Here is a 288,358-nt window from a genome sequence, read left to right on the forward strand (position 1 = left end):
CCCCCACCAAACTGCTTGATAAAAGTGCTACCTGGAAAAACTCAGCAGGTCTGGCAGCATCGGCGGAGAAGAAAAGAGTTGACGTTTCGAGTCCTCATGACCTCAAGACCTGCTGAGTTTTTCCAGGTAATTCTGTTTTTGTTTTGGATTTCCAGCATCCGCAGTTTTTTGTTTTTATATTTGATAAAAGTGCTGTTTCCTCACTCAGTTGGCTCTTGCACTCTATGGATTCAGCACAAACATGTAATTCTTGCTGAGCAATGTTTAACCTCTCACCTACATTCCCATCTTGTTTGCTTTCATTGCCTTGCGCAAGACAGCAACAACAGCAGAATATTTACATTGGTACACACAGGCCAGAAAGTTTAAAAAAAAGTTACAGCTCAAAAATTGGGGACAGTCAATTCACTTTCAGAGTCTCTTTTTTTTTTAAAAAAACCCTTCCACCTTTTAAAAACAAAGATTCCTTGAGCCTCAGCTTCTTAAAAAAAAAACAAATAATCCTTGCCATCAAATGTTTCCAATTTGAAAACTTTTAAAATTTTAGCCCATGTAAATCCAGCTCCTGTTTTCCTTCCTGAATCTGACTGGGTTTGGGGTTTTGTAGCTGAGAGGGTACAGGAACAGCCTTTTCCCAGATTTCTATCTCTGCTGGTCATTGACTAGGAGGCACAAGGTACCAACTAGAGGACATTCCCAGCTTGAGGTCTCCCACCTCTTTAAAGCTCAAATCAGGAGCCAAGCTAAAACATAAAAATCAGATCTGCATTCGCCAAATGTTGTCTATTTAGTGCTCCCATCCTTAATCCAAAAACCTTCGAGGGGCAGCACTTGGAGACCTGGCATTGAACACACCATAGAAGCCATGCTAAGAAATAGTATTGATCAGCAATCATCTTATTGGGTTACAGGAATATTGTACACTATGTTATTATTCTTTTATTATTGCTTTTGGGCTGTGAGCAACGTTAATAAGTCTGCCTTCACTGCTCATCCCTATTTTCCCAAGGAAATCAAGAGTCAACCAGATAATGGACTAGCAAAGGTCCCAGGTTCAAACATCACCATGGTAAATTGTGCAAAGCAAATGGTTCACTCAAGTCCCTCAAGGAAGGAAGCCCATCATCCCTCTGAAGTGACGCATTGCCGTTTGTGGAAGATTGTTGTGCACAAACTGGCTACCACATTAGAACAGTGACTACACTTCATTAAGTTTCAAGTTTTTCCAGTTTTGATGAACGGACATCAACTTGATACCTTAACTCTGTTTCTCTCAACTGATGCTACGTGACTTAAGTACTTCCAGAATTGTCTGTACAAGTAGTACATGTATGTTACCTCTCCAACTAGTGTCTTGTAGAAGCAGTCAAAGGTCCCTTTGAACTTGGGAACTTGGCCAGGGAGAGGCCTTGGTTGTGTCTGCAATCGCACCTAAACATGAAGCGCAAGAAGAAATTGATTACCTTTCACTTCAGGGGTATTTCAGGTAATCTTACAAAGCAGGTCATCAGCAGATCAGAAAAAGGGGCAGAAACACAAGAAGAATTCAAACTTGTTGCAGTAACTGGCTATGATCATTCCTTTTTGACTTTAGCCATATCTATCCAACTTGAAGCTGAGAAAAATAATTTTCTGTAGTTTCTAGTATCCCACCCCCCCTACACCCCTTCTCCACCACCCCTATCCTATATGTGCTCTGACCAGCTCACAATTAGGGAGGGGAACACAGCAAAGTAATTTCAAAACTGCCCTTAATTTGAGACTAAAGCAGCAATTCTCAACAGGTTAATATGACAAATGGAAAAGCATGATTAAGGGAGCAAGGGTGTTCTTCTGAAGAGGGAGGCTGGCATTCCATTTAACCTATGCAGTAATCAATAGTGATTGTCTTGCATTTTCCATCAGTAATGTTCTTCATCTTGAAGGACCCAAACAAATGTCTGAGCCAAAACTTACTCTATTTTTAATGGACTGGCCAGGGAAGAGAAGAGGGATTTTCCTAAAATCTTATTTATTGCAAATGCCATGATGTAAATGCACAGCTGAGTAACAAAGGATCTGTGCAGTGATTAAAATATAGGTTTCAGAACCTTAGGTTGAAGTCTCAGCATTAGAATCCTCCAGTCTTAAATCAAGAGTCAATTCTCCCTACTAGGAAACTTTACCCTTAATATTAACTCCCAGTGACCAACGTCTCAAATTTAAAATTCTCATCCTTGTTTTCAAATCCCTCAATGGTCTCGTCTCACCCTACCACTGTAACCCTTTCCAGCTCTACAACCCTCCAAGAACTCAAGCTCCACCAATTCAAGCTTCTTCTGCATCCCTGACTTCCTCACTGGAGTGTTGATAACCAAGCATGCGCAAAAGGCCAAAATTGGAGGAACAGAAACCTTTCAAAGGGTTTTCGGCCTGCAGGAGGTTGCAGATATGGAGAGATGAGGCCATAGAAGGATCTGAAAACAAGGTTAAGAGCTTTAAATTGAGACGTTGCCAGACAAGGACTTGTTATGAGCTCGGATACAGGCAGCAGGATCTTAAGAACAGGAACGTGGAGTCAAGGAGGTCAGCACAGGTGCATATAAACCCAAGTGAGAAAGGAGTGGAAGGATACCTTGATTGAGTTAGATAAAGGAGGCTTATGTAGAGCATAAACCCCAGCATGTAGCAGGTGGGCCAATTGGCCTTTTCTGCACAATAAATTCCATGTAATATGAAATAAACAAGCTCAGAAGTCTGTGATTTTTTTTAGAAGAGGGCAGGATCTGAGAATGTGATTCCCCAAAACACCAAAGATCCTACATTCCCCTGCAAAAAAAACAAATGGTGAAATTATGCACAAAAAAAGAAAAAATAAATGAATAGAAATGTTGAATATATAGACCAATTTTTAAAATGAATAGAAGTGCAGAATACATAGCACATTCAAATTTAAAGAAATGCTGAATACATAGACCATGTATTTTTTTAAATAAGTAGAAATGCAAAATATATAGCACATACAAATTAAGAAATGCAAAACATACATTATACGTTAAAAACTTTAAAATGAAAAACTAAACAGAAATGAGAACATATAGAAAAGTAACTAAAAAAAACTATATAAAAGTAACTATATAAAAAGTAACTAAACAGAAATGAGAACATATAGAAACTAGGAGCAGAAGTAGGCCACTCAGCCCATCAAACCTGCTCCGCAAGGCAGATTCTCTATCTCAAAGCCATATTCCTGCTTTCTCTCCAGACGACCTCTTGATGCCCCCAACATACAAAAATTTATCAATTTCTTTCTTGAATATACTCAGTGACCCGGCCTCCACAGCCTTCTGCGGTGGAGAATTCCACAGGTTTGACCACCCTCTGAGTGGTCATCTTCATTACGCATAACATAATATAAATGTTAAGCGTTTACAATCAAATTGTTTTTATGTATTGCGCGAGTTCTTTCAGTTCACAGAGTTCTCTCCCTCAGGTTGGCATTGCCTTGGAGCACATCCAGCTATTGCCTGGCCTGGGGCGGGGGGGTTGCAGCCCGAGCCCAGAGCCCAGACCCAAGACCCAAGACCCATAAGACACAGGAGCAGAAATTAGGCCATTCGGCCCATCGAGTCTGCTCCGCCATTCAATCATGGCTGATAAGTTTCTCAATCCCATTCTCCCGCCTTCTCCCCGTAACCTTTGATCCCCCTTACCAATCAAGAACCTATCTATCTCGGTCTTAAATACACTCAATGACCTGGCCTCCACAGCCTTCTGTGGCAATGAATTCCATAGATTCCCCACTCTCTGGCTAAAGAAGTTTCTCCTCATCTCTGTTCTAAAAGGTCTTTTTAAAAGCACATCCAGCTATTGCCTGGGGGTGGGGGAGGGGGTGCAGCCCAGACCCAGAGCCCAGACCCAGACCCAAGACCCCAGGCCCAAGACCCCAGGCCCCAGACCCAAGACCCAAGACCCCAGGCCCAAGCTCAGGCCCAGGACCCCAGGCCCCAGGCCCAGGACCTCCTGCCAAGCCCGCACTCAGGTCCATCCCGTTCCTCACCTTGATGGTGTCCAGCGGGTGCCCGGCGAACACCAGGCACATCCCGCCGAAGCCGCCAGCGAAGAAATTCTTGACGGGGTTGACAGCCCGCTGCCGCGGCGCGGGCTCCTTCTCCGCCGACATCTTCCCGACCTGACGCCACGGCGGTCAAAAGGCACAAGGAAAGCGCGCGGACGGGCGGGAGCAGCCGGTCACCGAGCTCCGGCCTCTAGCCTTCCATCCAGCGCCCCGGACACCTTTACCGAGCGCACCAGCCGCTCAGCCACAGCAGCGGTGCAGCCACCAAATACCGCCCCCGAGTGACGTATCCCAGGGCTGAGCAAATTGTTCTACAATGCTTGGTTTCTCTTTCCCTCTTGTAATTGATCCATAAAGATTTCTCCAGATAACCGAAATTGCACCTGCCTCTTAATTTTAAGGAGGCATAACCACTTAAAGGGTTTTTAAAAAAATAAAGTACCCTGGTTATGTGGCCTTGATATCTCAGCAATTGCACAAATGCATTGGTCAGCTTTGGAACAATTCATAATGAATGGCTTCATTGGATCTTTTTGTGCATTTCACATTATTTTAATGGCTTGGCGATCCAAAATAAACTTTGATTTGAAGATTTGAACTGTAGATATAACTATACTTCCGCCACAAACAGAAAATGCATTTGTCGAGCTGTTTTTGCTAAATTGACAAGCATAACTTCTCATGGAACCACAATATGGTTGAGAGGAAAAGGGTTGTTGGTAACAGTTAACAATTTTACCTAGCGTGCCAATATTGAGCTATGCGATGAAACAAAGGTCAGGCTTATCAACTACATGGCAGTGTAAACAGACGAAGGCTACAGAGAAGACCTTTGAGATTTTCAACATCAAATATCATAATGGGCAGATAGGGTACTGTAACAACAATTTAAAGAACAAAGTAGCTACAGTTAATCCGATTTGCGAGCGAGGCAAAAGTCTCTTGGTTGGGTCATCTTGTGTTATGAACACAAGACCCCAGATACCAAGCACTGAAACAGCTGAATAGAAAGATATAGAGCAGTGGTTCTTAAACTTTTTTAGTTTAAGAACCTCTTCAAATGGACTACGAAATTTGGCCCCCAATCTAAATTATGCTATTTTAATACTCATTATACCTGGATGAACTTGTTTTTCAACGCTGTTCAAGTTATTGAAAAAACGTTTTTTATCTTGAACAAATCTGAACTCACCTGGCGCCCACCACTATCCTTGTTTGCTGCAAACCTACCTGGCGACCTTCCTGCCATTCTCAGCATTACTCCATACCCACTCTCCTCTAAGATAGCCAGCCCACTCTCTGCTGCACATATAGTGATCACACTGTGTTCCCACATAGCTTGCCTTTGCCCATATAGGTAGAAGGGAAATGTTGGTGTAACGATAATGTTGCTGGACTAGTAATCCAAGGACAGGGATTCAAATCCCACCATGGCAGCTGGTGGAATTTGAGTTCAGCTAAATCTGGAATCATAAAGCTGGTCTAACTATCACCAATGTCATTAAAAACCCATTTGATTCACTAATGTCACTTAGGAAAGAAATCTGCCATCTAGCCTACATGTGATTCCAGACCCACGGCAATGTTAATCTTAACTGCTCTCTAAAGTGGCCTGGATGAGAAACACTGGCGTTGAAACAAAATAAACCACTACAAAGTAGGATGTCACAGAAGCTAGCATCACAGCAAGTGGAGTGGAAGAGGTCAGTTCTGGCCTTAAGTGTACAGTTACAAAGGCTCCCCTGATGACACTAAGCTATCTCAAGTGGGAAAGTCCCAAGTTCTGTTAGCTCAGCTCTGGACAACAAAGTGCTGGCTAGGTAACTAGTAGAAATTGGCAGCTCACAATAAAGTGTCCCTGAATGAAAGCCTGAGTAAAAGACACATGACAGCTTATAGTTAGACTGAAAAAGCAGTTGGACATGAGCTTAAGAGTTCAGATGTGGTATGGCCAACATTGCATCATTTGTATGCATATGAAGGCCCAAAGGGGAAATTCAAGTCCTAAAGGCAGAAGGTTTTACCTTCCAGGATGGTCTGAAGAGTTGCCCAGAAAGTTTTGATTTTCATCATTTTATTTTGTACATTTTCCAGTGTTTTGAAATCCATAATAGTTTAATGTGGAGGTCTTGTGGTTCAGTGGTAGTGTCCCTGCCTCTGAGCCAGAAGCTCTGGGTTCAAGTCCCACTTCAGGACTTGATGGCCAAGGAAGCTTGATTCACAATGTGGCCAAACAGGTTGAATATCAACATGTAAATCCTTCCAATAATGGCAAGCAGTTAAGAGAGGGAGAGGTTCCATGTGATAGAAAGGAAATTGGAGCCTCTACCTCTGGGCTACAACATGATATGTAAAAGTGCACGTTGCCACAGCAACTTGGATTCATTTTGGTGAAAAGTGGTGAGCAGAAAGAAATGACAGAATTTGCATTTGAGGATGGAGAGATGGGGGAAGCTAGGAACTGCACAGTAGGGGAGAAAAGAGGAGTGGATGAGGGGAGAAGAGAGGATAGAGAAGTTGTGAGAAATTTGGAGCTGCATTTTGTGGGAAGGGTAGGAATGTTGACAGCATCATTTTGTGAAAGTGTCTGATTGGTTTGTTGAAAACCAAAATATCTTTTTTAAGATTAACCATTTATGAATTGTGAAGTATAAGAGACTTTAAAATTAATCAGACTGCACCAATTGTAATGCAAAACTGAAAACCTTTTCATGAGGGCATACTCTTTTTTTGAAGAAATATACTTTATTCATAAAATATCTGAAAGAACATTACAAAACATTTCAAAATGGGCATCACAAAAAGTGCAATAATATTCAAGTTTTCTACATAGTTCATGTCGCACCCTGAGGTGCTTCAATGCAATCAAGGAACATTACAGACATTTCAAAATGGTCATAACAGACAGTGCAACGGTATTTAAGTTGTCTACATAGATCATGTTGCACTCTGAGGTGCTTCAATATAATTGTGATACATGTAATAGTCACTGCATACATTCAATGTGAGTGATACAGCCTGAGGGGTCTATACAATTCCCAGCCCCTCGGTGCACTATGGCTGAAAGGTCTTAGACAGCGACCTTTCCCCATTGCGCCTTTGCGGTGGCTGCCCCAAACTTTAGTGCGTCCCTCAGCACATAGTCCTGGACCTTGGAATGTGCCAGTCTATAACACTCGGTCGGGGACAACTCTTTGCGCTGGAAGGCCAACAAATTTCGGGCAGACCAAAGAGCGTCTTTCACTGAGTTGACGATCCTCCAGCTGAAGTTGATGTTTGTCTCGGTGTGTGTCCCTGGGAACAGCCCGTAGAGCACAGAGTCCTGTGTCACAGGACTGCTCGGAATGAACCTCGACAAAAACCACTGTATCTCTCTCCAGACCTTCTTTGCAAAAGCACATTCCACGAGGAGGTGAACAACGGTCTCTTCCCTGCCACAGCCACCTCGAGGGCAACATGCGGAGGGGGTGAGACTCCTGGTGTGTAGGAAGGATCTGACGGTGAGGGCCTTTCTCACCACCAGCCAAGCTACATCTTGGTGCTTGTTGGAAAGTTCTGGTGATGAGGCATTCTGCCAAATGACTTTGACCGTCTGCTAGGGGAACCATCCGACAGAATCCACCATCTCTTTTTCCTGCAGGGCATTACATACTGACCACTGCCTGATTGACTTGTGGTCAAAGGTGTTTCTCTGCATAAATTTTTCCACGAGGGACAGGTGGTACGACATGGTCCAACTACTTGGAGCGTTCCGCGGCAGCGTGGCCAGACCCATCCTTTGCAACACCGTGGCCAGGTAGAACCTCAGCACGTAGTGACACATGGTGTTTGCATACCGAGGGTCTACGCACAGCTTGTTGCAACCACACACAAAGGTGGCCATCAGGGTGAGGGCGATGTTGGGCACGTTTTTTCCCCCTTTATCTAGAGGCTTGTACATCGCGTCGCTGCGAACACGATCCATTTTCGACCTCCAGATAAAGCAGAAGATGGCTTGGGTGATTGCCATTGCGCAGGATTGAGGAATGGACCAGACCTGTGCCACGTACAGCAGCACCGAGAGTGCCTCACCCCTGATGACCAGGTTCTTACCCGCAATGGAGAGGGAGCATCATAGCCACTCACTCCTTCCAGTTTCTAACGCATGCCCTGGTCTCTCCAAACCATATCCCCAGCACCTTCAGGCCGTCTGACCTAACGGTGAAGGGGACAAAGGATCGGTCAGCCCAGTTCCCATGGGAACATACTTTTTTGCGGGGATCAAAACAGATTTAATAATGTTTACAAATGAACAAAGGAAAGGCAAATAGGCCCCACAAAACGGAGGTGCAAATGTACAGCTTATACACGTCAGGGTGCAGAGAGTCTGGTGCAGCCATCCCTGTGGTCTGGACAAGTCCAGACTACCCCCACCACCCCTCCACCCCGGGTTTGGAGAGAGATGGATACTCCCCACACCACCAGTGCTGGGCCAATGGTCATCATCAGTCTGGATCTCACTAATTGATGGTGGGCACATCACTCTGGGTTTCATGACTCAGCATTGTCTGCAGGTCACTCAGTTTCTTCTTCAGCCCAGAGAGAGCTGACAGCACGATGGTCTCAGGGCGTAGTTCTCCCGAAGATTCCACATTGAAATAAAACCTTTCTGGGTTTGCCATTCGGGTCATACGGAGCCTGAATCTCCTCAACGTCAAGTTCAGAGTAGTCACTTTTGGGGCTTTCACCGACATGCCGTAGGCGAACTAGCCGACAGACGAGAATGTGAAGTTCATCGTGGAGAATACAGAGTTATCAGTGGCAAATGCTCTACGCAGAGTTCGCATGACCGAAGTGGCAACTTTGGCCATTGGTTGGGTTCAGATTATTGCAAATTCCTCAGAACTCCATGATGAATTCATTGCACATGGAAATGGATCCATTCCTCTATTGAGTGATGACGTTGTGGATGAGATGCAGTATTCAGGGGACTGTACGTGTGATGAGTTCTGCCCGGAATGCTCCCGGAGTGGAGTTGACGCTCGATGTGAAGTTACATGAAGATCAGACTCGACTCGTCACCTCACGGGAACTACTGTCTAAAAATTCCGGGTTATCCCTGTCATACCTCGTGGCCGAGACAATGATCCCGATGATTATGTGGAACAGGATGATATCCTAATTGTGAAGTTATGGAAGGGGCAGGAGCTGAGGCTCTGAGCTTACGCCAAGCAGGGTTTCGGGAAGGAACATGCCAAATGGAACACAACAGCAGAGGTGTCCTTCAAATAGGACCCCGACAATGCACTGAGGCACATGGTGTATCCTTTGGGAATGTTTCATTTTTGCAAAAGTATACTTTATTCATAAAATATCTGAGAGAACATTACAAAACAGGTCAAAATGGCCATCATAAAATGATTAGACACTTCCCCATCTTCAAAATGCAAAGCTAGTTGTAGAGTAGCAGCATTCAGAAGAACTCCTTCAGCTCCTCATTTTAAGTTACAATATGGCCTGAAATGATTGGCTTATCATTAAGGCTTATTTACTATTCAGCAATTTTTTTTAAATAAAGAAAATTAATTAAAGCGCTTTTTTCCCCAGTTGGATGACAGAATTAGGGTTGGCATGATGCATCGTATAATTCAGCAGGCCATCAACATTGACTGCCTAGATCCCCATAGAAAGAATTACTATTTGACTGGAGTACTGAGAGCCACTGGTGTCTGTGGGACTGTATCCTATGAGGAGACAGTGTGTTCATAAAAGATGGCGGAGAAATGGAAGGGGGAAAAAGGTGCAGATTTATTGTCACTTTTATTTTGCTGTGGCTACACTGTGCCTTGCATTGTCATTATAAATAAACTAAGGCCATTATAAATGCAAACTATGCAAAATTAACATGTGCGACTTCATAGTTGGGTTCGGACTCAATTCTGTGGGAAAGTGGTGCAAGACTTCATGAAGGAGGTCATATCATGAAATTAACGGCAGGTAGAGTTTAACTGCTGCGTGGTGTCAAACTGGGTTTAAAAATGCTGGGATTCTTCAAGTAAACATATTGAGAGTTCTAAGTATGTCAAGAAAGGTGGGATTCATATATCGGCATGCAATTACAGATTCCTCTTCACTTGGATCCAGGTAGTACCTGCTGAAACCAAATATGTACACTTTTGGCCACCTTACTTTAGAAGGGATATAGGTGCATTAGAAGCAGTTCGGAGAAGGCTGATTCCTGGGATGAAGGGGTTATCTTATGAGGAAAGGGTGAGCAGGTTGGGCCCATACCTGTTGAAATTTAGAAGAATGAGAGGTGATCTCATTGAAAGATATAAGATTCTGAGGGAACTTGACAGGGTGGATGCTGAAAGGATGTTTCCCCTCAGGGGGGAGTTTAGAACTAGGGGACACAGTTACAAAATAAGGGTCTCCAATTTAAGATGGAGATGAGGTGGAATTTCTTCTCACAGATGGTTGTTAGAGTTCGAAATTCTCTTCCCCACTGAGTAGTGGAGGCTGGGTCATTGAAAATATTCAAGGCTGAATTAGACAGATTTTTGATTGACAAGGGAGTCAAGGGTGATGCGAGGCTGGCAGGAAAGTGGAGTAAAAGTCAGCCATGATCTTATTGAATGGTGGAGCAAACTCAATGGGCCAAATGGCCCACACCTGCTCCCATTTCCTATGTTCTTATGTAGCATGAAGAGAAATGACAATGTCCCATGTACGCTTTTCATAGTTGTTCCAAAAACTGACCTTCCTTAAATCCAACCTCTTACGAAACAGTTATACAATCCTTTAATTTTCATTTGTGATAATGATAAAGCACGACATGTTAATTTATTATTACTATTATATATGAATCTGTGATTTTTCATTTATTTTTTGGGATCACATTCTTCAATACTGACTGTTTACGATTAGGACCACCACCACACTGAAGACCTGAATAAATCAAATTCCATTTTTAATTATATGAGTTACAGAATTTTGACCTGTTGTTAGTAGTTGCATTCCATAATTGTGGGTAGAATAGTCCATGCCCACTGGCGGTCAGGCGTGTTTGGTGGTGTGAGAGGACAATATGGCGAGAAGGCCAAAAATTGGTTTCACGGCATCGTGAAATCAGTTTGCGGTTGCTCGCTCAGCACATTGACGGCAGGCCACGTTTCCCGTCATCGGATACTGGGAACCTCATTGTAATCAGCAAATCATTCTAAGGCTAGCCCGCCAGACTCATTCTACCCCACTGGATCGTCCACCCATGTCAGCATGAATGCACGCCGATGTGTTTCACAACAGCATATGTAAGGCGTGCTCTTGGCGGGCTGCACTTTGAGGGGAACTCGGAGGTGAGTGCACAGTCATGTTGTGGAGCATTCACGAGGATTGCCTGTTGGACTTCAAGGTTGAGGCGACTTTGGTCTGGGTGTGGAGAAGGCTGCCCTGCAGTTGAAGGTAGCGTACAGGCATGTGCGGGGTGGGCGCAGGGTGATGGATGGGCAAGGGAAGCAGCCACACAATAAGGACACTTTATATAAAGTGACCATTCCTCCGCAGCTGAGACAGTTCAGGTGCAGCCACATTGATATGATTGGAGTAGGGCCCCTAGATATCTGCCCGCCCACGCAATGCAGAGGCATCAAAGTGCCACCAAGTGCTCAAGAGCTTTTTACTCCTCAGGCGCAAACTGCAAACTAATGAGCGTTTTAGTGGACTGCTGACTAGTTGGACAACAGGGCACATTGTGCAAACTAGGATAAAAGCAAAATACTGCAGATGCTGGAAATCTGAAGCAAAAACAGAAAATGTTGAAAAAACTCAGCAGGTCTTAACAGCATCTGTGGAGAGAAAGACAGAGTTAACGTTTTGAGTCCATATGATTCTTCTTCAGAGCTAAAGAGAAGTACAATCTGTACCAATCTGTGCGCTGTACAAGTCTACACTGTACAATCTCCTTGCTAAAGCTGGGCCATGGAGCAGTCACTGGTGGAGATGCTCCCAGCCCCTTGCAATGTCATCATCCCGGTTTGGACCAGTCTCCCCCATGGTTCAAGCTAACAGTGCAGCCTTGCAGCACAGGTTAGGAGAATGCCTGCACCTGAGCATGCAGTCCAGTGGCCAAAGCTGCTATCAATCGGTCAGGTGGAAAGGGGCGGGGGTAGGTGCGATTTCGGGCAGCCATGAAGCGCACTAATATCTGGCCATCCAAATGGTGGCCAGCACTTTCCAACATAGGGGCCTTCAGACTTAACCAAGGGAGGTTCTTGGCTTATGCCTTTGACGTGCTTCTCAAGTTCACCCACCCGGCTGACCTGCGGAGGTTGTGTGAGTGCCAGCGGGTTTACTCTGCCGCGTCCTCTGCCAGTAACAACTGGGGCAAGTGTTCTGGACTCCTCGGTCAGTGGCAGATGGATCCCCTACCTGAGGAGCTTAGGCCTTTCACCTGGACCAGGACCAGCCTCCTCTACCTGGGGGTCCCCCACTGACCTGCTAAGGAATTCTGGCTGGCAAACTGGCAGGAGCTGGAGGCTAAAGTCACCACGCGCCTGCGGTGCTGGACAGGACTGCTCCAAGTGCTGTCTTACCGGGGTTGACTGCTGGTCATAAACCAGCTGATTGCCGCCATGTTGTGGTACCGGCTGGTCACTTTGACCCCTCCCCCGAATTTTGTCACAAAAATCCAGGGAATGCTCATCGATTTCTTCTGGGACAAAAGGTCTGCACTGGGTCGCTGCTGAGGTTCTGAGTCTCCCGCTTAGGGAGGGCGATCAGGTGCTGGTGTGCCTATGCACCCAGGTGGCGACATTCCGCCTTCAGACCCTGCAGCGATACTTTTACATCGAGCCCCCTCCGAGATGGTGTGCCCTGGCGATACATTTCTTCCACCAGGTGCACGGCCTGAATTATGACATGTAGCTCCTGTTTGTAGACCTGAGGAGCCTTCGTGGCTCCTTGTAGGCATTGCCTGTCTTTTACCAGGACCTGATCAAAGTCTGGAACATGGTCGCCTCGTGATGCAGCTCTCTGCTGTTAGGAGTAGCAGCTATTGTCAGAGAGCCGCTGCTCAGGAATCCGCACCTCCGGCCTTTTCAGTGGCTGGCGGAGAGGAGGGCAGTGGCTGCCAGGGTGACCAGGATCGGGGACGTGCTGGGTGGCGGAGGAGTAGGCTGGATGCTATCACAGGAGTTGGTTCATCGTGCGTCCATGGACGTCTAGCTCGCAGCCAATGCCAGTGAAGACCTTACAACGGTCGTGCTCCACCCCAACGTCATTCTGGGTCTCGAGGTGGCGCAGGTGCGCGGTGGTCTTCCGTCCGAGCGCACTCCTGTTCGGACAGAATTCTGCATTGGACCCTAAGCCCCGAGCCCTCCCTCGGGATCCGGTGCCCTGCAACCTGAGTCACCTCGCGGAAATGCCCTCCGTGTCCTTTAGCACGGCGCGGAGGGGTTTCCTGTATGGGCTGCTGTTGCTGCACACCCTTCACTTCCTTGCCCTCACCCGCCACCCAGACACGTCCTGGCGTGCCTTGTTGGCATCCAGCAGCGGAGATCCCCAGTGGGGGGGGCCCTCTACGGAGGTGCCCTCCCCTTTTCCATCAGGGACCTGGGGTGGAAGGTGTTGCATGCAGCAGTCCCGTACAACCGCAGGATGTGTCGGTTCATTGACTCCCGAGATGCCTGCATCTTCTGCGGCCTTGTGGAGCCCATATGTTGGCTGTTGCAGTTGCACCCACTTTTTAGTTTCTTGGAAAAACCTTTTCCTGTTGTTTTGTTTGCATTTCAGCCCCCGCTCCTGATCTATGGGCACCCAGTGCGGAGGGGGGGGGGGGGGGGGGGTGTGGGCGGCAGGAGGACCTCCTTGTGAACCTGCTCCTGGGCCTGGCCACATTGACCATTAACAGTTCCAGGCAGCAGGTGATCCAGGGGGTCGCCCAACCCGACTGTCTGCCCCTCTTCACAGCCGGGTGTCCCTGGAGAGGGAGCACGCGGTGTCTGCTGGCACCGTCGAGGTCTTCCATGCTTGGTGGGCACCACGGGGACTGGGGTGTTTTATTGACCCTTTTAATCACATTTTGATTTAATGTTGGTAAATTTCCTTTGCATTTTATCTTTTGTTTTTGCAGTTTCCCTTTAAGGGGCTGCCTTTTACTTTGTCCCTTGATTTGTTAATTTAGTTTTATTTGTTTTGTAACAAAAGAGTTACACCTCCTTAACCTTCCTAACCCTGCGCCACCTCTTTGTGCTCCCCGGACATCCACACCTCCCTATGGGTGCCTAAGCGGGTACTCGTTGAGGTGAAGGGGTAGCTGGAGTGAGATTGAGCTGCTCTGCACCCCTCTCGTGGAGGCCAACTATGGCGTTAGCGATGGAGTTCAGCCCACGCAGCAGTGCAGGACCAATGTCCTGGACCAAGGTCTCCATGGTGGCCACCATCTTACCAGTGTTGACAGTGCATTGCAATGCTGGCGCTATCACTTTGGCCTGAAGGCGGATGGACTCCTCCATCATGCCTTTCCATCTGAGGAGTGCAGTGGACATCCCTTCCTGATGTTCCCGGGCTTGCCTTTGCAGCTCCAGCAACTGTGACCTGGCTGAGTCCAGAGGCTTGTCATCTGACTCAAACTCAGTAAATTTCTGGCCTCCAGCAGTCCTCTGAGTGCCGGAAACCTGGGAAGTCCCTGCCACTGCCTGCTGTGGATCAGACAGTGCGATGTGCTCACCAGATTGTGAATCCGAGGCTACTCTAAAGCTAGGTCACACTGGGGTGTGTGTCTCTGCACAGGGGGAGGGTGTGGGTGAGCGTTGTGACGGGACTTCAAGGAGGGTGCCTCCAGATTCCTCTTCAGAGGTTTCTTCGGGGCTTGATTGGAGGCCCTGGGTCATGGACTCCGTCGGCTGTTTCCCAGATGTGCCTGTGGAAGCAAGGGGAGATAATTAGTGCCTGGCAGTGGCCTGTGAAACAGGACACATCACTCACAGCATGGTTGTCTGATGGATGTTGCACTGCTGGATCCTCACTTGGCAGAGCAGCACCGACCTCACCGTCAGCACAGGACTGGTCCAGATCCTCGCCGGCCAGCTGGATGGCTCTGTTTTCAATGTCTGTGAGGACCTTGATTTCAGGCATTCCTCCACCGGTCTGCAACCTCTCCCTCTTGTTGTGTGCCAGCTTGTCCTGCAAGAGTAGAGATGGAGAGAGAGTAAGCAGGACATTTGCCAGGCCAGATGATAAGTATTCCTGGCCTGTGTGGGTGGTGAGTGATCCCATGGATGGGATGAGGACAATGAAGGTGTGTGTGAGAGAGTTAATGGTGATGTCTCTTGAACCACAGTGAGTGAGAGCCCTGTGGATGTGTGATGAGCTTGTGAGTGTGTGAGTTGAGAGTGATGAGAAGAGTGACTTACCCTGGTGGAATGGAGGAGATCATTCATCCTCTTGCGGCACTGGGTGGCTGTCCTCTTTTGCAAGGCGTTGGTGCTGACCATTGCTGCCATCGCCTCCCAATCCGGATTAGTGAGGTTGCTGCCCATCCTGCGGCCAGAGCGGGGGTAGAGGACATCACGAAGAGCCTCCACTGCGTCCAGAAGGATGTTTGAGGGACGTGCCATTGAACCTGGGCGCTGCAGTCTTCTTGCCTGTCTTCCATGCAGCAGTCGAAGGCTGGATGCACTGAGAGGTGTGCGCTTTAAGTATGGTGCCCGGTGTGATGAAGCAGCGAGGTGATGGCATGACGGGTGATTGAGAGCACGCCCACCACGGAAACGTGTTTCCCGGGAATGCAGCGGCTTTGGGACGATACGAAGCCACCGTTGCGGCCAGCGGGTGAAACGTCGCTACCGCACTTAGCGCAAACCTGGGACGATTCCGCCCCGTGTCTAGTTTTCAGGAATTAAATACACAGGTTAATACAAGAACAACAACTTGTATTTATAAAGCACCTTTAACATAATCAAAAGTCCCAAGGCATATCACAGGCACGTTATACAGCAAAATTTAACACTGAGGCACATAATGCAATATTGAGGCAGATCACCAAAAGCTTGGTCAGAGAGGTTGGGGTTTTGGTAAGGGGGTTACACTCCGCTACCAGTGACTTGAGGTAGTCCTGCTGCAGCAAAAGCATTTGGCTCCCCTCTGCTGGGCAAGTTCTGCATCGGCGCTGTCTGGCACATCTTGAAATAGGTGGGAGGATCCCTCCTGCCCCTTTTGGCAGTTTTGGCAGGCCTTTTCGCGGGCTTTTCAGTAGGTGATGCTCCCAACTGTCGGCCTACCTGCAAGATCGAGCCTCGAAATCTCCCCATGTTACACCCTGAGTCAGGCGGTGTAATTCCACCTGGAGGTCTAAGTTGAATTGTTTATGGACTGTGAAAGACCCAACCTCGTGTCGTCTAGCCCGCTGACCACAATGCGGCCACTGAGAAAGCTAAGTTTGGCAGCTGCATAACTGCAGGTACAAGGGAATTGATTTGAATCGTTGACCAAGGAATCAGTGGATAAGCCCTGGCTCTTCTGGTCGGAGCTCGTGGCCTCCAGTGCCACCTTCTTCATAGGGCTAAAGTGCTTATCGAAGGCCCCTGTAACCTCATTGTAGGATGCTAAGGAATTTTTGATGCTTCGCCAACCCAGGACATCATAACCTATGGCCCCCGCAATGTGCACAAAAGTGCAACTACCCAGTGTTTCTGAGGTGATCCATATAGCCCTGAAGCCATTCGGTAACATTCTTTCTCTTCCAGAGCTCCCATTGCTTGCCTTGATGTGGAATCTTTCATGTGCTGGAAAGGTTGCTGGAGGGGTAGTAGTTGCTCAATAGCTAGCGACATTGTGTGTCTCCCATAGTGCTCTCACCACAGTCTATTTAGGGTCTAGTCATCATTGTTGCAAAGTCAATTTTCTGGTTTTATCAGTCATCACTCGTGAGTCGCTGATCTGTGGCCGCAGTTTGCTAAACTGTGGCCTCCAGTGTTGCCACCATGTTTTGGTAAGGGTTTACCTAGGCTACGAGTGACTTGAGAAAGTCGGTATAGTTTTGTTAAAACTATTTATTTACACTATTTATAAAGAATCATAATAAGCACATGGCATTCAGGAGACAGCGTGTTCTGCTTCTAGCTCTCTAGGACCCTCTCAGTCATCTGACTGCAGATGTCACAGTTACATCACCAATATCATCATGATCTCGTTAACATATTCATTAACCTATTACTCTACAGTAGATTTAAGCAACGTCTTAAAGGAGAGAGAAGTAGGGAGGTGGAGATGTTTAGAGAAGGAATTCCAGAATTTAGGGACCTAATCTCAAAACATAGCCAGGAGTGGAGGAACCATTAAAACCTGTGATGCCCAAGAGGTCAGAATTGGAAGGGCATAGATATCTCAGGGGGTTGCGTGCCTGGAGGGGATTACTGAGATTGAGAGAGGCGAGGCCATTGATGGATGTGAAAATAGGATTTAATACAAGCAAAAACTGCAGATGCTGGCGATCTGAAATAAAAACAGAAAATGCTGGAAAAACTCAGCAGGTCTGGCAGCATCTGTGGACAGAGAAACAGAGATAGCGCTTTGAGTCCAATATGAAGAAGAGTAAAATTGGACTTGAAATGTTAACTGTTTCTCTCTCCACAGCTGCTTCCAGAACTCTGGAGATTTTCCAGCACTTTCTGTTTTCACTACAATAACTTCTATCTCCAGGAGTCATGGTCATATTATTTTTTCCTTCCTTTTCCTTCCCACAACTAGTGAGGGTGCAGAGGAGATTCACCAGGATGTTGCCTGGGCTGGAATGTTTCAGCTATGAAGAGAGACTAGATAGGCTGGGGTTGTTTTCCTTAGAGCAGAGAAGGCTGAGGGGGGCGGGGGCCTGATTGAAGTGTACAAAATTATGAGGGGCATAGATAGGGTAGATAGGAAGAAACTTTTCCCCTTAGTGGAGGGGACAATAACCAGAAGCATTGATTTGAGGTAAGGGGCAGGAGGTTTAGAGGGGATTTGAGGAAAAAAAATTTTCACCCAGAGGGTGGAGGGGTACCTGGAACTCACTGCCTAAGGGGGTGGTAGAGGCCGGAACCCTCACAACATTTAGTAAGTATTTCAATGAACACATGAAACGCCATAGCATACAAAGCTACGGGCCAAGAGCTGGAAAATGGGATTAGAGTAGAAAGATGCTTAATGACCGGCATGGACACGATGGGCCGAAGGGCCTCTTTCTGTGCTGTAAAACTCTCTGACTCTATAATAAGAGTTATCAGGCTTCCTATAAGCATCCTGTATTTACACTGGGCCTGGCCTTATTATTGTAATACTATTAATGAGAGCTTTCAAACAGGGGATTGGGAATTACATCACCCTTGGAACTACATCTCCCATGCCGCATTGCGGGGGCAACGACCCAGTGCCTCAGACTCCGACTCCGACTCCCTGGCTGGCTGGACTACAATTCCCAGAGGGCCGGCGGGCCTGCGCACGCGCAGTGCGGGGTGCCAGCCGCCTTTCGGCCGTTGATGAGAGGACCGCTTGGCACTACTTTAACCACTGCACTACTGATGGAGGAGGGAGAGGAGGGTATCCCGGGGCGACCCGATGTCGTGTCCGATCTTCGCCCTTGCATCGCCTTCACCTAACTCTCAAGGCCGTATGGCGAAGCAATGCTCTTTCCTTGGAGCTGTCAGGAGGTTGCAGCTTCATTTTATGGTTTTGAAAAAGGGCGCACTATTGCCTGAAAGGCGGACTGGCACAGCGTTTGAGAGAGAGAGAGAGAGGGGGTGTGTCACGGTCTGTGGTGATCAGCTCCAACCTGTCATTCAGAGAGAGGCTTAGCTCACCTTCTCCACAATAAATAGCATTTTTATTTTAAACAATAAATAAGTATTGGCACAGCACAGTAAATAACAACAGCTATGGATGATGAATATGATGTGATTGTCCTGGGGACTGGATTGAAGGTGAGTCCTTTGTCAATAACTAAAATTGCCACCCCCTTTTGTATTAATATTCAATGGGAGTAGGTGCAGGAGATGGAATTTGAATGGGGCTTGTTGACTAGGTGGCTGCTTTCATGCACTAGTGGTCTGGTCTGGAGGAAGCAACCAAGGATATTGCAAAAAAAAAAGAGCTCCTTGCCAAATATACGTGACTTGTGAATATTCTTAAACCTTGCTCATCTGGAGCCGGCCAATTATTAGCTGTTGATTTGCTGCATAAACCTTGCAATGGTTTAGCCTTTCAGAATTAAATTTGTAAAGTTTAAAATTGTTATTGGGGGGGGGACAGGGAACCAAAAAAAAAAAGTCACACGCTGTCTGATCTGATCTGATGAGTGTTTCTGGCATTATCCTTTCATTTTTTATGAAGGTGTTTCTAAATTGGCTTAGAATGATTATATTGAAATTAGCAGCATTTATAGAAATACAGCTGAAGTTAACCAAATATTTGAGAGACTCGGTACACCCCTATTTGATATTTTTCTTCAGTAAACCGAAATTACATCTTTTCTGTTCCTGTTATTATCAGCGATGTAGAGTGATTTTTTTTTAATCTGTATAAATATTTCCTAAGTTTTAAGCTCCTATTAAAAGATATAGGAGTAGCAGGAATCATCGTTAATACTTGGAGAATCTGGGATTAAAATTAAAAAGCAGATGAGAAATAATTTTGAATCATTGATTAGTAAATAAAATATTGTGAATCGGCTTATATATCCACTAATTAAATATATTCTTTCAGCACAATGGCTGGTTTGTCCATCACTCCCCTATCCTTGCTGGCTAACGTTGATTCTTGCTCCCCCCTGCCTTTTGCTTAATTTAAAAATTCTTACCCTTGTTTAAAATCCCTCCAAGGCCTCGCCCATCCCTTTCTTTGTAAGCTTCCCTGTGTTGCAATTCACCTCCTCCTCCTCACCCCAAAAATTCCCTCTGGTTGTGTATCATCTACTCCCTTCACTCTACCATTAACAGGCGTTCCTTCAGCTGCTTAGGTACTGTGCTCTGGAATTCTCTCTCCATAACTCCCTTGCCTCCTCCATAAAACCCTTTAAAACCTATTTCTTTGAGCACGCTTTTGAGTAACCCGTTTTAATATATCCTCTTTTGGCACATCATCGTTTCTCCCCACTACCCCCCGGCCCCAGTGTCTCTGTGACGTGATTTGACGTACCTTTTTGCCAGCATGAAGCTAATCCGTGCAAGTTCTTTTCATTGTTTTTTTCCAGTAACAGAGAGGAAAGAAAACAGATAAAATCATGTACCTGTTTTATATATGTATATTAATGTGATTATATATTACACTCAGTACAGGTGTTGGTTTTTAAAATTAATGTCTGGACTCTTTTTAAGTGAATTTGTTCTGCAAACTGTAATACTTCAATGAAAAAGTGGGCCAAAGGGCTGATCTTTAAGGTCCCTTTGTTTATCTAACTAACGCCATAGCCAAATGCTGGATGGGATATTTGGCCTGCTGATTAAAATGGAGTTGCACATACTGTTTTTGGAGCCTGTTCCCTTGCGGAAGGAACGCGTGACTGCTTTCAACTGATTCTTTCCCACCTTTATGTTAAATGCATGATATTCAGATCCATAACTGGATCTGATTATCCCATTAATCACATAGATTAAGTGGCTGTCTGCTTGAGTGGGAAAGCAAGACATTTGTGATTTGGTGCTGGCCTTGGCTGGCTGAATGATGGGATAGCCTGTCATAATTCTGGGACCTAAACAAATGTAGTTGGAGGAATAGCCTACTTCAGAATCATGATGTCTGCTTCTGTTTGCCCTTTCTCCAGTTTCCCCTCCCATGCAGGCAATGATTTATACTGGAGTATGGTTCCATGCTCATGCCCAGAACGACCTTTTCCATCCAAGTACTTGACCGACCCATACGGTATTGGTGGACTCCTTAACTATAGAAGGCCTTGCTCTGATGCGAAAATTGGGAAGCTCGGCAGCCAGTTCCCCTCCCTAGTTCTACCATCCTGACTACAATTGGCTAATGCATCACAGAGCAGGGATTAAATCCAGAACTTTCCTGACCATCACACCATCTGGTATATTTGCCCACTGCGCCATAAGATGGCTTTGTTCATTGATTTTTTTTTAAAAGCTCAATAGAATGGTTTTTGTGTTAGATATAATGGGTAGCATGATTATGTAATTGTCTTTTGATTTCCTCCTGTATACAAACTGACAAAGGACTTCCTGATGGTTTAATGAGTGCGCTCCATTTTAGTATGAATCCACTTGTAGCAAAAGGGTCGCAGATTTGAATCCTGGTCAATGCTAAGCTAGCTGATCTCAGGTTTTGTGGGTGCGCTACAATTGTTGGCAGCATCGCTGTGCCAGGCAGTGGAGCTGGGATGGGGGAAAAATCAGCCCTGGTTCCCACTTGTGAAGGTCACCCAATAAACCCTTTATCCTGTGTGGATTTCAGGTGAAGGCAAGATCTCTGGTCTGGTGCTTCCCACCATGGGATTGTCCACTCAGTCTTGCTGTTCTGTTGCATAATCATGGGCCTTGTTAGTGTGTGGGGTCAGTGAGAGGAGGGAAGAAAATGCAAAAAAAAAGCTGGTGACTCAGGATGCAGTCAACACAACAACAGTGCACCCTTAAATATATTAGAACAAATCAATGTTTTATTTTCAGCAAAATAATTTAATCACTTTTTTTTGATAAAATGCAGATGTATTAATAAAGGATGCTAAAGCAAATTATAAATAATTCAGCAGTGCAGTTTTTTGTTTTGACCAATTCCATTCAAATAATTTTGCATCAATGAGGACCATGATACTGCAATTATTATGATAAGTTTTAATCTTGTGGCATATTTTATGCCACAATGTTTAGAAATTAAATCTGGTGCAATATTGTCATGACATATCAATGTAGAATGTATGGGAAGGTATAATGCAGAGTGCCACAGGTAGTACTCGGGAGAGAATGGATAAATCTTCGCAGATAACTTGCAAAGCTTCTTTATATTTAAAAAAAATGTATATGTGCAAAGTTGTATTGCATATAGCACTGGGCCACCAATTCTTAAGGACTGAGTAAATCCTGTCCAGAACTTATTACATAGGATTCTGGATTTACACTAGTGTTTCAGGGATTTTGACCCAATCCTTAGAGCTATGGCCACTGCTTTATGATGATTGAATGTCAAATTCTGGGATGTTACCTGGTAGTCTACAGTCGCATCCATTTTTTTTCCATGAGAGGTACCTTGATTGATGGCATGTCTCTAGTAAACTTGGCTTTGTTCAAGTTGAAAGGAAAACCTTGGTATTGCTATTTGAATTCCGATCAGCTAATGCCATGTATCACCTGTTGCTGCGTCATGATGATCTCTGTGACCCTAATCAATTGTCCAAGGCCACTTCCAGCTACAATCAGTGCACCTGCTGTGCAATTTTTCGAAGAGAAAAATCGACAGAAACTCTGCAGTATGATAATAAGTAGCCAGCTTGGTGGTGAGATTAAGGTAGAAATTCAATCTGAGAGGTTTGACTGTCAGCCACAGCTCCTGACGTAATCAGATCTGCTCAATTGGATAAGTGTCGCAACTCATTTCCAGTCACCTAATTCTCCATCATCAAGTTCCCCTGCTGCTTTGTGTTTATGTTTTTTGGTTGAAGTCTTGTTTTAAATAAAATTTTATCATAAAATTAAAACAGAAAATGCTGAAAATACACTTTTAAAAAAAAAACTTAATCTCGACTTATGGGCATCGCTTGCAAGGCCAGCATTTATTGTCCATCCCTCATTCCCCTTAAGAAGGTCGTGGTGAGCCACCTTCCTAAACCACTGCAGTCTGTGTGGTAAAGGTACTCCACAGTGCTATTAGGGTGGGAGTTCTAATGTTTTGGCCCAGCGGTGATGAAGGAACGGCAATATATTCCTAAGTCAGGATAGTGGATAGACTGGGAAGGAAACTTGGAGGTGGTAGTGTTCTCATACATCTGCTTCCCTTGCCCTTCTAGTTGATGAAGGTTGAGAGTTTCAGCGATGCTGAAAGAAGAAGTCTTGGTGATTTTCTGTAGTGCATCATGTGCAATCTGGCAGTGGAGGGAGTGGATGTCTAGTAGCGATCAAAAGAGTTTGTCGAGCTCCTTGGTGCAAATTAATTGGCCGTGGTTTGTGAACTGTGCAAACAACTGCCAATGCCACACTTTAAAGACTGCTCATTAGCCAATACATTCACCAGTCAGTGATGGCTGCCCTGAAAAATTAACACTATTTTTAGCCAACTTTTGCTCAGAATATATACCCCCAAATGGCTTTATGTCCAGGTCTTTACTGTGTAAAATGGCAAAAGAGCCTCAAATATGTCACTCCCCCGAGTAATCTACCTGTGCAGGTTATTTTCCTGTATTTTAGCAGCTCTGAAGTCACTGTTACCGGTTACTTGTGATATTTCACAAACAATGCTTCTCATTATCAAGTACCTCCTTTCACTTGTCAGTTCGGCTTAGCCATTTGGAAAATCAGGCATTAATGAAAAGAATTTGCAGAGAGTCTGCCTTGACAGTATAGGATTATGTTTATGTTGAGTGCCTCATTAGTCATGGTTTAATAATATACAGTAATGACTCATGGGTGAATGTAACACTTTTATATCCAGGGCCATATATCATTCATTATGCCATGAATTTGACAGTTGTTTTACAATGAATCAGTGTACGTGGGGAATAATGGATAGTGATGAGTTATTTAGAAGGCAGGTTGTAATGGGGAGCTTCAGCGTCCTCTCCGAGAACTGACTCTTTTGTTACCATGGTCTAAAGGAGTGCTAGGCATGGTTGGGTGAAACCAAAAACAGCTTGAGATGGAAAAAGCGGATGACAGGTTGGAACAACAGTAATGCAGTTAGTTGACATTCCAACAGTTGCCCTGATACTTGCTGTTGGCAGCCATTATTAATGATCGTTTTGTCTTCATGAAGTGGAAACAAGGGGAGAACTATATCTCAATAAAACTCTGCTCCAAATATCCCTTACCACATTGTGATGCTCACATAATGCTGATGTACATTGGTTCCCTGTGCGGCAGTGCTTGAAAATTAAAATTCTCCCCAGCTACATTCCTTCATCTACACTACCTCTATGCAGCCTCCTCTAGTCTCATATTTCCCCCCCCAAATGTTCTGTCCCTCTGATTTATCTCCCTATTGTGGTGATCTTTCAGCCTTCCCGATCACATGCTCTAGGATTCCCTGCCTAACCGCTCCAACTTTTCCTCCAAAACTGGCCATTTGCTCAAGCTTTTTAATCTCTCTTTTCCTGCCTCAATGTCTTGATTTCCATACACTTGTACTGCGAAGTGCCTAATTTGCATGTCCTTCATGTTCTTTTTAAAAAGAAGCAACTGTAAATTTTTAAAATTCCTTTCGCACTCCTCAGAGTGCAGTATGTCTGTGCTGGAGAAATGAAACCCTTACCCATTTTTTTGCACTTAATCGTTTTTCTACTGCCCCCATGTCAATTATTGAATGAATTAGAATCGTACAGCACAAAAGCAAGCCATTTGGCCCATTGAGCCTGTCCTGGCTCTTTTTAAATAGCAATCCAATTGGTCCCATTTCCCCCTGTTTCTTTCCCAATAGCCCTGCTAAATTTTCCTTTCCAAATATATATTCAATACCCTTTTGAAAGTTACTATTGAATCTGCTTCCATCATCCTTTCAGGGAATGTATTCCAGATCATATCAACTCGCTGATTTTTAAAAAAAAATGTTTCTCATCATCTCCCTTTTGGTTCTTTTGTCAGTTATCTTAAATCTGTGCAATGAATACTCAAATAACTCCACTCACTTTTCAGTTTGATTTCCTGTGCACGCCACATGGCGGAAATTTACAAAAGTTGAGACGTGCATAACTAGGTGCTTTAGCCCCACCATAGGCGGGAGGTTGTTCATACAACATGACAGAATCAAAAACATGTGAATTTAATTGTGGACATGGGAATTGATAATGATGGGATGGAGGGGGTGTTGCCAAATTGGGAAGAGGTTGACTTGCAAGTACCAGAAACAGGAAGTTTGTGCAGGTTCAAGATTTTCAGCTTTATGACAGATGTACTGTCATTTCCAACATATCAATAGTTTCCACAAATCCAATTGCACATCAAAGGAAGATTTGGTCTGACGTGTGCTAACTTGTTTTTTTCCTCCTGCATTTTTTAATGGTGATTAGGGATTTGCATCTTGTATGTGGTTCATGGCATATAATGTTAATTTCACTGGCTGAGAAGTGCGTTTTTTAAAAAAAGCTGTTGTCACACTTCCTTCATCCTCCAATTCTTGTAATTCTAAAAAGTGAACTTTGGAATATAAATTTAAAATGCTGCTTAAATGTCTTTATAGCAAGGACAAGATCAAATCTTACCTCATAAACTTATATAGTCGTGCTTCAGTGGTGATAATGATGTGCCGGTACTTTTGAGCTGGTGCCTGGGAAGTGAATGATCTGCAAACTTGATTGCAGGAAGAGGCTTGCATCTGATAAGCATCTTCACCTGGTGATAGTGGTGAGATTTAGAACTCTGTGAAGCAAAGAACTGAATCTGTGCCTTCCTAATTCTGTGACACCGTGTATTGGTGCTTGGTTGGACTGTCCTGCTACGTCAATTTGCACCACCCATTTTAATTGTGACTTAAGGAAACCATGTTGAAACTGGTATGAAATAGATATATTGCATCTGTTGAAAACAGTTTTGGAAATTAAATCTTAGGACAGCCAGTTGGTTGTTGAGCAATGACAAGTTATCAGTACAATCTGGCAGATTTTTGCCTGAAAGTTTGTGGGCTCTGTGTGAATTAGCGAACAGAAGGTAGTTAGGATCGTATTTTCTGGGACAAGATTATCTGTCAGCTTTACCGGTAAGACACTGAGTATTGTTGGAAATGCTCAAATTCTTGAATAAATCTGAATTTGCTGAGGGAAAGAATGTTGTAGGTAATGAGACCATGAGAAGGGAGATACATTTGCTGGAGACCAATAATTCCATAATATGTTATATGTCTTGTGTATCATGTGCATTTCCTATTGTTGCATTTACTTCCTGTAATGCCTTCCCTGTCATACTCTTAAGGGCGGAATTGTCCCAGGTTTGCACTAATTGCAGTAGCGAGCGGGAAAAAGGATGTTTTACCCGCCAATCGCAATGGCGGCTTTTTGTGCCATATCGTCCCCTTCCTGGCGCATCCCACTTCATTAATAATGCATTCCCGGGAAACACGCTGGGTCATTAGCGGGGCGGCCTTTGATTTGCCCAACCTGCCATCATTTCAGGTCTTCGGTAAAGCCCTTCAGCGTGCCAAATTTAGAGGCTGCCCCTGCACAGGTCTAGCACTTTTAAAGGGATAGGAAGCTGCTGGGAACTGATGGCTGCCAAAAGGAGGAAACATGCTGCTTCCAAACTTAGCGACACTTCCCTTTGAGCATCTACTGGACGCAGTTGAAGCCCACCACGAAGTCCTGTACCCCCACTTTGGGCGAAGACCAGCAAGCAAGGTCATCAATCCAGCATGGGAGATGGCGGCAGCGGTGGTCAGTGCCAATGCCCTGCAAAAGAGGATGAATGATTTCCTCCGTTCCACCAGGCCAAGTCACTCGTCTCTTCACTCTCAACTGACACACTTGCAAGCCCATCACACATCCACAGGGACCTCATTCACTGCCAGTTCAAGGGACATTCACTCTCTCACACACCTTTATCTGCCCTGCAGATCGTGTCCTCATCCCGTCCATGGCACCACTCACTGCCCACACCTGCCAGGTATTCTTATTATCTGGCTTGGCAGGTGTCCTGCATAAACTCCCTCCATCTGTATTCATGCAGGACAAGCTAGCACACAACAAAAGGCAGAGGTTGCAGACTGGTGGAGGAATGCCTGACTTTAAGGTCCTCACAGACTTTGAAAATAGAGTTATCCAGCTGGCGATGATCTGGACCATTCCTGCACTGATGCTGAGGTCGGCGGTGCTCAATCAAGTGAGATCCAGTAGTGCAACATCCATCAGACAACCATGTTGTGAGTCAGCTCCCCTGTTCTGCAGTCCCCTGCCATGCACTAATATATCTCCTTGCTTTCGCAGGCACACCTGGGAAGCAGCTAAGGGGGTCCACAAGTCAGGTCCTCAGCTAAAGCGCCGAAGACACCTTGGAAGAAGAATCTGGTACCCACATCTCCCACCAGCACAGAGAGACAGATACACCTCGGTGGGACCTAGCCTCGGGGTCACAATCTGGTGAGCACATCGTACTGTCTGATCCACAGCAGGTTGCACCAGGGACTTCCCAGTTTTCCAGCATTCGGAGGACTGCTGGAGGCTAGATATCTGCTGCCAGATGACTGGTCATCTCTGGACTTGGTCATACTTCAGTGAAGCTGAAAAGGCAAGCTCAGGGATATCAGGAAGGAATGTCTGCTGCACTCCTCAGATTGCAAAGCATGATTGAGGCGTCTGTCCGCCTTCAGTCTGAGGTGATGGTTCGTTGGCATACCAGCGCACCAAGGTCAACACTGATAGGATGGCAGCCGGCCATGGAGACTTTGGTGCAGGATGTTGACCCTGCACTGCTGTATGGGCTGAGCCCCATCACTGATACTACTGGAAGCCAACCACAGCGTCAATGAGAGAGGGGTGTGGGGCAGCTTGATCTCACTCCAGCTTCCCTTTCTCCTGAAGGAGTCAGTCAGGGGTCCCCGGGCACCCATAGGAGGATCAGCAGGTCCTCACCCCAGGGCCATCTACCCAGGTAACTCCGGGAGTATTCAGCCCACCCGAATCCCCTTTTCCTGTGACCCTAGCGGCTCCAGCTCCACAGGCCAAGGAGGGTACCACTGCCACACAGCAGGACCCCGAAAGCAGACCGGGGCCCTGCAGGTCTTGGGCCTCCAGTGGATGCCCGTCAAGGTCATCACAGGGCGTAGCCGTCAAACAGGCTGTCTTCACCTCTGCTGTGGATGTTGGGGGAGCACCAAGACATGGCGGCAGGGTTAGGAAGGTTAAGAAGATGTAGTTTCACCATGTGGGCAAGGACGTTAATCACTTGTACATAATGTTGACTATTGTAAGTAAACTCCCAAAAATGTCACCCTGTCTGTGGCTCCTTGTTATGATGAGCAGTGCTCATGTCAGTCTGAAGTGAAACCTTGGTTCCTGCTCAAGATAAAGGCAGGTGTCTCGGTCCAGGGCCTCATCCTGTTCTTTGTGCAACCTTCCCAGCACACTGATGGTGTGCCTTTGCAGTCACTGGACACATCAGTCATACCTGCACCTCGGTGGGTCTTATTATTGCTGTCAGAATGTCCTGGGCCAGTGGCACAGGGTTTTGTCATTCTCTCTGTGTGCTCTCAGCACCTTTTAAGGTGCAGCTGCCCCCCCCCCCCCCCCCCCCCCCGCCCAATCTCATCAGCATCTGTGTCCGGTGACAGTCTGGCCATGAAGGGTTCAAGGATGCTATAGGATCAGGAGAAATTAAAGTTTTCCTGCTGCACCTGCATGATATGACCCTGCTATGTTTTAGGATTATATCTTTTGGTTTGTAAGAATGTTATAGTTTAAGACTGTATCTTTAAATTTTGGGTAAATGAAAGGGGTCATGCGTCTTAACCTGGGGTCTGCCTGACAATAAGCCTGTGAGTTTTAATTGTTTAAAAAAAGATCGAAGGGAGAGTCAAATTACTTTATTGAGATGGAGGTGGTGGACGTTAAAACCTGGGGACAGTGACAGCTGTTTCTAAGTCAACAATAAGAAGACCCTAAGTCTCCTAAGGCCGAGAAAGGTGCTGTCAATATCAGGCTGTAAAATGTTGTGCTGGAACCTGTCCCTTTGGTTCTAATGATGAAAGGCAGTGGTGATCAGAGATAGCTGGTTGACCCTTCTACTTGGATGCAAAACTGATGTGTTTCCTTTAGCCATGGAGAATGGGATAGAAGGGGCCATTTTGAGATCAGGTTACAGTCTTCCCTCTGAACAGAGGAACAGGAATAGGCTATTCAGCCTGTCGAGCCTGCTTCATCATTCAGTTCGATCATGGCTGAACATCTACCTCAACACCACTTTTCCTGCGCTATCACCCTTGATGTCACTCGTCTCCAGAAATCTATCGATTTCTGTCTTGAACATACTCAATGATTGAGATACCGCAGCCCTCTGGGGTAGAGAATTCCAAAGATTCACCACCCTCTGAGTGAAGAAATTCCTTCTCATCTCACTCAAATGGCCTACCCCTTATCCTGAGATTTAGGCTCACCAGTCAGGGGAAATATCTTGACTACATCCACCCTGTCATGCCCTGTGAGAATTTTGTAAGTTTCAGTACGGCCACCTCTAATTCTTCAAAACTCTAGGGAATACAGACCCAGTAGACCCAGTCTCCTCATACTCTCCTTGCGAGACAATCCTGCCATCCCAAGGATTAATGTGGTAAACCTCCATTGCACTCCCTCTATGGCAAGTATATCCCTCCTTGGGTAAGGGGACCATAACTGTACACAATACTCCAGGTGGGGCCTCAGCAAGACTGTATAGAACTGCAGGAAGATATCTTTACTCCTGCACTCAAATCCCTTTGTGATGAAGGCCAACATACCATTTGCCTTCCTAATTGCTTGTTGCACCTGCATGCTAACTTTTTAATGATTCATGAACAAGGACACCTAGGTCCCTTTGGACACTGCACTTCTAATCCTCTCACTATTCAAGAAATATTCTGCCTTTCTATTTTTTTCTACAAAGTGAATAATTTCACACTTGTTGACATATTCCATCTGACATGTTCTTGCCCATTCACTTAGCCTATCCAAGTCCTCTTGAAGTCTCCTTGCTTCTTCCTCCTGACTCACCTTCCCACCCAGTTTGGTGTCATCAGCAAATTTGGAAATATTACAATTGGTCCCCACATCCAAATCATTTATAGAGATTGTGAACAACTGTGGACCTAGCACAGATCCTTATGATACCCCATTGCCACCCTGAGAATGATCCGCTTATTCATACACTCTGTTTTCTGTCAGTTAACCAATTCTCATTCCGTGCTAGTATATTTCCCCCAACCCCATGCACTCTAATTTTATTTACTAACCTCCTGTGTGGGACCTTATCAAAAGTCTTCTGAAAATCCAAAAGGCACCACATCCACAAGTAATATCCTCAAAAAAACCTGTCAAACATGATTTCCATTTCATAAGAGTCCAGTTATCATATCCTTTATAACAGATTCTAACACTTTCCCTATTACTGACGTCAAACTAACAAGTCTATAGTTCTCCATTCTCCCTCTCCCTCCCTTCTTAAATAGTGGGGTTACATTTGCTACTTTCCAGTCTGCAGGAACCTTTACAAAATCTATAGAATTTTGAACATAACCATCAATGCATCCACTGTCTCTCCAGCCACCTCCTTCAACACTCTGGGATGAAGCTCATCTGGTCCAGGGGATTTATCAAGCTTCAATCCAGTTAACTTTTTAAGCACTTCCTCTTTACTAATACTAATTTCTTTTAATTCCTCAGTTTCACAAGATCCATAGTCGCCTAGTATTTCTGGGAGATTTTATGTATCTTCTTCCGTGAAGACAGATGCAAAGTAACTGTTCAGTTTCTCTGCCATTTCCCTGATCTCCAATATAAATTCTCCTGTCCCCACCTGTAATGGGCCCACATTTGTCCAAGCTAATCTTTTCCTTTTCACATACCTAAAGAAGCTATTACAGCCTGCCTTTATGTTCCTCACTAGTTTGCATTGATGCTCTCTTTTCCCTTTTTTAATCAGCTTCTTGGTCCTCCTTTGCTGGGTTCTAAATTGCTCCCAATCCTCAGACTTACCACTTTTTCTGGCATCCTTATTAGCCTCTTCCTTTGATCTAATGCAATTATATTGTTAACACGGTTGATTTACCTTTCCCTTTGGGTGTTTCTGCCTTAGAGGAATGCATATCTATTGTAGAATGTATAGTATTTCTTTAAATATTAGCCATTGCCTGTGTACAGTAAAATCTCTTGGTGTATTTTTCCAATCCACCATAGCCAACTTGCCCTCATACTTTCATAATTTCCTTTCTTCAGATTTAAGACCCTAGTTTCAGAATGAACTATCCTTTATCGCATTCAAACTTAATCAAAATTCTATCATATTATGATTATTATTTCCCAAAGTCTCCTTTACAGCATGATTATTAATTAGCCCTTTCTCATTACACAACACTAAATCCAAAATAGCCCAATCCCTAGTTGGCTGTACTGCTCCTGAAATCCATCTTGTACGCACTCCAGGAATTATTCCTCCAGAGCATTAGTGCTGATTTGGTTAACCCAGTCTGTGTAAATTGAAGTTGCCCATTAATACTGTATTATCCATGTTACATGCATCTCTAATTTCCAGATTTATACCATGCCCACTACATTAGCACTACAGTTTGATGGACTATTAACGACTCTTACCAATGTTTGCTGCCCCTTGCTGTTTCTGAGCTCCACCCAAACTGATTCAGCATCTTGATCCTTCGATCTAAGATCCTCTCTTACTAATGTACTGATCTCATCCCTTACTAAGAATGCTACCCAACCTCCTTTTCTTTTCTGCCTACCCTTCTTAAATGCTGAATATCCTAGGATACTCAGTTCCCAATCTTGGTCACCCTGTAGCCACCATGTAATTAAATTTTAATGGCAATTTAAATCATAACCATTTACCTCAATTTGTGCATTCAAATCATCAACCTTTTTGCGAATGCTACATTTATTCTGATAGAGTGACTTTAATTCTAAGCCCAGAAATATCACAGACAGAAGAGAGTTGCAGTTTTTGGTCTTGTGTGGTCTGCAGTCAACTGGGAGGTGGGGAACAAAAAGAGATAGATGTTAGCCAGGCCTGCACCTTAAGCAGAAAATATTGACTCTGTCATTTATTATGCTGAATGCGGGTGTGAACTTGTGCTCAGTTTGAAAACCAAATTCGAGGCGTTAAAACCATGCCGAGCTTTCGCTTAGCTGAAGCTGGAGGGAGAATCCCAAGGAAGATACTGGTTGTCAAAGGTAGTATTGGGAAAGGGAAAAGAACAGAAGTAAACCTTTGGGAGCTGCAAAACACTTTGGGTTGGTTCCAGGAGAATTGAATGTAAAAACATAGAAAATAGGAGCAGGAGTAGGTCATTAGGCCCTTGGAGCCTGCTCCGCCATTGAATATGATCATGGCTGACCCTCCATCTCAAAGTTGTACTCCCACTCTCTCCTCATACCCCTTGATGCCTTTAGAGTCCAGAAATCTATTTCATTCTTAAATATATTCAGTGACTTGGCCTCCACAGCCTTCTGTGGTCGAGAATTCCATAGGTTCACCACCCTCTGAGTGAAGAAGTTTCTCCTCATTTCAGTCCTACATGCCCCATATCCTGAGACTGTGACCCATTGTTCTAGACCCCCAGCCAGAGGAAATATCATTCCTGCATCCAGTCTGTCCATCCCTGTCAGAATTTTATGTTTCGATGAGATCCCCTCTCATTCTTCTAAACTCCAGCGAATACAGGCCTAGTCGGCCCAATCTCTCCTCGTACGACAATCCTGCCATCCCAGGAATCAGTCTGATGAGCTTTGCTGCACTCCCTCTATGGCAAGAATATCCTTTTTTAGGTAAGGAGATGAAAACTACACACAATACTCCAGGTGTGGTCACATCAAGGCCCTGTACAGCTACAGTAAGACATCCTTGCTCCTGTACTCAAGTCCTCTTGCAATGAAGGCCAACATACTGTTTGCCTTCTTAATTGCTTGCTGCACCTGCATGCTTGCTTTCAGTGATTGGTGGACATGGACGCCCAGGTCCCTTTGTACATCAACATTTCCCAATCTATCACCATTTAAATAATACTCTGCCATTCTGTTTTTCCTACCAAAGTGGATAACTTCACACTTTATCCACATTATACTGCATCTGTTGACTGAAGAGACCGAGTAATGTAACAAAATTGGGGTTTTCGGTTGTCGATAAAAGTAGAAAAGGGAAAATTCTGTTTGGTTGGTAAAAGTATAGCGTTTAATTACTGTTTTGCATTTGGTCATTGACGCATTAAAAGTTCTTTTAAAATGTGAAATCTTGACTTGTCATCCTTTCAGCTAATAATTGGAAGTTCTCCTTAAACTGTTATCGGTGTTACAATCTCCTTATTGAATGAGTAATTCCGCTCAAGATCTACTGATAGCTAGAATTTACTTAATGCGCCTTGTTTTTCTTTCTCCGTTCCACTGCCCAGGTTTCTCCCTCCCCTTCTGAAAAGTGGTGGCTTGTGTTGCAGTTCAGTTCCAGAGGTGGTAACAATCACTTCATACATAGTCAAGGCTACCATTCTACTTGTGTGAGATGAGAATTGAATGTCAGTAGGCTATTTGACTGTGGGAGGTGATCCTGTTTCACAGTAGTTCTTGCATTAGTACAGATAGGGTCTGTTAGTGAAGAGTAGGAACCTGGACTGACTTTTCCTCATACACTACCCCGGAGGCACTAAGGACAATTGTAGCACCTCTGCTATCACTAGAAATGAGGTCAGCTAACTGAGCACTGAGGAAGATTTGCATTTTATTTTGGCTTTATGTAGCTCAATACCACACCACAATCATTCCCTTCTCAAGCCGTCCAAGGATAGGATCCAAGGGCCATAAAAATCAGTTAATCAAAAAATTCTATTTACCAGATTTGAAGTTCCTTTGCCAGTTAAATAGTATATTATATTTATACCTGAATGCAAAGATTGGGCTAAGGTCTATTTTCAGAATGCTACAGCTAAATCATATTACAGTACAGTACTTCCTGGCAGTGAACTAACCAGGTGATCCAATGTATAATCTCTGCATTCTTTCTTCTTGACATCTAATGCTCCCTTTGCCCCACTGTTGACAGCCATGTTTTATCTGTCAATGAATTGCCTCCCTTAATCTTTACATTTCATCACCTCTCTGATTTCCTAAGACACTCCTTAAAACTATCTCCTTTGACCAAGCTTTTGGTCACCTGTCCTAAGATGTCCTTCGTTGACTTGGTAATTTTTTTGTCTTATGATCTCTTGAAGTGTGCAGGGTAATTTTCCTCTTTTAAAAGTGCTATATAAATCCAGGCTGTTATTGCAATATGCTGTCACTTACTGTGTGCTGATCAGGCAGCTCAGCTGGGTGCGCTCGAACAGTCAAAACTGACAGGCAGAAAAAGACCCGTAGGTCCGTCAAGCCTGTCCCACACTGATGCTTGCAACATCATGACTAGACCCTTTCTACCCTTCCCCCTCTTTGCAGGTACATAATCTCCTGAAAAGACAAATAAACAGACCCAGGGCCAATAAGCAGCAGGGGCCAGTGTATGGTGGTGGAATCTGGAATTTTCCTCTCCGACCCGCTAAGGTGATCAAGATCAGTACTGGAGATCATATTGATCATGTCATGTTAACTGTTTATCTACTTATATGATGCAATCTTTGCTCTAGTCAAAAACCAATTGAGGTTCCTCTTGAAAGCATGCAGAGTAAACGCACATCACACCTGCTGGAAACAGATTTTTGAGGCTCATTACTTTCTGAGAAAAGAAGAACCACCTAACATTTAGCCTACTCCTACATATGTGTAGTTTAAACACGTAGCCAATCTTTTGAACTAAAATAATCTACCATGAGACATGCAAGCCAGACCTTTTAATTATTTTATAAATCCCTAATTGATAGAGCTTTTCAAGCCTGTTCAAGTAACTAAGGTTCTTTAAATTGGGGATGTTGTAGCTCTCTTCTGAACCTTTTCCAAAGCCACTGTACCACCCACTCTATGAAGGGACCAAAAGTCTGTGCAAAATAATCCAATTGCAGTCTAGCCAACGAGATGTACAATGACAGAATGGTGTTCTTTGATTTCTACTGAACGATTCTATACAGCCTAATGCCTTGCTTTGTCAACAACACCTCTGCATTAGTAGTGAACTTTGAATGATCTGTTCACAACACATACATCCTTGTCTCTTCCACTTTTCAGCATCATTCCTGTAAGTATGTTCTGTGTTTATCCTGCATGCACAATGACCCTTGCACCGATCCTACGGGACACCGCAAGTAACCTGTTTACAGTTTTGGTACAACAATTTTTCTTTCTTGCTGCAATGCTCTGGCATCTCAAATCTAGTTCACATTTAAATCACATAATATTACTTGAGCTCCCTGATTTTCTCTCTTTTAGGCATTTGTATGCCCCACAATGAGCCTCGACCCTTCACAATATTTTAAAGAGAGGCTAGGATCCGGACAGATGCTGGACTGTAGGATTCTGAGTCCCTTAGGCCTTGATACTGATATCAGCATAGCAATTGCAAGGTGATTGTAAAGGTCTTAAAAGGTAAACTCACCAGATGGAAGAACTAAGACTATTAAAATATAAGTACCTGCTGGAAGTGCTTGTGTTTTTAAAACACTACCTCATTTTAGTGTTTGTATATTGAAATTACTTCCTACACTTTTTAATTGATACATCTAATAAGAGTTTAAGCATTTTGTCTTAATGGGCTATTTGGCATGTGATAAGACACTGATGGACCTGTTAATTTGCAGATGCTAACAGATTTTGGCACTTAAGTATTAATTATTTCCAAAGCATGGGTGACTGTAGTACTGCCCATCCTGAGATGCTTTGAGAAGATGGTGGTAGTAAGTGAACCATTATATTGAATTGCTCTGTTACTGATGCTTCCACAATCATGTTCAGTATGGAATTCCAGAATTCTGAGTGAGTGATGATGAAGGAATGATTAATATCTAAGTTAGAATGATGTCTTACTTGGTGAGGTTGGTGGTTCTTTGGGAAAGGCTGTCTTTGGTGTGATTGCCTCATTAATGGCTATATCCTAAATTCTTGATCGTGCCACCAATGATGCAACAGCATCAAGAACATCCCCTTCCAATCCTCTGAACCCATAAAATGTAATCAGGACAAGAAATAGAACTCGATTGGCTGGGCTTTGTGGGGCTGGAATCTAAGTTCTTGAGGGTCTCATGACAACTGGGCAATAATTTGGTACCCAAGATCCATTTACTATTGGATTGGATTTGTCAACATTGAGGAAATATTAGCAGTGACATCTGTGATTTAAAGGAGTGATATCCAAACCATTTGAATGTATGGTACAGAGTTAATTTTCAGGAATGAGATGAGGTGGCACTGCTTTTTCTTTCAAAACCAAAATTAGTGAGGCTCAATCCAAATGACTGAAACTTGCCAGAGAGTGTTGAATTTTGTTTGACTTTGTTAAAAAATTAATGACTGGGTGAAAGCTGTGGGGCTCTGATGCACTATTCTCTGTACTGTCATGTTCTCCCTCTAAACAGCTAGTAAGAGTCTTAACTGTTCTTAGACTAGGTATTAGTGTTGCGTACGTCACTGGCCGTGCAAGAGAGAACGTATTGCCAAGATAATTCTCTCCTAAACCCACCTCTGTGCCATTGATGGGTGATGTGCTCATTGTACCTCACAGGGATCAGATTTACATAAGAATCTTGATTGCCAGACTGCCTGTCGGTGTTGCTCCTGTAAACAGTGAGGCAGCAGGTGGACATCTGTGTGTTGAGCTGTATCATTGGGCCACACTATACATTGGATGGCTGCCATGGAAACAAGTCATACAGCAGAAGGATACTTCTTTTAAAAGGGCATTAACAGCTGGTGATCTGTCTTGCAGGGCAATTCATTAGGTCAGTGAAAAGAAGGTGTGCTTTTTCTTTAAATGTAAGTTGGAATTATATATGTCTCAACATATTGTTGTACCAGGTAGGGCTGCATCTGCACTGTTGCTTTATTTCATTGAGACTTTTAAATCCTCAATGCCCAATTTTATAAAAAGATTTCAGAAGATCCATCATGCCTCATATTCCATTATGATTTGGTGTTTTATATAGTCTCTTTATTTAAAAAAAATAGAAAAAATCTGTACTTCCTGCATTTTCTGACCTTGAGGTTACCTGAAGAAGTTGCTGAGAAAATAAAGAGAAGACAAGTCGCTGCCAATCTGCAAAACCTTGAATAACAGTTAGCCTCTAATTGATCTCTGAGACCATTTCCTCACCAAGATGGTGAGCAATGGCCTTAAAGGGGCTGTCTCTGGCAGCTAAACATTGCAATCATACCCCATGTGCATTACCTAAGGAAATCAGCCAGTGACAGTAAAACCTTGTATAGGATTGTAGATTTTCAAACTGGATATCTCAACAAAATCTGTAAACGTGTCCGAATTCTGTGTCTGGTGCTGACTTTAACCCACATTGAGAATACCCTCCATAGGGTTGTGTGGCACTACCACTGTGCAAAATGGGATAGATTTCGAACAGATCTAGCAATGCAAGATTGGGCAACCATGAGGCAACCAACAGCAGCAGAATTGTATTTAAACACAATCTTTAACTTCATGGCCTGGGCATGTCCCCCACTCTACCATTACCACCAAGCCAGGGGATCATCCCTGGTTCAATGAAGAATGCAGGAGAGCATGCCAAGAGCAGCACCAGGCATACCTAAAAACGAGTTAACAACCTCGTGAAGCAGCAACATAGGACAACTTGCGTGTCAAACAGCATAAGCAGTAAGCTGTAGACAGAGCTAAGCGATCCCACAACCAATCGATCAGATCTGAGCCCTGCAGTCCTGTCGCCACCAGTCGTGAATGGTGATAGACAATTAAATAACTCACTGGGGAGGAGGCTCCACAAATATCCCCATCCTCAATAATGGGGAAGCCCAGCACATCAATGCAAAAGATAAGGCTGAAGCATTTGTAACAATCTTCAGCCAGAAGTGCTGAGTGGATGATTCACTTCTGCCTCTTCTGGGGGTTCCCAGCATCACAGATACCAGTCTTCAGCCAATTCAATTCACTTCACGTGATATCAAGAAACAGCTGAAGGCACTGGATACTGCAAAGGCTATGGGGCCTGACAATATTCCGGCAATAGTACTGAAGACTTGTGCTCCAGAACGTGCCAGGCCCCTAGCCACGCTGTTCCAGTACAGCTACAACACTGGTACCTATCCGACAATGTGGAAAATTACCCAGGCACGTCCTGTCCACCAAAAGTTGGACAAATCCAACCCGACCAATTACCGCCCCGTCAGTCTGCTCTCGATCATCAGTAAAGTAATGGAAGGGATCATCAATAGTGCTATCAAGCAGCACTTGATTAGCAATAACCTGCTCACTGATGCTCAGTTTGAGTTCCACCGGGGCCACTCAGCTCCTGACCTCATTACAACCACGATTCAAACATAGATAAAAGAGCAGAACTCCAGAGGTGAAGTGAGAGTGACTGCCCTTGACATCGAGGCAGCATTTGACCGAGTGTGGCATCAAGGAGCCGTAGCAAAACTGGAATCAGTGGGAATCAGGGGAAACTCTCTGCTAGTTGGAGTCATACCTAGCACAAAAGAAGATGGTTGTGGTTGTTGGAGGTCCTTCATCTCAGTTCCAGGTCATCGTTGCAGGAGTTCCTCAGGGTAGTGTCCTAGGCCCAACCATCTTCAGCAAGGTCAGAAGTGTGCAATCATCAGCGAACATCTCCAGTGTTCAGCACCATTCGTGGCTCCTTAGATATTGAAGCAGCCCATGTCCAAATGCAGCAAGACCTGGATAATATCCAGGATTGGGCTGACAAGTGACAAGTAACATTGACGCCACACAAGTGTCAGGCAATGACCATCTCCAACAAGAGAGAATCCAACCATCGCCCCTTGATATTCAATGGCATTATTATTGCTGAATACTCCACTATCCTGGAAGATTAATATTGACCAGAAACTGAACTGGACTAGCCATATAAATACTGTGGCTACAAGAGCAGGTCAGAGGCTAGGAATCCTGCAGCGAGTAACTCACCTCCTGACTCCCCAAAGCCTGCCCACCACCTACAAGGCATATGTCAGGAGTGCGATGGAATACTCCACATGCCTGGATGAGTGCAGCTCCAACAACACTCAAGAAGTTCAACGCCATCTAGGACAAAGAAGCCCGCTTGATTGGCGCCACATGCACAAACATTCACTCCCTCTACCACCGATGCACAGTGGCAGCAGTGGGTGCCATCTACAGGATGCACTGCAGGAACTCACCAATGCTCCTTCGACAGCATCTTCCAAGCCCATGACTGCTACCATCTTGAAGGTAAAGGGCAGCAGATGCATGGGAACACCACGACCTTGAAATTCCGCTCCAAGCCACTCACCATTCTGACTTGAAAATAATATCGCTGTCCCTTCACTGTCGCTGGATCAAAATCCTGGAACTCCCTCTCTAACCGTGCTGAGTGTACATACATCATATGGACTGCAGCTGTTCAAGAAGGGAGCTCACCACTTCAAAGGCAATCGGGGATGAGCAATAAATACTGCAAAGCCAGCAATACCCACATCCCATGAATGAATTTTTTAAAAGTGTCTTGAGAACTGTTTTTGTTTGTTTATTGACTGACCATGATCTATCTGTAGCTATATATTGATTTTTTTCATAATTGCTATGATAATGAAGCTGACCGGGTTTCAGAGGTTAGGACAGGTTTTCTTGGCATGTGTCAGTATGTATCGGAGACACTGACACAAGTAAATTTTGACAACGCCTGGAATCATTAAAACTGGCAACACAAGGACATTGTTTAGCTACTTGTGTCATTCTGCTCTTGATTCTTGATTGAACAGACAGTATGAACATCTTATGGACAAGAAAAATGACTTGTGAATTCTTGTTTAAACAAACTGGCAATTTCACTTGGATGTAAGATTGTAGGGTGCAGGGGAGACTTTGTATTGGTTGCTTTACTGAGGTTGGAGCTGAAGCAGGTTTTTGGGAAAGGTACAGGAAGCTATTGCTGATGTGGGAGTTCTTGATGTCTTAGGTGGAAAATATTCCATTCTTGAGAACAGACCTTCACCATTTTGGTAAGCAGATTTTTCTTTTTTAAAAAAAAAATCACTTTCCATTACATTATTTCTAATTAGTACTATTGTGTTGTGGAAATGCCTGAAAGATTTGTAAAATAGAAGTAATGGATCAGGTGATGAGAAGGGCATTAACCTCTTAAAGTCTGGGTCTCTACTTTGTGCAAGAAAGAGAGGAGTAAAATTTTGTTTTTATCTTGTCCTGAGGATGTCCTAAAACAGTTACAACCAATTAAGTACAGTTGAGGTGCATTGACTGCTGTTATATTGGCAGAAGTGCCAGCCAACTTGCACATGTCCAAGTTCTACAGATAGGAATAGAATGGAACTGGTGTACACCTTGGCTCAATGGTAGCACTCTTGCCTTTTGTCAAAAGGTTGTGGGTGCAAACCCTATTCCAAAGACTCAGCATTTAATCTAGCCTAACTCTGTCTCGTTGCTGCACTGTCTGAGGTACTGTCTTTCGGTTAAGAAGCTAAACCAAGTTCCTGCCCACCACTCCTCAGATGGACGTAAAATTTCCAGGCTTCGCAGTTTTTCATCATACATCAAAACTGTGCTCAGAATCAGCCTTGTGGCTATTTTCTGAACTTCCTTCAGGGCTTGTTGATTAGGAATAGACTTGGTACTGAAGATGTGGTATAACCAGAATACTGAAGTTTGAGTAAGGCTCCCTCTGACTTGTATGTCATTGTCCTGTGTTGTATTCTATTTGCTTTGATTGCTGCTGTAAGTGGTGACTGCTTATTGATCCTACTAACAGATCTAGTTCTTCTAATTTCATTTTTCAATATTTCAACACAGAGCATTTAGCTTGTGCTCGTTTCTCTTATGTGTACAATACTTGATTATCTTTAACTTCCATTTGTTGCTGCTCTGCCCACTTACATACTTTGTCCAATTCATTTTGTGGCTCCTGAGCTGCTTCCTCAGATTTGATGTCTCCTCTGATTTGAAATCAAATTGAATTAATTTGCATCGAGTTTCATGAATGCTTGTCATCTATGTAAATTAATTAAGTTGGGTATGGATACTGATTCTTATTACTGAAACACCTGGATTGGCACTGCTTCCAAACCCCTCCTGGATGCAACTCCTGCAACTACTGAGTTCTACTATCTAATCTTATAATGTTGCCTCCAAGTCTGTGGGTTTATTTATATACTTCCATTTTAATGAGGTTTTATGACCCTTGAAATGGTTTAAGGAAGTTAAAACAAGGGAGAGAAAACTGTGTTGTTGCCTAGCAACAGGGGGGCCACAGTGACAGAGAAACTGAAAACAGTTTGAGTTCAGTTGATGATTATGCTCTAAGGTGGAGGAAGCAGGTTAAGTATATTAATAAGTAAATAATCTCTGTCGACAGCAAATCTATTAATAAGCATCTGGGTGGTCCCAGAGAGTAAGCTAGTCTTGCTCTCTCTACTTTTGAAAATGTTGGTGAGGCATTTAAGAAAAGGTTTTGAGCTTTCCCCAATGGTTTAATAGAAGCCTTCATTTTTATGGTGTTGTACAAAGCCATCCAGGTCTGAATATCCTTCTCTGCTATGTTAGCAGCTCTCAACTGAGGAAGCAGGAGGGGAGCTATGGTTGACATCTCTGTCCTTAGGGTTAGAAAAGAAAAACTAGTGGGGGAACAAATCAGCTTGGATATTGTGTATGGATTGAACATTATTGTCAGACCCCACGTACTTTCCAACAAGTGTAATTTATCAGCTGTTTAATAACCTTTGATAGAAATTGTTTATGTAGACAATGCTCACTTAGGAAGGATACCAGAGGGCACCTGCTGCCTTTGGAACTGTACCCCAGCAAAAGTCAGAAACCTAGGACAGGTGGAAAAACTTCCTATTTCATACAGTCGTACAGTATTATACAGTTTTACATAAGCTTTCCTAAGAAAGGATGTAATAGGAGCAGATTTTCTTTCTGCATTCAACATATTGCGAAGGTCAATACTAGAAACAGCTGCTGTTATTAAGTGCATCATTGCAACATAATCACATCAGCTCTGTGTTTGTACTGGTTCCCAGGACCTCTGTTCTCCTTTTTCTAAATACATGGCTACAATTAAGCCACTTTAATCTGCTCCTGTAGCCTCCAGGTTACCATCTCTATATCTAAAATGGCCTTGCATGTCAACAGTATTTATAGACATGTCAAATGCAATATCTTTTTAAATGTTACAAATTGAGGAGATGTGAGGATTTTGCAATGAAGAATTTTGTATTTATTTGAAATCTACTATTAAGTCAGTTCTGATTTAATTTCGGCATCATTGGGCTGGCTTTAACCAAATCTTCAGAAGCCTGCTGTTTATTATTTTATTTTATTTTTTCCCCTCCTTGAATCTTTATGTATCATTCATCCTTTTTTGCCAAGAGACCAGGCTGGTGGTTTCTTCCAAACATAGCTGAAAACCTCATCCATTGAACACTGGCAAAAAAGATGAAATCATGAGAAGTGTGCAGAGTGGGTCAGGTTGGCATAGCTGACATTTGCATCTTTCGTGCAGCAGAAAGCAGGAACTCTCCCTGTAGAGCACTGTGAATGTGAGCTTGTGTCATACTATTCCAAGAAATGCTACCTTGAAGGTGTTAGGAACTAGAAATAGTTTTAAGTGAATTATATCTGCATTGGTGGGTGTTAGGAATAAGCTATAGCTTTAAGTTTAATTTATATTTTGCATGTGTATTAAGTGAGATGGGTTTTCGTTTCACTTTAGAATGTTACTTCCAAGTCTGTGGGTTTGTTTGTATACCTGCATTTTAATGAGGTTTTATGACTCTTGAAATGGTTTAAGGAAGTTAAAACAAGGGAGGGAAAACTGTGTTGCTGCCTAGCAACAGGGGGCCCAGAGAGACAGAGAAACAGAAAAACAGTTTGAGTTCAGTTGGTGTATTGCTCTAAGGTGGAGGAAGCAGTTTACATCTCTCTCTAAGAATCTTAGATGAGTTGCTCTAAAGTTAAAGTAACAGTGAGTGTTAAGTGAGTTCTGGATCTCAAGGGAGATGCCAGGCTGTCAGCAGTCTACTGGGAGAGGGAACTGCAGGGAGCAGGCCCTAAAGGAAAATTAGAAAAGTCCCAAGAAGACCTTTAAGTTAAGCCAAAGGACAAGGGCAGAAATCTAAAACAAGATCCTATTCAATCAAGTTAAAGTAAGGAACAGAGGAAAAGGCTCCGAATTAAAGAGAGAAAGCTGCAAGGGAGCAGAATCGAGGCAAAGTGGGCTTGTGAGAGGCCAGAAGATCTGAGGAGATAGCCAAAGGTGGGTGACTCCTTACTACGGGCCTGTGAAGCAGTGGTGTTCTGAGTATCAGAGCTCATGGAAGGCGAAGCTTGAAAGCATGTGGCGATCTAGGGGAGAGGAACATCAAAAGGAGATAGAAACCCTGGAACTGGATTCCTGTTGAAGACGTCCAAGTGAAAGCGTAGCTTTGGAGAAAATTCCAAGGCGAGTTCTTCGAGAGTGGAGATTGGAAACCCTCATGCGAAAGATGGTGTTCGCTGAGATGGGTGGGCTCACAGTGTGACGAGCGTCTAGGGAGAGTTCATGAGAAATCCTTGGCATCTGTCACTTCGTTCCAGAGTGTAGTGTGTCTGACAGGTCACCCATTGGTTTACATGGACTGTATACTTACTGTGAACATTAGAGTATAAGAGATTTTTTGTAACTTGTCCTATTCTTACAAATCTGTGTATATCTGTAAAGGTATGATTGTGGGTGAAGGAGTAGTGTAATATAGTTAATCTTTTTCTTGTTTAATAAATGTTTTATTCTTTTGTTGAAAGTATATCAGCAGACTCTGTGACTGTTCATTAGCCGTCCTCCATGTTTTTAAACAAAAAATAAAAGTTAAGATCTATCAAGCCAAGTTCTACCCGGGGATCTGACTTATCCAGTAGTAACATCAGCTGAGATCACAACAAAGGACTATTGCATTGTACCTTTTTGTGGGGATCATTTTTCATTCTTCTACTTGTCATAGTGCAAGTTGTTTTTCAAGCAGGTTGTATTTGTATGTGGGAGTACACAGCAGGTCAGACAGTATCGGAAAGAGAGAACACATTTCATAACATTTCATTGAAGGCCCCATGTGAACAGCGACTGTTCCACATGCTGGCTAACCTGTAGTTTTCCTGCATTTTCTGGCTTTATTTGATGTTTTAAGTCAGATCCTAATTATCTCAGTTCAGCCCTAAAGGCTTTTTTTTTCAGACAAATGAACAGACCAAAACTGCAAATTTGTTGTGTCACTGAGGGACCTAACCAAACAATTGCATTGTTTTTGGGCCAGTAGGGGAACCTAAATGACCTGAATACACGAGACAAGTAATCAGGACCAACTGAAACCGGTTGGGATAGATTTTGCAACTTACTGTCCAGCTCTAAAACTGGCATTGCTGATCAACTGCCTGCTTTTCATTGAATTGATTTCAACCTTTCACCTGGGAAACCAGTTGAGAATGGTCCCCAATACATCAGTAGTAACTCCGGTTGGCCCTTTAACTGCTGACTCTACATTTAGATAGAGTTGATTCAGCTGGCATAAAGATTACAGATAGGGACACCAGCCATTGTTCGTCTGCATCCTGGTTTGAGTCTTGTTAGCAGTTCTTAATCTTTTATTTGCATTGTATGCTTTATGGCAGTTGCAGCATTGCCCAGTAATGTTAAATAAAATATTTGACATGAAAGAGTGATTTGGCATACCACACCAACGCTCATTTATCAATTAAGCTTCATGATCTCTGTTATGCTGAGTTACAGACATTTTTAAACGGTGTGCTCACATCTTCTAATAACAAGGAGGTAAAATAAGTCTTGTCCTGACTTATCATTTTTGGGCTAGTTTGAAGCTAGTGTCTAGAAGAGGGACTGTCCCAAAATACTCAGTTGGTGGCACTCTCCATTTTGAATCAGAGCATTGTGGGTTTAAGCCTCACCCTAGGAATTGAACACATAATCTAGGATGATGTTCCATTTCATCATTGTCTGAACTTCCATCTTTCATCTGAGACATTAAAGCCTGCCTGTTCAGTTGAAGTTTTTTTTGTTAAGAGAAGGGAATCCTCTTTGTCCTGGTCTTCAATGTGTAAGCTGCACATCCTCTTGATTGCTAGCTTTCGTTCTGGCTTACTTTGTTGGCTCAGCATTGCCTTTCCAGAGTCTGAGATGCTTACAGCTCAACTGTGTCACTGCAATAAGTGGGCCATCTTTGAATTGGTTTCACCTGTTGGTATAGTACTGTGTCCTTAATGGCACCTACTTTGTTACCAGAAGGCTCCTAAGAACCATGTGCCATCTTCATTGCAGTGAAGTTTTGCTGATGTTGTGGAATTTGTCGTCACAAAGTGTATTTATAAACAAGAAGAACGGTTAGTTGGGCTTCATATTCAAACTAGTTAGTGGACTGTCATTACCTGGTGCATGTTGGTATTTCCCTTGTAGGCCTTTTGAACCTTCTGAAGCCCTGTGTAAGCAGCTATAAAGAAGGAATGGACCACCATCTCAGCCCTCACCACAAACTCTCTCATTCAGACCTAGTGGGGAATTGCCTAACCACCATTTGGCAACTCCACTAGAGGCTAAATCCATGGTTGAAAATTCAGCATGTAATGGGAATGGGCAGTGATATTATGGGCTTATGACCAATCTGGGGCACAACACTCCTGTAGTGTCAGCCAATGGTATTACTGACAATTGAACTTGTTGGAAGCAGATGTAGCAATGGAGGGTGGGCTTCCACCTCAGAATAGATGAAGAATGTTAATGGAATCAAGCCCCATGCCTGGTTGAGCGCATAATATAGGCTGACATTGTGCAGTGCTTTAGCATAGCAGCAGTTGTCTTTTGGATAAGATGTTAAACCAAGACCATGGGCAGAAAATATTCCTCACATTATTGAAGGAAGAATACAATGTCTGTCTCAATTCTCTTCCCCCCACACCACCACAGATGTATTCATTGTTTAACCATTCCAATCACATCACAGGCTAAATGTCCTCCAACATTTCCTGTTTGCGACCTCTCATCCTTTCCACCTCTCCACAGGGCTTCTCCTGGTGTCCTGGCTAAAATTCATCCCTCATCCAGCACTAAAGTAAAAACAGATTAACTGGTTGTTAATCTAACTTGCTGTTTGAATGGGATCTTGTTGTGCATAAACTGCCAGCCAAGAATGATGATCATCATCAACCTGCACTTGAGCGAGTAATTGTTTGGATGCATTGTGCTTTGCAGTGTCCTGAGGATCTGATAAATCATTATATAAATACACATTTTTGTGTTCTTGTGTGCTTTCCCTAACCCCTCACCTTTTCCAACCTAAAAGCAGTCTCAATTTTTTTTTCTTCAGGTGTTTCATTCTATCTCTGCTTTGTTTTAAAGGAATGTATCTTGTCTGGTATCATGTCTGTGAATGGGAAGAAGGTACTCCACATGGACCGGAATTCTTACTATGGAGGAGAAAGTGCATCGATAACTCCTCTGGAGGACGTAAGGAAATACTGTTTTTCTTTCCTTTTGTCTTTTTAAAAAAAAATGCATACAGTCTTTAATGCTATTATCACCCACCTTGGAACTGTCTGTTTGGACAACTATCTACACAGTCCCAGTAGTGACTGCTGGGATTGTTTAAGTTTTAGCAGATGCAATATCAGATAATGCTTCCACAATATGCAGCATTTTACAACATTTCAATAACCTGTCACTAACAATTATATCTTTTTGCTACCTTCTTGTAAAAATATTTAGCATATCTGCATATATGACCTCTGCCTTTTGAATCCTCTCCCCTCTTTCTGTCTTGTGAACTTATTAAAGGTGTCTATACCTGTCAGTTACACAAAGGGATTTCTCCATCCTGACATTGCTTCTCCTAATGAGAAGCCCTACCTAAAATGCCAACTTTGTTCATCTCTTTTCAGGTGACTGTGCCTTCTCAAAACTTTCTCTCTTGGTTCACATTGTTGTTCCATTTCCCCTTTTCAAGTCATGAAAATTACAATCCAGTCAGTTTTTTGACATGATAGTGTCCCCTAATTCTCCCACAGGTTAAATAAGTCTGCAGTCAGCATGCTGTCTGATTGGATCACAGTAAAACCGACAATATCCAATTCAGGATCTTACAAAGTCTTCAGCTGTGTATCACAACTAAATGTCCCATAAAGGAAAGAAGGTGAATAGAAGGCCAACAGGAAGTGTGGCAGGCAAATGCATTACAATTGTCATGCATGAGCACTAAATGGAGCAGGACTGAGCCTGAATGACCTTCTCTGACTTAGGTTTTCTTAGGTTCTGCTGTTCAGTTTTATGCATTCTCAACTTGCTATTGTTTGGATTTTCTGACTGAGGCAGACACACTTAAGATTTGGTTTGTATATCAAGCTAGGTGCTTGATATGCTAATGATAAATATGGATGCTGGCTTAGCATGCAAGGTATAAAGGGAATTTGCATTTTTAGATAGATGAAGGGAGATTTGGATTTCAAAGGGATCTCAGTCTGTTTACAAAGAGCCAGATAAGCAAGGCTAAGGAATGTGTTTATTTTTCCTTAGGTTACTAACAATAAATAGCAGCAACGTGAAAGCTTTTATATTGTGAGGAAGATACAGTTTCAAAGACATATTAACCAATAGAATTTACATATTAAGAAGAGAGAAACATATAAAGGAAAATGAAGCTATGTGTCAGGGGAAGGCATTGTGAGATCTAACAGAAGTGTGTGAAGTAGCCTTAATGAAGCCTCCAGTATTTGTGCATAAGCCTTCTGTCTACTGAAACTGAAGCTAGAGAAAGCCATTTGGAATTCCACTGTCCAGGGTATTGTGTTAATTTGCTGGATTTGTTTAAAATCTAGAATCTGTTTGAGATCGTTGCCATAGAGGGGGTGTAACTGGGAGTCAGCTTAATTAGGAATTTTAGGAGTTACTACAGTAGTAATTTGTAGTCCTATGTATGCACTTGAAATCTTTTGTTAATAAATATTGTTATGACGTGGCAGATGATGTGTGCCAGACGGATCAAACCCATGAGGGAAACCTGATCACGCAGTCACAACTGTTTTGCACTTTGTATTCTGAATTCAGAGTTAATAAGTCTACCAACACTTGAGGTTTTGTAGAAAACTAAATTTAACATTTATTAACAGAAGAAAAGAGTTCAAACACATAGGTTTACAAATTACTACTATAATAACTCCTAAAACTCCTAATTAATCTGGCTTCCAGTTACTCCTCCGTTAAGGCAACAGTAAAGAACAATAAGATTTAAACAGATCCAGGCAAAGTTAAACAATGCCCTGGACAGTGGAATTCAAAGTTAGATTTCTCAGCTTCGGTTCCTGTAGACAGCAACTTGATGCACAGATGCTGGAGGTTTTTCACACTTGTGTTAGATCTTAGAATCCCTTCTCTTCTTACACATAGCCTTCTCTCCTTCACACGTGTTTCTCCCTTTTCAATGTAAAGTCCATTGTTCCGACATGTCTTTGGAACTTTAACCCTCTCATAATACAAATCTTTTCATAGTACTAATTTTATCAGTAACCTTTGGGAAAAATAAACGCACTGTTTGGCTTGGCTTCTTCTGGCTAGGTGTAACATCCTACCGTCTCTTTGAAATTTAAACTAAACTAATTTATCTAAAAACGCAAATTTTCCTTACACCTCACATTCTAAAACTTCAGCCATGTTTGCATATTTAGCATTTCAAACCTAGCTTCTTGTTGATGACTGGAAGCCTCCAGACCAGTTGCTTCCAATTCAATTAAATCCCACACACACACAGAGAAACTATCCAAACCCCGCTATTAACCTACCTTTACGATACATAATATTATTATAAGAATTATTATATTTTCATGACAATATTTTAATTTAGCTTTTAAAAAATCTCAAAGTCTTGGTGGACTTATTACTTCTGAATTCAGTGCACATGCTTTGAAATAAATACAAATTGCAAAACCGTTGTGATAGCACGATCAAGTTTCCCTCATGGATATGGTCCACCTGGCACACATCATCTGCCGCATCATAACAGTTCTTCTAATTTTGCCCTCTTGTGCGTTCCTAATTATAACAACTCCACCATTGGTGATTGTACCTTCAGCTGCCTCTGCCCCAAGCTCTGGAATTCCCCCTCTGCACTTTCCTACCTTGATTTCCTCCTTTAAGTCACTCCTTAAAACCTACCTTTTTGACCAAACATTTGGTCATCTATTTACAACCTAATGACTTGGATGAAGGGACCAACTGTATTGTAGCCATATTTGCTGGTGACACAAAAATAGTGGGAAAACAAGTTTACAAACATATGAGCATACTAAATAGGAGCAGATGTAGGCCATTCGGCCACTGAGCCTGTTCTGCCATTCATTAAGATCATGGCTGCTTTGTTTGTGTTTAAAATCCCACACTCCCATCTACCCCTGATAACCTTAGATTCTTGTTTGGCAAGGGAATCAATCCACCTCTGCCTTAAAAATATTCAATGACCCCGGCTCCACCACCTTCTGAGGCAGAGAGTTCCAAAGTCGCACAACCGTCAGAGAAAGAAATTCTCCTCATCTCTGCCCTAAAAGGGTGACCCCTAATTTTAAAACAGTGGCCCCTAATTCTGGACACACCCGCAATAGGAAGCATCCCTTCTACGTCCACCTTGTCAAAACCGTTCAGGATCTTATATGCTTCAATCAAGTCACCCCTCACTCTTCTAAACTCCAGTGGAAACAGTCTGTTTAGCCATTCCTCATAACCGCCTCTGAACCGTCTCAAGCACATTTACATTCTTCCTTAAATAAGGAGACCAAAACTACACGCACTATTCAAGATGCGGCTTCACAAATGCCCTGCAAAACTGAAGCATAACATTGTTACTTTTATGTTCAATTTCTCTCGTAATAAAGGATAGCATTCCATTAGCTGCCTTAATTACTTGCTATGCCTGCATACTAACTTTTTGTGACTCATGCACTAGAACACCTAGATCCCTCAGCAGCTCAAAATTCTGCAGCTTTTTTATTCTTCCTGCCAAAGTGAACAACTTCACATTTTCCCACTTTATACTCTATCTGCCATATTTCTGCGCACTGACTGAAGCTATCTATATCCATCTGCAACCTCCTTATGTCCTCTTCACAACATACTTGCCCATCTATCTTTGTGTCATCTGCAAATTTAGCTACCATGTCTTCAGTCCCTTCACCTAAGTCATTGATCTAAATTGTAAAAAGTTGAGGCCCCAGCACAGACCCTTGAGGAGGACACAAGAGTCTGCAAAAGGGGTATTAATAGGTTAAGTGAATGGGCAAAAATTTGACAGTTGGAGTATAATGTGGGAAAATGTGAGGTTGTCAACTTTGGCAGGAAGAATAGAATAGCAGAATATTATTTAAACGGAGAGAGACAGCAGAATGCTGCAGTACAGAGAGATCTGATTATCCTTGTACACAAATCTCAAAAGGTTAGCATGCAGGCACAGCAAGTAATTAGGAAGGCAAATGGAATGTTGACCTTTATTGCAAGGGGGCTGGAGTATAAAAGGGGGGAAGTCTTGGTATAACTGTACAGGGCATTGGTGTGAGACTGCATCCAGAGTACTGTGTGTAGTTTTGGTCTCCTTACTTAAGGGAGAGACATAGTTGCATTGGAAACTGTTCAGAGAAGATTCGCTAAGCAGATTCCTGGGTTAAAGCGTTTGTCTTATGAGGAAAAGTTGAGCAGGTTGAGCCTATACCCATTGGAGTTTAGAAGAACGAGAATTGGTCTTATTGAAACGTTTAAGATTCGGAGAGGTTTGACAGGGTAGATGCTGAGAGGATCTTTGTTCTCCTGGGGGAATCTCGAACTAGGAGGGCACAGTTTCAAAGTAAGAGGTCTCGCATTCACAGCTGAGATGAGAAGAATTTCTTCTCTGGGGTCATTAGTGTTTGGAATTCTCTTCCCCAGAGAGCAGGCTGGGTTATTGTCCAACTCAGCCTTGAATATATTCAGATTTTTGATCTACGAGGGAGTTGAGGGTTATGGGATCATACAGGAAAGTGGAGTTATCGGTTCAGCCATGATCTTATTCAATGATGGAGCAGGCTCAATGGACTGAATGGCCTAATCCTGCTTCCATTTCTTATGATCTGACCTAATATGTTCTTGTGTGGCTCAGTGTCATACTTTGTTTTATAATGCTTCTGTGAAGTGCCTTGGGACATTTGGGTGCCATATAATTATAAATTGTTGTTGAAGTGAGAGAGAGGTGTCCTAAACCAAGACTATTCACTGCTTTTGTTGAATTTTAGAACTTGGCTATTACAGGTTGAATGAAAGAGGATGGAAGATGTTCTTTTCGCATTAGGCAGTCAGCAGTCATAACTAATGTAATGGTTTCTAGTGTCAAAGAAGCATTTGCTCATGAGGTTCATTGATCTCAACCTGTTGCACTTATTTCTCCTTTTTTAGCATGGTATAATTGTAGGATTTATTTTTATGTTTCTATTGGTGCATGTGCTACTACTAGTTCACAGGAGTAAAGCAGGCCAAGTCCAAGTGGTGCTGGAACATGATCTGGTTGACTGAATTAAGCTGACAACTAACACAGCATAGAATAGGGGTGGAAACCTTCTGGGCCTATGCTTCAATTGCACAACATACAATACTTATCCACAGAGCCTTCAGGGTGAACTCGTAATATAGGATTAATTCCAAATACCCATTTCATCATCAACTCCACACTGGAGATAACATTACAACAGACTGGATACTTGCACCTGTAGATTTTTATAATATGCTACAGGGTGCTGACATGTTTAGTCCTTCCAACCTCAGGAATTTTACAAGGGTCATGATTCAGACAACTGAAACAGGCTCTGCTAAAGTAGAACTGTTTTTTTTATAGAGCTGTTATTTCTCTTTACACTTCCCATTGGGAAGTGCCTAGTCTTCATTCAGCATGTGCACACGGTGGTATAATTGAAATTTGGATATTACTGTGAGGAATTGCAGTCCAGCTGTGGCTTATTAGGTAGCACTTTTGCTTGAGTCTAAAGTTGTGCGTTCAGGAACGACTCCAGAGCACATTATCTGGTCTGACACTCCGGTACAGTACTGAAGGAGCCCTGCACTGTCAGAGGTGCTGACATTTGGATGAGATATTAAACTAAGGCCTTCTCTGCCCTCTCAGGTTGACGTAAATGAATGGTATGCCACTAGGATCAGTGCTGGGGCCTCAACATTTTACAATTTATATAAATGACTTGGATGAAGGTATAGATGGTATGGTTGCTAAATTTGCTGAGAACACAAAGATAGGTAGGAAAGTAAGTTGAGAAGAAGATGTAAGTAGGCTACAAAGTGACATAGGTTAAGTGAGTGGGCAAAGATCTGGCAAATGGAGTGTAATGTGGGCAAATGTGAAATTGTCCATTTTAGCAGGAAGAATAAAAAAATAAGCATATTATCTAAATGATGAGAGGTTGCAGAGGGATTTGGGTGTCCTAGTGTATGAATCGCAAAAGGGTAGCATGCAGGTACAGCAAGTAATTTGGAAAGCTAATAGAATATTATCATTTATTGTGAGGGGAATTGATTACAGAAGTAGGGATGTTATGCTTCAGTTGCACAGGGCACTGGTGAGATCACATCTGGAGTACTGTGCACAGTATTGGTCTCCTTATTTAAGGAAAGATGTAAATGCATTAGAAGCAGTTCAGAGAAGGTTTACTAGACTAATACTTGGAATGGGCGGGTTGACGTATGAGGAAAGGTTGGACAGGTTAGGCTTGTATCTACTGGAGTTTAGAAGAGGTGACTTGATTGCAACCTTTCAGATTCTGAGCGGTCTTGACAGAGTGGATGTGGAGAGGGTGTTTCCTCTTGTGGGAGAATCTAGAATTAGGGGTCACGGTTTAAAAATAAGAGGTCGCCCATTTAAGACAGAGAATTTTTTTCTCTAAGGCTCGTGATTCTTTGGAATTTTCTTCCTTAAAAGGCTGTGGAAGCAGAGTCTGAATATTTTTAAGGCAGAGCTAGATGGATTCGTGATTAACAAGGGGATGAAAGGTTATCAGGGGTAGGCAGGAATGTGGAGTGGAGGTTACAATCAGATCAGCCATGATCTTATTGAATGGCGGAGCAGGCTCGAGGGACTAAGTGGCCTACTCCTGTTCCTAATTCGTACGTTCGTCCTTTGAAGAAGAGCAGTGCAGTTCTCCCAGTGTCCTGCCCAACAATTATCCTTCAACCAGTGTCACTAAAAATACTGATTATCTGATCATTATCGTAATTGCTGTTTGTGGGATCGTGCTGTGTACAAAGTTGGTTGCTGCATTTCCAACATTATAATAGTGGGTATATTTAGTTGGCTGCAAAGCACTTTGGAAAGTTCTGAGGTTATGAAAGATGCTACACATATGCAAGTTCTTCAATGTGTAACATCAGTGAAGTGGATCTCAAGTTGGGTTTGTAGCCGTCAGTACAAAAAATAGCAAGCAACACTGCAACGGGTAATTTTAAAAGTACACCCAAGAAAATGAAACTAAATATGTTTTCCTTTTCCTTTAGCTGTTTAAAAGGTTCAAGGTTGCCGGGTGCCCTCCAGAATCTATGGGAAGAGGCAGGGACTGGAATGTAGATCTGACACCCAAATTCCTTATGGCAAATGGTAATGAATGACATATTTAATTTTAAATGTATGAAAATGGAAATTCACAGTTGGAATTAGAAAATGTTCCAATTATAAGGGTAGACAATGGGCTCGTTAACTTTGAACGCTGCTGCCATATACAATTGGCTGAGTTGCTTGTGAATCATTAGGACCAAGTGCCACACTAGCACTTGAGCCCATATCTAAGCTGACATTCCAGTACAGTACTGGGGAATAAAAACAGAAAATGCTGGAAAAGCTCATTAGGTCTGGCAGCATCTGTGGAGAGAGAAGCAGATTTAACATTTTGAGTTGGTATGACTCTTCTTCAGAGCCAAGGAGTTTTGGTTGAAATGTTAAATCAAAACCCCATCTGCCAGTTCAGATGGATGTTGAAGACCCTATGACACTATTTGAAGAGCAGGGTGTTCTCCTGGTGTGGTTCTTCCTCAACTAAAACTGCTGAGTAATTTACTGGTCATTTGTCAGTTTTTCGTTTGTTTATAGGAGCGTGCTGTGTGAAAAATGATGCATTATGTTATCAAAGCAACAAGAACTTCATTTCAAAGTAATTAATTTTATATGTAGTAATTGGGATGTCCTAAAGGATGTAATCTCCTGGAAATGAATGTAGGATAATTTATTTTTGTATCTGGGATTTGAATTTTCTCTTGAATAATGTGTTGGAATATTCAACTTTCTTCTTAACCTCAAATGCGCAATATCAGTTTAATCTTCTAGTATTGAGCATACGGCACAAATCTGCCTATAATCTCACCCCAAACCCCAAGGCCACAACATGGATGGTTTAGGAGATGACAGTGGTGCAGTCGAGGACATTCTGATTTGGAGTCCATTATTGGGCAGAGAGCAGTCAGATCTTTACTCCGTATGCTTTGAGATTGGTCGAAAGTGCTGCTAGTTGCAAGGTGTTCGAAGAATATATATTCTTCCCCAGCATTGACATCCCTTACATTTGCACAGTTTTTTGCTTTAGAACGTTGCAAGAGAATGCTCAGAGTGAATTTCAACCCCTTTCGGTTGATGATGATCCCTGACCTTAGCGTAGTAAGTACTGGCTTGCCCGTACTAGCAGTCCTTCTTTTGATCCAACTTTCCAATTTGCAGGGCTGTGGGAAAAAGACTGGGGAGTGGGACTAACTGAGTTCTTGCAGATGACTAGCATGGGTGATGGGATGAATGGCTTCCTTCTGTGCTGTAACCATTCTCTGATTCTATGCTGCCTTTAGCACTGCTCCTTGAGGACAGCAGTGTTCCCAATGAATTCCATGTTTGTTTCACCAAAGTGAGCAACACCTAAGGACATAAACCATTGAAGAAAAACTCAGTAATATCAAAGTGGTGAACTTGTTATCTTACAGCCCCTTCCTTGCCTATGCACTGGTGTAGCAGGGAAGAAAGTCACAGCAACCCATGATTAAACTGCCTTTTCTCCTTCTTAAAATTCACCAGGATTGAGTTGCCTTTAATGACACCAGTATATTTTAAACATGTCTTTTCCATCAGGTGCAATTGACACCTATGTACTTGTAGGCAATAAGACTGCTTGGGAAACCTGCACTAGGACATGAATAAGGCCGTTTCTGAACATAGATTTATTTTTTATGTTCTTTATATCTCCCTCCAAATGTCACTTTTGAACACTTCTTGGCTGCGTGAACGTTACCACGGAATTCAGCTGTTGTATTTTCAGTGTGTTGCTGGGATATTCTGTGTATTTTACATGCCTGTTGATTGTCTTCTCAGGCCAGCTCGTTAAAATGCTGCTTTACACAGAAGTTACTCGTTACCTAGACTTCAAGGTGGTAGAAGGAAGTTTTGTGTACAAAGCAGGGAAAATCCACAAAGTCCCATCTACAGAGACCGAAGCTTTAGCTTCTGGTAAGCAAAAGCGCCGGATTGATAATTTTGAAGACTGGAGTTTTATTTCTTTTTTTTGAACATTTAGTTTTTATTTTCCTATAAAAAGTTTTCATCTGAAGAATATTTAAAAAAAATCTTTAATTCCCATCTCCGATGATATTTTAACTTTAACGCATTTGAACTGAAGTATCCATTATCAATACTACTGACAGTCTTGATTTTGGGGCTAGTATGCCTTTCTCTCAGACAAACCCATGGGTTCAAACCCAATCCAGAGACTTGAATGTGTAATCTAGTTGGCTCATCAGTGAAGTGCGGAGCGGTGAATTTTTTTGAGTTGTATATGTCCAGATAAGTGATTTGAACTGCTGAAACATACCCTTTTTTTGCCTCTCCTCAATTGAGTCATCTACTTGATCATTGGCTTCCTGTAGTCTGGATATGCATGTTCATGCTAAGTGGTCCTCCAGCTCATCCCCTAGCTCTGGATTTTTTTCCGATGCTGCAAACCACTTGGAGATCAGAGACTGGGAACCCCGGGCTTCTACTTGTTCTTGGGCTTGTAGAGTGATTTTTCACCACCTCGTTCACCTTTCTCTCCAAAACCTCCTGGCTATTCTATTTGCGGTCAGGCCTGTAATATGTATGGTCCACTAGACTCAAATGCCTACATAAGTAATTTCCACATTACATGCTTATTGTTTATGTATTGGTAACAGTCTAATAGTACTATGCTGTATCCCGTCAGATTTCTTTTGTATAAGATCCGCCAACTTGGCCATAGAAATCATCTGTGTAATTTACTGTTTGACACACATTCTGTGTTGCTTTGCAGTTTTTGAGAGCTTTCTTTCTATCTTTCACCTGTGGTGGAATTCTAATACATAAATGGTGACATATTGAAGTGCCATGTCCATCCAATATTTAGTTATTGAAAAAGGCATTGATGCCCATTCAAATGGTGTCTGTGTACAGTGTCAATAAAAGTGTATTGTTATTTAGCTTACATGTTTCTTGTTTTGCAGATGTTTCAAAGATTAGACAATTACATTAAAAAAATGTTGAGAGTATTGCGGAAAAGACATTCAGTTGAAGCTTTTCGTCTTGCACTCATCAGGACAATCACAAGAATATCGATGTCAGGGGAAGTAACAACTTTATATTGTATGAGAAGAGAGTGTTGATTGATGGGCAGAGGCATTGCCATGGCGAGTTAATGGTGACTGACAGTTAACTGCCAAGCATTGTTTGAAATTTAAACCAGGCAGCTTGACTGTGGTCAAGGCATTGCCCTGAAGAATGAACCAGTGAATGGTTATCACTTATTTTGTTTAGCTAAAACAGGGATAATGTATATGCATGTTCTTTCTGTCTGCAAAGAACAGGGCCCTGTGTATTAATATATGTAGCTTCCAGTACACACAAATAACTCATTTGACATTATGGCAGCATCCTGTTAGTAACGAATACCACTTGTGTTGCTACTGCATAGTAGCAGTGTGAAACAGCTAGCTTCACCTGGTGCTCAAATTTTTGAGATACCTTGTGCTTCCAGGATAATCTGAGGTAGAGTGGGCACTTTTCAGGGCCGAAAGTGGTGACCTTAGGCCCGTTCATGAGTTTGCACAATATACTGTATAATTAACTGTATAAAACGCTAGCTAGGCCACAGCTAGAGTATTGCGTGCAGTTCTGGAATCCGTATTATAGGAAGGATGTGATTGCACTAGAGAGAGTGCAGAGGAGATTTACCAGGATGTCTGGGCTGAAGAGTTTTTGTTATGAGGAGAGATTGGGTAGACGGGTTATTTTCCCAGGAGATTGAGGGGGACATGATTGAGGTGTATAAAATTATGAGGGGCATAGATAGGGTAGACAGGAAGGAACTTTTTTCACTTGGTGGAGGGATCAGTAACCAGGGGGCATAGATTTAAGGTAAGGGGCAGGAGGTTTAGAGGGGATGTGAGGAAGAATTTTTTCACGCAGAGGGTGTTGGGAATCTGGAACTCACTGCCTGAAAGGGTGATAAAGGCAGAAAATCTCATAACATTTAAGAAGCATTTTAATGTGCACTTGCGATGCCATGGCATACAAGGCTATGGGCCTAGTGCTGGAAAAAGGGATTAGAATAGTTAGATACTTGTTTGACCGGCGCAGACCTGATGGGCCGAAGGGCCTTTTTCTGCACTGTACACCTCTATGACTCTACAGTGTAAAATGATCAAATAGGTAATGAGGTATATGAATTTCAGTGCCAGTGTGTGATGCTAGGTATGTAAGCTGTACGTCCCAAAGACTGGTGGATCATATCAAACAGCATGTCACTTCCGCTGTTCGCAACAGGCAAGGTACTGACCGTACCCAACTAGCCAGTGCTTGCAAAACTCAAAACCCAGTGTCCAGCATTAGATGTGATTTCGCGATTGGACAACATTTGCTAAATAATCCTCAGTGTGCTAAAAGTTACACTGACAACCAATTTAAGATTGTCAGTCGGGCTCATAGTGTGGCGCATTTGTGTGTACTGGAAGCTACTGTTCTTTGCAGATAGGAAGAACATGCACACACATTGCACCTGTTTCAGTTAAACAAAATAGGTGATAGTCATTCTCTGGTTCATTCCATAGGGCAATTCCCTGACCAATCAGGATCTAGTTGCCTGGTTTAAATTTCAAACAATGCTTGGCAGTTAACTGTCAGCCGCCATTAACTGGTGCATTCTCTGCGGCAACACCTATGCCAATCAGAGTCCACTTGCCAACCAATCAGCACTCTCTTCACATACAATATAAAGTTGTTTCTTTCCCTGACATTGGTATTCTTGTGATTGTCCTGATGAGTACAAGATGAAAATAGTCAACAAAAGAAATACTCAAACTCTGTACTACCAAACAACTATTTGTGTCCAAATCTCTTCCTTCCCCATCCGTTGTTCTTTTCTGCCAACCTTTTTAAACATGAAACAGAACCCCAGTGGCAGCTGACAATAAACAAATACTTAGATCGGCATTTGGGTACAGCAGCAAGAAGGATTGCTTCCAATGAGAGGGCTGAGATTTGTACAGCACTCTCAGCAACGAAAAATGACTCAATCATTATATATGAGGCCAAATATTTACATTTTTCCAGGCCTCTGGTTACTTAAGGGTTGCTCTGCCTGATGTTACTTGGCTCCAAGTGCTACTGTCTGAATTAAACATTCCCACACATTAAAATAGCACCCATGGTAAATGAGCAAAAGTGGTTTCTCAAGGTTTTGTTTTCACATTAACAAAGTTGTTTGAAAAGCCAGTGCCTGTAATTTAGGTCAGCCATGAGGGAAGGGAGAGAAGTTGTAGGTGGATAACATCAAGCTTGGGTTTTAACAGCATAACAGAATATAACTGAAGGGAAGACTGAAGGAACCATGGATTTGTGTGAAAGTAAGAGGAGATGGTGCAATTAATCTGGATTTCAACACTGAAAATGTCTTGGGAAAGACAGGATATTTATTTTCCCTGGAACCTAGTCCAAGTCTGAATTCCATATGACTATCTAGAGGAATCTGCACAACACAGCTTCAGTTCAATAGGGAAAGGGAAGCAGAGTTAACGTCTTAGATCTGTGACCTTTCATCAGAAAGTTTTAGTTTATTTTGGGAATAATTGATGGCCTGATACTGGGAAATATGGCTATAAACTTTGCTTCTGGGCAGTTTTATTTTGTGTGAACTGAGGAAAATAATTTGGAAAGGCCAACAGCTGAGAACTGACCAAAACACAGATGACTTTTTTTTTTCTTTGCTGTTTTCAGTTGGTTTCATCTCAGCTCTTGATTAAACTTCTGAAGCCTATGAATTGTTGTGATTTGGTACCCCTTCATTTTTCCACAATGCATGCATGTTCTGATGTGTCTGTGAAGTGGTTTTAGAGACCTGTTGTTTGATTACTTTCTGACACCATTTTTCTGCTTTCAATGTCTGTACCTAAAAGGCTATTAGCATCTTGAATGGATGCCAGGTGGTCAAGTCCTGGATATGGCAACAGCTAGATATTGCCCAGGCGAAATGGTGTAGTCGGTAGCTTCAGATGAGAACAAATGTGCTGGGCACCCTCAGCCAAACATGTCAAGTGCATTAAGTAATGCATGATGCTGACAAACAATGTGGTTGTGAAGAGGGAGAGGAAAGTTAAGAGCTAAATTGTAGCAATAAATATTCATTATTTTTCCCTTTTCCCTTCAGATCTAATGGGCATGTTTGAAAAACGTCGTTTCCGAAAATTTTTAATGTTTGTTGTTGGCTTTGATGAGCATGACCCTAAAACAAACCAAGGCATCGAGCCCAAAAAGACCACGATGCGAGACGTCTACAAGAAATTTGATCTTGGACAAGATGTCATTGATTTCACAGGACATGCTTTGGCTCTGTACAGAACAGATGAGTATGTTACTTTTTGACTTTTATGCGCTTAATCTATATTGTACAACAATAACAACAACTTTTATTTATATAGCACCTTTAATGTAATGAAACGTTCCAAAGCATTGCACTTCACTTCCATTATAAAATAAAGTTTGGCACCAAGCCACATAAGGCAAAATTAGGTTAGATGGCCAAAAGCTTGGTCAAAGAGGTAGGTTTTAAGGAGTGTCTTAAAGGAGGAAAGCGAGGTAGAAAGGTGGAATGGTGTAGGGAGGGGATTCCAGCGCTTACAGTCTTGGCAACTGAAGACATAGCCACCAATGGTGGAGCAATTATAATTGGGAATGCACAAGAGATCAGAATTAGAGGAGTGTGGATACCTCGAAAGGCTGTGGGGATGAAGAAGATTAGAGACGGGGAGGGCCAAGACCATGGAGGATTTTGAAAACTAAGATGAGAATTTTAAAATCAAGACGTTGCTTTACTGGGAGCCAGCTGGGACAGTGAGCACAGGGGTGATAGGGGAATAGGATGGGAACAGTGCAAATAATGTGTTCAACAAAAAAAGTATTTAAATGATAATTCAGATATAGATAAGATGAAACTTCCGGTAGGCCTGGTTGACATTTTCAAGGTTGGCCCTGGCAGAACATTCATTTTAGGTGGTGAGATGCTCAAAAGCCTATGAAGTCAAGTGAAAGTGAAGTTGGGAGTCAAAGGAAGTAGGTAGGAACTGTTTCATCCAAAAGAGAGCTGGCGACTAAGTGAACAGGAAAGCCATTGAAGTGAAGCTGACTGAAAATAATACTTGCTATCACTCATTCTACTTGTACCGGTTGGCAATGCTTTCTCTTCTAGATCAAAACATTGTTCTGATGTTTGAGTACCACACCAGTGATGAAATGTCATTGAAACAAAGAAAATTAAGGGATAATTTTATCATGACTTTCAAAATTATAAAAGGTTTTGGGTGGGTAAACAATGAAGGATTGTCCCCATAGATTATCAAATATGTAAATGAGTATTAAACATAAGAGAAGAAGTTTGGCTTTGTTTTCTTACATAAGCTTATTTAGACATTGAGTTCTTTATCAAAGGGACTGTTGTGGCAGAGACTAAATATTTAAAATTGAATTGGATAAGTTGTAAAAGGATGTAGGGAAAGGGAATGGAATTGGAGGGGATAACTCCATTGAAGAATTATCACTATGATTGGCCAAATGGTTTCCTTTGGTGCTTGATTTCTATGATTCTACAATTTGGACAGGTGCTTCAATGCAGTGCAGAGTGAGCACTAGGATGCAATATAGAGCAAGTTTCCACTGTTGGAGTTGCTGTCTTATGGGCAAGATATTACACCAGGGTTTCGATAGGATTAAATCAGATGAACTGAATGACCACCACCATCCCAAATTATCTTTTAATGGTTGCTCTTTCCTTAGTTTTCCTAACATCTTTGGCCAAGAACTTGCTTCAAAGCTCTAGCAGATGCTAACTGCAAAGTTAAATTTGAGGAACTGACTTTTTTCCCTGAGACTTAGTATAATGGAGGATGCCAATAGTCCAAATGTTTCACATTTTAAAAATTTGTTCATGGGATGTGGGCATCATTGATGGGCAATAAGCATTTATTGCCCATCCCTAATTGCCCTTGTCCAGAGGGCATTTAACAGTCAACCACATTGTTGTGGGTCTGGAGTCACAAGGACGACAGATTTCCTTCCCTAAAGGACATGAGTGAACCAGATGACAATTTTAAGACTTTTAATTCCAGATTTTTATTGAATTCAAATTTCACCATCTGAATTATTGAATTCAAATTTCACCATCTGCTGTGGTGGGATTTGTGCCCGGGACCCCAGAGCATTACCCTGTGTCTCTCAAATACTATTCCGCTAGCAATACCACTATGCCACTGTCTCCCTGCTAGTTGAAGTGTGAGAATAGCTACACAGCGGTATTAATTATTGTGATAAAGTGCTGATGTACGTTACGCTGAGAGAGAGAGAGAGAGAGAGAGAGAGAGCCTGAGAGTTTGAACCTGAAACCAGGAGTTTGAACGCAATTATCCTCCTTGTGACATACTGGAAGCAGTGATGCATTGTTTAATGTACTGTCCACTGGAAAGATGTTAAACTGAGGCCTTGTCTGCCTATTCAGATGGCTGTGAAAGGTCATACAACACACATATTATAGAGCAGGAATTCTCCTAATGCCCTAGTCAACATTATCTCTTAACCAACAACCAAAGACTTGGGGGCACTGGCATTAATTAAAATGTATTGACTAAATCAGCACTGATCAGAGGCCATGCCTGGGATCCTTCTGGCCTGTTGGTGTCTCATCAACTATTACATTTAACCACTAACTTATTAAGGGTACAAACACTTTATTTTTGAAAGGAGACTGGTGGAATTTTGTGATTTGGAAAGGTATCTGACCTGTTCCTTTCTGTTCCTAGTTACTTGGACCAACCATGTCTGGATGCCATCAATCGCATTAAATTGTACAGTGAGTCATTGGCACGGTACAGCAAGAGTCCCTACCTCTATCCTCTCTATGGACTGGGAGAGCTGCCACAAGGCTTTGCTAGGTAATGGATGTATCTGTGTGATGTGTTAAATTTGCTGGCCAGGTTGTTCATTCCTTTATATGGGCATCACTGAACTGTGATAGCCTCTCCTGTAACTGCATGCTTCTACCACCAGATGGTACTACCAACCCCCTCCATACCCATGACCACAAGATTGTCACTGGTGGCAAACCAGGTCTGCCCTGATTTTCCATCAACAAAGCCAGTGCAAAATTCACTTGTTTTATTTTAAATAATACCCTCATTCATATTTTTTTCAACTTTGTTTTTGGTGGTGTTTTTCTGCTGCAGGAACAACTCTTCTACTTCTAGCACCTAGAAGTATCGGCGCTGAGCGGACTGGGTCTAGAAAAACCAAAACTTTCATGAATTCAGCAAGTTCTCCATGTACTGCTCTAATAATATTTGAGCCCAACTTCAAGAGTATTCTCATGAGGAGTATGACATTTATATTTTTAAAGTCAGTGATATTTGATAATTTAGTACCTTGATATGGCCAAATATGTACAGCTCAGTGTTGTGGATCCCTAACCCAGTCGTACCTGGTCAACATTGTCTAAGATGCTTTCACATGCAATTCTTAAAAGGCAACCAGAATGCGGAGATTCTCATGCCATTATCCTGTGCTAGATATTCACTGACGTCAAATGGTAGGGCAAAGTGGAGCTTATACCATCTAATGCCAATGTTGGTATAACATCCTGAGACTGTAGTGATAGATGTTAGGATGTTGGTGGGTAATCCTGTACTTGGTCTATTAGACCACACGAATGAGCTATTTCTCAGAAGCTGGAGTCTGATATTTCTTTGTTTCTCATCCTTTCTTTACCAGACTGAGTGCTATCTATGGAGGCACTTACATGCTGAACAAACCAGTGGATGAAATTGTGTTTGAGAAGGGACGTGTGGTGGGTGTCAAGTCAGACGGAGAGGTAAGTCTGGCTTGTATGGCGTGAAGCTGTACCAGAACCCTTTAAAGACTAGATTAACAAGATTTTGGGGCCATAAATACAAGACAGTCAATATTTATTCCAATAAGGAATTCAGGAGAAGCTGCTTTACTCCGATTGGTTAGAATGTGGAACCACATGGAGTAGTTGAGGCAAATACATAGAATATATCACAGACACAGGCCATTCAACCCAACTTGTCCATTTATGCTCCTCATGAGCCTCCTATTTTAAAAAAAATTTATTCATGCGATGTGGCCGTCGCTGGCTAGGACAGCACTTATTGCACACCCCTAATTGCCCGTTACAGTAACGACACTTCTGGGTGCTTCCTTGGCTATGGGTCATTTTGGGATATCCTGAGGTGGTGAAAAGCGCAATATAAATGCAAGTCATTGTTTTCCCCCCCTATCCCTCTTCATCTAAGCTTATCAGCCTAATCTTCCAGAATAACTTGGATGCCTTGAAGGGGAAGTTAAATAAGAACACTGGGGAAGAAAATAGGTGGATAGGATTAAATGAAGTAGGGTGGGAGGAAGCTCATGTGCAGCAGAAACACACGGATATAAAACAGTTGGGTCAAATGGCCTATTTCTCTGCTATAAATTTTATGTAAGCTGAGTAAAGGAAAAAATGAAGGCAGCAAAACATGCTACTGAGATGTGAAGCTTGAAACAAATGTCTCCACAAGAACAAAAGAAGAATGTCATTGGCTTTGATCACCCTAGAAAGCTGATACAAAATGGAGGATACTGTGGTTCTCTTACCAGCTGGTTTGGCTCAGTAGTACCACTCTTCTGAATACGAAGGTTTTCAGTTCAGTTTAAGTCCCACTCCAGAATGTGAGCAATCTAGAGCTTTTTCTTTTATTCTTAAAACACACCCTTCACTATTTTAACCACGTAGGTTATCAGTTTTTCGAAAAAAAATTTCTCCTTGTTAACTTTTTGCATTGCATCTCCATCCTGCTCCCTGCATTCTTTGTTCACTCCATGTAAAGATCATTATTTTCCTGTTGCTCGATCCTGTTTTCAAGTTTATGTTTGTTTCTGCTTCCAACTATCTTCTGTTTTTAATTCCAATCGTTTTAAAACCTGCAACTTGTCCCAAAGCTTTTTAAATGATCTCTGCTGTAAATTGATCCCTTAACCTTCAGAGGATCTTTTCCAGGATTCTGCTACTAGAAAATGTGAGAGAGCAGTATGGATTGATTTTTCTCTTCCAATTGCCAGTTATTAGGTTGAAGGGCCTTGATTGACCTCAACAGCACAGTTGAGATGAAATTGGGTAATTACTGATGTGCATCCTCACCGTACACTCCTCCTGTTAACTTTCTAAATGGATACAATTGCAAAATGGTCACGGTAAAGGTAGAAATTGCCGATGGTAAAAGGTCTAGGTCCATCTGGTCCCCTTCTATCATTTTGTAAGTTGCACAATATGATTAATGGAGCTCTTCACTAATCAAAGCAATCAATACCTAACAATTAGACTACAACAGACTTAGACATGTGGTGAAGAAAATCCTCAGTGGTGGAGTGCTTTGAGAACCATGGGTCCAAGTTAGCTGTCCCTCCTTAGCATGTCGCATGTGCCATATGAAAGAGCTTGTAGCGCCTTTCACGACCATGGGACATCCCAAAGTGTTTTACAGTCATTTAAATGCTTATGAGCTGTGGACACTGTTGTAAATGTAGAAAATTGCAAAGATGTCTCAAGTTAGTCATGGACTGTATCAAAATATTCTAAAGAAAAATCTACCTAATTTTCATTTGAGCGAATCAATACTCTGCTTCTGTTGTTTCCAAAGGAGGCCACTTCCACCACTCCAAAAGCAACTGGGAAGAATTTGAAATGTAATGGTCTTTAAACAAGTGAAAATGAGGAGGATGGAAAAAGAACAAAGTGCCAGGCAATGGAAGCTCAGGGTCATGCTTGCAGATTGAATGGAGGTGTTCCACAAGGCAGTCAGCCAATCTGTGTTTGGTCTCTCCAATGCAGAGCAAACCGCAATTTGAGCAGCAAATACAGAATACTAAATTGAAAGCATGTTCCTGAGCTCCTGGTCACCTGTCATTTTAATTCTCCATCTTGCTCTCTTGCTGACCTCACACACGGATGGCAGAGAGCAATGAAGTTCAACTTTAGCTCAGGGAATGAAACCGGATGGACCACTTGGCATCGAGCTAGGCACTGGAAATGACAACGGCAAACTCAGTCCTTTTGACCCTGCAGAGTCCTCCTTACTAACACCTGGGGGCTAGTGACAAAATTGGGAGAGCGATCTCACAGACTAGTCTGACATTCACGGAATCATATTTTACAAATAGTGTCCCAGACATCACCATCGCTGTCCCTGGGTATGTCCTGACTTATCGCCAGGACAAACCCAGCAGTGGTGGCGGCACAGTGGTATGCAGTGGGGGGGGAGTTGCCCTGGGAGTCCTCAACATCTACTCTGGACCCCAGGAAGTCTCATGGCATCAGGTCAAACATGGGCAAGGAAACCTCCTGCTGATTACCACGTACTGCCCTCCCTCAGCTGATGAATCCGTGCTCCTCCATGTTGAGCACCACTTGGAGGAAGCACTGAGGGTGGCAAGGGTGCAGAATGTATTCTGAGTGGGGGACTTCAATATCCACCACCAAGAGCGGCTCAGTAGCACCACTGCTGACCGAGCTGGCCGAGTCCTAAAGGACATAACTCCTAGACTGGGTCTGCAGCAGGTGGAGAGGGAACGAACAAAAGGGAAAAACGTACTTGACCTCATCCTCATCAACCTGCCTGCCGCAGATGCATCTGTCCATGACGGTATTGGTAGGAGTGACCACCGCACATTCCTAGTGGAGATGAAGTCCTGCACTCCATCATGATGTGTGGCGCTACCACTGTGCTAAATGGGATAGATTTTGAACAGATCTAGCAACTTGGGCATCCATGAGGTGCTGTGGGCCATCAGCAACAGCAGAATTGTACTCGAACACAATTTGTAACCTCATGGCCTGGCATATCCCCCACTCTACCCTTACCATCAAGCAAGGGGATCAACCCTGGTTCAATGAAGAGTGCAGCAGGGCATGCCAGGAGCAGCACAAGGCATACTAAAAAATGAGGTGTTAACCTGGTGAAGCTACAACACGAGGCTACTTGCATGCCAAACAGCATAAGCAACAAGAGATAGACAGACCTAAGTCATCCCACAACTAACACATCAGATCTAAGCTCTGCAGTCCTGCCACATTCTGCCGTGAATGGTGGTGGACAATTAACCAGCTCACTGGAGGAGGAAGCTCCACAAATATCCCCATCCTCAATGATGGGGGAGCCCAGCACATTAGTGCAAAAGATAAGGCTGAAGCATTTGCTACAATATTGAGCCAGAGGTGCTGACTAGATGATCCATCATGGCCTCCTATGGGGGACCCAGCTTCTAGTTGCCAGTCTTCAGCCAATTCAGTTCACTCCACGTGATATCAGGAAACGGCTGAAGGCACTGGATACTGCAAAGGCTATGGGGCCTGACAATATTCCGGAAATAGCACTGAAGACTTGTGCTCCAGGACTTGCCGTGCCCCTAGCCTTGCTGTTTCAGTACAGCTACAACAACTGGCATCTACCCGGCTATGTGGAAAATTGCTCAGGTATGCCCTGTACACAAAAGCAGGACAAACCCAACTGGCCAATTACTGCCCCATCAGTTTAATCTCAGTAGTCAGTAAAGTAATGGAAGGGGTCATCAACAGTGCTATCAAGCGGCACTTGCTCAGCAGTAACCTGCTCACTGACGCCCGGTTTGGGTTCCGCCAGGGCCGCTCAGCTCCTGACCTCGAAACAGCCTTGGTTTAAAGACGGACAAAAGAGCTGAACTCCAGAGGTGAGGTGAGAGTGACTGCCCTTGACATCAAGGCTGCATTTGACTGAGTGTGGCATCAAGGAACCCTAGAGAAACTGGAGTCAATGGGAATCAGGGGAAAACTCTGAAAACTGGTTGGAGTCATACCTGGCACAAAGGAAGGTGGTTGTGGTTGTTGGAGGTCAGTCATCTCAGCTCCAGGACATCACTGCAGGAGTTCCTCAGGGTAGTGTCCTCAACCCAACCATCTTCGGCTGCTTCATCAATGGCCTTCCTTCCGACATAAGGTTTTTAAAAATTTATTCACGAGATGTGGGCTTCGCTGGCTAGGTCAGAAGTGGGGATGTTCGCTGATGATTGTACAATATTCAGCACCATTCACGACTCCTCAGATATTGAAGCAGTCAATGTCCAAATTCAGCAAGACCTGGACAATATCTAAGCTTGGGCTGACGTGTGGCACAAATGTTACTTGCCACTTAAGTGCCAGGCAAAGACCATCACCCTTGAGGTTCAATGGCATTACCATCGCTGAATCCCCCACTACCAACATCCTGGGGTTTACCATTGACCAGAAACTGAACTAGACTAGCCATATAAATCACAGAATCAGACAGTGCAGGAGAGGCCCTTCGGCCCATCGAGTCTGCACTGACACGTGAGAAACACCTGACCTACCTACCTAATCCCATTTACCAGCACTCGGCCCATAGCCTTGAATGTTATGACGTGCCAAGTGCTCATCCAGATACTTTTTAAAGGATGTGAGGCAACCCGCCTCCACCCTCCCAGGCAGTGCATTCCAGACCATCACCGCCCTCTGGGTAAAAAAGTTTTTCCTCACATCCCCCTTAAACCTCCTGCCCCTCACCTTGATGTCCCCTTGTGACTGACCCTTCAACTAAGGGGAACAGCTGTTCCCTATCCACCCTGTCCATGCCCCTCATAATCTTGTACACCTTGATCAGGTCGCCCCTCAGTCTTCTCTGCTCCAGCGAAAACAACCCAAGTCTATCCAACCTCTCTTCATAACTTAAATGTTTCATCCCAGGCAACATCCTAGTGAATCTTCTCTGCACTCCCTTCAGTGCAATCACATCCTTCCTATAATGTGGCGACCAGAATTGCACACAGTACTCCAGCTATGGCCTCACCAAGATTCCATACAACTCCAACATGACCTCCCTACTTTTGTAATCTATGCCACAATTGATAAAGGCAAGTGTCCCATATGCCTTTTTCACCACCCCACTAACATGCCCCTCCACCTTCAGAGATCTATGGACACACACGCCAAGGTCCCTTTGTTCATCAGAACTTCCTAGTGTCATGCCGTTCATTGAATACTTCCTTGTCAAATTACTCCTTCCAAAGTGTATCACCTCACACTTTTCAGGCTTAAATTCCATCTGCCACTTTTCTGCCCATTTGACCATCCCGTCTATATCTTCCTGTAGCCTAAGACATTCAACTTCACTGTTAACCACCCAGCTAATTTTTGTGTCATCCGCAAACTTACTAATCCTACCCCCCACATAATCATTTATGTCGTTTATATAAATGACAAATAATAGGGGACCGAGCACAGATTCCTGTGGTATGCCACTGGACACTGGCTTCCAGTCACTAAAGCATCCTTCTGTCATCACCCTCTGTCTCCTACAACTAAGCCAATTTTGAATCCACCTTATCAAATTATCATGTATCCCATGTGCATTTGCCGCCTTTATAAGTTTCCCATGTGGGACCTTGTCAAAGGCTTTGCTGAAATCCATATAAACTACATCAACTGCACTACCCTCATCTACACACCTGGTCACCTCCTCAAAAAATTCAATCAAATTTGTTAGGCCTGACCTCTCTCTGACAAAGCCATGCTGACTATCCCTGATCAAACCTTGCCTCTCCAAGTGGAGATGGATTCTCTCCTTCAGAATTTTCTCCAATAGTTTTCCTACCACTGACGTGAGACTCACTGGGCTGTAGTTCCCTGGCTTATCTCTACATCCCTTCTTAAATAGCGGAACCACATTAGCTGTTCTCCAGTCCTCTGGCACCTCCCCCGTGGCCAGAGAGGAATTAAAAATTTGGGTCAGAGCCCCTGCGATCTCCTCCCTCAGCAGTCTGGGACACAAAGCATCTGGACCTAGAGATTTGTCCACTTTTAAGCCTGCCAACACCTCCAACACCTTGTCACTCCCTATATCAATTTGCTTAAGAACCTTGCAGTCTCTCTCCCTGAGTTCGATACCTTCATCCTCATTCTCTTGGGTGAAGATAGATGTGAAGTATTCATTCAACACTCTAGCGATGTCCTCTGGCTCCACCCATAGATTGCCCCCTTGGTCCCTTATTGGCCCAACTCTTTCCCTGGTTATCCTCTTCCCATTGATATACTTATAGAATACCTTGGGATTTTCCCTACTTTTACCGGCCAGAGCTTTCTCATATCCCCTGTTTGCTCTCCTAATTGCTTTCTTAAGCTGCACCCTGCACTTTCTGTACTCCACTAATGCCTCCGCTGATTTGCTTCCCTTGTACCTGCTAAAAGCCTCTCTTTTCCTTCTCATCGTAACCTGAATATCGCTGGTCATCCATGGTTCTCTGGGCTTGTTACTCCTTCCTATCACCCTAGAGGGAACATGTTGAGCCTGTACCCTCCCCATTTCCTTTCTGTACGCCCCCCACTGCTCCTCTGTAGATTTACCCACAAGTAGCTGTTCCCAGTCTACCTTGGCCAGATCCTGCCTTATTTTACTAAAATCCACTCTTCCCCCAATCCAAAACATTTTTTTGCAACTTGTCTATTTCATTGTCCATAACAAACTTTTATACTGTACCATGTTGTGGTCACTATCACTAAAATGCTCGCCCGCCACCACCTCAGCCACCTGTCTGGCTTCATTCCCCAGAATTAGGTCCAGCACTGCGCTGTCCCTTGTTGGACCCTCTACATATTGACCTAAAAAGTTCTCCTGTACACATTTCAAGAAATCCACTCCATCCAAGCCCTTAACACTATGTTGTCCCAATTAATGTTGGGAATGTTGAAATCACCTAATATAATTAGCCTATTGTTATTGTTTTTACACACCTCCGCAAATTGTGCACATATTTGCTCCTCAATTTCCCGCTGACTATCTAAGGGGTCTATAATAAACACCTAACAATGCGGCTGCCCCTTTTTTATTCCTAAACTCTACCCACAAAGCTTCATTCGATGCCCCCTCCAAGATATCATCTCTCCTTACTGCAGTAACTGACTCCTTAACTAATAATGCAATGCCTACTCCTCTTTTACCCCCTCCCCTGTCTCGCCTGAATATTCTGTATCCTGGAATGTTGAGCTGCCTATCCTGCTCCTCCCTCAACCATGTCTCAGTGATGGCTACTATATCACAATTCCACGTGTCAATCCTCATCCTTAACTCATCCGTTTTACCTGTAATACTCCTGGCATTACAGTAGAGGCCATCCAACCTTGCCTTACTCCCTTGAAGCTTAATGCAGCTGTACGCCCTCTGACTTGATTGTTTTACTGTATTATGATGTGTCCCTATTCTGCTAACATTCTGTGTCCTCTCCCCCTGCCGAATTAGTTTAAACTCCTCCCATCAGCACTAGCAAACCCACCCACAAGGATGTTAGTCCCGCTCTGGTTCAGATGTGGACCGTCCCGCTTGTACCACCTTCCCCAGAAACAGTCCCAGTGATCCAGGAATCTAAAACCCTCCCTCCTGCACCAACTCTCAAGCCCACGTATTCATCTGCGCTATTCTCCGATTTCTGAGCTTGCTAGCACGTGGCACTAGGAGTAAATACTGTGGCTTTAAGAAGAAGTCAGAGGCTAGGAATCCTGCAGCGAATAACTCACCTCTTGACTCCCCAAAGCCTGTCCACCATCTACAAGGCACAAATCAGGAGTGTGATGGAATATTGTTCACTTGCCTGGATGAGTGCAGCTCCCACAACACTCAAGAAGTTTGACACTGTCCAGGGCCAAGCACTCTGCTTGATTGGCACCACATCCACAGCACCTTTGAAACCCATGACCACTACCGTCTATAAGGACAAGGGCAGTAGATAGATGGGAACACCACCACCTGGAAGTTCCTCTCTAAGTCACTCATCATCTTGACTTGGAAATATATTGTTGTTCCTTCACTGTCACTGGGTCAAATTCCTGGAACTCCCTTCCTAAAAGCACTATGAATGTATCTACACCAATGGACTGCAGCGGTTCAAGAAGGCAGCTCACCACCTTCTCCAAGGCAATTAGGATTGGGCAATAAAAGCTGGCCCAGCCAGCCAAGCCCACATCCTGTGAATGAATTAAAAATCGCTTTCGATTAGGCACTCTACAACCTTCCGATCTCAACGTTGAGTTCAGCAATTTCAGGCAACTTTAGAAAATGCCGATTTTAAAAAGAAAAAAACGCCTCAATGGTATTTTTTTTAAAAAAAAGGAAGGTGTCCATGATGTATTTCCTGCAGTGGAAAGTGCACATTGCACGTGCGTCGCCTGCATGTAGGTTTGTTGCTGTGATTTAATTCCTGATCTCCGTCGACCTCCACTTTCAAGTAAAGTAATGTAAGTGTGACAAATTTTACATTGTTCTTGTTTTATTGCTTCTAAAGTTTCTCTTTAAATTTATTAAAAACATTTTTTTTGCCTCTGATCCTTTTATACATGTCAAATTTTAGGATGGCTGGAGCCTATCTAATGCACCCCTGTTGTAAAGTATATTTGTTGATTGTGATTTTTGCCATTTGCGAGGTTTTGCGGGAACGTAACCCCATGCAAGTGGCGGAACTTTATTCCCATTCCCCGCCCCCCCCCCAACCCCACCTTTAACTTGAAACCTATTACATTTCTAACTTGTCCTAGTTCTGATTTAAGGTCACATTAACCCTGTTTCACTCTCCACAGATGCCTGATATGGCTGCGTATTTCCAACATTTTCTGTTTTTATTTCAGATTACAGAATCTGCAGTATTTTACTTTTTTATTTGTAGTGTGTTCTGTTCTGCAGTGAACAAGGCAGTGTTGGGTTCAATTCTCTCCTTTCAGGAAGGTGGAATTTACATTCATTTAATTTTCGATTGTAGGGGAAAGGGCACTGTTGGGGAAGTACGATCATCCTCAAATAAGATTGTTTAGTTTTTTTCTTGTTTTATATATCTTGTAACTTTTAAATGAAAACTTAATGTTCATTTACAGGGGCATCTGGCTTAGGGGCCTAATTCTGGATCACCAACTGGCAAATCATTATTTCAGGTCTTTAATTTTTTTTCCTCTTTTTACATTTACAGACAGCTCGTTGCAAGCAGCTGATCTGTGACCCCAGCTACGTACCCAGCCGGGTAAAGAAGGTTGGAAAGGTCATAAGGGTCATCTGCATCCTCAGCCATCCAATCAAAAGCACTAGTGATTGTAATTCCTGCCAGATCATCATTCCGCAGATGCAAGTCAACAGGAAGTCAGGTAATGCATGATATTTTAAGTAACATACATTAAATTTTGTATGAGGGAAAGGGAATTGAGTAGATCAGGTAGAGTCCTTGGCATCACCAATAGATCTTAAACAAATATTGAAAGTGCAGCAAAAAGCTCCTTTGACGCAATACATTCATTGTGTGATACTGAGGATGTCAACCAGCTTCAGTGGAATCCTTGTGTGCAACAGTCTTCTATTGCTCCCTGTCTATGCTCACGCATGAGGATTGGATATCTGAGCAAGTCTCAGGACTGTCAACGCCTGGAGAATTGCACTCCAGCAGAATTGAAAGTCATCCAAAAAGGAAGGCAAAAAGGGGGTCACTACAGGCTTTGGGAATGGTAATGATGCAATTTTGCTGTGTTAATTTTCTTCAGACATGTAAACAGATAAATTCTTCTTTCAGACATCTACGTTTGCATCATGTCATATGCACACAATGTGGCAGCTGAAGGAAAGTACATCGCCATTGTCAGCACCACTGTGGAGACCAACAGCCCTGAGAAGGAGGTTCAGCCAGCGCTCGAGCTTCTAGCGCCGATTGACAAATCGTATGGCACTTTCAGTATCATTTCATATCAATTATCATTTTATATCTATAAGGATGAATGCATCCTTAAGGATAATGCAGTCACTCTTGCATAGCATCGCACAGTATTTATAGTGCATAAACAGGCCATTCACCTTAAGAGGGTCATGATAGTGTTTCTGCTCTACACGAGCCTCCTCCCATCCTTCTTCATTAAGCCCTATTAACATTTCCTTCTGTTATTTTATTCCTCGTGTTTATCTTGCATATGCTTGCATTGGAGGCAGTCCAGAGAAGGTTCACGAGGTTGATTCCTGGGGTGAAGGGAGGGTTATGAGAAAAAGTTGGACCCATGCTCATTGGAGTTTGGTCAAATGAGAGGTGATCTCATTGAAACATGTAAGATTCTGAGGGGGCTTGACAGGGTAGATGCTAAGAGGATGTTTACCCTCACGAGGGAATCTAGAACTAGGGGGTGCAGTTTCATAAGGGGCTGCCCATTTAAGATGAAGATGAGGAGGAATCTCTTCTCTTAGAGGATTATAAATCTTTGAAAATCTCTACCCCGGAGAGCTGTGGAGACTGAGTCATTGCCTTTTTCAGCCTTGAATACGTTCAGATTTTTGAACCATAAAGCAGTCAATGATTATGAGGGAAGAAAAATCAAAAATGTCTTTAGGCACTACATACTGATGACTGGAGAAATGCCTCTGGAGGCCTAGGGATAGGCACTACTCAATTGCCCAAATAGGCCAAGTAAGGGAAAACACAGGCCATTTTGGTTTGTTAAATGTTTTTAATTATAGGCATTGATGCTAGGGGCATTTGGTCTATCAATGCAGGAAGAGCCTACAGTTCCTGAGTTCACTGACACACACCCACTCCTAGTCATGGTATGAAGGAGCTGGATTTTATGGACCCCCCCGCCCCACATCAGTGTATTTGAAGGCAAGGGGATAAAATTAAAGTGAGTGGCCTTCTCCACCGCCTTCCTGCCCACCTCTGACGTGTGTCTTATGCTACGGGTCAGGCAGCCTGCTCTCCCTTAGGCCTATTGAGGCCCTTAGGCCCTTAAGTGACCAATTAATGGCTACTTATTGTGTGTGACAGAGGAAGGTGGAGGTAAGGCAGGCAGCCCAGCAGTGTGGGCTGCAATCTGGCATGAAGGGGCATGGCACCTCCCTCTGGGGGTCCCCTGTGCCCATCAGAGGCACCCTCCTTTCAAGATCATACCCTCCATTTAACCCTCCCCCCATCCCCCCTTCCCCCCCTGGCCTCTGAAACCCAGCCTCCCAACCATTGGCTGCTGCTCAATCCTGGCACTGCTGGGACTACAGAGCTGCTGGCCAATCATATTGGCTGGCAGCTGTCTCGGGTTGAATTTCCTCCCACAGCCCTGAAATAATTTGAGGCTGCTCCCAACGTAATATCGCTGCAGGCCAGCCAGGTTTCAGGTGGGCGGGCTGGTGAGCCTGCCAGCTGACTCTTTGGTTGGGGGACGGGTGCATGGGAAGTGTGGTGCCCTGTAAAATCCAGCCCCAGTTGTCTCTTGACTCTACTGGCGCTTTGACTCTACTGGCCGATTTTAACGGCACGGAAGGAGGCCATTCGGCCCATCATGACTGCACCCGCTCTCCAAATGAGGAGTATGACCTGGTGCTAATGCTACGCCTTTTCCCCATACCCCTGCACATTGTTGCATCTTCCTGTGTTATCTCTCTCTCTCTCTCTCCCTCCCCCCCTCCTTCTCTCGTTGCTTAGCTTAAAACTTGGACTAATAAATCACCACAAAATTTGTCTTGTTTTGCAATTAGGGTTGCTAACCATCCACTTTGCCAGCCCTCCCTATATGCTGAAATCCATCTCTAGTTCAGATGGATAGAAATTATGCTATTCTGATAGGCCACAGACATTACACAATAGCTCTGTTTCTCTCTCCACAGATCCTGTCTGATCTGAGTATTTCCAGCAATTTTTGTTTTTATTTCCTGTATGTTTTGGTTTCTTAATTAACTTAGATTGTGAAAGCCAATAATTTGAGTTTTATCTGCTGTTCCAGATTTGTCTCAATCAGTGATTTGTACCAACCAACGGATGATGGAAAAACAAGTCAGGTAGGGGACTGATAACGACATGAATGACATTGGGTTTATTTATAGTGTTTTACATGCGTTGCAGTTACAAATTGAGAAGACGCAGAATATCTTGGAACTCCATTGCCAATCATAATGCTAATGGGAATTTATCAATTTTAAGTGGGTTGGCATTACAATCGGAAAATTAAGCGCATATATGTCAGGCCCCCCACCCCCCTGCCAGCCAATGAAGCTGTTTCTGATTAATGGGTCTTCACAGCCTCTGTTGCCCTTCCCGAAACATTGTAGCATTGAAACGACAGGTTCAATGAGACCTGCAGATACCTGCAGAGCTGTAATTGGTGCTGCCCCATGGGCAACCGACTGAAGACTTATCTGTAACTGTCCAAAAAACAGATGGTGTTGGTTTTTCTTCTTCTGCCGGAAGGATTTGGACATTACACCCAGTCAAGATCCATCAAAAATTGTTCAGCTGAGGCAGGCAGATTGTCAATTTTGAAAATAAAACCATCAATTGAGAAGTCACAGATATCTGGTCACCTGTTTTTAATCATGTGTTAAGTGGAAACATTGCATTGATGGTGAAAAGCACAGGATGCTGGTGTGCTAATACCCTGTGGCATGGGACTGAGTTGCAGACTCTGCCCTGTGCTTTTCTTTTAGCTAGGTTCATGCTCTCAGTTGGATTATGTGGGAGAGGTTGTCAACAAAAGGATTTAGAAACCATGAAATGGGCCATTCTCAGAGGGAAAATAAACATCCCCATCCAAGTTATTTTGACTTCTTGGGTGACTTCGTCATTCATCCATGCCAATGGATGCAAAACTTTGCTTCAAATTGCAGCAGCAATAGGATACTAAATCAAAACAAAACAGTGTTGCAGTTCCCTTCCAGCGACCAAGGTGTTGAAATTTTTCTCATGATCGAAAGATTGCTCAGTAGCTGTGAAGAGGAAACTGATTTTAATTGACTTGCAGTCTTGTGAAATAGCCCAGGTTTATTCATAAATCTTTCTCTAATTTTGAAACAATTTAAGCAAATTTTGAGAGCTTTGACATTAACTATGAATCGATCGTAGCTGAGGTAAACCCAATAGTGCAAAGGTGAGGCACACACTTTGCAGCAGCAATTTCTGATCTGCCCTGGAGGAAGTGCGGACTACAGGCCAAGCCTTTCCTTGTGGAAAGGTACATTTGTGTTACTCTTGCACATTTCACACTTGGCTTACGAGCCATTGCAGCGAGTTGCTGTCTTTGCCACATGAAGCAGGGATATAAGACAAAAAAGAGAACATGGGATGGGGAGGGGAGTAGCAAAGAATGCTTTCTCTAAATGTTTGTTCTTGGATTTTACTTACAGATTTTTATCTCGAGTTCTTATGATGCCACCACCCACTTTGAGACAACTTGTGACGACATAAAAAGCATTTACAAGCGAATGACAGGCACGGACTTCGACTTTGAGAACATGAAGCGCAAACAGAATGATGTGTTTGGAGATGATGCATAGTAGTCATACACTCGGTTGTGTTTTGTTCCTTCACAGCACTTTCATATGAGAAAACTGATGGAACTATTAGTGAGTTAGATTTCAACTTCCAGAGATACGTACAGTTGTCCAAAGAAACAGCCACCTCTTCATTTTAATTTGTTTTTCAAATGTTATATATTTTTCTTATTTGGTGGGGGCGGGTGGTGTGGTTGCAAGGCAAAGAGACAAGACTTCACAGCCCAACCTGGCATGCGTGGTCTGCACTAAAATTCTGATAAAATTCTGCGCACTTGGCAAGTTTGTCATAACGGTGCTTCTATTATAGTGAGATTGGTTTCAAGGCCTATCTGTATGATGATTTTAAGTCTCATTTTCACCACATGCCCACTCTTTGCATGTGAATAAAATTTATCACTTCCTGTTAGTGTAAACCAGAGGGTTTCTGCAAACAGCTCTAGCTGTAAATTTTTCATTCCACCACCCACATCCGTCATGCATTGTTGTGAAGGTGGATCAACATACCATCCATCTTATTTTTCTGGTGGTATAAATGGAGAGGTAATTCTATTAATATGTGTAATGTTCTTGATCAGTGTTCGGAAGACCTCCTAAGTTTGTGACTGTATTTATTAAAAAAAAAATTCATAAATCACTAATTTAAGGCCTCTGGAGATCTGTACAACCCCCTTCCCATCTGCACAGATTATAACAACAAGTACAGCAAGCAGATATTGGCAAGGAGCATCACTGCTTTGTAATATTGGGACCAGTCCTCTTGATGCCTTTAGTGATTTGACACAGGCTAGTAATTTTTTTAACTTTTAGCTTTGCTTAAACTTGAGGCTTTGCAGGCACAGCACAGATGAGTCAGCGATGGGAGGGAAGAGCTTTCAGGAATGAATGGAGCAGCTAGGAGGGCTCTTCTTTCTTGAAGAGTGACCTCTGAGGTGACTATCTAAAGATACACATGTTACTTAAGACAGAAACCATAAATCCAAAATAACATTTTTGAACATTGGATTTATTTTAAGAAACATTTTATGTAAAGGGATGTGGAAGGAAATGTTAAAATCCTAAAATCAAACCTATCTTGTGATTAGGGAACAGACAGTCTGCTAAATATTTGTAAACAGTAAACTTATTGATGCTCCTTCCTTTTCCTGTTATCGTCTTCATGACACTGTCTGCTAAATAGCACCTAATTGTGTGTATTTTTGTTTATGTCCACTTTTGTGGAATCAAGTCCCCACTAAAGTATTTGAGCCTGCATCAACTAACACTGCCAAAAGAAAGCCAGCAAGGTAAATGCCTAGTTGGGACTTGAACACGGGGATGGGTTTGGACTGAGGTGATTCAGTACACTGTAGGACACAATGATCTGCCCATCCGATGGGAGGGTGAGCTTATTATCTGGAAGGTAGCGTGCTAGGATTGAATGATGTGACAGTGGATAAATCTTGGGAGTTTTGCTTAATTATCCTTGAAGATCAGGCAGTATTTTTACAAGATTTACTTTCAGGTAATTGGCTCCCATTCAATGGTAGACCAGACTATATCCTATATGAGGAGTCCTCATGGGACAAACAGCCTCCTCGTTTCTGTATTTTCTTACTTGCATTTTCTAACTCTTCAAAACGAAATTAAATGAATCTGACTCGGCAACGGTTGTAAATGTATTTCACTATAATTTGAGATATAGCCTGTCAAATTGTCACTAAACTAATCTTTCCTGAATACCAAAAGAGCAGCAAAAAACATTGCACAGAACAACCGACCAGTCTCCTACAAAACGTCACAGGTTCGAGAATTGATCCCTTAAGAGTTTATATTATACATTTCTCATGGGAAAGTGCAAGTAGATTTATTTTAATTATAAAGGTTTTAAGTAGCTTCTATATTATGAGACTCAACTGGATTTTAGTCAATGTTGTGTACAGAGTTCACTTCTTAGTACCTCATCTTACATTGAAAGTACTGCCTTGTAGCTAGGTGCTTAAATTTCAGTTGCGGTGGATACACCTTATATATGTAAACTTAAGATTCTTTATTTCTTCAATGGAATAAAACTGGACATGCAGTCAGCAGATAAACTTAACTTTATTTGTACATGCAGAACAGTTAATCCAGCAGTGAAATGCCAGTCAATTCAATTGTTTGTGTTGCCACTCGTGGTAGCTGTGCACATGTGAAAAGCAAATTACTGTGATTCATTGTCCACTTCTAATTGTTAAGGTTATCTCTGCATCCAGTGTTGGTCAACTGTTTTGATTGATTTAATTCCCAGGATGTCTGCTGTTCAGCTACCTAAACTAAGCAGAGCTTTAGTTGTTACTGTCTAGTTATTTTAAATGACCATAATCAATTTTATTCCCATTAGATTACATCACTGTAGCATTCTTATAAACTTTGCACTTAGCAAGTAATGTATTTTTCTTTCTTGCTCCACCTTCACTTTCGGGAACCCCATGACAATAGATTGGCAAGAAACAGAGTGCTTATCAAGAATTATGTCAGAGTAAGGGGAAGTACTGAGTGGAGTCCCTTGGGGCTTGGTAGTGGAACCATAATATTTTTAATTTACACCAATGACCTGGATTCAGAAAACTTGATGCAAAGTATTCAGTTTTTGTTGATAATACCAAATGAGGAGTGCAGTGGGATTGGAGGAGATGGCTTAGAAATTACAATGATTTGGACAAGATACGTAAGTGAGCAGAGTAATTGGAGGTACTATTTAATGTATTTCCAAGTCATGGAGCTGATGGAAGATGATAATCATTTCAATTATGGAGGCTGCGAGCAGTGTTTGAACGTTCACAACGAACTCCATGTTCTACACTCAAGAACAACAACTTAGCCACCATGGCTGCAACTAATTGCATAAATTAAATGGATAAGGAACCTAGACGTTTTGGTAAATTTGATGCTAAACGTGCCCAGCAAATGCAGGTCGACAACGCTAATAGGGTGTTCAAGGACATAACCAAAGAATACAGATCAGAGGAGGAAATTATTAAATTCTGTAGTGCTCTGGCCATACTCCTTAGTGCTGACAATTCAGACTCAGTAATGAGTGAGACATCTGGTAGAAGTGCAAAACTAGTTTGCAAAAAAAGAGGCGCAAGGCTATTTTTCCCCCTAGTGTTCAGGGTTGAGTTTTGAGCAAATATCAGAAGGGTATCAGCTTTATAGCTTGGAAAAGTGTGTGAGATGATCTTATATGGATACACAAGATTGTTGAGAACAGAAATTTAACTCAATATTACTTTAAATTTAAACTGTGAGAATAGAACACAGGTTCAAATTAGGATAAGGTAATTTTACGACCAGGAAATTGTTCTACAGTGTTTAACAAGTGGAATAAGCTTCCAGGTAGAAACATTTGGCTATTACACCAGGGAATCCTGTTTGATGGGTGAATTAAGATGTGCACTTCGTCATCTGAAATTGTGAAAGTGGCAGCTAAACATTGTACACATAGGGATACTGAATACTCTGGACTGATTTTTATTGGTGGGGTTTATAGGAGTGTAATAGGGCATTTATTAACTGATGTATGGAAGATACAAGAGGCTTTGTTTTTTGTGGATGAATTATCTGTAAAAGATGTTTTTCATGTACATAACTTGTGACCAACCACTTGTGTAGCTGGTTTTGAAAGTTTACAATATACCACAAGGAAAGGATTTTTGACATTTATTACCTGGTAATTCAACATGTGGTTGAGTTGGTTGCTTAAACTTACTGCCACCCTTACATTAAAAAGTTTAGGTTTCTTTAATGGATCAGTGCCACACTCCTGATTAACAGGGTATTGAGGGGAAGATAATTTTATGGAAAGGCCTCCAATATGTCAAAAGGTCAAGCTTGCCATTTTCCAAATTAAATGGTGAGATCCTGTGAGATGGAACAGTACTGATGTTTAGATTCTCGATGTGTCCTACTCAACTTAGTCTATCAAAAATGCCAATTAGATTTTGGAACTCTATTAGCTACTCAAAAGTCTCGTGCATCCATGTTATTCTACACTGAAGCTTTGGTGATCAGAAAGGCCTCACTTCATCTTCTAAGCAAAAAAAAAAGAGACAATGAGCACTCCAGCAGAAAGCCAGTTTACCTTTTCATGTTCAAGAGCAAATGCTGATTATAAACCTCCCAGCTGTCTGAGTAATGGAAGAGAGTATTTGGCAGGTTTGTATGTTGGTTCCATTCAATTTGTGAATTAATGTGCAGCATGTCGTCACTGGAAGTCCCCACCAATGCTTGAGTTTGGGACTAGTTTTGACCAACTCTCCACCCCCCTCAGTCATATTGCCCCATTGATTTAAAATGTAATTAAGATATGTCAAATTTCTTTGTTACCAACTTCCATTTCAGTACAGATAAATTAGCTGCAACAAAACTACTCTTTGAAACCTAGTTCTCAGAATAACACACAAAGCTTCAACTCCGAGCCACATTGCAGATGGTGGAGGACGAGAAAAACATATTTTTTTGAAAAATATACTTTATTCATAAAATATCTGGAAGAACATTACAAAACATTTCAAAATCACCATCACAAAAGGTACAATCAGATTCAACTTTTACACATGGATCACGAGGTGCTTCAATACAATCAATGAATATTACAATCATTTCAATATGGTCATTACAGACAATCAGACAATGGTATTGGAGTTATCAACGTACATCATGTTGCACTCTGAGGTGTTTCAATACAATTATAATACAATTAGTATTCAATGCATACATTCATTGTAAGCTGTACAGCCCAAGGGGCTCTCAACAGTTCCCAGCCCCTCGTTGCATTATGGCAGAAAGGTCTTAGACAGCGACCTTTCCCCATTGCGCCTTTGCGGCGGCTGTCCCAAGCTTTAGTGCGTCCTTCAGCACGTAGTCCTGGACCTTGGAATGTGCCAGTCTGCAACACTCGGTCAGGGACAACCCTTTGCGCTGGAATACCAACAAGTTTCGGGCAGACCAAAGAGCTTCTTGATGAAGAGTTGATGATCCTCCAGCTGCAGTTGATGTTTGTCTCAGTGCGTGTCCCTGGGAACAGCCCGTAGAGCACAGAGTCCTGTGTCACAGAACTGCTCGGGATGAACCTCGACAGAAACCACTGCATCCATCTCCAGACCTTCTTTGCAAAGGCACAATCCACAAGGAGGTGAACAACGGTCTCGTCCCCACCACAGCCACCTCGACAAAAAAAATATTTTTTTTTTTTTTGTAAAAATATACTTTATTCATAAAAAATCTTCAATCACATTCAAAACCATTTCAAAAACAACATTACAAGGGTACAATCCAGGTTAAACTTTTACAAAATGTATCACCAGGTGCATCAGTACAAACAATATTACAATCATTTACAGCCTTTCATTTTGATCTGTATAGCCCGAGGGGCTCTAAACAGTTCCCAGTCTCTCGGTGCGCTGTGGTAGAGAGGTCTTAGACAGCGACCCTTCCCCATTGCGCCTTTGCGGCAGCTGCCCCAAGCTTTAGTGCGTCCCTCAGCACGTAGTCCTGGACTTTGGATTGTGCCAGTCCGCAACAATCGGTCGGGGACAACTCTTTGTGCTGGAAGACCAACAAGTTTCGGGCAGACCAAAGCGCGTCTTTCACCGAGTTGATGATCCTCCAGCTGCAGTCGATGTTTGTCTCGGTGTGTGTCCCTGGGAACAGCCCGTAGAGCACAGAGTCCTGTGTCACAGAACTGCTCGGGATGAACCTCGACAGCAACCACTGCATCTCTCTCCAGACTTTCTTTGCAAAGGCACAATCCACAAGGAGGTGAACAACGGTCTCTTCCCCACCACAGCCACCTCGAGGGCAACGTGCAGAGGGGGTGAGACTCCTGGCGTGTAGGAAGGATCTGACGGGGAGGGCCTTTCTCACCACCAGCCAAGCTACGTCTTGGTGCTTGTTGGAAAGTTCTGGCGATGAGGCATTCTGCCAAATGACTTTGACAGTCTGCTCGGGGAACCATCCCACAGGGTCCACCCTCTCCTTTTCCCTCAGGGCCTCTAGGACGTTACGTGCTGACCACTGCCTGATGGACTTGTGGTCAAAGGTGTTTTTCTGCATAAATTTTTCCACCAGGGACAGGTGGTACGGCACGGTCCAACTACTTGGAGCGTTCTGCGGCAGCGTGGCCAGACCCATCCTTCGCAACACCGGGGACAGGTAGAACCTCAGCACGTAGTGACACTTGGTGTTTGCGTACTGAGGGTCTACGCACCGCTTGATGCAGCCACACACAAAGGTGGCCATCAGTATGAGGGCGATGTTGGGCACGTTTTTTCCCCCTTTATCTAGAGGCTTGTACATCGCGTCCCTGCAGACACGATCCATTTTCGACCTCCAGATAAAGCGGAAGATGGCTCGAGTGATCGCCATCGCGCAGGAGTGTGGAATGGGCCAGACCTGCGCCACGTACAGCAACAGCGAGAGTACCTCACACCTGATGACCAGGTTCTTACCCGCAATGGAGAGGGAGCGTCGCTCCCACATGCCCAGTTTCCTTTTCACCATAGCCACTCGCTCCTTCCAGTTTCTAACGCATGCCCCGGTCCCTCCGAACCATATCCCCAGCACCTTCAGGCCGTCAGCCCTGACAGTGAAGGGGACAAAGGATCGGTCAGCCCAGTTCCCAAAGAACATACTTGTTCAATCTGTAGCAGCCAAAGCAGTCAAATGGAGGAAGTGACTGCCCTGTCCATCAAATTCAAAGCACATGTTGGTCATCTTGGCCTCCAATTCAACGCCAGTTTGGCTGTATTAGAAAGACAAAATGTAGGACTGGTTACCAGGTAGTTTTTCACAAATTGATTGATCAAGACATTCCATAGTACAATTTCAGTTCGTTATAAACCAACATGCAGATTTCTCAATGTCAGCCTGCTAACTTGAGTGGCTGAAATCCATTTTAGATACTTCATCTTATTGTCTATACTCAACGGTGGCCAGTGTTTCCCTGGAAGTAATTTCTCTGATTTGCTGATTGGATTTGTATAAAGACTGATTTTAGTTTCTCTTCCCCTTAGTTCTTGTAACTGTTAACCTAATTAAAGAGATTGAACATAAAAGGAGGGGAAGCTGAAGAAGAGCGGCCAGCCTGTGAGCAGCCAGTGGGCAAGTGGCCCAGTGAAGGAGTGGAGCTTTGAGGCTTTGGCTCGAGAGGCTTAGGCGAGCAGAGGTTGAGTACGAGCTTGCTCCCAGTGGGGTAAAGTCCTTTTAAGTAAATTAGGAGTAGTTAATGGAGGCAGCAGTTGGGGCAGTCGAGTGCTCCGAATGCAGCATGTGGGAAGTCAGGGACAGCACAATTGTCCCTGATGACTACACCTGCAAAAGGTGCATCCAGCTGCAGCTCCTGAGAAGCCGAGTTAGGGAACTGGAGCTGGAGCTGGATGAACTTCGGATCATTCGGGAGGCAGAGGCAGTAATAGACAGGAGTTTCAGGGAGACAGTCACCCCTAAAAGTCAGGAGGCAGGCAGCTGGGTGAATGTCAGGAGAGGGAAGGGGAATAGACAGAAAGAGCAGAGCACCCCTGTGGCAGTTCCCATCAACAATAGGTATACCGTTTTGGATACTGTTGGTGGGGACGACCTACCAGGGACAAGTTGTAGTGGTCGCGTCTCTGGCACCGAGGCTGGACCCTCAGCTCAGAAAGGAGGGAGGGAAAAGAGGAGAGCAGTAGTGATAGGGGATTCGATAGTTAGGGGGGGCAGATAGGAGGTTCTGTGGGAGAGATCGAGAATCCTGGATGGTCTGTTGCCTCCCTGGTGCCAGGGTCCGCGATATCTCTGATCGAGTTCTCAGTATTCTCAGGAGGGAGGGTGAGCAGCCAGATGTCGTGGTCCATGTAGGGACCAATGACGTGGATAGGAAGGAGGAGGAGGCCCTGCAAAGAGAGTTTAGGGAGTTAGGTGCAAAGTTGAAGGACAGGACCTCCAGGGTTACGATCTCAGGAGTGCTACCTGTGCCACGTGCTAGTGAGGCTAGAAATAGGAGAATAATACAGCTAAATACGTGGCTAAGGAGATGGTGCAGGAGGGAGGGCTTCATGTTTCTTGACAATTGGGCTCTGTTCCAGGGAAGGTGGGACCTGTTCCGACGGGATGGTTTGCACCTGAACTGGAGGGGGACTAACATCCTTGTGGGTAGGTTTGCTAGTGCTGCTCCGGGGCGTTTAAACTAGATTTGCAGGGGGAGGGGAACCAAAGTGTTAGAGCAGATAGTGAGGTGGAGGAGGATAAAGGTCAAGAGAGGAATGCATGTATAGACAGAAATCAAGGGTCCATACGTGATAGAAATGTTCTCAGGTGCATCTATTTCAATGCAAGGAGTATTGTCGGAAAGACAGATGAGCTTAGGGCGTGGATTGGCACGTGGGATTACAACATTATTGCTATTAGTGAGACTTGGTTGCAGGAGGGGCAGGACTGGCAGCTCAATGTTCCGGGGTTCCGTTGTTTCAGACGTGATAGAGGGGGAGGGATGAAAGGGGGAGGAGGGGCATTACTAGTCAGGGAAAATATCACAGCTGTGCGTAAGCAGGACAGCCTGGGGGGCTCGTCTACAGAGGCCATATGGGTGGAGCTGAGGAATGGGAAAGGTGTGACCACACTAATAGGGTTGTATTATAGACCGCCCAATAGTCAGAGAGAATTGGAGGAGCAAATCTGTAGAGAGATAGCAGACCGATGTAAGAAACAGAAAGTTGTGATAGTAGGAGATTTTAACTTTCCACATATTGACTGGGACTCCCATACTGTAAAAGGGCTGGATGGCTTGGAGTTTGTCAAATATGTTCGGGAAAGTTTTCTAAATCAATATATAGAGGTATCAATGAGAGAGGATGCAATACTTGATCTCCTATTAGGGAACCAGACAGGTCAGGTGACAGAAGTATGTGTAGGTGAACATTTTGGGTCCAGTGACCACAATGTCATTAGTTTTAAGCTAATTATGGATAAGGATAGGTCTGGTCCTTGAGATTCTAAATTGGAGAAAGGCCAATTTTGTGGAAATGAGAAAGGATCTAGGAAGAGTGGATTGGCATAAGTTGTTTTCTGGCAAGGATGTGTTCAGTAAGTGGAAGGCATTCAAAGGTGAAATTTTGAGAGTGCAGAGTTTGCATGTTCCTGTCAGGATTAAAGGCAAAGTTAACAGGCATAGGGAACCTTGGTTTTCAAGGGATATTGGCGATCTGGTTAAGAAGGAGAGAGAGGTGTATAGCAGGTATAGGTAACAAGAAGCAAATGAGGTGCTTGTAGAGTATAGAAGATGTAAGAAAATACTAAAAATGGAAATCAGGAAGGCAAAAAGAAGACATGAGGTTGCTTTGGCAGATAATGTGAAGGTAAACCCGAAGGTTTTCTACAAGTATATTAAGAGTAAAAGTATAGTAAGGGACACAATTGGTCCCCTTGAAGATCAGAGTGGCCATCTATGTGTGGAGCCTCACGAGATGGGGAAGATCTTAAACAGTTTTTTTGCATCAGTAGTTACTCAGGAAACTGGCATAGTGTATAAGGAAGGAAGGGAAACAAGCAGTAGTGTCATGGAACATATAGGGATTAAAGAGGAGGAGGTGCTTGCTGCCTTACAGCGAATAAAGATAGATAAATCCCCCGGGCCTGACATGATATTCCCTCGGACCTTGAGGGAGACTAGTGTAGAAATTGCAGGGGCCCTGGCAGAAATATTTAAAATGTCCTTAGCCACTGGTGAGGTGCCGGAGGATTGGAGGGTAGCTCATGTTGTTCCGTTGTTTAAAAAAGGCTCCAAAAGTAAACCAGGTAATTACAGGCCAGTGAGCCTGACGTCAGTAGTAGGTAAATTATTGGAAGGTGTTCTGAGAGATCGGATATATAATTATTTGGACAGCCAAGGGCTGATTAAAGATAGCATGGCTTTGTGCGTGGTAGGTCGTGTTTAACGAACCTTGTAGAGTTTTTCGAGGAGTTTGCCAAGAAAGTAGATGAAGGAAAGGCTGTGGATATTGTCTGCATGGACTTTAGTAAGGCCTTTGACAAGGTCTCACATGGGAGGTTAGTTCAGAAGGTTCAGACACTTCGTATCCATGGAGAGGTTGTAAACTGGATTCGAAATTGGCTGTGTGGGAGAAGACAGAGAGTGGTAGTGGATGATTGCTTCTCAGACTGGAGGTCTGTGACTAGTGGTGTGCCTCAGGGATCTGTACTGGGACCATTGTTGTTTGTTGTCTATATCAATGATTTGGATGATAATGTGGTGAATTGGATCAGCAAGTTTACTGATGACACTAAGATTGGAGGCGTTGTGGACAGCAAGGAAGGCTTTCAAAGCTTGCAGAGAGATCTGGACCAATTGGAAAAATGGGCCAGAAAATGGCAGATGGAATTTAATGCGGAAAAGTGTGAGGTGTTACATTTTGGAAGGTCAAACCAAGGTAGGACATACACAGTAAATGGTAGGGCACTGAGGAGTGTGGAGGAACAAAGGGATCTGGGAGTTCAGATACATAATTCCCTGAAAGTGGCGTCACAGGTAGACAAGGTTGTAAAGAAAGCTTTTGGCATACTGGCCTTCATAAATCAAAGTATTGAGTATAGGAGTTGGGATGTTATGGTGAGGTTGTATAAGACATTGGTGAGGCCAACTTTGGAGTATTGTGTGCAGTTCTGGTCGCCTAACTACAGGAAGGATATCAGTAAGATTGAGAGAGTGCAGAGAAGACTTACTAGGATGTTGCCGGGTCTTAAGGAGTTGAGTTACAGGGAAAAATTAAACAGGTTAGGACTTTATTCCTTGGAGCGTAGAGGAATGAGGGGAGATTTGATAGAAGTTTACAAAATTGTGAGGGGTATAGACAGAGTAAATGCGAGTAGGCTCTTTCCACTTAGATTAGGAGAAATAGACAAGAGAGGACATGGCTTTAGGGTGAAAGGGGAAAGGTTTAGGGGGAACATTAGGGGGAACTTCTTCACTCACAGAGTGGTGAGAGTGTGGAACGAGCTACTATCTGACGTGGTAAATGCGGGCTCACTCTTAAGTTTTAAGAATAAATTAGATAGATACATGGATGGGAGAAGTCTGGAGGGTTATGGACTAGAGGCAGGTCAATGGGACTAGCGGAATAATATTTCGGCACAGACTAGAAGGGCCGAATGGTCTGTTTTCTGTGCTGTAGTGTTCTATGGTTCTAGTAATGTAATAGTAGTTAAATATCATTTGATACAATATATAATTCAGCACTTTGAAGTACTAAGGGTGGCATCCATTTTATGGAAGAATTTCTCTACCTTTTTTCCCTTATGTAACTTGTGCATAAACCAGAACTTTCCTGCTTGGATACAATGAGGAAAGCTGCCATATCATTTAGTTAATTTTTGGTTGCACTTGTCACCACCTCCCACTGACCAAACCATTTCCAATCCCATCATCAAAATCATGATGATTGGCTCAGTGCTGTAAAATTGTGGCCAATGAACCTATGCACTGAGGCTATGTTCATTATGGAGAACTGATTGTAGAAAAGAATCACATTGTTAGGAGGCGCCATTATCTGCAAACATGAGCAGTCAACAGGCCCAGCGCCTGCTTATCTAAGGGGTAAGGACTGATAAACTACAAGCATAACAAGGGTATTTCAATAAGTTTCCAAAAAGGCTATTGAAGTAAATCATATACATAGAACAAAGACAGTTGAATGTGTTCAGGGAAAAAATATGGTGAGCAAAGACAGTGGTGTTATGACTGATGCAGTTGGTAAAGCAGAGGAGTTATTTAAAAAACCCCAGAGGGAAACTTAAAATTATAGGTTATGACAGTTGTTTAAAAAGCTATGTTTGAGATGCGACTCAAAATTCAGGAATCAGACCACTAGTTTGAGGTTTTACATTAAACTAAGTGAAACATTTTATTAATTTACACAGGTTATGTATATTACTATCACAACTTTAAATTCCCAAACTAATCTCCATTAAGGCAACAGCAACTCAGACTTAACTAGACACCAGGCAAAGCATTTTCACCTTACAAATTCAAAATTAGGTTCTTTTCGCTTTAGTTCCTTGCAGACAGTGGTAGGCTTACAGGCTTTGATCTTACATTGCCTCTGCCCTGCACACCTGAAAACTGCTGAAGTTATACCTATCACTCCCATTGAATGTTAATTCTCATTGTATCAACAGCCTCTGAATGAAACCCCTAACAATAAAATCTCCTTTCATAGTACCAACTTTTCATACTACCAATAATATAAAACATATGGCTTGGTACCTGCTAGATAGAAGTCAAGTTTTCACCCCACTTGAATGCTCTATTCAAAAAAAAATGCAAATGCATGCTCTCTTACATATCAAAACTAGTACACAAAGCACCCAGACTAGCTGGCTTTAATCTAATTAAGACACACCCACAGACTAAACCTCTAAAGAAAAAATGTTTTCCAATAATAATATATACCTCAGCTTCATGACAAGTGGGCTTGTCAAAACAGTGAAGTGTTTCAAGCCTAGGCTTATTCCTGTTCTGAAAAATGTTTGGCATGAATGAGGTAGCAGCATTTAAAATTGTGCATGATTAATTTTGGTAACGATTATGTTATGATCCCTGTAGAGACTGATGACTTAAAATTGAATTTGTGGTTAGTAGCTGAAAAAGGGTAACAATAAGATTGCACAGTTTAAGACTTATAGTATAACAAACACACTGAAAGCACCATTGACTAACACTAAAGTATAAGTTGCATATAAAAATAAGCTACAGAACAGAAGTTTCCCCTTTACTTCTAGCACAATCAAAAAAGCCTACTTTACCAGGTATATGTTACGCTGTCCTTCAAGTAGACGTTCTTCAGGGACTGGTTCAAAGTGATTCTTAGCTCCTGAGGGTTTACTTTTGTTCTTAACCTGTCTCAGCTTGGTATAACTTAATCCCAGAACTGTCCTTCATGGAGAGAATTTTCCTGGAGATTCTCTCTAGCACAAGCTGGGTGCATCTTCTAACAGTTTTAACTCCTCACAAATTTGGTCTTTTCAATCCAAGTGAGTTCTCATCTTCATTCCTATGCAATGAATCAGAGACTTTTGGCCTCCAGCTGCTCTTGCCCAGATCCAAGCAAACTAACTTGTGCGTGATATTTTGGGAAAGCCTGTAACCCGATCAAACGATGGCTTCCTCTACACCCTTCCCCTCTCAAGGCCCCATTTTCATAGCAATAGAAATCACAGGGGCTTTGTACCCAAGTAGAAATGCAGATTGGTTATTCTTTAGATGCCGACTCTATTCAATCCTGGAATCAAGTGGACAGTTTAAAGTCTTAAGTGTTTACAACCTGACATTCTCAACATCTTCCTGGGATGTGAGTAGTCTTAACCACTAAACAGATGCTGCAGCCATTATCTCCAAGTGTGAAAACCTTACACCTTTTCAGCAAAATGATCTTGGGCCTTTTAATCTTTAACAGCCCCATCACCCAGGCCTGTTGTCAGGCATACTTGAGAACAGTTCACATGATCTCCTCCATTTTACCCAAAATTAAAGACAGTTCCAAATCATTACACTTATAGACATCATAATTATAACCATGTATTGGCCATTGCTAAATACCCTTAAAAGTGGCAGTGAGCCACTGCCTTGAACTATTACATACATCTGGTACGGGGACTGGCATAATGTTATTGGGAAGGGAGTTTCAGGGTTTTGATCCAGTGACAGTGAAGGAATGAGAAAGTTTCAATTCAGGATGATGTGTGGCTTGGAGGAGATGTTCCTGTGTATCTGCTGCCCTTGTCCTTCCTGGTGGTATAGGTTAAGAGTTTGGAAGGTGCTTTTGCAGGAGTCTCAGTAAGTTGCTGCAGTGCATCTTGCATATAGCTCACACTGCTACTATTGTGCATCAGTGGCAGTGAGGGTTCGAGTTGGTGGATGGGGTGCCAATCAAGTGGACTGTTTTGTCCTGAATGGTGTTGAGCTTCTTGAGTGGTCCTGAAGCTGCAATCATCCAGAAAAGTGGAATGTATTCCATCACGCTCCTGAATTGGGCCTTGTAGATGGTGGCTGATTCCCCCACTAAATCCTGGGGGTTACCATTGACCAGAAATTGAACTGGACTAGCCATACAAATATTGTGGCTACAAGAGCCCATCAGTGGCTAGGAATCCTGCAGCAAATAACTCACCTGACTCCTCAAAGCCTGTCCACCATCTACAAGGCACAAGTCAGGAGTGTGATGGAATACTCTCCACTTGTCTGGTTGAGTGCAGCTCCAGCAACACTCAAGCTTGACACCATCCAGGACACAGCAGCCCACTTGATTGGCACCCCATCCACAACCAACCATTCATTCCCTCCACCTCCAGCGCACAGTGGCAGCAGTGTGTACCATCTACAAGATGCAGTGCAGGAACCTAAACCTCCTTGGGCAGCACCTTCCAAACCCACAACCATGACTATTTAGAAGGACAAGAGCTGCAGATGTATGGATACACCACCAACTGGAAGTTCCCCTCGAAGCTGCGCACCATCCAGACTTGGAAATATATCGCCGTTCCTTCACTGTCACTGGGTGAAAATCCTGGAATTCCCTCCCTAACAGCACTGTGGGCATACCTACACCACATGGACTGCAGCAGTTCAAGAAGGCAGCTCACCACCACCTTCTCAAGGGCAATTAGGGATGGGCAATAAATGCTGGCCTTGCCAGCAACACTGGCTTTAAAATATATCCTGGGACTGAGATGACTGGCCACCACAACCATCTTCCTTTGTGCTGGATATGACTCCAGCCAGTGGAGAGCTCCCGCCCCCCCCACCCCCAAATTCCCATTGACTTATTTTGCCAGGGCTTCTTAATCCACCCTTGGTCAAATGCTTCCTTGATCTCAAGGGCAGTCACTCAACTCACCTCTGGAGTTCAGCTCTTTTGTCCATGTTTGGACCAACGCTTTAGTGAAGTCTGGACCGAATGGCCCTGGTGGAACCCAGTGAGCAGGTTATTGCTGAATAAGCGCTGCTTGATAGTGCAGTCGACAATCCCTTGTATCACTTTACAGATGTGGTGGTAATTGGCCGGATTGGACTTGTCCTGCTTTTTGCAGACAGGGCATACTTGGGCAATTTTCCACATTGTCAGGTAGACGCAATTGTTGTAGCTATATTGGAACAGCTTTGCTGGGGGCGCAGCTAATTCTGGCGTACACATCTTCAGTACTTTTGCCGGAATGTTGTCAGGACCCATAGCCTTTGCAGTGTTCAGTTCCTCCAGCTGTTTCTTGATATCATGTGGAGTGAACTGAATTAGCTGAAGATTGGCATCTGTGATGCTGGGGACCCCCGGAGGAGGCAGAGACGGATCATCCACTCCGCACTCCTGGCTGAAGATTGTTACAAATGCTTTAGCTTTGACTTTTGCACTGATGTGCTGTGCTCCCTCATTACTGAGGATAGGGATATTTGTGGAGCTTCCTCCTCCAGAGAGTTTAATTGTCCACCACCATTCACAACAGGATGTGGCAGGACCACAGAGCTCAGATCTCATCCATTGGTGGTGATATCATTTAGCTCGATCATATGTTGTTTGGCATGCAAGTTGTCTTGTGTTGTAGCTTCACCAGGTCAACTTTTTTTAAAAAAAAGTATGCCTGGTGCTGCTCCCCAGCTTAAAAGCAAAACACTACAGATGCTGGAAATCTGAAGCAATAAAACAGAAAATGCTGGAAAAACTTAGCAGGTCTAGCAACATCTGTGGAGAGAGAAACAATAAATGTATGAGTCCATATGACCCTTCTTCAGAGCTGAAGAGAAGTAGAAAGTGATGAAATTTATACTGTTTAAGGGGGTGGGGGGATGGGGCAGGTGGAGCTGGAAAGAAGGCCAGCGATAGGTGGGGACAAAGGAGTGATTGACAAAGATGTCATAGACAAAGGGAGTGTTGATGGTTGTGGTTAGTGCTAAAAAAGGTGCTAATAATGGCATGAACGGTAAGAAAGCAGAATTATAGCAGAACAAGGGTAGCATTGTGTGAAAGAACAACATGGAACAAGTTACAGATGGTTCTGTTGGGGATGGGATGGGGAAAGACGGTGGTGGTGGGGCAAAAAATGGGATAATAAAATGGGGATAAATTAATAAAACAAAGTAAACTGGAGGAACATCACCTCATCTTCCGATTTAGGCACCTTAGAGCCTTCTGGCCTTAACATGGAGTTCAACAACTTCAGACCATGAACACTCTCCTCCATCCTCACTGTCTTTCTACATTAATTTTTATTTTTTATCCACTTATTTTTGTTCATTTATCCATGGTTTTATCCCTTTTATTCCATTTTCTATCCTTTTCCCCCCACCACTGCCCCCTCCCCCCAAAGGGCCATCTGTTACCTGTTCCATGTTGTTCTTTCACACAATGTTATCCTTGTTCTGCTATAATCACATTCTGCTTTCTTACTTTTATGCCACTTAACAGTTTTTAAAGCACTAACCACTACTATCAACGCTCCCTTTGTCCTTCAGTTCATGACATCTTTGTCAATTCCACCTATTGTTGGCCTTTTATCAGCTCCGCCTACACCACCCCGCCTTAAACAGTATAAATTTCACCACATTTCCACTTCTCTTCAGCTCTGAAGGGTCATACAGCCTCGAAATATTAACTGTTTCTCTCCCCACAGATGCTGCCAGACCTGAGAAGTTTTTCCAGCATTTTCTGTTTTTGATCCCCAGCTTGATGGTAATGGTAGAGCAGGGATATAGCAGGCATGAGGTTACAGATTGTGGCTGAATACAATTCTGCTGATGGCCCACAGCACCTTGTTGATGCCCATTTTGAGCTGCCACATTGGTTTTGGATCCATCCCATTTAGCACGGTGGTCATGCCGCCACACAACACATTGAAGGGTATCCTCAGCATGAAGACGGAACTTAGTCTTCACAAGGAGAATATCCATCTGGAAGATTGGCATGTGAAGCATCACTAAAAATGACCAACCTCATATCTTCTGGTTCACCCAAAGCTGGAAACTGGAGTGTGCATTTCTCTGAATTTAATTTCTTTAATGTTTTTTATTTACTCTCAGAACTTCAACTGTAGCATTTTATCATCACAGTACTCAGCTCCAACATGTCATTACTTAGCATCAGGTCTAGTCTGAGTGCACAACCAGTTCAACTGCCCTATCAAACTTCAGAAAAAAAAGGATCCTGCATCCAAGGAAGAAACAGACCAATTGAGAAGATCTGACCTGATTTATTGGGATACAATTGACATCCAAATAAGATTGTTGGTTCAATGCCACTCGAATTGTTCTGCTTAATGTATAAACCTATGTATTTAAAGGCCCCTGAAGCCTGACTTCCAACCTTGAATTCCTTCTTTATTTTCTCAATTACCCATTGCTCAAATGCTACAGAACCTCCCCACAGAAAATCATTAACATGCATGATAAAGACTCCTGCAGGTTTCTCCTTGTGAAAGCAGTAGAACATTGCAGGGTCTGCCATTAACTGAATGTACCGAATTTTCAAAAGGGCACCCATCATGGAAAAATACCACGCTTTTTGACACATCATTCAATCCATAAATACACTTGTTCAATTTCCACAGCTTTCCTTCTATATTGCCATCTTCTTTAGCTGGTTTCAATAAAAAAAGACTTCCTTTTGAAATTTCTCACTCCGCAAAAACGCAGCCTTTATGTGAATCGATTTGCACGCCCAGGAATATGATGCCAAAGTAGCCAAAAAGATAATCAAGCGCACTTTCCCTGCAGTAGGGGAGTCCAACCTGACATCTTGATCACCAAATCCTTCTTCAAAACCTCAGGCTCCTAGTCTCGCTTTAGCCTTGTACATGCCATCAGGAAGTACCTTTTCTGTACCGAGCCACCTGTGTGATAAGGCTGGCTGTCCCTGTCAGGTATTTCAGTATATACCTCAAATTCTTTCCAACTCTGTCTGGCTTCCATTATCAGCTTATTTTCCAATTTATTAGCTACTTACACCTCTCAGTAATAAGGATTTCTGATTCTGTTGATATTCCTAGCTTGTTCTGTAGTCCTCGTTCTTGTCAAGCTACAACCTCTACTCACATTCCTCTCTTTCTGAACTACTGCTATGTGATCTTTCCTGTATGTGAGCAGAATCCCTTTCACAAGTCCATGATCTTTTCCTGAGGTCACAACCACTGTCTGGTTTGCTGTCAGAACTCCTACTGTGCTTTTGGGCTTCCACATCTTTACCTCGGTTTGTCAATCCATGGGTCTTATCTCCGGTCCTTCACCCTGCACATTTAGCCAATGTTTGTGTTTATCGGTGGCCTTTCCTGCTCTCCCTAGGATGGTGGCATCCCTCCACACACTGGCCTCTTCTAGCATGTATGGTACCTTTGTTCCTAATTTGGGTAGTTGCCCTTTTGGGCAAATAACCTTATTCTCTGCTTCAGTGTTACTTTGTTCATAGTCAGCCAACCCTCTATCTGTAGTCTGCTCCTCAAAACTGCCATGTGAATCTGTGTGGTGCATGATGCCTCATCACTTTCTATATCATGTTCAAAACCTGCAAAGGTATAGGCAGTGCCAATTAACCTCAAAGAATGAACCCTAACAGTTTGTACCCTGTGTTGTACAGTCACTACTTTTCCATCACTTTGCTAGGGCCTTTCCACTCTCTTTTGTAATACACCATGTATCCTTGTCTAAACTGTATTCTCAATGGTCTTACATGGTGCTGTAAGGCTCACCAAATTTTCTCCAAAACCTCAGCTTTAATGAAAGCTTTTTTTGCCTGCATGCAAAGCATTCAGATGAGCAGAAAAACCCAGACCTAATGTTAGTCCTTTCTAGAGTAGGGGGAACATCTAATAGCACCAAAGGTAACTTCAGATTCCTTCCATACACCAATTGGTATGGACTGTATCCCCCAACCATTTGCAAAGAGTTCTTTGCATGGACTACCCATGCCAGTGCCATTTGCAATCTGGTTGATCAGCCAATATTATTTGTAACATGTTGTCTATCACTGCATGATTCCTCTTGCACAGGCCATGACTGAACAGGCTCGGACACAGTGTGCATAACTATGATATTCAAATTTTCCACACGTCTTGAAATTCCTCACCATTATCCGTCAAGACTTTTGTTGGTGTTCCTAATCCTGTTCCCACCCATTTCTCCATGACCTTATCGACAATGGTCCATTTGTTCTTACCATTTATTACAGTGGATAGGCAAAATCTGGTTGCTGTTTCTATCAAGTCTAGCAAAACCCTATCCTTGTCCCATATTCAAGTTGATTGCCACTGCAATTGGCTTGTGGCAAGCTCACGTGGTGGTGTATTTTGATGTTTAATGCAAATTTTACACTGAGTCTTGATTAGCTCACTAAGAGCGTTGTATCCTTTATCAACCGCTCCAGCATCTGGCAGCAGAGCTTTCAGTTTTTTATGGCGCCAGATGTGCAAACTGTTTATACAACTTCCAAATAATCTTTGTCCACCAAATTCATATTCCCGGAATTTAACAAAACTTCATGAATTTTTGGATGAGAAATATCTGGCTTCCTTAGTGGCAGGCAGCAATGACCTGACCACATAAAATGTAGATCCACATTTCCCCCCACCCCACCCAAACACAACTGCTCCATCATTCTTCATGTTCAGCATCATCTGAGCCTTTTTCCCATCAAGGATGGATTTAACAATAGAGGTATCTCACTAGAGACAATGTCAGTACGGATGTGCAGACTGATCCCTGCCATCCTGCAAGGGAGGACTACCCTTTTGGAAGACGTTAGCATTTTATCGTCTCCAAACTTGAAGGTAGAGCTTTCATATTCCTTGACCATTCTGCTGGTCTGTCTGAGACTCTCCAGGTAACAGTTAAGCCAATCCATCTCACACACCATGGAAGTGCAATCACTGTTCAGAACTGTAAAGTTGAATGAATTGACCATCAAGATATTCATCAAACTCAGTGACCAACACAATTCCATCATAGCAGTCACCATCATCACTATTAGCCTCAGAAGAATCCATGTCATGGATTACTTAAAAAAACCATATAATTCTCACTGTAGGTAACTCATTGCATAAAGATATAGAGAATCACACTGATTAGTCATTCCCTGTGCCTTTTTCAGGTTCGAACACCTGCAGTAACCACCCCAGACCTGCTTTTTGCTGTGACTCTCAAAATTAGCTAAAGTTACATTTTCAGACCACCTATCAATGACCCAGTCTTTGTACTGGAATATTCATCTAATATTTGGTCAGTCTCAAAATTCAGCCATTATAGAATCCCCCATCCTTCATTCCATGGCAAAGTTGTTCATATTTGCAAAGAAAGTGGCTGGGAATAACTGTTTTTCCAAAGAGCAGCAGCCATTGGTCTTAGAGAGAGTCTTACCCACAGAATTGAACCCATCAATACTAAAAGTCCATCTACACAAGAGATACATGCACAATCAAGTAACTTAAATGTCAATACAGACTCTAGGATTTCAAGTTCAAATCTCTTTTACAACTTATCAAAGCCCATAATATATTCCTCCATAGACAGATCATCTGTTTTCTTAAATCTATCAAAGGTTGACCATGGCTCATATGCTTCCAATAAATCATCCTTTTTTTTGTAAAACTTATCCAAAAATTGTAACAAAAGGTCCAATCCCTCTTCATGATCCAAATCATCCACGTTCCATTCTGAAAATACTCTACTCCTAATCTCACTTTTTGCTGGAAGCCAAAGCCGCACCTTGCTTCATTCAGGGCAATGAAATAACCCAGGTCCACATCTCAACTTCAGATTTCCATTGCCGATATGGTTCTGTTTCCTAAAAATATTGGTAGATAGTCAAAGCCTGAAACTTTGCATCATCATTCTGTAACTTAAATTGTCAGCAGCAGTTTGCTTCTTCTATCCCTCAGAGGATGAAGACAGAAAACTTATTTTACGGCAACCAATCACCAAAACTGAATACTCATCCTCTGCTACCATGTTAACTCCAATAATTGAATATTAGGGAAGAATGTGTCTGAAGCTGGTCTTTTACCCCAAGCAGGTTTACACTTCAGCCAACTCCAGAACATGACCAGTTCCCTTTCCCACTGCAGTGTTACAGCTGTACCCATTTATGGGTGATCCAATGCCCATCATCTGCTTTAGCTCTTTTAAAGCTAACCAAATAAACCAAATTAGGGATAAAATAAACACAGCCCCTAAGTTAGGTTAGCTATAAAACCAAAGACAAAGTTTAAAGAAAACTTACAAACATCAAATCAAAATGTGATTGAGGGGGTCGATAAAGCACCCCAGTCCCCGCGATGCCCACCAGGCAAGGAAGGCCTCGACGATGCTGGCAGACACTGCGTGCTCCCTCTCCATCATCTGTTTTAACAATGCAATTGTCTTAACAATGTAATTACCAGACAACAGGATGATTGTTATTGGACCTTAACAGTGTAATTGCTGATACATTGACAGTAGGTGGTAATCAGTTGGAGATTTCCAACATTAAGAGCATCTGATTATACCAGCATCTGGAACTTGTGTTCTTTTTCCCCTTCTGGTGTTTGAGTTTATTATACAAAGGAAAATTGATCTAATTTTTAATGAACTGTATAATGTTTTCTCATTTATTTCCTTGCTTGAATGAATTTTGGACAGAAGGCAGCAAATATCTTCTTATCCTGGCAGTTATAAATAGTACATGAATGAAATGAAAATTATTCTGACTATGGAGAGGTGAACAGCCAAGCCTGATATACTGAGCTGTGATCCCAGTCAACTACATAGCCAATGAAGTACTCTTGAAGTGTAGTCACTGTTGTAATACAGGCAACACCACAGCTAATTTGCACACAGCTAGATCCCACACATAGCAATGATATTGTACACATAACATTGTGGCTTGTATTAGTGATACCGGTTGAGTGACAAGGACACTGGAGGGAACTCCCCCGCTGCTCTTAGAAATTGTGTTATAGGATCTTTTGCATTCACCTGAACATGCAGACGGGGCCTTTGTTTAATGTTTCATCTGAAAGATGCTGTCTCTCTGACAGTGGAGCACTCCCTCAGCACTGTATTGAAGCGCTAGCCTAGATTTTACACTCCAGTCCCTTAATTGACTGCAAGGCAAGCGTGCAATCGACTGAGCCATGCTGATATCTTTAAATTGTAACGAAAGTAGCTATTTTTATACATCCAATTCTAAACGCCTCTGTTTTCAGAATCTAACTTTTTGTCAGTTTGTCTCAGTGACAGCACCCTCAATTCTCCAGTCTGAATTTTGTGGGTTTTAGTCCCATGGCAGGACAAGCATATAATCCAGGGCTGCAATTTCAGTGTTCTATTGAGAGTGAATTTCTCCCTTTCAGATATGCATTAGGCTGAGGCTCTCAATCTTTCAAGTGAAGGTGGATACAAAATTGGCTGAAAAATAGGAAGCAGAGACTAACGGTCAATGGGTGTTTTTTTGGGCTGGAGGAAGATTTGTAGTGGAGTTCCCCAGGGGTCGGTTTTGGGACCCTTGATTTTCCTGATATATATTAATGGTCTAGATCTTGGTGTGCAGGGGACAATTTTAAAGTTTGTGGATGATACGAAGCTTGGGAGTGTTGTGAACTGCGAGGAGGATGGTGTGGAACTTCAAGAGGACATAGACAGGTTGGAGGAGTGGGCAGATAGGTGGCAGATGAAGTTCAATGCGGAGAAGTGTCAGGTGATGCATTTTGGTAGGAAGAACATGGACAGACAATATAAAGTAAGGGGTGGAATTTTGAAGGGGGTGCAGGAGCAGAATGACTTGGGTGTATATGTACATAGATCATTGAAGGTGGAAGGACAGGTGGAGAGAGCAATTAATAAAGCATATCGTATCCTGGGTTTTATTAATAGGGGCATAGAGTACAAGAGCAGGGAGGTTATACTGAATTTATATAAGACCCTTGTTAGACCTCAGCTGGAACATTGTGTACAGTTCTGGGCACCAAATTATAGGAAGAATGTGAACACATTGGAAATAGTGCAGAAGAGGTTTACAAAAATGGTCCCAGGGATGAGAAAATTCAGTTATGAGGATAGATTGGAGAAGTTGGGACTGTTTTCCTTGGACAGGAGAAGGCTGAGAGGAGTCTTGATAGAAGTTTTCAAAATCATGAGGGGGCTGGACAGAGCAGACAGGGAGAAGCTGTTCCCACTCGTAAAAGGATCAAGAATGAGAGGGCACAGATTTAAAGTGATTTGCAAAAGAAGCAAATGTGATGTTAGAAAAAACTTTTTCACACAATGAGTGGCTCGGGTCTGGAATGCACTGCCTGGAAGTGTGGTGGAGGCAGGTTCAATTGAGGCATTCAAGAGGGCTTTAGATGATTATTTGAATAGAAACAAGGTGCAGGGGTACGGGAAAAAGGCAGGGCAATGGCACTAGGTCATAATTCTCATTGGAGAGCCGGTGCAGACACGATGGGCCGAATGGCCTCTTTCTGTGCTGTTAAGATTCTGTAATTCTGTAAAAGATCTGATGGTTTAACATCTGGAGTAAAGTAGGAAAGTTCAGTTTCTTGGGTAACACCTATATTCCACCACCACAAGCAAAAGATCAACTGGTTGCTCCTCTCATTTGGAGTTTGTGGAATTTGCTGTGCACAAACTGAATGGTGTGTTTGTCTACTTTTTCTTTATTCTTCCATGGGATGTGGCTGTTACTGGCAAGGCCAGCATTTGTTGCTCATCCCTAATTGCCCTTGAAATGCTTGCTGGGCCATTTCAGAGGGCAGTTAAGAGTCAACTACATTGCTGTGGGTCTGGAGTCACATGTAGGCCAGACCAGGTAAGGACAGCAGATTTCCTTCCCTAAAGGGTATTAATCAACCAGATGAGTTTTTATGACAATCAATGATAGCTTCATGGGTCACCATTACTGAGACTAGCTTTCAATTCCAGATTTTATTGTAAAGAGAATGTCATTTTTCCTAATATTATTGTGAAGCAAGCTTGTGGGGGTTGTGCATGTGTATGTGTGACTAGTTGAGTCAAACTGAAGACAGTCAGACTGCAAGGTTTAAATTATCAAAGGGATTATGTGTAAAAGCAGGCATTTTGAAATGGTGATGAACAAGCTAAGGTGAGATCCCAGTAGATACATGATAAATGGGAATTTGCATTAGGGGATGAGTGAGGAGTGAACTGTCAGTTGTTGAATTTCAAAGAGGCATAATAGGAAATTTTACAATTAGCAAAAATCGTAAATAAATAAGGCAAAGTTATTAAATATATTTTTCCCGAAAGTGCTGGCCATAAGGACAACATGAAAGATTTTTATATTCTGGGAAAGGTAACTTCCAAAGAAAGTTTAGAACAATGGGTTTAGAGATAAAAAGGGAGAAAATGTATTTAAGGGAAGATTAAATGCTGTGAAGAGTGGCCATGTGAGATCTTGAAAGGTGGGCTGTGTGAAAACAGACATTTGAAAAGCAGCCTTCAGCCACCCCAGAGAAGTGCTTGTTTGTTCCGAAAGCGAGGCTTTGGACAAGCCTTGGATTTCCATTGTCGAGGGAGAGGGAAACTCTGTGAAATACCTCACTTGTACGAAGAGTGAGTGTCTTGTGGTAATATTACTATCTATTTGGACCGTTACCTGGAAAAGGCTGCCTATTTGGGAGTCGAGCTAAGTAGAAATCTTTTGGGAAATGTTGTAAGACTAAACTTAACTGTGCAACTGTAATCTTGTGTGTTTTAAGTTTTCTTTTCTTCTGTTGATAAACGTTTTAATTTAATGTTTAAAATCTCCAAAAGTGGGAGTGGAATCTTTACTCCTGACTTCGGTGCATATACATTCTCGTAATAAAATACAAATGGCATACCGTTGTGATAGCTTGACCAAGTTTCCATTTGGGATTTGGTCAGCCTGGTAGTTACCACCTGCCATTTCATAACATTAATAATTGAATTTAAATTCCACCAGCTGCTGTGGTGAGATTTAAGCCCTCGTTTCCCCAGCATTAGCTGGGTCTTGGATTACTCGCCCAGTGACATTATCACTACACCACTGTCTCCTCCCAAGTAGTGTACCCCCCAACCCCAAGTATTGTTGTCACTTAAAGAAGTAATTCCTATTAGTTGAGGAATGTTGAGGATATGAAGGTCACTATATAAATGCAAGCCTCTAGAGTATTTCCCGCACTGACCAGGATTGGTAAACCTGCTTACCTAGATCATGATCTAACTGGCAGAAAAATTCTTTTAGGAGATATTCTGCACAAAATAGTTGCCATAGACACCTTTTTCATTTATAAGAAACCCTAAAGTAGCTTTTCCAAGTAACCAACCTTCTTTCATGTGCTGTCTAGAAATCCTATGAGCAGGCTATTTAACTAAAAGACATCAATGCCATTGCTGGTATCCTAACCTGAAATGCACAGTTTCCAGCACATCAACTCCCCACTTCCCCTGCCACACTGTTGCCAAGGCCAAAACCATGTACAAGCACAGACTTTCTTAGTCTGATGAGCTGGTTACTTGGAAAGGCTACTTTAGGGTTTCTTGTAGATGAAAAATACAGACCTTGAGGAGAAGGCCTGGTAAAGTCAGAAAATTATGTCCAGTTAATCAGAGAAATTGCAGCTTAGAATGAAGCATCCTTGGGCTGGTGTTGGGTCCTTAACTGGAACCATCTGCTCAAATCAAATTTCTCAGATTCTTTTACATTCAACAACAACGTACGTTTATTTAGTACAGTACCTCTTAATGTAGCGGACTGTCCCAAGGCACTTCACAAAAGCGTTAAATGCAATTTGACACCAAGCCACATTAGGAGATATTAGCACAAGTGACAAAAACTCTAACCAAAGAGGTAGGTCTTAATGAGCATCTTGAAAAGTAGTGCTTTGGAGGGGATTTCCAGAGCCTAGTGCTTTTGCAGTTGAACTTGATTGCCAATGGTGGCATTGAAAATTGGGGATGCCCAGGAGGCCAGAATTGGAGGAACGCAGGTATTTCAAAGGCTTGTAGCTGGAGGTAGCCATAGAGATGCGGAAGAGGCCAAAGGGTTTTGAAACCTGGGAGGAGAATTGACTGTTTTCCAAATACTTATCCAATTTCCTTTTATCTTATTTTCCCTGCATCAATAGCCACCTGTGTCAAAGGGTTATAATAAAAAATTCTTCTATTGTTTCTGAATCAATTCTTTCTTTGCCAATTTGACAAACAACAGCCAGAAGCTTGACCCTCAAACCTTTAATGATTGTTAAAATATTCATTCAATCACTTATAATTATATTCTGTCCCAGTGGAAAAGTCACCAATTTGCTAGCCTTCATTTAACAATAGCCTCTGATGCCTGGTACCACTGCAAACAATCTTGACTGTACTCTATGTACTGTCTATGGCTAATATCCTTCCTGTAATGGAGTGCTCAGCACTGCATGCAATACTTCAACTCGGCTGAACCAATGTCTTATACCATCACTTCCTTGGTTTTATTAATTTACTATATAAAACCAATTTTGTCTTTTCCTTAATGATCTTTTAAACAGGAACTTAAAAATCTTTATGCTTGGGTTGAATTGCAGGCAGAACCAGACACAAGGAACTCCAAGTAATTAAAGTTCTACAAATAAGTCATGGCATGATGTCTTGATTTGAAACAGAGGATAAATGAAGAATAAGGAAAATACTTTCAACAAGAGATCAGAAATGTCTTCAGACAGTGAATCTATAATCTGAAAGCCTCATTATGTATGCTTGGCTGAGAGCCCAACCATCACTCTTGTTGAAACAGTTGCGACAGAGAAAACCATTGCTTGATTGACAGCTCTGTTTCTCAGATCTCTGCAGTCAATTTTGCAGTTTTTATTTACACAAGATTAAGTGGTTTTGAGGGTTTGCAGTTTCTGTTATTGATACTTTAAAGGGTATGGATGATTGATACTTTTATTGCCCTCTTTTTAAATGACTTTTTAAAAACATATTAGAAATTATATGTTTTTCAGTACATTGTGAGGTTTTACTTGGAGCTGGTGTACTTGGTCACCACCTTTGTCCCTTCCAACATGGTGTGCTTCGCCAGTTCCAGCAGCAGGCACATGGCGGTCTGGATCTCCCGGGAGCTGATGGTACTGTGCTTGTTGTAATGGGCCAGGCGGGTAGCCTCACCCGCGATGCACTCTAAAATATCGTTCATGAACGAGTTCATGATGCTCATGGCCTTGGGGGAGATGCCGGTGTCGGGGTGAACCTGCTTCATCACTTTGTAGATGTAGATGGAGTAACTCTCCTTCCTCGACCTTTGCCGCTTCTTCCCGCCCTTTGCTGCCGGTTTCTTTAAGGCTTTCTAGGTTCCCTTCTTGGGAGCTGGTTTCTGCTCATCAACCATCTTCAGTTTCAGAAAATGAATCGTTTTTTTAAAAGATTTTTTTTTACACATCCTACTGTTAATATAGGGTTCATTGATTCTAAACAGTATATGGTGGATCAATGGGCACGGAAGCTTGGCATTGGGCGCATGAGCGGCCATAGATGGATGGAGGCAATGAGGTGGCATGGACGGGACATTGGCAGTGGGTGGGTATGAGGAATGAGGGCTGGAGGGCCATTGTGTTTTTATTTTAAACTGGGATGAAGTCCCATAGCACCGAGGGGGGAGCCTTTTAAACAGCCCACTTCTGCACCTGGCCACCCCTGTGGCTGCCTCCAAACTTTTTTGTGGGTCGGCTGGCATGACTGACTCCAGCCCACAGCCGCAACCCCCCTCCCCCCCGCCCCCTCCCCACCCCGCCCCCACCCCAACAATGAAGATCCCACATTGGCACTCTCTCCCAAGGTGGGCAGGCCGAACTGGTCATTTTCTCAACACCCACTACTGGCCTTGAGGATGAAAATTCAGGCATAAGCAACCACTTGCAATTATCTCTTGCCTCCCATATTAACTTTCTCAACTCCCTCTTACATTTTTATGTAATATTCCTTCTTATTAATTGAACCTTCTTGCTCATCACATTTGTCCTAGCCTCCTCTTTCTGTTTTATTTTAACTTTTATTTCCTTTTATCATCCAGGGCACATTATCTTTAGGTGCTCTAGTCTACCTTTTCTCTTCAAAGGAATAATGCCTAGCTGGTACTTGAAATATCTCTTTCCAAACGCTTTCTGTTCCTGCTGTATCCTGAAATCATCTTGTCCAATATACCTGTGATAGGTCCCTTCCTAAATCACTGAAATTATCTCTTCCCCAGTTAAGCATAAATACACGAAGAAGAAATGGTGGGGGTTTTTAGAAGAGGGGTCACAGTTAAAAATGAGAGGTCTCCCATTGAAGACTGAGATGAGGAGGAATCTTTTTCTCTCAGAGGGTCATTTGTCTGCAGAATTCTCTTCCTCAGACAGCAATGGAGGCTGGGTCACTGCATATATTCAAGGCTGAGTTAGACATTTGATTGACAAGGGGGTCAAGGGTTATGGGGGGGGCGGACTGGAAAATGGAGTTGAGGCCACAAGAAGGTCAGCCATGATCTTATCAAATGGTGGAGCAGCCTCGAGGGGCCGGATGTCCTACTCTTGTTCCTAATTCTCGTGTTCTTGTGAGTTAGATGATGAAGGATGGGAAGATGGTTGTGTGGAGCAAAAAGACTAGCATGGGCCTCTCGGTCCAAATGGCCAGTTTCTGTGGTGTAAATTAACTGTAATAATGGAGGGAGTTAGGGTGCTGCAATAAGCTGAATGGTGTTTCCTTGTCTTTGATTGTTCTTGTTGATCCATGAGGTAAAGGCTCCTCCCTCAACTTTAACAGATCTATAGGCCAAGGTGGAGAAATAAAAGCAAAATCCTGCAAATGCTGGAAATCTGAAATAAAAACAGAAAATGCTGGAAATACTCAGCAGGTCTGGCAGTATCGGTGGAGAGAGAAACAGAGTTCACTTTTCAAGCCCAATTTGACTCTTCTTTGGAACAGAAAACATGAGCTTGATATTCGGTCAAATGACAGGACTGTTCCAGCTTTGAACATTATTTTCTTCGTTGAAGTAAATTTGTTTCATCGAATCACAGAAGGAGTTCATTCAGCCCATCATATCAAGGTTGGCTCTTTGAAAGTGCTCACCAATTAGTTCCACTCCTCCTGCTCTTTCCCCATAGAGCTGCCAATATTTCCTTTCCAAGTGTATATATCCAATTCCCTTTTGAAAGTTACTATTTCCACCACCCTTTGAGGCAGTGCATTCCAGATCATAACAACTCGCTGCATAAAATAGTTATCCTCCTCTTATCTCTGGTTCTTTTGCTAAATTATGTTAAATCTGTTACCTCTGATTATCAGTCTCCAGCCATTGGAAAGTTGCTCCTTATTTACTGAATGGAAACCCTAATTGCTTAACGCTATAGTAACCAATCTAATTGTACACCTCTGAGAAACTAAGAAACTTCAAATGTGTAGGTTGCTTTCCTCAGTCGTTTTATTTTTAGACCAAGCAGCTGACCAGTATCTTGTATATGCAATGAGCCACTGCCAAAGATGCTGCCAAAAAAGCTCATCTCTTATAAAGAAGAGTGCCAATTTGCCAAGGAGCTTCTATTCTCCAAACAGCATATCCAGCTGCTCCGACCTCCCCTACCCTCCCCATTTCGCAGTACTTCCGATTTGTGGACCCTTCCTTCTTCAGCACGCTCTCCAAAAACTTGAAAGGAACCTACCCCATGACCTGAACTGCAGTTCCAGCATTTGCTCTTTCTCCGAGAGAGCAACCAACCCTTCCCTTCCCGAGCCCTTTTTAGTTTCATGCTTCCAAGGTCTCCAGGGAGCGGCATCTCCAGGTTGTGGACCCCCTTTCCTCAATGTCCTGTCCACAACTTTGCAAAATGTCCCTTCAAGGTCACTTCAGGAGCACTGGAAACTTCCACACAGAGTGTTAGATTTATCCAGTAATTGATGCCAACTTGTATTTTGTAAAAGTCAAAATAAAGCAGCCTCTAGTCATAAATTTCACCTTTGCAAGGCTGAACCTAGCAAGTTGTTTGTTCAATGCTACGTGATGAGCACAGTTTGATTGAACAGCAACTCTGACATTTTTCAGTGATTAGCCGATGGATGTGAAATAGTTTATTAGTTGTTTCATTACCATCACAGTCCAACAGGTGACCTGGAATACTTCCTCACTTTCTTGTGCCAAACCAACTTCAGTAATTGGTCTCACATCCAATCATTGCATGGATGTGGGACTTCAGCTATGTGATGAGATAAGGAAGACAAAGGATGGTGCTCTTTAGAGCACAGAAGGTTAAGGAGGGATTCGATGGAGGTGTTCAAAATTAGGAAGGGTTTTGACAGAGGGAAAAGTGGCTGATTAGAAGGGTTGGTAACCACAATTGTCAAAAGTATCAGAGGTGTGATGAGGAGATTTTTTATTTACATAGTGAGTTGTTATGACCTGGAATACAATATCTGAAAGGGTGGTGGAAGCAAATTCAACAATAACTTTCAAAAAGGATGAATACTTGAAAAGGAGAAATGTGCAGGACCCTTGGGCAAGAGCAGGGGAGTGGGAATAATTGGATAGCTCATTCAAACACAATTATTTAAGTCCCTATGATCTTTCTCCCAGGTTTTTCCTTGCAGCAGTGGCCAGGAGATTGATTTTTAATTGCTCAAGACCTGGGGCAATTCTGGCGGGTTGGCAATCCTAAATCATGCTGAAACATAATCAGTGTTTTGGGCAGATAAATGCCTCTGGTTGTGAGATGATGATAGCCATTTGCTACTCAACACTCGTGAGGTTTGAGGTCAACTACACTTAAGGGTTTATTTATAAGCTTAGCTAGACATCGCTTATTCTATTTATAACATATAGTCGTAAGAGTTCAACTTATAAATTTGTACAAGCAGTTTTGTAGTCCAAAATGATCAGATGAAACTCCTTTGTGATGTCACTTTGTCATTTCAATGTCCAATCTTTGGATACAAACGTTCAACTTTTGGTCATTTATTACTACAGGTTAATCCCAATACCAGGTGGCAATATAACTTACTGGCCCTAATAGGCAACCTGTATAATTTAACCTGGGCCCTGAGTGAAGCAACATTACCGCTGCCTGGTTGTATCAGTTACATTGCGTGTCATCAGCCTGACTCGATGGACTGGCCCTGGCTGAAGGACGACATTACTTTCGATCATTGCCAGCCAGCGACATTGCTTCAGCCTCAGCTCTGATATGCCCAGCGTGACACTGACAGCGAGGTTGCACTGCTTGGAGAATTGCACTGAGGTCATTGGAATTCACTGCTCCAGTTTGACTCTAATGGAATGCTGGGCTGCTGCTGTGCGCCTGACAAGTAGCTACATTGCTTTGATACAGTCTGGCACTGTGGTTGCTGGACTCTTATTGGTCCACTTTGACACCGCACCTCAAGTCTGGAATACAGCTTTGAGAAGCCGCTTGCTTAGCTTATGGCGAGCTCGTTAGAGCTGCTTTTGTATAACAATGATTTCAGGGCTTGTAACACTCACTTGCTGCAGCAGTTTGCTGTTGTCTTGTTGCTTAATTTTCACCAATGGTCTATGTGAAGGAATAAAAGAAAGAACTTGCATGTATGTATGTAGCATTTTTCATGACTACAGGATGTCCCAGAACAGTTTGCAACCAATAAAATACTTGTAAGAATTTATATTCAGTTAATTAAATAAATCTGGAATTTTAAAAAAAGCCAGTGAAAGTAATGGTGACCATGTAACTGATGAATTGTTGTAAAACCCATCTGGTTCACTAATATCATTTAGGGAAGGAAATCACATGCCCTTATCTGGTACATACGAACATGGAGCAGAGGAGGCCACTCAGCCTCTCAAGCCTACTCCGCCATTCAATAAGATCATGGCCGATCTGATTGTAACCTCCTGCCTACCTGCAATAACTTTTCACCCCCTTGTTAATCAAGAATCTTTCTAGCTCTGCCCTAAAAATAATCTAAGACTCTGCTTCCACTGCCTTTTAAGGGAGGGAATTCCAAAGATTCACAACCCTCTGGGAGAAAAAAATTCTCCTTATCTCTGTCTTAAATGGGCGACCCCTTATTTTTAAACAGTGATCCCTAGTTCTAGATTTCCCCACAAGAGGAAATATCCTCTCCACATCCACCCTGTCAGGAACCCTCAGGATCTGAAAGGTTTCGATCAAGTCAGCTCTTACTCTTCTAAATTCCAGTCGATACAAGCCTAACCTGTCCAAGCATAACCTCCCTACTTTTGAATTCAATTTGCCTCACAATAAATTATTAGCATTCCTAATTACCTGCTGTACCTGCACACTAACCTTTTGTGATTCATGCACTAGGACATCCAGTTCCCTCTGAATCTCAGAGCTCTGCAATCTCTCACCATTTGGATAATAAGCTTCTTTTTTATTTTACCTGCCAAAAGGACAATTTCACATTTGCCCACATTATACTCTGTTTGCCAGGTCATTGCCCGTTCACTTAACTTAGCTACGTCACTTCGTAGCCTCCTTACGTCTTCTTCACATCTTACTTTCCTACCTATCTTTGTGTAGTTAGCAAATTTAACCACCATCCCATTCATCCTTTCATCCAAGTCATTTACATAAATCTTAAAAGTTCAGGCACCAGCAATGATTCCTATGGCACACCAGTTGTTACATCCCAGAAGCCAGAAAAAGACCCATTTAAGGCTACCCTCTGCTTCCTGTTAGCTAGCCAATCTTCTATCCATGCCAATGTGTTGCCCCCTACGCCATGAGCTTTTATTTTCTGAAGTAATCTTCGATATGGCACTTTATCAAATACCTTCTGGAAACCTAAGCACAGTACATCCACCAGTTCCCCTTTATCCACAACACACGTGATGAACATATGAAATAGGAGCACAAGTAGGCCGTTCGGCCCCTCGAGCCTTGTCCGCCATTCAATAAGATCATGGCTGATCTTTTTGAGTTTTGAATTCCACATTTCCATCTACCTCCGATAACTTTTGATTCCCTTGCCTAACAAGAATCCATCCACCTCTGCCTTAAAAATATTCAATGACTCCGTTTCCACTGCCTTTGGAGGGAGAGAGTTCCAAAGTCACACAGCACTGAGAAAAAAAATTCTCCTCATCTCTGTCCTAAAAGGGTGCCCCCTAGTTATAGTCTCACCCACAAGAGGAAACATCTCTTCCATGTCCACATTGTCAAGACTGTTCAGGATCTTATATACTTCAATTAAGTCACTCCTCACTCTTCTAAACTCCAGTGGAAACAAGCCCAGTCTATCTAACCTTTCCTCATTCCAGGCATCAATCTAGTATACCTCCTCTTTTGCTCTTCTACTGCATGCACATCCTTCCTTAAATAAGGAGACCAAAACTGCGCATAATATTCGAGAAGTGGTGTCACGAATGCCCTGTGCAACTGAAGCATAACATCCTTACTTTTATGTTCAATTCCTCTTGTAATAAAGGATAGCATTCCATTAGCCGCCTTAATTACTTGCTGTGCCTGCATACTAACCTTTTGTGACTCATGCACTAGTACACCTAGATCCCCCTGCACCTCGGAATTCTGCAGCCGTTCCCGGTTTAAGTAATACGCTGCTTTTTTATTCTTCCTACCAAAGTGAACAACTTCACATTTTCCTACATTAAGCTCCATCTGCCAGATTTTTTGCCCATTCACTAGACCTATCTATATCCATCTGCAACCTCCCAATGTCCTCTTCACAATATACTTTCCTATCTATCGTTGTGTCATCTGCAAATTTAGCTACCACGCCTTCACTCTCCTCACCTAAGTCACTTATATAAATTGTAAAAGGTTCAGGCCCCAGCACAGACCCCTGCGGGACTCCACTCATCACATCCTGCCAAAAAGGTCGATTTATGCTTACTCTCTGTTTTCTGCCAGTCCACCAATCTTCTATCCATGCTAATATGTTACCCTCTACACCATAAGCTTTTATTTTCTGCAATAACTTTTGATGTGGCACCTTATCAAATGCCTCTGGAAATCCAAGTGCAGCACGTCTACAGGCATCTCTTAATCCACACAGCATGTCATTCTTTCAAAGAACTCTAATAAATTGGTTAAACAAAATTTCCCTTTCACAAAACCAAGTTGACTCTTCCCGCTTGCCTTGAATTTCTCTAAGTGCCCAGCTATAATCTTCTTAATGATCGATTCTAACGCCTTCCCACAGACGTCAAGCTAACTGGCCTATAGTTTCCTGTTTTCTGTCCCCCTCCCTTCTTGAATACAAACGCTACATTTGCTATTTTCCAGCCTGGTGGAACCTTCCCAGAATCTTGCGAATTTTGGAAAATTAACACCAGCACATCCACTACCTCAAAAGCCACTCTTTTAAGACCTTAGAATGAAGTCCATCGAGACCCAGAGATTTGCCAGCCCCCAGCTCCATCAGTTTGCTCAGTACCGCTTCTCTGGTGATTGTAATTTCACCAAGTTCCCCTCTCCCTTCCGCCTCCTGATTTAGAGTTATTATTGGAATGTTTTTATATCCCCTATAGTGAAGACAGAAGCAAAATATTTGTTCATTTCATCTGCCATTTCCTTATTATCTACTATTAACTCCCCACTGTCACTCTCAAGAGGACCAGCACTCACTTTACTTACTCCTTTCCTTTTCAAATACCTGTAGAAACTCTTGCTATCTGTTTTCACATTTCCAGCTAGCTTCCGCTCATACCCCAATTTCTTTCTCCTGATTCTCTGCTGTTCTTTATATTCTGACGAATCATATGACCTGCCACTCATCTTTGCGCAGTTATATGCTTTTCCTTCAAAGAACTCTAATAAATTGGTTAAACAAGATTTCCCTTTCACAAAACCATGTTGACTCTGCCTGATTGCCTTAAACTTTTTTAAGTGACCTACTATAACGTCTTTAATAATAGCTTCTAACATTTTCCCTATGATAGAGGTTAAGCTAACTGGCCTGTAGTTTCCTGCTTTCTGTCTCCCTCCCTTTTTGAATAAAATAGTTACATTTACTTCTTTCCAATCTAATGGAACCTTCCATGAATCTAGGGAATTTTGGAAAATTAAAACTAATGCATCAACTATTTCATTTGCCACTTCTTTTAAGACCCTAGGATGAAGTCCATCAGGACCTGGGGATTCATCAGTCCACACCTCCAACAATTTGCTCAATACCACTTCTCTGGTGATTGTAATTTTCCTGAGTTCCTCCCTCCCTACCATTTCTTGATTTATAGCTATTTTTGGGATGTTACTTGTGTCCTCTATCGTGAAGACTGATGCAAAATACCTGTTTAATTCATCTGCCATCTCCCTACTTTCCATTATCAATTCCCCAGACTCACTTTCTATAGGACTAATGCTCACTTTGTTAACTCTTTTCTTATTTAAATATCTATAGAAACTCTTGCTATCTATCTTTATACTTCCAACTAGTTTTCTCTCATACTCTAATTTTTCCCTCCTTATTAATCTTTTTGTCATTCTTTGCTGTTCTTTATATTCTGTCCAGTCTTCTGACCTGCCACCCATCTTTGTGCAATTACATGCTTTTTCTTTAAGTTTGATACTCTCTTTAACTTTTTTTACTTAACCACGGATGGTGGGTCCTCTGCTTGGAAGTTTTCTTTCTCATTGGAATGTATCTATTCTATGTATTCTGAAATGTCCCTTTAAATGTATGCCACTGCATCTCAAAGGGCCTATCCCTTAACATCATTTACCAGTTCACTTTAGCTAGCTCTGCTTTAATGCCCTCATAATTACACTTATTTAAGTTTAAAATACTAGTCTTAGACTCACTCGTCTCCCCCTCAAACTGAATGTAAAATTCAATCATATTATGATCGTTGCCACCTAGGGGTGCCTTCACTATGAGGTTATCAATTAATCCCATCTCATTGCACAGTACCAGGTCTAGTATAGCCTGTTCTCTGGTTGGCTCCAGGACATGCTGTTCTAAGAAACTATCCCGAAAATGTTACATGGCTCATCATCTAGGCTACCTTTGCCCATCTGATTTTTCCAGTCTATCTGTAGATTAAAATCCCCCATGATTATCACTGTACCTTTCTGACAAGCTCCTATCATCTCTTCCTTTACACTCTGTTCTACCGTGTGGTTACAATTAGGGAGCCAGTGACTTCTTACTTTTACCATTCCACATCTCAACCCAAACCGCTTCCACATCCTGGTTTTCTGAACTTAGGTCATCCCTCTCTAATGTGCTAATACCACCATTAATTGACAAAGCCACACCCTCCACCTTTTCTTAGCTACCTGTCCTTCCTAAATGTCACATACCCTTCAACATTCAGGTCCCAATCTATGTCATCCTGCTGCCATGTCTCTGTAATGGCTATCAGGTAGTACTTATTTATTTCTATTTGTGCTATCAGTTCATCTGTTTTGTTTCAAATGCTACATGCATTTAGATACAGAGCCTCTAATTTTGTCCTTATATTATTTTTTTACTGTCTGGATTTATCTGCTTATTTACTCTTAGATTTGTACTCTCTGTCCCTTCCTGTCACATCTCTTTATCATTTCCCATTTTAGTACCTTTCTCTTTTAACTTGTCTCAACTCTTTGGCTTACCACATCTTCTCACATTTGATCCCTGGCCCCAACTATTTAGTTTAAAGCCCTCTCTACTTCTCTAGTTATGAGGCTCGCTAGTATATCAGTCCCAGCATCGTTCAGGTGTAGACCGTCTCAAAGGTACAGCCCTCACTTTCCTCAGTACTGGTGCCAGTGCCCCACAAACCGGAACCCACTTCTCACACACTAGTCTTTGAGCCATACATTCATTTCTCTAATCTTATTTGCCCCTTGCCAAATTGCACGTGGCTCAGGTAATAATCCTGAGGTCGTTATCTTTGAGGTTCTGCTTCTTAATTTGCTGCCGAGCTCCTCATTCAGCCTATGCAGAACCTCTTTCCTTGTCCTGCCTGTGTTGTTGGTACCTACATGGACCACAACTACTGGATTCTCCCCCTCCCACTGTAAGTTTCGCTTTAGCCCTGAGCAAAAGGCCTGAACCCTAGCACCGGGCAGACAACACAGCTGTCTGGACTCTCTCTCTCTCTCTTTGCAGAAGAGAACAGTGTCAATCCCCTTCGCTATACTGTCCCCACAATCACTACATTCCTTTTTGCTCCCCCCATTGAATGGCATCCTGTACCAAGCTGCCATATCAGTCAGTTCATCCACTCTGCAGACCCGATTCCCATCCAAACAACCTGAGAGAACCTCAGGCCTGTTGGACTATTGTAGATGCTGACAAACCTGCCCTCTGGGTCCCCTTAGCAGCCTCACTCACAGTCACAGCCTCCTGTCCCTGACTACCTTCCAAATCAGAAGACCCTATCCTAAGTGGTGTGACTGCCACCTGGTACAAAGCATCCAGGTAACTCTCCCCCTCCCTGATGTGACACAATGTCTGCAGCTCAGCCTCCAATGACTCTGAGCCTAAGTTCCTCAAGGCGGAGACACTTACTGTAGACATGTTGCTCTGGATGACACTGGCATCCAGGAGCTCCCACATGCTGCAGTCATGACACATCCCCTGTCCTGCCATCCTTATGTACTTTAATTAAGTACTTAAGTATTTTATTCAATTATTTATTTTCTTTTATGTATTTTGTAAATCTTACCACAAATTCCAGCACTATTTAGAACCTTAGGAATAGACTTATCCACTTACCTGGTACTCACTAAAAAGCTAGCTTCTTCCATGTAGTAGAGCAAGAACCAATTCCTGCAGGGTGAAAAAAATAGCAAAAATTAAAACAAAGGGGGTACATCCCTCCCCTCACCACTGAACTCCCTCAGCTCACCAAACTCTCACACTCCATTACATCACACTGAGGATGTCTGAATTTATATGTTCTGAAGCAAAGGGACTAAGCCCAGGTAAAGAACAAACCAGTTCGAGCTAGTTTCCTTCGTTAACTATGTCAGCTGTGCCAATGGATAGCTTCTATTGTTTAGGCCTTTGGATGAGACTTAGAATTTAAACAGCACTTACAGTTAAATGTTCAATTGAGACAATATTAGATTTTTAGAAAGAGGTTTAAGATTCTCTCAACTCACCAATACTTGGCCTACATGTGGCCCCAGACCCACAGCAATGTGTTGATTTTCAACCGCCCTCTGTGTCAGGAAGATATAATAATTTTCAAAATGTTATTGAAATGTATTGTAAAATAGAGCAATAGTGGGGTCTGTGTCTATGTCTGTGTGTGGGGAACTTAATTGAATTAAAGGCAGCTGGTCTGAAGGCTTTGATGCATCAGAAGATAAGCTAAGTTTGAAATGTTAAGTAGGTAAACATGGGGGATGTTTTAGATTGTGAGGTGTAAAGGGAACATTTGCATTTTTAAATAAACCAGACTAGCTTGAATTCAAAAGAGGGGATAAAATGTTTCACCTAGCCATGAGAAGTTAAGAAACAGTATGTTTATTTTTCCCAAAGATTACTAGTAAAATTGGTACTATGATAGATTTTTTATTATTATAGAGGTAAAGTGAATTCATATCCTATACCACGGTTGGAAGATTGAGAAAGTGGGACAATTGAAATTTATCACAAAGATTGACTTGCTAAAAGGATATTGGTACCGTTGTCGGAGAGAGCAAAGGAGATAGCAAACTTTTGTAACTCAAGTGGACTATATCAGTTTAAAATCATGCCATTCGGTATGAAAAATGCACCTGCGACATTTCAAAGAATGACAAAGTAATTGCAGCTCTAAGCAATTGTGCTGTTTATATTGATTACTTGATAGTTTTCAGTCAGACGTGGGAGGAGCGTTTACAACATCTGGAAAAATTATTTACGCAATTACAAGAAGCTAATTTGGCTAAAAGTGAATTTGCAAAAGTGCAAGTTATGTATCTAGGCCATACCATTGGACATGGTAAGGTGGCTCCGAGAGATGTGAAAGTCAAGGCTATCATGGATTTCCCTGAGCTGACAACAAAACGAGAAGTTTTAAGATTTCTGGGCATCAGTGGGTTTTATCGGAAATACCAAATTTTAGTAGTCTGGTTGCTCCATTGACAGAATTATTAAAAAGAACAAGAAGTTTCAATGGACACTGGAGTGTCAGATGGCATTTGCCAGTTTGAAAACTGTATTAACTATGACACCAGTTTTGGCGGTACCCAATTATGCCAAGCAATTCAAGTTGGCCATTGATGCAAGCGATATAGGCATTGGGGCTGTACTGTTACAGGAAGATGACACTGGAATTGAAAAACCGATAAGATCTTTTTCATGGAAGTTGAATGTACAACAGAGAAGATATTCAACGATCGAAAAGGAGACTTTTGTTTATACAGATCATAATCCTTTCAAGTTTCTGGACAAATTTTGAGACAGAAGTGCAAGACTATTCAGATGGAGTTTACTGCTGCAACCATTTAACCTACAGATTATACATGTAGCGGGACGAGAAAATCGGATTGCAGATGCATTGTCAAGAGTTTGAAGCTGAAAGAGAAAATTGGACATTTCAAACCTGGACATTAGGCTGGAATGATTTCTGTTGATACCAAGGATTTGTATATATATATATTGTTATGTTAATGCATGCATCTGGTAATGTAATAGTGTAATAAGTATTGGAGGTAATGTAAGATGGCTTCAGAAAATTAAGCAGTATTTTTAAATTATGACTGTTCATTTTTTAATAAGAAGGGGGATGTCAGGAAGATATCATAATTTTCATAATGTTATTGGAATTTATTGTGAAGTAGAGGAATTGTGGGATCGGTGTCTATGTCTGTGTGTTTACGTGTGTGGGTAACTTAACTGAATTAAAGGCAGCTGGTCTGAAAGCTTTGATGTATCAGAAGATAAGCTAGGTTGGAAATGTTAAGTAGCCAAACATGGGGGATGTTTTAGAATGTGAGGTGTAAAGGGAACATTTGCATTTTAATTAAACCAGACTAGCCTGAATTCAAAAGAGGGGGTGAAATGTTTCACCTAGCCATGAGAAGTTAAGAAGCACTGTGTTTATTTTTCCCAAAGATTACTGGTAAAATTGGTCCTATGATAGATTTTTATTATTAGAGAGCTAAAGTCCAAAGACATGGTGAAACAATGGGAATTTGCATTCAAAGGGGAAAATGTGTATAAAGGAGAGAAGCTGTGTGTAGGGGAAGGCATTTTAAGATCTAACCAAAGTGTGAAAAGTCTCAAGCTGCTGTCTACAAGGAACTGAAGCTGAGAGAACTCACTTTGAATTTGACTGTCCAGGGTGTGTGCATTGCCTGGGTCTGTTTAAATCTATGTGTTTTACTTTTGCCTTAACAGAGGTGTAACTGGGAGTTAGATTAATTAGGGGAGAGAGGAGTTAACATAGTAGTAATTTGTAAACCTATGTACGTGCTTAAAAATCATTTTTTCTTATTTAATAAAAGTTTAATTTAGTTTTGTAAGAAACCTATAAGACTTGGTGGCCTTATGTATGTGCTTAAAATCATTTTCTATTTAATAAAGGTTTAATTTAGTTTTGTAAGAAACCTAATGACTGGGTGGCCTTCTTTTACTGAATTCAAAGCCCACATCTCAAAGTAAGTACAAATTGCAAATAGTTGTGGCAGCTGCTTCAAGTTTCCCTCTGGGATTTGGGCAGCTTGGCATTTACCATCCACTTGCCATAATATCTGAAATGGTTTAGCAAGCCACTCAGTTGTATCAAGCTGCTACGACAAAGTATAATAAGGATGGACAGCCCAGCACCAACCTTAGTATCGGAATTAACACAACAGTCGACCTGCAATGTGATCCTCATTAAAATCTAGTGAATTATAGCAAAGTTGGGAGAGTGGTCCCAAGGGCTAGATAAGCAACAGCCCAAGAAAGTTATAATTTTCAGCCAATGGCCCTGACTCCTCCAACATCATCCCTGAGGACGTTCTGTCCCAACGGCAGGACAGGCCCACCACAGGGGGTGGCACAGTGGTATACAGTCAGGAGGGAGAGACCCTGGCAGTGCTCAACATTCACTCTGGAGCACACAAAGTCACATGGCATCAGGTAAAAGGTGGGCAAGGAAATCTCCTGCTAATTACTGCTTACTGCCCTTGCTCAGCTGATGAATCAGTACTCCTCCATGTTGAAGCGCACTGCAGGCATTATAGACACAGAATGTACTCCAGTTGCGGGACTTTGATGTCCATCACCAATAGTGGCTCGGTAGCATTAGTACTGATGGAGCTGGCTGAGGCCTGAAGACTGGCCATCATGCAGGTTGAGAGAACCAATGTGAGGGAAAATCCTACTTGACCTCGACCCCGCCAATCTTCTTGTCTTTGATGTATCTATCATGACAATATTTGCAGGAGTAACAACAGTACAGTACTTGTGAAGTCCCATCTTCACACTGAGGCACTACCACTGTGATGAATGGATTCACAACAAAACTAGCAGCTCAAAGCTGGGCATTCATAAGGTGCTAGGGCCATCAGCTGCAGAATTGCATCTCAACAGAATTTGTAACCTCATGGCACAGTATATCCCTCACTCTACAATTACCATCAAGTCAGGGGATCAACTCTTGTTGAATGAGGAGTGTAGAAGAGCATGCTAGGGTCAACACCAGGCATACCTGAAAATGCGGTGTCAACCTGGTGAAGCAACACGGCTCTACATGCATGCAAGAGTTCAAGCAGCATGCAACAGAAAAGGTAAGTTATGCCGCAACTAATGGGTCAGATCAAAGTCCTTCTGTCCTGTAACATCTAGTTATGACTGGCGGTGGACAATTAAACAATTAACCGGAGTAGGAAGCTCCACAAATATCCCGTCTTCAATGAGCCTGGCACTTGAATGCAAAACACTCCTGCTGCGTGCATTGTTTCCTTTTTGAAAATTCTTTCATGGGTTTTGGGCATCGCTGGCAAGGCCAACATTTGTTGCCCTTCCCTAATTGCCCTTGAGAAGGTGGTGGTGAGCCGTCTTCTTGAGCCACTCCGTCTGGTGTAGGTACATCTACATTGCTGTTGGGAAGAGAGTTCCAGGATTTTGATCCAGTGACATTGAAGGAATGGCGATGTAATTCCAAGTCGGAATGGAATGTGGCTTGGAGCGGAACTTGCAGATTGTGGCATTCCCATGCATCTGCTGTCCTTGTCCTTCTAGGTGGTTGAGGTTGCAGATTGGAAGGTGTTGTCGAAGAAGTGTTCGTGAGTTGGTGCAGTGCATCTTGTAGATGATACACACTGCTGACACTGTACGTTGGTGGTGGAGGGAGTGAATGTTTAAGGTGGGATGGGGTGCTAATCAAGTGGACTGCTATGTCCTGGATGGTGTCAGGCTTCTTGTGTGTTGTTGGAGCTGCATGCATCCAGGCAAGTACAGTGTATTCTATCAAACTCCTGACTTGTGCCTGGTAGATGATGGACAGGCTTTGGGGAGTCAGGAGGTGAGTTGATCTCTGCAGAATTCCCAGCCTCTGATCTGCTCTTATAGCCACAGTATTTATATGACGGTCCAGTTCAGTTTCTGGTTCATGGTATCCCCTAGTATGTTGATAGTAGGGGATTCAGTGATGGTAATACCATTAAACGGTTGGATTCTCTCTTGCTGGAGATGGTCATTGCCTGGCACTTGTGTGGCACGAATGTTACTTGCCACTTGTCAGCCCAAGCCTGAATGTTGTCCAGGTCTTGCTGCATATGGACACGGACTGCTTCAGTGTCTGAGGAATCGCGAATGGTGCTGAACATTGTACAATCATCAGCAAACATCCCCACTTCTGAACTTATGATGGAGGGAAGGTCATCGATGAAGCAGCTTAATATGGTTGGGCCTAGGACACTATCCTGAGCAGTTCCTGCAACGATGTCCTGGGATTGAGATGATTGGCCTCCAACAACCACAACTATCTTCCTTTGTGCTAGGTATGACTCCAACCAGTGGAGAGTTTTCTCCCTGAAACTCATTGACTTCAATTTTTCCAGGGCTCCTTGATGCCACACTCAGTCAAATGCTTAATTGCTGACACTGTGCTGCATGCATTTCTCTGAATTGACACTGGGCTGCATTAGTCACTGTGAATTACTGTCCGAATTGATACTGGGCTGCATGCATCGCTCTGAATTGACTCTGGGTTGCATGCATCATTCTGATTGACACTGTGCTGCAATAAACACTCCAAATTATCACTGGGCTGCATGCATCACCCTGATTTGTCACCGGCTGCATTAATCACTCCAGGTTATCACTTGGCTGTATGCATCACTCGGAATTGTCACTGGGCTGCCTTAATCACTCTGGATTGTCACTGGGCTGCATGCATCACTCTGGATTGTCACTGGGCAGCATGCAACACTTTGAATTGTCACTGGGCTGCATGCATCACTCTGGAATGTCACTGGGCAGCATGCAACACTTTGAATTGTCACTGGGCAGCATGCAACACTCTGGATTGTCACTGGGCTGCATGCATCACTCTGGATTGTCACTGGGCAGCATGCAACATTGAATTGTCACTGGGCTGATTGCATCACTCCGGATTGTCACTGGGCTGCATGCATCACTCTGGAATGTCACTGGACTGCATGCATCACTCTGGATTGTCACTGGACTGCATGCATCATTGAATTGTCACTGGGCTGCATCACTCCGGATTGTCACTGGGCTGACTGCACCACTTTGAATTGTCTCTAGGCTGCATCACTCCGGATTGTCACTGGGCTGACTGCACCATTCTGCTTCCGGTTTGCAGTGCCCCGGAAGTGACGGTGGAAGTCCTGCCAGTTCCGCTCGTGCTGCGTTTCCCCAGCAGCGGATCCGAGTAATCGGGAAATAATCGGAGTCCAGGCCTCGCGCCGCAGCCGCGAGACAAGCGGGAACCTCGCCGCGCCCAGGCCTCCGCCTCGGTCCCCGGGCCCAGTGAGCCGGGTAAGTGCGGCCCCGGGAGAGGGAGGAGAGGGCACCGGGGGCCCGGGGTGGGGGAGGGGAGAGAGGGCACCGGGGGGGGGGGAGGGGAGAGAGGGCACCGGGGGGGGGGGGGGGGGAGGGGAGAGAGGGCACCGGGGGGGGGGGGGAGGGGAGAGAGGGCACCGGGGGCCCGGGAGTGGGGGGAGGGGAGAGAGGGCACCTGGGGCCCGGGAGTGGGGGGAGGGGAGAGAGGGCACCGGGGGCCCGGGAGTGGGGGGAGGGGAGAGAGGGCACCGGGGGCCCGGGGGAGGGGAGAGAGGGCACCGGGGGCCCGGGAGTGGGGGGAGGGGAGAGAGGGCACCGGGGGGGGGTGGGGGAGGGGAGAGAGGGCACCGGGGGCCCGGTGGAGGGGAGAGAGGGCACCGGGGGCCCGGGAGTGGGGGGAGGGGAGAGAGGGCACCGGGGGCCGGGGGGGGGAGGGAGGGGAGAGAGGGCACCGGGGGCCCGGGGGAGGGGAGAGAGGGCACCGGGGGCCCGGGAGTGGGGGGAGGGGAGAGAGGGCACCGGGGGCCCGGGGGAGGGTGGGGGATGGGAGAGGGGGCACCGGGGGCCCGGGAGGGGGGAGGGGGCACCGGGAGGGGGGAGGGGGCACCGGGAGGGGGCACTGGGGGAGGGGGCACCGGGGGCCCGGGAGGGGGGGCACCGGGGGCCCGGGAGGGGGGGAGCGGAGAGAGGGCACCGGGGGCCTGGGAGAGTGGAGAGCTGGGCATCCAAATCCCCCCGCGGGGTGGTAGAGAGAGAGAGAGAGGGCTGCTTACTAATAACTAGCATTAACTAGAATAACAAGTTGCCAAACCAGCAATACTAGTGGTTCCAGGATTAACCAACCTTATTCATTATTACCTAGAGTAGTAAGCACCTATGTATTGATAACTGATACTATATCATTAATAACCAGCATTAACTATAATAACAAAGAGCCAAACCAGTAACCAGAGTAGTAAACGGTTCCTGCTTTAACGAGATCAATAACTTGTGCATTCAACATTAACTAGAGTAATTGGCACCTACAGTGTTAAGTGGTAAGATAATTTTAATAACCTGCATTAACTACAATAACAGAGCACCAGGAACATTTGTAATTAAGATTAACCAAAGTAATAAACAATCAATAACATCAATATGTTATTATTAACTGGAATAGTCACCAATGCTGTTAATAATACAATAACATTAATAGTGTAATAGTGCCAATAGTATTTTGTGGCTGGGCCAGCATTTATTGCCCATCCCTAGTTGCCCTTGAAAAGGTGGTGGTGAGCTGCTGCCTTGAACCGCTACAGTCCATGTGGCGTAGGTACACCCACAGTGCTGTTAGGAAGGGAGTTCCAGGATTTTGACCTGGGGGAGCTTGGTAGATTAACACAGTAGTAGCATTAATTAGTGTAATAGTGCCAATAGTATTAACACAGTAGTAGTAACATAGCAGTGTTATTGAGAGTAACAACATCAATTATTGATCACTGTACTAAACAGTGGCAGTTGGGGGAATGATGGCAACATTAAATAGAGGAATAGTATCAACTAGCAGTATTAACTAGAGTAACAAACAGCACTAATGCATGCAAGTGTGTTAAAGAACTCTGGATATTGTCGAGTGGCACCAGCATTAGTCATGACCAAAAGAGTTAACGTCAGTGATGCCACTAATCATCAGTAATCAGAATTCCATGAATACCCACAATGTCTACAGCAGTAATGATATAACCAGCAATAATGCCACCAAACATTGTCAGGAAGTATTTATGATGGCAATATCAGCAGCATTAATTAATCTAACTCAGCATAATCTCAGCTGGGTGACAGAGAAAGTGCTTTGTTGCAAGAAAAACTGCTTTCTCTGTCACTGGTCTCTTGTGTTCTGCCCAACAATGTGATGTTTTAATGCTTTCTTTACTGTTGCATCGGTGCAGGAAGTGAGTGGCAGGCAGCAGATTTATAAGTTAACAATATTACAAAGAACGCCTGAAAGGAGGCAAGATAGGTTAACATTTCAGACGGGATCCTTTGCCAGTGTTGATAGGCTATGCTTTGTAGGAATTTTGTGGAAATTAATTTTGCTTTGGTATCTGATTTTGGTCCCTGGTTTCTGGCTATCTTCCAAGATAAATCTTGGATGCAGTATGACATGGTTGATTTGTGGAGAAAATAAGCATGTGTTAAGAAATAGTTTTTTTTTTACCCCTCCTTTCCACCGTTCCATTTGCTTTTCTTCTTCACCATTACCCTCCTGCAAGTTTTCCTGGTCACTGGGATACAACACAGATGATGACGCTGACTCAGTTCTTTTCCCAAATGGCCACTCTTTTCGTGTGAGCCATGATGAGTGTTGTCAAGCTAGTTGACTTACAGCATTGCAGCTCCATATTGTTATTGCATTTCAACCGACTGAAAAGTGGGAATGCAATCAGAAGCGGAACTCTAGCTGCCCTTCATTTCTTAATCACACCCCCCCTCCCCTCCCTACCTCTGACACAGGTTAATTGCTGATAAAAGATAACTCAATACATGCTTGTCGAGGGCCTTTTCATTTTCATTCACCGCGTGGGCCCTAAGCGAATGAAGGCACTGTTGCCTAGGACGAGTTGAAGGGGTGGTGTGTGTTTGAGAGACGTGACACAGCAGTGGGGAGCTGTGGGAATGGGGGTTCGTAGCAGGTTAGAGGCTGAGAGGAGCAAGACCATGAAGGGATTTAAACACAAGGATAAGAGTTTTAAATGTGAGACATTGGGCAACTTGGACCTAATGTATGTGGACAAAACCAGCATGATGGATGAATGGAATGGCTGCAGAGTTTTGAGTGAGTTGAAGGTTGTAGAGAATGGGAGGCTGGCTAGGAGAGCATTGGTCTTTTGAGATGACAAAAGCATTGAGGCTTTTTTCACAAGAAAGTAGAAGACTCGGGTGTTTCTCTGCCATAAATACCAAAATACAGTCTGACCAGAGTAGAGTACAGCTTGAGTGTAACTTTTTCTTTCGCGTACCCTGCTGTTTAGATTTTACGGTTCTTCTTCTGTTGGGTTTGTCGATTATTGGCCTAGAGTGGTTCAACTTACTGAGTGTCGAGTTTAATACAGCCGTCAGATTTTCAATTTGTGGCTGTTTGAACATCTAGTTTTTCTTCCTTTGTGCAGTACTTAAACGTTATCCATGCTCAATTTCAGTTTTTATAGTTCTGTACATTGTACATTATTTGGGCGTTACTGATAACCACGTAAGCAACATCAAAAGAGCACTTGTTTTGCCACCCTGTTTTGTACAACTATCGGATACTAGTTGAGATTCTGGTTTCACCTGGGATGCTGGGGACCAAGCAATTGATGTGACTAGTTACGTTTTCTTCAGGGTATTGGTGCCATTGCAATCGTGGACAAACATGGAATAGTTTTGGCCATTGGTTTATTTTCTGAGTATTTTGCGAACTGGCTTGAAATCTGAGCACACCAAGATTCATGAAGCATGACAGGATTTCTGTCTGCTTTTTCAGGTGCTTGATTAATTACATGACCCAGTGTATTGTGCTCACTTTAGGTTTAATAAGTGCATGGTTGTTGGAAGTGTTGAGTTGTCTGGCATGTCTACCGGTTATTCAACACTTAGTCAAGCTCCAACAGTTTCACAGTCTAACTAAGCCATGGCCTCCGGTCCTAAAAAATACCTTTGAATAAGATTTCATCCCTTTTGTAAAAGGTTTAGAGATATTTGCAAGAATTCAGCTTGGGTGTAAGCTGTTTTGTGCTTCCCTATACAGGAACTTAGGACTTGCGAGCAGGAATAGGCCATTCAGCCTGCTCTGCCGTTTGATAAGATCATGGCTGATCTGATCTCAACTCCACTTTTCCTGTCTGCCCCCATAACCTTTGACTCCCTTGTCTGTCAAAAATCTGTTTGACTCTGCCTTGTATATATTCAATGACCCAGCCCCCACTACTTTCTGGGGAAAGAGAATTCCACATAACTGACAGTTCTCTGAGAGAAGAAACTTCTCCTCATCTCCGTCTTAAAAGGCAGTTCTCTTATTCTTAAACTGTGCCCCCTTGTTCTAGTTTCCCCCGAAAGAGGAAACACCCTCCCGGTATCCACCCTATCAAATCCCCACCAGTAACCACCCTGTCAAGTCCCCTCAGTATCTTGCATGTTTCAAAAAGATCACCTCTCATTCTTCTAAACTCCAATGGGTATAGCCTCAACCTGCTTAACCTTTCCTCATAAGATAATAAGATTCCTTTCATTCCCGGAATGAGTTGAGTGAACCTTCCTTGAACTGCTTCTAATGCAATTATAACCTTTATCAAACAGGGAGACCAAAACTGTACAAAGTACTCTAGATGTGGTCTCAAATATTGGTAATATTTTATATTTCAAAATTAAATTTAATTCGATACAATTTCCCCCTGCCATTTACTTTCTCCTCTGGATGTAAGAGTCTATTCTTCCCAACAGCGTGAAGGCTGAGCGGTGACCTGACAGAGGTCTTTACTATTACGTAAGGGGTTTGATAGGGTAGAAATGGAGATATTTCGACTTTCAGGGAAGACCACAACTAGGACCCATAAGTATAAGATGATCACTAATAAATCCAATTGGGAACTCTGGAAATATCTTTACTCAGTGGGCAGTCTGCAGCGATTGCTACCATACAGTCATTGAGACAAACAGTATAGATGCATTTTGGGAGAAATTAGACAAGTGTATGAGGGTGAGAGGAATAGAACATAATGCTGACAAAGTGAAATGAGAGTTGGGAGGAAGCTGGTTTGGAACACAAACACAGCCGTGGACTAGTTGTACTTGCTACGTACTCTAAAGTGCACGTTCTCTTCCCTCTGCCGAGGTGCTATGTTCCTCGCACTTGTGTAGATGTGACTTTCTAACTAGCTGTTGTGAGATGGTGTCAACTTTTGGTCACTTGTGTGTTTTACTTTCTCGCCTTTTCCATATGAGGCAAAGTGCCTATCCTCTACTTGGCACTTTCCCACAATGGGTTGGAACTCCGTATCCTGGGAAACGCAATGTAATCTCATTTCTGCCCATATTCATGTGAAGTATTTAGTGCAGTATTGTTGTGAGGTATTTAGCTTTTTTGTTTTTCTTTAATGCTGCATGATCCAGTAAAATCATGCAGTTTTACCTATTTTTAACTAAAGTTTTAATTGTGAATTTGGACTTCTTTAGCTAAGTTGGCACTGATCAAGTTCATGGTTTGATCTCTGGCCTGTATCACTGCCAGATGTCAGCCAGGGTGGCAGTAAGTTTGGCCTCAAAATTCTGGGCTAGGGATGGGAGAAACCACAGTTCCCATTCTGATTGTAGCCCAGTGATCCCTGCTGGCAAGCAGCCTATTGTGGCATGGAGAGCTGGGGAAGACTCGATTCCAATGTACCTCCAGAATAAAGTGACCTGTCAGCTCTTGCTGTTTAGACTTTCAAGTTAAGTATGGTCACTCAAACATGGTACCAGCCATGGATCAGTCAGTAGCACTAACTCTCTGAGTCAGAAGGTTGTGGGCTCCACTCCCACTCCAGAATCTTGAGTACAACATTTAGGCTGTTACTTCAGTGTTGTACTGAGGAAATGTCGCGCTGCTAGAGATGTCATCTTTTGGATGAGGCGTTGAATCAAGGCCCTGATCAGGTGAATTTTTAAAAATTCATTCATGGGTTGTGGGCATCGCTGGCTAGGCCAGCATTTATTACCTAATTGCCCTTGTTCTGAGGTCAGTTAAGAGTCAACCACAGGTAAGGAGCAACACCAGGTAAGGACAGCAAATTTCCTTCCCTAAAGGATATTAGTGAACCAGATGGGTTTTTACGACAATCGACAATGGTTTCATGGTCATCGTTTTTTAATTCCAAATTTTTATTGAATTCAAATTCCACCATCTGCCGTGACAGGATTTGAACCTGTGTCTCCAGAGCTGGGTCTCTGGATTATTAGTCTAGCGACAATACCACTATGCCATCGCCAAGATTACACTGTACTGTTTTAAACAAGAGTAGGAGAGTTCCCCCCATTGTCCTGGGTCAATATTTATCCCATGGCCTTTATCGCTAAAGCAGACTATCAGGTCATTTTCATGTTGCCGTTTGTGGGAGCTTGCTTTGTGCAAACTGGTAGCTGCATTCCTGCGTTACAATAGTGAGTACACTTCAAAAATGCTTCACTGTGAAGGATGTTGCAGAAATGTGAGAAGTTCTTTCTTATCAGCAGCAAATGGCACCCATGAACCATATACAAGCACGAATCAGTGATTGAGAGGAGGCTAACAATTTGCCGGAAAAAATTGAATGGAGGTGTAAAATAAGCTGAGGGAGAGGTGAGAGTGATGTATTCCAATTTCGACCCCAGCTTATAAAAGCAAAAAACTGCGGATGCTGGAAATCCAAAACAAAAACAGAAACAGAAATACCTGGAAAAACTCAGCAGGTCTGGCAGCATTGGCGGAGGAGAGCACAGTTGACGTTTCGAGTCCTCATGACCCTTCAACAGAACTCGAAACATCAACTGTGCTCTCCTCCGCCAATGCTGCCAGACCTGCTGAGTTTTTCCAGGTATTTCTGTTTCTGTTTTTGTGTTCTATCCCAGCTTTGATTTGTTTCGAGTTGGAGCTTAAAAGGAGATAAAAATTACACTTGAGTTGGATTCATGACCTTTGCAGCCGTTGCAGATTGGGGTTATACTTGGAAAAAAATCTAGGCTATGCTAAAGTCATATGTCATTTTTACTGCTTATTGCACAGCGATACAGAACTCCTAGTCATCAAAGCAAATGTATTAAGAAGTGTTGCCAATTAAACAAATTAATCTGTGTTGTAATGTTGGGAGCAGGACATATTTATGAGAATGATATCCCCTGTTCTGGGATTGCATTATAGTTTAATGTGAAAGACAGTAAACAGTGGTAGCGCAGCTAAATTTAATAATTCCAGGAATACATTTTAAACTAATGTTTACTTGTTAGTAATTTATTAATTCCGCTACATATTTCAAGATAAAGTATTGCAGGAGGTGTGAATGTATTAATTAGTGCAAGGTTGAATGAGGCTGATTAATGCAATTTCAATTTTCAACCACTCAGTATTAACCTAACTGAATGTTATTTGCCATGTTTCATCCTTCACACTCCTGAAAGGGCAACCTTACTTTAATATGTTTTAATTTTGTACCAGCATTATTCTCCTTCATTTTCCCCCAGAGCTTGACGCCATTCTGGGTTGTGTCGCACAAGTGCAGGTTGCCCTGTATACTGGCAGAGCAGCCTTCTTTGAGCAGGAGCCCAAACGGTGATCATTGGCCAACTGCTCAACTGGATGAGCATCACCGTTGAGTCCGATCCTGCACTCATCTTGCACCCACACACAAGCACTTACAATTGAGGTCACTGGGTGACAACCAGACGTTTTGTTCTTTTCTCTAAATCTGGCACCCGGTTACAGGCTGCTACCAATGGCCCGATTTAGATCAGTTAGGGATTAAACTGGAGCTCTTGCTAACCCATATGGTTCAGTGAAATGTCTTTACAGATAGACAAAAAGTATAAACACTAAAAATCAGTTGTCAGCTGCATTAAGTCCCTGAAAACATGTTTTCTGCCTGTAGTATAAATGGCATGTTGAAGGTGTTTGGTATGCCATCAGTACTTGATTTTTGACACCAAGGTAAAAAAGGAAATGTGGATCTTGCACATGGACCTAAACAGTGAAAGCTGGACGGTTTGAATGACCTCTTATCTCTGCCACATTTTATGTTGATATCCACGTTCAAAGTATTTATTAGGAAGTATTACCAGTACAGAAATGTGCTATTTGATCCACCGGGTTCACTCTGGTGTTTATGCTCCATGCAAATCTCCACTCACCCCTTTTCATTCACCCCCATCAACATGTCCTTCCTTTTTCCCTCATATGCTTATCTAGTTTCCCCTTAAATGTGTCTGCAGTTCACCTCAACATCTCCTTGTGATAGCGAGTTCCCCATTCTAACCACTTTCTGGGTGAAGGAATTCCTCCTGAATTTCCTTTTGGATTTATTAGTGATTACCTTATATTTATGGCCCCAATTAGATGGAAGTCTCTTCCTTATGTAAAGGTCCTGTGTGAAATTTAGGCTTTCTCAAACTGCTTTCTGGCAGATATTACATAAAAGCGAAGAGGCTTTGGCATTGAGTTTCCAGTCCCGCTCACATATTGCGGGAAGATTTTTAGGCGGGGGGATAGGGGTGCTGATGGGGAAGAGGGTGGAGAAGTAGAAAATGTCACACTAATGTAGGCGTGCATTTGAGGTTGGAGGTAGAGAAGTGGGGGAGGGCAGTTTCGCTGAACAGCGAACCACATGACCTAGGGATGCCTCATTTTCAGCACAATAGTGAAGTGCATGTTGAGGGGAGACAGTTGTGACTTAAAAATTGTGAATTGAAAACTGGGAATTTTGACTCGAATGATGTTCAGACAAATACTACTGCTGCTTTCATGCTTTTCGGATCAAGAGGCTGCTTTCAGCCATTTAGTCATCATTTTGATGACATTGGCAAGTTCTTGAACTAGCACGTGTAGGGAGACCATGTGTAGTTTGTCATTGGCTTATCTGCAACGTCCTTGATACTGGAATAATTCCAGAATTTTGGTGCCCTTCCAAAGCCATTGTCACAGTAAAGCCTGGAAAACCAGCCCATGAACCGAAATGCTATCGATAATGCCCATCTGTCTATGGTCTACAAGGTGGTTGAATGGCTTTTCCTTAACCAGATAAAATTGGTTTTAGAAGCTACTCTCCCAAACGAGCAGGTGGGCTTCAGAGAAATAAGAGGCTGCTCTGATCACTACAATCCTTACACTCACCACAAACATTGAGGCAGGGATTAAGAAGCAGCTGTCGGCTGGAACTGCCTTTATATACTTGCTGTTGATATATACCACTGTCTGGTGCAAAAGCCTGGAACTGTAGCTTTCAACAGTCATTCTATGCCCCAAAACACTTGGGCTTATCAGCACCCTAACCAGTGACCATAAGTTCTGAGTTTATCTTGGTGACAGGCCCAGCCGAACATGGGAGCTCAACAATGGTTTGCCAAAGCACTGGCCTTTTTCAACATCTACACGGCAGATATGACCTGCACAAAATTCCAGAAGTTCATCAATACTGCCGAACAGGCACTAGAGGAACCGAGTGGTGCACTCACCTGTGACTTGAGTATACTGGAACTTGTGGACCTGGTACCTCTGCCCCAATCCAGAGAGAAACAACATTGCCAGAAATGAACTCCATGTTTCTGTCCACAAAAGATGATGTACTCATGACTCCCACCCAGAATACCCTTGTGTCATCCTGGACAGCAGCCTCACTTATCAACCTCATCTTGTCAACCCCAGCCATAAAGTAAAAACCACAGTGACCCTGGCCTGGAAGCACACTGGAACATCACGGGGAAGCAAAGCCAGAGAACCTTGTACTGCAATAGTGGGCCTGGTTTACTCTGCTGCTGAACACTGTTCTATCTTCTGGACTTGTTGCTGCCACACAAGAGATGGTGTACATACAGCTAACAGCTGATGCGAGGGCAGTGTCAGGAGTGTTTAAGTCCACTCTGAGTAACTCCTTGTGCTGTTCCATTTTTACCCACCTGCCATTTGCTGCAATGCCATTGTACTCAGTGAGACGGAATAAGCCATGAACAATACTATCCTTCCCATTCATAAGGACTTGAAAAATCCACCAAGAAAACGCTTAAAATCGCACGGGCCTTTCTGGATAACAGCAGCTGATATCAACCCACTATCCAGATCGACTTATGGAGCACATGCAGAATAATGAACCAACTTTGTATCATTAACTCAACAGCAGAGGTTCCTGGTTTTGATCTCCCTTGAATTCAGCAAACAGCGCCGAACTGAATCTTCACTGGGCATGGATGATGCAGCCACCATCTCCATAAGTGGAAGGCAAGGGTCAACCGAAGTGCAATAGCGGCCATGAGTCGCAGAACATGGAACACATCACATCGTTGTGTGAGGCATCTCAGGACGCCATTGTATGGATGACCAACTTACACATCCCATTATGGGCTTTTCCCATCAGATGAAAATAGTAGCAGTACTGCTGTTGCTGTCCTTGGCATGCATGAAAAACAAAATGTCATCTTCACGTTTTCCTGTGAGGCAATGTGTGAGCTTGTGCCAGGTGAAAATTTTTTTGATTTGTTCCTGAGATGTGGGTGTTGCTGGTTTGCTGCCCATCCCTAATTTTCCCTGAGAAAGTGCTGGTGAACTACTGTCTTGAACCACTCCAGTCCATGTGACATAGGTGCACCCACATTGCTGCTGGGAAGGGAATTCCAGATTTTAGATCCAACATCAGTGAAGGAACGGAGATGTAGTTCCAAGTCAAGGTTGTGTGGGGCTCGGAGGGGAGCTTGTAGGTGAGGTTGTGCTCAGTTGTCTGCTACCCTTGTCGTGGTAGAGTGTTAAATATGAAGAGATGCACTCTCTGGACACTCCCTTCAAGTTAACGTTATATAGATATATTCTCACCAAGTTTTAAATTAGTATAAATTCTACACTGTCCACATAACGTTTATTGAAATCCCAGTAGAGAAGAAAACTCACCAGTGCAGATGAGCGTAAATTTCTCACAGCCACCATTAATCTGTACAGAAATTCCTGTCACTAACTTGCATGCTCAGCTAAATATATTGTAATTAATCTTCGATGTTTGATTTTGCAAGTGCCTTTCTTTCTAGAATTTCCCATTCCGTTTTTATAAATTTTTAAAATAAGTTGTGAAATAATTTAAACCAAATAATTTCATGGGGTGTGTTCAACCAAACCCAGTCTTTGCTTTGATGCCGCCTCATACTAAGATAATCAGATGGTGATCAGGAACAGAACGTCTAGCTAACTTTATTTTTCATCACTTTCTCCGTAACCTGAGAAGCAGTCAGTCCAATTGTAGAATTCAAAACTGCTATGCCTTGAGGTCAGTTAACTCAACCTATACCATGAATAACGCATGAGACTTTATGGTATGGAAGGCTTGCAATCACATCAAGCAGTATGTTAATCTTTGGAGAGCTAATAAGCAAGGATTAAAGCCTCTGAGCACTGTAACAGGATTTCTACAGCAAGATTGGAATTTTTGTCATGTATGCTGACCATTACAAACTATTTACAGCACAGACACAGGCTATTGGCCCAACTGGTCCATGTCAGTGTTTATGTTCCATCTCCTCCCACCTTACCACATCTCTCATCCTATTAACATAGTTTTGTATTCTTCCTTTCTCCCTTATGTCCTTAACTAGTTTCCCAATAAATGCAGTTGTGCTATTCAGAACTTGAATTTATAAGTGCACCATCACATCCTCAGGATGTCTTGAAGTGCTTTCACAGATTACTTTTTGAAGAGCAGTCACCATTGGGTAAGTAAACATAGCAGTCAACTTCGCAAAAAGTAATTAGTTGAGTGACCAGGTAACCTGTTTCTGTTGTTGGTTATGGGATGAATGTTGGCCAAGAAACTAGAATGTTGGCCAAGAAACTAGAATTGTTTGCTTTTCAGTTAGTACCATGTGATCATTAACATCGATCTGATCAGGCAGATAAGGTCTCAGACAGTGCAGCGCTCCTTCAGCACGGCACTGAAGTGTACATAGATCACCTGCTGAAGTCTCTGGAGCCGGACTTAAACCCATGACTCATTCTAAGGTTTGTAATCAACTAATAATCTCTCTAAATTTAATTAAGAAATGAAGTTAGAGATTTTGATCCTACAAAATGATCATCTTGCATGAGGCATGCAACTATCCTCATTGATCTACTGTGTGTATTGTACTGTGTTTGCAAATTTATTTACTCCTTTGGATTAGAAGATTGAGGAGTTGAGTGAGGGTTAGATGAAGGACTTGTGGAACCATATCTCAGCACAGAGCAATGCTTTCAGGAGAAGAGGAAAGGAAATCAGTTTTTTGTTGTTATGGGTAACTTCCATTCTTTAATAATTTGATGGTTTTTGATTTTTTTCCCCCCAGTCATTCATAAGACAGATGAAGAGTGGAAGTGACCGCTGACTCTTTGTAAATACGGCACCTTGTTGGGTTTGGTAAAGTTTGTGGTGAATTCTCACAGCCGTGACCATGTCGGTGGATATGAATAGCCAGAGTTCTGACAGTAATGACGAATATAATGGAGACTCTGAGGAGGAAGATCAGGGTGATATGAGTACCTATTATGAAGGGGTAGAGAGTGACGTGGAGCAGCAAGGTGCAGATGCTTTTGATCCAGAGGAATATCAGTTCACGTGTCTGTCGTACAAGGAGTCAGAGAATGTACTAAACGAACAAGTTGACACCATGGCAGATGCTCTAAAGGTAAGGCTTTGCAAAAGTTTCAGACATCTTTCTGACAAATGATGCAAGTTTGACTATTCCAAATGTTAGGTGTCTACTTTCAAAAAGTAGAAGAACTTGAGCACAACACACAACAGGAACTTATTGTGATTTGAATTTGAGCTGAGTTTTTTCCAGTCTACTTTCCATCCTTTGTAAATTTTTTTCCTTCACCAACTCTTGCTGTGGTATAATTTCTTGAATGGCAGCAGCCCAACTTGCACTTACTCATGTATGGACTAAGTTGGTGTTGGCAGGGTATTTGACTACACATTGTTCAAGTTGATTCCTGCCTTCACGTGTTGCCCACGTATGCATACTTTGCAGTGGTTGTCTCTGGAAGCGGGTCAGCAATGGGAAGGCTGGTAGAACTAGTTTGTGCCCTCCCCTTGTCCCTTAAGTGGGAACCTTGCATGAGATTACAATCCTACAGCATAGAATAAAGCCATTCAACCTGCCACACCTGTACCAGTTCTATGAAAGAGTTTCCAGTTAGTCCCACTCCTTGCTCTTTTCCTGTAGTCTGGTAATTTTTTTCCTTTTCAAGCATAAAGCCACATATCTAACCCTTGGTCTAATTATGCTTACCCACCTTTTGATTTTAGTTGAAATGTCTTGGGGCTATCTATCAATATTCTCAGGATTGTACATTGTGATTCCCTTTTCCTTCATTTCTGCTTAAAATAGAAAACTAGTGGCCTTATCATTACAATGACACCAAACAGCTTTATTTTGACCACAAAAGATTTATTAAAATATTTCAACTTTTCCTTGTTTTCCTCTTCCTTTCAAGTTCACATTTACATAAATGCTGCACATTGAACATGAGGAATATGTGCAAATTCACCATTCAATATGATCATGACTGATCTTCTGCCTCAGGCCCACTTTCCTGACTGCTCCCCATATCTCTTGATTTTCGGAAAGAGCAAAAATTTGATGATCTCAACCTTGAATATATTCGCAACGGAACATCTGCAACTCTCGGGAGTAGAGAATTCCAAAGATCCACAGCCCTCTGAGTGAATAGATTTCTCCTTGTCCTAGTTCTAAGTGATCAACTTCTTATCCTGAGAGTATGCAAGCCCCCCTCCCCGGTTCTAGATCCCCCGCAACCTCTCAATGTCTACTCTGTCAAGCCCCTTCAGAATTTTGAACTTTTATTTTACTTATTAAAATTTTCAACACTTTTGAAACGTGTGACATAGGCAGATTCCTCATTGCCAATGGTAAAATAAAATCTTAGTCAATTTATTGAGACTGTATTTGAGGAATATCTTTATGACATGATACCCTCATTAAAATGTATGTGTTTCTTCGTCTAAAGTAATTGTTTCCACTTCGATATTTTCTTGAGCCTTGGCTAACTGTTCTCTTATTTTTCTTTTTTCCCTTTATGGGGAACTGCCAGACCACAGCCCTGTGTCTTTCCAAGTTAGTATTGTTGAGACAGGGGAGTTCCATGTAATGATGAACAAGTCCAAACTGGAATCTACCATTCCAGGGCTTGGGAGTTGATAAGTGCCACAGAAATGTGACTGATCTGTTTGCATTTTTATAAGTCTGGTTACCCCAATGCTCTAGTAGCCAGTTAGGATTGTGGAATTATTTTTCAGTCTGCCAATCCTGATATGTTTCGTACAAAAGCTTTATTGATTGAATTAGACCTGTGTGGAGTAATGCACACAACCTTGGCACTTCCCTCACAATTTTTAAGAAATATTCAAATACTGACTTGGGACTTCTTGACAGTTGCGACTTCATTTGTGTTAATACAAAAATAAAATGCTGCAGATGTTGGAAATTGGGAATAAAATCAAAATATTGGAAATACTTAGCAAACAACATCCGTGGAGAGCGAGAAAAACAAGAGCTAACTATTCAGGTTGATGACCTTTCATTCGAGATGTAACAGGTATGAAGCAAGTATATGGAAATGAGGGTGAATAAAAGAAAGAAGGTCTGATAGGTGGAAACCAGGAAAGATTAAGTGACAAAGGATGATGGTGCAAGGCAAATGGCATAAGTAAAGAAACAAAAGATATGTCTGCAGGAAATGTAAATGGGAGCAGCAGAATCATCAACAGTTGCCATCTGTAAACAAAAAAAAAGGCCAGCTGTTATGATCTGAAATTGTTGAGCTCTGTGTCAGGAAAGCCATACAGTGCTGAATTGAAAGATGCAGTGCTGCTTTTCAAACCTACATTGAGCTTCGTTGGAACAGTGTAGGAGAGGAGGCTGAGGGTAGAGAAGGTACAGTGGGAGTGGGGTGGAGAATTAAAATGACAGGTGGCCAGAAGTTTAGGCTCTTGCATGTGGACTGAATGGAGGTGACCTGCAAGTAAGTCACCTAATCTGTGTTTGATCTCCACATTGTTGAAGGTGGCAGTGAATACAGTATACTGAAATGAAAGAAATACAAATAAATCTTTAAGATAAAAGCAAAATACTGTGGGCACTGGAAATCTGAAATAAAACAAAATGCTGGAAAAACTCAGCAGGTCTGGCAGCATCTTTGGGGAGAGAAACAGAGTTAACGTTTCGAGTCTATATGGCTCTTATTCAGAGCTATAGAGCTTTATATCTGAAGAACAGTCATATGGACTCGAAACATTAATTCTGTTTCTCTCTCCACAGATGCTGCCAGACCTGAGTTTTTTCCAGCATTTTCTGTTTTTATTGCAAGTAAATCATTGTTTCACCTGGAAAGAGTGTTTGATCCCTTGGACAGGGGGAAGGGAGGATGTAAAAGAGGTGTTGAATCTCCTGAGCTTGCATGGAGAGGGGAGGGGGATGTTGGGGGTTATTGAGGAGTGGACAGGGTATCACAGAGGATACAGTTGTTTTGGAATGGTGAAGGGAAGATGTGCTTGGTGGTATCCACAGGAAGTTGTGGAAATGGTGAAGGATGATGCTTTGAATGTGGAGGCTTGTGGAAGGTGAGGACAAGGGGAACCCTATTATGATTCTGGAGTGGTGGGCAAGATGTAGAGAGCAGAAGTGTTGAAAGTGGAACAGACAATAGCGACCTTATTAACCACGGTTGTGGAGAGAAGGAGGAACCTTTGGTTGAGAAAATAGTAAAATATATTAAAGGCGCTAGTATGGAATCCTTCTCGGAAATGGGACTGGAGGAAGTGTGGTCAAGGAAGTCAGTGGGCTGACATATCCCAACGATTTTCATTGAGTTGTTGGGATCTGGAAAGCTCTCTCTGAAAAGGTGGTTAAAGCTGAAAAATGATTTTAAAAGGGGTCTGTGCAGGAACTTAAGGATGTGGAACTTGTTGGGTTGTGGACAAAAAGCAGAGGTGTAGGACCAAGCATAACTGCTCTTTCAAAGACCCAGCATAGACAGGACAAGTTGAATACGAACAAGGACCAGGACTAGGCTATTCAGCCCCTTGAGCCTGCACCACCATTCAATAAGATCATTGCTGATCTGATGGTAACCTCAAACCTGCATCCTGCCTTTGCTTCCAAAGAGAGTTCCAAAGACCCATGACCCTCTGAGAGAAAAAAATTCACCTCACCTCCATTTTAAATGGGTGACCCCCTTATTTTTAAAAAAAATGACCCCTAGTTCGAGATTCTCCCACAAGACTAAACATCCTCTCCACGTCCATCCTGTCAAGACCCTTCAGGATCTTATATGTTTCAGTCAAGTTGCCTCTTAACTTTCTAAACTCCAGCGGCTACAAGCCTAGCCTGTTCAACCTTTCCTCATAAGACAACCCGCCTATTCCAGGTATTAGTCTGGTAAACCTGCTCTGAACTGCTTCCAATGCATCCTTCCCTAAATAAGGTGACCACTACTGTACACAGCACTCCGGATGTGGTTTCACTAGTGCTCCATATAACTGAAGCATAACCTCCTTACTTCTGTTTTCAATTCCTCTTGCAATAAATGATAACGTTCTATTAGCTTTCCTAATTACTTGCTGTACCTGCATTTTGGCCTTTTGTGATTCATGCACTACGACACCCAGATCTATCTGCACCTCAGCTCTGTAACCTCTCACCATTTAGATAATATGCTTCTCTTTCATTCTTCCTGCTAAAATGGGCAATTTGACATTTTCCCACAATATACTCCATCTGCCAGGTCTTTGCCCATTCACTTAACCATAAGACCATAAGACATAGGAGCAGAAATTAGGCCATTCGGCCCATCGAGTCTGCTCCGCCATCCAGTCATGGCTGATAAGTTTCTCAACCCCATTCTCCCGCCTCCTCCCCATAACCTTTGATCCCCTTACCAATCACGGCCTTCTATGGCAATGAATTCAGTAGATTCACCACTCTCTGGCTAAAGAAGCTTCTCCTCATCTCTGTTCTAAAAGGTCTCCCCTTTACTCTGAGGTTGTGCCCTCGGGTCCTAGTCTCTCCTACTAATGGAAACATCCTCCCCACTTCCATTCTATCAAGGCTTTTCAGTATTCTGTAAGTTTCAGTCAGATCCCCCCCTCATCCGTTTAAACTCCATCGAGTATAGACCCAGAGTCCTCAAACGTTTCTCATATGTTAAGCCTTTCATTCCTGGGATCATTCTCGTGAACCTCCTCTGGACCCTCTCCAGGGCCAGTACATCTTTCCTGAGATACGGGGCCCAAAATTGCGCACAACATTCTAAATGTGGTCTGACCAGAGCCTTATAAAGCCTCAGCAGCACATCCCTGCTTTTATATTCTGGTCCTCTCGAAATAAATGCCAACGTTGCACTTGCCTTCCTAACTACCGACTCAACCTGCAAGTTAACCTTAAGAGAATCCTGGACTAGATCTCCCAAGTCCCTTTGCACTCCAGATTTCTGAATTCTCTCCCCATTTAGAAAATAGTCTATGCCTCTATTCTTCCTACCAAGGTGCATGACCTCACACTTAACCTATGTATATCTGTTTGTAGCTTCCTTATGTCCTCTTCACAATATACTTTCCTACCTATCTTTGTACCATCAACAAATCTGGCAGCCATCCCTTCATCCAAGTTATTTATATCAAATATAAACAGTTGAGGTCCCAGCACTGATCCCTGTGGTACATCACTCATTACATCTTGCAAACCTGAGAAAGACCCATTTATGCCTACTCACTGCTCCCTGTTAGCCAGCCAATCTTCTATCCATGCCAATATGTTACTCCCCATACCATGAGGTTTTATTTTAATGCAATAAACTCTGATGTGGCACTTTATCAAACGCCTTCTGGAAATCGAAGTACAGTACATCTACTGGTTCCCCTTTGTCCATAGCACATGTTACTTTCTCAAGGAATTCTAATAAGTTAGTTAAACATGATTTTCCTTTCACAAAACCTTGTTGACTCTGCCTGATTACCATGAACTTAATCAAGTGCCCTGCTATAACTTCTTCTATAATAGCATCTAACATTTTCCCTATGACAGATGTTAAGCTAACTGGCCTGTAATTTCCCGCTTTCTGTCTGTCTCCCTTTTTGAATAGTGGAGTTATATTTACTATCTCCCAATGAAATGGGACCTTCCCTGAATCTAGGGAGTTTTGGAAAATTAAAACCAATGCATCAACTATCTCACTAGCCACTTCTTTTAAGATCCTCGGATGAAGCCCTTCAGGACCCAGGCACTTGTCAGTCCACAGCTTCAACAATTTACTCAGTACACTTCTCTGGAGATTGTAATTATCCAGAGTTCCTCCCTTCCATTTCCTGATTTATAGCTGCTTCTGGGGTGTTACTTGTACTCCCCATAGCAAAGACTGATGCAAGATACTTATTCAATTCATCTGCCATTTCCTTGTTTTCCATTATTAATTCTCCAGACTTACTTTCTATAGGATCAACGCTCACTTTGTTAACTTGTTTCTTTTTTGAATATTTATAGAAACTTTCACTATCTGTTTTATATTTCTGGTTAGCTTTCTCTTGTACTCTAATATTCCCCTCCTTATTAATATTTTTAGTTATCCTTTGCAGTTCCTTTGTCCAGTCTTCTGACCTTCCAAATGTCTTTGCACAATTATATGCTTTTTCTTTAAAGTTTGATACTATCTTTAACCTTTCTAGTTAACCACAGATGGTGTCTCCGTCCCTTGGACTTTTTCTTACTTGTTGGAATGTACCTATTCTGTGTATTCTGAAATACCCCCTTAAATGTTTGCCACTGTATCTCTATTGACTTATCCCTTAACCTAATTTGCTAATTCACTTTAGCCAGCTCTGCTTTCATGCCCTCATAATTGTCCTTATTTAAGTTCAAAAACATGGTCTTGGACCAACTCCCCTCTCCCCCAGATTGAATGTAAAATTCAAATATTATGGTCACTGCTACCTAGGGACACCTTCACTATGAGATCATTAATGAATCCCATCTCATTGCACAATACCAGGTCTAGTACAGCCTGCTCTCTGGTTGGCTCCAGAACATGCTGTTCTAAGAAACTATCCTGAAAACATTCTATGAACTCCTCATCTATGCTACCTTTGCCCATCTGATTTTTCCAGTCTATATGTAGATTAAAATCTCCCATGATTATCGCCATGCATTTCTGACAAGCTCCCATTATTTCTTTTATGTGCTTACTGTTCGGGAGTCTCCTACGTTGTAAGTGTCTATGTTTTTCCTTCAGACTCTTGGGGACATCTGACTCCAGATTATGATTTACCTCAGACTTGGGTATAATGCTATAGTAAGATTTCATTTTCTTCCCATTGCCTCGATTGTGTCAGCAATTGACTGTGCTGCCCTTGGGCAATTCCTCAGGTTTGATTAAGAGATGCTTTGGCAAAAAGCCCACACACTCTGTCTACAATAACTGATGCATGTTGTGAGACAAAGGATAAAACCGCACACCAAAAACAATGCTGGAGTATTGTGGTTTATAGATCAAATAATAGGCAGTATCACATCTGTGGTAAGAAAATCCATTCTTTAAAAAGAAAACTAATTGTTTTTGGTTTGCTGATTGAAGTAAAGTTCTCATTTTTGACAATCTGATTGAAGTCAATTGAAAGAGCAATAGAAGCAATGCAAAGGTAAGTGGTTTTATCAGATATAGCAGTAAAACGTGAAGGCCCTGCTAGTCAGTCCAGTGCACAGAACTCAGACTTGTGGATTTTATAACTCTGACCGTTGCTTCCACAATAGCTTAGTACAGATGTCCCCAAACTAGGGAGGGGTGGTGTGATGGGGTCAGGAGGGGAGTGGTTGCGAAGACATAGTGGGTCTGTGGAAATTCCTCGGAAATGCTCCCACATCACTGGCTTTATATTGCTGCAAGTACAATGGAAACTCCGTTTACATAAATTTTGTTAAACTGAACAAACTTGTTGGGTTGAACGACCTGCTTCTGAGTTGTATATACAATGTAAGTGGGTTTCAGCCGCAATTCCAGTGAAGTAACACTGGTGCCAGGCAGGAGAGCGTTGGATTAGTTGAGTCTAGAGGCGACAAAGGCACAGATGAGAATTTTAGCAGCAGGTGAGCTGAGGTAGGGCCAGAGACGGGTGATGTTAGGGAGTTGGAAGGAGGCAGCCTTGGTGATGGAGGTGAAATGGGGTAGAAGTTCAACTTGATGTCAAATAGCACACCAAGCTTACTAATTGTCTAGTTCTGGCTTGGAGAATGGCAAGGGAGGGGAGGGGAATGGAGTTTAGACGTGGATTGAAGACGATGGCTTCCATGTTCCCAATATTCAAATAGAGGAAATTTCTGATCATCCAGCATTGGATGTCAGGAAATCAGAGGAAGCATAGGTGGTTGAGGAAGAGAGGGGGTTGTAAGATGGAGCTGGATGTTGTGAGAATACATGTGGAACCTGATGTCCGATTGGTTGGTGTCTCTAAGGGGCAGTTTATGATAAACAGGAAGGGCCAAGGGTAGATCCTTGAGCGATACCAGAGTTATCACTGTGGGAATAAAAGTGTAAGGGCACAGAATTATAACAGCTAAAGTGACAGAACTGTAGAACCATTCTGGTTAAAAACAAAAAATGCTGGAAAAACTCAGCAGGTCTGGCAGCATCTGTGGAGAGAGAAACAGAGTTAACGCTTTGAGTTTATATGACTCTTCAGAGCTCTCCATAGATGCTGCCAGACCTGCTGAGTTTTTCCAGCACTTTTTGTTTTTATTTCAGATTTCCAGTATCTGTATTGAACTATTCTGGTTTACTGGCTATATCTTGTAATATTAATTATGCAAAAGTTATTCTTTGAAAGGTGATGTCCAATGCCTGGGGCTTGAATTTCTGAAGAGGTACGAGTAACGAAAAAAGTTTGGGAACCTCTTTATCAATTGGTAAAAGCACCACATGTTGTGACACTGGGGATCTACAGACCACAGAGCCCCAAAGTACCCAGTTTGTGAGTTAGCTCAAGAAGCAGTTATAATTATCCTCAAGGGTATGCTGGAGGAACACCAGGCAGGTTTTCTGCTTCCATTTGCTACCCAGTGTAGCCTGCTAGGAACATGTATGTTGTGGACATGAGGTCAATAAACTTAGATGTGATGCAATCTGTGATTAAATAGTCCAGGGACCATTGTCTTATAAAACTTGCCTATAAAGAATGGCCGTGTAGATGCAGTACCAGATGGTAGACTGTAGAGCTGTTGCCTGGTCAGACTCGCTGCCTTTGGGACAGGAAGGGATGAAATTGAAGGAAGGTAACCGGTGAGTTACCAAGGGAAAGCAGTAAATTTACTTAAGGCTTTTATAGGCATCAGCTTCGCTCAGTGCTAGTTAGAAGGTCATGGGTTCAAGTTCAGTTCCAGGAATTTGGCACATAAGGAAAGGTAGCACAGACTAGTAATTCAAGGATCCAGAGAGATGGGGGACTTAAAATTCAGTTCAGTATGGAATCAAATGAAATTACTGGTTTGTTATAAAAACCCATCTGGTTGACTAATGTCTTGCAGAGGATGAAGCCTGCTGTCCTTACCCCGTCTGGGCTACACTTGATTGCAGACCCACAGCAATATGGTTGATTCTTAACTGCCCTCTGAAATGGCTTAGCAAGCCAATCAGTTGTATCAAACTGCTCCAGTAAAATCGAAAAAGAATAAATCGAGACAGAACACCCAGCATTGACCTAGGCAACGAAAGATACACTTGGAAATGACAAGGCACTACTCAGCCGACCCCACAAAAATCCTCCTCACTAACATCTGGGGATTTGTGCCAAAATGGCTGTCACATAGTTGAGTCAAGTAATTGCCTTACATAGTCATATATCGAATACTTCATAGCCAATGTTCCAGACTCCTCCATTATCATCACCAGAGCTGGTTGGTACAGTGGTATACAGTCAGGAGGGAGTGGTCCTGGGAGTTCTGAACATTGACTCTGGATGTCATGAAGTCTTGTGGCATCAGGACAAACAGGGGCAAGGAAATCTTCTGCTGATTTCTTGCTCCCGCCCTTCCTCAGCTGATGAACCAGTGCTCCTTCGTGTTGAACACCACTTGGAAGAAGCACTGAGGGTAGCAAGAGCACAGATACATTCTCGCTGGGGGATGTCAATGCTGATTCTCAAGAATGGCTCAGTAGCACCACCACTGACTGAGCTGGCTGATTCCTGAAGGACATAGCTGCCACACTGGGCCTGCAGCAGATGATGAGGGAACCAACAAGAGGGAAGAACCTACTTGACCTGGTCCTCACCAGTCTACCTGTCAAAGGTGCATCTCTTCATGACAGTATTGGGAGGAGTGACCATCTCACTGTCCTTGCGGAGTTGAAGTCCCGTCTTCACATTGAGAATACTGGTTATCTTGTTGCATGGCGTGACCACCATGTTAAATGGGACAAACTCGGAACCAATCTAGCAGTTTAAAACAGAGCACCCATGAGATGTTGCAGGCAATTATCAGCAGAAGAATTGTTTTCAACCACGATCTGTAATTTTATGGTCTGGCATTCCCCATCCTGGCTCAATAAAGATTGCAGGAGAGCATGTCAGGAGCAGCACCAGGCATACCTAGGAATGAGGTGCCAACCTGCTGAAGGTGCAGCACATGACTACATGCATGTTAAACAGTGGAAGCAGCATGCTACAAACCAAGTTAAGTGTTCCTGCACCAATGGATGATATCAAAGTCCTGCAATATCCAGTCATGAATGATGGTGGGCAATAAACAGTTAACTGAAGGAGGCTCCAAAAACATCTGCGCCCTCAATGATGGCAGAGCCCAACAACTCGGTGCAAAAGACAAGCTTGAAGCATTTGCAATCATCTTGAGCCAGAAGTTTTGAGTGGATGATCCATCTTAGATGCCTTTTGATGTTACCACCATCCCAAAAGCCAGTCTTCAGACAATTTAATTGACTCCATATGATATCAAGAAACTGCTCTGGTTTCAGCAAAGGCTGTGGGCCCTGACAACATTCTGACTGTACTACCGGAGATATTTGTGCTTCAGAACCAGCTGTGTCCATTGCCAAGCTGTTCCATTCTTTTCCTTGATAGTTTATTCACAGAATGCACTGTTACGATGGACTTGCTCAAATCAGCCCAGATCAGCTCAAAACTTGTAAATGGAAGCAAGGCTGTGCTGGGATTTGAACACAGGGTCTCCTGTTTACTAAACAGGCGCTTTAACCAAACCAAGCTGTTCCAGTAGAACCACAGCATTGGATCTACCTAACAATGTGTAAAGTTGTCCAGGTATGTCCTGCCCACAAAAAGTAGAACAAATTCAATTCGGCCAATGACTGCCCTACCAGTCTATTCTCAATCACCAGCAAAATGATGGATGGTGTCATTGATAGTGCTATTAAATGGCACTTACTCAGCTGACTGCTCAATGATGCTCAGTTTGGGTTCAGCCAGCAGACCTCATTACAGCCTTGGTCCAAACATGGACAAAAGAGCTGAATTTCAGAGGTGAGAGTGGCAGCTCTAGACATCAAGACAACATTTGACCGAATTTGGCATCAGGATCATTAGGCAAAATTGAAGACTGAAAATTGAAGATTCGGAGAAAACTCTCCCACTGGTTGCAGTCATACCCAGCACAAAGGAAGATGATTGTGGTGTTGGAGGTCAATTATCTCAACCCCAGAACATCCATGCAGGAGTTCCTCAGGGTAGTGTCCTAATTCTAACCATTTTCAGCTGCTTCATCAATGACTCCCCTCATAAGGTTAGAAGTGGGGATGTTCGCTGATTGCGAATGGTGCTGAAAATTGTGCAACTCTTCAGATATTGAGGCAGTCTGTGTCCATATGTGGTAGGGCCTGGGGGCACAACGTTCAGGATTGGACTGAAAAGTGGCAAGTAACATTCATCTCATGTGCCAGGCAATGACCATCTCCAACAAGAGAGAATCCAACCATCGTCCCATGACATTCAATGGCATTACAGTCACTGAATCCCCCATTATCAACATCCTGGTGGAGGGTTACCATTGACCAGAGGCAACAGGGTCAGCCATATAACTATTGTAGCTACAAGGGCAGGTCAGAGGCTGAGAATTTTGTGGGGGGTAACTCACCTCCTGACTTCCCAAAACCTGTCCACCATCTACAAAACACAATAAGGAGTGTAATGAAATACTCTCTTCTTGCCTGGATGAGTGCAGTTCCAACAACACTCAAGAATTTTGACAACATCCACCACCACTGGTGCACAGTAACAGTACTATGTGCCATCTACAAAATGCACTGCAGCAACTCGCCAAACTTCCTTTGACTGCACCTTTCAAACCCACGACCTTAATCAACTAGAAGGACAAGGACAAATGCATGGGAATGCCACCACTCCAAGTCTTTCGCAATCCTGATTCAGAGCTATATCACCATTCTTTCGCTTTCCTTGGGTCAAAATCCTGTAACTCTGTGGGTGTACACCACATGGACTGCAGGGATTCAAGAGATGGCTTGCTACCGTTTTGCTGGGAGGTTCTGTCTTTTGGCACAGATGCTAAGCTGACTGCTCAAATGAAGGGAACGAAATTATCCTGTAGCAATCTTTGCCCTCTTCTCCCATCTCAACTCCAGTCCTCCCTAGAGGTAACATAGGATGGATGAATTCTTCCCGAGTTGTCATTTATCTCTGAACCAGTGCAGCAGGCTGCTTGGTCAATCATTTGCTGTTTATGGGCACTTGCATGCAGAACAGTGAATGTACTTAAATGGCTACCACATGGTGCAGTTGAGTTGAGAAGCATGTATTTAAGGTGAAAGTAGATGAACATATGAGGGAGAAAAGAATAGAAGGTTCTGTTGATGGGGTTAGACGATGGTGGGGGAAGGAGGCTTGTGTGAGGCACAGTGGCTGAATGATCTGTTACTGTGCTGTAAATAGTATGGAAAAATAATTCATTGGCTTTAAAGTGCTTTGTGATGTCCTGAAGACATGAAAGGTGCTATATAAATTCCTGTTGACTGATTCCCCCCCCCTCTTTTCATTCACATTATCCCTTGTATTGCTTTATATAATGCTGCCTGTACATTAGTGTATATGAAGTGAGGAAGATGGTATAATCAAGGGCATAATTGCTTTTGTGCAATTGTTCCATTTTATGAAATCAGTCATCAGATTGAAATAAATTTCAAGAATAGAGAGATATCATTTCAAAACAAATCAGATACTTTAGTTCCAAGAAGCTCAAAATTCTGATGCGCATTGGCAAGAGTGAACAGGGTGTTAAATTGAGTCATGTGCAGTACGTATTTGTTTTGACACCTAGTTACTATGGAATTAATTCTGAATTAGTTTATTTGAATTATGTAACCTGATGTCTGTAAATGGTTGCTGGGCCCCTTCCCCCTCTGTGTATTTCTTTTGTCTTATCCATTTCAAATTTTATCTCTCTTTATATTCTTTTGAAATGATAGGCTTATTCCACCATCTCCATTACAACTAATTCATTCATTTCAGGATCCTCAAAATTGTGGAAACCTTTGCCGCCTTCTCCCATCTCAAGCCCAGTCTTCCATAGAGGTAACACAGGCTGAGATTGGATTCCCTGGAATTTAGAAGGTTAAGGATGATTTGATCGAAGCTTTTGATATGATAAAGGGAACGGATAGGGTAGATAGAAACTGGATAGAAATATTGAATAACTATTACATTGGTCCCAGTCAAGCATTGCCTTGATTGTAAAATTCTCACCCTCGTTTTCAAATCCCTCCATGGCCACACCCTTCTATATCCCTGTAATCTCTTCTAGCCCCACAACTGTCCAAGATACCTGTGCACAGGTGTGGTAGGTGAATGGGACTTGCTGACATAGGCAGCAGAGTTTTGCGGAGGGGTTAGAATGCTGGAGTCCAGCCAGGAGTGTGTTGGAATAGTGAAGCCTAGAGGGATTTAAGTCATGAATGAGGGCTTCAGCAGCAAATTAGCTGAGGCAGGCCAAGTTGGATGATATTACAGAGGTGGAAAATAGGCAGAAGGATGGCACGAGTATGAGGTCGGAAGCTCAGGTTCAAACAGACCACAAAGGTTGCAAACAGACTGGCTTAATCTCCGACTAATGCCAGGGAGAAGCATGGAATTGGTAACTAGGGAATGGAGGTTGGAGCGGGGACCAAAAACAATGGCTTCAGTTTTTCCAGTATTTAATTGGAGGAGATTTCTGGCCATCCAGTACTGGATATCGGTTAATCAATCTGATAATTTCATGACAGTGGAGGACTTGAGAGAGGTGGTGGGTGAGGTACATCTGTACCCATGGAAACTAAGGTTGTGCCTTCGGATGGTGTTGCTGAGGGACAGCATTCATTTGAGAAATGGGGGATGGGTGCGAGAAGGATAGATCCTTGGGGGACACCAGAGGTAACGGTGCCGGAGCAGGAAGAGAAGCCATTGCAAGTGATTCTCTGGTTACAATTAGATAGGTAAGAATGTAACCACGTGAGAGCAGTCCCCACCCAGCTGGATGACATTGGAGGAGAATGGTGTGGTCAAACTGTGTTAAAGGCTGTCGACAGGTTGAGAAGGATGAAGAGGAAAAGTTTACTTTTGTCACAGTCACATAGGATATCATTTGTGAGTTTGATGAGAACTGTTTTGGTACTGTAGCAGGAGCGGAAGCCTCATTGGAGGGACTGAAACATGGAATTCCAGGAAAGATGGGAATGGATTTGGGAGGTGTTCTATAATCCTAGAAGAGTTTTGTGTGTAGGTGTTAAATTGGTACAAGTTCTTGTATGAGTGCAGTGATGTGTTCCACAGTAGTGGAGATCATGCTGTGTATAGGCACAGTAACGGGTGTTACAATATATATGTATGCTTAATATTTGGAATTCTTTACTTTTACAATGAATTGTGAAGCTTTCGATAGTTAAATTGATCTGGACTTTTCATGTAAAGCAAAGTTTGAATATTTTCAAGGAGCAGAGATAAATGTAGAGACAGGGAATCGGCCAGATGAGGCCAAAAATAGTGGGAATGGATTTTTTAGTTTTTTTTTGAAGACAGCAGAAAAAAAGGCTGAAGTGGTCTTGGTGTACAGACTGTAAGACTGGCCTGGCATGTGTCAGTTTGAAGGTGAAGGTATTTCATTGCATGGAAGTTAGTGCGCTGTTAATTTGTTGGATGCTTTTTGTGCCTGATTGTTTATTTGCAGGCATATTACATCAGAGTTGTGTTTTTAGTGTGTGTTTACTCTGGTTACAGTGCAAATGGCAAGAGAACATCTAGTCTAGGCAAGCGTAAAAATAAGTGTTGCGCTGGACTAGTTTCAATCGCCTGGTGGTCAGAGAGGAATTTCCCAGATTTGTTTCCTCGAGTTGGCCTGGATTTTTATGTGTTTTGGTCTCCCAGGCGATCATGGTTTTCTTGGGTGGGGAAGAAAGTGTATATATTGTGATACACAAGGTGTATGGGACAAGCTGGATGGAGCAGAGTGTGTTTACCTGTTTGTGCATATAAAGTTGTCTTCAGTCACAAAGTTACTTTTGTCCCTTTTGCCAAAAGAATGTAATGATACCTTCGCTGCTGTTATAAGATCTTTCACCAGCTTGAAACAGGTTCTGGAGAAAGCACGAAGACTGGCACCTGAAGGAGGTTTTTAGGTGCTAGCCCTTGAGATAAAGGACTTCTACCCATCATTAACCTACGCAAGCAACTCTTTGGCACAGTAACGAGCATGCTCTGTGTTTCCAGGATTTAGTTTCCTTTGTTTTGAAGCAGTACCGGTTTTTATTAGCTGTTGAGCTAGAAGCAGCTGGACTTCAATAGCTCAGTTAGAACATGTCAATCAGAATACAGGTTGCATCTGTTAACTCGTCAAAGAGTCGATGAAATGCTTTTATTTTTAGGATTGTAGACAGAGGTGGCTGCCCTCAGTCTTTTTAATTGGATGAAATGGTAGATCTTTGTACTGTACAGCCACTCGACTTTACTCATGAGCTTATTTGAAAAGCGAGCTTTCCAGTTCTGAGAGCTGTTTGTACCTGCAGAGCGCATGACCCTTCAGTCACACATCTCCCATTGTGCTTTCGCTTATTCTTCAATAACTACAGTCTTTCAAATGAATGAAATCTGTTAACTGGAAAATAGCTTTGGGCACAGACTCCTTATTGTACAGACTGTTCCTATTTTCAGTTATTGGTTGTCTAAATTAGAAGGACATTCTGTACTGTGCCATATCCCCCTCAGTTGATTTTTATCCAGTTTTCGGCTTATTAAGATGACGGTGTTAGCCCTATGGAATGGAACATGGCATTTTAGGTACCTGACACCAAATTAGAGCACTCTTCAGATTTGACAAGCACATGTTAGATGTCGAGCAAAGCTCCAGATAGCCTGTTCTCTTAAGCATCCATCTCCAAGCTTCTGCACAGTAAATGTTCCTCCTGCGGGTTTTTAATGGCCTCTGAATGAGATTCCCCAATCAAGTGTCAAATTATGGTGCTGTTGTTTTTTGTTTGGTTTCTGTTGGAAATTAGGTTGAGACTGCATGGCATTTTTCACCAGCACCCTGACAGCCAACAGAACGAGACTCTCATTCCATTCAATTAGAACTTAGGCTACTGCTGAAAAAAACATCTGCTAAATGGCTCTTCCGAGTAGCTCCCCTCTCTCCTCTCCATCTGAATCCGCTGTTAATGAATGATCAAAAACAATGTTTTGCTCTTAATGGGAAAATATTAAAAAGTAGTGCGAGCTGAGTAATGTTAATGCAAGAGCTGCAATTGGGGTGGGAATATTCATGACTTATTGTGCCATTGCAGTATAGAGTTAAGGAAGTGTGCTTAAAGTGATGGTGACAAGTCAGCCATCCAGTCGAGCTGTTTTGTGCATTTGGTCGTATGGAAAGGATTGTTTCATTGGAGCCTCTAAACAGCATTAGACTTGATACAGATTGATTTATTTGTGACTTAGTCTATCAAATTTACTGGTGTTTCTCATTCACTTCTGTTTATTTTCAGGTTCAACCATCTGTAGCCAAGCTTATTTTAGTTAACTTCCATTGGAAAGCCTCCGATATTTCAGAACGGTAAGGAATACCTCACCTCTGTCCCGAGGTTACTTTGTATGTACAGGCTGGTATATTTGCACAGCAGCCTGACTGTCTCTTAATATAACCCATGTATTTTTGCTGATAACACTTGGCTTTAAATAAACTATCCCGATTATAGCCTGTTTATATTCACATCTCTGAAAAAGTTTTAGATATGGAAAAAGAGTCAGTGAAATGCACCATACCTGTAGCAAGTTTAACTCATGAGTGACTGCTGTAAATTTCTAAACCCATCTTTCTTTGGTACTCTTTACTGAGAGTTTTTTTTTCACCTTGGGCAGGGATATCGCCAATAGAGGGAAGAATTTATTTATAACTTGAGAAACCTAGGTGCAAAGTCAAGGCGTATTGTGACGGACAAAACCAAATTTGGAAAACCAACAGTAGGGATCAGGTGGTGGTAACCTGGTAGATTGTAGGTGAAAGGGAAAACATTAAGGAAGGTAGAAAGCATTGTAGCTTAAGTCCTGGGAAAGTGAATTGGAATGGGATGTGTGTGTCAAAGACATGACCTCTTGATCAAAGCCCCTATCAGTTCCTGTCTTTTTGTACAAAGAGCATTTCAGCTTGAGCTTGTCTCTTAATCTGATGAAACTAAAGAGGCTGTTTCTGATTTGAATTTTGACTGTTCAAGGAGACTTTTTGCTTCCTACAGGTAACAGGCATGTATCCATTTGGCCGAGGTTATTCTTTAATGGTCACTTTAGAACCATATGAATATTATTAGCTTTTGTATCTGCCAATGGCACTCAGTTTTAAGAGCAGCGACGTAGGTGGTCTGATTATTGTCGACCAATGGTTCTGATTCAGAGGGCCTGTTTGAAATTTGATCTGTTACCCTATGGCAGCTAGTTTTGCTTTCTCTCGTAAAAATGCACAGCAGGCCAAGAAGACGAGTTAACGCTTAGTTAAGTATCTCTTAGTGAGAATTACATTAGCCTTTGGATATGTCATTAAATAGAATTGCTCAGTGGCTGAAGGTGACGTCTGTCACACATGTATCTAAGTGGCTTTTTGTGGGCAGCATGTTTGGGAAACCCACAGTTCAGGTCATCTGCCTGCAAGTTACAGGGTTGATCTGGCTGTAGGAAGGTTACATGGAGTTATGCAGCATGCGTGTTCTTATGTGGCATTTTCAGCAAAGAGACGACCCATTTGACCTGACTGGCCTGTACCAGTATTTATGCTGCACACAAGCCCCCTCCTACCACACTTAATCTAACTACCTCAAAGCCCCTACCAGTTCCTCTCCTTTTGTACAAAGGCCATGTCAGCTTGAGCTTGTCGCTTAAGCTGACAAAACTAAAGAGGCTGTTCCTAATTTGAATTTTGGCTGTTCGAGGAGACCTTTTGCTTGCTACAGTTAACAGGCATGTATCCATTTGGCCGAGGTTATTCTTTAATGGTCACTTTAGAACCATGTGAATATTATTAGCTTTTGTACCTGCCAATGGCACTCAGTTTTAAGAGCAGTGCCCTAGGTGGTCTGATTATTATCGATCAATGGTTCTGATTCAGAGGGCTCGTTTGTGAATAAAGGGGAACCTGTGGATGTACTGTATTAGATTTCCAGAAGGCATTTGATGAAGTGCCACATCAAAGGTTATTGCAGAAACTAAAAGCTCATGGTGTAGAGGGTAACATAATGGCATGGATAGTAGATTGGCTAGCTAATGGGAAGCAGAGAGTTGGCATAAATGGGTCTTTTTCTGGTTGGCAAGATGTGACGAGTGGTGTGCCACAGGGATCAGTACTGGGGCCTCAACTGTTCACAATTTATATAAATGACTTGGATGAAGGGACCGAAGGAATGGTTGCTAAATTTACTGACGACACAAAGATAGGTAAGAAAGTAAATTGTGAAGAGGACAGAAAGAGGCTGCAAAGTGAATAGGTTAAGTGAGTGGGCAAAGATCTGGCAAATGGAGTATAATGTGGGCAAATGCGAAATCATTCATTTTGGCAGGAAGAATAAAAAAAAAACTTATCTAAATGGTGACAGATTGCAGAGATCTGAGATTCAGAGGGATCTAAGTGTCCTAGTGTATGAATCACAAAAGGCGAGTATGTTGGTACAGGTAATTAGGAAAGCTAATATATTATCATTTATTGTGAGGAGAATTGATTACAAAAGCAGGGCGGTTATGCTTCTGTTGTATAGGGCACTGGTGAGACCACATCTGGAGTATTGTGTACTCCTTATTTAAGGAAAGACGTAAATGCATTAGAAGCAGTTCAGAGAAGGTTTACTAGGCTAATACTAGGAATGGGCAGGTTGTCTCATGAGGAAAGGCTGGACAGGTTAAGCTTGTATCCAGTGGAATTTAGAAGAGTAAGAGGCGCCTTGATTGAAACCTTTAAAATCCTGAGGGGTCTTGACAGGGTGGATATGGAGAAGATGTTTCCCCTTGTGGGAGAATCTAGAACTGGGGGGGTCACGGTTTAAAAATAAGGGGTTGCTCATTTAAGACAGAGATGAGAATTTTTTTTCTGAGGATTGAGAGTTTTTGGAACTCTTTTCCTCAAAAGGCGCAGGAAGCAGTGTCTTTGAATATTTTTAAGGCGGAGTAGATAGATTCTTGATTAACAAGAGGATGGAAGGTTATCGAAGGTAGGCAGGAATGTGGAGTTGAGGTTACATTCAGATCAGCCATGATATTGAATGGCGGAATAGGCTCGAGAGGTTGAGTGGCCTACTTCTGCTCCTAATTCGTATGTCATATGTATTTATTAGCATATCCTTCTATTCCTTTATCCCTCGTGGTGTTTAACTTTCTCTTTAGAGTCATAGATTCATTACAGCACAGGAGGAGGCTCTTTGGCCCATTGAGTCCATGCTGGCTCTTTGCAGAACAATTCAGTCAGTCCCATTACCCCACTCTATATCTGTTGCCCTGCAAGTTTATTTCGCTCAAGTGTTCACACAATTTCCTTTGAAATTGTTCATTGTCTCTGCTTCCACTGCCCTTGTAGGCATCAAGTTCCAGGTCATTATCTCTCACTGCGTAAAAATGTTGTTCTTCTCATTTCCCCCCCCCACCCACATCTCTTGCCAAAAACCTTAAACCTGTGTCTCTTTAGACCTTGTGCCATTAACTAATCAGAACAGTTTTTCTTTATCCACTTTATCTAAACCTATCATAATGTTGTACATCCCCCACAAATCTCTCCTCAATTTCCTTTGCTCCAAGGCGAACAACTCCAGCTTCCGCAACCTAACTTTGCAGCTAACATCTCCCATCCCTAGAACTATTCTGGTAAATTTCCTCTGCACCCTCTCAAGGACCCTTGTTTTCTTCTCTGCATTAAATTCCACCTGCCTCTTGTCTGTCCATTCTGCTAGCCTATTACCATTTGTAGTCGATTTGTATGACCCTCACTGTTTCAAGTTTGGCAGCATCAGCGCATTTTGAAATCTTAATCTGTATTCTGATATACAAGCCATTTATATATATCCAAAAAAAGTGCTACTAGCACTGACCCTTGGGGAGTACCACTGTCTTAGCGGCCCCAGTCTAAAAAACACGTATTTACCATGACTCGCTGTTTTCTGTCCTTAAGCATTTTTTTAATCCAAGCTGACACTGACCCTCCTATTGCATGAGCTTCAATTTTGTTTACTGCCATTTATGTGGTTACAATAGTTGCCTCAACTACTCCACATTCTAACCAATCTCCAGGTAAAACGTTAATTGAACAGATGTGAATCCGGCAAAGAAACCACTTGAATGTTATCCTCTTTCTTTCAGACACAAATCTAACCCGACTCAACTTCTGGTGGAAGCCAGAGTTCAGCCAAAAACAGCAAAAAACGTAAGTGCTTGGAGCGCACCAGTGGATTTAGTTTTCAGCAGTTTCAAGAAACGGAAAGCACTATTGGTGTAAAGTGGTGTTGGTGTTCAATGCAGCTTGTGTATTTCATTTGTTTCCCAGACGTTTATCCATTCTTCTCATCATTGTGGTGTATGCCTGCAATCAGTTCGGAAAGAGAATTTGCTGTCCTTGCCCTGCCACCATCCGTTCTGCCGCAGCTGCTGGGAGCAGCATAGCACTGTACTCGTGAAAGATGGAATCGGAGTGGGTGAGTTAAGGACTTGATGTTATAACAAGGATAATGTTTACGGGAGCCATTATTCCTGATGTCAGGCTTGCAACTTTCAGATGTTGCAAGAGTTTTTCTGTCTGTAGTTCAAATGGGTTTCTGTCCAAAATGCCTTTTTAAATTTAGCAACAACATGTGTCTTTGGAAACTTCATCTGCCCTCAGCACACTGCAAGCTAGTTAAGGCATTCCTTTTGGCAGCAGGGCAGCAGAACTTGGATTCATACCTGAGATTCCCCAAGTGCCTGACCTTGTTTATACCATCAGGGTGAGAAGGCAAATGGAAACAATTGCTTTTTTGTGCCCTAGAGAAGGCCTGTCATTCTGGTGTCTTATCCCATCTGTCACTGGCTTGACTCTACCTCTAATATTGGCAGAAGACCTTGGTGTTTATTTTGGTTTTGGATTACTTTGGGGAGAAGGATAAAAATATTTTCATAGCTACCAATCTATCCCAAAGACTCACCAAATGATGTGTTTTTAAGCAGTTATTGGTGGGGCTATTAATGAGAAGCCTGATGATAGCCAGTTAGTTAAGATAATCAATGAGTGGTATTTTAAAAATCTCTACCTGACTAAAGTGTGAAAATAAAGAAGTACAAAACTATCACCATCCTGAGCATCATTATTTTGGGCCAGATTCTCATCCTGGGGAGTGGGAGGCAACAAGGGCCCTGAGGGGTCACGATGACAAAATCCACAATTTGTCTCCCAGTCCAGCTTGAAAAAAATAAAAATAGATGGAATTTAGTGTGTTAGAGATGAATGGGGTGTTGTCAATCTGTGGTTTTATAACAGGGTGAGGTAGGGTTTGCTTTCTGGCTACCATGGTGGGTTTCAGATTCCAGTTATGGACCAGGGAGATGTGGAGGAGAAATATAATGCCTGTTTTGAAAGATAAAGTTGAGGTGGGAGTGTGCGTTCCAGAAAGTGGCTGAGTGGGCCTGAAGCTTTGGACCAATTGCTTACCTCTCTTCAAGAATGGTGCCCGAGCAAGACTCTGAAGGAAACACCCCATAAATACTCCCAAATGTGGAGAGGTGTAGCAGGCTAACCATGAAGGCATTGGTTGGATAGCGAAGGAATCATTTCACTGAACACACTACCTCACCTCAAGAAATGATTGATTTGCTATTGTAACACAAACATTATTTTGTGATTGAAGAGAAAATTAATAAATGCTTAAAACACACCTTGGGTTAACTAGCATGTGAAAATAATAAAAGATTACTGTTTTGAGTTTGAGGCTGTATTTGAAACATTGAGGGACAACACCCTTGGATTAACTGGAATGGAGATACACTGTGTGAGCTTTTGTCCCCAGATTATTAGAGATAAATTTATTTCCAGCATTTACTGTTCCCAAATGCTATCTGGTTAGATGAATAACAAGCTGTTAGAATCAGCAGTGTGATTTGTGTATTGTGATCTAGTGAGCACTAATCTAATTTGAAATTAAAAATTGCATCTTTTTCTTTAAAGTCTCCTTTCTGTGTTTTCAATGCTTTATTTTATCAGATAATATGATTGCATGTTGTACAGAAGACCTTTGATAATAAGTCTACGACTGTAGTAAATTAGATATAAAGCAATCCAGTATAAAAACAAACCCTTGCAGTGTTCAAGCGTATGGATAATCTGCAGCAACATAGTAAATCCTGTCTAATGACTACCTTTGGGAGCTGTCAGGAGACATTTTATAAACTAGTGTTTGTTTTATTGGTTGCCCTATATTGGCTTCCTAGTATCAGCATGTTTCTATTACAAGCTTCTCTCCAAAGATTTTAATTCCAACCAGGCATGAACAACATGGCTATCTGATGCACTCTGTTAAATTAAAAACGTTTATTTGTAAAAGTTTACACTGTCCAAATTGTTTTGTATTTTATGACCTGCTTTGTTATATAGCTTTAAAAGCTGATCTGTTCCCTTATGCATTAAATTGAATTACATTGACGTGTGCCCCTGACTGCAGCAACTAGACGCAGTGCTCTTGTGAGCTGCTAGTTGCATGTATGTTATCCAGAATTTCATTGTTTTAAAATGGTTACTGTGGATCTCACTTTGAGTGCTGTAATACTCAGGCTGTAGCTACTTTTGGCCGTTTTAATTCCTTTGCTCCTCGGTTATTGCTTATGCCGTCTGCCTGCTGTTACTGCTTTTCACATGGGCTTTGATTTGTGCACACTCGGGTTGCTTCTATTCGTTATTTCACTTAAAACCTGTAGTTAACTGGGAGTGAGTTAAATATTATTTTTGGCATAATGGTCTGGGCTGTATTTGAATCCTGATGCCAGAGTATTCATTTATCCCCCCACTCACCACCACAAGTATTTTGAAGGCGACAATCATTGGGCTATTATGCATGGGCACCAGAAGGCCGATAATATCCACTTTGAAAGATGACTATGAGCAAGTTGTTTTAATATTTTTTCAATTCTTTGGCCCTCTTTCTCCCCCCGCTGTCTTCTCTCGAAGGTGCTGATTCTTGCCTGGAGTGCAGGCCTACAGATGTTGGGTACTCTATGGATTCTTGTCCATGTGGCTATAATTTATATGTGGTGCTTGACCGTGTGTGCTATCAGGACTTAAACCATGATGAGCATTGCAACTGAGTGCTGCTCCAACATCCACTGAGACACACTTTCACCACAGCTGAAATCTGTTAACTTAGCCAACAATCAGAACAACACCACTGTTGATACTCTACCCACCAAGCTCCAAGGAGCTTATGTATATTTTTATTTAGATGAATTTGAGGGCAAGAATGCCTCCCTTCTTCTTTACCTCTAACATCCAAAAGGACTAAAGAACCTCCTCCCAGGCATTTACTAATGTTGTTGTGAACTGAACAGAATAGTACCATGTGGTTAAATTTAAAGTCTCCCTCTGTGCCTGTGGTAAGTGCTTGACACCTCACGTGGAGTTAGAACTGAGGTGAGGAGCACAAGCCTGCTTAGGCATGCTGTGACCACAAACCTTCATTCCTAGGCTAGATTGTGGCATATGTAGTTGTGCTGCATTAAAGGTTTGCTGACTCAATCCCTACACGGGGGAAAAATAGATCCCCATATGGTGAGCACCGCAGGTGGATGGTTTGCAAAGATTTACTTTTCATAATCTGACTTTGTTCTAAATTATCACCAGATTTTGTTTTAACGATTGACAATAACTAGCCTGCGTGTCTTGCTAGGCATATCCTGTATGGCACAAGACTGCTTGCTCCGAACGCCTGAGGACTTTGCTTTTCCTTTGATTTCTAATGAAGAACTGAGAGAAAAATACAGGCGCTACCTCTTCAGAGATTATGTAGAGGTGGGTGATTTTAAACACGTTTTAAACTTTTGTTGGTGGAATGGGGAAGCAATAATTGACATGAGATGTATTTGTTAAAAGCCTGTTGACATGAAACAGGAGAAGGTGACTTCCTCTGATTATCCTTTTAATTATAAATTCAATTCGGAATCAAAAATACTCTGGATATTCTGAATCTAAAATGAGAATTTTTTTCTTGGACTTAGAACTTGTCCGAGTGTAAAAGTGTGACTGCCGGCTTGGCTAATCTCAAGTGAAGTGGCGGAATTGCAACTGGCACCAGTGTCCTTGGCCCTGAGTGGGGTGGGAAGTAAGATCACCTGAAGCCCCCACTCTTGGCTGTCCATTGAGCCATGGTGGATAGCGTAAGTAGGTGTCAGCAAGAATAAATTGAACTTGGTGCTGATGCCATTGTGAATACAATTCCCTAAGCAGGAACTGACTATACTTGATTCTCTACCTTCTAATTGGTGACAATTGCATATTGCATTTCTGGATACTGCATTGAGACCCGAGATGAAAGTGATAGTGAGCTTGCAAATTAACTCATGTATTTGTCACAGACCAGAAATAGAAGTGCTCTCGTGAGTGTGACCCAAGCCATTTGAGTGAATAAAAGGGTGGAGTGTTTTCCTCCCACTCTTGGTTAGCTAGCTTCACACGGAATCTCTACTTGCAAACAGCTGAGTAAACTAACTCCTGAAGAATAAAATACGCTTCAGCTTAGGGAATTGTTTGCCACAGAGGCACATTGAGGCAACGGGAAAGCAAAGCCTTAAAGTTTCAGCAGGACATGCTATAGTGTGTGCTGATTTAATTTTTTGGTCAAGCTTCAACAATGGTCATTCTCTCGAGCTTATCTTAAAGCAGCTCTGTGATTGCTTTCTCCACCACCTAACTCCCCTCTACACCCTCCCCCCACCTCTCCAACCCATCCACTAGTAAGGATAGCAATATCCCAGAGGTGGTGGGCTGTGAATCATTGCTCCCAGACATGTGAAGCTGCAACACTATGTAGGACCAGATACAAGGTGCATGTGAATCGCAGATGATTTTAGGTCCATATTGTGAGCACTGCTGCTTCAGTATATCCTTAAATTCCTCTCAATATGTTTTCTGAAGTACAGGCTTTGTGGGGATAAAATTACAAAAAGAACCAAGTAATGTCAACATAGGGACTCTCAGCCTAGAAAGGATTGTGCGGCCACTCATGTCCTTGCTGACTCTGAGAACCATCCAAAGATGGCTCCGCTGCCCTGCTCCCTCCTGGATTGTTGTGTATCTTTCTCTGTTTCAATGCCCCTCCCTCTTCTTTTGCTATATGCCTTGGTAGTTAAAAGAACCACTTTGTGAATGTTACACACTAAGCTCTTGAAAGCAATATTTGTTCTAATTTGACAATTGTTAGTTAACTGAGAGGTGATGATTATATACAGGGTTGAGTCCATTATTAAGGATGAAATTTCAGAATACTTGGAAGTGCTTGGTAAAATCGGGCAAAGTCAGCATGGTTTCATCAAGGGGAGGTCATGCCTGACAAATCTGTTAGAATTCTTTGAGGAGGTAATGAGTAGGTTAGACAAAGGAGAGCCAATGGACGTTATCTACTAGGACTTCCAGAAGGCCTTTGACAAGGTGCCACACAGGAGGCTGCTCAGTAAGATAAGAGCCCATGGTGTTATAGGCAAGGTATTAGCATGGATAGAAGATTGGCAGTCTGGCAGGAGACAAAGAGTGGGGAAAAGGGGGTCCTTCTCAGGATGGCGGCCGGTGACTAGTGGAGTTCCGCAGGGGTCAGTGTTGGGATCACAACTTTTCACTTTATACATTAATGATCTAGATGAAGGAACTGAGGGCATCCTGGCTAAGTTTGCAGATGATACAAAGATAGGTGGAGGGACAGGAAGTATTGAGGAGGCGGGGAGGCTGCAGAAGGATTTGGACAGGTTAGGAGAATGGGCAAAGAAGTGGCAGATGGAATACAATGTGGGGAAGTGTGAGGTCATGCATTTTGGTAGGAAGAATAGAGGCATAGACTATTTTCTAAATGGGGAGAGAATTCAGAAATCTGGAGTGCAAAGGGACTTGGGAGTCCTAGTCCAGGATTCTCTTAAGGTTAACTTGCAGGTTGAGTCGGTAGTTAGGAAGGCAATGCAATGTTGGCATTTATTTCGAGACGACCAGAATATAAAAGCAGGGATGTGCTGCTGAGGCTTTATAAGGCTCTGGTCAGACCACATTTAGAATATTGTGAGCAATTTTGGGCCCCGTATCTCAGGAAGGATGTGCTGGCCCTGGAGAGGGTCCAGAGGAGGTTCACGAGAACGATCCCAGGAATGAAAGGCTTAACATATGAAGAACGTTTGAGGACTCTGGGTCTATACTCGATGGATTTTAGAAGGATGAGGGGGGATCTGATTGAAACTTACAGAATACTGAAAGGCCTGGATAGAGTGGACGTGGGGAAGATGTTTCCATTAGTAGGAGAGACTAGGACCCGAGGGCACAACCTCAGAGTAAAGGGAAGACCTTTTAGAACAGAGATGAGGAGAAACTTCTTTAGCCAGAGAGTGGTGAATCTATGGAATTCATTGCCACAGAAGGCTGTGGAGGCCAGGTCATTGAATGTATTTAAGACCTAGATAGATAGATTTTTGATTGGTAAGGGGATGAAAGGTTACGGGGAGAAGGCGGGAGAATGGGGTTGAGAAACTTATCAGCCATGATTGAATGGCGGAGCAGACTCGATGGGCCGAATGGCCTAATTTCTGCTCCTATGTCTTGTGGTCACACACTGTTCACAACAAACAGCAACACATTCCAGAACGTACAGGGGCATCAAGGTTATAACAGAACACCACCTCAAACAGGGACATAAATGGCTTTGATTCTTGCATTTAATTAAAGGGGAAATAGTTTAGCAAGGGGACTTCTTGCTCATTGCTTCCTCATTCTATATTTACAAATGTTTTTCTGGTTCTAGGTCTGTCTTCTCTCCTGCCCCCTCTATTGCACTTTGACCAGTTTGAGTTCATCAGTTAGGTTAATCAGGCTGATTGATTGACATGTCGGAGAACCCATTAATTATGAGCCACCAAAATCTGGAAAATCAAATCACTCAGTTTCTTTCAAAGCTATTGATCAGGAACCAGGAAAATTGTTAGCATTCTTACCCGATTTCTGCATTTTCTCAGCCAGTAACCTAATGCATACAAATTTTAAAAAGTGCAGTTAGTAGCATAAACACACAAGAATAAATAATTTCCAGAGGGAAAAAATATTGCCTAGAGCCTGTTAGCAACCTGCCTTGTTCTCAACAACCTAATTCCTCAATATCCTGAAGCTTGCTTAGTACAGTTTAGCGTCCCCTCTTAGTCTTGCAACCTCTATGCATGACCTGACTCATCAGCAACAATTGGCTGCCAGTTAGTTCGCTATAGCACTCATTGATTTCAGCTTTTGTTGATCCAGTTGTTACTGCAGATGCTTTAAAATCAGTGCTCTTTGCAGTAGGTAACCTGCCTTTGCCTCGTGGTTTCCAGTGGTTTAGGAGTTGATTAACAACAGCCAGTCATTTCCCACAGATGATCAATTTTCCATCTCTGGTAGCCAGCCTGCGTGAATACGAGGCAAAAGTTAATGCCTTATTAATTAACATTTTAAAAGAGAGTACAAATTAAATTCCTGACTATTAACGTAATGGTTTTTAATTACTTCAAACATTATACCCAGGCTGATGATTTTTGCAATGTTGTCCACCATTGTCTCTTTAACAGCATTGAAATCTTTATCCATCCTTTTACAAACATATGAGTTAGGAGCAGGAGTAAGTTATTTGGCCCTCAAACCAGCTCCGCCATTTGATAAGGTGAGGTGAGAGTGACTGCCCTTGACATCAAGGCAGCATTTGACCGAGGCATCAAAGAGCCTGAGCAAAACTGGGGTCAGTGGGAATCAGAGGGAAAACTCTGCTGGTTGGACTCATAGCTAGCACAAAGGAAGATGGTTGTGGTTGTTGGAGGTCAGTCATCTCAGCTCCAGGACATCACTTCTGAAGTTCCTTAGGGTAGTGTCCTAGGCCCAACCATCTTCAGCTGCATCATCAATGACCTTCCTTCCAGCATAAGGTCAGAAGTGGGGATGTTGGCTGATGATTGCACAATGTTCAGCACCATCTGCGACTCCTCAGAAACTGAAGCAGTCCATGTCCAAATGCAGCAAGACCTGGACGGTATCCAGGCTTGGGCTGACAACTGGCAAGTATCATACAAGTGCCAGGAAATGAAAATCTCCAACGAGAGAGAATCTAACCATCACCTCTTGTCATTCAATGGCATGACTATCGTTGAATCACCCACTATCAACACCTTGGTGGTTACCATTGGTCAGAAACTGAACTGTACTAGCCATATAAATAATGTGGCTACAAGAGCAGGTCAGAGGCTAGGAATCCTGTGGCGAGTAACTCCCCTCCTGACTCCCCAAACATGTCCACTATCTGCAAGGCACAAGTCAGGAGTGTGATGGAATATGCTCCACTTGCCTGGATGTGTGCAGCTCCAACAACACTCAAGAAGTTTGACACCATCCAGAACAAAACAGCCTGCTTGATTGGCACCCCATCTACAACTTTCACTCCCTCCATCACTGAAGCATAGTGGCAGCAGTGTGTACCATCTACAAGGTTCAATGCAGGAACTCATCAAGCCTCCTTAGTACCTTCCAAACCCATGACCACAACCATTTAGGAGCATAAGGGCAGCAGACACATGGGAACACCTGGTCTCTGTTCCTCTCAACTTTTTCTTTCTTCCTAGCTTCACCCTATAAAGGTCTAACTTGTGCAGAAGAATGAATTAGGGGGCGGTGGCATAGTCGTATTGTCACTGGGCTAGTAATCCAGAGACCCTGGCTCTGGGGACCCGGGTTTGAATCCCACCACGGCAGAAGGTGCAATTTGAATGCAATTAATATCTGGAATTGAAAGTTCAGTGATGACCATGAAATCATTGTCATTTGTTGTAAAAACCCATCTGATTCACTAATGTCCTTTAGGAAAGGAAATCTGCTGCCTTTACCTGGTCTGGCCTGCGTGTGAATCCAGACCCACAGCAATTGATTGACTCTTAAATGCCCTCTGAAATGGCCGAGCAAGCCACTCAGTTGTATCAAACCGCCACAAAGTCTAAGGCTCCGGAAATAACAACGGCAAACACAGCCCTGATGACCCTGCAAAGGCTTGTGGCAAAATTGGGAGAGCTGTCTTGCGGACTCATCAAGCAACAGCCTGACATAGTCATACTCACGGAATCATACCTTACAGATAATGTCCCAGACACCGCCATCACCATCTCTGGGTACGTCCTGTCCCTCTGGCAGGACAGACCCAGCAGGGGTGGCGGCACAGTGGCATACAGTCAGGAGGGAGTTGCCCTGGGAGTCCTCAATATTGACTCTGGACCCCATGAAATCTCATGGCATCAGGTCAAACATGGGCAAGGAAACCTGATTACCATGTACCCACCACCCCTCCCCCCAAAGCTGTTGAATCAGTGTTCCACCATATTGAACACCATTTGAGGGTGGCAAGGGTGCAGAATGTACTCTGGGTGGGAGAATGCAATGTCCATCACCAAGAGTGGGTGGTAGTACCACTACAGACTGAGCTGGCCGAGTCCTAAAGGACATAGCTGCTAGACTGAGTCTGTGGCAGCTGGTGAAGGAACTAACCAGAGGGAAAACATTCTTGACCTCATCCTCACCAACCTGCCTGCCGCAAATGCATCTGTCCATGATAATATTGGTAGGAGTGACCACTGCACAGTCCTTGTGGAAACGAAGTCCCGTCTTCATATTGTGGATAACCTCCATCATGATGTGTGGCACTATCTCTGTCCTAAATGGGATAGATTTCGAACAGGTCCAGCAACTCCAGACTGGGGAGGCGCTGTGGGCCAACAGCAGCAGCAGAATTGTACTCGACCACAATCTGTAACCTCATGGCCTGGCATATCCCTCACTCTACCATTACCGCCAAGCCAGAGGATCAATGTTGAGAGTGCAGGAGGGCGTGCCAGGAGCAGCACCAGGCATACCTAAAAATTAGGTGTCAACCTGGTGAAGCTAGAACACAGGACGACTTGCATGCTAAACAGCATGACCAACAAGTGATAGACAGAGCTAAGCGATTCCACGACCAAAGGACCGGATCTGAATTCTGCAGTTTTGCCACCTCCAGTTGTGAATGGTGGTAGGCAATTAAACAACTTGCTGGAGGAGGAGGCTCCACAAATATCCCCATCCTCAATGATGGGGGAGCCCAGCACATCAGTGCAAAAGATAAGGCTGAAGCATTTGCAACAATCTTCAGCCAGAAGTACCGAGTGGATGATCCATCTCAGCCTCTTCCAGAGATCGCCAGCATCACAGGTACCAGCCTTCAACCAATTTGATTCACTCAGCGTAATATCAAGAAACGGCTGAAGGCACTGGGCACTGCAAAGGTTATGGGCCCTGACAATATTCCGGCAATAGTACTGAAGACCTGTGCTCCAGAACTTGCTGCCCCCCCCATTCCAAGCAGTCTCAGTACAACACTGGCATCTACCCGGCTATGTGGAAAATTGCCCAGGTATGTCCTGTACACACAAAGCAAGACAAATTCAACCCAGCCAATTAATGGACCATCAGTCTATCCTCGATCATCAGTAAAGTAACGGAAGGATCATCAACAGTGCTATCAAATGGCACTTGCTTAGCAATAACCTGCTCACTGACATACCAGTTTGGGTTCCTTCAGGGCCACTCAACTCCTGACCTCATTATAGCCTTGGTTCAAACTTGGACAAAAGAACTGAACTCCAGAGGTGAGAGTGACTGCTCATGACATTTAGGCAGCATTTGACCAAATGTGGCATCAAGGTGCCCTAGTGTAATTGAAGTCACTGGGAACCAGGGGAAAACTCTCTGCTGTTTGTAGTTATACCTAGCACAAAGGAAGATGGTTGTGGTTGTTGGAAGTCAGTCATCTCAGTCCCGAGACATCGCTGCTATTGTTCCTCAGGATAGTGTTCTAGGCCCAACCGCCTTCAGCTACTTCATCAATGACCTTCCATCCATCGTGAGGACAAGTGGGAAAGTTCGCAGATGACTGCACAATGTTCACCATTTGTGACTCCTAATACTGAAACAGTTAGTGCCCATTTGTGTTTCTCACGTGTCGGTGCAGACTTGATGGGCCGAAGGGCCTCTTCTGCACTGTGATTCTGTGTGATTCTGTGATATGCAGCAAGACCTGGGCAATATTCAGGCTTGGACTGGTAAGTGGCAAGTAATATTCGCATCACACAAGTGCCAGGCAGTGACCAACTCCAACAAGAGAAAATCTAACCATCACCCCTTTGCGTTCAATGGCATTACCATTACTGAATCCCCCACTATTAACAGTGGGGGTTACCATTGACTAGAAATTGAACTGGACCAGCTATATAAATACTGTGGCTACAAGAGCAGGTTATAGGCTGGGAATTCTGTAGAGAGTAGCTCATCTCCTGACTCCCCAAAGCCTGTCCACCATCTACAAGGCACAAGTTAGATGTGTGCTGGAATACTCTCCACTTGCCTGGATGAAAGCAGCTCCAATAGCACTCAATAAGCTCGACACCATACAGGACCAAGCAGCCTGCTTGATTGGCACCCAATCCACCGCTTTAAACATAAACTCCCTCCACCACTGGCACACAGTGGCAGCAGTGTGTACCATCTACAAGATGCACTGCAGCAACTCATCAAGGCTCCTTCGACAGCACCTTCCAAACCTGTGACCTCTACCACTTACAAGGACAAGGGCAGCAGATGCAAGTTCCTCTCCAAGCCACACACCATCTTGACTTGGAACTATGTCACTGTTTCTTCACTGTCACTGGTTCAAAATCCTGCAACTCCCTTCCAAACAGCATTGTGGGTGTTCCTACAACACTTGTTCTGCAGGAGTTCAAGAAGGCAGCACATCACCTCATTCTCAAGGACAATTGGGGATGGACGATAAATGCTGGCCTAACCAGCGATGCCCATATCCCTTGAATTGTTATTTTTAAAAAAAATCTACCGATTTGATTTGGTGTCCAGTTTTGTTTCATTGCTCTTGTGAAGAACCTTGGTGCTTTGTCACATTATAGGTGTTTTATAAATGCAAATTATGCTGCTACGGTTGCCTATTGAGAATGGCTGCACAAACATTTTTCAGTTTGGGCAGGGCTGTTAATGGCATGGAATGGGAGACTGAGCATGATTGAAAATGCCATTGTTCTGAATCCAACTGCTGAATAGTGTTATGCTCATTGAGGTTTGTCTTCTGCAAGTTTTGTGTTTGCAAGGGGGAGGTGGGATGGCCCTGTTCATGCTTTGCTCTTGGATGCCATTGCTATAGTTAAAGTAAAGGTTAAAGATTTATTGAGAGGCAGGGAGTTCTGCCAATGTGCTGTGCAAAAATTTGTTCTTTTGGTAATTGTTGGCACTTGATGAGTACAAAATGCTTGCTGCAGTTCCCTCTATGGGAAGCCTCTACACATGAAGGTTATGAATTGCACAGAAAGTGTTTTGAGACGTTTAAAAGATCTGCGGAGGTGCTACATTAATGCAACTTGCCCCTTTCTTCCCTTCGGTGAACTCAGCCGGATCTGGTTTGGATCAAGTTTATCAAAAAGATGCAACTTGTGCAACTATGTTGACTGGTTACATTCCTGAGAAGTATCTTGGGTCGCTTTCCTATGTTAAAAATGCAATAGAAATGCAGGATCCTGTTGTAGAATTTGAAAGGCATATACTTCTTTCTCTTTGCTAACTGTTGCTTTGGTTGTTCTTAAAATAGAGCCATTATCAGTTGCAGCTGTGTCCTGGTGCTGACTGTCCAATGGTGATTCAGGTACAAGAACCCAAGGCTCGGCGTGTGCAGTGCAGCCGCTGTAATGAGGTTTTCTGGTATGTCTGCTGTTGAAATTTAACTCTGTTAAACAAGGATTGATGATAAGACATGAAACTAAGGCCCCGGTTGCCTGCTTCATGGTGTGGGTGGATGTTAAAAGTCTCAATGCATGATTTGAAGAGGAGCAGTGAATTTCCCTGGTACCTTGGGTAAAATTCGTCCTCAAACCATTCGTGCCAAAAAGAGATTCAATTTATTGCAGTTTGTTGGATCTCTCTATGCAGAGAATGACTTTGGACTTGCCCACATAAGTCACCGTACTTCAAAGGTTATTTATTTGATCTGAATCACTTTGAGATGTTTGAATAAGGTGTAATACAAATGGAATGCATTTGATCCTTTGAATGTGCTTAGGAACAGTAAATTTCACATGGGGACAAAGTTCCCCCTGTATATTAATTTCTGATCCTTTTGTGATACGTATGTATAAATATTTAAAACACTCCATATAAGGAGCTGTGGCTTACCCTAATGAATTCTACAAACCTTTCACTGCTCTGAATAAGTTGGCTTAGGTCAGTTTTGTACTTCCACAGACCTGGTTATGGTTGTTTCCAGAAGATTGAGGGAAGACCTGAAGCAATGAAACGGTTTGATAGGGGAAACATTGCAGGGGAGACTAGAACTAGGGTCCATAAGTATTAGATAGTCAATAATAAACCCCCTAAGAAATTTTGGATAAACTTCTTCACCCGGAGCTTAGCTAGAATGTGGATCTCACTACCACAAGGAGCAATTGAGATGGATAATAGATGCATTTAAGGGGGAGCTCGATAAGCACGTGAAGAAGAAAGGAACAGAAGGATGTACTAATGTTGTTAGAGGAAGAGGGGTGGTAAGAGGAGGCTCCTGTTATCCATAAAATTTCGCAGGGCTCAAAGTTTGTTTATGCTGTAAATACTATGTCATATCTGCATTCTGCTTTAAGAGAAATAAGTTAAGTATTGTTGAAAAAAGAGACATGGCAACGCCACTTGGCAATTAATCAGCACTCTCTCCACATATAGTATAAATTGTTGTTTTCCCGCTTATATTGGTATTCTTGCGAGTGTCATGATGAGTGCAAGACGAAAAGCTTAGACATGTTTTTTTTCAGCAGTACTCAAGTTCTGTACTACCAAACGACTATTTGTATACCTGAGACAGAGGAAATAAGTTAGTTGGATAAACAGGAGTGAAGCATTGTTCCTCATAGTGTGGCGGGGTGGGTTCCTCGGCTCAAATGCGATATAAGAAATATTTTTTGGTCAGCGGGAATGGGTTACGTTTGGATCAAAATCTTGGAAGTGCACTGTTTCAATTCATTGGAGGATATATTGGGCAGAGTTAAAAAGAAATTGTAAAGATTTAGTGGCTTGTTGCATCAGATCTCAAATCTTACAATGAATTGCAATTACTATATGTATGCTGTTTTGCACAGTTCAACTGCGCACACGTGAGAATAACCAGGTATCTATTCGAGTGGTGTGAGTTGACAGAAGGACGTTGTTGGGCAGAGGACATCAAAACTCTGTGTCCTCGTTTGACGAGCACAGAAGGATCTTTACCTTTTCACTGAATCATCAGGCCAAGCAGATAGGACCTTGACTTAACATCTATGTTTGGAGGACACCACCCCAACAGTGAAGCAGTCTTTGTACTGCGCTGAAGCCTCGGCATGAATCATGTCCTAGATTTCTGGGGTGGTGCTTGAACCATAGCCCCTGAAGAAGACAGTATTGAAAATGTCTCCTTTTTAATGGTAGTTGCTATCCAAATTAACCTGGAAAAAATGCTATTGTTTGAATCCTAACCAACATTTCTTGTCTTGCAGCTTTAAGTGTCGCCAGATGTACCACGCTCCTACTGACTGTACCACTATTAAAAAATGGCTCACCAAATGTGCTGATGACTCAGAGACGGCAAATTACATCAGTGCACATACAAAAGATGTAAGGAGGTACCAATATAATGCACCCATGTATTGTCTGTGGCCAGAGATATTTATTCCTTTTATTCATTCTCGGGTTTGGCATTGCCGGCAAGACTGGCAATTGTTCCTGGTTGCACTGCGAAGGGGTGGGGTAGGGGGGGGAAATATGTGTTTATCCCTCTTGAACCGCGGTTTGACACAGCTGAGTGGCTTGCAAGGCCAGAGAGCAGGGAAGAGTTACCTCACTTTTGTGAGTTCAGAGTCATGTATAGGTCATTACAACAGTACAAAAGCTTCACGGCCACTTTTGTGGATGCCAGCTTTTTATTTCTCGATCTTCAAAACTGAATTTAAACCCTCTGGATTATTAATCCAGGCATCTGGATTACTGGCCCAGGAACATAATCACTACACTACCATAACCGGTACCATGGCAAGTTATGAAATTGAATTCAATTAAACTGGTCAACAGAAGAAGCAATTGGTTTGTTTTAAAAAAACTGATCTTATTCACTGATATTCATCAGTGAAAGGAACCTTTTGACCTTACGCAGTCTGACATGACTTTAAGTCCTCATGATGTGCTGGCCTCTTAGTGCTCTCTGGACTGATCTAGCAAGTTGTGACTCAGTTGTGAAATAACCGCTACAAAAGAAGGCCCATTCCCACTTTCTCAGCAATAAACCTGGCCTTGATCAAGTCTCCCACGTTCAGAGAATAAATGAGAGTCATGTTACAAATGTCAGTAAAATATTTCTCTATATGTTGCATTATAACAAGGTGATGAGCAAGAACATTGGATGATTTTTGTTTTGTTTCTTTCATTTTCACAACTGGTTAATATCCGTTTGCTCTGAGTTCCAGGATTGTGTGTGAATTACTTGTAAGGTGGTGGGGGAGGGTCTTCATTGGGCAATAGATTTTTTAAAAATGGGACTATCTGCAGTAGCTTTACTCACACTTGCCTCTGTTGCATTATTCACTTGGCACCTTTTGTCTTGGAATAAGACCAAGTCACCACATTTTTCCCAGGTGCTTTTTAGGATACCTTCATAGGTAGTCAGGTGAAAGGTATCTTGCTCTGTTAGGAAAATTGCTGCTTGTTTTCTGCTAATGGACTTAATATTCCATAACTTCAGTAGGCTCAACTTAATTGAGTTTGAGGTTATTTCAATCTGTTCCCATTTTTGCAAATGCATTTAATAGGAGCCTTAGTATATATATTTTTTTCTTGTAAACAGTGAGTCAAACCTTAAATTAAATTTAAAGCACCACCCCCCGATGAAGGTAACCCATTGCCTGATGCCCATCATTGCTCCTTTGGAGGGTTGGGGTATGGGAGCAGTGTTGGGGGCATGGGGGCAGTGGTGTGGGTTTGTTTCTTTCCCTGCCAATACTACTACTTTCAATACTACTACTAAATTCTCTTTTGGCGCCTTTTACCCAGAAGAAATGCGGAACTCTCTGCATGGGTATTTGTAGAAGTTTATCTCTTCTCTCTCTCCATGACACAACACTTTTTGGTAATTCAAATTGCTAACACACTCTGACCACAGCTTTCATTTTCAATGGGAAGTTATTTTCTTGTGTAAGTTGATCAGTTCTGACTGTGAATTTCTCTGTGGTACATTCTTGAACCAAAATGTGAAGTACTTTGGAAGTGTCGTCACTGTTGTAATGTAGAAAACATATCTAAAATTAAAGTTCCAGTGAAATGTGAAGAAAGGTTTTTAATTTCTTCTATTCTTCATCCTTCCCACCACCCCCCCTTCCTCATGTTAAGTTTTGCATGGCGACATACCAAGCTGTATTGAGAAAGTTGGCTAACACAAAAAAAATCTTACATTTATAAAGCGCTTTTCATAGCCTCAGGACAACCCAAAGTACTTTTTGAAGTATAGTCATTGTTGTAGGAAACATGGTAGCCAATTTACACCACAGCAAAGCTCCCACAAGCAGCAATGAGATAATGATTTAGTCATGTTGGTTGAGGGATAAATATTAGTCAGGACACCAGGGTGTGGTGTTTACAATGCTTTGCAATGTTTACAATCCTGTTTTAAACCTTGCCTCTCTTCAGAATGGTATCTGCCCTTAAAAGGTGCACTGCAGGAAGAAAATCAGGAGATGAGAAGAAATTGTTAGAAAAAATATTTGTAACACTTTTCCCCTGTAATCCATTGCATTTCATTTCCATTGAAAATCCATTACTGTAATAGCTTTTTGGTTCTTGTCAAGCTGTGCTAAATTTAGCCATAAATTTACCCAGAGTATATAGCTACTGATGCAATGCAACAAATGTTAAGGATGTATCTGAAATAAGCTCAAAAACGTGGGTCAGTGGTGACCAGTATCCATTGTTAATTAGATCTCCTGCACTATTTGGATGAGTAAACCCATCCTAAATTCAAATTATCAGAAGAATCAACAAATGGAAAAGTAAACTGTAAGAATGTTTATCTCTCTGTTATAAGTGCTGCTGATAGTAAAACGCTTCGGTGCATTAGCCTATTTTCAATAGAGATAATTATTCTAATTGCTTATTTTTTTTTAAAATCTTGCAGTGTCCTAAGTGCAATATTTGCATTGAGAAGAACGGAGGGTGCAATCACATGGTGAGAGAATGATGCATAATTCATTGCGTTTTCATAGACCTTCCAATGTGCTGTTTTATCACTGATCATCTTTTTCTGATTCTCTGTTTCAGCAATGCTCAAAATGCAAGCATGGTGAGTAGAGAAAAATGAAAATTATATTGAATGTTAGATTTTGCACACCCTGCTCTGAGAGTGCATTTCTGGAAGCGACACACCCCCAGTCAGTGATTTTTCTTAGATGATAAGCTGAGTGTGTGAAATTCCTCAGTGCTTTGGGAGCTCAGAAACAGGAACCTTGCTCCTTCTACACCATTCTTTTCATTGAGAAAAGGTATTTTTTGTGGATGGATGCCCCAGTGCAGTTCCAAGGGAGAGATAAATTGGAGTTGCCATTTTCCATGTGAGACCTTAATCTGGTAGATGTAAAAGATTGCATGGTATTATTTGAAGAGTATCCTGGCCAACATTCATTCCTGAGCATGTACCAATGCAGTAGTACTTTATTACATTTAAAATTGATGCAATGTGTGTGCCTCATATGTCCCCTTGATTCAGTTTGTATTCTAACATTTGTACATTTTTAAAAAAGGGTGTTTTGATAAATTTAGACTGATTTATTTTAGTTGCATGCAGCCTAATTACTGGATCCTAGAGTAACCTTTTTAACGTGGTGTAGTTCAACAGGGATATATCCATCAGGCAAAGACTCAGATTCTAAATTAGCAAATAATACCAAAGTTTATTGAAAATTAGTTTATTATAAATTAACTAAAGGAACAAAAGATACAGTGTACTTAGAGACTTCACAACTTCAAATGGATGGCCATTCCAGAAGAAGTGGAAAATGACTTCAACCCTTCTTGCCGACAGGAATTCTGCCTCTGTCTCGGAAGGAAACTGCACTATCTAGGCCCCATGCCAACAGGAATTCTGCCTCTGTCCCTGAGAAAACACAATACAACTGATTTTCCTTCACTTGGTGTGAACAAACAGGATGGTTCCTGAAACACACATTTCATCCTGGCATTACCCCACCTTGATCCATTTTGTTAACAGCGAACTGGCCAATAATGTTGTAAGGTTCATTGAATTTGCCCATGTTGCATAGCTTGGCAGCAGGCGTTCAAAACACAAAATGGCTTCTTTTAGATAGGGTTTTAGTACAAAATTGTGGTGTGACTTTGTTAGCCTATTACAGAATACTTGTGTTTATAAAAGATTCTCAAAGTGGTTAAGTTAAGCAGGCAACCTAAATCCTACTAAAAGAAAATCTAAAATCTAGGTCAGCTTACACATTCTCTCACTATATCATTTTATAGATGTGGTGGAGAAGTATAATGTGCATTTTTGGAAGTTTTGGAGCCATAATATATGATGGGTTAATCAAAGAAAAGAAATAGCACAGGTAAAGGGATGGACCCAGAGCTGCTACTGTAAAACCCACCATTGTTTGTATTGTGCTACTCTGAAGTTGGTGTGAATCAGGTCCTTGGAATTGCAAACTCAAGTTGCATTGATGTAGCACTTTTCATGTAAGAAACCATTTCAAAGTGACTTAGTTTGTGGATACAAGCATTTGGATACTGAATGTGTTGATTGGAGGTTCAGGACTCCACAATGAAATGGATGTTCACTTTTAAAAAAAAAATGTGCTAGTTGGAAATATCTTGTACTTCTCCCCTGTATGCTGTAAATCAAGAGCAAGTGTCATCTCTTCAGTGGACGTGGGGTTAGATAATTAGGTTGGGCTTATGTAATTCTGCCCCCCTTTTTAAAGTCACATGTTGCCACTGTCCACATTTATAATTGAGGCTGACAATATAAGCTAGTCATCCTGTAATTTCACCCTGTTACGGTGATGGTACATTAGCGGATTAGCAGTTTTCGTTTTAAACAATGACTTAGACTGGATAATATTGCCATGCAGTGTGGGGAAAGGTTGACAGTCATTGTAGTCAGTTTGCAGAGCTAAGATTTTTTTCCCCCCTGCTTGGCAGTGTGGAAGTGCTGAGGATTATTGTAATCTTCCCTGGTTAATGTTAATGGATTGATTTAGGAGTTAGCATTTTTGAATGTTTCTTACCAGGTAGCACAATTTGCAATTGGACCAGATAGTAGTTTTTGGGACACCCTTAAGAGTTGGACCTTAAAGAAGCATTGAGCTTGAAGTAATAATTCTAAGGAGGGAAAATAAAATTCGGGGCTAGCCACTTGATTATGTATTATTGAAATTTACCAATCCAAGCTCTCCATTTTAAAATTGTGTTCATTTCTTTTCAGATTTCTGCTGGATGTGCCTGGGGGATTGGAAAACCCATGGCAGTGAGTACTATGAGTGCAGTCGGTACAAGGAGAATCCTGACATAGTGAACCAGAGCCAGCAGGCACAGGCCAGGGAAGCCTTGAAGAAATACTTATTCTACTTTGAAAGGGTAAGGGTTGTATTGGCTGAAATATCCTGAAATTGCTGGTTAAGGTCTCAAGGGTGCCAGCAGCCTCTATTGGCCATTGATCACACTTCGTTTCAGATTGAGTGTTGGCTGCTTAACTTTGGGAGCCTTGCGACCATGCCTGACCCATTTATTTCTGTGCTCACCCTTGCCTGCTTACCACTGCTTTCTTTATCACTATGAAGTATATGCTCGTGATTTAAGAAGGAGTAGTTCGAACCTCAATCCTGCAGATGAGGTGGTGTTGAGTACTAAACTTCTTCATTTTTGTCGATGTCACTTTGGAAGGAAGGAATAGTAATCCAGTGATAATGTTCTGGGGTCCTGTCGTTGTAGTGGGAATTTAGGGAAGCTTTAAGTGGTGTAAATTAGTTTTATCTTTTTTCTATCTCCTTTGTCTATGTAGTGGGAAAATCACAATAAGAGCCTGCAGCTAGAAGCACAGACGTACCAGAGGATTCAAGAGAAAATCCAGGAACGAGTTATGAACAATTTGGGAACGTGGATCGATTGGCAGTACTTACAGAATGCTGCCAAGCTCCTTGCCAAGGTATTTAGTGCTCACTGAGTCATGTGTTCACAGGCTAGTAAAACTAGGACATAGACTAGTTCTGAGATAGGCAAAGTATGAAATGGATCTCTTAAGTGCCTGTGAAAGTACAAATCAATCCTGAGTTAACGAAGCTGCTGCAGTGGTTTCAATGTGTTGCATTTGTTCCCTGCAATTTGAATATTAAACTTTGGTGTCTCCTGTTGAAATCAGCTAAGCAAATAGAAATTAGAGAGACTTTAACCAGGTTCTCCTTATCTGTGTAATCTCCTTCACCGCTACAATCCTCCAAAATGTCTTTGCTCCTCCAATTCTAGCCTTTTGCACATCTCAGGTTTTCATTGCTCTACCTTTGGTGGTGGTGCCTTCAGCTAAACTCTTTAATTCCCTCCTTAAGCCTTTCTGCTTCTCTACTGCTCTCTCCTCCTGCAAGGTGCTCCTTAAAACCTACATTTTTGACTAAGCTTTGGTTACCTTTTTTAATAGCCCCTTCTGTAGCTCGGTGTCAAATTTTGTTTGATAACACCCTTGTTTGATGCGCCTTGGGGTATTCATTACATTGAAGGTGCTTCATAAATGAAAGTTATTGTTCTCCTTCATTTCATGATCTAGTGGGTAAATGCACTGCTCGGTCTGTAATTGATCTGAAACAAGCAGGATTATTTCAGATTTGATTCCTGACTCATGCTGAATTGGCCTTGCCCAAGGATCATATTGGTTCCTATTGGTTATCTTGTGACCTCTGCTGGAAGTTCCTGCATGCAGGCATCTGGTGACCTCAGAATAAACGGCGAATACTACATAATTAGATTGTGACCTTAAAGAATGTAGCTAAGGAGATCTTAACCCCGTGTTTGGCTGGATTGCAGCTCAACTTCTAATTACAGTTGAGTCTTGGTGTCCTGGGAGTTGATCACAAAAGTAAGCGCAGATGATTAAGCTGTTTTGCCTATCCATCTCATCCTCCCATGGAGATCTGTGTCTCCTTCCTCCCACCGTGTTGAGGTGCATTTTTAGTGGCATTTCTCTGTGGATCTAACTTGTACCCTCTTTTACCAGGATAGGCCATTATACCATGTAACATGCAAATATATTATTCTGCTACTTACGTGGTATTGCATAGTCATAACTGTCTTTTCAATGGTTCCAGAAATATTTGGATTAGTCATTCTGATTCCATGACAATTTGTTATTACGAAATTAAGATTGTGGGGGGGAAACAATTCCTACCAGTAGATGTCACCAGTTTGGTTTCCTAAGTACTGTACTGTTTAAGTGTGGCGAAGGGTTCTTGCTAGATACATCATTACTTGTTGCTACGATTGGTTGGTTTGGACTTTCCTTTGCTGTGCAGAGATGATAATGGGCATGTCCTGCTTACTTCCAGTCACCCCTAATGGAAAGTGTGTGTGGGCTTTGGGCCATGGACAGAATCAAGCCTGGCTGTCGTACCCATGGCTAAATAGCTTGCTGATATTTACTGTCTAGAGCCACTGAGTCCAGGGGAGGAGAGGGGGAACTTTGAGTGGGTGGGAGAGAGAAAACATTGGAGCACTTCTGTGAACCTGGGCTGTGCAACAAAATAAAATGGTTGGAGGAGGAATTTTTATTTTTTATTTTTAGGACATTGACCTGCACCAGTGTTTAAAAGAATTACAGCTGGTGCTACTCTATATTCTTGTCATAGGACGTGGAAGGAGGTGAGGAAGCCATTGTATGTCATCTGTTTTGGGAAGACTGACGTAATTGTGGTTGGTTTGTAATCTTTAACTGTTGAAACCTCTGTGACTTGTTGACGATGCTCTGCAGCCGTTCGTTTATTTTTAATGTGCACATCCACAAGAGTTCCAGCTGGCCGCAACCTCACACCCACCCACCGAATCCACTCCACCCCTCTAGTAGTGAGAATAAAATGTGACTAGTGAGAGATCTTCCAAGATCAGTGGTTCTGAACATATGTGACGGGATCTTTTGCTCGTTCAGTCAGCAAAAAGTAATTTTAGTTTGCTCGTGGATCTGCCATGCTGGATCAGAGAGTACTCTGGTCTACAAGGACAGGAACCATTATACCATTTAACTAGTGAATTGATTATTCTGCTACTTTGCCAAAGCTGTCTGTAATTCTTGTCCCTTTAAGGCCGCAGGTCTGATTGCTGTTGATGTGCATCTGGCGGTCAGTTACATAGTCCTGTGTAGAGGCTGAAATCAGTGTGTGGTTATTTAAGATTGCTGAAACAATTTCTTAAAGGATTGGTGGGGACTTGTAAATTCTCAGCCTACACCACGAGATCAGGAAAACCTAGCAGAAAATGACTAGTCTTGTGGTGTCTTTCTTTGCCCATTACTTTTTAAAAGTGACAAATTTGCATGTTTAAACACTTGAAGTGCAACTAACTATGTCTTATGTCAATAACTATTTTAGAAAACTTTTATATCTCCTTGTTAAAAATAGAATTCCTACTCCTGGAAGTTGGATCTGCTGTGCAAAGAATGGCAGAAATCTAACTGTTGAGAATATAGCTTTCTTTCCAAATGTATTCTCCCTCTTTCCTTTTGTGAGTTTTCTGCACCATCCTGTCTGACTGGATGTGCTGATTTTAAATTCCCAGAGCCTTTCTGAAGCCGCCAACGAGAGGTGTGCAACCAGGAACTTTGGAGTTGACTCCCCTCCCAGTCTGCTGTCAGTCTGTCTTGTGTGTCTGGCTTTTCCTTGCATCAGGAGCGCAGCTTGTGTAGAATGCTGGATTAAATCCATGTCTGTCATTCATCGAGAGAGAGCAACGGGGGCTCAGTGAGGAGATTGACCTTAAAATAGGTACAGGCTAAACTTTTTGTCAGAGATTGAATTTGCTAAACTGAGCTTGACCTTCACTGAATTGTATCTAGAGCACATTTTGATTCTACTACTTGCAATCATGAACTGTTGGTTGACCTTGCTGACAAGTCTGCCTCTGATGATTGGGAACAATCCTGTGCTTGCCATTGTTTTTATGATATAGAAAAGTTAGAGCCTTGGATAAACTGAGACAATGATATCAATATTTGTGTCAGCGTCTGAACAGGAGGCCACATACATTGATCAGTGTGAATACGTTAGAAACTCTGAAAATATAGAATCATTTGTGTGGTTTCACTGTTACATCGTGGAGTATCACTTTGCAGTTAATTGAGATTTAGTAAAGAATGAGGGTCTTTATTGGCTTTATCCTTGAGTATTCAAACTATTCAAACTTTCACACGACAAGTGATCACTGACTTCCTGGTGGAAGGTCAAATACAATGGTATGAAGTATTTGCAGCATAGAAACATGTTGTTAGGCCAACAGGCCGTGCCAGTGTTTATGTTGCACAAGATCCCCCTCCCACTCCTCTCAGTCTAATCCCATCAATATATCTTTCTATTCCTTTCTTCCTCCTATATTTATATAACTTCCACCTGGTCTACTTGCCTAAGCTACTTCCTATGGTAGCGAATTCTACAATCTAACCACCCTCTGGATAAAGAAGTTGCTCCTGAATTTCCTATTGGATTAATTAGTCACTATCGTATAATTATGCCACCTCGTTCTAGTGTTGCTGACAAGTGAAATGTCTTCTCTGTGTTTACCTTATTGAAACATTTCACAATCTTAAAAACCTCTATCAGTTCAGTTCAGGTGAGTCCTCAGTCTCTTTTCTAGAGAAAGGAGCCTTGAACTGTTCATCCATTTAAGGACTATCTAGATGCTGTGATTTTGGGGGAAAAGGGACTAACCCATCTTCTGGGATGTATGAACTGAATAACCTTCCTCATCTGTCTTTGCAAGATAATTGTGGCTGAAGAAGATTATTCGGCTTATTTTATTATATCCACCCAGCAGCAGTCATGACAGCAGTAAGTTTATTGTTGAAACTCATCTTGAGCTGTTTTGTCCCCTGATTTGAACAACTATGTACATCCCATTTTTAGAGACTGCTTGTGGAAGTTTGGCTGTCACCACCAGCAGCCTCCTAATGCTGACCCGTCAGGTTATATGCCGGGCCACTCATTTATGGCAAAGGAATTGGCCTGGAAAGGTAAGCGCTCACAGTGATGAGCTTTGTCGAAAAGGAAATTAATGTTACAGGGCTTTATTCGCACACGTGCTTAAGGACAGTTCACTTATAGGCATTCTCTGGGGATATTAATTGAACTTAGAATCGTAGCATTTTAAAGAAAAGTATCCCTTCTGTCTATCACACCCACGCCGATGATACTCTGAGAGAAATACGTTATTTCACTTTCTCTTTTTCTCCTCCATTCCCTTCCCACCAAAAGTAACTTACTGTTTTTTCCTGAAGTTCAATTGAAATAGCCTTTTAAGGTGCACCTTCTACAGTAATTTTTTTTCTTTTCCTTCCTATAGTGTCGTTACACTTTGCAGTATACATATCCATATGCATACTATATGGAATCTGGGCCTAGGAAGAAACTGGTAAGAGCTTTGAACAGAAACATTCTGAATCGTGCTGTCCTCTCTGTTCAAAATGTAATTTAGCAATTCAGTGTGGAGCACAGGCCCTTTGCGGTTTTGGATGCATTCCAAAAACTGTCTCATTGATTTGCTGCATCCTGTTTTGAGGTAAGACATTTTTAGCCCTCCCTAACAGCATTGTGGGCGTACCAACACCATATGGACTGCAGCAGTTCGAGAAGATATCTCACTGCCACCTTTTCGAGGGCAATTAGGGATGGGCAATAAATGCCTTGCCAACAAGCTCACACCCCAAGAACAAATAAAAAGATATGCCTGAAAGTGCTGAAAAAAACTCAGCAGGTCTGGCAGCATCTTTGGAGAGAGAAACAGAGTTAACGTTTCAAGTCCTGTATGACTCTTCTTTGGAACAGTCTGAAGAAGTCTTGTTGGACCCAAAACGTTAACTCTGTTTCTCTCTCCACAGTTGTCGCCAGACCTGCTGAGTTTCTACAGCACTTTCTGTTTTTATTTCAGTTCTCCAGCATCCAATGTAAAAGAAAAGCCATATATCTGTGATTGGTTACAACCGTGCATGAGTTTAAAAAAAGACTATCAAGTGCAGAATTGTAGTATAAACAGAAAATGATGAAGTACTCAGTAGGTCAGGCAGCATCTGTGGAGAGAGAAAAAACAGTTTGTGTTGCGGATTGATGACCTTTTGTCAAAATGTTCGTATTTATGCTGAGGGTTGAGTGTCTTTGGAACTCCCCCTCTTCCCCAGAAAGCGGTGGAAGCAGCATCATTGAATATTTTTAAGGCAGAGGTAGATAGATTCTCGACTAACAAAGGAGTCAAAGGGTATCTGGGGTAGGTGGGAAGGTGGAGTTGAGACCACAATCAGATCAGCCATGATCTTATTGAATGGCAGAGCCGGCTCAAGCTGAATGGCCTACTCCTGTTCCTAATGCATATTTTTTATGTGTTGTTTCTCACTCTGTAGATGATACCTGATCTCAGAATCATAGAATTGTTAAGATAGATTAGAAAAGTTGGGAGTATTATCCTTGGAGAAGAGAAGGCTGAGAGGAGATTTGATGGAGGTATTCAAAATCACGAGGGACCTGGACAGGGAGAGACTGGTCCCACTCGTGAAAGGATCAAGAACGAGACGGCACAGATTTAAAGTAATCGGCAAAAGAAGCAAAGGCAACATGAGGAAAGCTTTTTCACGCAGCCGGTGGTTAAGGTCCAGAATGCACTGCCTGAGAGCGATGGAGGCAGGTTCAATTGAGACGCTCAGAAGGAAATTAGAATGTTATCTGAAAAGGAAGAATGTGCAGGGTTATGGGGAGAAGGTGGGGTAATGGCACTAGGTGAATCGCTCATTTAGAGAGCTGCTGCAGAAATGATGGGCCGAATGGCCTACGCGCTGTAACAATTCTGTGATTCTGCTGAGTATTTCTATCATTTTCTGTTTCAGACTTCCAACAGGCACAGCATCTTTCTTTTTTACTACGGAATTGTAGTGTTATGTTCATAACATTTTGCCCTATAAAGTTAATGAAACATATTTTATTCTGGCAGCAGGACCAGGAGCACAGTCATAGAACAAAAATCTATGTGATGCATTCACTGAGCTCTCTTAGGAAGTGTGCATGGGAGTATGTGGAACATTCCTTGTTCCAGTCCTACTCAGGCTCTCTCCCACAATTCATTTTTCGGTACAGATTGTATTGGTGCTGCTTCCTGCTTGTCCGGAGCTGAAGAAGTTGAACCAATTTTGCCACCAATTTCCATCCTTCTCACTTTCATGTAGTCCACCTCTGACTCTTTCCTTCCCTTCCCTTGACTTCTCTGTCTCCATTTGTGGGGATAGCCTGTCTACTAATATTCTTACAAGCCTATGATAAAAGCAAAATACTGTGGATGCTGGAAATCTGGAATAAAAACAGAAAATGCTGGAAAAACTCAGCAGGTCTGTCAGCATCTGTGGAGAGAGGAACTGAGCTAACGCTTCAAGTCCGTATGACTCTTCAGCTCTGAAGAGTTCATGTGGACTCATTGTTAACTCTGTTTCTCTCCCCACAGATGCTGTCAGACCTGCTGAGTTTCTCCAGCCTTTTCTGTTTTTTATTTTGTTACAAGCCTACTGACTCCCACAGCTACCTTGACCCCTGCTTCCTGTAAAGGCTCCATTACATTCTCCCAGTTTCTCCGTCTCTAACATCTGTTCTGACGATACTACCTTCCACAAGGTGCTTCCGACATGTTGGGATTTCCCTGCCCCGCACCCCGCCACCACTGTGGTCGACAGGGCCCTCGACCATGTCCAACCCATTTCCTGCACTTCTGCCCAGCACACCCACCAAAGACCATAATCGAGTTCCTTGTGTCCTCACTTTCCACCCCACCAGCTTCTGCATTCAGAGGATTATCCTCCACAATTTTCGCCAACTCCAGCATGATGCCATCACCAAACACATCTTCCCTTCCCTTCCCCTGTCAGCATTCCAAAGGAACTGTGTCCACCACGACGCCCTGGTCCATTCCTCTATCACCCTCAGCTCCTCATTCCCTTCCCGCAGCACCTTCCATGCAATCGCAGGAGATGTAACTCCTGCCTGTTTACCTCCTCCCTGCTCAATGTCCAAGGCCCCAGACACTCCTTCAAGTTGAAGCATTTATTTCAATTTAGTTAATATAATCACTGTTCACAATGCCGTCTCCTATACATTGGGGAAACCAAACGCAGACTGTGTAACCGCTTTGCAGAATATCCCCGTTCAGTTCACAAGCATGACCCTGACCTTCCAGATGCTTTCCATTTCAATTCACCACCTTGCTCTCATGTTCACATTTGTCTCTGGCCTGCTATGATGTTCCAGTGAAGCCCAGTACAAGCTTGAGGAACAACACCTCATCTTCCAATTAGGGACCTTACAGCCTTCTAGACTTAATATTGAATTCAACAATTTCAGACCGTGAACTTTGTCCTCAGTTTTGTACTTTTTTCCCCCTAGTACCTGTCCAAATTTTGTTCTCATGTTTTGCTTCCTGACAACGTTGACCTTTATTCTGCTATTAACACCTACTCTGGACCAATGCTTTGTTCCTTTACTATTCCCCTGCCCTCTAACCTTTCCCTTTTGCTTCCCCTGACCCTACCCCCTTTTTCAACAGCATAAAACCTATCCCATTTCCATCTCTCTTCAGTCCTGAAGTCATATTGGACTAGAAATGTTAACTTTGTTTCTCCACAGATGCTGCCAGACCTGCTGAGTTTTTCCAGAAATTGCTGTTTTTATTTCAGATCTCCAACATCTGCAGCATTTTGCTTTCGTATTGGGAAAAAGAGTAGGTCATTTCGCTAACATAGCCTTTTGATCCAGAAAATAACTCCTCTTCCTGCCTATCCCTAAAATCTTAATTCCCTCCCTAACTGAGATGAGTCAAACTTTTACTGTTAGAATTCTGCCAGTCATTCAGCCTTTTGTGACTTTTACATGCCCCACGCACACCCATCTTCACCCCCCCCCCCCTGCTTGTTGTGACCTCCTTCCCACTCTCTGCACATACCCAACATCCCCTTACATAAGAAATAAGAGCAGGACTAGGCTATTTGGCCTCAAACCTGCTTTGCCATTTAGCCAGATAATGGCTGATCATACCCTCTTCCCACCCTTCCTAATGTGCTGTTTTCCTCTTGTGCACAGCCTCCCTCCTACCTACGCATGCACCCTCCCACTTGCACAATCTTCCAATCGCTTTGAGCCTTTGATTTTTAAAGGTATCAATTGATCCAGATGGACATTTGCTGGTAATGCGTGTCACTACCTTGGATGTGAAGCTAAAGTTCTTCTAATCTCACTGGGTTTGTGAATTTTGTAACTGCATCCTCAGGGTTCCTGTCCCCATTTCACATTTAAGGTTATTTAATTTGAGAAATGTAATCCCGGTAGGTCTGGAGAGCAATATGCTGATTGAAAGCTGAATTGTTTCCTTCCACCTGGTACTGTATTGGTTGGCTTGTCGACACCTTCTGTCTGTGTGCTGTTACTTCAATGCCGCTATAGACGAGGGGCATTCATTTTTCACAGGGCAGGATATGGTGACGAAGGAGCCATAATTCATTAGTTAAGAGTCTCTTTTGGGTACAATTGAACACATCTGTAAAAATCCATATCACACTTAATTTACTTACTTTTCCCTGTTCTATTCATGGTATTCTTTGCAGATGTAGAACATGGCTTAGTATTGAAGGCTGCTATGAAGAAAATGACCTTTTCTTCAAGTCCTGCTCCCATAACTTAAGTTTGAGATTAAGAAGGAGATGTTTGAGTTAACTAAGGATAGCACAGATTTGTAAAAGGTGTATCATGCTTGACTAACTGAATATTTTTGAAAAAATAACAGAAGGTTGATGAAGGGAATGCGGTGGATGTTGTCTATATGGACTTCAGGAAAGCATTCAACAAAGTACCACATAAAAGTGTTGGTTAACAAAATTGAGGCTCATGGAATAGGAGGAACAGTGTCCAATTGGATAAAAAATTGACTTGAGGACAGAAGTCGTGATAACTGGTTATTTTTCAGACTGGAGGCTGATAGACCGAGGTGCTCCTCAACAGTCAATGCTAGTACCACTGCTATTTTTCATATATTTAAATGGAACTTGGAATACAGAGTAGGATTTCAAAATTTACCAGTAGTACCAAACTTGGAGGAATGGCAAACAATGAGGCTGATACGAATCGCCTGCAACATGGCAAAGGTAGATAACAGAATGGGAAGGCAAGTGGCAGATGGAATTTATTACAGAGAAGTGTAAGGTGATGCACTTTGGCAGAAGGAATAGGGAGAGGTAATATAGACTTATTGGTACCGTTCTTAAGAGTGTGCAGGAACAGAAGGACCTGGGGATGCATGTGCATTGATCTTTGAAGGTGACAGAGCATATTGAGAGTGTGGTTAGCAAAGCAGATGGAATCTTGAGCTTCATAAATAGAGGCATGGAGTACAAAAGCAGGGATGGAGTTCCCCAGGGGTCAGTGTTGGGACCCTTGCTTTTCCTGACTTATGCAGTGACCTAGACCAGTGGTTCCAATCTTTATACTATAAAATATTTTGAGACACAACTCCTCTTTTCTTCAACTGAACTGCCATTTAGCAAAAGCATTTTATCTCTGAAACCCTCCCAAAAACATGTCAAGCCACCATCTGTTTAAGCAGTTTACAATGAAAGCCTTATCACTAGCTGCATGTCAAATACAATAATTTTTAATAGAAAATGTACAACATTTATTTCTTTCCCATTAAAGATTTCAATTGTTTTCAGTTTTAAGTCTGCATTTCTCAATGTGAAAGTTCATACGTGTAACATTAAAAAAAAAAGCTGTTTCTTCTCATTCATTAAAAAACATAGAAATTAAAAACATATGAATGAGCTTGAAACGTAAATGAAGGAAATACTTTGAGCAGCATCTGACTGGCAGCATCAGTGTGACAACTAAGCCTGCCTCTGTGAGCAGAGTCTCTTGACCCAGGGAGGAACTGATGACATAGCAACTCGCAGGTCTTGCTCCACCGAAAGGCATTCCCTCCTTTTGTATTTTTTTTACATAAGGCAGTGTTGAGAGCGCCAACTTGCGCAGGTAGGTTGTGGGTAAGAGTCCTGCAACCTGAAATAGATGAATATTTTTGTCCCGCAAGCAACCAAAATGTGCCCAGAGGCATCTTTGCAAACTTCAGTTTCAATGTACGATCCACCCTGAGCTCTGCAAATTCCTCTTGTTAATGACAATTTCCTTGACGATTCAAAAGAAAGTGAGCTAAATGGATCACGTACCCAGTCAAAAGTCTCTCATACTTGTGGAGGGGAAGTAGCATTTGAACTTCTCCTGTAGTGTTTCAAGATGTGTGGAGATGAGGTTAAGCATGGTTATGCCAGCCAGGATTCGCTGATGCCAGCTTGAACATCTCAGTCGACCCACTTGCCACTTTTCCTGCCAAAAATATATGAATCAGTGCAAAACGTAAATGAAGGACATACTTTAAGCAGCACCTTACTGGCAACATCAGTGTGACACCTAAGCCTGCCTCTGTGAGCAGAGTCTCTTGATCTGGGGAGGAACTGATGACATAGCAACTCGCAGGTCTTGCGAGGTCAGTTTTGATCCAAAGCCTTGAAGTTTATCTGTGGCAGTCGGAATGCTCTTGTTTTGCCCCTGCATTTTAACATTCAGTTCATTTGGATGGCTGAAGATATCTGAAAGATATGCAAGCTTAGCACACCAAGAATCATCACATATTAAATCTGTGTGTGGCAATTCATGCAGAGCCAAAAACTTTTTCAGCACGTTACGGAGACTATAAAAGCAGGAGAGGAACTTTCCCTGAGACAGCCATCGCACTTGTGTGCACGAGCAAACCCTGGTTCTTGGTTCCCATCTCTTCACACAAAATAGTAAACCAGCATGATTTCAAAGGACATGATTTTGCATAAGTCATGATTTTCACTGTTTGGTCTAATACTGCAGTTAACTCAGATGGCATTCCCTCCACCACTGATGCACAGTGGCAGCAGTGTGTACCATCTACAAGATGCACTAAAGGAACTCACCAAGGCTCCTGAGACAGCACCTTCCAAACCCAAAATCTCTACCATCTAGAAGGACAAGGGTAGCAGATAGGTGGGAACACCACCACCTGGAAGTTCCACTCCAAGCCCCTCACCATCCTGATTTGGAAATATATCGTTGTTCCTTCACTGTCGCTGTGTCAAAATCCTGGAACTCCCTCCCTAACAACACTGTGGGTGTACCTACACCACGTGGACTGCAGCGGTTCAAGAAGGCAGCTCACCGCCACCTTCTCAAGGCAATTACAGATGGGCAATAAATGCTGGCCTAGCCAGCAATGTCCATGTATCATGAATGAATAAAAAAAAACGTGTGAGGTGATTCATTTAGTTAGGAAGAACATGGAGAGACAGTATAAAATAAAGGGTACAACTCTTAAAGGGGGTGCAGGAGCAGAGGGACCTGGGTATATATGTGCATAAATCATAGGAGGTGAAGGGCAGGTTGAGAGAGCAGTTAATAAAACATACAGTATCCTGGGCTTTATTAATAGGGGCATAGAGTACAAGAGCAAGGAAAGGAGGTTATGTTGAATTTGTATAAGTTACTGGTTCAGCCTCGGCTAGAGTCCAGTTCTGGGTGCTGCACTTTAGGAAGAATGTGAAGTCATTAGAGAGTGTGCAGAAAAGGTTCACTAGAATGGTTCCAAGGATTTGGAACTTCAGATATTAGGATAGGTTGAAGAAGTTAGGACTGCTTTCCTTGGAGAAAAGAAGGCTGAGAGGAGATTTGATAGAGATATTCAAAATGCTGAGGGGTCTGGACAGAGTAGACGGAGAAACTACCCACTCGTGGAAGGATTGAGAATGAGAGGGCACAGATTTGAAGTAATTTGCAAAAGAAGCAAAAGCGATATGAGAAGCAACTTTTTCACACAGTTAGTGGTTAGGGTTTGGAATGCATTGCCTGAATATGTGGTGGAGGCAGGTTCAATTGAAGCATTTAACAAGGAATTAGACTGTTATTTGAAAAGCAAGAATGTGCAGGGTTACAGCGAGAAGGCGGGGAAATGGCACCAGGTGAGTTGCTCATTCAGAGAGCCAGTGCAGACATAATGGGCCAAGTGGCCTCCTGCTGTGCTATAACAATTCTGTGAATTAAACTTCTGTGAACACACTTCGGGACAGAGGTAAAGACCTTGGAAAAAGTACCGAGGAGGCTCACTAAGAGTGTGTCAATAACCAGAGGTGGTCTTTTTAAAAAAAAAATTGGAAGAAGATCGATAGGGCAGATGAGAATTATTTTTTCCGGAGTTGTCAGGATTTGGAGCATTCTACCTGAAAAAGTGGTGGAAACTGATTCCGTAAATAATTTTAAAAGGATATTGCCCGGGTACTTAAGGATATGGAACTTACAGGGTTACGGACAAAAAGTGTGGATGTGGGACTAAGCACGACTGCTCTTTCAAAGACCTAGCGCAGGCATGACGGGCTAAATGACGGCCTCCTGTGATGTTAAGTTCCTATGGTTCTATGAAATCTGCAGTTCCCAGAAAGCGGTTGGCTTTTGTTTCTTGCACTGCTTGCCTTGTATTTTTTTACTGACTTCAAACATTCTCTTTTCTAGTTTGAGTACCAGCAAGCGCAGCTGGAAGCAGAGATTGAAAACTTGTCCTGGAAGGTGGAACGAGCAGACAGTTATGACAGAGGGGTAAGCAGTGCACTGGGGCAAATTCACCTGTCTAACAGTTGTTCAGATCTGTGTGTATGGAGAAAAGCAATAATTATTCAACATTTAAGCTTGAGAAATTTAGTGGAAAGATTCAAAATTTATTGCTAGCCATGGCCACTGTGTGGGATTTGTGCAGAAACTGCTGGAAATTGACTGAAGTGGTTTGAAATAAGTGGATTGATCAGGGCTGGTACAAATAATAGTTTATTTTTGAAAAATGCAGTTTAGGTAAAATGGGAAACGAGGCGGTTTCTCTGGTAAATGATGGCCCAGGGGAAGGCACTTCAAACATTTTCAAATATGCACTTGAATGTAATAAAATGTAACGTGCAAAGAGGTTCTAGCCATCTGCTTTTAGTGCAGTGTGTGCAATTTTATTCCCTAAACCTGTAAATCTTGGAGTGTAATCTGTACTCCTGTTCCCTATCTCTTCTCCCAGAAAAACCAGATGATGTGTGCAAAGTATAAATTATACACGAGTGCAGAATTTCATAAGTAATAAGAGCAGGAGTGGCCCCCTTGAGCCTTTTCTGCCACTCAATAAGATCATAGCTGATTTTTTTCTACCTATCTAGAGCTGAAAACACAGAAGAAAAGACCATGCAACTCCACTTTCCTGACCTAGTCCCATATTCCTTGATTCCCTTGGTGTCCAAAAATCTGTCAATCTCAGCTGTGAATATATTCAACAACTAGTCATTCACAGGCCTCTGTGGTAGAGAATTCCAAAGATTCACAACCTTCTTGAGTGAAGAGATCTCTTCTCAGCCCTAAATGCTTACTCCTTTATCCTGAGGCTATGATCCCTGGTTCTAGACTTTCCAGACATAGAAAACAGAGTCATACAAACATACGAATTAGGAGCAGGAATAGGCCACTTGGCTCCTTGAGCCTGCTCCACCATTTAATAAAATCATGATTGATCTGATTGTAACCTCCTGCCTACCCCCGATAACCATTTGCCTCCTTGTTTATTAAGGATCTATCTACCTCTGCCTTGAAAACATTCAAAGACTCTGCTTCCACTACCTTTTGAGGAAGGGAGTTCCAAAGACTACACTCTGAGAGAAACAAATTCTCCTCATCTCTGTATTAAATCGGCAATCCCTTATTTTTAAACAGTGCCCCCGAGTTCTAGGTTCTCCCACAAGAGGAAGCACCCTCTCCCTTTAAGACCCCTCAAGATCTTAAAGGTTTTAATCAAGTTGCCTCTTACTCTTCTAAACAGGTGCAAGCCTAGCCTGGCCAACCTTTCGTCATGAAACAACCCACCCATTCCTGGTATTAGTCTAGTAAACCTTCTCTGAACTGCTTCTAACACCTTTATGTCCTTCCTTAAATAAGGAGACCAATACTGTACGCAGTACTGCAGATGTGGTCTCACCGATGCCCTGTACAGCTGAAGCATAACCTCCCTACTATTCAGTTCCCTTTGCAATAAACAGTAATATTCCATTAGCTTTCCTAATTACTTGCTGTATCTGCAAACTAACCTTTTGTGATTTACGCACTAGGACACCCAGATCCCTCTGCATCTCAAAGCTCTGCAATCTCTCACCATTTAGATATTATGCTTCTTTTTCAGTCTTCCTGCCAAAATGGACAATTTCACATTTGCCCACATCATACTCCATTTGCCAGATCTTTGCCCACTCTCATAACCTAGCTATGTCGCCCTGTGGCCTCCTTATGTCCTTTTCACAACTTACTTTCCTACCTATCTTTGTATCATCAACAAATTTAGCGATTGCACCTTCAGTCCCTTCATCCAAGTCATTAATATAAATTGTAAAAAGTTGAGGCCCCAGCACTGATCCCTGTGGCACACCACTCATTATATCTTGTCAACCTGAAAATGACCCATTTATACCTACTCTGTGTTTCCTGTTAGCTAGCCAACCTTCTGTCCATGCCAATATGTTGCCAGTATGTGAACTAATGAAACTTTTCCTGAATGTAGGGAATTTTGGAAAATTAAAACCAATGCATCAAATGTCTCACTAACCACGTCTTTCAAGACCCTACGATGAAGTCCATCAGGACCTGGGGATTTGTCAGCCTGCAACTCCAACAATTTGCTAAATACCACTTCCCTGGTGATTGTAATTTTCCTGAGTTCCTCCCTTCCATTTCTTGACTTACAGATATTTCTGGGATGTTACTTGTATAACCTATAGTGAAGACCGATGCAAAATACCTGTTCAATTCATCTGCCATCTCCTCATTTTCCATTATTAATTCCCCAGACTCACTTTCTGTAGGACGCATGCTCACTCTGTTAACTCTTTTCTTATCTAAATATCTATAGAAACATTTACTATACGTCTTATATTACTAGCTAGCTTTCTCGTATGCTCTAATTTTTTCCTTCTTAATCTTTTTGTCATTCTTTGCTGTTCTTTTTATTCTGTCCAATCTTCTGACCTGCCACCTGTCTTTGTGCAATTATATGGTTTAAGTTTGGTATGGTCTTTAAATTTTTTTAGTTAACTACGGGTCTTCCCCTTAGAATTTTTCTTTCTTGTTGGAATGTATTTATTCTGTGTTCTGAAATATCCCTTTAAATGTCTGCTGGCGCATCTCCATTGACCTATCCCTTAACCTCATATACCAGTCCACTTGAGCTTTCTTTGCTTTCATGCCCTCATAATTGCCCCCTTTAAGTTTAAAATACGAGTCTTGGACTCTTTCTTCTCTCCCTCAAATTGAATGTAAAATTCAATCATATTATGATTGCTGCCACCTATGCCTTCACTGAGGTTATCAATTAATCCTATCTCGTTGCACAATGCAAGATCTAGTACAGCCTGCTCTTTGGCTCCAGAATGTGATGTTCCAAGAAACTATCCTAAAAACATTCTTTGAACTCCTCATCCAGGCTACCTTTGCCCATCTGATTTTTCCAGTCCATCTGTAGATTAAAATCCCCTTTCTGACAAGCTCCCATTATCTCTGTGCTACCATGTAGTTACAATTAGGGAGCCTGTACACCACTCCCACAAGTGACTCCTTACCTTTATTGTTTCTCACCTCAACCCAAACCGCTTCTACATCCTGGTTTCCTGAGCTTAGGTCATCCCCCTCTGATGTGCTAATACCATCATTAAACAGAGCCACCCCTCCACCTTTTCCTAGCTTCCTGTTCTTCCTAAATGTCATGTACCCTTCAATATTCAGGTCCCAGTCTGTCACCCTGCAGCCATGGCTCTGTAATGGCTATCAGATCGTACTTATTTATTTCTATTTGAGTTATCAGTTCATCTGTTTTATTTTGAATGCTATGTGCATTCTGGTACAAAGCCTATAGGTTTATCCTTTTATTATTTTTGTAACGTCTAGTCTTAGCTGCTGGTTTAGTCCTTAGATTTATACTCTCTGTCCCTTCCTGTCATGGTCTGTTTATTATTTCTCATATTAGTACCTTTCTCTCTAGTCTTGTGTCTACTCTTTGGTTTACCACATCTTCTCAAATTTTATCCCTTGCCCCCACTACTTCCCTAGTTATACAGCTCACTAAAACGCCAGCCCCAGTACTGTTCAGATGTAGACGTCCCAATGGTACAGCCTCCACTTTCTCCAGTACTGGTGCTAGTGCCCCACGAACTGGAACCCACTTCTCCCACACCAGTCTTTGAGCCATGCATTCATTTCTCTAATCTTATTTGTCCTATGCTAATTTGCAAATGGCTCAGGTAATAATCCAGAGATTACCACACATAAGGTCCTGCTGCTTAATTTGGTGGCCAGCTCCTCATACTGACTGTGCAGAACCTCCTTCCTCACCTGCCTATGTCGTTGGTACCTACATGGATCATGACAACTGGATTCTCCCTCTCTTACTGTAAGTTCCCTTCCAGCCCTGAGCAAATGTCCCGAACCCTGGCACCGGGCAAGCAACACAGCAGTCTGGACTCTCACTCTTTGCAGCAGAGAACACTGTAAATCCGCCTCACTATACTGTCCCCTTCTACCACTACATTCCTTTTTGCTCCCCCCTGGTACTTGAATGGCTGCCTGTACCATAGTGCCATGGTCAGTCAGCTCATCCACCCTACAGCCCCCACACTGATCCAAACAAGCCGAAAGAACCTCAAATCTGTTAGATAATTGCAGAGCCTGACACTCCTGCCCTTTGGCTCTGCTTACCCGCCTCAGCTACAGTCACACCTTCCTGTCCCTGACCACTGACCAAATCAGAAGACCCTATCTTAAGGGGTGTGACACCCCCCCCCCCCTCCCTCAACCCCACCCCACCCGTCCGATGTGTCGCAGTGTCTGCAGCTTGACCTCCAGCTCAATGACTCTGAGCTGAAGCTCCTCAAGCTGCAGACTCTTACTGCAGATGTGTTTGCCCTGGATCTCTCTGGTATCCAGGAGCTCCCACATGCTGCAGCCGTGATACATCTCCTGTCCTGTCATCCTTGGGTATTTTAATTAATTACTTAATTACTTCAATTATTTATTTTCTTTTATAGATTTTATTAATCTTGCCACAAATTGCTGTACTATTTTAAAACTTGGGAATAGAATAGACCTTAACCACTCATCTGATACTGACCAAACAGCAGGCTTCTTCCCTGTAGTAGACTTGGAACCAATTCCTACTGGATGAAAAAGCAAAGGAACGCCTCCTTCCCCAACTATCTCAACTCGCCAAAGTCTAGCAGCCTGTTCAAGTTCACACTCCAGTGTGGGGTCACTTTGAGTAAAGGGACTAGCCGAGCCCAGGTACAGAAAAAAGAGTTTATTCTAGTTACCTTAATTAACTATCTACAGCTGCTCCCCAGTGGGTAGCTTCTATCTCCTTTCTTCGGCCCTAAGCTCCAGCACTTTGTTTGAGGTCGTGCTCCAGAATCAAAATGTTTCTGAAATAAACCCTAGAATTGGTGGCTTTGGGTACGATTAGCTCTTTGTACATAGGGTGAGAGAAGAGCAGGTCACAGATTTATGGCATTTTGCATCCTTGGATTTAAATAATACACTAGATTCCTTAGGTGCTCTCCTGAATACCTGAAAGTAGAATTGAGTTCAATTCCAGATGTATCTTTTACCTCTGCTATTTTCTCTGGAGAGTTTTGAAGTAATTGTTCTGTTCTAGCACAGTGGTGATATTGTGATTCCACCCAACCCCAATATTATCGCAATAGTAAGGTTTGAAGAACCATAGCTTTCCAGTAGAAATATCAGATATTGGTAAAGTTTTGAAATAACAAGAGACATGAGGATACAACCCAAAATCCTTAACTTTCGTTTAACTCAACAATATTGCTTTGTAAATGCTATAGTGCATTTCATCAAAATATAAAAAATTCAGATGATCAGCCTTTCAGCCCATCGTGCTTATGCTGTTGCTTGATCTCATGGGGGATTTAACTAGTCCCATGTCCTTGCCCTTTCCCCATTCACTTTTATCAATAGCACACTCACCTCAGCATCAGAAAGGTCCACCACAAGACATGAATACATAATCTAGGGTGAAACTTCAGTGCCTGATCAGCCGGTCCTAAATTCAAAGAGGAGGCAAGAGTTATCCCAATATTCTGGCCAACCACATCCCTCAACCAGTGCCACCAAAATAGACTTATTGGTCACTTAACCTCATTTGCTATTTGTTGGACCTTAGTGTGCAAAATGTCTTAATGCCTTTGTCAATAGAACAGATTACATTTCAAAAGCAGTGCTTAGGATCATCCCGAGGAGGTGAACGATGGCATTTAATTCTAAGCTTATTGTTTCCCCATCTATTTAAACAAAAGATCCAGGGGGATAAAAATGAAGAATAAAATTTATTGTTGTCTTGTGCATCTGTTGGAGGAGTTTGGCTGTACTTTGATCACTTTTTTTTCTGCTTTGCATTTCAGGATCTGGAGAATCAAATGCATATAGCAGAACAGAGGCGTAGAACACTGCTTAAGGATTTTCATGACACATCAGACTAAAGGAGCCCTGTGGATGTGGTGGTGCATTGAAAAAGGCATTGGCTGGGGAAGAAGATGAAATATTGTTTTTATTCCTTGTTTCTTTTTTTTTCATCTGCCGTTCCTTTGGTTTTCTTTCATTTTTTTTTTTGCTGGAATAGTCAGCAATGCTTATGGGTGATTCCATTCATGAGCTGCAATAGTGTTAGACTTATTTTTAGAAAAAAAGATGTATTTCTTTTTTTTTAAAGAGAAAATAATATGCGCTAACATTGAAAAGGGAGATTCTTTAAACCTTTTCAGAAGCCTGGGCTTTTACAAACACTTTCATAGAGACTGGAAGGATTGCAGAAGGCTCAACTTCCCACAGACTTTTATGTACCTTTTCACTAGAACAAAACTATTTGGGGCATTCGTGGCACAACCTAATTATAGTGCATACTGGCACCAAGGCACTCTGCTTAGGCGATTACTGGGAAATGCAGACTGCTTAGAAAGAAGTCATTTGGGAATAATTTGGTTTTCTGGTATCTTGTGTTAATGTGCATTATTTGCTAGCTTTGTCTGGGAGCAATTTCTTTTCAGTCTGATTTAGGTGGGGTGGTGTCAGTGATTCGAAGGAGGGTGACCTGTCTGTGTGAGGTGCCATATACTGTAGGGCGCTTCCAAATGCCTTCTGAAGAACACACAAAGTCTGCCATGTTTCTGGTCATGGATGGGAGGGAAAAGCAATCGTTAAACAAGTTCCTGCTGTTACTACCTCTACTATGAATAGACTAACAGCTGGCTCGCACTGCATTGCAAGGCAGTGAGGTTCAGGAATGTTTGAAAGATTCATGAAGTACCTGACTTGCGCGGCCCCTTCCCGCTACCCTCAGCAGTTTGTTGTGACCCCGTTATCCCATTTGCAAAAAAAAAAAACAATTTTTGGAATAGTTTTAACTTTTTTTTTTAAAAAAAAAGAAAAATTGTGATTTGAGCTTTTGTCCCTACCCACTTCTTGTAACGATTTAGTTGATGTACTTGCTATTGGTGAGATGGGGGTCCCAGTTGTGTTTTGGGATATACAATAAATACGTTTTTGTACGTTTCAAATTTGTCATGCTACCTCGAGTGCGTTCAGCACTCTGATCCGCAGTGATAAGAGTGAAAACTTTTTTTTTTTGGGGGTATTTATGATGTGAATCATTTTTATTTCCCAGATGTTGCAGCTGAGAGTTTATGTAACTTCTGTAATGTTTTCAAATACTTGTGCTTTCTGCAGCAATAGAACCACTGTATCATTCATTACTGATATAAAAGTTATTTAATTCCGCTTGCTTGCCATTGTCTGAAACCTTACCAGACCCCTTTTCCTTCCACTTCGGGGGGCACGCTCTGCACCTGAGCTGAGCTGAATTTGCTCTTGGTGTTTTTATTTTTTTTTTTTTGATTTGTGTTCCTCCTCTTTCTGGCTCTCTGACCATATGCCTGAGAAGTCGACTAGCTCCCAGTACTGGTGGCAGGGAGACTCCAACTGCCTGTGAGCTGCCACATATCACCATAGCCTGCGAGACAGGCACCAGTGCCATTGAGGATTGGAGCAGCTGCTACATGGTGTTGATGACTATCTCTCTGATTATGGTTTTTCTTCCTCTAAATAGGTGGAGATTGGTAATGCAATAGCTTCGGGATCAGACCTGTGGTTTTGCCTTCCCTGTGCTCATTTTCCCCAATGGCAAGGAACCCCGTTTTTTAATGGAAGCAATGCAACCAAGTCTTTTTCTTTTGTGCAGTGTAATTAGTTAGTAGTTTCTCTAGCTTGTTAATGTGCACGCTCAAGGTTTGCAGTGTTATTGAAACCACTTGATTGAATTTTTATTACCTTGTAAGCTGCTCCCTTCTTAGTCCTGAAGTTAACCAAATGGCTCAGCTCACCTTGAACAAATCTAGTAGCCATTGTAGATTAAAGTTAACCCTTTTCGCTTCCTGCTTCCATTTTGATTTCAGGTTATGCGCTGGAGTAGGGGAACCGTTTCAATAAAAACTCGCATTAGGATAAGGAAGGTTCTGAGTAAATTACAGTTGACAGCGCAGGTTGGAGGATTTCCTGAAGGTTTCATCGCATGAGCCCTTGCCTCCAATCACCCCACCACGGATCGCCCAAGAAGTTTACCACCGCCACCCCCCCCACCTCCACTAGAAAGCAAACGGATTGTTCATTATCTGCTGGGACGATTCTCGACTGTCAAATCATCCCTTTCCCGTTCTTTATTATAACCAAAGTGTATGTGCTCCAAGAAAAGGAAAAAAAAAGCCTTCATTTTTTTTTAAGGCACTAATGATTTTCTCCCTGGTTTGCTTGTAGAGTGTCCCGTAGATTAATCCTTAATTCCTGGAAACTCCAGCGCAATCCTGGAGGATTGGCAACCCTACTGAAAGTTTATTGACTTTTGAATGCTGGTTACTGTGCAGGAATTAACAGTATTTTTTGACTCTGCCTTTCAAAACCAACCATTTAGATTTAGTGATCTATTAACATTAGCGATCCAAAAACTCTGTTTTATGTGCTGCTCATTAATTGGACATAAGCTATATATTTTTAAAAAATATCAAGTTGCCCAGTTGATTTCTTCAAGCTGAAGTTGTTACTGTTGTTTGAGAAACCTTCAAATAAACATTACCCTTTCAATGTCTTATACTTTTACTGATGCACTCATAATACTGGCCCAAGCTGTTAATGCTGACCTGTGGATGAGTGTTGGCCCAGCATGTAATCAAGTAGAGAATCATTTGCCTATTGTGCTTGTGCTGGCTCATTGGTAGACATATCCAATTTGTTCCACTTGCTCCACCTCCCAATTATTATTTCCCTTTTGAAAGTTGATATTGAATCTGCTTCCACCTGCCCTTTTCAGCAGTGCAATTACAAGTCATGACAATCGATTTTACTATCTAATGCTCACCTTGTCTTTCGTTCCATACCCACCCCTTTTTCGAAAATCTTATTAGATAACCTTGAGTTCTGTTCGTGACCCTCCAAACGATGTGTTTTGAGAGCCAAGGCTGTGTTTATTTCTCATTGTCCAGTTGTTGCCTTCTGTCCTTATCTTTGAGTAACTCGAGAGTTCTGTAGGTGAATTTATAGAGGAGGGGGGAGGGGGCGGCGGCGATTTCTCCTGCCGGAAGAACCACAGCAACCCCAAGAAATGGCATAAATTGTGTTTCTTCCACCAAGGTCACAGCAGATTTAATGGGAGAACCTCCCGTTCAAATTCACTGCCTCTTGATCTTCAAATAGGGTAGCAGTGTTGCAACTTTGTACCTCAGATCCTCCTGTAATTATTTCTGGCTAAATGGTCAAGGATAAACTTTAGTGCACGGCCAGTGACATTGCCCTCCCGAGTAAGGATTTTGTTTTGTTGCATCAAGTAGCAGCCAATCCTCTTCACTGCTCTTAATGGCCAGATTTGTTTGTCAGAGCTGCTGAGTTTTGTCTGTGCCATGGAACACATACAACCTCTTCTGGCATTCTCAACAAAAGACACGTTAGTGAGTTTCTAATAATCCAGCACTAGATTCAAGCAGAAGGGAGGATAATGCAGATCAGTGTTAGAGCTGCTACAGGAGATTATTCCTGACCCATCAAATCACGAGAAAAGGTGAGGCACTTTGGCCGTAAGGAGTAAGATGTGACCTCCTTTGTAATTTCAAGGTTAATTTGTGATCGCTGTTGATGTTCTGTCGTCATATCTTAATCATAGAATCGTACAGTACAGAAAAAGGCTATTTGGCTCACCTGGCCTGTCCTGGCCCTTTGAAAGAGCGATCCAGGCTGTGCTACTCCTCTTTCCCTGTAGTACTGCAAATCTTTCCTTTTTGTAATCATCTATGCAATCCGTGCTTTTGATATCCAATCCTAATCTTTCCTTTTTGCAAACTCGTAGGTTTGGAGGAAGGCTAATCCGTAAACTGAAAAGAAGTGAAGAGGTGGTGTTCTGTTATAACCTTGATGCCCCTGTACGTTCTGGAATGTGTTGCTGTTTGTTGTGAACAGTGTGTGACCATAAGACGTAGGAGCAGAAATTATTAGGCCATTCGGCCCATCGAGTCTGCTCCGCCATTCAATCATGGCTGATAAGTTTCTCAACCCCATTCTCCCGCCTTCGCCCTGTAACCTTTGATCCCCTTACCAATCAAGAACCTATCTATCTCGGTCTTAAATACACTCAATGACCTGGCGTCCACAGTTTTCTATGGCAATGAATTCCATAGATTCACCACTCTTTGGCTAAAGAAGTTTCTCCTCATCTCTGTTCTAAAAGGTCTTCCCTTTACTCTGAGGTTGTGCCCTCAGGTCCTAGTCTCTCCTACTAATGGAAACATCTTCCCCACGTCCACTCTATCCAGGCCTTTCAGTATTCTGTAAATTTCAATCAGATCCCCCCTCATCCTTCTAAACTCCATCGAGTATGGACCCAGAGTCCTGAAACGTTCCTCATATGTTAAGCCTTTCATTATTGGGATCGTTCTTGTGAACCTCCTCTGGACCCTCTCCAGGGCCAGAACATCCTTCCTGAGGTACGGGGCCCAAAATTGCTCACAATATTCTAAATGTGGTCTGACCAGAGCCTTATAAAGCCTCAGCAGCACATCCCTGCTTTTATATTCCAGTCTTGGAATAAATGCCAACATTGCATTTGCCTTCCTAACTACCGACTCAACCTGCAAGTTAACCTTAAGAGAATCCTGGACTAGGACTCCCAAGTCCCTTTGCACTCCAGATTTCTGAATTCTCTCCCCATTTAGAAAATAGTCTATGCCTCTATTCTTCCTACCAAAATGCATGACCTCACACTTCCCCACATTGTATTCCATCTGCCACTTCTTTGCCCATTCTCCTAACCTGTCCAAATCCTTCTGCAGCCTCCCCGCCTCTTCAATACTACCTGTCCCTCCACCTATCTTTGTATCATCTGCAAACTTAGCCAGAATGCCCTCAGTTCCTTCATCTAGATCATTAATGTATAAAGTGAAAATTTGTGGTCCCAACATTGACCCCTGCGGACCCCCACTAGTCACCGGCCGCCATCCTGAGAAGGACCCCCTTTTCCCCACTCTCTGCCTCCTGCCAGACAGCCAATCTTCTATCCATGCTAGTACCTTGCCTCTAACACCATGGGCTCTTATCTTACTGAGCAGCCTCCTGTGCGGCACCTTGTCAAAGGCCTTCTGGAAGTCCAAGTAGATAACATCCATTGGCTCTCCTTTGTCTAACCTCCTCGTTACCTCCTCAAAGAATTCTAACAGATTTGTCAGGCATGACCTCCCCTTGATGAAACCATGCTGACTTTGCCCTATTTTACCATGCACTTCCAAGTATTCTGAAATCTCATCCTTAATAATAGACTCTAAAATCTTACCAACGACCGAGGTCAGGCTAATTGATCTGTAATTTCCCGTCCTTTGCCTCACTCCCTTCTTAAACGGGGGTTACATTAGCGATTTTCCAGTCCTCTGGGACCCTCCCTGACTCCAGTGATTCCTGAAAGATCACCACTAACGCCTCCACTATCTCTTCAGCTATCACCTTCAGAACTCTGGGGTGTAATCCATCTGGTCCAGGTGATTTATCCACCTTCAGACCTTTCAGTTTTCCTAGCACCTTCTCCTTGGTAATGGCCACCATACTCACCTGTGCCCCCCAACTCTCTTGAACTTTGGGGATGTTACTCGTGTGTTCCACCGTGAAGACTGACGCAAAGTACCTATTCAGTTCCTCCGCCATTTCTTTGTTCCCCACTACTACTTCTCCAGCGTCATTTTCCAGTGGCCCAATGTCCACTTTTGCCTCTCTCTCTTACCCTTTATGTACTGCTTCCTGCCTTTGTTAGTGGACTGTTAATGGCCAACAGGTAAATGGGCACGCTGAAGATTTAAAGGGACTATCTTTATTGGAACAAAAACACAGCCCTTAACAAATGATGTTAAACGCCACTATAGAATTCAAATCTGCCAATTACAATCTTTTTCATCCTTAGTGGCATTGCAGTCTCCTAAATTTGTTTTGGCCTTGCTTCCATTTAGATCCCAGGGTACTGGCACTTAAACTGCTAAAACCACCTTCCTTGTCTGGCAGAAAAATAATGGAGCCAAGGAAAATGGAGTCTATGATTCGCCTGCCAGGATAAGAGCAGCTGGATTCAGCAATGTCAATGCCAGAACCTTGTACATGAGCGCTGGACCAATATATAAGCAGCTTTTGATGGCGAGACATTTTCTTTAAGAATGTAAATCGATTGTTGTGTTGCTAAACCTCTTTAGCATATTGGCATCAACACACTGTCTATAAGCTAATGTTCCCTCAGGTGCAGTGCACATAGCTCAGCACAAGTTTCTCGTCTTGCACAGCCACACATCAGTATTAGTGTTCTCGCAGCACATATAAACAAGATTAGTTTCTAATAATCCAGCATTGTATCCTTGCAGAAGGGAATATAATGCGATCAGTGTTGGAGCTGCTTCAGGAGCTTATTCCTGGGCCAGCATATCGCATGGAAATAAAACATGTTTAACCCTTTATATTATGCCATCAGGATGCAGTGGCTCCCAAACAAGCCTATAATTCTGTGGTTGGTTGTGTTTATAGCCCAAGTGGGCGTTGTTTGACAATTTCACACACGCTTTCAGTTATGTTTTGCTGACCTTCGAGTGATGAAGCTCTTCCATTAGCAGAAGCTTTCTTTCTGTTTAATCTCCTCCAGCGTCTGGACGTAAATAGTAAACCATAACTTACCATGAAATATCTCAAGTAGATTACAGTACATCACTTGCATTCGCTAGTAAATCTTGCAGGTATAATGCCCTGAAGCCTGTTTCTAAGTGCACTTCAAATGTGCTGACGACATAAATACCATGACCTTGAGATCCCCTAACCCTGAAGGTGCGCCCCCACCACCCCACCTCCCCTCATTTCCCTACAGGCTGTAGCTGTGCTATTTATAGGGGAAAGTGATGTGTTATTATCCACTGACTTAGAGTAATTTCATGGCTATGTCAAGTGATCTGTTGCCACTTACATGAGTTGGGAATTAGCATTATCACTGCTGCTGTGACTTAAAGTAAAACATGTGAGTGGGCAGTTAATTATGTCATTCATTTATGGGATGTGGGCGTCACTGGCAAGACCAACATCAGTTGTCCACCCCTAATTGCCCTTGAGAAAGTGGTGGTGAGCCACTTTTCTTGAGTTGCTGCAGGAATATAAAAATGTCACACCAGTCACTTTGTCTGCCCTGGTACCGTGACATTCAGCAAAATTCGAGAGTCTGTTTTGCCAAATTAAGTTATTAATATTCAAAAATATTGATGTCCATTGACTGTAATAAGGTTGTGATTGTGATTTAAGTGTTCCTTACTTTTTAAGCCCTAACATTCTATTTATTAACTGAGAGGAGAGGATATATGCACATTTGGCTTCCAGAGCTTCCATAGTGGATGTTAAGCTTATTCAGCAATTTGCATTAACATAGCGTCTTTAACATAGAATGATGCAACTTAGTTTAGTGCCCCAACACTCTTACCGGAATGTTATCAAGCAAAATCTGACACTGAGCTATGTAACGTGATATTAGGATTGGTGTCTCAAAGCTTATTCAAAGAGGTAGATTTTAAGGATTGTCTTAAAGAAGGCGAGAGAGAGAGCAAGAGAGCTGAAGAGGTTTAGGAAGGAAATTCTTCAGTTGAGGACCTCGGTAGCTGAAGACGTGGCCGTCAACGGTGGAGGGAGGAAAATTGGGGATGGTCATGAGACAGAATTGGAGAAGTGCGGCAATCTCAGACCTCAATCTCAATTATAGGGCTGTAGAAGATCTAAAAGGTTGCAAGACAGACACTGGCAAACAACAATTTGCCACTCGTAACTCTCAAATATCACCAATCGTGTGCCGCAGATCAAGTTCATTCTGGTTTTGCTACTATGTTGGGTGGTAGTAAAGATTTATTTTGACAAAGAAAGCATCTCTTTTTAACAGAAACCATAATTACCTTTTAAGTACAGGACAAAAAATTTGACTGGCTTTATGTTTTTACCTGTTGCTATGAATCTTGATATATCTTACAGCTGTTGGAAATATGCTTTTAAATACTATATGCAGGTACAACGCGTGATGTATTTGCCTTTATGTTTCTTCTAACGGACTTTTTTTTTGGAGAATTTTCCAAATTTTTAAAGGTCCTTTTGTATAACGAGAACAAGATTTGAGAAAGCATTATTTTGAGTGGGTGGACAGAAAGGGTCAAGTGCTGTCTAGTTCTTCGAGCAACACCAATGAGAGATTAGGTCATTGTGCCCTGTAGGCTACCATTTAGTTCAGATGTGGGAAAGTGTTTCTATTTTCCTCCCTCCCCCTCATTTCTCCCCACCCCCCTCCCGCCTCACCACACAGCATGTTTGTGCGAGTGTGTCAACCGTGGCTCAAGTTGTAGACCCCTTGCCTCGGTCTGAAGGTTGTGGGTTGAAGTCCAATTCCAGAGACTAGAGCACAAAATCGAGGCTAGCTTTCCCAGTGCTGTATTGAGGGAATGTTCACTGACATAGATGTTAGCTTTCAGATAAGATCCTACACCAAGGTCCATCTCTCTCAGACCTAAAAGATCCCATGATTGACTTTGAAGAAGACCAGGAAAGTCCACCCCTGGGCTCTTTGCCAATATTTTGCCCCCAAATCAACATTGCTATAAAAGACTATCTGGCTGTCATCACATTGCTGTTTGTGGAGCTTGCTGTGCAAAAATTGGTTGGTTGTCTTTTTTTCCTACATTATAATAATGACTACACTTCAAAAGTTAAGTACTTTGGGGAGGCCCTGGAGTTGTAAATGGTGCTGTAGAAATCCAAACCTGTCTGCCTTGTCTTTTTTTCCCCCACCCCCCTGCCCCCAAAAGAATTCTGTGATTTCCATTTAAATTGCAACAGTTTGTGACTGACTACAAATGTTACATTTCTTGCTATTTTATTTCTTTGAAAGCAGTGTGGGGGTTGGGGGAGAGAAAAGAAGATACTGCAAATACACATTTTTAATTTTCAAGAACTCTGCTTTTCCAAGTGTTACTTTGAAATCCAGTGGGAGAGACTAATTCCTGAAAGGGGTGAAGAATGTGTTTTGCGTTTTATTTTCATTACTGGCATTACCCCTGTCACTGCAGTCTTGGCTGTTGCGCTTGGCGTTAACCTGTGCAGGTCAGTACAGTTGCCTATGTTTCAGGCATGGCTTTCAGTGTTTTCTGTTCATGGTTCTGTATATTTTTTTAAATACAATACTTGCCGGTATGCAATATTGATGTGTTGTACCACGAAATCCTTACCCCCGCCCTCTCCACTTAAGTGTTCACATTTAAAATATAGCTATTTTACTTTTTATCCATGATTTGAGAGGCCATTAATGGCTCTTTACCCTGACTTTTCCAGATTTTTTTTTTAGAAATTTAGATGCTAGATTGATATACTTTCAACTGAACATGTATGGTGCTTTTCCACTAGCACTTTTCCCCTTTTGCGGTGGGGGGTGGGGTGGAGGTAGGGTGGGGCTGGGGGGAGGGGGATGTGGTCATGATCAGTATTGTGCAAAAGTGATTTTGCGCCCCCGAATTGAACAATATCTGAGCCCAGGAATCTTGTCTGTTTCTGTAGATTTGTTTGGTTTCTTCTCCAGAATGTGATTTTTTTTTTTTGGGGGCGGGGGTGGAGGTTGTATTTGTTCTGTACTTTAGTTTATAGAGGAGAAAGCCCTTTTGACTTGTGGAAACCAGCATTTAGAGGAAAAAAATTATTTTCAAAGAAACCGAATTTAGTCGTTGGCTGAGCTATGATTGACGGCATTCTGAGAATCTGTTGTGTTAAAATTCATTGCATGACAGGACAAATTTGAGTATTTTCAAGGATAATTACTTGAAGGGAAGAAAATGGCAGTGCTATTGGGAAAGAGCAGTGGCATGGGGCTAATTGGGTAGCTCCCAAAGAGCTGAAACAGGGCATGAAGGGCCAAATGGCTTCTTTCCAAACATCCAACAGCATTCAACAATATTCAGTCATAAAACATACTTACAATCCGTAATAACCCGTTGCTCTGGCTCCTGTCTTACCCCAACCCCCCACTCTACATGCTCTGGTTGGAAGTGTGAGGTGGTTCAGACCTGGAAAAGGACGTCTTGTTCACTGATACTGATGTTCTCTGATGATCTGACAGCGGGTGGGTTGAGACGCTTACCCTGTTGGGCCCTGACGATATCTGCTTGTGCTTATTTTCTGAGGCCTACACAGTTTAATTAAAACTAATGCCTCCATTTGGGTCTCTTGGGTATTTCAGATAGTCCTTGTTCACAAATGTATTTGAAGCAATGACAAGTGTGTTTACTTTTCCCAGATGATTACTGTGTAAAATGAGTTATTAAGGGGTATGGTAGGAGCCCTGCTCTTCAGTGTGCTGTGTTGGGTTGATTTGGATTATTTGGTTTTTATAAACCATGCATTTGTTAAATTTATTTTTAATGTGTTCACATTAAAACATACATTGGTTTAATATGCACCCAGAGCAGATTAAAAACTCCAAGTTTTTTTAATTTGATAATTGTCGATTTTTATTTTTAAACGTCCAGTTGCACTCTATTTTTATATGGGTGTGTTTTACAATTGTAAACAAACACCGATTCTCATGAAACTCTTTCGAGTTACCAACAGTCACAGATTGCAACTCTTTCGAGTACAATCACAGTTCTTGGTTTCCGGGAGTGGGACATGAACCCACAACCCTCTGATTCAAAAGCGAGGGTGCTATGAACTGAGCCACAAATCGGACACAAAGGAACTCATGCCTAATTGGTAATTAACTTCCCAATACTTCTTAGCATTTGAAAACCGACTGCTGACCGAATAGGCTTGCACAGATTCAGCTGCTTGACTCACTGATACCCTTGCACAGGTGCAAGGCAAGCACGGGCACAATATGGAATTGACGGTCTCCTTCACGGCTCTTGTGCTGAGGAGAGTTATGCGTGAACACTGTTCTACCGTGGACTTTGTATAGAGAACTGGATATTTATGGACAAGTTACAGATGTATGGGAGTGAAGTTTATTTGAGGTTTTCACTTTTTTTTATATGTGGCTAACTGGAGAGGACAGTCCTGTTTGGCCACCTACGTGTTTTGTTCCCACTCCAGCCCCCAGCTTGGCTTGATTCGAGAGGCTTTGCCTGAACTGTCTCTGCACACTTTGAAGCTTAAGCTGAAGCATTTGAAATAAATAATTTGAAGAATTTCTTAAATACCAGTGTGATTCAACTTCCTGTTTGCTTCAAAGGGGAATAGGGCTTGTTGGTACAATAGTTCTCTAAGAAAAATTAAACCCGAGTATTTTCCATCTGAATTGAGGCAAATAGTATGGATGGAAATATATGTTATTAGGGTTAGGTGAGATAGGGTGGGTGGTCATATGGAGCAAAAACAGTCACAGACCAGTTGGGTCTAATGGCCTGTTTCTGTGCTGCGCATCCCATGTAATGTAAATTGGTGGATGGGGATTTTGTAGAAACTTCAGTTTTGGTTTGTCTCTCTCTAGCCTTTGTAAGTTATTTTATTTGGATTTCTCCCTACAGGTGGGGTTAGGAGGGAGAACATATCCTACTACTTCTATTGTCTTTGAACAAGAAACACATTCTTCTCCAATTTCTGTTTGCTGGGGGTGTAGTTCTTTTGTCTCGTGTTTTATGTGGTAGGGATTTAGACGGGGGTTTTTGAGGATTGTCTAGTCTCCCTGCTCCTTGAATCTGTATCCTCTTTAACCATAATTGTTTACTAACAGGAAGTATTTACACATTTGGACCTCCACACAAGGTTAGAGCTTCTCCTCCCAGATCTCTCACTTCTGTCATGTGATCTGACATCATCACATCAGCATCATTCACGTCTGCTTCCGACGTTAACCCTTTACATCTGCCCCCCAAGCCTTTATCACCATCATATTTACGCCTTCCTACATCTTGTGCCTCCTTTGTATTTTGCCAAAAATGGCCCACGCGTGAATCTGGTTGGTGACTATTGACAGGTTATTCTACAAAAGGCCCAACACTGTCATTGCCATACTTTCAGCAGGGGACATGGATGGAGGGAGATCGAGCAGAAGCTAACCCCCTCTTCCCCCGTCCATGATTGCATGGAAGGGATTTTAACCTGGGACCTTACCTGGCGCAAAAGGATAAACTCGAGGAATCGGAAACGATTTGGGTTTTTTTTTGAGGCGTGTGGCGGTTCTGGTTTGACCCGTTCTGATCTTTTTTGTTTTTGCTTTTAACCCCTTTTGCTTTACAGGAGAAAATTTCCTCCAAGCCCCTGCTCCTCCTCCTCTTGGTAACTTCCTTCAGCCCTACAACCTTCTGAGATCTCTGCACCCCTCCAATTCTGGCCTCATGTGCACCCCCCCCTCCAATTTTAATCGCTCCGTTACTGGTGGCCATGTCTTTAGCTGCTGAGGCCCTTGGCCCTGGAATTCCCTTCTTAAATGTTTTCTCTCTGACCATCTACCTCTCTTTCACCATCAAGGCACTCCTTAAAATCTGCCTCTTTTATCAACCTTTTGGTCACCTGTCCTGTTAGGTGGCTCGGTGTCAAAATTTAACAGATGATGCTCCTAGGAAGCGATCTGGGATGTTTAACTCGCGTTGGAGATGTGATTATAAATGCAAGTTGTTAAAAAAGCAATGCGCTGCTTCACTTGGCTGCTACATTTCTGATCATTGTGTGCTGCTGTTAGGTTGTTACAACACAGAATTTTTAACATGCAGAAGGAGGCCATTTAGTCCATCGAGTTTGCACTGGCCTGCTGAAAGAGCAATCTATCTGGTCCCACTCCCCTGCCTTTTCCCCGCAACCTTGCACGTTCTTTTTCTTCAGGTAGCAATCCGATTCCCTTTTCAATAACTTGATTGGACCTGCCTCCACCCTCTCAGGAAGTTTGTTCCAGACTCCAACCACCCTCTGGGTGAAACAATGTTTCCTCATATCACTTCTACTCCTTTTACCCATTATCTTGAATCTGTGCCCTCTGGTTCTTGATGTTCTCTTGAGTGGGAACAGTTTCTCACTATTTACCCTGTCCATACCCCTCAGGATCTTGAATACCTCTATCAAGTCTCCTCTCAGCCGCCTTTTCTCCAAGGAAAACAGACCCAACCTCTCCAAACTATCTTCATAGCTACAGTTCTTCACCCTGGGAATCATTCTTGTGAATCTCCTCTGTACTCTCTCCAATACTTTCACAGATTTCTTCAAGTATGGTGCCCAGAACTGGACACTACTCCAGATGGGGCCTAACTAGTGTCTTGTACAAGTTTAACATGACCTCCTCGCTCTTGTAGTCAATGCCTCTATTAATAAAACCTAGGGTACTGTATGCTTTATCAACTGCTCTCTCAACATGCCCTGCCACATTCAATGACTTATGTACATATACACCGAGGTCCCTTTGTTCCTGTGCCCTGGGGAACTCCACTACAGACCTTCCTCCAGTCTGATAAACAACCATTTATAACTACTCTACATATCCTGTCACTCAGCCAATTTCTTGTCCAAATGCCTACTTTCACTTTTATTCCATGAGCTAGAATTTTGCTCACAAGCCTGTTGTGTGGCACTGTTTTGAATGCCTTTTGAAAATCCAACACAAGCCATTGGACAGAGAGTTTAATTCAATCAGAGGGGAAACTGGCTTTACACTGAGTTCTGACCTGGAAAGCACTGCCTGAAAGGGTGCTGGAAGTAGGTTCAGAGGTAACTTTCAAAAGTGAATTGGATAAATACTTAAGGAGCATTTAAAGGAAAAATATTTTGGGGCTGTGGGGGAGGAGCAGGAGAGTGTGACTAACTATAAGAGCCACAACAGGCACGATGGGATGAATGGCTTCCTGGTGTGTTTTAAGGTTCCGTGTCGTTAAAAACTACCAATAAAAAGTGCACTAAGATAAAAGCAAAATACGGCGGATGCTGGAAATCTGAAACAAAAATTGCTGGAAAAATTCTCAGCAGGTCTGACAGCATCTGTGGAGAGGAAGACAAGAGTGAATGTTTCAAGTCCGTAAGAAAAGTGCAGTTTTGGAAATGCACAACACGTTTGGCTAGTGTGTAAAATCTGCAGCTCTGAGATAGCCCTGCAAGCAAGTTAATATTTTGGGTCAGTCTTCCCCTATGAGAGGGTTATCCTGTCAAGCTAATAGCCTCATTCAGATGCTGATGTACGTCTGGTTTTGATTTGATTTCCAGCATTTATGGGTTTTAATTACTCGCCGGATCAAAAGATCATTTTTGCATTTAGCAGAACTGATTTTGTCTGATCATCCCTTGGAGTTTATCCACATGGTTCTGTATTCTTTTTAAAAAAAAACCATTACAATTAATAAGGTTCTTTCTAGTAGTTTAAGAATATGCGTTACAGTGCAACAAAGCTAAGATGCCAAGTGGGAGCTTCCAACAATATGATCTTGTCAGCTCCAAGTGGAAATGTAATAGTACAAATAATTATTCTTGCTGTGAATGTTCATGTTTTGCCTTTATGGATGATTATATAATATAATAACTTGGTGTCAGGCATGGTTTTCACCTCTGTGTCGGAAGGTTTGAGTGCCACTCGAGAAACTCGAGTACATTATCCAGGCTGATGCTTCAGCACAGTTACTGAGAGAGAGCGAGCTGTGTGCATTTTAAATGGACAGTGTGTCACCTGAGAGAGTGGGCGCTGCTTTGAAGAGGGCAGGAGCAGTTCAGCACCAGCAATTGCCAGTGGAGAGGGTCTGTGCCAACCTTGGTCCGTTGAAAAGGGGGAAACTTTTCAGCCCAATTTGCTGATACTGGTCCTTGACGAGCAGCTTGAGATTTGATACCGATGCAAGGTGATGACCTTTCACCAACCTGACAAAATATACCATGACCGCCACAGCTTTTCCCCACCCACTGTGAATAAACAAGGGTCCTTCGCAAACAACTGAAATTGTGCAATTGTAATTATGCGCAGCTTTGGGAATGTGTAGACAGAGCACTCTGGTGGTGAGTGTGGGAAATTGCTATTGAGTCACTGAAAGATAATGGGTGGTGGCGGGGATGGGGGTGGTGGCGGGGATGGGGGTGGGTGGGGGGGGTGGGTGGGTGGTGTGTGGTATTTTAACCCCAAAAATGGGCAGGTTTGGGTCTAGGGTGGAGAGGATGGTTCAAGTGTTAAAAGTCTGAATCACAACTCCACGTTCTCCACTTCTTGTTTTGATGTGAGACAGGAGAGGCGGGCAATCACACTCCCAAGAGGGATGTAGGTAGATGAAGTGAATGGGCAAAAATTTGGCAGATGGAGTATAATGTGGGAAAATGTGAACTCTTCCACTTTGGCAGGAAGAATAGAAAAGCAGTATGTTATCCACATAGTGAGATCGCAGAACTGTGCTACAGAGGGACCTGGGTGTCTTGGTACTTGAATCGCAAAAAGTTATGCAGGTACAGCAAGTGATTAAGAAGGCAGATGGAATGGAATATAAATTAGGGAAGTTCTGCTACAGCTGTACAGAGCATTGGTGAGACCACACCTGGACTACTGTGTCCAGTTTTGGCCTCCATATTGAAGAAGGTATATAATTGCATTCGAAGCAGTATAGAAATGTTTACATGGCTGATACCTGAGATGAGGGCATTATGAGGAAAGTTTGGACTGGTTGGGCCTGTATCCACTGGAGTTTAGAAGAATGAGAGGGGATCTTATCGAAACATCTAAGACCCTGAGGGGACTTGACAGGGTGGAGGCTGAAAGGAAGTTTCCCCTTCTGGGAGAGACTAGAACTATGGGACACAGTTTAAAAATAAGGGGCCTTCCTTTAAGACAGACGAGGAAAAACTTTTTCTCAAAGGGATAGAGCGGGTAGACTGGAAAGTAGAGGCCACAATGAGATCAACCATGATCTTATCAAATGGAGGAGCTGGCTCGATGGGCCAAATGGCCTACGCCCGCCCCTTGTTCCAGGGTGGATGATAATTTAAATATTATAATTAGGCTACATGCCACCCGGAGAATTAGGGGACCACAGTTTAAAAAGAAAAGGTCTCCCATTTAAAACGGAGATGAGGAGAAATGTTCTCTCTCAGGACCATTTGCCTGTGGATTTCTCTTCCCCAGATAGCAGCGGAGGTTGGGGGGTCATTGAATATGTTCAAGGCTGAGTTGGACAGATTCTTGATTGCCGAGGGAGTCGCATGGTATTGGGGGTAGACAGGAAGGTGGAGTTGAGGCCACAAGCAGACCAGACCATAAGATGTAGGAGCAGAAGTAGGCCATTCGGCCCATCAAGTCTGCTCTGCCATTCAATGAGATCATGGCTGATCTGATAATCCTCAACTCCACATTCCTGCCTTTTCACCATAACCCTTGATTCCCTTACTGATTAAAAATCTATCTCAGCCTTGAATATACTTAATGACCCAGCTTCTACAGCCCTCTGTGGTAAAAAAAATTCCACAGATTGACTACCCTCTGAGAGAAAAAATTCCTCCTTATCTCTTTTTTAAATGGGCACCCCCTTACTCTGAGATTATGCCCTCTGGTCCTAGACACTCTCACAAGGGGAAACAACCTCACCATCTACCCTGTCAAGCCCCCTAAGAATCTTATGTTTCAATAGGGTCGCCTCTCATTCTTCTAAACTCCAATGAGTACAGGCCCAACTCGACCTCCCCTCATAAGAAAATCCCTCCATCCCTGGGATCAACCCAGTGAACCTTCTCTGGACTGCCTCCAATGCCAGTATATCTTCCCTTAGATAAAGGGACCAAAAGTATTCACAGTATTCTAGGCGTGGTCTAACTAGTGCCTTGTATAGTTTTAGCAAGACTTCCCCATTTTTATACTCCATTTCCTTTGAAATAAAGGCCAACATTCCATTTGCCTTCCCCATTACCTGCTGAACTTGCATACTAGCTTTTTGGGATTCATGCACGAGGACTCCCAAATCCCTCTGTCCTGCAGCTTTCTTCAGTCTCTCCATTTAAATAATATTCAGCTCCTCTATTCTTCCTGCCAAAGTGCATAACCTCACACATTCCCACATTATATTCCATCTGCCATGTTTTTGCCCACTCACTTAACCTGTCTATATCCCTCTAGACTCTTTGTGTCATCCTCACCACTTGCCTTCCCACCTATTTTGAAATCAGCTGTGATTTTATCAAATGCTGGTGCAGTCTCGAGGGGTATGAGTGGTTTACTCCTGCTCCTAACCTGTATCTTCGTACTCTCAATTTGAAATTTAACCCAGCAGCTTAACCAGGCTAAGGGTGAGCTGGAGCAAGAAGTTAGCGAATCCAACTTGCCTGCCTTTCCAAACCCCTGGAATCAGACAATGTAACCCCCTCCCCCGCCAACCTGTGATCTACCCTATTAGGCTTCTGACATGTACCAACCCCCAACCCCTTCCAATGCCCTGTCCTTCCCCCAACCTAATCTCTCAACCCCCACAGACCTGGTTCTGTAGCCTCTTTCAGATAGCACCCTATCTGTCTGGAAGTCTAGCCGGTCAGTCAGGCTGTAGAGTTAAACAGAGCCTGCACACCTTCCTGGCCATAGCCCTGGGGTGTCCTTGGGTCAAAAAGTCTGATGCAGAGTTTTGCCTACAAGCAGCATCAGATTGGCACACCCAGCTATATCCAGCATTGGCTATTGGCGCAGCCCCCCTGGCTGGCTCTGTAAACTTGAGTTCATTCAAAACTCTGCTCACTTCCTAATTCCTCCATTCTGGCCTCTGAAACATCCCTTATTTTAATCACTCCACCTCCATTGGCGACCATGCCTTCAGCTGTAGAGGCCTAAGTTCTGGAATTCCTGCTTTCTTCTCTCACCTTTATGACTCTCCTTAAAACCGACGTCTTTGTCCAAACCTTTGGTCATCTACCTCAATACCTCCTTATGTAGCAGAGTGTTAAATCTCCTGTGTTATCACTTTGCGATGTTTTTCTAAGTTGGAGATGCTATATAAAACAAAAACAGAATTACCTGGAAAAACTCAGCAGGTCTGGCAGCATCGGTGGAGAAGAAATCAGTTAACGTTTCGAGTCTTCATGACCCTTCGGCAGAACTATATAAATATATTTTGTAGTGATTGAGGGCAATAAACCACCACATAAAACTTACTACAAGCCAAGGTGCCAGCAGGAAGGTTATGGTGCCAATCGAGTGGGCTGCTTTGTCCTGGATGGTGTCCAGCTTCTTCAGTGTTGTGGGAGCTGCACTCATCCAGGCAAGTGGGGAGTATTCCATCAGGCTCTAGACTTGTGCCTTATAGATGGCGGACAGGCTTTGGGGAGTCAGGAGGTGAGTTACTCATAGATGAATTCCCAGCCTCTGACCTGCTGTTGTAGCCATAATATTTTTATGGCTGTTCCAGTTAAGTTTTTGGTGAATGGTATCCCCCCCAGGATGTTGATAGCGGGGGATTCAGTGATGGTAATGCCGTTGAATGTCAAGGGGAGATGGTTAGATTCTCTCTTGGGGATGGTGATTGCCTGACACTTGTGTGGTGTGCATGTTACTTATCAGTTATCAGCCCAAAACTGAATGTTGCCCAGGTCTTCCAGCATGCAAACACAGATTGCTTCAGTATCTGAGGAATTACGAATGGGACTAAACACGGTGTGATTATCAGTGACTATCCCTACTCCTGAAGCAGCTAAAGATGGTTGGGTCTAGGATGCTGCCCTGAAGGACACCGGCTGAGATTGGCCTCCAACAACCACAACCATCTTCCTTTATGATAGGTATGACTCTAGCCATTGGAGAATTTTCCCCCTGATTCCCATTGATGTCAATTTTACTCAGGCTCCTTGATGTCAAAGGCATTCTCACCTCACCTTGCTGAGTATCCAAGTCAAGTGGAATGCCTGAGGTGGCGGCTGCGGTGAAGGGTGGTGCGTCCCACAAGCCATCGAAACAGTCACTGACTAAAGTCACCAAAAGCTGCCGAAGAAGTGGAGAAAATCTCGTAAGCAGAGCTATTTCACTTACATTTACAGGGTGCTGTCCCAGGTCCACCCTTCCACCAGGATCTTGTCCAAGGCCATGAGTGTTATGAATTCCTTCATTGTCGACATTTTCGAGCGCATCACCTCCGAGGCTTCGCACCTCATTCACTACAACAAGCGCCGCACCATCTCGGCCCGGGAGATGCAGAGCGTCGTCCGCCTCATGTTGCCAGGGGAACTGGCCAAACACGCCCTCTCCAAAGGCACCAAAGCGGTCACCAAATACACCAATTCCGTTTAGGTAGATCATTTTAAAGATTATTAACTGTTAATGGCTGAAATAGCCTTCCCTTTTATTGTATCCTTATGATTTTTTCTGCATATTTATTATCTATACCACCAACACCACCACCTGGAAGTTCCCCTCTAAGCCACTCACCATCCTGACTTGGAAATATATCGCTGTTCATTTACTGTTGCTGGGTCAAAACCCTGGAGCACTCTCCTTAACAGCACTGGGTGTACCTACACCACATGGACTGCAGTGGTTCAAGAAGGTGACTCACCCCCACCTTCTCAAGGGCAATTAGGGATGGGCAACGGATGTTGGCCTAGCCAATGACGGTTCGCATCCCAAGGGCGAATAAAAAATACTTAGAATCCTGGATCCCTATCATCACAAATTTTTTGGATGGGGTGTTAAACCAAGGCAATCTGACCTGCTTGGGTGGATGTTAAAGATTCCCATAGACATTATTCGAGGAAAAGCCTGGGAGTCCTGGCCAAAAGGTATCCCTCAGTCAACGTCACTAAAACAGGCGTTCTTGCGTTTATCTCATTGCTGTTTTGCAGGAGTTTGCTGTGTGCGAATTGGCTGCTATGTTTCCCTACATTACAACAGTGACTGTACTTCAACAGCATTCCCTTGGCTGTAACTCGTAAAACAACATCCTGATGTTATGATAGGTGCTGTATAAAAATAGGAGCAGGAGTCGGCCATATGGCACCTCGAGCATGCTGCACCATTTAATAAGATCGCGGCTGATTTTTTTTTTAACCCCAAGTCTGCTCTATCCACACGGTTCTTGAGTTCCTAAGTGCTCATAAATGCAAGCTTTTTAATAAAATTCTTTCCAACAGTTGTTTGAGACCACACACCAGCCGATGCCATTGTGCTGTTTCCAAAATTGAGCCAGCTTGGATCCACTTGGATTTTATGAACTTAAACCTTTGTGGAGACAGTGCCATGGGCAGTAAAGCTATTATACTACTGAGTTAGGCTGTGAATTAAGATAGATTCGAGGTGACCTGAATAAACTTGAGAGGAGAGAGAACTACACTGACATATTTTGCGTCACAGTTTAGAATGAAAGAGGTATCCTCAATTAGGAACAGGAGGAGGCCGTTCCAGTCTGTTCCGATTTTCAATTAGACCATGGCTGGTCTCTATCTTGGCTCTGCCAAATTTTGTTTGTTAATGCTTCTGTGCAGCACCTTACAATGTTTCACTACACTGAACCCTCAATAGAAATGCAAGGATTGCCAGGCTCTTTCTCTTCTCTCAAAGAGAAGGCTGAGGGGGGTGGGGTGGACCTCTTTAAAGTAATGAAAGGTTTTGAGTGTGTTGTCACTGAGAGAGCGTTTCCAGTTGTGGGGAAAAGCAAAAAGATCGAGGCCATCAACGTAAGATCGTCACCAAGAAATTGGGTAGGGAATTCAGAACAAACGTCTTTAGCCAGTAATTGCTGAGAATGTGGAACTCACTACAACAGGAAACGGTTGAGGCAAATAGTATAGACGCATTTAAGGGAACACCAGATGAACCAATGAGGGAGAAGGGAGTACAGGGTTGCAATGATGAGGTAAGATGGGAGGAGGCTCGAGTGACGGATACATGCTAGAATGGACTAGTTGGGCTGAATGGCCTGTTTCTGTGCTATACATTCTATGTAATTCTATGTTTTTGTTGTTCAGTTAACAGATGTATCTTAGAAGCTAAAGACTCTGCACATATCAAGCTGTCCTTCATGGTTCATCTCTCCAACACCTCCCTCTTTGCTCTCCCCCAGCACGGCCTCTGGATAGATCTCAAGCTCAGTTGGTCTCCTTTGTGCAGATGCCAATTTGAAACGAGAAATGTTTGGAGTAGTGAACAGAGGGTTGTTGTTGGGTGGTTTTGAGGTAACTATGACCTCCAGGAATCAATGCCTTGGAGATAAACTGCACAGCATTGGGAAAGCTGTCAAAGTGTGCAATCCTGTTGTATCGAGATCAATAGTTTATTAAACACAAAATACTGCAGATGCTGGAAATATGAAATAAAAACAGAAAATGCTGGAAAAACTCAGCAGGTCTGACAGCATCTGTGGAGGGAGAAACAGAATTAACGTTTCGAGTCCGCAAGAGCCCTGAAGAAAGAGTCATGTGGGCTTGAAATGTTAACTCTGTTTCTCTCTCCATAGATGCTGCGACACCTGCTGAGTTTTTTTCAGCATCTTCTGTTTTAATTTTCCAGCGTCCGCAGTATTTTGCTTTTATCCTGCATTTAAAAAGCCTGAGGGTTACAGGATTAAATTAGCTAAGGAGCTCTCTCTGGTTTTGAGATCTGCAAAATGAGTAGACCTTGGTGCAATGAATCCAGATTTTAATACTTTTAAGGAGCGATATCAGATCAGGGCAGGGCACGGTTAGTAATACGTTACCAAACTAGTAACCCAGAAACCTGGATTAATAACCCCGAGAAAGTGAGTTGAAATCTCACTGAAGATTTGAATTCAGCCTTAAAGAAGTCTGGAAGTTAAAAGTTGGTGTCGGTAAAAGTGACCATGAAGCATTTGGATTGTCGTAAAAACACAGCTGGTTCACTAATGGTTTTAAGGGAAGGAAACTTGCCATTTTCTCCTGGTCAGACCCTATCCTTGACTCCAGACTCTCAGCAATCATCCTCCGAAGAGGCTCGCCTCATAGTTGAAGATGAAGGCCCACCACCTTCTCAAGGGCAACTCGGGTGGGGGCAATAAATGCTGGCCCCGCCTATAATCAGAGAATGATTTGTGAAAAAAATGTGGCCGCGTCACTGGAGCTTGGGGGAGACAGCAAGAAAGGAATGGTCAAAGGAGCAATGACTATAGTGACCTTGGGGTAACTGTGCAGACAGATGCAGAGCGAGATCCCTCTTAACCACTGTATCCATGGTTTGATTCTGAGACAAACTTGGGGGGCTTCCTGTACTTCAACTAATGGATAGTGGACTGGAATTAAATCCACTGGCAAGTTCGAAATGATCTGATTTGTTCTTAATCTGTTTAGGTTCATCTTTACCTTGCCTGGTGAGGTTAACTTTTATCTTGTGGATGCTTCTGATTTGATGGGCTGAGGTTAGATATAATCTGCTAGTTTTTAAAAATTATTCTTTCATGGGAGATGGGATATAAGACATTGGTGAGGCCAACTTTGGAGTATTGTGTGCAGTTCTGGTCGCCTAACTACAGGAAGGATATCAGTAAGATTGAGAGAGCGCAGAGAAGATTTACTAGGATGTTGCCGGGTCTTAAGGAGTTGAGATACAGGGAAAGATTAAACAGGTTAGGACTTTATTCCTTGGAGCATAGAAGAATGAGGGGAGTTTTGAAAGAAGTTTACAAAATTATGAGGGGTATAGACAGAGTAAATGCGAGTAGGCTCTTTCCACAGATTAGGAGAAATAAACACGAGAGGACATGGCTTTAGGGTGAAAGGGGAAAGGTTTAGGGGGAACATTAGGGGGAACTTCTTCACTCAGAGAGTGGTGAGAGTGTGGAACGAGCTACCATCTGACATGGTAAATGCAGGCTCACTCTTAAGTTTTAAGAATAAATTAGATAGATACATGGATGGAAGAGGTCTGGAGGGTTATGGACTAGGTGCAGGTCAATGGGACTAGCGGAATAATATTTCGGCACAGACTAGAAGGGCCGAATGGCCTGTTTTTCTGTGCTGTAGTGTTCTATGGTTTCTATGGTTCTATGGGATGTGGGCATTGCTGGCTAGGCCAGCATTTATTTATACATTCAAATGAGAAAGAAAAATTCCAAGGGGAGCGCCCACCATCTGTGGTTACATAAAAAAGCTAAAGACAGCATCAAACTTAAAGAAAAAGCATATAATTACGTAAAGACAGGTGGCAGGTCAGAAGATTGGAAAGAATATAAAGAACAGCAAAGAATGACAAAAAGATTAATGAGGAGGGAAAAATCAGAGTAGGAGAGAAAGCTAGCTAGAAATATAAAGACGGGATAGCAAGAGTTTCTATCGATATTTAAATAAGGAAAGAGTTAACGAAGTGAGGGTTGGTCCTATAGAGAGTGTGTCTGGGGAATTAATAATGGAAAGTAGGGAGATGGCGGATGAATTAAACAGGTAGTTTGCTTTGGTGCTCACTATAGAGGACACAAGTAACATCCCGGAAATAGATGTAAATTAGGAAACGGGAGGGAGGGAAGAGCTCGGGAAAGTTTACAATCACCAGGGAAGTGGTATTGAGTAAATTGTTGGGGCTGTGGGGCTGACAAATCCCCAGGTCCAGATGGACTTCACCCTAGGGCCTTGAGAGAAGTGGCTGGTGAGATAGTAAATGCACTGGTTTTAATTTTCCAAAATTGCCTAGATTCAGGGAAAGTTCCATTAGATTGGAAAAAAGCAAATGTTGCTCTTTTATCCAAAAAGAGAGGGAGACAGCAGAAACTACAGGCCAGTTAGCCTAACTTTTTTTCTAACTAATTTTCATAGGGAAAATGTTAGAAGCTATTATTAAAGATGTTTTAGCAGGGCATTTAGAAAAATTCAAGGCAATCAAGAAGAGTCAATATAGTTTTGTGAACGGGAAATCATGATTAACCAATGTATTGGAGTTCTTTGAAGGAGTCACATGTGCTGTGGATAAAGGGGAACCAGTGGATGTACTGTACTTAGATTTCCAGAAGGCATTTGATAAAGTGCCACATCAAAGGTTATTGTGGAAAACAAAAACTCACAGTGTAGGAGGTAATGTATTGGCATAGATAGAAGATTGGCTAGCTAACAGGAAGTGGAGAGTTGGCATAAATCAGTGCCGGGGCCTCAACTTTTTGCAATTTATATAAATGACTTGGATGAAGAGACTGAAGGAATGGTTGCTAAATTTGCTGATGACACAAAGATAGGGAGGAAAGTAAATTGTGAACAGGAAATAAGGAGGTTTCAAAGTAACATAGATTAAATGAGCGGGCAAAGATCTGGCAAATGGAGCATAATGTGGGCAAATGTGAAATTATCCATTTTGGCAGGAAGAATAAAAAAGAAGCATATTATCTAAATGATAAATTGCAGTGCTTTGAGATTCAGAGGGATCTGGGTGTCCAAGTGCATGAATTACAAAAGGCTAGTATGCAGGTACAGCAGGTAATTAGGAAAGCTAATAGAATGTCATCATTTATTGTGAGGGGAATTGATCACCAAAGTATGGAGGTTATGCTTCAGTTGAACAGGGCAGCGGTGAGACTATATCTGGAGTATTGTGTATCTACCTCCACTTGGAGAGGCAAGGTTTGATCAGGGATAGTCAGCATGGCTTTGTCAGAGGGAGGTCATGCCTAACAAATTTGACTGAATTTTTTGAAGACATGACCAGGTGTAAAGATGAGGGTAGTGCAGTTGATGTAGTTTATATGGATTTTAGCGGAGGGGCATGTTAGTGGGGTGGTGAAAAAGGCACATGGGTTGCTTGCCTTTATCAATCGATTCATAAATTACAAAAGTAGGGAGGTCATGTTGGAGTTGTATAGAATCTTGGTGAGGCCACAGCCGGAGTACTGTGTGCAGTTCTGGTCACCACATTATAGGAAGGATGTGATTGCACTGGACGGGGTGCAGAGGAGATTCACCAGGATGTTAAAAGCAAAAAACTGCGGATGCTGGAAATCCAAAACAAAAATAAAAATACCTGGATAAACTCAGCAGGTCTGACAGCATCTGCAGAGAGGAACACAGTTGACGTTTCGAGTCCATATGACTCTTCAACAGAACTAAGGAAAAATAGAAAAGAGGTGAAATATCAGCTGGTTTAAGGGGGGGTGGGACAAGTAGAGCTGGATAGAGGGCCAGTGATAGGTGGAGATTGCCAAAAGATGTCATAGACAAAGGGGCAAAGAGGTGTTGAAGGTGGCAATATTATCTAAGGAATGTGCTAATAGGTGACATTAAGGGTAGAAAGCAGGACGAGCAAGGTACAGATAGCCCTAGTGGGGGTGGGGTGGGGGGAAGGGATCAAAATAGGCTAAAAGGTAGAGATAAAACAATGGATGGAAATACATTTAAAAATAATGAAAATAGGTGGGAAAAGAAAAATCTATATAAATTATTGGAAAAAAGGGGGATCGGAAAGGGGTGGGGATGGAGGAGAGAGTTCATGATCTGAAGTTGTTGAACTCAATGTTAAGTCCGGAAGGCTGTAAAGCACCTAGTCGGAAGATGAGGTGCTGTTCCTCCAGATTGTGTTGAGCTTCACTGGAACAATGCAGCAGGCCAAGGACGGACATGTGGGCATGAGAGCAGGGTGGAGTGTTGAAATGGCAAGCGACAGGGAGGTCTGGGTCATGCTTGCTGATAGACCGAAGGTGTTCTGCAAAGCGGTCACCCAGTCTGCGTTTGGTCTCTCCAATGTAGAGGAAACCGCATTGGGAGCAACGAATGCGGTAGGCTAAATTGAGGGAAGTGCAAGTGAAGTGCTGCTTCACTTGAAAGGAGTGTTTGGGCCCTTGGACGGTGAGGAGAGGGGAAGTAAAGGGGCAGGTGTTGCCTGGGATGAAACATTTAAGTTATGAAGAGAGATTGGATAGACTTGGGTTGTTTTCGTTGGAGCAGAGAAGACTGAGGGGCGACCTGATCGAGGTGTACAAGATTATGAGGGGCATGGACAGGGTGGATAGGGAGCAGCTGTTCCCCTTAGTTGAAAGGCCAGTCACAAGGGGGCATAAGTTCAAAGTGAGGGGCAGGATGTTTAGGGGGGATGTGAGGAAAAACTTTTTTACCCAGAGGGTGGTGACGGTCTGGAATGCACTGCCTGGGAGAGTGTTGGAGGTGGGTTGCCTCACATCCTTTAAAAAGTACCTGGATGAGCACCTGGCACGTCATAACATTCAAGGCTATGGGCCAAGTGCTGGTAAATGGGATTAGGTAGGTAGGTAGGTGAGGTGTTTCTCACGTGTCAGTGCGGACTCGATGGGCCGAAGGGCCTCTTCTGCACTGTGATTCTGTTTGATTCTGATTCTGTGTACAGTACTGGTCTCCTTATTTAAGGAAAGGTGTAAATGCGTAAGGAGTAGTTCAGAGAATGCTTACTCAACTAATACCAGGAATGGGTGGGTTGTGTTACGAGGAAAGGTTGGCTTGTATCCACTGGAATTCATAAGTGTAAGAGGTAATTTAATTGAAATCTTTAAGATCCTGAGGAGTCTTGACAAAGTGGATTTGGAGAGGGTGTTTCCTCTTGTGATAGAATGTAGATCTAGGGGGCACTGTTGAAAAATAAGGGGTTGCTCATTTAAGACAGAGATGAGGAGAAATATTTTTTCTGCAGGTCGTGATCCTTTGGAACTCTCTTCCTCAAAAGGTGCAGTGCATCTTAATGTGCCGTGAAGCAGAGCCTTTGAATATTTTTAAGGCAGAGCTAGATAGATTCTTGATTAACAAGAGGTGAAAGGTTATCGTGGGTAGGCAGGAATGTGGGGTTGAGGTAACATTCAGATCAGCCATGATCTTATTGAATGGGGGAGCAGGCTCGAGGGGCTGAATGGCCTACTCCTGCTCCTAATTCGTATGTTCATGTTTTATTGCCCATCCCTAGTTGCCCTTGTGAAGGTGGTGGTGAGCTGCCTCTTTGAACTGCTGCAGTCCATGTGGTGTAGGTATACTCACATGGTTAGGGAGGGAGTTCCAGGAATTTAACCCAGCCACAGTGAAGGAACGATGACATATTTCCAAGTCAGGATGACGAGTGGCTTGGAGGGGATCTTGCAGGGGGTGGTGCTCCACATCGGCTGGCCTTGACCTTCTTGATGGGAGAGGTCGTGGATTTGGAAAGTGCTGCCGAAGGAGCCTTGGTGAGTCGCTGCAGTGCATCTTGTAGATGGTACACACTGCTGCTACTGTGCGTTGATGGTGGAGGGAGTGGATGTTGAAGATGGTGGATGGGGTGCCAATCAAGCGGGCTGCTTTATCCTGGATGGTGTCAAGCCTCTTTAGTGTTGTGGGAGCTGCACTCAGGCAAGTGGAGAGTATTCCATCACACTCCTGACCCGTGTCTTGTAGATGATGGACAGGCTTTGAGTGGGGTGAGTTACTCGCTGCAGGATTCCTAGTCTCTGACCTGCTCTTGTAGCCACAGTATTTATATGGCTAGTCCAGTTCAGTTCCTGGTCAATGGTAACCCCCAAGATGCTGATAATGGGGGATTCAGCAATGGTAATACCGTTGAATGTCAAGGGGCGATGGTTAGATTCTCTCTTGTTGGAGATGGTCATTGCCTGGCACTTGTGTGGCACAAATGTAAGTTGTCACTTCAGCTCAAGCCTGGACATTGTCCAGGTCTTGCTGCATTTGGACATGGACTGCTTCAGTGTCTGAGGAGTCACGAATGGTGCTGAACATTGTGTGATCATCAGCAACTACCCCCACTCCTGACCTTATGATGAAGGGAAGGTCATTGATGAAGCAGCTGAAGATGGTTGGGCCGAGGACACTACCCTGAGGAACTCCTGCAGTGATGTCCTGGGACTGAAATGATTGAATTCCAACAACTGCAACCACCTTTCTTTGTGCTAGGTATGACTCCAACCAGTGGGGAGTTTTCCCCCTGATTCCCATTGACTCCAGTTTTGCTAGGGCTCCTTGATGCCACACTCGGTCAAATGCTGCCTTGATATCAAGGACATCAAAGGCAGTCACTCTCACCTCATCTCGGGAGTTCAACTCTTTTGTCCATGTTTATTTTAATGGTTGCATTTGAAGCTAAGTATGGGAATTCTGATGCTGCCAAAAGCCACAAAGAACCTAGGTTTTATCCAACCATCTGATTTGAAATAAAATCCTGCGTATATAGTAGCTTTGCTGTCGTTTGTCAATCGTTGGAGGCGCAGCTATTCAGGTTTACCACAAGATGGCAATATTCTTCACTTTCCATCCAATGCAGAGAGGACCTGAATAAGTCCTGTTGAAGAGTCATACGGACTCGAAACGTGAACTGTGCTGCTCTCCGCAGATGCTGCCAGAAGTGCTGAGTTTTTCCAGGTATTTTTATTTTTGTTTAAGTTAAATAAGTGTTTTTTTTGCAAAATTATGCTGTGGGAATAAAGGAAAGACAACTCTTGCATTTTTTTATAGGGCCTTTCACGACTTCAGAGTGCTCTCCAGCTAGTGAAGTATATTTTGAAGTGTAGTCACTGTTCTAATGTAGAAAATTCAGCCGCCAGTGTGCACACAGCAAGCCCCCACAAACAGCAATATGATAATGACCAGATCATCTGCTTTGGCGCTGCTGGTTTGAGGGATAAAGATTGGGCAGAACACCGGGGAGAACCCCCCCCGCTCTTTTTTTGAAATACTGCCGTGGTATCTTCAATGGGTGTCTGAGAGGACAGAGCGGGCCTTGTTTTAATGGTGCCGTGAAAAAGATCGCACTCGAATATTGGAGGGAGTCACGGGCAAACCAGACACGACCGACGTGCAACGGTCACCCAGGCTGAATAACAACCAGACGTGTTCTGGTGAAAAGTCATTGACCTGAAAAATTAAGTTTGTTTTCCCGCTGAACAGATCCTGCGTGACCTGCTGAGTTTTTAAAAAAAAAAATAATAATTCTTTCACGCGATGTGGGCACCGCTGGCAAAGTCAGCATTCATTGACCAAACCGAACGTCCCCTGCACTGAGTGGCTTCCTCAGCTGTTGAGAGTCAACCACATTGCTGTGGATCTGGTGTCACACTGTAGGGCAGACTGGGAAAGGGTTTCAGATTTCCTTCTCGAAAGGGCATTAGGGAACCAGATGGGTTTTCGCTGCAATCGATGATAGTTTCGTAGCCATTACTGAGACTAGCTTTCAATTCCAGATTTTATTCATTGAGTAAAATTGAGCTGCTGTGGTAGGATTTGAATCCATGTTTTCCCAGAGCAGTAGGCTAGGCATCTATGTTGCTATTCCAATGATATTAGCACTACGCCATCACCATCTCCCCACACCATGTCTCCAGCATTTTCTCACCTAGTATCAGATTTCCAGCATCCTGTGCATCTGGATTTTTAGGGACCATTGCTGACATTTTGTCTCTGTGCCGGCCGAACAATTGTGAAGCAGGTTCTGCCTCTCTGGCTCTTGTTAGTGCCGTGATCCTGATGCCTCAGCACAGATTTAATCCAGAGACCTTCTGACTCGCCACATTGCCTGTATTTCTTGTTAATCAGATATCATTTGATTTGTACAAGGAAACCTCCATGCCACTTCTGAGTTATTGATGGAGTTAATTGTAGACCCATTGACCTGGCCTCCTTATTAATCTGATGTTGACCATGAAATGCTCTTTACCTTCAGAGAAATGCCAGTTGACTATTGAACCAGCTTTCACGAAGGGTTGGATGGAAGCCATGAGCCTGGAAATTCCATCAACCACCACCTCTTTCACAAACCATGTAGTGTAAATCTCAACAATAGCGAGGAGGTGTATTTATACAGCCCTGGTTAACGTTGTAAGAAGTTCGAAGGCACTTTAGGTGGAGTGACCTAAAGCTTGGTCAGAAAGGTAGGTTTTAGGGAGCGTCTTAAAGGAAGAGAGAGAGAGAGAGGCTTTGAGTTTAGAGGGGGAAATTCCAGAGCTTAAGACCTAGGCATTTGAAAACACGGCCATCAATTGTGGGACAATTAAAATTGGGAATGCTCAGGAGATCGGAATTGAAGGAGCGCAGAGAGCTCAGAGGATTGTAGGGCTGGAGGTAAATACGGAGATAGGGAGTGGTGAGAGGATTTGAAAACAAGGATGGGGTTTTAAAACCTGAAGCAATTACTGTTTCTAAAACACTTCCCTGAGTGCCAGGCTGAATTGAGAGGCTAGGGAGAGACCAGTGTCTATATGGACTGGGGTTTGGGGTGGGGTGCATAGCTAGGAGGAAAGTAAAGGAGGATATTTTAAATTGTGGGGGCATTGGAGAGAGGAGTGCCAGGCTGAGTTGAGTGGGGGATGAAAGGGGGGAAATGGCCAGGTTTAGTTGATGAGGTTGGGTGTGGGTGGGAGGTGTTGTGGGGAGGTACCAGCAAGTACGGGGAGGGTTGGAGGAGAGGCGATGTCTCTGTGAAAGGACAGGGATTGGGCATCGCGGGAGCTAGAGTGTGTCCGTGAATAGGTTTGATGCATTTGTGGCAGTGATTATTGAGACAACCTTTGGTAGGCGATGATCTGCTGATTTTCATTCCTAAGGTATGGCTCAAGCTATTAGCGTTCAGGTGGATCAAGTTATTGCCCACGATTTATCACTGGCTCCTGTTAAATGTCACCAGAAGAAGAGCCCATCTGAATACAAATTAGAAGAGCAACTGAGTTAAGACTATTTTGATCTGAGTCCATAGAACAGAGCAAAGACCCCAAATGCCATCAGGTCAAATAGCCCGACAGGTTCCCTGTTGATAGGGAAAGAAAGACTAGCAGTTATACAGCACTGTTCACAACCTCGGGGCTTCCCGAGTGAATTAAGTACTTTTAAAGTGTGTCAGTGTTCTATTGTAAGAAGTGTGGCACCCAATTTGCACATAGCAAGCTCCTAGGAACAGCAACGTGTTAAATGGAGAGCTAATCTGTTCATTAGTGACTTTAGTTCAGGGATAGATATTGGCCAGGGCACCAGGGAGAACTCCCCGATCTTTTATTCAAAATAGTTTTAAGGAACCTTTCTTTCCTACCTGAGAGGGCAGGTGCGGCCTTGGGTTTTAACATCTCATCTGAAAGACTGCACTGCTGACAGTGCAATACTCCCTCAATGCTCCACTGGGAGCGTCAGCCTGGATTATGTGCTCAAGTCCCTCGAGTGGGGCTTGACCTCACAAACGACTAGTCCAGAGGCAAGAGAGCTCCCACTGAGAGGGCAAGTGATGGCTTTGTTGGTCTGATGGAAATCTATTTATAATTTATTTTCTCCCCCAGCTTTTTGAATTAAAAATCTGTAACTAGCTGGTGAGAATCCACTGACGATTAAAACCAAATTGGCTTTCCCTTTGTTTCTAAGTCAGCTATTTTTTGTGTGTATGTTACAATCATAGAACAGCAGGCCCTGCTAGTTCTCTGGTGTGGTCTTGATATGAAAAGGGCTGCATAATAGTGACACTGCTATTCCCAATCAGAATGGAGCTGTTGGAATAATCATACCTGGAGACCATAAAGCTATATGTGACTGTGATTGATTCCCCTCCCCGCCCCCCTGTAATTAATATATGTAACAACAACAATAATTTGTATTTTTATAGCACCTTTAATGTCACAAAGCATCCTAAGATGCTTCACAGGAGCGTTACAGGGCAAAAGTTGACAGCATACCACATAAACCAGTCTTAGGGCAGGTAGCTAAATGCTTGGTCAAAGAGGTAGGTTTTTGGGAGCATCTTAAAGGGGAAAAAGAGAAGTAAAGAGGCAGTGAGGTTCAGGGGGAGAATTCCAGAACTCAGAGTTTCAGCAGATGAAGACACAGCTGCCAATGATGGAACGATTAATGATCCCAAACTGTCCTCCACTCACTGCATTTTGCTGGAGAGATCATCCCGCTTTTCTCGAGAGACTTGCTACGGTTTTGGTCACGCGTTCTGTTTGTTGCAATTCGCAGAGACTCTGTTTAAATAGACCCTGTAGACTGTTTACTCCACCATCAGAGGCTTCGTAGACGGAGTCGGGTTGCTGTAAATATGAGCTGTGGCTCAGTTGGTAGCAGAATCTGAGTCACAAGATTCTGGATTCAAGTCCCACTCCAGGCCTTGAGCTCAAAGGTCACGGGTAATGCTCTTAGTGCAACATTGAAGGAGTGCTGCACTGTTGGAGGTGCTGACTTTCAGATGAGATGTTAAACTGAGGGCCCCATTAGCTGAATATAAAAGATGCCTTGGCACCATATCAAAGAGGAGATGGGAAGTTCTTTCCAGTGTCCTGGCCAATACACAATGCTGAAACAAGCGACCTGGTCAATAAAGTAAAAGCAAAATTTTTTAAAAATTTATTCACGGGATGTGGGCTTCGCTGGCTGGGCCAGCATTTATTGCCCATCCCTAGTTGCCCTTGAGAAGGTGGTCGTGAGCTGCCTTCTTGAACTGCTGCGGTCCATGTGGTGTAGGTACACCCACAACACTGTTAGGGAGGGAGTTCCAGGATTTTGACCCAGCGACAGTGAAGGAACGGCGATATATTTCCAAGTCAGGATGGTGAGTGACTTGGAGGGGAACTTCCAGGTGGTGGTGTTCCCGTGTATCTGCTGCCCTTGTCCTTCCAGGTGGTAGTGGTTGTGGGTTTGGAAGGTACTGTCTAAGGAGCCTTGTGCATCTTACAGATGGTACACACTGCTGCTACTGTGCGTTGGTGGTGGAGGGAGTGATTGTTTGTGGATGGGGTGCCAATCAAGTGGGCTGCTTTGTCCTGGACGGTGTCAAGCTTCTTGAGTGTTGTTGGAGCTGCACTCACCCAGGCAAGTGGAGAATATTCCACACACTCCTGACTTGTGCCTTGTAGGTGGTGGACCAGCTTTGGGGAGTCAGGAGGCGAGGTACTCATCGCACTATTCCTATCCTCTGACCTGGAAACCTGCAATAAAAACCAAACGCTGGAAAAACTCAGCAGGCCTGGCAGCATTTGGGGAGAGGGAAAGAGAGTTCACGTTTTGCCTCGGTGTGAATCTTATTTGGAACCCTGGTCATTGTTGCATTGCCGCTTATGGGACTTTGCTGCATGTAAATTGGCTGTCCTGCTTTCTACACCCTAGCAGTGACTGCACTTCAACAATATTTCATTGGCTGCAGAGCCCTGGAGGTGTGGTGGCTGTGAAAGGGCGCTTATATAAATTCAAACCTCTTTCTTTTTTTTTTAAAAAAAAAAGATAAGACTTCTGCTGGAGACCCTGACCAGCCCCATTGGCAGACAGGGTGGTGCCAACAGACAGGAGGAACTGGGGACCCAAACCCCACCCCCAAAAAAAAAGCCTCCCTCTCTTTCCAGAAACAGGAAGAAATTAAAGACGGAAACAGCTTGTTTGTTTGTTTGTTTGAGGCACTTTTTTTTTGTGTGTGTGTGTGACACAGCCAGCCCGGTGTAACCAGGAACCCAATTGCTGCTTTAAAGCGCGCTGATTGGTCCCTCTCTCCCCTGTTGCTCTTGCATGACACATGCAGGCGATATTCTTGGAAAGTTCCTGGAAATATATCAAAGGCATTTCCGCAGCGACTTGTGACACATTCTTGGCCCTAAACCCATGGGGCGTGGAGGCAGTAAATCTAAAGCAGGGGTTATGGGGAATTAAAAACCACAGGAGACAAGGCTCACAACAGCCCCAAAGGACACAGACCCAGTCACCAGGTAACAGGCAGCTGCTCCTAGACCGATTGCCCCCCAACCCCATCCCCATCCCCAACCACATTCATTTTTCTGTTTTGTTTTGTTTTGTTTGTTTGTTTGTTTGTTGTCCGTGTTCAAAGTTAGTTGCTAGGGTGTCACAATTCCGGGAATTCCCATTCTTGGAATGAATATTATTGGGGCAGCTGCCTCCTCCTCCCTATTTCTTCTGCAGCTCTCGCTGCTCGCCGGTCAGTCTGCTGGGCGCTCGCTGCCTCTCGGAGTTGGGATCTTTATAAAACTGTTGGGGCTTCGTAAATCTTGAGAGAGGCGTTTTTTTTTGGGGGGGGGGGCGGGGGGGTGGTGGTAGGGGTAGGGGTGGAGGGGGGGCAAGAGAAATTCAACTAAAAAGTTTATTGTTTTGTGTGTGTGTGTGTGTGTTCTTGTTGCTTAATTGTTATTTATTTACCCTTAAATATAAAACATACTCGGACTTTCCACCCCTGTCTCTCTCTCTGTCTCTACCCCCCCTCTCTCTCTGTCTACCCCCTCTCTCTGTCTACCCCCCTCTCTCTCTGTCTACCCCTCTCTCTAACCCCCTCTCTCTCTCTCTACCCCCCTCTCTCTCTCTACCCCCTCCCTCTCTACCCCCCTCTCCCTCTCTACCCCCCTCTCTCTCTCTACCCCCTCTCTCTCTCTACCCCCCTCTCTACCCCTCTCTCTCTACCCCCCTCTCTCTACCCCCCCTCTCTCTCTACCCCCCTCTCTCTCTCTACCCCTCTCTACCCCTCTCTCTCTACCCCCCTCTCTCTCTCTACCCCTCTCTCTCTCTCTACCCCCCTCTCTCTCTCTACCCTCTCTCTCTCTCTCTCTCTACCCCCCTCTCTCTCTCTACCCTCTCTCTCTCTCTCTCTACCCCCCTCTCTCTCTCTACCCCTCTCTCTCTCTCTCTACCCCCCTCTCTCTCTCTACCCTCTCTCTCTCTCTCTCTACCCCCCTCTCTCTCTCTACCCCTCTCTACCCCTCTCTCTCTACCCCCCCCTCTCTCTCTACCCCCCTCTCTCTCTCTACCCCCCTCTCTCTCTCTGTCTTACCCCCCTCTCTCTCTGTCTACCCCCCTCTCTCTCTCTACCCCCTCTCTCTCTACCCCTCTCTCTCTACCCCCCTCTCTCTCTTTACCCCTCTCTCTCTACCCCCCCTCTCTCTCTACCCCCCTCTCTCTCTCTGTCTACCCCCCTCTCTCTCTCTACCCCTCTATCTCTACCCCCCTCTCTCTCTCTACCCCCCTCTCTCTCTCTGTCTACCCCCCTCTCTCTCTCTACCCCTCTCTCTCTCTACCCCCTCTCTCTCTACCCCTCTCTCTCTACCCCCCTCTCTCTCTTTACCCCTCTCTCTCTACCCCCCCTCTCTCTCTACCCCTCTCTCTCTCTCTGTCTACCCCTCTCTCTCTGTCTACCCCCCTCTCTCTCTCTCTCTGTCTCTCTACCAGCCCCCCCTCCCTCCTCCTCCACAAACCCACGTTAAATCGTAAGATCGAAACTGTTGTGTGGGAAGTTGGTAGAGCAGGTTCGAGCGTGGGGTAAACTGAAGACAATCGAAACGCACTGGAAAATCCCATCCGGCCCCCCAACCCCGAGCGGATAGACTTGAAAAGGAGCCGGTCACCGGCTTTAACAAGGACCTCTCCAAGTCCCAGTTGTTCTCCAGGTTGACGGCCCGCTGGCTGACATGCTGCTTTGTTTACAGGGGTGAGTATAAAACCCACTTGCTTATTAAACCGCTTGACCAGGAATTCGACCCAGTTAATTGCCAGGATTGGAGTTGTATCCTGGATGAACAGAATGCTGTTTTATTTCTGGGGTAGAGGTTTAAGCTCTGCAATGTTTGTCTATGTGGTTTTAAGGAGCGATTGTTGGGTGGTTTGTGCTGGGTTTGACTTCTCTTGAGTTACTGCAGGAGAGGCAGGCGGATGAGAGACCTGGATTGAGGGAGTTTTAGTGCTGATCAGAACTGTGTACACTCAGGTTTAAAAGTAAAACAATCTGCATTCAATCTGAGGAAGGTTTAGTGGGTGAATGGAGCCGGGGTGGGGGACAACAACTGTCGACAAAACCCAGCCTGTGTGTGTTCAAAAATAAAAAAGCCCCAAACTTAAGTTGAGGTTCAAAGTGAGAATTCAAATGAGGGCATTTTAAATGTCTTTTGTTTTCGTCTTACGAGTGAAACAAAGATGTTGTAGATGTGGAGCAGAGAGCAGGAGGGTGGGGGTTCGAGAGAAGACTGGAGCCCCACGTTGAGCTAATTCCAATGTGGTTCAAGGAGCTGGTTTTGGACATTAGGAACACGGTTGTGGTTCTGGGATGTCTTTTCTCAGCTTTCCCCTGGTTTGCCACCCTCCAGTTTTGAAATGTGAGCAGAAAAAGGCCACCCAAGTGAATTAAGCCCTTTGGCTTATTGGCTGGAGACTGTGACTCGCTTCTGGGTTACTGCCTCCCAGCCCTCACCCACCCACCACCCACCCACCATCCTGTCCCGTACCGATTAGCCCAAAAAACAACCCCGACAGGACCGTGTGAAAGGAATGGATTGCACATCCTGTCCTCCTCCCTCGCTCCTCCACACCAACCCCTTTATGTCTGATCTCCTTCCCACGTTGTCTTTTTTTTTAACCTGAAACCCTTCAGGGAAATAAGTCATGAGCCAGCAGCAGATCAGGGCAGAAGCAGCGTTGGACGAGCCAATGCAAAGCGGAAGTTTCCTGTACCTATTACCGGCGTAAGCCCTTCCGCCAGAGACAGTCGGAGTGTAAATGTTAGAAGCCCTTTGTCAAAGTTAAGGAATGGTCTGTACTTGTAGTTGATGAGTGAGATGATCTAAGCTGCCCTTTTGTCTGTCATGTGTTATCACTAAAATCAGTTGTTTTTTCTTTATCTAAATTGAGAGGAAAGAGGCAAGAAAATGATTCATCTTCCAGGTGGAGGCCTGATGTAGCTGTAACAAAAACTAAGATAGCTGGAAAAACTCAGCAGGTCTGACAGCATCTGCGGAGAGGAGCACAGTTAACGTTTCGAGTCCGTGTGACTCTTCAACAGAACTGAGGAGAATTAGAAATGAGGTGAAATATAAGCTGGTTGAGGGGGGTGGGACAGGTGGAGCTGGTTAGAGGGCCAGTGATAGGTGGAGGCAAAGAAGAGATTGCCAAAGATGTCATAGACTAAAGGACAAAGGGGTGTTGACGATGGTGATACTGGATAAAGGATGTGTTAATGATGACATTAAGGGTAGAAAGCAGGACGAGCAAGGTACAGATAGCCCTAGTGGGAGTGGGGTGGGGGGAAGGGATCGAAATAGGCTAAAAGGTAGAGATAAAACAATGGATGGAAATACATTTAAAAATAATGGAAATAGGTGGGAAAAGAAAAATATATTTTAAAAAGTTATAAATTATTGGAAAAAGGGGGGATCGGAAAGGGGGTGGGGATGGAGGAGAGAGTTCACGATCTGAAGCTGTTGAACTCAATGTTAAGTCCGGAAGGCTGTAAAGTGAAATTTTCCAGGTCAGGGCCAGAGAAGGAAATGGCACCGAACCAATCATCAATGTAGTGGAAAAGGAGGTGAGGGAGAGGGGGGCATGTGTAGGACCTGGAACAAGTAATGTTCCCCATGACCCACAAAAAGGACAGGAATAGATTGAACCCCGGCGGGTACCTTTTATTTGGAGGAAGTGAGTGGAGGTCACCGGAAAATATAAACAGAAAGTACCGGAAATACTCAGTAGGTCCGATAGCGTCTGGGGAGAGAGAAACAGAGTTAACATTTCAGGTCTTTAGAACTCTGTTTTTGTTTCTTTACTTACCACCTTTTACCGTACACCATTTTTTTGGTCATTTAAACTCTCCTCCCTTCCGCCCTATCACACACCATCCCTTTGGCTCTTTTCCCTCACTCCCTGCCTCTGTGCTTGCTTTAAACCTGTCATATCTTTAATTTATTCCAGTTCTGATGAAAGCGAACTCGATTTCTCTCTCTCCACAATGCTGCTTGCTGGCTCTCTCCTTGTTTTGATTTCAGATTTCCAGCATGCTTTTGTAGTATGAAAAAAAAAACTCTTGCTGTCTTCTCCCTTATTGCCTCATAATCACCTCCCTCAACGTCCCCATCTGCCTTACCTGGTCATGACCTCATCACTGTTTGTGGGATCTTGCTGTGTGCTAATTGGTTGCCATGTTTCCTACATTGCAACAGTGACCTCACTTCAGAAAGTAATTCATTGGTTATAAACTGCTTTGGAACAACATGAGGTCACGAAGGGTGCTCTGGACATGCAAGTCTTTATTTCCACATCTCTCCCACTTTCTCTCCATACCTCCAAAGTTTCTGGAGTTAAGGGGAAACAAAGGGAATATAATTCACAACCACCATTTAGGGTTAAAAAAAATGTATAGTTTTAAAAAAAAGATTGGTTCCCATTGGAATGCAATGAAGATAAGGGGTTTGGCACAAATTCTTGCAATTCAACGCTCCCCTCCAGTTATCACAGTATCTCGCCTGGCGCAGAAAATTGCCTCACCAAAGTGCTGACCTATTCCTTGTAAGTGCATAGGAAAGGCCCTTGGTGCCGATAATGTTAACTAAATCTGTGTTGGAAGGTGCTCACTACAAGGGCCCCATAAGTATAGTGGAGCAACTATACACCAGCGTAATCTTACCCTAATGTTATTTATGTAACATGGTTAAAAATTGGAGAGCAGGAGTTGATTATTGTACTGGCTTTTGCATCTGTCAGTCCCCACAGGCACTCACTCATGGCTAGGCTGCTAGGGAAGATATAGACCAAAAGCGAGATGCTTCCTCACAAGGGCCAAGATAAAAATCAAGAGGCTTGTCATCCCTAAGCTGCTCTCACGCCAACGGAAGGTGACTTGGTTGCGCACCTATCTGGGAAATTCTGAATGGTCCTATGGGGGGGGGCAGAGGTTTGGAGGAAGGGGAAGGGGGTCTTAAAACAAGATAGAATACTGTGCAAATTGAGAGGGAAGAGAGTTGTAAATATTGCTAGAAAGAGAGACACATTGTCAAAGATTTTTGACTTGCACTCCTCAGGGCAAACGCAAAAATGCCGAGTGTTTGAAATTTGGCATTCTTGCATTTGTCCTGATGAGTGCAAGTGGAAAAACTCCAACAACATGTCTCTATTTTCAGCAATATTCAAGTTTTGTACCTCTCAGAGGTGTAAAAAATTAAGGTTCAGGCTTTGGAAGCTTTTCGAAAGGAATATAGAAAACATTTTTGGTCCCAGGACATCCCAGTGAGCTCTACAGTCACTGTTGTACTTTTCAGGTCAAGCCACTGTTGTAATGCAGGAAGTGCGGCAGCCAATTTGCGCACAGCAAACTCCCACAAAATGTAATGAGCTAAATGACCAGATATTCTACTTTAGTGATCTTGGCTGAGGGATAAATATTGTCCAGGGCACTGGGATGAACTCTTTGATATAGTACTGCTGGATGATTTGAGTCCATCTGAGAGGCCAGATGGGGCCTTAGTTTAATGTCTCATCTGAAAAACAGCACCTCTGACTGTACAGCTCTCCCTCAGTCCTGCCTAGTCAGATCAGCCTAGACATTGGGCACAAGTCTCTGGAGGAGGATTATGAACCCATGACATTCTGGCTCAGAGGTGAGAGGACTACCCACTGAGTCATGGATGACATCATGCCACATGTGCTGTGTGTCGTGTATCTGGGAGCCATTGCCCTGTGTTGCTGTGCTACCTCTTGGCGCACTGCAGCAGCAGAACTCTCCCTCACACTCAGTGTTCAATATTAATGCCTAATATGTAAATAGAAGATCAGCTCTCGGTTTCACTCCATTCATCAGAGAACCACAATTGGAGGCTTGTTTAGATAAAAATTGTACGATCCAATGACCTTGTGAATTGAAATAAGAAATAATCATTTAAAAATGAACAGGTTTAATTTTTCCACATGAGCTTTAATAGCAGCCAATGGCAGTATGTTGATCCACAGTGTACTTGGAAATGAGCCTGTTTACCAATCCTGAAGCTGCCAATCGCTCCTTTAAAACCTTTCAGAACAGATTTGAATGCCTATAAGAATATACAGCTGATAAAGACCGCTGCTACTCACATGGGTTTGAATGTGATGCTTGGATTCATTGGCATTGAACATTCCAACAATATGACAAGCCAAACAAGCTTGGGTGTTTTGAATTGGCTGAAATCCCCTGTACGTTTCCCCTCCAAATGGCTGAACATGAAACCATCCGCAGATATGAATTCAAAGCAGGTTTCTTGAATGTGACAGGAAGCAAGTGAAAAACTAAACCAAAAATTCTGCCCCAGTAATTGACGATGTTGCAAGAAGGATAAGGCCACTCAGCCCATCCAAACAGTCCTGTAGTCTTCTCCTTGTACAGTAATTCTCCCCTTCACCCTATCACCAACAAACTCGCACCTTCCCCGGCCATGTATGCACCAAGGGGAATGAACCTGGATTCACACCAACCACATCTCTCAAGTCTGTCACCTAATTGGCTATTTTTCAAGTTGCCGGCATCAATGGGTTGCTCAACTGGCGGCAAGATTAAGAAATCAAAACCAAGCCCAACCATGTTTTGTGACCTAGTCAGAAGTGAGTGCAATCTTTGCGAGCACAATAATATTAATGGACTCAGAAGCCTGAAACCTTATGCTGAGTTTTGGTTCCTCCTCTTAGTCATTCTGATGGCACTGACTCTGACCCATTGAATCTCAGGCATTCTTCTCAGTGCACATTGTCTCATGGAATGGTCTTTTGGATAAGAGGGATACAACATTATTGTAGAAATAAAAAATTGATTTGAGCACTGAGATTTGTTAAGGGTTATTTACTGCTTCAGTCTAATTAGTCTGCTTTGGGGTTAATAATGCATGTTAACAGTAACTTCCGTTAAAGGTGCTATATTAATGTAATAAAACATCCCAAGGCACTTCACAGGAGCGTAATAAGGCAGAAGTTGACACTGAGCCACATAAGGAGTTATTAAGTTATTACCAGCAGATTGGTCAAAGAGGTAGGTTTTAAGGAGCACCTTAAAGGGGGAAAGAGAGTTAGAGAATGGAGGACATTTAGGGAGGCAATTCCAGAGCTTAGAGTCTCGGCAGCTGAAGGCAAGGCTGCCAATGGTGAGGCGATTAAAATCAGGGATGGACAAGAGGTTAGAATTAGAGGAGCTCAGAGAGTTGTAGGGCTGGAGGAGATTAGAGATAGGGAGAAACAAGGAGAGATTTGAAAATGAGGATGAGAATTTTAGAATCAAAATGTTGCTTAACCAGTTAAAGGTCGGAATAATTTCTGGACTCCATCCACTTGTTCGATGACTCATCTTACATCTAGCCCCCTTGTTCAGCAGCATGAACTCAGATTTTCCAGTTAATGATGTTCATTGCTGCTGGTAATCCATTTATTTTGAACCGATTCAAGCCAATGGAAAACCTGGGTCATGGTTTTGGCTCCTCGGTGGTTTAATGGGTTAGTAGTAGGTTGTGGAGGAGGTCTTGTGGTGCAGTGCTGACGTCCCTATCTCTAACCCAGGAGCTCCAGGTTCAAGACCCACTCCAGGCCTTAGTGGGTAAGGAAGGCGCATTCATAACATGGCCAAACCGGTTAAGTATCAACTTGTAAATCCTTTCAACATGCAGTAGACTGTAGGATCGAGGGAGGTTCCTGGCCAGCCATGTGATGTATTGCTGGAGGGCTGCTGGCCAAAGTCTACACCGTGAGTTTGTTTGGAGTGGCCTGCTGTAATCTTGAGGCCCTGTGTATACAAAGATGGAGTATTCATCCCTACTCGCTGTCACAGCTTCACTTGTTTTTGCCGGTAAAGCACATGACACGGTTATTCTTTCTTCCTGTAATTTTGCTGGTTTGGTTAGTTTTGCTTCAGATAAGGAAGTACTTTGACAGATTTTGTCCTTTTCAGAGTCGAAGGAATGATGAAAAGGAAATTGCTCTTTGCGTTTCAACAAACATCCTCTTCCCCATGTTTATTGCGCCTTATTAAACTCACGCTGTCCTGTGGTAAAGGTTAGCTAGCCAGCGACGCCCACATCCCATGAAACAATAAAAATAAACTGCGGAACTCAGAATGTGAGCTCATATCCTTAATGATTGTCACTTGCTCTCTTCCCCGCCCCTTACCCCAGTCAGTTCCATCAGAAAGAAATGAGCTCAGGACACAGTGTGCTCTTGAAGTGCAATCACTGTTGTAAAGTAGGAAACGTGGCTGCCAATTTGCACACAACAAGCTCCCTCAAACAGCCGTGAGATAATGACCAGATCATCTGCTTTAGCTACGCTTGTTGATTGATAAATCTCTGAAATTCTGGCCCAAGGGATCTTTTATGCCCACCTAAGAGGACCGACGGGACTTGGTTCAAAGACACGGCTGAAAGACAGTATCTCCGACAGTGTAGCACTCCCTCCGTACTGCACCGATCTGTCAGCTTGGGTTTTATGCTCACCACCTTCTGACTGAGAAGTGCTACCAGCTAGGCCACACTGACACCAGGGTTGGTTGAATATATTATGTACCCATTTGAGAAATGTTGGCTTTTTGGTCGATCACACGAATGTCACAAATTAAGTTTAGGAAATATCTTGATTTTTGTTTGGCAAGGCAGCAGTTCCTTTATTTGAGGTGGGGAAGAGCCAATTGATGCATGAAATGCTATTAGTAAGCGATTTTTATAAATCACAGGTTGGGCCCCGTCCAGAGGACTGTGTCCAATTCTGGGCACCACCCTTGAGGAAGGATGTCAAGGCCTTGGAGCGTGGGCAGAAGAGATTTATTAGTATAATGCCAGGGAAGATGGAATTCAGTTACGTGGAGAGACTGGAGAGGCCAGGGTGGTTCTCCTTAGAGCTGACAAGTTTTAGGAGAGATTTTTAAAAAATTCTTTCACAGGATTTGGGCATCATTGGCTGGGCCAGCATTTGTTGCCCATCTCTAATTGCCCTTGAGAAGGTGGTGGTGAGCTGCCTTCTTGAACCACTGCAGTCCGTGTGGTGTTGGTACACCCACAGTGCTGTTAGGGAGGGAGTTCCAGGATTTTGGTGATGTATTTCCAAGTCAGGATGGTGGGTGGTTTGGAGGGGAACTTGCAGGTGGTGGTGTTCCCATGTGTCTGCTGCCTTTGTCCTTCTAGGTGATAGAGGTTGCGGGTTTGGAAGGTGCTGCCTAAGGAGCCTTGGTGAGTTCCTGCAGTGCATCTTGGATGTGGTACACACTGCTGCCATTGTGTGTCGGTGGTGGAGGGAGTGATGGTTAAGGTGGTGGATGGGGTGTCAATCAAGCAGGCTGCTTTGTCCTGTATGGTGTCGAGCTTATTGAGTGTTGTTGGAGCTGCACTCATCCAGGCAAGTGGGGAGTATTCCACCACACTTCTGACTTGTGTCTGTAGATGGTGGACAGGCTTTGGGGAGTCAGGAGGTGAGATACTCGCAGAAGAATTCTAAAACTATGCTTGTATCTCCAAGGGGAATCATCCTCTATCGTGTTCTCCAGGTAGCATCCTTGTATATTCCAGGCTTGCTGAATCCCAGCTGGTGCTGTGATTTTATGACAGGGCAGGGTGAGGAGGCAGGCCCCAAATCTACCCCAGTCGGAGCAGCGATTGAACCTGGCACTGGTGACATTTTTTGAGTTACATGCTAATCGTCCAGCCAACTGAATTAACTGGAACCCCTGCTTCCCTCTATGTATCCCGTCAAGTCCTTTTTTGATCTTAAACACCCTAATTAGCTTAAACTTCTGTGCTCAAGGAAGTACAAACCTAGCCTAAATGTGTCCTCATAATTTAACACGTTTAGCCTTGGTATCATTGAGAAGTGGGATGGTTTGCTTCTTCCGTTTCTCACATCAACCCTGTTCCTCAGATGATTTGAGACGATCGGGGAAAATTCTTTACCCTCCTGCCTTTTTCACCCGCCCATCCCCTTCCTGATGGGTCCCATTACGAAATGCCGCTCTGCCTAGTTGGCTTTGTCAGGTCATAGGAAGTAAGCTGAAGTGACAGAGAAGCCGACGACTCAAAGCCGCGAGGTTCGGAGACAGGCGCTTTGCTGCTTGTGGAGGCAGGGTCGGTAAAACCTATTTCGCTGCCATCACCATGCAGCTCATGTCAATATTGTGCAGCGTTAAATAAGGTACGTTATGGTTATGTGGCTCCCCGATATTAAAGAGGAATGTTCCTCTTTCCTCCCACTGCCTAGACCTTTACCGAGGCAGCAAGGATCAGGAAACATCCCTCTGGCACGGACAACAGCTGACACAATCGTGTTCTCCGAAACACGGGAAAACCGGGCCGTGAGGAACGTGTCCCTTATGACTTTTCAGGCGAAGAATTCTTCACTCGTGCCAATACATCAGCAAAACCAGGAAGCTGCTGGAAAGAGAGACCCTGAAGCAGATATGCATTGCATCACTACCACCCTCCGACAATTGGATCTGTCAGGTGAGAGCTTCTGCCCCAATCGTGGTCCTGCACATTTTCTCCTTTTCAAGTATGTATCCAATACACTTTTGGAAGTTATTATTGAATCTGCTTCCAACTGCATTTTCAGGCAGTGGGTTCCAGATTATAGCGACTCGTTGTGCCAAAAGAATTCTCCTCATCTTCCCTCTGATTCTGTTGCCAATTACCTTGTGCCCCCTGGTTAATGACCCTTCCGCCAGTTCAGTTTCTACATGTCTGCTCTATTAAAATAACTCATAATTTTGAATACCTCTGTTCAATCTCTCTTTAACCTCCTCTGCTCTAAAGGGGACAGCCCCTGCTTCTCTAGTTTCCTCACACATGTGCCTTTCCTGCTATCAATTTTCCAGTAACTCTGCTCTCTCAGGCCTTGACATCCTTCCTAAAATACGGGTGCCGACACCTAGCTCCTGTTGTTTGGTAGTACGGAACTTGTGTATTGCTGAAAAAAAGAGACATGGAAAAGGTTTTTGTCTTGCACTCATCAGGACATTTTGCAAGCTGCCTGGTTTAAATTTCAAACAATGCTTGGCAGTTAACTGTCAGTCACCATCACTGGTGCATTCTCCATGGCAACACCTCTACCAATCCGAGTCCACTTGCCAACCACTCAGCAGTGTCTTCCCATACAGTATAAATTGTTGTTTTCCCCTTATATTGGTATTCTTGCAAAGTGTCCCGATGAGTGCAAGACAAAAAGCTTCGACATGTCTCTTTTTTTTCAGCAATTCTTAGCCTCTGGTTGCAAACAAGTTGAAGAAATGTTGATGACCGTGAGGGTGGTGGGCTGTGGGAAAAAAAACAACTGAAGTGTGTGTGCTCATCTAGATCCATCAAGCACTCTCAGATCTGGGCAAGTGCTGAGTAAAGATGTCTTGTACCCCATCCCACCATTGTACCCGAGACCCTAACTCAAGATAGCGCAGCAACCACCACCCCCACCCCACCCGCCATACCCCTGCATCTCCATCCCATTGCAATGCTGTGAATCTCCAGGTTCTTTCAAACTAAGCTTCCTCACAATGCAATTGCCGAATTGTGGGGCCTAATCTGTTGTTTTCCCCTTAAAGTCCCATTACAGGTTTCACCTGGGTTTACGAATCTACACAAATGGGATTTAAGAACATAAATTTTGGGCGGTGGGGGTGGGGAGGTGGTCACTGGGCGGTGGGGTTCCAGGACAGTGAGGATGCCGGACAGGATGATGAGGGCACTTGGGGGTGAAGCTCAGATGAGGGAAATTGAACAGGCCGATCAGATATAACCTTCACACTGAGGCTGCCAAGTAAACTGGACGTGGGAGGTGATAGAAGTTGATTAACCTCGGCCAGTTTAAGATGAGGTTCGTAGGCATTTGCTGAGAAAATCATTTGCGAGGTATTGGTACTGAATTTGAATTTTTGTATTCTGGCTAGATGTTCCAAAGTGGCCTTTTCCAATCCTGTACATTCATTTCATCCTAAATAACTATCTTAAATTGCCTTTACCCAACATGAACAGATTGGGCCTCTGTTCTTTGGAAAGGAAAGGCTGAGGAGTGACCTGATAGAGGTCTTTATTAAACTTTAGAAATAGAGATGTTTCCACATGAGGGCAAGACCAGAACTAGGGGACACTAATATAAGATAGTCACTAATAAATCCAATAGAAACATAGAAACTAGGAGCAGGAGTAGGCCATTCGGCCCTTCGAGCCTGCTCCGCCATTCATTATGATCATGGCTGATCATCCAACTCAATAGCCTGCTCCCGCTTTCTCCCCACATCCTTTGATCCCTTTCGCCCCAAGAGCTATATCTAACTCCTTCTTGAAAACGTACAATGTTTTGGCCTCAGCTACTTTCTCGAATTCCACAGGCACACCACTTTCTGGATGAAGAAATTTCTCCTCCTCTCAGTCCTAAATGGTCTACCCCATATCCTCAGACTGTGACCCCTGGTTCTGGACTCCCCCACCATCGGGAACATCCTTCCTGCATCTACCCTGTCTCGTCCTGTTAGAATTTTATGGTTTTCTATAGGGAAAGTGGCCTTAATAGGGAAATATAAAATAGGGAAAACTTCTTTACCAAAGAGTGATTATAATGTGGCTCTCTCTACCACAAGGCATGAATAGCATTTAAGGGGAAACTGGATAAGTACGCGAGGGAGCAAGGAATAGAAAAGTATACTGATTGGATTAGATGAAGGCAAGTGGGAGGAGGCTTGTGTGGAACAGCATGGACCAGCTGGGCTGAATGACCTATTTCTGTGCAGTACATCTGATGTAAGCTGTTGGCTACCTCTCCACATATCTCCTGCTTTGGGTTTGCCCTTGGGACATTTCTTGTTATTAAAAGCACTGTATAAATACAAGCGGTTGTTGTGTAAAATGATAGGGAGACTGAAATTCCCAACAAAGCCTAAAAGAGATGTTTTATTTTTTTTGAACGATAGGATGGTACTGGGGCTCCCTCACAGCCAGCGAAGCTAAGCAGCAACTCAACAAGATGCCGGAAGGCACTTTCCTCATTCGAGACAGCTCACATCCCAGCTACCTGCTGACACTCTCAGTGAAGACAAACCGGGGTCCGACTAATGTCCGCATAGAGTACAGCAACGGCAAGTTCTGCCTGGACTCTTACTACTTGGCGAAACCCAGGATCCTGGCGTTCGACGAAGTTCTCAGCCTCATCCAGCATTACGTCACCTCTTGCATCGTGGACCGATACGACAAGGCGGCAGACACGATGGGCCTGCCCTCCAAGGACGCTGCCATCCACCTGAAACTCATCAAGCCTCTTCACCGAAAGGACTCATTCCCCTCGCTTCAGCACTTGTGCCGGTTGACTATTAACAGGGTAACACACCAAGTGGACAAGCTGCCTTTACCAAAACGTGTCCAGGGGTATTTACAAGAATACCCTTTCCTCCTCTGAGATGTCTTTGTTTTGTGGTGGCGGGGGGGCGGGCACGGGGCGGGGAGGGAGGGGTGCAACGAGAAGAGAAGGCCGAGGCCATTTTGTGAGCGTTTCTCTTGGCTGAGCAACGGTCACTCAATGGACCTTCTGAAAACGTTGGCACGCAGAAGGGTAAAGCTCCGCGGTTTGTGTTCGAAAGTGCGTGCTGTGCTCTGCCCAACCGAATGGACTTGTTGCTTCATTGTGCTGGAGCAGGTTCTGTGGACTTTTTTGAATGTGAACTAAAATGTGAACAAAGTATGCAACTAAATGAGCAGACTGGAAAAGTTTCTTGCTGAGCAACCAAAACGTGACACAGATCTGCAAAAAAAATACAACTCTACAGCCTTTGTATTATTGAATGCACTTTGAATATTTTTAAGACTTCCTTGTTTTTAAAAAAAAGACCAAAAGTACAAAATATTTTCTAATAAAGTATTATAAATCACGTTAAAATTTCAGTATGAGAGGAGTATTCACTGTTTAAAAACATACGTGCGAATGGTTCCCATTGTACTAGCTCTTCACTGTAACAGAGGGAATTGGCACTGAGGCCACAATCGGATCAGCCATGATCTTATCGAATGGCAGAGCAGGCTCGAGGGGCTGAATGGCCTCCTCCTGCTCCCAATTCTTGTGAATGGATGCTTTCAAGGGAGCTTCGCTGTTTAACAGTCCCACAGATGCTGGGATGAGAGAAGGAAATAAGGTTTGTCCAAAGATTGGGGTTGTTTACTAACATATTAAGGGGGTAATGGTGGTAGGCTAGTAATCCAGAGGCCCAGGCTGCTGCTCTCAGGGGACATGGGTTCAAATGGGTTCACCATGGTATTAAGGTGGCATTGAAATTCAATTAATAAAATAGGGAATTGAAAGCTAGTCTCAGTCATGGTGACCATGAAACCATCGTTGATTATTGTGAAAACCCACCTGGCTCATTGATGCCCCTTCAGGGAAGGAAATCTGCCGTCCTTACCTGGTCTGGCCTAAATGTGACTCCCAGACCCACAGCAATGTGGTTGACCGTTAACTGTCCTCTGAATTGGGTGAGCGAGCGTCTCGGTTCAAGGGCAGCAAGCACTGGCCTTGCCAGTGACACCCACATCCCATGAAAATAAGTAACTAGAGGGGAGGTGAGGAGGATTATTTTATGCTGTGAGTTATGGTCTGAAACACAGTGCCTGTGAGGGTGGTGGAAGCGGATTCAGTAGTGGCTTTGGTAGGGGAATTGGATATATAGCTTTTTAGTAGGGCAGTGGTGAAAGAGTGGGGGAGTGGGATGAATTGAGCAGCTTGGCCAAAGAAGTAGCTCAAGCATGATGGGCTGAATGGCCTCCTCCGGCCCTGCAAGATTGACTGAAAAGAAAAGCCCAATTCTGGAAATGCAGGTTTGGTCGGCATGTGAAAGCTACTGCTTTTGAGGGTATCCCGCAGGCAGGTATAATAATTTGGGTGTAGCTCTCTTGTTGAAGGGTTATCCTCCCAGGCCTTAGGCTGCTTTGGATGCTAGTGCAGGCCCTATTGTCATTTTTCTGGTTTGGAGGCCTGGGTGAACAGAGTTGGTCCCTTCACCGACCCCAGCCCACTAGCTTCGTGGTTTACGTCACTGACCGAGTAATTCAGAGGCCTGGAAGGCCGAGCTGGAGATGTGAGTTCGAAAGCTGCCATGGCAACTGGAAAATTTAAATTTAATTGAGTGAATGTGGAATTAAAAAGCTGGTCTCAGCAATGGTGACCAGGGGCTGGATTTTACAGCTGGCCATATCCTCTGCAGCCTCCACCCCACCCCACCCCCTGACTCAATAAGTCGATTGGGAGGCCGCCCTCAAAAGCCAGCTGCTCCACAGCCATTTTATGTTGAGTGGGGCATTAATTGGCTAAGGACGAGGAGGTGAAGTCCTGCCTTAGAGAGCTGCTGGCCAATCCAAACGTACAAGCCTACGAACATGCGAATTAGGAGAAGGAGGAGGTCAATTGGCCCCTTGAGCCTGCTCTGCCATTCAGTAAGATCACGGCTGATCTGACTGCGGCCTCAACTCCGCATTCCTGGCCTGCCCTCGATAACCTTTGACCCACCTTGTCAGTCAAGGATCTATCTAACCCGATTGGCCGGCAGATCTGTAGTCCCGGGAGCGACAGGTTTGAACAGTGGCCACTGCTGGGACTGCAGCCAGTTCCTGAAGAAGAGGAGGTAATGGAAGCCTCAAGGTAAGTGCAGGATGTCAGTGCGGCTTGGCTGGTAGGCCACACTAAGGGGAGTGAGGGAGTTGGGGTGCTGGGTTTGAGAGGCCGGAGGGTGGGGAGGAGGATTAAAGGGGAGGGGGTATGACCCTGGGAGGGTGCCTCCAGTGGGCCACAGGGCCCCCCCCAAATGAAATCTCGATTCTTGCCCAACACCAGCTCGCCCAGTAAAAGCTGCCAGGCTTCCCCGCTTGACCCAGGCCTTCCCCTGCCGCGGGTGAAATAGTGACGGTGGGGGGGGGGGTGGGATGAGGCACTTAAGTGGCCAATAATTGGCCACTCAAGACCCTCAATTGGCCCAAGGGTGAGGGCCTGAGGCCTCCACCTAAAATAGGAGACGGACTGGGGGAAGAGAAGGCGGTGGGCAGGCTGCATTTCGCAAGCCCAAACCCTGCCTTCAAACACACCGGCGGAGGGTGTGCCAGCCCCATGAACCAACTGGGTCGTTGGCAAAACCACTTCTTGCTTCATGAATGTCCTTTTGGGGTCAGGAAATCGGCTGCCCTGACCCAGCCTGGCCGACGTGTGTGACTCCGCACCACAGCAATGTGGGTTGACTCTTAACTGCCCTCTGAAATGGCCCTAGCAAGACACTCCGTTATCAAGGAGGTGTCACGCCACCACTTTCGCGAGGGTAATTGGGAATGGATAATAAATGCTGGCTTGGCTTCAGCCCGTGAAGGAAGGAATTTTAAAAAATCCTCTCACCCCCCCGATTGCAGCCAAACAAACAAGAAGAGTTAGAGGCCTGGCATTTCATACGATCCATTGATTAAAAATAAAACTGCTGTTGGGAAGGAAAAACTAAATTTGGTGACGTTCTGTGTACACTGCACTCCATGTGAATTCATTCTCCTGGTATGGATGTGCCCTACGATTTTTAATATATTATAAATATCCTCTCCCACACCTACTACTTCCCTGCAGGTTAGCTGTGTTGCAATCAAAGTGCTGTCAACAATCAGCTTCCCCCTCTATCAGAATTCTTAAAAACATCTTGGTAAATTCTGTGCCTGAAGACGCGCCCTCTCTCCTCCCATTCCCCTGTCAAATTCCTCACCTCCCCCAATTGTCGTCTTCTTCACTCTACAAGATTAGAATAGCTGAGTGCAGACCCACTCCATCCTGATCGACCTCGCCACTTGTCTTAATTTCAATAGTGTGCTGTACTCTATTTCTTTAGATTGATCCTCACTGTTGCCTTGTTGCCAACCATATAGAGTATCGGGTGCCTGTTCGTCACCTTCCCCACCATCCACGATGTCTTCCCGTAACCGCTTTTCTCCCTACAACAACTTTTCTTGGCTGGAGATGCGTGAGCAGGTGAAGCACGTGCTTACCTGGAGCAGGTCACTGGCCTGAAGCCAGAGGCTGTAGCTTGACGAGCACCATTCCACAACAAGTAAGGCCAACCAGGAAATTCTCCCATCTCGACGCTTGCCATTGGCGTGTGTTGGAAAGATTTGCAGGCTGATAATCGACATGCTCGGCTGTGTTACGAACACACCTCGTGTGGTCATCAAGTCCTGGGTGGGGCCTCTGGCTCAGAGGCCGGGACATTATGCACTGCGGCCACAAGACATCCCTTCCCTAAAATTCCGAATGTGTAATTTTATCCTGGAAAGCCAATGGGAAATGGATTGGCAGCCCACACACTAGTGAAGATCTTGCTGGCTGGTGGACTGTGTGTTGATTCTCTGCATTAATTGTCTTTGAGAGGGAGCTGAAGTTGTTCTTGGTTGGGGCAGAGTTTGCATCATATAGAAGGAAAATGGATTAAGGGTTAAAAGTTTCTGAAGTGAGTTCAGAAGAATCTTCTAGATCAGTAAGCTTCCGGCCCAACGAGGAAGGAGGCTTTGCTGGAATTGGTTCTGGGAAATGAGGTGGGTCAAGTGGATCAAGTGTCAGTCAGGGAACTTTTAGGAGACAGTGATTATAGTTTCATAAGGCTTAGGTTAGAGATGGAAAAGGAGCAATTTAAAGTTCAAAAGTTAAATTGGGGAAGGACCAAGTTCAGTGGGGTGAGGGCAGACCTGCTTCAGGTAAAATTGGAACCAAAGATTGGTGGGAAAAACTGCAATTAAACACTGGGCTGCCTTTAAAGAGGAGATGTTTGGATACAGCTGAGATATGTTCACTCAAAGGGGAGCAACCAAATCCAGAGCTCCCCTGGATGACAAAAGAGATGGAGAGTAAGATGAAGCAGGGAAAGGGGGTGTATGACAGGCCAGATTAGTAACATGTGAGAAACGGGCAGAGCTGAAGTGAAGGAGGAAATTAGAGAGACAAATCGTTGTTGACGGTCCCTCGGAATCGAGGATGACATCCGTGGCTTGCTGAGACTTCAGATGACTGAGCAGCCCAATTCTGGATCCACATGTTATCGCGCAGTGGGGGCATGTTGTTGCGCAGGGAGTGGAAATCGCAGCTCTGGGTTGGCTCCCTTCTCCTCCCTTTGCCGCTGTCGTTCTGCCTTGCTGTCATGTCACTGAACCTGAAGTGGCTTGTGCCTTGATGGACCTGGCGGGGCCATGCCAAGCAATCGGCCAATTATCCTTCCAGTCGTGGTGTTAATGCCTCCATGCTTTTGGGTGACCTTGAGCGGGAAGAGTGTCCTTTGCAGTCACCGTCACCATGAAGCAGCCTGGGAAGAGTGTCCTCTGCAGTCACCGTCGCGGTGAAGCAGTCTGGGAAGAGTGACCACTGCAGTGACCGTTGCTGTGAAGCAGTCTGGGAAGAGTGTCCTCTGCAGCCACCGTCACCATGAAGCAGTCTGGGAAGAGTGTCCTCTGCAGTCACCGTCGCCGTGAAGCAGTCTGGGAAGAGTGTCCTCTGCAGTCACCGTCGGCGAGAAGCAGTCTGGGAAGAGTATCCTCTGTAGTCACCGTCGGCGAGAAGCAGTCTGGGAAGAGTGTCCTCTGCAGTCACCGTCGGCGAGAAGCAGTCTGGGAAGAGTGTCCTCTGCAGTCACCGTCGCCGTGAAGCAGTCTGGGAAGAGTGTCCCCTGCAGTCACCGTTGCCGGGAAGCAGTCTGGGAAGAGTGGTCCTCTGCAGTCACCGTTGCCAGGAAGCAGTCTGGGAAAAGTGTCCTCTGCAGTCACCGTTGCCGGGAAGCAGTCTGGGAAAAGTGTCCTCTGCAGTCACCGTCGCTGAGTGAAAAAAAAAACAAAGAGTGAAATCACAGGAAAACCGTAAGTTCGTTGGTTGGTAAGTAACTGCTAGTTTGAACTTAGCTGGAAAAACTCAGCAGGTCAGACAGCATCTGCGGAGAGAAATACAGTTAACGTTTTGAGTCCGTATGACTCTTCATCAGAATTTCCAGCATCCGCTGTATTTTGCTTTTATGCTAGTTTGAACTACCTATTCTAAGTTGATTTCAGATTAAAGGTGACTACTGGGCCCAGGATCGGAGGCCTAACACTTCAGCTTCAACTCAGCAGAGAGAGCGAGTTCCAGCTGATTTTAAAAAGTGTAACTTGAATCTCTATTCTAACTTACTTTCAGATTAAAGGTAAATAGGAGAAACATTTTACAGATTGATAAACTAAAGACCAGTAGGAAATTTAAAAACAAATTGAAAAACTAATTAAATAAAGATGCATGGCCAGGCGATGTGTTGTAGCTGCAAGATGTGGGAGCTGGTGGACTCATTGTGGTTCCTAGTGACCACATCTGTAGCAAATGGTGGTTGCTCGAGGAACTCCGGCTCAGAGTTGATGAGCTGGAGTCTGAGCTTCAGAGACTGCGACACATCAGGGAGGGGGAGAGTTACCTGGACACTGTGTTTCAGGAGACAGTCACATCCCTTAGATTAACTACCTTAAATTTGGCCAGTGGTCAGGGACAGGAGGGTGTGACTATGAGTGAGGCAGGTAGAGGGATCCAGGAAGTAGCACTGCAGGAGCCTCAGCCCTTGCCCTTATCCAACAGGTTGGAGATTCTCGCTCCCTGTGTGGATGAGAGCGGGGACTGGAGGGAGGATGAGCAAACTGACCATAGCACCGTGGTACAGGGAGCCATTCAAGTGGGAGGAGAAAAGAGAAATGTAGTTGTAATCGGGGATAGTATAGTTAGGGGAATAGATACTGTTTTCTGTAGCCAGGATCGAGAGTCCCGAAGGCTGTGTTGCCTACCTGGTGCCAGGGTTAAGGATATCTCATCTGGGCTGCAGAGGAACTTGGAGTGGGAGAGGAAAGATCCAGTTGTCGTGGTCCATGTAGGTACCAACGATTTAGGTAGAACAAGGAAAGAGGTTCTGCTGAGGGAATACGAGCAGCTAGGGGCTAAATTAAAAAGCAGAACCAAAAAGGTAATAATCTTTGGATTACTACCTGAGCCACAAGCTAATTGGCACAGGGCCAATAAGATTAAAGAAGTAAATGCATGGCTCAAAGATTGGTATGGGAGAAATGGGTTTGAATTCAATGGACATTGGCACCAGTCCTGGGGAAAGAGGGAGCTATTCCGTTCGGATGGGCTTCACTTGAATCCGGCTGGGACCAGTGTCCTGGCGAATCCCATAACTAGGGTTGTAGGTAGGGCTTTAAACTAAATAATGGGGGGGAGGGTGCATGGAAATATGAAAAATCAAAGTTTGAGGAGAGGGTAAGAGTGCAGGTTAGTGATGAGGCTGATTGTTACCAATAAGTGAAAGTAAGTGACAGAGTGTGTGAACGCCATATTGCACCAAAGAATCAAATAAGAATAGGGAAAATTGACAATATGGCAAACTTAAAGGCTTTGTATCAGAATGCGCGCACCATTTGGAATAAAACTAATGAGTTAACAGCGCAAATAGAGATAAATAGGTATGATTTGGTGGTGATTACTGAGACATGGTTACAGGGAGACCAGATTTGGGAGTTGAATATCCCAGTGTTTCGGAAGGATGGGCAGGAAGGAAAAGGAGGTGGTGTAACTTTGTTAGTAAAGGAAGAGATCAGTGCTATAATGAGGAATGATATAGGCACTGGAGAGCAAGGTGTAGAGTCAGTCTGGGTAGAAATAAGGAATAGCAAGGGAAAGAAGTCCCTGATGGGAGTGATCTATAGGTCCCCAAACGGTAGTTCAGCAGTAGGGCCCAGTATAAACCAGGAAATACTGGGAGCATGTAAGACAGGCACGGCAATAATCATGGGTGATTTTAATGTGCATATCGAATGGACTAATCAAATTGGCAAGGGTAGCCTCAAGGGAGAGTTAATAGAGTGTATTAGAGATTGTTTCTTGGAGCAATATAATGTGGAATCAACCAGGGAGCAGGCTATTCTGGATTTGGTTTTGTGTAATGAGATGGGATTAATTAATGATCTCAGAGTAAAGGATCCTCTAGGGAAGAGTGATCATAGTATGCTAGAATTTCAAGTTCAGTTTGAGAGCGAGAAACTTGAGCCCCACACTAGTGTCCTGGAGTTAAACAAAGGTAACTACATAGGCATGAGGACAGAATTGGTCCTAGTGGACTGGGCAGGAAGACAACAAGGTAAGACAGTTGATGATCAGTGGCAAATATTTAAGGAGATATTCAATTCCTCCCAAGTAAAATACATTCCAAAGTGGAAGAAAGATGGTAAGAGGGGGGAAAAGCATCCATGGCTAAGCAAGGAAGTTAAAGATAACATAAAGGCAAAAACTAAAGTATACCAAACTGCAAAGGTCAGTGGCAGGCTGGAAGATTGGGAAACTTTTAAAGATCAACAAAGGGTTACTAAAAAAATAATAAAAAGAGCAAAGGTAAATTATGAAAGAAAACTAGCGCAAAATGTAAAAACTGATAGCAAAAGCTTCTACAAGTATATAAAAGGAAAGAGAGTAGCTAAAGTGAATGTTGGTCCCTTGGAAGATGAGACTGGGGAGTTAATAGTGGGGAATGCAGAAATGGCAGAGATGCTTAATCAATATTTTGCCTCAGTTTACATGGTGGAGGAGACTAGTACCACCCCAATAGTAACAGGTAGTGCAGAGGGTATAGAGGAGGAACTTAGAACAATCACCATCACTAGAGAGAAAGTACTGAGCAAACTATTGGGATTAAAGGGTGACAAGTCTCCAGGACCTGATGACCTACATCCCAGGGTCTTAAAGGAAGTGGCAGCGGAGATAGTGGATGCATTGGCTATAATGTTCCAAAATTCCATGGATTCTGGAAAGGTTCCAGTGGATTGGAAAAATGCTAATATAACACCCTTATTCAAAAAGTGGGGGAGGCAGAAAGTAGGAAACTATAGACCAGTTAGTTTAATGTCTGTTGTTGGGAAATTGTTGGAATCCATTATTAAGGAAGTAGTAATGGGGCATTTGGAAAGTCAAAATGCAATCCATCAGAGTCAGCATGGTTATATGAAGAGTAAATCGTGTTTGACTAATTTGATAGAGTTCTTTGAAGACGTGACAAGCAAAGTGGATAATGGGGATCCTGTAGATGTTGTATATCTGGACTTCCAGAGGGCCTTTGATAAGGTGCTGCACAAAAGATTAATACACAAGATAATATCACGTGGAGTTAGGGGTAATATATTAGCTTGGATAGAGGATTGGTTAACCAACAGAAAGCAGAGAGTCGGGGTAAATGGGTCTTTTTCTGGATGGCAAGCTGTAGCTAGTGGGGTGCCACAGGGTTCGGTCCTTGGGCCCCAACTATTTACAATCTATATTAATGACTTGGATTCAGGGATAGAAGGTACTTAGCTAAATTTGCAGATGACACCAAAATAGGTGGGAAAATAAGTTGCAATGAAGAAATAAGAAATTTACAAATGGATACGGACAGGTTAGGTGAATGGGCCAAAATTTGGCAGATGGAGTTTAACTTGGATAAGTGTGAGGCTATCCATTTTGGTCGGAAGAATAAAAAGGTGACTTATTATTTAAATGGAGAGAAACTTCAGAATGCTTCAGTGCAGAGGGATCTGGGTGTCCTCGTGCATGAATCGCTGAAAGCTAGTATACAGGTACAGCAGGTAATAAGGAAGGCAAATGGAATTTTGGCATTTATTGCTAAAGGAATAGAGGATAAAAATAGAGAAGTGTTGTTGCAATTGCACAAGGCATTGGTGAGACCGCACCTGGAGTACTGTGCACAGTTTTGGTCCCCTTACTTGAGGAAGGATGTAGTTGAATTGGAGGTGGTTCAGAGGAGGTTCACTAGATTGATTCCAGAGATGCGGGGCTTGTCTTATGAGGAGAGATTGAGAAGTTTAGGCCTATACTCGCTAGAGTTTAGAAGGATGAGAGGAGACCTATTTGAGGTATATAAGGTGCTAAGAGGGATAGACAAAGTAGACGTGGAGTGGCTGTTTCCCCTTGTGAGGCATTCTAGAACGAGAGGCTATAGTTTTAGGCTAAGGGGTGGTAGATTTAAATCAGAGATGAGGAGGAATTACTTTTCTCAAAGGGTTGTGAATCTGTGGAATTCACTACCTCAGAGTGCAGTGGATGCCGGGACGCTGAATAAATTCAAGGAGGAGATAGACAGATTTTTAATTAGTGACGGGTTGAAAGGTTATGGGGAGAGGGCGGGAAATTGGAGTTGAGGCCGAAATGAGATTAGCCATGATCGTATTGACTGGCGGGGCAGGCTCGAGGGGCTGAATTGCCTACTCCTGCTCCTAGTTCTTACGTTCTTATGTTCTTATACCTTTTCTTTTGGCCACCCTTTGAGCGTTGGCCAATGGAGAGCTGTGAGAAGGGTACCTGCCAAGGGAGGCGTTTATTGGGCATCCAGATGCAATGGCCCATCCATTGGATTTGGTTCCACAGAAGCAGGATTTCATTGCTGGTAGACATAGCTTCATGGAGGACGCTGACGTTCGTCTGGCAGTCCTCCCATTTGACTCCCAGGATTTGAAGCAAGCACCATGATGGAAGCTCTCCGGAGAGAGACAAATAGAGGAAATGAGAACATGCAAACTTACAAATTAGGAGCAGGAGTAGGCCATCAGCCTCGCAACCTGCTCAGCCATTCAATAAGATCATGGCTGATCTGTTTGTGGCATTAACTCCACATTCCCCTACCCCTGATAACCTTTGACTCCCTTGTTAGTCAAGAATTTATCTGCCTCTGCCTTAAAATTATTCAATGATCCTACCTCCTCTGCTCTCCGGGGAAGAGAGTTCCAAAGACTCATGACCTTCTAAGAGAAAAAAATTCTCCTCATCTCCATCTTAAATGGGAGACCCCCTATTTTTAAACTGTGTCCCCCAATACCTGGAGGTTCTTTTCCAAGCCGCTCACCATCCTGAGTTGGAAATATAATGCCATTCCTTTACTGTCACTGGGTCAAAATCCTGGAACTCCCTCCCTAACAGCACTGTGGGTGTACCTACACCACATGGACTGCAGCGGTTCGAGAAGGCAGCTCTCCACCACCTTCTCAAAGGCAACTAGGGATGGGCAATAAATGCTGGCCCGGCCAGCGAAGCCCACACCCCTTGAATGAATAAAAAACAAGTTCTAGTTTCTCTCGCTAGGGGGAAATGTCCTCTCAGCAGCCACCATGCCAAGTCTCCTCAGGATCTTATATGTTTCAATAAGATCACCTCTCACTCTTCTAAACTCCCATGGATACAGGCCCAGACTGTCCAACCTTTTTCCATAAGATAGTCCCCTATCCCAGTTAAGTGTTGAGTGAACCTTCTCTGAACTGCTTCTAATGTGTTTCTATCCTTACTTAAATAAGGAGACCAAAACTGTACATACTACTCTAGTTGTGATCTCACCAAGGCACTGTACAACTGTGGCAAAATATCCCTACTTTTATATTCTATTCCATTAGTGATTCCTGGGTGATGCTGGCCTGGTGATAATGTCACTGAATCTCTAATCTAGAGGCCCAAACAATGGGCATGGGTTCAAATCCCACTGTGGCAGTTGCTGGAATATGAATTCAGTTCATAAAATCTGGAATATGAAACTATCTTGATTGTCATCAAAAAAATGCTTGGGTCACTAATGCCCCTTTTAGGGAAGGAAATCTGCCATCCTTACCTAGTCTGGCCTAACACATGACTCTAGACCCTACAGCAATGTGGTTGACTCTTAACTGCCCTCTGAACCTAGCAAGTCACTTAGTTCAAGGGCAATTAGGGATGGGCAACAAATGCTGGCAACACCCAAATCCCATGGAAACAAAATAAAAACACCCAGCCACCCAAATCCTTCAGAGCTCTACACTCTCCCTCATTTCTATTCTTCCTACCAAAGTAGGCAAGTTCTTATTTTTCCCACATCATACTCAATCTATGATAGTTACCCTGGTCATCATTACTGAGGCTAGCTTGATATTCCAGATTTATTAATTGAACTTAAATTCCATCAGTTGCTGTGATGGGATTTGAACCCACACCCCCAGAGCATTAATTTGAGCCACTGGATTACTAGTCCAGCAACATTTCCACTACACTGCTATCTCCCCACTGAGTAAAGACTGTCAGCTAAAATAAAAGGGAATCCAAAAGTCTTCTATTCCATATAAATAATAAACAGGTAGTACAAGGAGAATTGGGGCCGATTATGGACCTTAAAGTGGCTTTTTGCATGGAGACAGAGGAATTCTTTGCATCTGTCTTCATCAAGGAAGAAGATGTTGCTGAAGTCATAAGGAGGTAGCTGTGATACTAGATGGGATAAAAATTGATGAAGAAGAGGTATTAGAAAGGTTGGCTGTACTTGAAGATGGGAAGTCACCAGGACTGAATGAGATGCACCTGTGGATGCTGAGAGAAGTAAAGGTGGAGATTGCCAAGATGCTGGCTATAAACTTCCAATCATCCTCAGATGTGGGGATGATACCTGAGGACTAGAGATTTGTTAATTTGTTAAAGAAAGGGTATAACGATAAACTCAGCAACCAGTGAGTTTAACCTCAGTAGTAGGAAGGCTCTTAGAGGCAATGATCCAGGAAAATATTAAGTCACTTTGACAAATGTGGATTAATTAGGGAAAGACTGGATGGATTTGTTAAAGGCAAATTGTGTTTAACTAATTTGATTGGGTTTTTTGGTGAGGTAACAGAGATGGTTGATGAGGATAATGTGGTTGATATTGTGTACATGGACTTCCAAAAGGCGTTTGATAAAGTGCCACATAATAGACTTATCAGCAAATGGAAAGGGAAGTGGCAGCATGGCTGAGTGACAGGAAACAGAGAATAGTGATGAATGGTTGCTTTTTGGACTGGAGGAAGGTATACAGTGGAGTTTCCCAGGGGTCGGTATGACAGCCACTGCTTTTCATGATATTTATCAGTGACCTGGACTTGGTTGTACAGTGCACAATTTCAAAATATGCAGATGACACAAAACTTGGAAGCATTGTGAACTGTAAGAAGGATAGTGATTAGTGGTAGTTAAAAGGTACCTGGATCTGCATCTGAAGTGCTGTAACCTGCTAGGCTACGGACCAGGTACTGGAAAGTGGGATTAAAACGAACGGCTAGTTTCTCTTATCTCTTTTTGGCTGGCGCAAACACGATGGGCCGAATGGCCTCTTTCTGCATCGTAACTTTTCTATGGTTCTATGATACACTTCAAGAGGACATAGGGAGGAGGTAGAATGGGTGGGTTCATAGCAGATGAAATTTAATGCAGAGGAGTCTGAAGCGAAAACAAAAAGCTAAAAGCTACTGCGGATGCTGGAATCCAAAACAAAATAAAAACAGAAGCGATTCATTTTGGTCAGAAGGATGAGGAGGGGCAATATAAACTAAAAGGTACAATTCTAAAGGGGGACCTAGGGGTATATGTACACAGATCGTTGAAGGTGGCAGGACAGGTTGACAAAGTGGTTAAAAAGGCAAACAGGATCCTGGGCTTTCTAAATAGAGGCATCGAGTACAATAGCAAGCTGTGCCTGATTGCAGCACTGCACTTTAAGAAGGATCTGAAGGCTTTGGAGAGAGGGTTTGCAGAAAGATTTACGTGAATGTTTCCAGGGGTGAGGGACTTTGTTACTTTGATAGATTGGAGAAGCTGGAGTTGTTCTACTTCAAGAAGAGAAGGTTGAGAGGAGATTTGATAGAGGTGTTCAAAATCACGGTCTGGACAGAGTATTACTGATAGGGAGAAACTGTTACCATTGGTGGGGAGGACACCGAGTTAAGATAAATAGCAAAAGAACCAGTGGCAACATTTTTATGTCGGGAGCGGTGAGGATTTGGAATGCACTGACTGAGGGTGTAGCGGAGGCAGATTCAGTCACGACTTTCAAAAGGAGATTGAAGGAAGTTATGAGGTAAGGGCGGAGGAGTAGGATTGGCTGAGTTGCTCCTGTAGAGAGTTGGCACAGACACAACGAGCCAAATGGCCTGTGCTGTAATCATTCTGTCATTCTGTAATTCTTAACATTGTGGTCAGATATCCTGAACTAATTGTGAGCATGAGTGGGCATCAGAGGGAAATTTTCAAGAGCTTTTTTTCCACTTGCATTTCCTATTAATTTTGTGCCTCTCCCAAGCGAAGATGAGGCTGCTGTAGTGGAATGTCAGGAAGTGTTTTGTAATGATGTCCCAGGGAAATCTGATTCTTTGAAATGTGTATTATTAAATAGTGCACTCCCAGCCCGTGGTGTTAGTGAGGGCCATTTTGACATTGTGTAGTGGCATAGAAGGGGCTAAAGTAAATCGGCTGTCTTCTTCCCATCGCTATTAACCTTCATTTCCACTTTAATGAACATAACAGCAACAACGTACGTTCATATTTTAAAAAAAATTCTAGCATTTATTGCCCATCTCTAGCTGCCCTTGTTCAGGGTCGGTTAAGAGTCAGCCACATTGCTGTGGGTCTGGAGTCACACGTAGGCCCGGACAGCAGATTTTCCTTCCCCATGAATCATAGCAGCTTACAGCGTAGAGGGAGGCCATTTGGCCCATCACATTGGTGCCGACTCTTTGAAAGAGCTATCCCTGCTCTTTCCCCCTAGCCGTGCAATTCTATATTGCGACTCACTGAGCCACAGCTGACTCCAACACCCACACTGCAAGGAGTTGGATGCTGGGCTGCTCCATCATTCGCCTGGAGACTTGTGGTTTCTTTCTCTTCACTTCTGCCTGCTGCCTTATTGTCCCCAAACCCTCGCTGAGATTAAGATGCCTTTTGAGGCTCTTTATAGGTTTTCAATATATGTTTCTCAACTGAGACGCGCGCCCCCACCCCCCCTTCACCCCTTTAAGTGACTGTATTCCTTTAAATTTTATTCACAGGATCATACAGCAGAGAAGGAGGCCACTCAGCCCATTGTGTGTCTGTGCTGGCTCTTTGAGAGAGTTATCCAATTAGCCCTCCCCTGCCCCATGCCCTTTCCCCACAGCCCAGTGGGGAAATTTTTCCTTTTACAGTAGAGATCCAATTCCCATTTGAACAATTACGATTGAACTTGCTTCCAGATATAAATTAAATAAAAATTCCATTGATCAAGTGGCGAAGTCTCTTGAGGTTCAGACTTTGTTTGGTGCGGTGGTTTGTCATAGATCCCATGGGTAGGCAGTCATTCTATCTGAATTACTTCATAATACAAACTTTGAATAACTGACTCATCTCCCTGCCTGTGCTTTACGTTGCCAATTATCTCAATTTGCTTACTGACCCTCATGCACTGGAAACAGTTTCTTCTTATTTTCTCTAACAAAACCCTTGATCATTTTGAGCACTTCTGTTAAATCTCCTCCTCTGCTTTGAGTGGAGCAATCCCGCCTTCTCCAGTCTCGCCACATGACTGAAGTCCCTCACCAGTGTCATTTTAGGAAATCTCTATGTGCCCTCACTAAAGCCTTGAAATCCTTCCTCAAGTGTGTGCACGCACTTCTCCATTTCGGCCACTAGTCTGCTCCCTGTATGCATACCTGAAGCTAATGAGGTGACCCTCAAAGATTGGCTGCAAACAGATGGTCCAAAGATTGCCAGTCGACGTCTCTGACCTTAAATATTCCAAGGGTGGAAAAAGTAGGCTTGAGTCTTGACAAGCCATTTGAACGTGGGTGGCAACACAGTCAAGCTCAGTTCCATCCTCATGTGATGCGAGCGTGGACACACTCACGCATATACTCTGCACCACCGGACAAGAATGGAACCCGTTACTTTCTCCTCTCACAGTCCCGGTGTTACACATCCTCACCCCCATCCCAATTCCACCCGTCACCTATTGTTCGGGCTGAGCTCGGAGTCATCCAAGGATGTAACCTAAGGTTTTCTGGCTTCCGTGATTTATGTCCACATCTCATGGTGCCCGTACCCACTGAGACATCATGGGAACAACACAGCTAATTTTTAGTGCATGAATTCTGAATATGGACGCTCTTGACACTGTTATGATGTCAATGGTGACCAGGAACTTTGAAAAATAAATTTAAATTCCCAGTTATTAATTGTAGGAATTACACCTCGAGGCTTAAGGTTTTAAACAGAAACTTTTACTGTACAAGAGATAAACAAAGCAAGTACTACTAACTTAATGCTATATTTTGTAAACACTCATCCTTCAAGCCTGAAGATCTCAACAGGACTCTTCCTGTTCTACTTTTATTTCCACCCAAGAGCTCCTGTATACTTTACAGGATCTTGAGGGTTCCTTCATTTCACCTGGGACCAAACCAAGGCATGCCACAGCTCTCAGGGATTCACTTTGATTCTCCTCAGTGTTCCCACTATTCTCTGAGGCATGAGATTTCTTGGGGCCCTGCTACTAGCATCTGGCTAGGCAACACCCCACCTCAAGTCCAGGCTACACTGCTTTCTTGTTCAATGAATCCAAACTCAGAAAACAACATTAGTTTCTGATAGCCTTTTGCTTCTGATCTATAGATCCTGGAAGATTTCTCTCTCTCTGCTTGTCTCAAAGCTGCTACCAGGCTCCAACTGCCTGATTCTGCAAGAAATCACACAGGTAAAACCCAACCACAAAAGCTACCTCCCTGCACTCTGACTCCACAGCAGTGTGGTGTTCTTGGGACGTCCCAGATAGAGATCTAAACTAACCATCTCCAATGCCCAAACCTGTCCTTTGATCTGGGAAACCACACGAATAATTTGAACCCCTTACGAAAACCACTGTAAACATCTCTTCTCTATCAAGAAACTCAGAAAGAGACCATCCAACGTTGAATGATTTCCGACATCCAACCCTGATCTTATTAAATAAACAAAGGCCATCCTTTGAATTACGATTACTTTAGGACTATTTACCAACCTCTCAAACCACGGGTTTTCATTGGCCAGAATTTTACGCTTCCCCACCGGCAGGTGTTTAGGGTTGTGGGGACGGGAGGGCGGGGCGGGGATGGGGGTAGTGTGAAATTGAAGGGATGGGATTCCCTCTGGGTTCCCGTCAGCCCTGACCACACAGCGATTTTACACTGGGACGGGCAAGGCCTCAGACGGGAAGCCCGCCCTTGCCCCAAATGAGGCCCTCAAGTGACAAATTATTGGCCACTTAAGGGCCGTTTTAGGCTGGCAGGAGGATTAAACGTTTATGGGGAAAGCCCGAGAAAGAACAGAGTTACATCTTGGGCAGGAAGGGGCTGGGGGAACGCCTCCATCATGAACCCCCCTCCTGAAGTCCGCCACCCTCCAACCTTAAGGTCTGATGGCTTCCTGACCTCCCTTCCCCCATCCGACCTTTCCCCAAGACCCCAAACACCCCCTTTATGCCCCAACCATGGATGATTGGTTTCAATGCATTGAACGTCTCACGTTCCTTTTCCAAGCAAACCGAGATTACGGGGGAAGAGAAGAGGTGAGCAATCCTCTTAAGTACATTTGGGAATGAAACCTACGGCTTGATTCAAAGTTTAATAGCACCCAATGCCCCAGGTTCAAAACATTTTGATGAATTGGTGGACCTCATGAAGGGCCATTATCAAACAAAGCCCTCAGTAACGATGCAAAGGTTCAAGTTTAATTTGAGAAATAGAGCCCTGGGTGAGACAGTTGCTTGCTATGTGGCAAATTTGAAGCAGTTGATGGAACATTGTGAATTTGGCGCATCGCTAAACGACATGCTCAGAGATTGTTCAGTGTGTGGTGTGAATGAGGACAAAATTCAGAAGAGATTATTGTCCGAAGTGAATTTGGATTTCAAGAAGATGCTAGGGATACCACTGGCCATGGAAAGCGCAGTAAGAGATTGAAAAGCCATACAGAGTGCACAAAATGGCACCGTCCTCCACATCAGGTGGGAAACCTCAGCTCAAAAGGGCGGGAAAATGCAAGACTCTGCCGAGAAGCGGGAAACAGCCCCCACTAGCCAGAAAATAAGGATGGATGACTCAGCAGTGAAATCAAAGAATAATTTCAATAGAGGTGGAAACAAGCAATCTTTTAATGATTGGCAGTTTAAAATAATCGAATGTTATTATTATCACAGAGATGGACATATAATGAGGCAATGCAAGGAAAGATTCAGGCAGGCTTGTAAACAAAAGAATAAACCCAATGAAATCTACAATGTAGAAGAGACTGAAACAACAAATTCAGGCATTTACTCGTTGTTTAATCTGAAAGTTGGAAAGACAGAACCAATATTTGTCACAGTGAAAATAAACGGCAGACCTGTTAGCATGGAAATGGACACAGGAGCTTCCACTACAGTAATTCAGATATCTGAATAATGGGGAACAGCAATTAAATTTAGAACAATTGCCAAGCTAAAAGCATAAATGGGTGAAGACATTCAAGTCAAAGGCACAAGCAGAGTAACTGACCATTATGGAAACCAATCGGCAAAGCTACCAGTATTATTATTGAGAGGCAGAGCACCAAGCCTTCTAGGCTGAAATTGGATAAGGGGAAATCAACCTTGAATGGCCACTGAGATTCCAAAAGGGAGCTGGAAGCCTTCCTGTTTTGGAAAAGGAGTGTGTAAGGACTCATCAACCTGAAGAAATGTCTTAAGCCAGAACCTGGTAGAACAGCAAAAGGAACTTGAAGAGACCCTCTTTGATGACAGAGTTCGAGACGAGGTGAGCAGCCTTCGAAAGGAAGAAGAAAACCTGCTGAGAGACCCTCACACCCTACAAGATTCCCTCAGGTCAAAGTTTGCACCTCTGGAAAAGTATGAAGAGAAACAAAAAGAATTCAGCAATTCTCTGAATGAGCTGAAGGATGAGTTGGCAGAGAAAACTCAACAATGCTCAATTTTCCAAGAGGCAGCAAACAAATAAAAAAAAGAGGCAGAAGAGCTGAAGAATCAGCTAAATGAAGCCAAAGAGGCTTCGGAAGCGAAAGTCACAGAATTTTCTAAGAAGCAGACAGATGATGAAATTTTGGGAGACCCAACCACTGAGCTCAGACAAGTTGAGCCTGCATCTGAGAGAAGTCTGGCCAATATTGAAGTCGAAGAGAAGGCCGAGATTAAAGCCTGTGCTAGAAAGAAGAAGGCAGGTAGAAAGAGGATACAGAAATACTAAAAGGAGTTTAATACTGGCAGCATACAAGTACTGGCGGTATGTGAATACACTTTTGTACGTAGGTCTGGCAATCAAATCGCAAATGCCAATGCCCTTAGTTGTTTGCCTTTATAAGAAAATGATGAGGATGTCTCAGTTCCACTTGTTTCACTGTTAAATTTCTTGGATTCTTCACCAGTATGCGCTCGACAGGTCAAAGACTGGACAAGTTGCGACCCAGTCCTATCTCAAGTATGACAACAAGTGCTTCATGGTCGGTCACAAAATGACGAAATGAAATTGTACTTTAACAGAAGATACTGAATGACCAGCCAGGAAGGCATCTTATTGTGGGGAACACGAGTGATTGTACCTCCAAAGGGAAGGCAGCCACTGTTAATTGGACTACACAACACACATCCAGGAATATCCCGAATGAAGACCATAGCATGGTGGCTTGGCGAAATAGAGAGTTTAGTGAAGAATTGTGTGCAATGTCAGCAACTGCAAAAGTTACCATCGACAGCTCCGTTACACCCTTGGGAGCGGCCAGGAAGACCATGGGTGCGGTTACACATTGACTATATGACACCTTTCTTGGGAACAATGTTTTGGCTCATTGTCGATGCCCATTCAAAACGTATGGACATATATGAGGTGAAGTCACCAACATCAACTGCTACAATTGAGAAGCTATGTCAAAGTTTTGCCATTAACGGACTACCAGAAGTAGTCATTCCTGATAATGGCACGGCATTTACGAGTGCTGAGTTTCAATGGTTTATCGGCATCAACGGTATCACTCAGGTAAAAACTTTCCCCAAATGGACTGGCCAAAAGGGTGGTTCAAATGTTCAAGGCAGGCATGGAGAAGCTAACTGGAGATTCCTTAGCAACCAAGCTAGCACGCTTTCTCTTCTATTATAAGATCACCCCTCACACAACAACAAGTGTCACACCTGTGGAGTTATTGTTGAAACATTGTTTCAGGACAAGATTGAGCTTAATAATGCCAAATTTAGAGGGGAAGGTGGAAAGGAGTCAGGGAAGCCAGAAAACTAGACACGGCTGGTATAGTCGTGAGAGGAAATTTACCGTGGGAGAGACGGTATACGTGACGAACTTTAGAGAAGGATCAAAGTGGTTACCGGGTGAAATAAGTGCAGTGACTGGGCCTCTATCCTACCACGTGGAGGTGGAGGGCTGAGTCATAGGGAGACATGTGGATCATTTAAGGAAGAGAGAAACAGATCAGCAAGACTCGTTTCCACCAGTGTTCATGACCGGGTCAGCATTTCCTGTTGAGAGCACTGAACCCAGGACAGACATGCCTGAGGTTCCTGTAAGAGTTGAGGGTAGAGAACTGCAAGTGCCCATCGAAGCACCTGGTTTTCAGGCAACTCCGGGAAAGGAGGTTCCCGACAAAGCGTCAGAAGTTGTCGAGCTGAGAGGCTCTACATACATCAGGAAACCCCCAGAAAGACTGAACTTGTAAACCCCTTATCCAGTGTGAATATTTTGTTTTGAGAAATTTGTACTTGTAAATGTAATATGCATATCTGAGCAAAAGGGGGAGGGATGTTGTAATTATGGTTTTATTTAGTGTGCAATTAAGCTTTAAGAATAATTCTTGTTAAGAAAGATCACATGATCTTTAGTACCCAATGAGATAGTAGTGCGGGTTACCTCAATAGTCAGTTGTGTAGGAATAGAGTCGGAGTTGAAAGCTCACATATAATTGCTGTTGAGCACTTTGTAAGTAAACTTAAGGGCCAGAATATTACCGCTGGCATGTGGGGGCGAGCCCGATGCGCTGATGCGCAAAATGACGTGCGATGACTTAATTGGTCCGTCCGCGATCACGGGCGGCGATCGGATCCGCACCCGTCCCCGCCCATCCCCGGCCCACTCCCGTCTGCTCCCGCCCGACACAGGTAAGTTTCTGGCCAAAGTTTCCACCTAAGAAGTGTCTGCTGATCAACTCTATCGATAGTACCAACTCAGCCACCGCTCAGAACAATTCCCTTTCTTTCTTTCCTCTTTTAAGATGCTCCTTAAAACCAATCTTTTCGACCAAGCTTCTGGTCACCTGTCCTAATATCTTCTTATGTGGCTCAGTGCCTAACTATGCTTTACAAAGTTCCTGTGAAGTGCCTTGGGCTGTTAATTACGTTAAAAGCGCTATATAAACACAAGTTGTTGTTGTAGTGAGTTCCGCATTCCAACCAGTCTCTGGGTAAAGAAGTTGTTCCTAAAATTGGATTTATTGGTGTTTACCTTTTACATAAACTGTTTCCACTGTCACGAGGGTCAGAGGGCACAGGTTTGAGGTGATTGACAAAAAAAATACCCAGAGTGGGTGGGGGTGGGGGTCGATGAAGAAATACTTGTTTATGCAGCAGGTTGTTATGATCTGGTACGCACGGCCTGAGAGAGAGAGAGAGGCGGAAGCAAATTTGATAGTAACTTTCAAAAGTGGATGTTTGCGGAGAGAACCTGGGAGGAGGAACATTGGTAGCTTGGTCAGAGAGCCATCGTCCCTTGAACAATGGGCTGCATGGGCTCCTTCTGTGCTTCTATGCTTAATGATCCCTAATTTTAAATAGAAACATCTTCTCTACCCTGAGTGTATTAGACGCTCTGCGCACTGTTGTTGATGCATTTAGAGTGCTTTAAGCTGCCTTGCGTGCTGAATTTCCATTTGAATTTCAACTTAACTTGTATCACCAGCCTCGGCCTAGCGACTGCAGTTAGCCCGAATGTCAGGGATAATACAAGGGAACTTGAGCTGCCACCCCTGGGCAATGCCTCTTATCTAATTTCTCTGAAAAGCTAGAGAACAGTTACAAAGGTCTGACACCGAGCCTCATAATCAGATTGTAAACTTTGAGCCCCATAACTTGATCATATAAGCTCAATTTATTGATTTAAAGTTCCACTGAAGCTAATTCTTCAGAGGTGGAACAGGCCCTTTTCCATTTGACATTGGTAGTTAAACCCTCTGTAAACAGGCCCTGCAGTGCTGAAGGCTGTTCTGTGGAGATGATGGTTTATAAGGGCTGCCCTTAGTTGAGCTAATGAAGCTGATAAGATTGCTGTGAAAACCCAGTTGGCTCAGGCCTTCAGCTGGCCTTCACTGCAGTTTTGGTTCTCAATTCCTTCTGAAATGGTCTCTTAAAAGCCATTTAGTTTTCAGCCACCGCTCCTTGCTCACAATAAATAATTCTTAAAAATGGGAGGGAAGGTTCGGGAGGCCATTCAGGCCATCTAATATTCCATCCCGACTGCTAGAAATTTTGGATTTTCATTCAGACTTCCTTTCCTACGTGTACGATTTACAAGATGCACAGCTGCAACTTGCCTAGCCTGCTTTGACAGCACCTTCCACACCCGCAACCTACCTGCACCGCATGGGCGGCAGCGGTTCAAGAAGGTGGCTCACCATCACCTCCTGCAGGGCAATCAGGGATGGACAACAAAAGCTGTCCTTGCCAGTGACACCCACATTCTGTGAAAGAATACATTTTTTAACAGTGGTGAGTCAGTTCCTTTCCCGGGCTGTGTGCCAGTAGCAGGTGTTCAGAGAAATGAACAACCATAGGGCGTTATATGAAAATAGAGGTTTGCACATCATGCTCTCTGTCGCAGTCTGAGAACCCTTCTGCTCCATTATTTTGTTTGCCTCTTCAAAACCGCTTGTGTGAAAAGGATGATCAATGTTGAACTCGGGTCAAACTTGCAAAGCTTCTAATCCACCGCCCCCACCTCCCGTCTGAATACATCAGAACTCGTCATTGGCTTTCAGCCCTGTTCAACAGAAAAACCACAGTCTTCTCCAAGGGACTGTCTGAGGTTGTTGACATTTGGTGCAACCCAGCAAAATACCCACAAGCTCTATAGGTATTTTAATGCAATTTGAATAAAGCATCACTGGTGAATGTACTTGGCTTTTTAACGTTTCACCTCCCTCATCAACAAGTTGCTTCATTACTTGCGCGGACAGCAGGATGCACTGCAGCAATTCAACAAGACCACTTCACAGCACCACGACCCCATCACCTCGAAGGAAAAGAGCAGCAAAATAACCACATTTAGAATATTGTGAGCAATTTTGGGCCCCGTATCTCAGGAAGGATGTGCTGGCCCTGGAGAGGGTCCAGAGGAGGTTCACGAGAATGATCCCAGGAATGAAAGGCTTAACATATGAGGAACGTTTGAGACTCTGGGTCTATACTCGATGGAGTTTAGAAGGATGAGGGGGGATCTGATTGAAACTTACAGAATACTGAAAGGCCTGGATAGAGTGGACATGGGGAAGATGTTTCCATTAGTAGGAGAGACTGGGACCCGAGGGCGCAGCCTCAGAGTAAAGGAAAGAACTTATAGAACAGAGATGAGGAGAAACTTCTTTAGCCAGAGAGTGGTGAATCTATGGAATTCATTGCCACAGAAGGCTGTGGAGGCCAGGTCATTGAGTTTATTTAAGACCGAGATAGATAGGTTCTTGATTGGTAAGGGGATCAAAGGTTACGGGGAGAAGGCGGGAGAATGTGGTTGAGAAACTTATCAGTCATGATTGAATGGCGGAGCAGACTTGATGGGCCGAATGGCCTAATTTCTGCTCCTATGTCTTATGGTCTTATGGTCTTATGGTGTACAAGATTATGAGGGGCATGGACAGAGTGGATAAGGAGCAGCTATTCCACTTAGTTGAAGGGTCAGTCACGAGGGGACATAAGTTCAAGGTGAGGGGCAGGAGGTTTAGGGGGGATGTGAGGAAAAACTTTTTTACCCAGAGGGTGGTGACAGTCTGGAATGCGCTGCCTGGGAGGGTGGTGGAGGCGGGTTGCCTCACATCCTTTAAAAAGTACCTGGATGAGCACTTGGCATGTCATAACATTCAAGGTTATGGGCCAAATGCTGGTAAATGGGATGAGGTAGGTAGGTCAGGTGTTTCTCACGTGTCGGTGCAGACTCGATGGGCTGAAGGGCCTTTTCTGCACTGTGTGATTCTGTGATTCTGTGAAAACAATGAATAAAAATAAATTTAAATAAAAATAAAACTAAGTGGATAAAAAAATAAAAATTAAAAAATTAAAAATAAAAATTAAGAAATGAGAATGAATATAAGTAGCTGTTATTCTTTGGCATCTTACTCTTATTTGCTTGATAGGCAGGTGAGGCCCTGGACTCTGCTGTAATTCTCTGTTGCTGTTGCAACGTAGGCAGGAGGCCAGCAGGATCCCTCCCACTAGCCCTTGGAAAATGGAACAAAGGGTAAAGCCTTTGCCTCAGGCGCTCTGCTGGCTTCCCAGCAGAGTAATGATGACATAGCGAGAGAATCCCTTGTGGAATTTCCAGTTATCTAGGTGCCTCCTACAAGAGCGGAGGGGACAATGCAACTACTCATAATCCTATTATCTGGCACCAGAAAGCAATCAGAAACACAGAATGAAAAGAAATGAGAGAACCTGTATATGTATATAGAGTCTTTCACAATCTCAGGAGTGTTAAACACTTGACATCTAGTTAAGTACTTTTTTTGCAATGCAGTCACTTATTTTTATTCTTCCAAGGACTAGGGGCATGAGTGCCAAAGCCAGCATTTGTTACCCATCCCTAATTGCCCTTGAGAAGGTGGTGATGAGCCGTCTTCTTGAACCGCTGCAGTCCATGTGGTGTAGGTACACCCACAGTGCTGTTAGGGAGGGAGTTCCAGGATTTTGATCCAGTGACAGTGAAGGAACGGCGATATATTTCCAAGTCAGGATGGTGTGTGGCTTGGAGGGGATCTTGCAGGTGGTGGTGTTCCCATGTGTCTGCTGCCCTTGTCCTTCTAGGTGGTAGAAGTCACGAGTTTGGAAGGTTCCATCAAAGGAGGCTTGGCGAGATAATGTAGGAAATGTGACAGCCTTTTGTGCACAGGAAGATCCAAATGAAAAACCAACGTGATAATGACCAGATCATCTGTTTTTGTGATTTGGGTTAAATTTTGGCTCAGCACAGTAGGCAGGACACCCATACTCCTTTGAAATAGCATCATGGAATCTTTTTGTGTTCACCTGAGGGGGCAGACAGGGCCTCAGGAGATGAAGCTGTAGAAATGTCAGAAATATTATTGTTCGATTGCTTTCCCTTCAGTGGTGGGTTAGCTCAGTTAACTAGATGGCTATAGTGTGTGGTTCAATGTGGGTTCAATTCCTTTTCAGCTGAGGTAGACTTGGGACCTGCCTGCTCTGTGCTTGATATGGAATGGTGCCTGTCCAGCTGTATAAGCAATTGTCTCTCTCTAATGCAGAGACATGACTATGGCTAATTACCTACCTAGACCTTAAAGCAAGGGCAATGACTCTTGAAGGTGAGGTGGACTTGGGCTCTCACCTGTGGAGAAATCCAAGGATATGAAAGCCAAAATCATCTGGAGTAGGGGGTTTAGAAAATGCTCATAAATAGGAGGATTTTGTGTAACTCGCTGTCACGCGGAGCAAAGCACTTGATGTATCTAAGGGGCGGGAGAAGGGAATAGAGTGATATGGAGCTGGGCAGAAGAGGTAGCTAGAGTGGGAGGAATCTCGTGTGGGAGTGTAAACACTGACACAGATGTTGATTGACCTGTTACTGCAGCTCAAGCTCTGCGTAATTCTATGTAGCAAAGGTACTGTTGTCCTTATGAAGCACAGTCACCTTGAACAAAAACCCAGGGCTTCAGCTAGTTCACTAGTACTTTTCCATTGTAAATGCTTCCATAATCATGTCAGGTTAGAAAACACAGCTGTACCTGTTTATTCCCAACTCCCTTCATTGACACAATCATTTCTAGAGTGCTGCAATACCTAAGATGCAAATTTTTATTACAATGCTATTCAATTTACTGCAGAATGCACAGAAATCCTTCTTTAGACAGACTGCTCATTTCCTGATTTATTGGATTCATTTGTTAATGTGAACGGTTTGGTTTGGTTTTCCAGTCATTTTCACTGTCTCTCAGACTCAATGGACCAGGCTTGTTGTATATCCTTGACTATAGGAGGCTGCAGATGAGGTGCCCCTTGGTCAAAACCATGAGAGGCCTGGACAGAGTAGATAGGGAGAAACCGTTCCCTTTGGTGGAAAGATAGAGAACCAGAGGACGAGTGGTTAGGACCTGGAATGCACTACCTGAGAGTGTGGTGGGGGCAGGTTCAATCGGGTGGGGAGTTTTAAAAGGGACTTGGACAATGATCTGAGAAGAACAGAAACTCAGGGCTACGGGGAAAAGGTGGGAGAGCGGAATGAGCTGATGAATAGCTCTTGAAGAGAGATGACATGTTCACGACTGGTAAACGGCCTCCTGTGCTGTAACAATTCAATGATTCTGTGAGGTGTTTGAAATGTTAGAAGGATTAGATAGGGTAGGTGCAGAGAAACCATTTCCGCGATTTGGCAAGTCTAGAGCCAAGGGGCAAAGTCTAAAACTTAGAGTAAGAGCTTTCAGGAGTGAAATTAGGAAATGATTCTACACAAAAAGGGTGGTAGAAGTTTGGAACTCTCTTCTGCCAACAGCTGATTCAATTGTTCATTTTAAATCTAAGATTGGTAGATTTTTGTTTCACAAAGGTAAAAGGGATATGGGACAAAGGCAGGTAAATGGTATTAAGTTGCAGTTCAGCCACGATCTCATTGACTGGCGGAATGGGTTTGGGGAGTTAAATGGCCTCCTTCTGTTCCTATGGTCCTAGATTTATAGATTTTTGTGAACTAAACATTTCAAAGAATAAGGAGCTAAAGCAGGTGAATGGAGCCGTGGGTACAGGTCAACCCGTGTTTCAATGGTAGAGGAGGCCTGAGGGACCTCAGACCTGAGGACCGGATGCAGAGGTCAGCTCATCGCTACCCAATTTGCAGCTCCCTCAAATTTCCGCGTAATAACTGGAAAATCATGAGTACCCCAATTTAGGCAGAGTGTTTGAATCTCCCAGTTGCTATTCTGTCGAGAGAGGCACTGACCAGGAGCCAACTCTGTGAAACTGACACCGAAGATGAGGCTTACTTTGACCCCTGAGCCTGAAGATTGTGGGTTTAAGCTCCATTCCCAGGTACTTGAGCACATAATCCAGGCTGACACTCTAGTGTCTTTTGGATGTGATTCTTAATGGAGGCCCCATCTGCTCTCTTGGGTGTATGTAAAAAATCCTACAGCTCTACTTAAAGAACAGCAGGGGAATTCTCCTCGGTGTCCTGGACAACATTTATTCCTCAGAAACACCTGAAGCACCTTGTCATTTTTGCTGTTAGAGAGAGAAAATTGGTTGCTGCCTTTCCAAATCACAATGGCAACTGCACTTCAAAAATAATTCATCGGCTGCAAAGGCCTATGGAAGCCCGGGGGTCTGAAAGGTGCTATATCAATGCAAATCCTCCTGCCTACAGTGTAGCTAGATGGCCAGAGAACCGGCCGCATTGTCTATCACTAAACCACTCGAGATCTGGTCACATAAACTGGTGCCAAACCACAAGTGAATTGGAAACACAGTCTGAGATTAGCCCACAAAAGTCCTCCTGTGCGCATTTGTGCTGTTCCTTGGGTGAGAAGCAATGCCATTCTTTGGTAGCCTCCTGTGTTAGCTCTGTGATGGAAAGAGAAAGGAAGAAAGACTTTCATTTATATAGTGCCCTTTGTGACCTCAGGATATCCCTTTACAGCCAATGAAGTACTTTTTGAAGTATAATTGCTGTTGTAATGTAGGAGCACAGCAGCCAATTTACACGCAGTAAGCTCCCACAAAAAGCAATGTGATAATGACAAGCAATCTGTTTCTTTGTGATGGTGATTGAGGGATAAATATTGTCATGCAGGCCATCGAGGATGACTCCATTGCTCTTCTTCAAAATAATGCCATGGGATGCCGTCTCAGGAGGGGTAAAATGACTCACCCATTCTACGATTCCAGGCCTGACCGTAACAGGGATGTTTGGGGAAGTTGGAGAACAAGTGCTTTGCCGATACTGCATGAGTGCCACTATTTACATATTCAGATTGTAAAGAATTAGTCAGACGGGTTTTCTTGGATTAAACTTTGGCAGGGGGGTAGGGGGGTGATGACGTAGTGGTATTGTCGCTGGACTAGTAATCCAGAGACCCAGGGTAAAGCCCTGGGGACCTGGGTCTGAATCTCACCAAGGCAGATGGTGGAATTGGAATTCAATAAAAATCTGGAATTGAAAGTCTAATGACGACCATGAAACCATTGTTGATTGTTGTAACAACCCATCTGGTTCACTAATGTCCTTTACAGAAGAAAACCTGCTGTTCTTACCCAGCCTGGCCTACATGTGACTCCAGACCCACAGCAATGTGGTTGACTCTTAAATGCCCTCTGAACAAGGGCAGTTAGGGGTGGGCAATAAATGCTGGCCTAGCCCAGTGATGCCCACATCCCATGAATGAATAAAAAAATAACAAGATAAGCTTGGTGTTACTGAAAAAAGACATTCTTTCTCAAAGCTTTTCTGCCTAGCACACAATTGAGGAATGCGGTACATGGATTTCAGTGCCAGCATGATGCTAGGTATGTAGGCCGTACATCCCAAAGACTGGTGGATCGTATCAAATAGCATGTGCATTCTGCTGTTCGTAACAGTCAAGATAACAGACTGCACCCAACCAGCCCGTGCTTACAAAACTTAAAACACAGTGTCCAACATTAGATGTGATTCCGCAATTGGACAACATTTACTAAATAATCCCCAGTGCGCTAAAAATTACGCTGACGACCAATTTAAAATCGTCAGTCAGGGCTCGCGGTATAGCGCATTTGCGTGTACTGGAAGCGACATATATTAATACACAGGGCCCTGGTCTTTGCAGAGAGAAAGAACATGGACACACATTGCGCCTGTTTCAGCTAAACAAAATAAATGATAGTCATTCCCAGGCTCATTTCTCAGGGCAATGCCTTGATCAATCTGTCAAGCTGCCTGGTTTAAATTTCAAGCAAGACTCGGCAGTTAACTGTCACCATTATCTGATGCATTTTCCATTATGTGTCAAGGCTGCAGCATGTGGAAGCTCCTGGATAACATTGTGATTCAGGGCAAACACGTCTGCTGTTAAGTGTTTGCGCCTTGAGGAACTTCGGCTCAGAGTCATTGAGCTGGAGGCTGAGCTGCAGACGCTGCGACACATCTGAGAGGGGGAAAGTTACCAGGATTCCCTATACCAGGAGGCAGTCACACCATTTAGGATAGGGTCTTCTGATTTGGTCAGTGGCCAGGGACAGGAGGGTGTGACTGTGAGTGAGGCAGGTAAGGGGACCCTGAGGGCAGGAGTGTGAGCCTCCGCAATTGTCCAACAGGTTTGAGGTTCTCTCAGCTTGTTTGGATGAGAGTGGGGTCTGCAGGGTGAATAAGCAAACTGACCATAGCGCCGTGGTATGGGAAGCCATCCAAGTGGGGGGAGCAAAAAGGAATGTAGTGGTAGTAGGGGACAGTATAGTGAGGGGGATTGACATTGTTCTCTGTAGCAAAGAGCAAGAGTCCAGACCGCTGTGTTGCCTGCCTGATGCCAGAGTTCAGGCCACCTGCTCAGGGCTGGAGAGGAACTTGCAGTGGGAGGAGGAGGATCTAGTGGTTGTGGTCCATGTAGGTACCAATGACATAGGCAGGATGAGGAAGGAGGCTCTGCATAGTCAGTATGATGAGCTAGACACCAAATTAAGAAGCAGAGTCTCATGTGTAATAATTTCTGGATTATTACCTGAGCCACGTGCAAATTGGCATAGGGCAAATAAGATTATTGAAATGAATGCATAGCTCTGTGGGAGAAGTGGGTTCCAGTTTGTGGGTCACTGGCACCAGTATTGGGGAAAGTGGGATCTGTACCGGTGGGAATGCTCTATACCTGAACCATGCTGGGGCAGGTGTCCTTGTGAGATGCATAACTAGGGAAGTAGAGAGGGTTTTAAACTGAATAGTGGGGGCAAGAGATCAAATTTGGGAAGATGTGATAAACCAAAGAGTAGAGACAAGGTGAGAGAGACAGGTATTAATAAGGGAAATGATAAACAGACTGTGACAGGAAGGGACGGAGAGTACAAATCTATGAGTAAATCAGCAGATAAAGCTAGACAGTACAAAAATAATAAAAGGACAAAACTAAAAGCTCTGTATCTAAACACACATAGTACTCGAAGCAAAACAGATGAACTGATAGTGCAAATAGAAATAAATAAGAACGATATGATAGCCATTACAGAGCCATGGCTACAGGATGACATAGATTAGGACCTGAATATTGAAGGGTACATGACATTTAGGAAGGACAGGAAGTTAGGAAAAGGTGGAGGGGTGGCTCTGTTGATTAATGATGGTATTAGCACATCAGAGAGGGATGACCTAAGTTCAGAAAACCAGGATGTAGAAGTGGTTTGGGTTGAGATGTGGAATGGTAAAGGCATGACGTCACTTGTGGTGTACAGGCTCCCTAATTGTAACTACATGGTAGGACAGAGTAATAGAAGAGATAAGGGGAGCTTGCCAGAAAGGTACAGCAATAATGATGGGGGAGTTTTAATGTAGACTTTAATATACACTGGAAAAATCAGATGGGCAAAGGTAGCATAGATGAAGAGTTCACAGAATGTTTTCGTGATAGTTTCTTAGAACACCATGTTCTGGAACTAACCAGAGAGCAGGCTATACTAGACCTGGTATTGAGCAACGAGATAGGATTAATTGATAACCTCCTAGAGAAGGCATCCGTAGGTAGCAGCAATCATAATATCATTGAATTTTACATTCATTTTGAGAGAGAAATGGGTGCGTCCAAGATTTGTATTTTAAACTTTAATAAGGGCAATTATGAGGGCATGAAAGCAGAGCTGGCTAAAGTGAACTGGCACATGGGGTTAAAGGATAGGTGAATAGAAGTTCAGTGGCAGACATTTAAAAGGATATTTCAGAATACACAGAATATATACTTTCCAATGAGAAAGAAAAATTCCAAGGGAGGGCCCACCATCCGTGGTTAACTAAAAAAGTTAGAGACAGTATCAAACTTAAAGAAAAAGTATATAATTACACAAAGGCGTGTGGCAGGTCAGAAGACTGGACAGAATATAAAGAACAGCAAAGAATGACAAAAGGATTAATAAGGAGGGAAAAATTAGAGTATGAGAGAAAGCTAGCTAGAAATATAAAGACGGGATAGCAAAAGTTTCTATAGATAGTTAAATAAGAAAAGAGTTAACAAAGTGAGTGTTGGTCTGATTGACAGTGCATCTGGGGAATTGATAATGGAAGTTGGGGAGATGGCGGATGAATTAAACAGGTATTTTCCTTCGGTCTTCACTATAAAGGACACAAGTATCATTGTGCAAATAGCTGCAAATCAGAAAATGGAAGGAAGGGAGGAACTTGGGAAAGTTTACAATCACCAGGGAAGTGGTATTGAGTAAATTGTTGGGGCTGCGGGGCTGACAAATCCCCAGGTCCGGATGGACTTCACCCTAAGGTCTTGAAAGAAGTGGCTGGTGAGATAGTTGATGCACTGGTTTTAATTTTCCAAAATTGCCTAGATTCAGGGAAGGTTCCATTAGATTGGAAAAAAGCAAAATATAACTCCTTTATTTAAAAAGGGAGGGAGACAGAAAACAGGAAACTATAGGCCAGTGAGCCTAACATCTGTCATAGCGAAAATGTTAGAAGCTATTATTAAAGATGTTATAACAGGGCACTTAGAAAAATTCAAGGCAATCAGGCAGAGTCAACATGGTTTTGTAAAAGGGAAATCATGGCCAGGATCTTCTGGTCGGCGAGCGGGAGCGGGGCCTGCTCGCCGACATGTAAAATGACGCGAGATGACGTTGGGCGGAACTCATGGCGTCACCCGGCGTCATTTCAATTTTCAGGTTGGCGGGGGCGCAGCCGAATCAGCTGTGCGCCCGCCGACCTGTCAACGGCCTATTGAGGCCATTTAAACAGGAATTGAGATACTTAATGGACCTGCTCGTCCAACCTCAAGGTTGGCGGGCAGGCCGGGAGCCCTGGCGGGCTTCAGAAAAAGCATGAAACCTCATCTATGGGTGGGATGAGGTTTCATGAGAGTTTTAAAAATTTTGATAAATATATGCTTTAAAGTGATGGACATGTCCCAACTCATGTGACAGTGTCACATGAGGGGACATGTCAGAGAAATTTTAGTTTTGCCCCTTCACCATTTTTAAATTTGGAGCTGATCTCCCTGAAGCTGCACTTAGCCTCAGGGAGATGAGTGCGCTGTTTCGTGCGCATGCAAACAAGAGCGCGCTCCCAGCTGAGGGAATCACCCCACCCCACCCACACCACATAGCGCTTCCTGGCAGACGTCACGCTGGGCGTGCCTTAATTGGCCGCCATGTAAAATGGTGGCGCGCCTCCAATTGGGGGCGCCGATCGGAGGTGCGCGCGCCCACCTGCGCCTGCTGCTTTCCAACGGGGGGAAAGTTCTTCCACATGTCTAACCAATTTATTGGAGTTCTTTGAAGGAGTCACATGTATTGTGGATAAAGGGGAACCGGTGAATGTACTGTACTTAGATTTCCGGAAGGCATTTGATAAGGTGCCGCATCAAAGGTTATTGCAGAATATAAAAGCTCATGGCGTAGGGGATAGCATATTGGCATGGATAGGAGATTGGCTGGCTACCAGGAAACTGGGAGTAGCCATAAATGGGTCTTTTTCTGGTTGGCAGGATGTGACGAGTGGTGTGCCACAGGGGTCAGTGATGGGGCCTCAACTTTTTGCAATTTATATAAATGACTTGGATGAAGGGACCAGTGGGTTGGTGGTTAAATTTGCTGTCGACACAAAGATAGGTAGGAAAGTAAATTGTGAAGAGGATGTAAGGAGGCTACAAAGTGACATAAATAAGTTAAGTGAGCGGGCAAAGATCTGACAAATGGAGTATAATGTGGGCAAATGTGACATTGTTCATTTTGGCAGGAAGAATAAAAAAGAAGCATATTATCTAAATGATGAGAGGTTGCACACCTCTGAGATTCATGAATCACAAAAGGTTAATATGCAGGTACAGCAGGTAATTAGGAAAGTTAATAGAATGCTATCATTTATTGTGAGGGGAATTGATTACGGAAGTAGGGAGGTTATGCTTCAGTTGCGCAGGACACTGGTGAGATCACACCTGGAGTATTGTGTACAACACTGGTTTCTTTATTTAAGGAAAGATGTAAGTGCGTTAGAAGCAATTCAGAGAATGTTTACTGGTCTAATGCCAGGAATGGGAAGTTGTCTTATGAGAAAAGGTTGGGCAGGTTAGGCTTGTATCCACTGGAATTTTGAGGTGTAAGAGGCGATTTGACTGAAACCTTTAAGATCCTGAGGGGTCTTGACAGGGTGGATGTGGAGAGGGTGTTTCCTCTTGTGGGAGAATCTAGTACTAGGGGTCACTATTTAAAAATAAGACAAAGATGAGGAGAAATTGTTTCTCTCAGGTGGCAGTGAATCTTTGGAACTCTCTTCCTCAAAAGGTGGTGGAGGCGGAGTGTTTGAATATTTTTAATGAGGAGTAGATAGATTCTTAAGACCATAAGACATTGGCGCAGAAATTAGGCCATTCGGCCCATCAAGTCTGCTCCGCCATTCAATCATGGCTGATAAGTTTCTCAACCACATTCTCCCGCCTTCTCCCCGTAACCTTTGATCCCCTTACCAATCAAGAACCTATCTATCTCGGTCTTTAATACACTCAATGACCTGGCCTCCACAGCCTTCTGTGGCAATGAATTCCATAGATTCACCACTCTCTGGCTAAAGAAGTTTCTCCTCATCTCTGTTCTAAAAGGTCTTCCCTTTATTCTGAGGCTGTGCCCTCGGGTCCTAGTCTCTCCCACTAATGGAAACATCTTCCCCACGTCCACCCTATCCAGGCCTTTCAGTATTCTGTAAGTTTCAATCAGATCCCCCCTCATCCTTCTAAACTCCATCGGGTATAGACCCAGAGTCCTCAAATGTTCCTCATATGTTAAGCCTTTCATTCCTGGGATCATTCTCGTGAACCTTGATTATTGATTAACAAGAAGTGAAAGGTTATTAGGGGTAGGCAGGAATGTGGGGTTGATGTTACAATTAGACCAGCCATGATTTAATTGAATGGTGGAGCAGGTTCGAGGGGCCGAGTGGCCTACTCCTGCTGCTAATTCATATGTTCATATGTTTGTATGTATGTAATGCCTCAACTAGTCAGAGTCCACTTGTCAACCAATCAGAACTCTCTTCTCATACGGTATAAAGTTATTGCTCCCCCTGACATTGGTATCTTTGTGATTGTGCCAGATGAAAACCTTCGACAAAATGTCTTTATTCGGCAATGCTCAAGCTCTGTACTACCAAATGACTATAAGATAGGTTTATTAAAACTATTTCCAAAATTTCCAAAAAAAAACTAGGGGCAGGATTTTACACATTGACGAGCAGGGGGGTGCGGAACTCCCGATGTCATCCCACCCCATTTAAATTTTCAGGTAGGCGGGGGTGCAGCAAAATCAGCTGTGCACCCGCCGACCTGTCAATGGCCAATTGAGGCCACTGACAGAGTCATTTAAGTAATTAAAGGACCTAAACCTTAAGGTTAGCGGGCAGGCCAGGAGCAAATTAGAAAAAGCATGAAACCTCATCCACGGGCGGGATGAGGTTTCATGTAGGTTTTAAAACATTTTAATAAAGTTTTTGTAAAAATTATGGAAATGTCCCAACTCATGTGACATTGTCACATGAGGGGACATGTTAGGGAAATTTTATTTTTCTACTTTTAGCTTTTTGACGTTTAGAGCTGATCTCCCTGAGGCTGCACTTAGCCTCAGGGAGATGAGTGCGCTCTTTCATGTGCGTGCGCGAAAGTGCGCACTCTCAATTTTGGGATTCCCCTCCAGCCCGCATAGCGCTTCTGTGCAGACGTCACGCTGGGCGGGCCTTAATTGGCCCCGCCCACATGAAATGGCACCACACCCCCGATTGGGGGCGCCGATCGGAAGCACAACTGTGCGCGCCCACCCTTCAACTTCACCCCTGACGGGGGAAAAATCCTGCCCTAGATAAATTGCAACCACCATTCATAGGTTACACACATTCACCTGGGCCCACACACACACACTAATACAAAAGGCAGAATAAGAGGATAGTTTAAGGATTTTTTAAAGTTCGTGGAGAAGATAAAACAAAGGCATATACAGTTAGCTGTCCTTTGGTTGATGTCGATGTGGTGTTTCCATGTTGTGGCTGTTTTGTTTAGTTGCCTTCCTGGGTTAAGTTGTATGGAGCAGATTTCCACCTTTTATTCCCAAAAGATCTTGGTTTCCTGTAGATTTCTTTTCTCAGGATGGTTACTTTGCAAATCCGGGCACAATACTTTCAGCGGAGAGTGAGCAAACAGCATTCTGATCTCTGACCTCTCTCTGCTTGGTAACGCACAATCCCTTAAAGTAGCCTGCAGGCTGTATATTTCAGGGAAATTCTATTAAACCGTGTCTGCTGCAGTCAATGTTTTAGAACAGGTAATTGCATTTTAACGTCTCATCTTAGAAACTTTTGAAAAGTTTCAGGATAGTGTAAAGCCAGCAGGAGATGGGCTCTTTCACGCTCTGCAGGGGGGTTGAGTGTCAGGGCTTTTTCATCCCACTTGGTGGAATGCAAGCTTGTATATTGTAGCTGTCTGGCCGTCTCCATTGTCGAAAGAGGATCTCAGTTTATTTTTAAAAATCCAGCCGAGCAAAAGAAAAATTAAAAATTGTATTTTTTTTTTTAAAAAAGCACATCCTCATAACACTAGACGCTTCCTATCCAACTTGCCTCCCTATCCCCAGTAGCAACTGTTTAATCTCCAGGGAGAGAGAAGCAAAATACCCAGAGCCACTAAGAGGGGATAACACCCTGGAAAGTTTCTCTCTTACCCCCTCAGTTCATCAAAACCAGTCCAGGAGGTCACACTAGCCTTCCTGCTAAATGATACGATCTCTGCCCCAGTCAGGAACTAGTCCAATACTCTCTTAAGACAGAGATCAGGACACAATGCAACAGCCACCAATGCATTCCAGAGGCTCACTACTTTGCATGGGAAGTCGGGGGGTTCTGAGGTGAGTGGGTGATTCACTCTGTCAGAGTACCATCCGGTTGAAAATTACCGACCCCTCCCCCTCTACTCCATTGTCTGTTGTATTGTAATTGTAGTGATGTAATGATGATCTGTGTTTTGCCTTAAGTGGCACCACAACTTATGTAGCACCTTTAGTCTGGTAAAACATCCTAAAGCGCTTCACAGCAGCATTATTATTTGATGTTGAGCTAGTATAAAGAGATATTAGGACAGGTGACCAAAAGCTTGGTCAAACAGGTAGGCTTTAAGGAGCAACTTAAGTGAGGAGGCTATGGGAGGGAATTCCAGTGCTCAGGGCCTATAGATAGCTGAAGATTTATGGCCCAGTAGTGTAGGACATAAAAGACAAGTTACTAGCTTTGGAAAATGCTGTTTGCTCACTCTATTCCGTTCTCAGAGAAAGTGTTACTGGAAATTTTGAGCAATTGGCTCTGAGCTAGCGGTTAACCATGAAATAATTTATTAGTCCCTTGGCACTTTGGAAGGTTCCTGGAATTAAACTATCACTATCTCAATACTCTCTTGTCTGTATCACAAATGTAAATTAACTCTGTGTAACTGGAGTTGATGGAAATACACTGGAATTCTTTAGATTGGATGGAATTCCTCTTGGAATGTGACAGAGTTTAACTGGAGCAAGCCGCAACAATAGCTAAAGAAAACTTCCAATTGGCTTTTGAGGACAGACAATATTTGCCAGCAGGACCTTTCTGGTCTCATCCGCCCCCTATAGTAACCCTGCCTTTTTTTCACTTGTTCATGGAAAGGTTAGTGATGTTGGCCAGGGCAGCATTTGCTGCTCATCGCTAGTTACCCTTCAGCAGGTTGTGGTGAGCCGTCGTTTTTGAACTGCTGTTGCCCCTCTTTTTGGGAGCCCATCGCCAGTTAGGTGCCCCTGTCGAAAGGGGCACTGTTACCCGCCTGCAGCAAAAAACAAAAAGACTTTAAATGAAACCTAGCAACTCAAGCTGAAATGTGATTTCCCGGTATCAATGATGCACTCCAGCCCACCACCCTCCCCTGCACCTGCCCTCCCTCGGTTGCAGAAGGCCTGAAGGACACTGCGTGTTCCGTCTCCAGGGACTCCCAGGCACAGGTGTAACCCTGGAAGGAGAGCAGGCAGTCAGGCCTAAGTGTCAGGCTGTGGGTCCGGACCCATATATAGGCCATATCTGGTAAGGACAACAGATTTCCTTGCCTATCAGAGCATCAGCAAGCCAGGTGGGTTTCATGATCACCGTTACTGAGTTTTATTCAGTCCCATATTTATTAATTAACTTAATTTAAGTTCCACCAGCTGCCATGATGGGATTTGAACTTGCACCTTCAGGGCATCAGTCCAGCCCTTTAAATGACTCATTCAGTATCATCACCGCCATAGGAAATGGAGCAACACAGAAAGAGATATCGTCAAGCCCGAATGCAATTGTCAAATCCAGACCACCCCCGCATCCATAGGCATGTGGGATTGGAAAGCAAATCACTTGTTTAACTGAAACAAAAACAAAAATTGCTGGAAAAACTCAGCAGGTCTGACAGCTTCTGTGGAGAGGAAGACAGAGTTAACGTTTCGAGTCCGTATGACTCTTCATCAGAACTAAAGAGGAATAAAAATGTGGTGAAATATAAGCTGTTTAAGGGGGGTGGGACAGGTGGAGCTGGATAGAGGGCCAGTGATAGGTGGAGGCAAAGAAGAGATTGCCAAAGATGTGATAGACAAAAGGACAAAGGGGTGTTGACGGTGGTGATATTAGCTAAAGGATGTGCTAATGGTGACATTAAGGGTAGAAAGCAGGACGAGCAAGTGACAGATAGCCCTAGTGGGGGTGGGGTGAGGGGAGGGGATCGAAATGGGCTAAAAGGTGGAGGTAAAACAATGGATGGAAATAAATTTAAAAAATAATAATAGAAATAGATGGGAAAAGAAAAAAATATATAAAATAATATAATAATTATTAGAAAAAAAGATATCAAAAAGGGGGTGGGGATGGAGGAGAGAGTTCATGATCTGAAGTTGTTGAACTCAATGTTAAGTCTGGAAGGCTGTAAAGTGCCTAGTCGGAAGATGAGGTGCTGTTCCTCCAGTTTGCGTTGAGCTTCACTGGAACATTGCAGCAGGTCAAGGACAGACATGTGGGCATGAGAGCAGGGTGGAGTGTTGAAATGGCAAGCGACAGGGAGGTCTGGGTCATGCTTGCGGACAGACTGAAGGTGTTCTGCAAAGCGGTCACCCAGTCTGCGTTTGGTCTCTCCAATGTAGAGGAAACCGCATTGGGAGCAACGAATGCAGTAGACTAAATTGTGGGAAGTGCAAGTGAAACGCTGCTTCACTTGAAAGGAGTGTTTGGGCCCTTTAACGGTGAGGAGGGGGGAAGTAAAGGGGCAGGTGTTGCACCTTCTGCAGTTGCATGGGAAAGTGCCGTGGGAGGGGCTTGAGGTGTAGGGGGTGATGGAGGAGTGGACCAGGGTGTCCCGGAGGGTACGGCCCCTACGGAGTGCCGCCAGGGGGGGTGAAGGGAAGATGTGTTTGGTGGTGGCATCATGCTGGAGTTGGCGGAAATGGCAGAGGATGATCCTTTTCACTTGTTTAACTGGCTTTATGGGCGGGATGAGGTTTCCAACAGCAAATAAAAATAAAATAAAAGTTTGAATATTTAATTAATAACATGCCCCTGCTCATGTGATGGGGTGACACGAGGGGACATGATTTGTAACATTTTAGAAATCTCTATTTGTTTTATTTCGAAATTGTTCAACTCCCTGTGGCAGCTCTGTGCATCAGGCAGCTTTTCCAGTGCACACGCGCCCTCCTCCTCCCGCCAATAGGCGGCGCTGAGCGCTGCTGCTCGTGTTTCACGCTGGACGGGCCTTAATTGGACGGCCAGCGTGAAATCGCGGGTCCGGCCCTGATACCGGTCGGCTTCCTGAATGCCCCCCGCCAACACCTGCCGAGCCCGCCCGACGTGTCTTTGTGTCTTAATGTTGCATCAAGCTGACCTTTGACTTTTAGCTTGATTCCTCCTGGACCTTGAAGTCGGGTCGATGAAGTTTGCAGAACAACCTGTCTTGGCCTTTTAACTCCATCAGACAGAACCGAGGCTCCAGCCCCTGTATCCGATTTAAATTCTGCGTGATGCCCATTGACTTCAAGGTTAACACTCCAGTATTAGAATTGGTTCTCTTTGATTTCGCCGAGAAAAGTGATTTCCTGGTTGTCTGGCTCCTGTGCTTCTTGTATAGAGCTTCCTTTAAAAGACTTTTCTTTTTGCTTAGCAAACAACGGCTTTCCTGAACGACACACGAGTTTTGCCGCGTCTGTTACATAGTGTGGTTTGGGCAGGACTTTCTTCCTGCCTATGGACCTTCTTCCTGTCACAGCAGGGACATTGTAAGATGGTTGTCGGCACTCTTTCAGCGTACTTCCCTGGTTGCTGCTGTGATTCACTTTCAGTTTTGCACCCGACAAAATGAATGGCTTCAAGCGACGTTTCCCCCAGGATTTCGCGCTCAGTTTTGCTTTCACGCTTCGGCCCTGCCTGGCCAGTTGCTCTGCTTTGCTCAACATCAAATCTTCTCTAGATTGTAGGAAGTCCGACAGAGTTTCTTCCAAAACACCGACCACTATTCTGCCTCATGTGAAAATATTTTTTAGCGTTCCGTACTCACAATTGTCAACCAAACGACAGAGCTCATTTATATATGAATCGATTCCTCCACCTGGCTTTGGATTTCGGTGGCTGAGTTTTGCTCGCTCAACGATAATGTTTCGGTGAAGACTGAAATACGAGTCAAAAGCTCCCATGACATTCTCGTAGGAGGCTGCCTCCCCGTTTACCCCCTTGCCTGGCCAGTATGTCGTCTGTGATGCTACCAACAGCATATAACAAGGTGCTAACCTGGTCCTTGTTAGTCTTACTCACGAGACCCGGAGCATTTCGACAATGAGTGAAATGCTTTTTCCAGTTTTGCCATTTCTCAGCCTGTTGGGGACGCTCTGTGTTCCGGAATGATTCTGGGAGAGGTCGGGTAGTAGTCATTGCTCACCCTGGATCGAGTATCCCATTTCCCATGCTGCTTTCTGTGCCAGTAGCTGGGCTGTCCTCGTGGTTTCCCTCTCTGGCCCGGTTATAGAGTAGGCTTCGACATCCTTCACCCGCTGCTCTATGTTGATGCTGGGCTTCCCCTCAGACTGTTTCCCGCCATTTTACATTGCTTTTCTGCGCTTCCACCACCTGTTGTTGACATTGGGTCATCATGGAAGATGCTGGGTGTCTTTGAGTAAACGATCTGGTGGAAGGCAAAAATCCTTTTTCAAAGTAACCTTTATTTACATGCTTAACTATACACACTAACTTAGCCATCTGCCCTAATACGAGGTGGCTTGTTGTCAAATTTTGCTTGACACAATTGCCCGTGAAGCGCCTTGGGATGTTTTGTTACATAAACAACACTTCATAAATATTTGTTTCGGTTCTTGATTACGTGTTTAAGGTGCTGGATTGAAACTCGAACCCACAGCTTTGCGAGGTGAGAGTGCTAACACCTGAGCCATGGCTGATACCCATAAGTGTATGAGAGTAACTTCGATCTTCCTGTCTCTTCTAACTCTGCTTTGCCTACTGTCCTTCCTTAGACGAGTTTCAACCTTCCTTGGCCTTCTCTACCCCTAGACCTACCTTGCTTTGTCTTCTATCACCCCAATCATTGTAATTCAACACAATCCCTTCCCCCTGTACCATGCCCACATCCCAAAGTGAGCTTATCAAGTTCTGTTGAAGGGTCATGAGGAGTCGAAACGTCAACTCTTTTCTTCTCCACCGATGCTGCCAGACCTGCTGAGTTTTTCCAGGTGATTCTGTTTTTGTTTATCAAATATCTGCTGCTTACCCTCAACATGGACAACTGTCTCTATCATCAATGCATTTCCTGTTGGCGAGATGACGAGCATTATTAATCGTAGTCATAGAGAATTTTCTGTCTCGGGCAATCCCATGCCAGTAAAAGTAATAACTTTCAGCCCCCAAGAATTAAAAAAAAAACAGTTAAAAGACTCAAAGGCACACTATTTTAAGGTTTGTTAAAAATCTTAAGCAGGCTGGTATGTTATCCATCAAGCTCCGACGGGAACTGACCTCATGTGACGGGTAATGGGACTTCTGAGAATTTTTTTATTCTAAAGGGAATTTCACTCTGAAGGATTTTCACTATTCTTCTGATTAAAAGCCAGAAAAAAAGTCCCCACCGTGAATAGAGGTAACATCAACCAGGTTTCTTTGAAAGCTGTGCTTTCCATGAATGCTACGTCAAGCAGAACAGTCTCGAGCAGTTCCTTGTTTAAGGCCATGGTCAGCATTGGCACTGATCTCCATACACCACAAGCTCCTGACTGTGTGAAGATCTGACCCTAAGGTTCATGAACAAAGGTTCATAACCCTTCGAGCAAAGAAAAGTCTCTTCATATCTCAGCCTTAAACGAATGGCTCCCTATCCTGATTCCCTAGCCTAACCTCCCAGTGTCTATCCTGTCAATCCCCTTCAGAATCTTCTATGTTTCAATGAGATCACCTCTTATTCTTCTAAACTCCAGGGAATATCGGCCCAATTTACTCAACCTTTCATCACAGGACAACCCTCTCCTCCCAGGGACCAATCTAGTGAATATTTGCTATCCAGGCAAACAGCAGCCAACCATGGAGCTCCCATTGGAACGCCACTGGAAGGAAATCGATCGCCTCCTGTGTTCTAGAAAGATCTTTTAAGAAGGCCAGTAACGGAACTTACATCTGTTTTCTGCTCAGTTCCACTGGGATGAATTGAGATGTGGACTGGGAGCAATTCCCCGGTTAATCCTGGGAATTATCCTCGGCCGTACCCCATCCCTGTGATGGCGGAATTCTCTGAACCCCCCCCACCCACCGGAACTCTGGTAGAACATTCCAGCATAGTGTCACGGCTGCATCAAATTTCAGGCCCTCAGCCTTTAAGGTCTAGATGGGAAATTTAACGCTGCCAAGGTCAAGGCTTTAGATTCTGGACAGGAATATAGACGGAGCAGATATTCAGGGATTAGTACATAGCCTAAAAACAAAAGGCGGGGAAAAGGCCCAGTGCTTATGGGCAGAATTTTACACCGGCCGGATTTTATTGTCTTGCCAAAGTCAATAGGCTTTTAAATGGCTCGCTGCATTTTACGGCCCCACCCCCACCGTGACGAGGCCGTGAAATTCCACCCTTTGATTTAAGCTACAAGAGCGACTTGTATTTCTTTGGTGCCTTTAATGTAGTACGTCACAAGCCACTTCACAGGAGCGACATCAAACAAAATTTGACACCGAGTCACATAATAAGATATAGGCGCAGGTGGCCAAAAACTTGGTCAAAAAAGAGAGATTATAAGGGGTGCCGTAAAGGAGGAGAGCAAGGGAGAGAGGGAGAGAGGTTTAGGGAGAGAATTCTAGAACTTAGGCCTCAGGCAGCCGCCACTGGTGGAATGGTTAAAATCGAGGATGCTCAGGAGGCCAGTGTTAGAGGAGCGCAGAGATCTTGGAGTGTTTCAGGGATTGGAGGAGATTACAGAGACAGGGAAGGGAGAGTCCGTGGAGGGATTTTGGAAAGGACGGTTCACACTTTAAAAATTGACTTTTTTTCCCTTTGTTCTATCATGGGGGGGGCGGGGGCGTCGCTGGCAAGGCCAGCATTTGCTGCCCATCCCTGATTGCGACAACTGAGTGGTTTGCTAGGCCAATTCGGAGGGCAATAAAGAGTCAACCACATTGCTATGGGTCTGGAGTCACATGTAGGCCAGACCAGGTAAGGATGGCAGGTTTCCTTCCCTAAAGGACAGTAGTGAACCATTAGTTGCTTAATAGGTCAAACTGGATGGGACAGAGGCCTTATCATTCAGATTAGGATATCAGGTATTTGCGGGGAGGGAGCAGACAGCCTACGTTGGATCATAATTGGTTGGGTGGCTTGTGCCCTCGATATTTTCTTCTTCCGCCAGACACCTTGCTGTTTCGTCATGTTTTCCTTTTCAACCCAGCCCGCCTTTAACTGTAGCTCAGTGCCTCATGCAGATGTCCTTTATTTCTTTGCTTTCACTCAGTAAATGTCCTTCAGTGCGATCTGTGGTTCAGTGATGGAACTATTATCTCTGAATCTGACAGTTATGGATCAAGCCTGGCTCCGGAGAAACCGAGCACCAAATCCAAGCCAACAATTCCGGTGCAGTACCGAGGGAGTGCTGCACTGTCAGAGGTGCTGTCTTTTGGATGTAGATGTGAAACTGAGGCCCGGCCTGACCTGTCACGTGGGTGTCAAAGATCTTATATCTCTCATCTAAAGAAGGGCAGGGGAGTTCACCGCATTGCCCTGGTCAATATCTAACCCTCAACCACATCAATAAAAGATGGACAACCAGGCCATCGTCACTTAGCTGTTTGTGGGAGCTTGTTGCATGAAAATTGGATGCTGTGTTTCCTACATTGCAAAAGTCAGTGATCTTCAAAGAGTGCTTAACTGACTGAAAAGTGCTTTATGAGGTTGTAAATGGCGCTAAATAAAATGCAAATTAAGAACATAGGAAAAAGGAGCAGGAGTAGGGCATTTGACCACTTGACCCTGCCCCACCAATCATTAAGATCATGGCTGATCTGATTGTGGCCTTAACTCCACTTTCCTGCCTGTCCCCCATAACCATTGACTCCCTCGTCGATCAAAAATCTGTCTAACTCGGCCTTGAATATATTCCATGACCCAGCCTCCACAGGGGAAATGAATTCCAAACACTAACTACACTCGAGAGAAGAAATTCTGCCTCATTACCACCTCAAATGGAGGGCACCTTATCCTGAAACTGTGCCCCCTAGTTTGAGATTCCCCCAAAAGAGGAAACATCCTCCCAGCCTCCACCCCGTCAAGCCCCTTCACATGTTTCAGTAAGACCACATCTCATTCTTCTAAACTCCATTGAGTTTCGGTCCAACCTGCTCAGACTTTTCCCGCAATACAACCACTTCATCCCAAGAATCAGCCTAGTGAACCTTCTCTGAACTGCTTTCAATGTAAATATGAGGAGAGCAGTGTCACGCTATTATAATGATATATTGACATAATGATTATAAAGACCTTGGGCTTATTTACTGTACTAAGACACAAGGCACCCAATTGCTTATAAGGGATTTGGTAAACACATTGTGGGCCCATTTTTTAAGACGAGGCACATGAGAACAGTCATACGTGGGTATAAAGCTTAAAGACACCAGAGCTGTGTCTGTGTGCTCTACTCAAAGCAAATATGAAAGACTGGATCACATGACACATTTCCCCTCTGGTGATGTCATGCTGATACCCTCTTAAAGGCATATCACAAAAACCGCAACAGTATGCAGTACTCTAGGGGCAGAATTTTGCCCTCAGTGGGCAGGCTTGGCAGGGGTGTGCAGGGTTGGTTGGGAAGCCAATCGCTGCCCGCGCTCGGGACCGGAAGGCAATTTCACGCTGGGTGGGCCAATTAAGGCCCCCCCCCCCAGCGTGAAAGGCGAGCGGCAGCGCTGAACGCTGCCTGTGCGGGTGGGGTGGTGGGGGGGGGGGGGGGGGAGAGCACGAGTGGGACGGGCGTAATCTTCGCGCATACGCATGAGTGCGCATTACATAATCTCCCTGGGGTAGAGAGCTGCCTCAGGGAGATGAAGATATATGAAAAACTTTAATCAAAAAAATAAAATGTAATGAAACATGCCTCCTCATGTCACTCTGTCACATGAACAGGGACAGATTATTAATGAAAACGAATAAACGTTTTTATTTGATTTTTATTCGCTTTTGGAAACCTCATCCCGGCCCGTGGATGAGGTTTCCATAAAAGTGCAAAGGCCGCTTGGCCTTTTCGCCTGCCCTGATTGGACAGGCAGCGAAAAATTTCTTTTAATTAACTTGTTAACGGACTTGACAGGCCTTTCAATTGCCGACTCCAGCGCGTGCCCTGTACAGGTCTAGCAACACTTATCGCGCGGGACGCACGCCCGACGTCACCGCGTGTCATTTTGCACTCAGTCAGGTCAGGTGCGCGCCTACCCGCCGAGCTAAAAATTTTACCCCAGGTGGGGTCTCACCAGTGCCCTGTACAGGTCTAGCAACACTTCCCTCCTTGTATATTCCATCCCCCTTGCTCTTGTCTTTTTGTCCGCGGCAAGTGTCAGTAGTGGCATTTAATCACCTCCTGTCCCCCAGCAAAGTATTTTGCAGTGCAGGCAGTCCTATATGTTTTAATGCTCTTTTCTCCTTCTCCCATGTTGTTATCCTTTTTTTTTTAAAAATGCTGCTCATGTTATATCTCCTCACTCCCAGGAAGGGGTTAACGCCTGAAACCTTGACTGCCGAGGCTCGCTAGCTGCTTTCCACTCCCGTGTGCGGAGGCTACATCCATCTTCCTTCAGGAGATGGACAGGCCAGGATTACCCAGCCCCCAACTAGGCCCCTTAATGTTCGAAGCAGCTTAGTTTGGCATCTCACAACTCTGGCCTGGGATCTCAATCTGTTCAGCGAACATCAGGACTCTTGCCCACTCACCAGGTCCCGGTAGGAAAGGAGACAGACCATTTTGTAAACATTGTCAAATCCTTATTTTCCTTTTGCCTTGAGGCGTGGATCCAACAGTTCTTGAGTTCCAGGATTAGTGGCTGAGATGGAAACTCTTGTCAACATTCAAGGTTAGAGTGGATAGACGGATGAGAGAAAAGATAGAGACATGCATTTATATGGCGCCTTTCACCTCCTCATCTCAAAGTGCTGTACAGCCAATAAAGCACTTTTGAAGTCCTAGTCACACTATATTACAATGGAGGAAGAGCGGCAGCCAATTATGCACAGCAAGACCCCACAAACAGAAATGAGATGAATGGCCCTGTTTTTGATGTTGTTTGGGTGGAATATCGGCCAGCACACCGGGGGTTAACTCTTCTCTAAAATAGCGCCATGGGATCTTTTATGCCCATTTGAGAGGGCGACCAGAGTCTTGGTTTAACGTCTCATCCGAAAGACAGCGCTTCTAACCTTGCAGCACCCCCTCAGTACTGCACTGGAGTGTCAGCTTAGACTTTATGCTCAAATCCCTGGAGTGAGATCTGAACCCACAACATGAAAGTCCCACTCCAGAGTCAAGAATTCCTCAGAAGTCCTGGGCTTGTCTTTACCGTCAACCCCCCCAGTTGGAGATGACATTAGCTGCAGCGGGACAGAATTTAAAAAAAATCCCTGATGTAAGGGCGATGGAACTCACACCAGGCCAAGGCTTCATCTCCTAGGAGATGTATAAGCTGTTAAAAATGAGCAAAGTTTCCAAATTCCTAAACCTGTCTATCCTGTTTTGATAGATTGCCGTTCACACAATATCCCTCAGTCTATTTTCTCTCCCGAGATGCAAATACTTGCTTCTTAGACCCAAAGAAAGGGCAGGGGACTAATAACCAAACCCCAGGCCTCTGATCCTGGCCATCCAAGTTGATTATGAAACAAAAGCAGAAAATACTGGAAAAACTCAGCCGGTGAGCATCCGTGGAGAGAGAAACAGGGTTAACGTTTCGAGTCCGTATGACTCTTCAGGGTTCAGAGTTGATTATGATTTGGCTTCCATTCAGTGGTGACAGGCCTCACCCTCCGCACAACAGCAAGCTCTTGAATAGAAATAACATATTGGGCGGAACTCCGAAAAGGGAGATCACAGTGAGTACTGATCGATTAACTATTGAAAATACACCACTTCCTTCATATAAACAACTGTAAGTCAAATTTTCTACAGGATTTGATGTTACAGAGGGGAATTAGAGAAATACTAAACTGAATCATGGTTGCATGTGAACACCATCAACTCCGAGCCACATATCTTCTTGCCTTGGACGTTTATCAACATTCCTTCATTGCTGCTGGGTCAAAATCCTGGAACTCCCTCCCAAACAGCACTGTGGGTGCACCTGCACCACATAGGCTAGTTCATGGCGACCACTCAAGATCAACACAGGGTGGGCAATAAATGCCAGTCTTGCTAGTGACCCCCAAATCCCAAGAGTGAATAAAAGGAAACATTCTCATGGATTAAATACCACATAAATTGCAATCTTCACTCCATTATTTCCTCATTATTATGTCAGGGGTAAAGTTTCGTTAGTGAGGATGATTGTCCTTTAACCAGTCGCCCAAAAGGCCATTGTTCACATGTAAGGCTACAGAGTTGCCAGGCTATTTGACCACTGGAACATCACAGTTGAAAGCAGTGTTGACCTATGCACCACCTTCTAGCAAGGATCTGTGGGAGGTGATCAGGAATGGCATGACCTGCTGACTTTATTTGCTGTGGCTCGGTGAATAGCGCCCTCATCTTTGAGCCAGGAAGGCCGTGGGTTCAAGGTCCACTCCAGAATCTTGAGCACAAGATCCAGACTGATGCTTCGAGTACAATATAGAAGTAATGTTGCACTGGATTCAGACCAATGCCTGGAACGGGTGGGTTGTCTTATGAGGAACGGTTGGACAGACTAGGCTTGTATCCGCTAGATTTTAGAAGAGTAAGAGGTGACTTGATTGAAACATATAGGAGAAACATGTAAGTTCCAGCATCTGCAGTATTTTGCTTTTATCTAAGATCCTGAGAGATCTTGACAGTGCGGATGTGGAGAGGATGTTTCCCCTAGTGGGAGAATCTAGAACTAGGGGGGTCACTGTTTAAAAATAAGAAGTCGCCCATTTAAAACGGAGATGAGGCGAAATGTTTTCACGCAGAGGGTTGTGATTCTGTGGAGCTCTCTTCCTGAAAAGACGGTGGAAGCAGAATCTTTGAATATTTTAAGGCAGAGATGGGTAGGGGGGGTGAAAGGTTATTGGACTAGGTGGGATGCAGATTTTAGGTTACTGTCAGATCAGCCATGATCTTATTAAATGGCGGAACAGGCTCGAGGGAGTGAATAGCCTACTCCTGCTCCTTGTTCATATGTTTGTATGTTCGTATGACATGCTGTCTTTTGGATGAGATATTAAAGTGAGATCTTGTCCGCCCTCTAAAGTAGGTGTGAAAGCACCTTTGGCACTATTTTGAAGAAGAGTTCTCCCCAGTTTTCTGGTCAATGTTTATCCCTTAGCTAACTATCACTAAAAAAAATACAAATGATCTGGTCATTACCAGGTTGCTGGGGAGCCAGTTGTCTCAGTTAGCTAGCATGTGGATCAGATTAATGCCAACAGAATGGGGTTCAATCCCCATTCTGGCTGAGGTAGACTTGGGACCTGCCTCCTTGCCCTACCCATAGTAAAAAAAAAATCACCACATGTTGCCATGGTTAGATGCATCATCGCCAAAGACCTGCCTTCAGGCAAAGAACTCAAGAAGAAGATATGTTGCTGCCATTTGTAACCACCCTGTGCTCCCCTAAAGAGGTCAACTAATAAAACTGGCTCAGGGACATCATTGGCACTTCCCGATAAGGCTAGTTTTTCGAGGTGTGCAGTCACTTACCAACCGAGGGTATCAGGGGAGCTGGAGTCCTCTAGTTTTGATTTGCATCGCCAGTCCTATACCAAAACTATCCATGAAAGAGTAAAACAATTTGGTTCCTGCATTTAAATAAAAACCAGTCAAACCTTCAGTAACATCTCAAGCCATTTCACAATAAATTCCTTGGAAGGTCGGTAATGTAGGAGGTTAACTTGGAAGTGAAGACATTGCTGCTATTTAGGCAAATATACAGGAGGTGTAAGGAGTTGGGTTTCAACAAGTGTTGGCACCTCACAATGGATTTTCATTATTTACTTTGTACAGATGGTTTCAGCTCTGTCATTACTTTTATTAACTAATCTCATTAAGTAAACAGACACACGAAAGTTATTTGTTTGCATTCCTGGAAATGGGGACAATAACCACAGCTTTCCATGTAATGTTTGCATAATGCCTAATGCAGAGTTTGGTTTCTGGTTTTCTTATTTACTGTTGCAGTGTGAACGTTCAGACAGAATCAGCTCGCTTCCACCAGCTGTTGAAAATGGAAGGTTGGCGAGGTGGGGATGGTTGCGGTGGGGGGACAGACACTGAGGTGCACTGTAGCAGCAGAGTAGAGGGAGATTTACTCTGCATCTAAACTCGTGCGCCACCTGAGCTGACAGCATTGGGTGTTGACATGTGGTGCATGATGTTCCATCGACTGGTGCCCCAAACAGCCCACTCACAAAACAAGAGGCTAAAAGACAAAACCTCCCTCTTTATATGTATCAAGCAGAAGTGGCCTGCAGAAGTGCAGTTTTTTGGAACTCTCCAGTGCTGTGGACTCCATC

The 288,358-nt window shown here is 43.5% G+C and overlaps 4 protein-coding genes, 1 long non-coding RNA gene and 1 pseudogene across 7 annotated transcripts in view; 4 read left to right on the forward strand and 2 right to left on the reverse strand.

The window, feature by feature from the left end:
• slc25a20 (solute carrier family 25 member 20) overlaps positions 1-4,306 on the reverse strand; it is a 26,009-nt gene extending 21,703 nt beyond the window's left edge. Inside the window, exons 1-2 of the mRNA XM_078543147.1 lie at positions 4,040-4,306; positions 1,339-1,431 (exon numbers count right to left, since the gene is read on the reverse strand). Of these exons, the coding sequence (XP_078399273.1) occupies positions 1,339-1,431; positions 4,040-4,162 (216 nt within the window). The 5' untranslated portion in view covers positions 4,163-4,306. The remainder of the gene's footprint in view (positions 1-1,338; positions 1,432-4,039) is intronic.
• A 2,642-nt stretch (positions 4,307-6,948) lies between these two features.
• LOC144681445 (DNA-directed RNA polymerase II subunit RPB3 pseudogene) lies at positions 6,949-9,406 on the forward strand (annotated as a pseudogene).
• A 9,104-nt stretch (positions 9,407-18,510) lies between these two features.
• Positions 18,511-80,696, forward strand: LOC144681510 (rab GDP dissociation inhibitor alpha). 2 transcript variants are annotated; one of them, XM_078543149.1, is made up of 11 exons: positions 18,511-18,987; positions 46,373-46,480; positions 53,537-53,636; positions 55,386-55,520; positions 59,725-59,923; positions 62,366-62,497; positions 63,330-63,429; positions 72,615-72,786; positions 73,206-73,350; positions 75,388-75,442; positions 76,784-80,696. In XM_078543149.1, the coding sequence occupies exons 1-11, from the start codon at positions 18,943-18,945 to the stop codon at positions 76,931-76,933; spliced, it is 1,341 nt and encodes a 446-aa protein (XP_078399275.1). In that variant the 5' UTR covers positions 18,511-18,942; the 3' UTR covers positions 76,934-80,696. The 2 variants fall into 2 exon arrangements, with proteins under 2 accessions (XP_078399275.1, XP_078399276.1); XM_078543150.1 differs by lacking the exon at positions 18,511-18,987 and adding an exon at positions 27,132-27,284.
• A 715-nt stretch (positions 80,697-81,411) lies between these two features.
• LOC144681513 (uncharacterized) lies at positions 81,412-118,628 on the reverse strand. Its single transcript, XR_013576790.1, has 3 exons — positions 117,637-118,628; positions 114,588-114,641; positions 81,412-82,117 (listed from the first exon to the last, which is right to left on the reverse strand). It is a non-coding gene; the product is annotated as an uncharacterized LOC144681513 (long non-coding RNA).
• Positions 118,629-120,655: 2,027 nt separating this feature from the next.
• arih2 (ariadne homolog 2 (Drosophila)) lies at positions 120,656-193,543 on the forward strand. The gene is made up of 15 exons (XM_078543153.1): positions 120,656-120,797; positions 132,858-133,196; positions 149,566-149,633; positions 153,407-153,470; positions 153,591-153,738; positions 156,952-157,073; positions 165,943-166,052; positions 167,870-167,987; positions 170,533-170,583; positions 170,676-170,697; positions 172,846-172,997; positions 173,422-173,565; positions 177,951-178,019; positions 186,206-186,289; positions 192,172-193,543. Exons 2-15 carry the CDS (start codon positions 132,963-132,965, stop codon positions 192,247-192,249), a joined length of 1,464 nt encoding a protein of 487 aa, XP_078399279.1. The 5' UTR covers positions 120,656-120,797; positions 132,858-132,962; the 3' UTR covers positions 192,250-193,543.
• A 32,276-nt stretch (positions 193,544-225,819) lies between these two features.
• On the forward strand, positions 225,820-239,681 carry LOC144681511 (cytokine-inducible SH2-containing protein-like). 2 transcript variants are annotated; one of them, XM_078543152.1, is made up of 3 exons: positions 225,820-225,849; positions 236,099-236,340; positions 238,797-239,681. In XM_078543152.1, exons 2-3 carry the CDS (start codon positions 236,211-236,213, stop codon positions 239,276-239,278), a joined length of 612 nt encoding a protein of 203 aa, XP_078399278.1. In that variant the 5' UTR covers positions 225,820-225,849; positions 236,099-236,210; the 3' UTR covers positions 239,279-239,681. The 2 variants fall into 2 exon arrangements, with proteins under 2 accessions (XP_078399278.1, XP_078399277.1); XM_078543151.1 differs by lacking the exon at positions 225,820-225,849 and adding an exon at positions 227,374-227,573.
• Positions 239,682-288,358: the final 48,677 nt, after the last annotated feature.

The sequence above is a fragment of the Cetorhinus maximus genome, chromosome 6 (genome assembly GCF_964194155.1).
Source record: "Cetorhinus maximus chromosome 6, sCetMax3.hap1.1, whole genome shotgun sequence".
Lineage (NCBI taxonomy): Eukaryota > Metazoa > Chordata > Chondrichthyes > Lamniformes > Cetorhinidae > Cetorhinus > Cetorhinus maximus.

What these genes read in the sequence shown, in the direction of transcription:
- LOC144681510 (XM_078543149.1), top strand. Translation starts at nt 18,943, where the DNA reads ATGGATGATGAATATGATGTGATTGTCCTGGGGACTGGATTGAAG. An exon ending in GCTCTGTACAGAACAGATGA is followed by an intron (nt 59,924 to 62,365) that starts GTATGTTACTTT and finishes TTCTGTTCCTAG; the next exon opens with TTACTTGGACCAACCATGTC. An exon ending in CTGCCACAAGGCTTTGCTAG is followed by an intron (nt 62,498 to 63,329) that starts GTAATGGATGTA and finishes TTTCTTTACCAG; the next exon opens with ACTGAGTGCTATCTATGGAG.
- arih2 (XM_078543153.1), top strand. Translation starts at nt 132,963, where the DNA reads ATGTCGGTGGATATGAATAGCCAGAGTTCTGACAGTAATGACGAATAT. An exon ending in CCATGGCAGATGCTCTAAAG is followed by an intron (nt 133,197 to 149,565) that starts GTAAGGCTTTGC and finishes GTTTATTTTCAG; the next exon opens with GTTCAACCATCTGTAGCCAA. An exon ending in ACTTATTCTACTTTGAAAGG is followed by an intron (nt 172,998 to 173,421) that starts GTAAGGGTTGTA and finishes TTGTCTATGTAG; the next exon opens with TGGGAAAATCACAATAAGAG.
- LOC144681511 (XM_078543151.1), top strand. Translation starts at nt 227,554, where the DNA reads ATGCTGCTTTGTTTACAGGG. An exon ending in ATGCTGCTTTGTTTACAGGG is followed by an intron (nt 227,574 to 236,098) that starts GTGAGTATAAAA and finishes CCCACTGCCTAG; the next exon opens with ACCTTTACCGAGGCAGCAAG. An exon ending in CCGACAATTGGATCTGTCAG is followed by an intron (nt 236,341 to 238,796) that starts GTGAGAGCTTCT and finishes TTTGAACGATAG; the next exon opens with GATGGTACTGGGGCTCCCTC.